The sequence below is a fragment of the Bufo bufo genome, chromosome 1 (assembly GCF_905171765.1).
Source record: "Bufo bufo chromosome 1, aBufBuf1.1, whole genome shotgun sequence".
Taxonomy (NCBI): Eukaryota; Metazoa; Chordata; class Amphibia; order Anura; family Bufonidae; genus Bufo; species Bufo bufo.
In genome coordinates this window covers 74,784,631-75,072,988 of record NC_053389.1, presented here as the reverse complement: position 1 = coordinate 75,072,988, position 288,358 = coordinate 74,784,631, and the positions used below count along the sequence as shown (strand labels likewise).

At 44.5% G+C, this 288,358-nt stretch overlaps 1 protein-coding gene across 2 annotated transcripts; it reads right to left on the bottom strand.

The window, feature by feature from the left end:
• Positions 1 to 123,179: 123,179 nt before the first annotated feature.
• Positions 123,180 to 252,211, bottom strand: LOC120986835. Of its 2 annotated transcripts, none has more exons than XM_040415540.1 (12): positions 252,091 to 252,211; positions 228,778 to 228,834; positions 227,146 to 227,280; positions 208,378 to 208,458; positions 200,660 to 200,741; positions 186,318 to 186,452; positions 185,677 to 185,726; positions 169,505 to 169,703; positions 138,401 to 138,544; positions 128,727 to 128,847; positions 125,423 to 125,535; positions 123,180 to 123,774 (listed from the first exon to the last, which is right to left on the bottom strand). In XM_040415540.1, exons 2-12 carry the CDS (start codon positions 228,822 to 228,824, stop codon positions 123,682 to 123,684), a joined length of 1,200 nt encoding a protein of 399 aa, XP_040271474.1. In that variant the 5' UTR covers positions 228,825 to 228,834; positions 252,091 to 252,211; the 3' UTR covers positions 123,180 to 123,681. The 2 variants fall into 2 exon arrangements, with proteins under 2 accessions (XP_040271474.1, XP_040271473.1); XM_040415539.1 differs by having other exon boundaries at positions 251,728 to 252,207.
• Positions 252,212 to 288,358: the final 36,147 nt, after the last annotated feature.

The following is a 288,358-nucleotide window of genomic DNA, read 5'->3' as shown; positions in this document are numbered from 1 at the left end:
TAAGACATTCTTCAGATATATAAATGAAAAAAGGAAATTAAAACAAGGAATAACTAAATTAAAAACAAAAGACGGAAGGTATGTAGAAGAGAATAAAAGGCTAGCCGACTGCCTTAATGAATACTTCTGTTCAGTTTTTACAAAAGAAAAAGAAGGAGAAGGACCTCCACTAGAAAGGATGACTAATAAATCATTCGATGCATGTGTCTTTACAGAGGAAGATGTTCTAAGTTTGCTGTCTAAAGTGAAGACAAATAAGTCACAGGGGCCTGATGAGATACACCCAAAATTATTAAAAGAGCTTAGTGGTGAGCTGGCAAAACCGTTAACAGATTTATTTAACCAATCATTAGTAACAGGAGTCGTCCCGGAAGATTGGAAATTGGCAAATGTCGTGCCCATCCACAAGAAAGGTAGTAGGGAGGAATCGAGCAACTATAGACCAGTGAGTCTGACATCAATAGTAGGCAAATTAATGGAAACCCTATTAAAGGATAGGATTGTGGAACATCTAAAATCCCATGGATTGCAAGATGAAAAACAACATGGGTTTACTTCAGGGAGATCATGTCAAACAAATCTTATATATTTTTTTGACTGTGTGACTAAAATAATAGACGGTGGAGGTGCAGTAGACATCGCATATCTAGATTTTAGTAAGGCTTTTGACACTGTCCCACATAGAAGACTTATCAATAAACTGCAGTCATTGAGCATGGACTCCCATATTGTTGAGTGGATTAGGCACTGGCTGAGTGACAGACAACAGAGGGTTGTAGTCAATGGAGAACATTCAAAACAAGGTCATGTTACCAGTGGGGTTCCACAGGGATCTGTACTGGGACCAATTTTGTTTAATATCTTCATAAGTGATATTGCAAAAGGCCTCGATGGTAAGGTTTGTCTTTTTGCTGATGACACAAAGATATGTAACAGGGTTGATGTTCCTGGAGGGAAACGCCAAATGGAAAAGGATTTAGGAAAACTAGAAGAATGGTCAGAACTCTGGCAACTGAAATTTAATGTGGATAAGTGCAAGATAATGCACCTGGGGCAGAAAAACCCAAGGGCAGAATATAGAATATTTGACACAGTCCTGACCTCAGTATCTGAGGAAAGGGATTTAGGAGTAATTATTTCAGAAGACTTAAAGGTGGGAAGACAATGTAATAGAGCAGCACGAAATGCCAGCAGAATGCTTGGATGTATAGGGAGAGGTATAAGCAGTAGAAAGAGTGAAGTGCTTATGCCGCTGTACAGAACACTGGTGAGACCTCACTAGGAGTATTGTGCGCAGTACTGGAGGCCATATCTCCAGAAGGATATAGATACTCTAGAGAGAGTTCAGAGAAGAGCTACTAAACTAGTACATGGATTGCAGGATAAAACTTATCAGGAAAGGTTAAAGGACCTTAATATGTATAGCTTGGAAGAAAGAAGAGACAGAGGAGATATGATAGAAACTTTTAAATACATAAATGGAATCAACTCGGTAAAGGAGGAGAGCATATTTAAAAGAAGAAAAACTACCACAAGAGGACACAATTTTAAATTAGAGGGGCAAAGGTTTAAAAGTAATATAAGGAAGTATTACTTTACTGAGAGAGTAGTGGATGCATGGAATAGCCTTCCTGCAGAATTGGTAGCTGCAAATACAGTGAAGGAGTTTAAGCATGCATGGGATAGGCATAAGGCTATCCTTCATATAAGATAGGGCCAGGGACTATTCATTGGATTCAGATATATTGGGCAGACTAGATGGGCCAAATGGTTCTTATCTGCCGACACATTCTATGTTTCTATGTTTCTATGATCACAGTCATATCTATAAATGTATTAGTGTCACCTTAGCTCACCCTCCGCCCAAAACGCAGTGTTTGCCCGATCAGGCCTTATTGGTCGCCCACACGTGCGTTCACCCACGCCCGCCCCGCAGCAGTGACAAAAAATATATATTTTTTTGATCACTGCACATTCATTTTACACGCACTGCGGCGATAAAAAAAATCAGTTTTGATATTTTTTATCAACCGCAGCGGCCTCCGGTACTTCGCTAGCCTCCCCTTTGTAAGACAGGCTTGCTTTTTTTCTTGGGTAGTCTCAGGGAATACCCCTAAATTTAGTATTCCAAATGTCAAACAGGGGGTATTCTTCTGAAGAGGCCTACAGGATTCTGACCCAGTCGGATGAGGAATGGGAACCCTCATCTGACGAATCTAGCGGGTCAGAATATGAACCTGTAGAAAGCAGTGGCTCTCTGACCCAAAGTTCGGACAAGGAGATGGAGGTCTCTGATAGAACCAGGCGTACCCGGCCCCGTGTCGCTAGACCACAGGTTGCGCAGGATCCGCTTCAAGAGCAGCAGAGTAGGGCTGGCGCTGTCGGATCACGTGGTGAGGCATACACCAGCAGCGCAGCCCTCCCTGGACCAAGTACCAGCACTGCCGTACAACATGGTGACGTGGCGAGCACCAGAAGGGCAGTTGAAGCTGGTACGGTGGCACGTGCAGTAGTTACCCCGTCGCAGCCACAGCACAGACAGGCCCGTAGACCCCCTAGAGTCCCTGAGGTGCTGGCAAATCCTGATTGGCAGTCACCAACTTCAGCCGCACCATTAGTTCCCCCTTTCACCGCCCAGTCTGGAGTTCGGGTTGAGACGGCTCAGATCGGTTCGGCCCTGGGATTTTTTGAGCTGTTCTTGACTGCGGAGCTCTTGGACTTAGTCGTGGCAGAAACAAATCGGTATGCCACACAATTTATATCCGCCAACCCGGGAAGCTTTTATGCCCAGCCTTTCCGGTGGAAACCAGTCCAAGTTTCCGAAATTAAAATTTTTCTGGGCCTTCTCCTCAACATGGGTCTAACTAAAAAGCATGAATTGCGGTCATATTGGTCCACGAACCCGATTCATCACATGCCCATGTTCTCTGCTGCTATGTCCAGGGCACGATTTGAGGCCATCCTCCGTTTCCTGCATTTTAGCGACAACACCACCTCCAGTCCCAGAGGCCACCCAGCTTTTGACCGGCTCCACAGAATTCGGCCCCTCATAGACCACTTCAACCAGAAATTTGCAGATTTGTATACCCCAGAGCAAAACATCTGCGTAGACTAGTCCCTAATACATTTTACCGGGCGCCTTGGCTTCAAACAATACATCCCAAGCAAGCGTGCCCGGTATGGGGTCAAATTGTATAAGCTCTGTGAAAGGGCCACAGGCTATACCCACAAATTTCAGATCTATGAGGGAAAAGATCAGACCCTGGAGCCGGTCGGTTGCCCTGACTACCTGGGGAGCAGTGGGAAGACAGTCTGGGACTTGGTGTCACCCTTATTTGGCAAGGTGTACCATCTTTATGTGGACAATTTCTACACAAGTGTGGCCCTCTTTAGGCATTTGTTTCTAGAACAGATTTGCGCCTGTGGCACCGCGCAAACTAGTCGCGTGGGCTTCCCCCAACGGCTCGTTACCACCCGTCTTGCAAGAGGGGAGAGGGCTGCCTTGTGTAACGAAGAACTGCTCGCGGTGAAATGGAGAGACAAGCGTGACGTTTACATGCTCTCCTCCATTCACGCAGACACGACAATACAAATTGAGCGAGCAACCCGTGTCATTGAAAAGCCCCTCTCAGTCCACGACTATAATTTGCTCATGGGAGGGGTGGACTTCAATGACCAGATGTTGTCTCCGTATTTAGTTTCCCGACGCACCAGACGCTGGTATAAGAAGGTGTCTGTATATTTAATTCAATTGGCTCTGTACAATAGTTTTGTTCTCTACAGTAAGGCTGGGAGAACACGATCCTTCCTCAAATTCCAGGAAGAGATCATCGAGAACCTCCTGTATCCAGAAGGTTCCGTGGCCCCATCCACCAGTCTAGTTAGCCGTCTACACGAGCGACATTTCCCCAGTGTCGTTCCTGGTACCTCAACCCAACCGTCACCCCGAAAAAGATGTCGTGTCTGTAGCAGGAGTGGAATAAGGCGTGACACCCGCTATTTCTGTCCTGACTGTCCTGACCACCCTGCCCTATGCTTTGGAGAGTGTTTCCGGAAGTACCACACCCAGGTACACTTAGCATAGGGATTGCATCTCACAGGACAGGCACACAGGGCTATTAGGGCCCTTTTACTCACAGCTGCTGCAAACCTCTCCTTTCACCTGGGATAAAGTGCATAACGTACTTCGCCACATCTTTGGGCGATTTGCGCTTTGCACATTGTCCCATGGGGAAGGAGAGGTTTGTTCTATAAAGGTAAACTAAACAAAAAAAAAATTACCGGTAAGTAAAAAAGTTAACGTTCAGTTAAAAAAGTTAAAAAAAGTTTATATGTTCTGTTCAAAAGTTAATAAATTTATTGCGCTGCGGCCTGTTTTTTTCTTTTTTGTTTTGTTTTTTTTACCTTCCAGGTGGACCAACCGATCGACTAGCTGCAGCACTGATGTGCATTCTGACAGAAGCATTGCGCTGCTGTCAGATTACACGCAAGTCGGTGTATGCGGCGCTGCAAGACGAGATTTCTCCTCTGCAGTAAAAGATACGTTTGCCGAGGCATATGAGCTGAGGAGGTGGCAGTGTTCATATACTTTGGCAAACACTTTGTATATATATAAAAAAAAAAATCCCGGCAATGATTTATTCATCCACATCGATTGATGTGAATGGAGAAATCTGGTTTGCCAGGGCATACGAGCTAAGTGGGTATGGATGTTGGGCGGAGCTCCTATGTCCTGGCAGACGCCTTTCCCCTCCTTTTTCTTTTTTTGGCAGAGATTTTTTCATCCACATTGATCGATGCGAATGAAGAAATCTGTGACGTTCATTTTTTTCTTTCAGCCCAGAGGCTGAACGGAAAAAAAAAATCTCATTACCTGTATGCTCAATATAAGGAGAATAGCAGAAACTCCTAATGCTGGGCATACATGTAATGATTGCGGAGACCCTCAAATGCCAGGGCAGTACAAACACCCCACAAATAACACCATTTTGGAAAGAAGACACCCCAAGGTATTCGCTGAGGGGCATATTGAGTCCATGAAAGATTGAAATTTTTGTCCCAAGTTAGCGGAAAGGGAGACTTTGTGAGAAAAAAAAAAAAAAAACAATTTCCGCTAACTTGTGCCAAATTTTTTTTTTCTATGAACTCGCCATGCCCCTCATTGAATACCTTGGGGTGTCTTCTTTCCAAAATGGGGTCACATGTGGGGTATTTATACTGCCCTGGCATTTTAGGGGCCCCAAAGCGTGAGAAGAAGTCTGGTGTCCAAATGTCTAAAAATGCCCTCCTAAAAGGAATTTGGGCACCTTTGAGCATCTAGGCTGCAAAAAAGTGTCACACATGTGGTATCGTCGTACTCAGGAGAAGTTGGGGAATGTGTTTTGGGGTGTCATTTTACATATACCCATGCTGGGTGAGAGAAATATCTTGGTCAAATGCCAACTTTGTATAAAAAAATGGGAAAAGTTGTCTTTTTTGTCACAAGTTAGTGGAATATGAGACTTTGTAAGAAAAAAAAAAATGAAAAAATCATCATTTTCCGCTAACTTGTGACAAAAAATAAAAAATTCGAGGAACTCGCCATGCCCCTCACGGAATACCTTGGGGTGTCTTCTTTCCAAAATGGGGTCACTTGTGGGGTAGTTATACTGCCCTGGCATTCTAGGGGCCCAAATGTGTGGTAAGAAGTTTGAAATCAAAATGTGTAAAAAATGACCGGTGAAATCCGAAAGGTGCTCTTTGGAATGTGGGCCCCTTTGCCCACCTAGGCTGCAAAAAAGTGTCACACATGTGGTATCTCCGTACTCAGGAGAAGTTGGGGAATGTGTTTTGGGGTGTAATTTTACATATACCCATGCTGGGTGAGAGAAATATCTTGGCAAAAGACAACTTTTCCCATTTTTTTATACAAAGTTGGCATTTGACATAAAGTGCAGCTGTGCAAAAATATAAATCAATTATAAGAATTAAAAAAGGACAAACCCACGTCATGAAATCCCATACATGTGATCCGATATTGGCGTCCCCTATCGGGTACTGCGCAGGCGCCGGTATGTATCATAAGTCCACGAGAGCCTACAAACTCCCGCGCATGAGCATAGAACGTCTGCTTCAAGTGTTTCTGCGCAAGTGACGGGAGGTGTCCCGGGCTCGCGAGTTCTCTCCATATCACGCTCACTGTGCGTCCGCAACCAGTGTATCCATCTCAGTGGCTGTTAACCACTGCGCATGCCCAGAAGATCGAGACCTAATGTTGTTGTCACGACGTGACCATGGTAACTACACTCATACGCGGTCTGAAGGGAACAGAAGTCACACAAAACCGGATAATGTCTATGGTGATACACACACCGGGGGTTAGTCCAGTGTGTGGTCTCCATTGCGATAGGGAAATTCAGGAAAATCATAGCCCAGGTCCCAGTCACTACACCCCAGTCTCGTGTGATCATTAGTGGGGACAGTGCGTGTAAGTGGATGTTTCACACTGGCACATGCAACCATCCCTGGGTGCACGGACCTGTGCGGACCAGGGGACTGGGGCACTTTCGTGTCACATGTCCCCCGGTCTCCCACCCAACTCCCACACATCGCCCCCTCTGCCCCATTAATAAACACTGCAGTGTGTTTATAGTGAAAATTGACATGTATATTGGATCGGATCTCCTGATCATATTCCTCTATGGGTATGGATATAGGGAGAAACCTAAAAAACAGAAAAACAATACTAAAAGCATATATATCGATCACATGGAGATTTCATGTCGGGCGATGTCCTCTCAATCAAGACAATAATCGCCATCAAGATAATCTGAAAAAAAGGGAGAAAAAACGATAAATGGAGAGCACTCTTAACATATACCTCCTCAGATACGAGGCAAAGACCCCACTGGTCCATGATTATGTCACTCTGAAGTCAACATTTAATCCACTGGGTTTTAAAGTTTGCAATTGAAAGATCCAGTATAACTCCCGATTCTTCAGGATCATCGACCTGTTACCCCCCCCCCCCCCCCCCGTCGCGGCATGGCGACCTGGTCAATGACCCTAAAGCGTAGGTCCCTCTCAGTGTGTTGTGCTTCTGTGAAGTGCTTAAATACTGGCAAATCGAATCTCTTATTCCTAATGGTGTACCTATGGTGATTCAGTCTTGTTTTGACATCCCATGTGGTTTCCCCTACATAGAGAAGATGACAGGGGCATTCTAACAAGTAAACTACATAAGAGGAATCACAGGTCATATGATGTTTGATCATATACTCTTGTGAAAGAAGCCCCCGTAACATAAGTGGGCAATTCACACATCAATGGCAGGGAAAGCAACCTTTTTTGGATGCACCAAAGTATGTACTAAATGAAACTTTATTAGTACCAATGTCCGCCCGCTCGAGTTGGTCTTTGATATTACGTGTGCTTCTTTATGACATCATTGGGGGATTGGCAAATTCGGGGATGTGTCTGAAGTTGCTGCCCAAAATGGGCCAATGTCCCTTCAGAATACCACCGATCTTGTCACTCAGGGGTGAGAACCGTGTCACAAAAGGGAAGCGTTTAGTGTCCCTTGTCTTATTTATCTCCTTTTCCAATAGGGTTTTTCTGGATTGTTGTATAGCCTTCACCGTATGCTGTTGTACCAGTTTCTTGGGATACCCTCTCTTAATAAACTTTTGGCCCATTGTAGTAAGCCTATCCACACTTTCCTCCTCCCCTTGCACTATTCTCCTGTCTTTAAGTAGCTGGCTGTAAGGTAATGACCTAACCATGTTCCTAGGGTGACAGCTATCATATCTGAGTAATGTGTTTTTATCTGTCTTCTTAGTGAATAGATCAGTGTGTAATTGATCACCCCGTCTACTCACTGTCCCATCCAGGAATTAAATTTTTGTTTCAGAGGCAACAAGTGTGAACTTGACCTCTGGATCAATCCCATTGCGGAAATCACCAAATTGGTGCAACTCCTTAATGGACCCCGTGCACAGAAGGAAGATGTCGTCTATGTAACGCCACCACCTCAGAACTTGTCTGAAGTGGTGGCTAACATAGACGTACATCTCTTCTAGGTGTGTCATAAAGATGTTAGCGTAATTTGGCGCTACGTTTGAGCCCATTGCGGTCCCGCGTAATTGGATAAAGTACTCATCCTGAAATAAAAAATAATTGCAGGTGAGTACAATCTCCAAGAGCGTGATCAGAAACTCTCTACATTTCACAGAGTATGGTGAGTCAGCCAGACAATCTCTAACTGCACTCACCCCCCTAGCATGTGAAATGGATGTGTATAAGCTAACTACATCAAATGATGCTAAAATGACATGTGCCTGGAGTTGTACCTTACTGACTTCATTTAGGAAATGTGTGGTGTCTCTTATGTACGATTTGGCTCTCAGAACATATGGTGACAAAATTATATCCAGAAAGATGGCAATCTGAGAGAAAGATGAACCAATGCCCGAAACTATTGGGCGGCCTGGTGGGGAGACAAGTAACTTGTGGATTTTTGGTAGCATGTATATCACTGGAGTTCTTGGCCGTTCCACATAGAGAAAGGAGTGCAAATTATCATCGATTACACTCTCATCTCTAGCGGAATCAATTTTCAGATGTAGCTGTACATTACTGAGCGTAAGTTCTGAACCGCTAGCAGACCTAGCCGTCACGGCTTCAGGAGATTGCTTGTCAAACCAAATTTTTAGCTTAATGGCTCTAAAAAATCTATGTAGATCGAGTTCTAATTGGAACCAATCAATATTCCTGAATGGACAAAAGGACAATCCCTTTTCTAAAACAGACATTTACATAGGGGTTAATACAGTAGATGATATATTTACCACTGTTGTCTCTTCCGCATGGTTCTTTGCGGTTTCATCTGCCTTGCTCTTACGCCACTTCTGTTGTCTCCTACCACCTCGTCTGGTCCGGTGGGATCTGGACCCAGATCTAAAAAAGGAGCAGTTGTGGTAAATACATTAGTGTTGGATGTTGTGGCTACATCCAAGGGGCTGTCCATTTCTGGAACTATTGGATTGTCCTTCTGACTAGAGAGTCCCATTCCTTTATTCCTAGGGGAAATTCGTTCCATCATCTTTTTGACAGTTCTTTGTCCCCCCTGCCAGCTGTATACAAATCCAGTGGTATAGTCCTCCATATCCCTCTGCCACTTTTTCCTCTTTGTAGACTGCAGATCTTGCTTCAATTTCTCCAAATGTATGTTGCAATTGCTGAGATATTTCTCCAGATCTTCTGGGGTTAATGCTGACCTCAATTCCCCCTCTGTTTGTTCCAAACTTGATCTTAAATTGTGAATGTCTTTCTGTAGGTACTCCACATTTAGCAGGATAATATCTAAAGAATATTTATTCGAAATCTGTGCAAAACATGTTGTTAGGAAAGAAATCAGGTCTCAGAATCGAGCGCATACCCCTTGGGATCCAGTGCGCGTGATGATATTCGCTGAGGGTAATTACATGTAGATCCAAATTAATCAATCTTTTTGAATGAAGTTCGTACCTTTTCTTAAGGTCCAGTATGGATGGAGTTGACAAAAAAGTGACATCTCTCACAGTGCCCTGTAGGATACCTGCCTCATCCTCCTGTGTATACGAAAAGATGTCCGGGTGTATACATCCTGTGGCTTGGTTCATGTTTGGAAAAAGGTGCTTTGCTGGTTAGTCCAAATACAAAAAGGCAAAGAAGTCAGCAGCACTCTGTAGGTATGCCATGTGCAAATCCACAAACGTTCCTGGACCAGGAGCAGTAAGGTAGAAATGACGAAAAATGGGCAGCACTCCTGCGCAGTACCCGATAGGGGACGCCAATATCGGATCACATGTATGGGATTTCATGACGTGGGTTTATCCTTTTTTAATTCTTATAATTGATTTATATTTTTGCACAGCTGCACTTTATGTGATAATTAGTGTAAATTATGTATGTAACACTTGAATGTGGATGTGGGATCCACTTTTTTTCTGTACACATGTATATAATGTAAACACTATGGCGGTCCACATGTACTGATGCACTGTAATGAATTCATAATCATGTTTTATAGCTATATTTGTAAACTTTATTCTTAATGAGCAATCATGTCACACTGATGAGATTCACCTATTTAAATATGTTGAGAGCACTGTGTTCACTAGCTTGACAAAGGCTCCATTGAGAGAGCTGAAATGCTGCATTGCTTTGGGGTGTAAATAAACATCACTAAGATTTCACTACAAGACCGGAGTGCTGCCCATTTTCGTCATTTCTATATATATATATATATATATATATATATATTTACAGTACAGACCATAAGTTTGGACACACCTTCTCATTCAAAGAGTTTTCTTTATTTTGATGACCATGAAAATTGTAGATTCACACTGAAGGCATCAAAACTATGAATTTACACATGTGGAATTATATACATAACAAACAAGTGTGAAACAACTGAAAATATGTCATATTCTAGGTTCTTCAAAGTAGCCACCTTTTGCTTTGATTACTGCTTTGCACACTCTTGGCATTCTCTTGATGAGCTTCAAGAGGTAGTCCCCTGAAATGGTTTTCACTTCACAGGTGTGCCCTGTCAGGTTTAATAAGTGGGATTTCTTGCCTTATAAATGGGGTTGGGACCATCAGTTGCGTTGAGGAGAAGTCAGGTGGATACACAGCTGATAGTCCTACTGAATAGACTGTTAGAATTTGTATTATGGCAAGAAAAAAGCAGCTAAGTAAAAAAAAAATGAGTGGCCATCATTACTTTAAGAAATGAAGGTCAGTCAGTCAGCCGAAAAATTGGGAAAACTTCAAAAGTAAGAGCTATTTGACCATGAAGGAGAGTGATGGGGTGCTGCGCCAGATGACCTGGCCTCCACAGTCACCAGACCTGAACCCAATCGAGATGGTTTGGGGTGAGCTGGACCGCAGAGTGAAGGCAAAAGGGCCAACAAGTGCTTAGCATCTCTGGGAACTCCTTCAAGACTGTTGGAAGACCATTTCAGGGGACTACCTCTTGAAGCTCATCAGGAGAATGCCAAGAGTGTGCAAAGCAGTAATCAAAGCAAAAGGTGGCTACTTTGAAGAACCTAGAATATGACATATTTTCAGTTGTTTCACACTTGTTTGTTATGTATATAATTCCACATGTGTTAATTTATAGTTTTGATGCCTTCATATCATGAAAATAAAGAAAACTCTTTGAATGAGAAGGTGTGTCCAAACTTTTGGTCTGTACTGTATATATATATATATACGTATACACACATCCAGGATTCCAATCACATGATCAGTATATTACGAAGTTCATCAATAAATCATAACATAATCACATTTAAAGTACATAAAAAAAATTGCAATCAGTGTATAAAGTGACCTATGCTAATAAACATACATATCTATAGTGCATTTAGAAAAGCTTCAGAACCTTTCATTTTTTTCCCATTTTTCTATGTTGTGGCCTTGTGCTAAAATAATAAAACAATTCAAGTTCTTCCCACTCTGCACTCAACACTGAATTTCCTCGTGCTTCAAGGTAACTAATCAATTTTCCCTAAAATGGCTGTAAAAAAAATTCTTACTCCCCTCATCCATCTGCACACAAGAGTCCACTGCGTCTATCTTGATTGAAGATCCCGCCTGAAATCAAGTGAGCAGTGGCATATGACGTCACCATAGCGTGATGATGTCATCATGCACTGTGCGAGATTTTGTGCTGGATCTTCAGTCAAGATGGCTGAGGTAGACTCTTCGCGATCAAATGGATAAGGTTAGGTGAGTATTTTTATTTTTTATTTTTAACAGAGTAACCTCTGACAATTCTCAATGATCATCTCAGATGCCACGATCAACGATGAATGCGTCATCTGAGGGGTTAAATGACAGGTCAGTGCAATCGCCGTTCATCATCATTGCGCCTGAAATTTACAAAGAAATGCACTTTGTGACAAAGTAATCCGTCATGAAGCAAATTTCTTTGTGAAATTCGGCAAAGCAGCCAAATCAAATTTTTGATAACTTTGCTCATCTCTGCTCAATACCCATAATGAAAAAGTGAAAACAATGTTAGAAATCTTTGCTAGCGATTACAGCCTCCAGTCTTCTTGGGTATGATGCCACAAGGTTTGCACACCTGAATTTGGGGATTTTCTGCCATTCCTCTCTACAGATACCCTCAAGCTCTGTCAGGTTGGATGTGGACCATCGGTGTACAGCCATTTTCAGATCTCTCCAGAGATGTTTGATTGGGTTTAAGTCAAGGCTCTGACTGGGTCACTCAAGAACATTCACAAAGTTGTCCCTAAGCCACTCATAGGTTATCTTGGATGTGTGCTTAGGGTTATTGTCTTGTTGGAAGGTGAACATTCGGCCCAGTCTGAGCTCCAGAGCACTCAGGTTTTCATTAAGAATATCTCTGTACTTTTTGCCATTAAGCTTTCCCTTAAACCCTGACCAGTCTCCCTGCCCCAGGCTCTGAAAAACAACCCACAATATGATGCTGCCACCACCATCCTTCACAGTAGGTATTAGGCAGGTGATAACCAGTGGTGGTGTTTCTTCTAATAGATGCAATCCCGAAGAAATGAGACTTTCCAATCATTGCAATAACTCTATATATCACACACCAATAGGCAGTTGTCGTACTGACATAGAAGGATCCTTCACTGAAACAACTACGGAACAATTGAAGGTATCAGCAGATCACACATCTCTAATATCAGTCGTGTCAATTCCAGACATCTCTACATATTCAGTGCCTAATGGCAGTCCTGAACTAGGAACATCCATCCTAGGCCTCTCTACCCACTCAGTATCGACTAGTAGTCCAGATCATTTCTTGAAACTACCAACATCAATAGTAGATAATAGTTTTTTAGAGCGAATTTCGCCAACAGCCAAACCAACCAAAAACATGACACCCCCGATACGAAAAAACTGGACCACCACCCTATCTGTGAGCCCGTACTTGACACCAACGAGTCAACCTCAAACCCAGATCCACCTTACAAAAATCACCAAATTTTTTCCCCCACTGAACCAATCCCGCAAAAGACAAATTTCCGGCATAGAGGGAGAAGAGGTGGAAAACGCAGACAGCCCCGCAAAGAAAAAATTAAAACCCAAGATAATCCTGAAATAACATCACCTACTGCATTAGAGAGATCCAAGGGGATATTTAATCTCTCCAAGTACAATCTAGACTCCAATGAGATATCACTCCTGAGCAAGGGACTTTCATTTTGCCCCACGGATCAATCTGATCTCTTTGAGGTGTTTGTTGACCTAAACCAATTTACTAGGAAGCTTACACTACAGAGATATTTTGCGTGCAAATTTCTAGAACCCAAGGGTATATCCAAACAGACCCCTGCCTTGATCGATACATCCGTCCAGGTACCTATTCCCTGTGACCTCAGAGGGAAATCCACCTTTTACCCATTAGATAGCAAAGGCCCCTACATTGAATACTTCTATGATACAACAATGAGGGACCTCAAAGAGGCTCTTACCAAACCAAAAACAGACAATACCAACAAGGGACTAGGGTATAAGATAAAGGAAAACCTGAAACATAATGAAAAACTTGCCATCAAAACCCTAATGAGGAATAAGGAAATTGTTATAAAAAGTGCAGACAAGGGAGGGGGGATTGTTATTCTAGATACAGAATACTACATTGCGGAATCCATGAGGATTCTTTCAGATAAAATTTTTTATAAGCGCCTGTCAGAAGACCCTACCCGAGATTTCAAAAAATCACTCTATGACTTAGTTCTAATAGGATACGAAGGGGGACTAATTGATAAGAAATTGAAAAATTTCCTCCAAACAGCACACCCCTCGACCCCACGGTTCTATTTCCTGCAAAAGATACATAAATCTCTAACCAACCCCCCAGGTAGGCCAATTATATCAGGGGTTGGGGGCCTTACAGCAAACCTATCGGCATACGTGGACAATTATCTACAGAAATATGTTACCAAGCTCCCTTCTTATATTAGGGACACAGCCCACCTGATTACCTCACTTGAAGGCTTGTGTTGGGAAAATGATTTTATTTGGGTTACATTGGACGTGTCGGCCCTTTATACCAATATTAGACATGAACTAGGTATTGCTGCTATTATCCATACGTTATCCCAGGACACTCAGATGCCAGATAGTCAGAGGGATTTTATTGGTAGGGCCATGGAATTTATTTTAAAATATAACTACTTCACTTTTAATAACAACTTTTATTTGCAAACCCAAGGTACGGCAATGGGCACCAAATTTGCCCCGTCCTACGCCAATCTATTTATGGGTAGGATTGAAGAGAAATTTGGTTTTTTATCCCATCCGAACATTAAATTTTACCGTAGATTCATAGATGATATTATTTTTATTTGGAAGGGTGACAGTATGGAATTATGTAATTTTATTGAGAAACTAAATTTAAATGACTGGAATCATGTGTTGTTTAAATGTGAAAATTTCGCCATTCGAGGGATTTCTAATATTCTGGATATCATGTGTAATCATGAGGCAACATTTACACCTGCTACCTTTACATTTAAAAACACCTAGTGTGCCCTTAGATGTTTTTGAGGGGTGGTCTAATTTCGGGCAGGAGGGGGCTAATAGATTTTTCAGAGTTTTGGCTCTACGGAACGTGAGGATGGGTGTAGGGGCAATGCCTTTGTTCAAAAGGGGATCTTTTAGTAATATTGACCAATTTTTTCTTAAAATTTCTCTAATCAGGTTGTGTTGGGAGCTATATCTGGTGACCAAGTTTAGACGGCGGATGGAACCAGGGTCTTGTTCTCCAGATGCAGACTTGTCTGCCTTTGGTTGTAGACTCTCTTGTTGGGTGGTTTTCGCGATTCTTTTAATGGAATTTTCTAATAGTTTTTTCGGGTAACCTTTGTCCCTGAATCTCTTCTTGAGGAATCCTATTTGACTCTTCACCGTGTGATCATCCGAGCAATTTCTCCTTATCCTTTTCAATTGACTGAATGGGATATTTCTAATCCACTTTGTATGGTGACAGCTTGAGTACTCTAAGTAACTGTTAGCGTCGACTGTCTTGAAATGAGTTTGTGTGACAATTTTCTTATCCTCTATGGTGATTTTAAGATCCAAAAAGATAATTGATGTAGTGTTATACTCCAGAGTAAAGGACAGATTCCAGTCATTTAAATTTAGTTTCTCAATAAAATTACATAATTCCATACTGTCACCCTTCCAAATAAAAATAATATCATCTATGAATCTACGGTAAAATTTAATGTTCGGATGGGATAAAAGACCAAATTTCTCTTCAAACCTACCCATAAAAAGATTGGCGTAGGACGGGGCAAATTTGGTGCCCATTGCCGTACCTTGGGTTTGCAAATAAAAGTTGTTATTAAAAGTGAAGTAGTTATATTTTAAAATAAATTCCATGGCCCTACCAATAAAATCCCTCTGACTATCTGGCATCTGAGTGTCCTGGGATAACGTATGGATAATAGCAGCAATACCTAGTTCATGTCTAATATTGGTATAAAGGGCCGACACGTCCAATGTAACCCAAATAAAATCATTTTCCCAACACAAGCCTTCAAGTGAGGTAATCAGGTGGGCTGTGTCCCTAATATAAGAAGGGAGCTTGGTAACATATTTCTGTAGATAATTGTCCACGTATGCCGATAGGTTTGCTGTAAGGCCCCCAACCCCTGATATAATTGGCCTACCTGGGGGGTTGGTTAGATATTTATGTATCTTTGGCAGGAAATAGAACCGTGGGGTCGAGGGGTATGCTGTTTGGAGGAAATTTTTAAATTTCTTATCAATTAGTCCCCCTTCGTATCCTATTATAACTAAGTCATAGAGTGATTTTTTGAAATCTCGGGTAGGGTCTTCTGACAGGCGCTTATAAAAAATTTTATCTGAAAGAATCCTCATGGATTCCGCAATGTAGTATTCTGTATCTAGAATAACAATCCCCCCTCCCTTGTCTGCACTTTTTATAACAATTTCCTTATTCCTCATTAGGGTTTTGATGGCAAGTTTTTCATTATGTTTCAGGTTTTCCTTTATCTTATACCCTAGTCCCTTGTTGGTATTGTCTGTTTTTGGTTTGGTAAGAGCCTCTTTGAGGTCCCTCATTGTTGTATCATAGAAGTATTCAATGTAGGGGCCTTTGCTATCTAATGGGTAAAAGGTGGATTTCCCTCTGAGGTCACAGGGAATAGGTACCTGGACGGATGTATCGATCAAGGCAGGGGTCTGTTTGGATATACCCTTGGGTTCTAGGGATTTGCACGCAAAATATCTCTGTAGTGTAAGCTTCCTAGTAAATTGGTTTAGGTCAACAAACACCTCAAAGAGATCAGATTGATCCGTGGGGCAAAATGAAAATCCCTTGCTCAGGAGTGATATCTCATTGGAGTCTAGATTGTACTTGGAGAGATTAAATATCCCCTTGGATCTCTCTAATGCAGTAGGTGATGTTATTTCAGGATTATCTTGGGTTTTAATTTTTTCTTTGCGGGGCTGTCTGAGTTTTCCACCTCTTCTCCCTCTATGCCGGAAATTTGTCTTTTGCGGGATCGGTTCAGTGGGGGAAAAAATTTGGTGATTTTTGTAAGGTGGATCTGGGTTTGAGGTTGACTCGTTGGTGTCAAGTACGGGCTCACAGATAGGGTGGTGGTCCAGTTTTTTCGTATCGGGGGTGTCATGTTTTTGGTTGGTTTGGCTGTTGGCGAAATTCGCTCTAAAAAACTATTATCTACTATTGATGTTGGTAGTTTCAAGAAATGATCTGGACTACTAGTCGATACTGAGTGGGTAGAGAGGCCTAGGATGGATGTTCCTAGTTCAGGACTGCCGTTAGGCACTGAATATGTAGAGATGTCTGGAATTGACACGACTGATGTTAGAGATGTGTGATCTGCTGATACCTTCAATTGTTCCATAGTTGTTTCAGTGAAGGATCCTTCTATGTCAGTACGACAACTGCCTATTGGTGTGTGATATATAGAGTTATTGCAATGATTGGAAAGTCTCATTTCTTCGGGATTGCATCTATTATCCATCGTTGTCAGCAACACCGGAAGTGATTTATGGGTATCAAGTAGGGTGGGTTTTTTGTTCTTTGCCTGCCTAAGTGTCCTGTCCTGGACAGGGCACGGTCTTTAGGCTGCCATCATGTTTCTTTTACTGAGGAGTTGTTTCTTTCCGACCACTCTGCCATAAAGCCCAGATTAGTGGAGTGCCATGATGGTTGACCTGGAAGTTTCTCCTATCTGCACACAGGATCTTTGGAGTTCAGCCAAAATGATCAATGAGTTTAACCTCTCTTACCAAGGCCCTTCTCCCCCAAGTACTTAGTTTGGTGGGGAGGCCAGCTCTTGGAAGAATCCTGGTGGTTCCAAACTTCTTCCATTTAAGAATTATGGAGGCCACTGTACTCTGGGGAACTTTCAGTGCAGCAGAACATTTTTGTACTCTTCTCCAGATCTGTGCCTCCATACAATCCTTTCTCTGAGATCTAAGGGCAGTTCTTTCCTCCTCACAGCTTGGTTTTTGCTTTGGTATGCATTGTTAGCTGTGAAACCTAGACAGGGCTGTGTCTTACTAAATCATCAGAGAAATAAAACTATGCTGCTCCCGATCAGTCTGAGCAAGCTATCCCAGGATAGATATAACATACAGCCCCTGGTCTTCCTCGCAGTGTAGTCAATCACTGCTAAACACAAAGGCGCGTTTCCCCAAGACTCTGTTCCTGCTTCCATTGTATTTTAAACAGAAATGGGGGCAAAAATAGTGAAGCACCGCAAACACCATTCAATGTCCTGTAAATGTATTATACCTACAAAATAAATAAAAGAAGCATATCAAAAAAGTTTAAATTACTGGTCTACCGTCAAGGGTGCTGTCACGGCCTTTGGTTTGCTCTGTGACACTGTTGCCACACTTGCGGTTGCCCGTGGCAACGTGTTGCTGTGAGAGCATGCGGTGGCAGTGTCTCGGCCCTCTGGGTGATTGCCGTGACATGGTTGCCACACATACTGTTGCCGGTGGTAACGTATGGTTTTGTATGCTTGTGTATGCACTTCCCCTTTAAGTTGTACCCTCCCTCTGTCTGGTGCTGTAAGGATTAACTCTCTGACTAGGTGTGGTCACTTGGCTTATATCTTCTGTGGTTTCCTGGCTGGAGTGAGTTGTACTTCAGCTTTGGTTGGTGCTGGAGCTCTGCTCCAGTCCAGGGAGTTCCGTCTGTCCAGTGAGGGGCACCCTTGTGGTCATCAATGTTATCCCGGTCTCTCCTTCCCTTCCTGTCCTTATTTTTATGGAGTGGGTTATGTTCAGGGTGTTTGTATGTCTACTTTGGTGTTACATGTCTGGTGGTGTTTGGTGTCCAGCTTGTTTATTAGACATTCCCCTGTCTCATGTTTATTGCAACTATGGATTTCCTGGGTTCCTGTGTGGTTGTGGTGTGTGCTGTGTCCTTTAATGTTGGTGTGGACAGCAGCACTAGTGCACGGGTTCCAGTCAGTGTGTCTGTGGCAGGTAAGTGTGTTACTGGTTTCGCTTACCTGCCATCTCATTATGCTGTATGTGTTCCCCTCTACTTGCAGCCTGGCCTCAGATAGAGACTCCTGTTCCTTCATGACTGGGATGAACAGGTCGTCTCTTCCCTGCTCCTTGGTGAGGGACTACCAGGGCGACTTAGGGTCTCTAGGAATCCTGAGTAAGAGTCGTCCTACAATCAGGGTCCGCTCATACAATGAGGAGTCAGGGAGAGGATTAGGGACAGGCGCATGACGAGAGACTGGCGATTTTAACTTTTTTATTTCTCTGAACTTTGCCTTGTGTGAATAGATACACATTTTGTTTTTCATTGATTTTGACTCTTTCCAAATCATGTAAAATCAGCTGAATTTACCACAGGTGGACTCCAGTCAAGGTGAATGATCTAGAGATCTAGAGAAATGGAGGGATCCCAGAGTTAAATTTCAAGTGTCATAGCAAAGGTTAATTTGCAAAAACTTCTAAAGTTCTGTTTTACCTCTTCATTATGGAGTATTGTGTACAGATGTATGGGGGAAAACTTTAATTTAATTTTTTTTTTAGCTGAAAGCCGCAACATAAAATGTTGAATGAAAGGGTCTGAAGCCTTTCCAAATGCATTATATCTGAAGTGTAAATTAATGTCACATCAGTAACATAGTTTATAAAGCATCTGTCCATCCAGTTCGGCCTGTTATCCTGCAAGTTGATCCAGAGGAAGGAAAAAAAGACCCTGTGAGGTAGAAGCCAATTTTCCTCACTTTAGGGGAAATATTCCTTCCCAACTCCAATCAGGCAATCAGAATAACTCCCTGGAACGACCCCTCTCTAGTAGCTATAGCCTGTAATATTATTACACTCCAGAAATACATCCAGGCCCCTCTTGAATTCCTTTATTGTACTCACCATCACCACCTCCTCAGGCAGAGAGTTCCATAGTCTCACTGCTCTTAGTGTAAAGAATCCTCTTCTATGTTTGTGTACAAACCTTCTTTCCTCCAGATGCAGAGGATGTCCCCTTGTCACAGTCCTGGGGATAAATAAATGATATGATAGATCTCTGTACTGACCCCTGATATATTTATACATATTAATTAGATCTCTCCTTAGTTGTCTTTTTTTCTAAAGTAAATAACTCTAATTTTGACAATCTTTCAGGGTACTGTAGTTGCCCCATTCCAGTTATTACTTTAGTTGCCCTCCTCTGAACCCTCTTCAGCTCTGCTATGTCTGTCTTGTTTGCAGGAGCCCAGAACTGTACACAGTACTCCATGTGTGGTCTGGCTAGCGATTTGTAAAGTGGTAAGACTATGTTCTCATCACGGGCATCTATGCCCCTTTTGATGCAACCCATTATCTTATTGGCCTTGGCAGCAGCTGCCTGACACTGGTTTCTGCAACTGGTCTCTCAACTGTGTAGTGGACAGAGCTAATTACTGCAGAGCTGGTCCCATTGAATTCAGTGGGAGTAGCGCTGCAGTAGCAAGTTCCCTCTACCACAAGATTGATGGTGCTCTGTAGTTTTGGAGCTGCACCCAAACAGCTGATCGGCAAGTGTGCGGGATGTCGGCCGATACTGATGGTCTTAAGTATAGGCCACCACTTAAAAAAAAACTGGACAACACCTTCAAAGGGGTTTTCCAGGATTTTGATACTGATGACCTATACTCAGGATAGCTCATCAGTATCTGATCGGTGGTGTCTGCCATCTGGGACCCCGCGATCACCTGTTTTGAGAAGGCAGCTGTGGTCGTGTGAGCGCCACGGCCTTTTCCGTGCTTACCAAGCACAGCACCGTACATTGTATAGCGGCTGGCCTTGGTATCATGCTCAGCACCTTTCACTTCAATGGGGCTGAGCACGATACCAAGCACAGCCGCTATACAATGTACGGTGCTGTGCTTGGTAAGTACGGAAAAGGCTGTGGCACTCACATGACCACTGATGCCTTCTTAAAACAGCTGATCGCGGGGGGTCCCAGTTGTCAGACCCCCACCAATCAGATACTGATGACCTATCCCGAGGATAGGTCATCAGTATCAAAATCCTGGAAAAACCCTTTAATGCTTGAAAATGCACACAGTTATGTCACTCCACATGAATTACCTTTTGGTTATACTGCAAAACCTCTATTATGCACACAATGATATCACGGTATTAAGATAACAATAAATTTAGTGACGTGACGTACGTACAAAGATAAAACACAACAGTGATGTGACAGTACAGGAATAATTTACAATGATGTCACTGTACTGTACTTGGATAATAAGTACATTGATGTCACAGTACAGTGCATGGATAATATATAGTATTATAATATACATATACCTACAATTACAATATAATATATTGTAAGCCCTCACGGGCAGAGGCCTCTCTCCTTCTGTAACTTGTCTTGTTCATGCTTAGTGCAATTGTCTGTATTATGTATGTGCACCCCTTCATATGTACAGCGCAATGGAATGAATGGCACTTTAATAATAAATAATAATAATAATAAAAATAATATTAATAGTATATAATAATATAGTTTTGAGGTGAGCAAATTTCTTGAAATTAGTTTTGGTCTGATTCGCCTGAATCAGTGGATAAATTCGATTTGAGTACAAATCGATTGTACCAGAATTGGAAGTGCATTAAATGCCTAATCTCTCTCTCTCTTTATCGCCAGAATCAAAATTTGCCAACATTTTTCCTGAAGAAATTCTGACCTGAATATTTGGGTTAAATTTTATTTCTAATGAATTGATTCGCTCATCTCTAATAGATTGATGTCACTGATGCATGAAAAGAAAATATAGTGATGTGACGGTACAGTGATAAAATACACGGTGATGTCACATTACAAAAATAATAAATCAATGATGTGACAGTAAAGGGATAATGAATATAGTGATGTCACGTGTGGTTGAGCTATTGTTACTCCTAGTCACATCCACTTCACAATAATGGCACGTACAGCTGACTGGATATGATTTAGCAGACCAGAACTGACTTAATACTGATGCACAGTAATACTGTAATACTGATGCACAGTAACTATACAGTTAACAGAATGGATTAGCTATGACTCTTGGTGCACTGCACAGTTATGTACACGGTGAACAATTAGATCTGCCTGTAATACTGATGCACAGTAACTCTACAACTAACAGAACAGATTAGCTATGACTCTTGGTGCACTGCACAGTTATGTACATGGCGATAAATTAGATCTGCCTGTAATACTGATGCACAGTAACTCTACAACTAACAGAATGGATTAGCTATGACTCTGTGCACTGCACAGTTATGTACACAGCGATAAATTGTAGCACAGTCTGTAGTTTAGAAGTCTCCTCCGCTCTCCCTGCACTCACCCTCTCCAATATTGTCCTAACTCTCTGTTAACAGTTTGTAGCAACTCTGTCCCTAGAGCATGAGCATCTTGTCACGTCTCTCCTTATGCTTACAGGAAAATGGCGCAACCGCGCGGGATCAGGGTTTTATTGGACTCTGCCGAGCTGTCACATCACAGGGACTGACTACCTGCGGATTGGCTGGCTGCAGGGCATTATGAGTAATCTCTTGTTTCCGGACTAGTCTCCTCTACACTTACTTTCTAAGAGGTGTAGCCACCATTTTAGGAAAACTGATTAATTACCACGAAGCACGAGGAAATTTGTATTTGTTTGGATTCAAAGTTTTCCTAAACTTCAGACCAAATTCTGGTCTGGATGCTTTGCTGAACACCAATGGACATCATAGATGGGGCCCCCCAGACTAGGTCACCCTCCTATGATCCAGAACTGCCAGTCACTTTCCCAGAGCAGCTTCCACCACAGCCATTGACTTCAGTGACCCCCACGTCATGCTGCATGCTTCCAACACTGGGAAATGGCTGCCATGTTATGCTTCATGAGAAGACACTTTTAAGTAATTATAAACCAATGTTTATGCCACTTGCGGAAATTATCATTATAGACAGTTTTGACATATTATGTCTGCCAGTGCTTCTACTATTGTATTAAAGGGGTTGTCCCAACTCAGCTAATGGCATTTATCATGTAGAGAAAGTTAATACAAGGCACTTACTAATGTACTGTGATTGTCCATATTGCTTCCTTTGCTGGCCTAATTCCTAGTTCAATCACATTATATCCGTAAAAAACAGTCAGACTGGCTCACAGTATTTTTGCATTTATTAAAATTACTTTATTGACCCAATACAATGTTACACATATCCTAGTTGCATGTCAACATATCAGCGTATATAAATAGGTACTTGAAATGCGGAGCTCTCGCATATACCTAAATGACAGGAGTACTCCAAATATGACCTCTTACTTTGCTATATGGTGTCCGTCTGCTACGTATTGCAATTAAATATCACTAATGTTCAGATAGTTAACTGTAGATTTGCCAATGATCTGAACATGAATTGTTCAGCAGCTGTTCGGTTTGCGGTCGCTGGTAGGTAGTCTCAGCAACTGAATATTGCTTAGACCCCCTTTCAATTGGTGTTGGTTTCCTACCTCCTGCCACGAGGTAGTCACTCGGCTCGTTCTTCGCGGCGTCTCACGTAGTCCGACCAGAGAATGGTTTGCTGGTCAGTGATGTTATCCATCTGCGCCGATCTAAGTAGCGGAAGTTGATGTAACAAAGCTGCACCGGTGTTTTCGACAGAGACGTCAATAATAACGCACCAATAAGTCAGTCCACTGTAATGGTATTATACCGCTGTCACCGCTTGGAGCTAAGGCTGATATCGTGCTCACCCTTTTCGGACTGGATCCAGATGAGATAGTCAAGGCAAAATCTTTTAGAAGAATTGGCTACTCGCCACTTTGGACGTAAGTTCCCTGTACACTAGCATTAATCACAGTCAGGGTATACAAGCAATATCCAAAATCCTATCTCAGAAAGATAATCTAGCTACAGAACAATTGCAATTCATACTGGATGGGATCAGTTTTGTGCTGAGTCACAATTATTTTCAGTTTGAGTCCAGATATTATTTACAAACTACTGGTACCGCCATGGGTACCAGGTTCGCCCCGAGCTATGCCAGTCTATTTATGGCAGCATGGGAACAGGATACCATCACTCCCAGACCCGGGGCGGACCTGGTCCTATGGCGGCGCTATATTGATGACATTTTATTAGTGTGGAGAGGTCCACACGCTACACTGTTACAGTTCATACAAGAGATCAGTGATAATGATCTCAATCTGAAGTTTACAGCAAATATTGATCCTCAAACAGTTGAATTTTTAGATCTGCATATACATAAAAAACAGGAAACTTTTGTTTGTAGTACGTACCAAAAAGATGTAGCTAAAAATAGTTTTATTTTAAGTACAAGTTGCCACCTCCCTAGGTGGCTTTTGAATGTCCCTTTTTCTCAGTTCAGACGCCTAAAACGTAATTGTACTGAACAAGACCAGTTTGAGGCAGAGGCAGAACATATGAAAATGCAATTCCTGGCTAAAGAGTATCCCAATGGACTATTGGAGGACGCAATAGGAAAAGTGAGACAATTGGATAGAGCTTCCTTTTTTAAATCCAAGGAAACATCCAATATCACCCAAGAAGATGATATAATGGCAAAAATTATTCTACCATTTAATAAAGATTATCGGATGGTGAATAACATTATATATAAACACTGGCATCTATTAAAAGGTGACAAAACTTTGGGTCCCATACTTCCAGCTAATCCTCCAATAGTCTATACCCGCGCTCCTAATTTAGGACTCCACGTAGCTCCAACAATACGAAAGAAGATCATAGAACCAATGATAACTCCATGGTCCAACCTGAAAGGCTTTTTCAGGTGTGGTTGCTGTCAAAATTGTAGACAGACACATTTTGATAGAAATATAAAAACTATAACATCAACGTCCAATAATTTCAAGTGGGAAATTAAAGAAATTCTGTCATGTAATAGTAAAGCAGTCATCTATATTATTCAATGCCCATGCCCAAAACAATATATAGGGCGCACAAAAAGAGTATTTAAAACTAGGATCGCAGAGCATATCAATAATATCAAAAAACAGTCAGAAATACATCCTATGTCAAAACATTTTAAATTACATCATACAGGAGATCCTAGCAAGATGAGATTCTGTGCCATCCAATCAGTCAAACAAGACTGGAGAGGGGGTGATTTTTTAGCAAAAATGTCCAGACAAGAATCCAAGAAGATTTTTGAATTTGGATCTCTAATGCCCCTAGGATTGAACTCGGAGATTGAAATCTTCGGCTTCTTATAGGAGAGGTGGGTAGGTCCACATGGATAGCCAGTGTTGGGCTATTCAGCGGCACGCTGGCTTTCCCTGCGGCCCTCCCCCCCTCTCCCCACTCCACTGATGTACACAGATCCACTCTATCAGTATATACAGATCCATGAACCTGAGATCCATTTATAATATGTATAACATCATTTTTATAGATTTCTATATATATTTTTGTATTATATATTGTTTATATTTATGATTTATTAATTATTATATATATATATTATATATAAGCACTTTTGGTCCAAAGAGGGGTTCGGGAGAGTGCAATCTGCAAATGACTGGCAGTTGCAAAATCCGGAATCCAGACCAGATATTTTAACTGACCCAATAAGGGGATATAAAGACGTGTCCAGCTTGTCTCCATTCAGCATTACACATTTGCCTACTGAGGAAGGAACTACGGTTCCGAAACGCATCTAGTGCGAACTAGTTCGAATTTGACCCAGCTAGTGGTGCGTTATTTCTGCTTCTGCTTTCGTTTTCTTCTAAAAGATTTTGCCTTGACTATCTCATCTGGATCCAGTCCGAAAAGGGTGAGCACGATATCAGCCTTAGCTCTAAGCGGTAACAGCGGTATAATACCATTACAGTGGACTGACCTATTGGTGCGTTATTATTGACGCCTCTGTCGAACACACCGGCGCGGCTTTGTTACATCAACTTCCGCTACTTAGATCGGCGCAGGTGGATAACATCACTGACCAGAAAATCATTCACTGGTCGGACTACGTGAGACGCCGCTAAGAACGAGCCGAGTGACTACCTCGTGGCAGGAGGTAGGAAACCAACACCAATTGAAAGGGGGTCTAAACCACAATATTAAGCAATATTCAGTTGCTGAGACTACCTACCAGCGACCGCAAACCGAACAGCTGCTGAACAATTCATGTTCAGATCATTGGCAAATCAACAGTTAACTATCTGAACATTAGTGATATTTAATTGCAATACGTAGCAGACGGACACCATATAGCAAAGTAAGAGGTCATATTTGGAGTACTCCTGTCATTTAGGTATATGCGAGAGCTCCGCATTTCAAGTACCTATTTATATACGCTGATATGTTGACATGCAACTAGGATATGTGTAACATTGTATTGGGTCAATAAAGTAATTTTAATAAATGCAAAAATACTGTGAGCCAGTCTGACTGTTTTTTACGGATTTACTTGGTTTTCAGTTGGTAACTGAAAGACTGGGCTCCAGTAGGTTGCTGGTGCAGCTTCTCTATATTGTTAGATTGTACCTCAATCACATTATATACTGCTCGTATCCAGGGGTTATGGCCACCGCTGCAGTGCAGATACGAGGTGGCCGGGACAGGAGCATGTGCCTATGTACGCTCCCACAATCCTGGCCACCAGAGAAGCCTGTGTTTTTTCCTATAGTGTGCAAGGACGACCACCTCTGCTGGATTACAGGGTGCTAGTAACCATGGAAACAAGCCATGTAATGGAAAAATGAATCCAGCCAGCAAAGGAAGCAATATGGATAATCACAATACATTAGTAAGTGCCTTGTATTAATTTTCTCTACATGATCAATGCCATTAGCTGAAGTGAGACAACTCCTCGTGTGACACATTGATATAATCTCCCCAATGTTATAAATAGATAAGAAGTCCACAGTTACCAACAAATAACACATTGACTGTACAGGATACGGAATGAGCCTAGTAGTATCTATGGCAGATTCTAATGCAAGCTCACAAGGGCAAACATAGGGACCATTGTGTATTCACCATGGAAAATTGCGCCGACCATACGGCTGAATAGAGCCTGTATTCATGCCTGGGTGACAAGAACATCTCATTTGCCTTTATTTATTTGCATGGCACTTCCCAGATGACAAATGGCTTGGCATGGTATCGTATTTTGGATGAATGCTCTTGAATAACAAGCGACAGATAGTGGGATTCTGTAGAATGGTATGTTACAGTAAATCGCAACACTTTCCCGGTCTTGTAACCACAATATTGCAACGTATATTTTTGTGCCTTTGGTTTTATGACTATAATTTTTGTTTTGCAAAATCAGTAACAAGGCCTCTACCTACCATTAACCATTTAAGATACTGATTGTTTCTCAGGCAGGGGGGTCTTTTGCCCCCTTAACCACAAAGGCACAGGTGCAACTGTTATTTCTGCGCCCCCTATAGCTACAATGCTGGGTACAGATTAGGGTTTCTTAAGGTCGTGACGAATATGGTAAGTTATGTATTTTTATTTTTTTAACAAAATACCTAAAACTTGGCAAAATGTTTGCTACACATTTCTTTGTGGGTTACACTTTTCTTAAATGCATGTAAGAAAATAAAAAAAATGTTACAATTAGGGTAAGCCCACACGTGGCAGATATTCTGCAGATTTTCCACCATCGAACTACATAGTAACATAGTTTATAAGGCCGAAAAAAGACATCTGTCCATCCAGTTCGGCCTGAACGGCATTATGAGTGAACTGTGGGCAGAAAATCCACAATGTATGGCAGTAGATGGCACCTGAAAACATAAGATGAATTTTAACCCCATCAGGATTAGCTCTTTTTGTGCCCTTCGGGTGAACCAGTTTCATTTTTCCCCCGCTTCTTTCTAAAGCCATCTTCCAAGAGCTGTAACACTTTCTTTCATTGACAGAGCTGTAAGGGGCTTGTTTTTTTGCACGACAGCCTGGAGTTTTCATTGGTGCCATTTTGGGGATACTTAAGTCTTTTTGATCACTTTTTATTCCACTTTATGTTAGACATAATGAGTAAAAAATATAAATTAGTTATTTTTTCCCCCACAGCATTCAACTTTATTCTGCAGGTCGATATATATAGGTTTTATCAGTATTTACCATTACCACTGTTGTACAAAAAAGAGTCTTAAATCTGAATTTTTTTTTGTGTCGCCATTAGGCTTGAGCGAATTGAGCTTCAGATCATAGATCTGAAGTTGATTCGTTCAAAACCTTTGTTTTGCTTTTTCCGTACAGCATTGGCTCTGTGTGTGAAAGTAAAGTACCGAACTTTAGGGTTCTCGGCACCCGGCCCCGAACCCGAACATTTACTTAAAAGTTTGGGTTCGGTGTTAGGCGATTTTTATGGCGCTTTTTGAAAGGCTGCAAAGCAGCCAATCAACAAGCGTCATACTACTTGCACCAAAAGGCCATCACAGCCATGCCTACTATTGGCATGGCTGTGATTGGCCCACTGCAGCATGTGACCCAGCCTCTATTTAAGCTGGAGTCACGTAGCGCCGCCCGTCACTCTGCTCGGATTAGTGTAGGGAGAGGCTGCAGCTGCTGTGAGGGAGAGATCAGGGAGAAATCTGATCAAGAACTGGTTTATGTACTCAGCGATCTACAGAAAATGTGTTTTGTGGGTGCAGTGCACAATTTTTTTAAGCCTGCCCTGAGCCAACTACTGCTGAAAACAAACTTTTTCTTCTTCAGTTAGTCAATAACAATACATGATCGGCAGCCATTTTATGCAACGATAGTGCACCAGCATAGGCTATCTGCAAGTCCAGAAATACAGCTTTGACATACTGGGTGAAAAAAGCCTCTGATATACTGCACATCTGGGATTAGACAAGCATAAGTGACTGTCACATTTAGGACAGAAATACAGCTTTTTGGTTAGGATGGAAAAAGCCTCTAATATACTGCACATCTGGGATACCACATGTATAAGTCACTGTCACATTTAGGACAGAAATACAGCTTTTTGGTTAGGGTGAATAAACCCTCTAATATACTGCACATCTGTGATTACACGTGCATAAGTCACTGTCACATTTAGGACAGAAATACAGCTTTTTGGTTACTAGGGGGAAAAAACCCTCTAATATACTGCACATCTGTGATTACACGTGCATAAGTCACTGTCACATTTAGGACAGAAATACGGCTTTTTGGTTACTGGGGTGAAAAAAGCCTCTAATATACTGCACATCTGTGATTACACGTGCATAAGTCACTGTCACATTTAGGACATAAATACGGCTTTGGCATACTGGGGTAAAAAAAGGCTCTAATATACTGCACATCTGTGATTACACGTGCATAAGTCACTGTCACATTTAGGACAGAAATACAGCTTTTTGGTTACTGGGGTGAAAAAACCCTCTAATATACTGCACATCTGTGATTACACGTGCATAAGTGACTGTCACATTTAGGACAGAAATACAGCTTTTTGGTTACTGGGGTGAAAAAAGCCTCTAATATACTGCACATCTGTGATTACACGTGCATAAGTCACTGTCACATTTAGGACAGAAATACAGCTTTTTGGTTACTGGGGGAAAAAAACCCTCTAATATACTGCACATCTGTGATTACACGTGCATAAGTCACTGTCACATTTAGGACAGAAATACAGCTTTTTAGTTACTGGGGTGAAAAAACCCTCTAATATACTGCACATCTATGATTACACGTGCATAAGTCACTGTCACATTTAGGCCATAAATACGGCTTTGGCATACTGGGGTGAAAAAACCCTCTAATATACTGCACATCTGGGATAAGACGTGCATAAGTGAGTGTCACATTTAGGCCACAAATACCGCTGTCATATAGAGTTAAAAAAAAATAGAGTGCAATACCCTACATCAGGGTTTATATTGGCGGTTAATTATTTTTAACATACTTAACCACTTTTTACTTTGCTTTGTGAACTATGAGGCAAACATCTAATAAGGGACGCGGTCATGGTCGTGGTGGTGGTGTTGGTGGAGCCTCTGGTGCAGGGAGAGGACGTGGCCGTTCTGCCACAGCTACACGCCCTACTAAACCTACTACCTCAGGTCCCAGTAGCCGCCAGAATCTACAGCGATATTTGGTCGGGCCTAATGCCGTTCTAAGGATGGTAAGGCCTGAGCAAGTACAGGCGCTAGTCAATTGGGTGGCCGACAGTGGATCCAGCACGTTCACATTATCTCCCACCCAGTCTTCTGCAGAAAGCGCACAGATGGCGCCTGAAACCCATGCCCATCAGTCTGTCACATCACCCACGTGCATAACGGGGAATCTGTCTGAGCCTCAAGTCATGCAGCAGTCTCTTATGCTGTTTGAAGACTCTGCTGGCAGGGTTTCCCAAGGGCATCCACCTAGCCCTTCCCCAGTGGTGGAAGACATAGAATACACTGACGCACAACCACCTATGTTTCCTGATGACATGGGAATACCACCTCAGCACGTCTCTGATGATGACAAAACACAGGTGCGAACTGCTGCATCTTTCTGCAGTGTGCAGACCGAAAAGGATGTCAGGGAGGAAGACTGGGTGGAAGACGATGCAGGAGACGATGAGGTCCTAGACCCCACATGGAATGAAGGTCGTGCCACTGACTTTCAGAGTTCGGAGGAAGAGGCAGTGGTGAGACCGAGCCAACAGCGTAGCAAAAGCAGGAGCAGGGTGCAAAAGCAGAGCAGCCGTCGCCAAAACATCTCCACCATGTCACACGGAAGCGTTCAGCTCTCCATCTCACAAACCTTTGAGAGAAAACGTAAATTCCCACCTAGCAACCCTCGATCCCTTGCCCTGAATGCCAGTATTTCTAAACTGCTGGCCTTTAAAATGCTGTCATTCAGGCTGGTGGAGACAGACATGTCGCTTGCTGTCCCACATGTCGCTTGCTGTCCCACAGTACGTCGTTCCCAGCCGCCACTACTTCCTCAGGAGAGCGGTGGCCTCCCTGCACAACCAAGTATCGGATAAAATCAAGTGTGCACTGCGCAACACCATCTGTGGCAAGGTCCACCTAACCACAGATACAGTACAGACCAAAAGTTTGGACACACCTTCTCATTCAAAGAGTTTTCTTTATTTTCATGACTATGAAAATTGTAGATTCACACTGAAGGCATCAAAACTATGAATTAACACATGTGAAATTATATACATAACAAACAAGTGTGAAACAACTGAAAATATGTCATATTCTAGGTTCTTCAAAGTAGCCACCTTTTGCTTTGATTACTGCTTTGCACACTCTTGGCATTCTCTTGATGAGATTCAAGAGGTAGTCCCCTGAAATGGTTTTCACTTCACAGGTGTGCCCTGTCAGGTTTAATAAGTGGGGTTTCTTGCCTTATAAATGGGGTTGGGACCATCAGTTGCGTTGAGGAGAAGTCAGGTGGATATACAGCTGATAGTCCTACTGAATAGACTGTTAGAATTTGTATTATGGCAAGAAAAAAGCAGCTAAGTAATGAAAATGAGTGGCCATCATTACTTTAAGAAATGAAGGTCAGTCAGTCAGCCTAAAAATTGGGAAAACTTTGAAAGTAAGGGCTATTTGACCATGAAGGAGAGTGATGGGGTGCTGCGCCAGATGACCTGGCCTCCACAGTCACCGGACCTGAACCCAATCGAGATGGTTTGGGGTGAGCTGGACCGCAGAGTGAAGGCAAAAGGGCCAACAAGTGCTAATCATCTCTGGGAACTCCTTCAAGACTGTTGGAAGACCATTTCAGGGGACTACCTCTTGAAGCTCATCAAGAGAATGCCAAGAGTGTGCAAAGCAGTAATGAAAGCAAAAGGTGGCTACTTTGAAGAACCTAGAATATGACATATTTTCAGTTGTTTCACACTTGTTTGTTATGTATATAATTCCACATGTGTTAATTCATAGTATTGATGCCTTCATAGTCATAAAAATAAAGAAAACTCTTTGAATGAGAAGGTGTGTCCAAACTTTTGGTCTGTACCGTACGTGGACCAGTAAGCACAGCCAGGGACGCTACATCTCCCTAACTGCACACTGGGTAAATGTAGTGGCGGCTGGGCCCCAGGCGGAGAGCTGTTTGGCGCACGTCCTTCCGCCGCCAAGGATCGCAGGGCATCATTCTTTGCCTCCTGTTGCCTTCTCTTCCTACTCGGCTTCCTCCTCCTCATCCGGTCAGCGACAGACCTTCACCACCAACTTCAGCACAGCCAGGGGTAAACGTCAGCAGGCCATTCTGAAACTGATGTGTTTGGGGGACAGGCCCCACACCGCGCAGGAGTTGTGGCGGGGTATAGAACAACAGACCGACGAGTGGTTGCATCCAGTGGGCCTCAAGCTCGGCCTGGTGGTGTGCGATAATGGGCGAAATCTCGTTGCAGCTCTGGGACTAGCCGGTTTGACGCACATCCCTTGCCTAGCGCATGTGCTGAATTTGGTGGTGCAGAAGTTAATTCACAACTACCCCGACATGTCTGAGCTGCTGCATAAAGTGCGGGCCGTCTGTGCGCGCTTCCGGCGTTCTCATCCTGCCGCCGCTCGGCTGTCTGCTCTACAGCGTAACTTCGGCCTTCCCGCTCACCGCCTCATATGCGACGTGCCCACCAGGTGGAACTCCACCTTGCACATGCTGGAGAGACTGTGCGAGCAGCAGCAGGCCATAGTGGAGTTTCAGCTGCAGCACGCACGGGTGAGTAGCACTGCGGAACAGCACCACTTCACCACCAATGACTGGGCCTCCATGCGAGACCTGTGTGCCCTGTTGCGCTGTTTCGAGTACTCCACCAACATGGCCAGTGGCGATGACGCCATTATCAGCGTTACAATACCACTTCTATGTCTCCTTGAGAAAACACTTAGGGCGATGATGGAAGAGGATGTGGCCCAGGACGAGGAGGAGGAAGAGGGGTCATCTCTAACACTTTCAGGCCAGTCTTTTAGAAGTGGCTCAGAAAGAGGATTTTTGCAACACCAGAGGCCAGGTACAAACTTGGCCAGTCAGGGCCCACTACTGGAGGACGAGGAGGATGAGGAGGAGGATGGGGATGAAGCATGTTCACAGCGGGGAGGTATCCAATGCAGCTCGGGCCCATCACTGGTGCGTGGCTGGGGGGATACGGAGGACGCAGACGATACGCCTCCCACAGAGGACAGCTTGTCCTTACCTCTGGGCAGCCTGGCACACATGAGCGACTACATGCTGCAGTGCCTGCGCTACGACTGCAGAGTTGCCCACATTTTAACGTGTGCTGACTACTGGGTGGCCACCCTGCTGGATCCCCGTTACAAAGACAATGTGCCGTCCTTAATTCCCTCACTGGAGCGTGATCGGAAGATGCGCGACTACAGGCGCACGCTGGTAGACGCGCTCCTGAGAGCATTCCCGACGCCGGGGGACAAGTGGAAGCACAAGGCGAAGGCAGGGGAGGAGGAAGAGGTCGCCAACGCAGCTGTGTCAGCGCCAGTACCTCAGAAGGCAGGGTTAGCATGGCCGACATGTGGAAAAGCTTTGTCACCTCGGTGCAACAACCGGCCCCAACTACTGATATGGAGCGTGTTAGCAGGAGGCAGCATTTGAACAACATGGTGGAACAGTACCTGTGCACACGACTACACGTACTGACTGATGGTTCTGCCCCATTCAACTTCTGGGTCTCCAAATTGTCCACATGGCCAGAGCTTGCCCTGTATGCCTTGGAGGTGCTGGCCTGCCCTGCATCCAGTGTACTCTCTGAACGCGTATTTAGCACGGCAGGAGGCGTCATTACGGACAGACGCAGCCGCCTGTCCACAGCCAACGTGGAAAAGCTCACGTTCATTAAAATGAACCAGGTTTGGATCCCACAAGACTTGTCTGTACCTTGTGCAGAATAGGCATTTATACCACCATCAAACATACATTCTTGTACTTATATCAAGTGCAATGATTCTTTTTTATTTTATTTTTATTTGTCCCAATATTTTGGGGGCTACCTACACCAATCAAAAATAAAAAAAAACATTGTTGGCTACCTCCTCCGCCTCCATTGCTGCCACCACCTACAACACCACATTCACCGCCTCCTCAACGTCCGACTCCATATCCACCTCCTTCTCTGAATTGCAGATTAATAATTTGTAATTTGTAGTTATTTTATTTCATTTTAAGTTATTTCCCTATCCACATTTGTTTGCAGAGCAGTTCCCCTGCTCTTACATTTTACTGCCATTTACATCCCTCTATCCTGTTCAAGGACTATTTTAGAGCCATTTTAATTCAAAAAAGTGCCAATTTTAGTGCCCTAAATTGAAAAAATTCTTATTTTCAATTGTCGGGTGACATTTTACAATTTTTGGCGTATACAAACCCCTGCTGTGCCTGGGTGACAGGGGCCTAAATCTATCAAAATCCTCTGTTGTATTGCTGGGTGACATGAACCCCCTTTTGCAGTGAATGAACCCCTTGTCACGGCCTATGGTGTGCGCTGTGACACTGTTGCTACACTTGCAGTTGCCCGCGGCAACGTGTTGCTGTGTGTGCATGCGGTGGCAGTATCTCGGCCTTCTGGGTGATTGCTGTGACATGGTTGCCACGCATGTTGTTGCCTGCGGCAACCTGTAGCTTTCCATGCTTGTGTGTGCACTTCCCCTTTAAGTGGCTTCCTCCCCTTGTCTGATGTTGGAAGGGTTAACTCCCTTCCTAGTGTTTTAACACTGGGTTTATGTGTGTGTGGGTGTAGCTGCCTGGGCTATTTAGCCTCTGCTGGATGCCTGAAGCTGGGGGGTACTCCAGCCATGGTGTATGCTGGAGTTATCCTCCTGGTCTTCATATGCCATCTGTCCAGTGAGGGCCACCCTTGTGGTCATAGATGTTAAAAATATGTTTTTATGGTGTCTTATGTTTATTGCAGCTATGGTGTCCTGGGTCCCTGTGTGGTTTGTGGTGTGTGCTGTGTCCTTAATGTTTGTGTGGATGCCAGCACTTGTGCACGGGTTCCAGTCAGTGGGTCTGTGGCAGGTAAGTGTGTTACTGGTTTCGCTTACCTGCCATCTCATTATGCTGTATGTGTTCCCCTCTCCTTGCAGCCTGGCCTCAGATAGAGACTCCTGTTCCTCCATGACTGGGATGAACAGGTTGTCTCTCCCCTGCTCCTAAGGGAGGGATTACCAGGGCGACTTAGGGTTTCTAGGAATCCTGAGTATGAGTCGTCCTACCATCGGGGTCCGCTCATACGGTGAGGAGTCAGGGAGAGGATTAGGGACGCGGTAGGAGGTGACCTGCTCCCTTATTACTCCTTTTGGCCAGGCTGATCCCCTTTACCCTCTGACACCGCACGGTGGGGGGTTTCCCCCACTCCCCGCCATGACACCCCTGCTCTGCATTGCTGACAGGGGCCTAAATCTCTCAAAATCCTGTTGTATTGCTGGGTGACATGAACCCCCTTTTGCCGTGAATAAACCCCTGCTCTGCATTGCTGACAGGGGCCTAAATCTCTCAAAATCCTCTGTTCTATTGCTGGGTGACATGAACCCCCTTTTGCCGTGAATGAACCCCTACTCTGCATTGCTGACAGGGGCCTAAATCTCTCAAAATTCTCTGTTTTATTGCTGGGTGACATGAACCCCCTTTTGCCGTGAATGAACCCCTACTCTGCATTGCTGACAGGGGCCTAAATCTCTCAAAATCCTCTGTTCTATTGCTGGGTGACATGAACCCCCTTTTGCCGTGAATGAACCCCTGCTCTGCATTGCTGACAGGGGCCTAAATTTCTCAAAATCCTCTGTTCTATTGCTGAGTGACATGAACCCCCTTTTGCCGTGAATGAACCCCTGCTCTGCATTGCTGACAGGGGCCTAAATCTCTCAAAATCCTCTGTTCTATTGCTGGGTGACATAAACCCCTTTTTGCCGTGAATGAACCCCTGCTCTGCATTGCTGACAGGGGCTTAAATCTCTCAAAATTCTCTGTTGTATTGCTGGGTGACATGAACCCCCTTTTGCCGTTAATGAACCCCTGCTCTGCATTGCTGACAGGGGCCTAAATCTCTCAAAATCCTCTGTTGTATTGCTGGGTGACATGAACCCCCTTTTGCCGTGAATGAACCCCTGCTCTGCATTGCTGACAGGGGCCTAAATCTCTCAAAATCCTCTGTTCTATTGCTGGGTGACATGAACCCCCTTTTGCCGTGAATGAACCCCTGCTCTGCATTGCTGACAGGGGCCTAAATCTCTCAAAATCATCTGTTGTATTGCTGGGTGACATGAACCCCCTTTTGCCATGAATGAACCCCTGCTCTGCATTGCTGACAGGGAACTAAATTTAGTGAAAACATCTGTTACTGATCGGAAGATGTGTGACTACAAGCGCACGCTGATGATAGCATTCCCACCTGACAGCGGGGGCACAGTGCAAGCACAAGGCGAAGGCAGAGGAGGAGGAAGAGGTCGCTAACGCAGCTGGGGCACAAATTATGGAGTCCTTGCAATGAACAATAGCAACACTTATGGCCTGACACAAACAGAGACCCTAAGTAATTAACTGGTCTCAGTCTCTAGGCACCAACACTGTAATGAGGTGCATGCACGATCATACCTACCCGGGTCTGCTCTGCATCTGCTGGTGACTCTGAACTGAACCAATGCCTCTCCAACAAGCATGCAGTCCTGCAGTGTATGTAGCTTTGCTCCTCAGCTCTCCTCAGCGTTCCTGGAAGCAATCCTCGTTCCTCTGGTCGGGATCAGGGTCTTGGACATGATCATATTCACTTAGCTGCCGCTCTGGTCACTGAGGGATGCTTTCACACCTGGATGCCGTCGGATCTTCTACTGACACAGTTCCTCAGTCTCAGCTCCCTCTAAAATGGCTGTTTCCTTTCTCTTCCTTTCCAGGCTCTGTGTAATCCCACCTCTCATAAATATGGAAATATATGCAGTCTGTAGCTGTGTTTAGGAAACAGCAGCATCTTGTGGCCAAACTGCAGAATGTCAGTCCAGATCATTTAATTTAATCTACACAAACAGTGTTCAGACAAGGAGAGCTGTTTCCCCATCTCACATCTGGGCAAAATTCATATCGGCGAAGTTGTGTGCCACTTTGGTGAATTACTACTGTATTCATATCTACTTATTTTAAAACAGTTTAAAGGATATGGACACCTTTGTAAAAAATTATAAATTTATTTTATGGAGAAAATCATTTCTGCAATTGGTTCCATTTATTTATCTTTTTTCACTTTTGTTCTACAGCATGCTGTGCTTCTTATGTGGAGCAGGCTGCTCTCAGTGAGTTTACAGAGAATCCAGTACCGATGTCGGCCATTTAGGGCCTGCTGTATGGAAGGGGCTAATCACTGGGCTGCTGCGCTGGTGTGGCAGCGTCCCGATAGTTACCATGGCTATGGTAAAGGCAGGTGTACATGCAAATACACTGCAGAACACTATACAGTGTACTAAAGTGTATTATAAAGGCATCAGACCCACTGAATCTTCAAGAACCAAGTGGGTCTGGGTCAAAAAAGGGTAAAAAAAAAAAAAAGTTAAAAAAATAAAAGAAAAAGTAAAAAAAAAAAAAAAAAAACATACTTCTTCCTATATCCGCACATATCATTGGTTAAAAATGAAAAACACTAAACATGTTTGGTATCGCCGCGTCCATAACGAACTGATCTATAAAATGATCATGTTACTTTCCCCGCATGGTGAATGCCATAGAAAAAATTGAATTGAAATTTTGCTCACCTCACTTCCCAAAAAAAAGGTATAAAAAGTGATCAAAAGAGGCATATGTACCAAAAATTCACACCATACTGTCACCATATTCTGCAAAATATGGACCCCTACTTACGACAATAGTCCAAAAAAAATAAAAAAATATAGCTTTGAGAAAATGGAAACACAAAAAGATGATTTAAAAAAAAATGCTTTTATTGTGTAAAATAAAATGTAAAAATGCACATATTAGGTATTGCTGCATCCGTAACGACCTGCTCTATAAAAATTTCATGTGATCTAACCAGTCTGGTGAACGCCGTAAAAAAATAAAATAAAAAATGTGCCAAAAAAGCAATTTTTTATCACCTTACATCACAAAAAGTGCAATACGAAGCAATCAAAAAGTCATATATGCCCTAAAATGGTACCAATCAAACCATCATCTTCTCCTGCAAAAAATGAGATCCTACTTGAGACAACCAAGCACTTTATATCCTCTGTAAATAATAAAGAATATGCCATCCAGTCCTATTTGAATTGCAATACTAAATATGCAGTATATTTAATAACCTGCAAGTATTGCAACTTACAATATGTGGGTTGCACCACTAATGAAATCAAAACTAGGATCCACAAACATATATCCGATGTCCCACACTACCAAAGCCGTAATGTATCAGCGGCAAGTCTACATTTTGTGTTAGTACATGGGGGAGATACATCGGGACTAGTAGCACAGGGGATTGAAAGAGTTAGAAATCCTATTAGAGGGGGTGACCATAGAAGGAAACTTCTCAACAGAGAAGCTTTCTGGAAATACCAGCTTGACTCCCGTCAACCCAATGGTTTAAATAAAAGGCATGATCTGATTTTGCAATATTAGGGAACCCTGCCATTATTTTTGTACATTTATTTCTTTTATGAGGAATGTGTCTATACAGTATAGACCCTACCTGAATATGACTTTTAAAAGTATTATTTCTACACTTTGGTGATTTTTTTGCAAGATGTGTTGGTGTACTGATTGCTCTTTGTGTGCTCCCACCAGTCACATGATCCTATGATTGTGGGGCCAAGTGTGTGGGGAGCACTTAAGCAGCAATCCATTTGGGATTTGTTATGTCATGAGGAAGGACCTTGAATATATGATGGTCTGAAACACGTTGACTTAAGCATCCTGTACTGAAGATTTTAATTACCGCAAAATAAAGATACAGATTTTTCTACCACTATTTTTGGAGCTGGATATCTCTTAATTTCTTGCTACTTATCATCGCCTCCGGGTGCGACCTCCGTGCTCAAATAGTGGATAAGCAGGTGAGAGCTGCCTTCTACCTGTACTGGGACTGTTTTCATATACCTGTTTGGCGAAGCACTCCCTGCTGTATCGTATATTCATGTCTGCGGTTTTCTTCAAACGTTATAGAAAGCAAAAAATGAATGCCATCTTAAACATTCCAGAGCAAACGTTCCAGGATGATTTGAATCTCAAAATACTAATGTCCACGCTTGAAAAATCACTTCTGAAGGAGCTGCAGACCTGGTGGGATTCGACCTCACTACAAAAATATATGGATAAACAAATGATACCAAGAGGTCTCCGTATAAAAAAGAAGCCCACCACTGTATACTCCGAGTCCTTTGTCTTGCAATGGCAAGCTATCCTTTCTGAATGCTCATTAAAATTAATGGAGCTGATCATGCAACAGGAAAGTCAAGTCTTATCAGAACTAAGAGATGAGATAAAGTCTACACAAGAACAACTTTCAGCCTATGTTAACACACCTGGCTTCATTGAACTTGATAACAAACTCAAGGACAATTTAAATAAAATGGAGGAACATCTTATCGAGTTCAAGCAAAATAAATACAACAGAGTCCTGTTGGACTATAATACAAATACGGTCTACACATGGGTGGAAGCGCGTGCTCAAACATCACGCTCTATTTTAAGGAAAACCCGCTCCAGGAGAAAACATTCCTCCAGAGTTTCATTTAGCTCAACGGAACGTGAGTCCACAAATTCCGCACCAGAAAGCGGAGATCTTCCGGTCAGCACTGCAGCAGTAGGCCACTCCGAACGAATGGAGGTTTCTCACAAGAAGGCAGCAAAAAACGCAGGGCAGGCAGGAAACACAGCAAAACCTCGCCGCTACCCCTCACGTTACAAGAAGAAATAATGGACATTCAGGTTCTCAACCTGTCGGCATCGATTATCTCAGAGGATCAAATTAATGTCTTAAAGAGGGGTTTATCCTTTCCCCCCACATATAATTTAGATTTGTATCGAACTATTCTCGATGTCAACAGATTTGCAAGAAGCCTGACGCTTAAAAAGCATTTTTCTGACATCTCTTTGAACTCCACTGTGTCAAATGAGGGTAATCTTTGTTTTGCTCATGTTATGGAGAACTCTCCCCAAGAGTCTAATGATATATCTACTGTTGATACCTATATGCTAGTTCCTAGCGGCATGACCAGGGCCGTCTTTAATATTGATTGGACCCTGGGAAAAAATTTACTTGGGCCCCCTGGAACCCGCCTTCCCACACCTTAGCAGGCAATCACACCCTCCACCACAACACACACACAAAAAATCCACACATCTGGTAGAGTACAGTGAATTACTGTAAATACTTCCAGTTCTGAAGACTCCAGCGGCTCAGGATCAGTGCTCTGGGCAACTGGGCTCAGGCTGGAAGCGGGCACCGTTCTGCATGAAGGAGACCGGGGCTCGGCTCACCCTAGCGTTACAGTGCACCCCAGCACCCCACAGTATGCAGTATAGCACCCTATAGTATACAGTAACCCACAGTATGCAGTATAGCACCCTATAGTATACAGCAACCCACAGTATGCAGTATAGCACCCTATAGTATACAGCACCACACAGTATGCAGTATAGCACCCCACACTATACAGTACCCCACAGTATATAGTAGAGCAGTATAGCAGCCCACAGTATACAGCACCCCACAGTATACAACACCTCACAGTATTCAGTAGAGCAGTATAGCACCTCACCGTATACAGCACCCCAAACTATACACTATACAGCACCCCACACTATACAGCCCCCAACACTATGCAGTACAGCAGTATAGAACTCCACAATATACAGCACCCACAGTATACAGTATACAGCCTCCCACAGTATACAGCCCCTCACAGTATACAGTACAGCAGTATAGCACTCCACAATATACAGTATACAGCCCCCAACAGTATACAGTACAGCAGTATAGCATTCCACAATATACAATATACAGCCCCCCCACACTATACAGCCCCCACAGTATACAGCCCCCCCACACCCACAGTATACAGTCCCCCACAGTATACAGGCCCCCACAGTATACAGCCCCCCACACTATACAGCCCCCCACAGTATACAGGCCCCCACAGTATACAGCCCCCCACAGTATACAGGCCCCCACAGTATACAGGCCCCCACAGTATACAGGCCCCCACACTATAAAGCCCCCCACAGTATACAGGCCCCCACACTATACAGCCCCCACAGTATACAGCCCCCCACAGTATACAGCCCCCCACAGTATACAGCCCCCCACAGTATACAGGCCCCCACACTATACAGGCCCCCACACTATACAGCCCCCACAATATACAGGCCCCCACACTATACAGCACCCCACTATACAGTAGTTTACAGTATATTAGCATAACAGCCCCTGTCACCTTTTTCTGATGTAATCTTCACAAAAAAAGCTCCACAGTTAAGGCAAACTTCTGTCACAACACTCCTGGTAGGACCTTGATGACCTAATAGCCATGTGACCAGTAATATTGCTAGGTTACTGGTCACATGGTGATGATGTCATCTAAGGTCCTAGAGAATCACAGCTCACAGTACACTACCTGGAGGGTTGAGACTAGAATGGAGTTGTTACAATGAGGTCCTCCCCCTGGAGTCAGTAATCTAGCCTGTGCAGTGTAGAGCAGGCTAGAATGGAGTTGTTACAATGAGGTCCTCACCCTGGAGTGAGTATTCTAGCTTGTTCAGTGTAGAGCAGGCTAGAATGGAGTTGTTAGGAGGAGGTCCTCCCCCTGGAGTCAGCAATCTAGCCTCTTCAGTGTAGAGCAGGCTAGAATGGAGTTGTTAGGAGGAGGTCCTCCCCCTGGAGTCAGAAATCTAGTCTGTTCACTAGAAAGCAGGCTAGAATGGAGTTGTTAGGAGGAGGTCCTCCTGTTCTTCATGTTACTTAATAAATTCTTTGCATTCTTAATTCTGGAAACTGTTTTACTAGATTTATGAATTTCCTATATCATTTTTTCATATATATTTTTATCGATGCAATAAAAAAAATTCCATTCTGCTTGTTTTCACAAATACATAAAAATAGAACTAAGGGGTCATTTATTTTCAAATATATACGACCTTTTGGTGTATTTTTGGTGCAGATTTTTTCGCAAAGGTGATTTGAGGCAAAATCTAAGACTTCTTCCCCTTCCAAGTCACTTACACCAGTTCTAAATAAGGAGGAATGGCGGGGAAGGGGTGGCCCGACTGGTTTATAATTTCCTACACCAATGATGTAATTCTAAGCCGACATGATCAAATTCAGAGTTTTACAGTTGTGTTCACACAGCGCGGCCATTTTCTGTTAACACTCTCATTAATGGCTGTGTGGTTTTGCCAATAAAACACACAAGTGTCAATCAAAATGCCACTTCTAAAACCACGCCGACCACATGAGCACACCCTTCATGTATTTTAATTTCACAGTTTTATCTGCCACAGCAAATACAGGAGGACCTCCTTCTGCCCACTCCATTCCAGCCTGCACAGTATAGAAAAGACTAGGTTACTGACTCCAGGAGGAGGACCTCCTTCTAACACCTCTGCAGCTTATATTACTGATAGTAGAGGAGGACCTCCTTCTAACACCTCTGCAGCTTCTAGCAATGATAATAGAGGAGGACCTCCTTCTAACAACTCCATTCTAGCTGATTCTATAGTGAACGGGCTAGATTACTGACTCCAGGAGGAGGACCTCCTTCTAACACCTCTACAGCTTATATTACTGATAATAGAGGAGGACCTCCTAACACCTCTGCGGCTTATATTACTGATAATAGAGGAGGACCTCCTTCTAACACCTCTGCAGCTTCTAGCAATGATAATAGAGGAGGACCTCCTTCTAACAACTCCATTCTAGCTAGGCTAGATTACTGACTCCAGGAGGAGGACCTCCTTCTAACACCTCTAAAGCATATCCTACTGGCTCCAGGAGGCCCTCCTCCTAACATTCCTATTCTACCATATTACTGGCTCCAGAAGGAGAACCTTATTTCTCCCACTATTCTAATAAGGGTTCATGCACATAAACATATGCCATCTGAGATATACAGTCCGTGAGCAGGGCATATGTCCCAGAGCGCATAGCTTCATAGTTTACTATAATGCAGTGCACATCGAGCGACCCGCGGGACTACCGTCCCAGACTCGTATTATCATGGGACATGATTGATGCCGCTCTGGGACATATGGCCTGCTCATGAACGCTATGTCTCGGAAGGCACACGTCTGTGTGCATGGGCCCTAACATGCAGTTGTTAGGAGGAGGTCCACACTTTGTAGTCAGTAATATATTAGAATGGAGTTGTTAGCAGGAGGTCCTCCTCTGTTATCAGTAATATAAGCTGTAGAGGTGTTAGTAGGAGGTCCTCCTCCTGGAGTCAGTAATCTAGCCTGTTCACTATAGAATCAGCTAGAATGGAGTTGTTAGAAGGAGGTCCTCCTCTATTATCATTGCTAGAAGCTGCAGAGGTGTTAGATGGAGGTCCTCCTCTATAATCATTGCTAGAAGCTGCAGAGTTGTTAGGAGGTCCTCCTCTACTATCATTAATATAAGCTGGAGAGATGTTAAAAGGAGGTCCTCCTCCTGGAGTCAGTAATCTAGCCCGTTCACTATAGAATCAACTAGAATGGAGTTGTTAGAAGGAGGTGCTCCTCTATTATCAGTAATATAAGCTGTAGAGGTGTTAGAAGGAGGTCCTCCTCTACTATCAGTAATATAAGCTGTAGAGGTGTTAGAAGGAGGTCCTCCTCCTGGAGTCAGTAATCTAGCCTGTTCACTATAGAATCAGCTAGAATGGAGTTGTTAGAAGGAGGTGCTCCTCTATTATCAGTAATATAAGCTGTAGAGGTATTAGAAGGAGGTCCTCCTCTACTATCAGTAATATAAGCTGTAGAGGTGTTAGAAGGAGGTCCTCCTCTACTATCAGTAATATAAGCTGTAGAGGTGTTAGAAGGAGGTCCTCCTCTACTAACAGTAATATAAGCTGTAGAGGTGTTAGAAGGAGGTCATCCTCCAGGAGTCAGTAATCTAACCTGTTCACTATAGAATCAGCTAGAATGGAGTTGTTAGAAGGAGGTCCTCCTCTATTATCATTGCTAGAAGCTGTAGAGGTGTTAGAAGGAGGTGCTCCTCTATTATCAGTAATATAAGCTGTAGAGTTGTTAGCAGGAGGTCCTCCTCTGTTATCAGTAATATAAGCTGTAGAGGTGTTAGAACAGGCATCCTCCAACTGCGGCCCTCCAGCTGTTGTAAAACTACACCTCCCATAATGCCCTGCTATAGGCTGATACCTGTAGGCTGTTCAGGCATGCTGGGAGTTGTAGTTTTGCAACAGCTGGAGGGCCGTAGTTGGAGGATGCCTGTGTTAGGAGGTCCTCCTCTATTATCAGTAATATAAGCTGTAGAGGTCAGAAGCCAGTAGTATAAGCTGTAGCGTTTTTAGAAGGAGTTCCTCCTCTTGGAATCATTGTTCTAAAAAAGTTTCCTTGACAATGTAAAGAATTTAATATCAAGAAGAGGAGAACCGCCTCCTAACAACTCCATTCTAGCTTGCTTCATAGTTAGTGAGCAGACTAGATTTCTGACTTCGGGGGGGTTTACGGGACCTCCTAACAACTCCATCCTAGTCTCAGTATTCTAGCCTGTTCAGCGTGGAGCATGCTAGAATGGAGTTGTTAGCAGGAGGTCCCGTAACCCCCCCCCCCCCCCCCAAGGTCATAAATCTAGTCTGCTCAATAACTATAAAGCAGGCTAGAAAGGAGGAGGAGTTGTTAGGAAGAGGTTCTCCTGTTCTTGATGGTATTAAATGCCTTACATTCTCAATTAAGTAAATAGTTTTACTATTAAGAATTTACCTTTATTATTTTCTTGTATATTTTTTCTATGCAATCTGATGCCACTGAGTGTTTGATATCCAAAGCTTGTCTTCATGCTGCAGATATCAAAAACTGATTAAAAACCTTTCCATAGAAAAGAGCCTCACCCCCCACCATTTTCTTTGATTTCACATAAAATGTTATACGAATGTAGTGTGAGGCGGGTGTGCAGTTGGCCTCCTCTACCACCTCACCCTCCATTCCTGCCAATTTTCAGAGCTCTGGTTACCATGTAGTGGGCAGAAGAATATGTGGGTGTTCTGTATGGGCCCTATTGCAATTTGATATATATATATTTTGGTGATGTATCTCACCTGGTGGTTCAGTCTCACTGGGTGAGGTAGCTGAAATGCAGAAAAGTACTGCATCAGTAAGGCATAGCTTGCTGGAGATTGGTTAAAGTTGTATGGGCTGGATTTCTTTGGACTGGGAGTCAGGTTGGTAGCGTGAAACAACTGACAATATGTCATATTCTAGGTTCTTCAAAGTAGCCACCTTTTGCTTTGATTACTGCTTTGCACACTCTTGGCATTCTCTTGATGAGCTTCAAGAGGTAGTCCCCTGAAATGGTCTTCCAACAGTCTTGAAGGAGTTCCCAGAGATGCTTAGCACTTGTTGGCCCTTTGGCCTTCACTCTGTGGTCCAGCTCACCCCAAACCATCTCGATTGGGTTCAGGTCCGGTGACTGTGGAGGCCTGGTCATCTGGCGCAGCACCCCATCACTCTCCTTCATGGTCAAATAGCCCTTACACAGCCTGGAGGTGTGTTTGGGGTCATTGTCCTGTTGAAAAATAAATGATGGTCCAACTAAACGCAAACCGGATGGAATAGCATGCCGCTGCAAGATGCTGTGGTAGCCATGCTGGTTCAGTATGCCTTCAATTTTGAATAAATCCCCAACAGTGTCACCAGCAAAGCCCCCCCCCACACCATCACACCTCCATGCTTCACGGTGGGAACCAGGCATGTAGAGTCCATCCGTTCACCTTTTCTGCGTCGCACAAAGACACGGTGGTTGGAACCAAAGATCTCAAATTTGGACTCATCAGACCAAAGCACAGATTTCCACTGGTCTAATGTCCATTCCATATATATATATATATATATATATATATATATATACACACACACACAAAAATTAAAGTCACATACTTGATTTATTAAATATATGCTTTATTTAAAAACTTTTCAATAAATACCATTTGTCCTGTGTGTGCATAGATATAACTGCAGGGCGTCTGTATATCTGAGAACACTGCACCTTAATGTAAATTGTTGACATGTTCTGAGAGACCAATAATAAAATTTAGTCGTCAATTTTCAGCCACCCAACACCAAAGAGAAAAAAGTGAGAAACCATTATTAGGCCTTATTCACACGTCCGTTGTTTCTTTCCTGATCTGTTCCGTTTTTTTCGGAACAGATCTGGACCAGATCTGGACCCATTCATTTTCAATGGGTCCTGAAAAAAAATCAGACATTGAGCTGTCCGTTTTTTTTCAGGACCCATTGAAAATGAATGGGTCCAGATCTGGTCCAGATCTGTTCCGCAAAAAACGGAACAGATCAGGAAAGAAACAACGGACGTGTGAATAAGGCCTTAAAGTGTTTGTTACCTACATTTCAGAACCATTTAGTTTTATACATTAAATACAGACTTGCATATGAAAAAAGTTATGCCACTTTCACCAATTTGATCAGTTTGTTTACCTACAAGAAATAAAGTTAATGATACTTTAAGTATATAAAATTGGCTATTTGCCTCTTGTTGCTGGTAACCCTGCCTCCATATGCAAGACAGCTGAAGTGACTGAAATATGAGGGATGTCGTTTTTAAACCAAGTGCATGTAGGCCAAGTTCAGTCGCTGTATTCACAGTGCGCTTATCTGGTCTGTAATAAACTTTCAGGCTGTTTGCTACTTCAGCGGGCAAAGTAGGGCGGCCAGAGGTCCAGTTTTAGGCTCCCTGTCCTCCGTCTGACGGGCCTGAATGGACTCAGCTCCCTCCCATACAGCAGCCCTGTGCAGGGAGAGTCACCATCTCTCCACAGCAGGTGACATGAAGTTTATTTTGTATTGGCTGCGGAATCGGAGGGAGTATTGCCTAACATGGTCAGGTGTGGCCTAGTGGGGTCAGGTGTGGCCTAGTGGGGTCAGGCGCCCTAAGCCTAGAGTATGGGCACCCTAAGGTAGAGAAGCAAGGCTGGATTAGGACAGCACATTTAGGACACCGCTTCCAAACTAGGGCTAGCCTGTGTCTGCTGTAAGGCCGGAGTCTGGACGCTGTGGTCTATGGGCACATGAGCACTGCCATTATGCCATCTGAATCCAGGGGAATTACACAAGTAAAGTGCCGAAGGCACACTGGAATGCACCCGCACCGCCATAGAAACACTGCTATGCCGTTAAGCTGACATCACCAATTTGAATCCCAGCTGAGGGCGCTTACACAGGACTGGGGGTGCAGCTAACGATTATTTGAATAATCGATTAGTTGTCGATAATTTAATCGATCGGGGGGAAAAAAAAACACCAAAATTACAAAACAGAGGTTTATATGATTTTACTTGAAAAGTAGGTTCAAAGGCCATATTAAAACAAATTGTGGACGACACTGTTATGGAGAGGGGGTCCTGTGGGCGGCGCTGTTATGGAGAGGGGGTCCTGTGCCCAGATCCCCCTCCCATAACAGTGCCATAGACCGATCCCCCCTCCCCATAACAGCCCCCGGCCCCGCTGCTCACAGCATCTTTATTTTACCTTACATTGACGCTCCAGTAACAGGCAGAGCTGACGGCGGCGTAACGTCACTCCCGAGACGCACCTTCTCCGACCCACTTTATGAATGAAGGAGGCGGAGCACCGCGTCACATGAGTAAGTGACGTTACACCGCCATCCGCTCTGCCCGTTACTGGAGCATCATTGTAAGGTAAAATAAAGATGCAGTGACTTAAAGTAAACCGTCCGCATAGCAACGAATCGGACGATTATTCGATAACTGGATTAGTCGTTATAATCGATTACATCGATTAATCGTTTCAGCCCTACACGGGACTTCAGCTCTTCTGACACAATCCTGCTGTGTCTTTAGGACAGATTCTGTTTACTGACTGCCACCTAAACATGACAAGCAGCGACACAACAAGCCCTTATATATAGTGTGTAGTGCTGCATACAGCATCCTTCCTGCCATCAGAGTGTACAGCAGTGGGCACTGGGGGGCTCGTCTCCTCCGGCTCTGCTGGATGGCAACCCCTCTGCTCTCAAGAACAAAATCTATTGGGTGAATACACATCAATGTTACCACACAGCAGCTACGAGATACACCCAGCCCCATACACAGAGGCTTACACCCCCCCCTTATTGGTCTGCCCCCTCTCCAATACACCCCATAAAGCCCCCCCTCCCACAGATCTGCATCCTCATGTTCCCAGAATACACCACACCCACCCCCCCTCACAGATTGACCTCCGCATAACCCCCCCGTAAATCTTCACCCTAATGACCCCAGAATACACCACATGCCCCCCCTCACGGACTGACCCCCCCCATAACCCCTTCACAGATCTGCACTCTCATGTCCCCAGAATACACCCACATGCCTACCCCCTCTCACAGATTAACCCCCCCCCACAGACCTACACCCACATGGCGCCAGAATACACCACATGCCCCCCCCTCACAGATTGACCCCCCCATAGATCTTCACCCTAATGACCCCAGAATACACCACATGCCCCCCCCCATAGATCTGCACCCTCATGGTACCAGAATACACTACATGACCCCCCCCCTTGGAGATTGACCCCCCCCCCACACAGAGATATGCACCCTCATGGTAACAGACTACACCACATGCCCCCCTACCAGACTGACCCACCCCATAACCCCCTCACAGACCTACACCCTCATGGCCCCAGAATACACCACATGCCCGCCCCCCCCCCATAGATCTGCACCCTCATGGGCCCCAGAATACACCACATGCCCCCCTCACAGATTAACCCCCCTATGTCCCCAGAATACACCCACATGCCCCCCCCCCATAGATCTGCACCCTCATGGCGCCAGAATACACCACATGCCCCCCCCCATAGATCTGCACCCTCATGGCCCCAGAATACACCCACATGCCCCCCCCATAGATCTGCACCCTCATGGCGCCAGAATACACCCACATGCCCCCCCCCCATAGATCTGCCCCCTCATGGTGCCAGAATACACCCACATGCCGCCCCATAGATCTGCACCCTCATGGTGCCAGAATACACCCACATGCCCGCCCCCTCATAGATCTGCACCCTTATGCCCCCAGAATACACCCACATGCCCCCCCCATAGATCTGCACCCTCATGGCGCCAGAATACACCCACATGCCCCCCCCATAGATCTGCACCCTCATGGCGCCAGAATACACCCACATGCCCCCCCCCATAGATCTGCACCCTCATGGCGCCAGAATACACCACATGCCCCCCCCATAGATCTGCACCCTCATGCCCCCCCCCCATAGATCTGCACCCTCATGTCCCCAGAATACACCACATGCCCCCCCTCACAGATTGACCCCCTCCCCCCCACAGATCTGCACCCTCATGGTACCAGAATACACTACATGACCCACGCCTTGGAGATTGACCCCCCCACACAGATATGCACCCTCATGGCGCCAGAATACACCACATGCCCCCCCCCATAGATCTGTACCCTCATGGCTCCAGAATACACCACATGCCCCCCTATAGATCTGCACCCTTATGCCCCCAGAATACACCCACATGCCCCCCCCATAGATCTGCACCCTCATGGCGCCAGAATACACCCACATGCCCCCCCCATAGATCTGCACCCTCATGGCGCCAGAATACACCACATGCCCCCCCCCCCATAGATCTGCACCCTCATGGCTCCAGAATACACCCACATGCCCCCCCCCATAGATCTGCACCCTCATGGCTCCAGAATACACCCACATGCCCCCCCATAGATCTGCACCCTTATGCCCCCAGAATACACCCACATGCCCCCCCCCCATAGATCTGCACCCTCATGGTGCCAGAATACACCCACATGCCCCCCCCCCCATAGATCTGCACCCTCATGGCACCAGAATACACCACATGCCCCCCTCACAGATTGACCCCCCCCCACAGATCTGCACCCTCATGGCACCAGAATACACTACATGACGACCCCCCCTTTGAGATTGACTCCCCCCCCCACACAGAGATATGCACCCTCATGGTAACAGACTACACCATATGCCCCCCTACCAGACTGACCCACCCCATAACCCCCTCACAGACCTACACCCTCATGGCCCCAGAATACACCACATGCCCCCCCCCCATAGATCTGCACCCTCATGGCCCCAGAATACACCACATGCCCCCCCCCATAGATCTGCACCCTCATGGGCCCCAGAATACACCACATGCCCCCCCTCACAGATTAACCCCCCCATGTCCCCAGAATACACCACATGCCCCCTCACAGATTAACCCCCCCATAATACACCACATGCCCCCTCACAGATTAACCCCCATGTCCCCAGAATACACCCCCCTCACAGATTAACCCCCCTCATGTCCCCAGAATACACCACATGCCCCCCCCACAGATTAACCCCCCATAATACACCACATGCCCCCCTCACAGATTAACCCCCCATGTCCCCAGAATACACCCCCCTCACAGATTAACCCCCCTCATGTCCCCAGAATACACCACATGCCCCCCCCGTAGATCTGCACCCTCATGGCCCCAGAATACACCAAATGCCCCCCCCCCCCACACACACACAGAGATATGCACCGTCATGGCACCAGAATACACCAAATGCCCCCCCCCCCCCGTAGATCTGCACCCTCATGTCCCCAGAATACACCACATGCCCCCCTCACAGATTACCCCCCCATGTCCCCAGAATACACCACATGCCCCCCTCACAGATTACCCCCCCATGTCCCCAGAATACACCACATGCCCCCCTCACAGATTACCCCCCCATGTCCCCAGAATACACCACATGCCCCCCTCACAGATTACCCCCCCCATGTCCCCAGAATACACCCCCTCATGTCCCCAGAATACACCACATGCCCCCCCCGTAGATCTGCACCCTCATGACCCCAGAATACACCAAATGCCCCCCCCCACACACACACAGAGATATGCACCCTCATGGAGCCAGAATACACCAAATGCCCCCCCCCCCCCGTAGATCTGCACCCTCATGTCCCCAGAATACACCACATGTCCCCCTCACAGATTACCCCCCATGTCCCCAGAATACACCACATGCCCCCCTCACAGATTACCCCCCCATGTCCCCAGAATACACCACATGCCCCCCCTCACAGATTACCCCCCCATGTCCCCAGAATACACCACATGCCCCCCTCACAGATTACCCCCCCATGTCCCCAGAATACACCACATGCCCCCCCTCACAGATTACCCCCCCATGTCCCCAGAATACACCACATGCCCCCCTCACAGATTACCCCCCCATGTCCCCAGAATACACCACATGCCCCCCTCACAGATTACCCCCCCATGTCCCCAGAATACACCACATGCCCCCCTCACAGATTACCCCCCCATGTCCCCAGAATACACCACATGCCCCCCTCACAGATTACCCCCCCATGTCCCCAGAATACACCACATGCCCCCCTCACAGATTACCCCCCCATGTCCCCAGAATACACCACATGCCCCCCTCACAGATTACCCCCCCATGTCCCCAGAATACACCACATGCCCCCCTCACAGATTACCCCCCCATGTCCCCAGAATACACCACATGCCCCCCTCACAGATTACCCCCCCATGTCCCCAGAATACACCACATGCCCCCCTCACAGATTACCCCCCCATGTCCCCAGAATACACCACATGCCCCCCTCACAGATTACCCCCCCATGTCCCCAGAATACACCACATGCCCCCCTCACAGATTACCCCCCCATGTCCCCAGAATACACCACATGCCCCCCTCACAGATTACCCCCCCATGTCCCCAGAATACACCACATGCCCCCCTCACAGATTACCCCCCCCATGTCCCCAGAATACACCACATGCCCCCCTCACAGATTACCCCCCCATGTCCCCAGAATACACCACATGCCCCCCTCACAGATTACCCCCCCATGTCCCCAGAATACACCACATGCCCCCCTCACAGATTACCCCCCCCATGTCCCCAGAATACACCACATGCCCCCCTCACAGATTACCCCCCCATTTCCCCAGAATACACCACATGCCCCCCTCACAGATTACCCCCCCCATGTCCCCAGAATACACCACATGCCCCCCTCACAGATTACCCCCCCATGTCCCCAGAATACACCACATGCCCCCCTCACAGATTACCCCCCCATGTCCCCAGAATACACCACATGCCCCCTCACAGATTAACCCCCCCCATGTCCCCAGAATACACCACATGCCCCCTCCCTTCACAGATCTGTAACCTGCCTCCTCATGTATAGAGATGGCCCGAACTATCCGACGGCGAACAGTTCCCGGCGAACATAGCTTGTTCGCGTTCGCCTCTGCCGGGCGAACACATGCGATGTTCGGTCCGCCCCCTATACATCATCATTGAGCAAACTTTGACCCTGTACCTCACAGTCAGCAGACACATTCCAGCCAATCAGCAGCATACCCTCCCTCCCAGACCCTCCCACCTCCTGCACAGCATCCATTTTAGATTCATTCTGAAGCTGCAGTCTTAGTGAGAGGAGGGAGACTGTAACTGCTGCTGATTTAATTGGGAAATCGATAGCTAGGCTAGTGAATTCAGTGTCCACTCCAGTCCTGAAAGACTCATCTGATCTCTGCTGTAAGGACAGCGTCCTGACAGCACCCCAAAAAGCCCTTTTTAGGGCTGCAACATTAGTCTGCTTTTTTTTTTCCCTTTATATACATATTGCAGTTGCCTGGCCTGCCTGTGTGTGAGGAGCTGCAGGCCCACAGACTGTAGTGTGCCCACTGCCAGTGCTCACCCCTGTCATTCCGTGTGGCACAGGACTTTGCTTAAAAAAAGGCACTTAATTTTTACACTTTAATCTAAGGTTAGTTGCCTGCCAGTGTGTGTCAGGCTGACTTCCACTGACTGTAGTGTGCCCACTGCCAGTGCCCACCACTCATACCGGCTGGCACAGGACTTTGCATAAAAAAGGCATTTAATTTTTACACTTTAGTGTAATTTCAGCTGCTTGCCTGCTGCTAGTGTGTGTCAGGCCGACTTCAACTGACTGTAGTGTGCCCACTGCCAGTGCCCACCCCTGTCATCCCGTGTGGCACAGGACTTTGCTTAAAAAAAAGGCACTTCATTTTTACACTTTAATCTAAGGTTAGTTGCCTGCCAGTGTGTGTCAGGCCGACTTCCACTGACTGTAGTGTGCCCACTGCCAGTGCCCACCCCTGTCATCCCGAGTGGCACAGGACTTTGCTTAAAAAATAGGCACTTAATTTTTACACTTTAATCTAAGGTTAGTTGCCTGCCAGTGTGTGTCAGGCTGACTTCCACTGACTGTAGTGTGCCCACTGCCAGTGCCCACCACTCATACCGGCTGGCACAGGACTTTGCTTAAAAAAGGCATTTAATTTTTACACTTTAATGTAATTTCAGCTGCTTGCCTGCTGCTAGTGTGTGTCAGGCCGACTTCAACTGACTGTAGTGTGCCCACTGCCAGTGCCCACCCCTGTCATACCGAGTGGCACAGGACTTTGCTTAAAAAATAGGCACTTAATTTTTACACTTTAATCTAAGGTTAGTTGCCTGCCAGTGTGTGTCAGGCTGACTTCCACTGACTGTAGTGTGCCCACTGCCAGTGCCCACCACTCATACCGGCTGGCACAGGACTTTGCTTAAAAAAGGCATTTAATTTTTACACTTTAATGTAATTTCAGCTGCTTGCCTGCTGCTAGTGTGTGTCAGGCCGACTTCAACTGACTGTAGTGTGCCCACTGCCAGTGCCCACCCCTGTCATACCGAGTGGCACAGGACTTTGCTTAAAAAATAGGCACTTAATTTTTACACTTTAATCTAAGGTTAGTTGCCTGCCAGTGTGTGTCAGGCTGACTTCCACTGACTGTAGTGTGCCCACTGCCAGTGCCCACCACTCATACCGGCTGGCACAGGACTTTGCATAAAAAAGGCATTTAATTTTTACACTTTAGTGTAATTTCAGCTGCTTGCCTGCTGCTAGTGTGTGTCAGGCCGACTTCAACTGACTGTAGTGTGCCCACTGCCAGTGCCAACCACTGATACCGGGTGGCACAGTAGCTTGCCGATAAATAAGGCATTTAATTTTTAGACAGTAGTCTAAATTCAGTTGCTTGCCTGCTGCCAGTGTGTGTCAGGCCCGCTTCCACTGACTGTAGTGTGCCCACTGCCAGTGCCAACCACTGATACCGGGTGGCACAGTAGCTTGCCGATAAATAAGGCATTTAATTTTTAGACAGTAGTCTAAATTCAGTTGCTTGCCTGCTGCCAGTGTGTGTCAGGCCCTCTTCCACTGACTGTAGTGTGCCCACTGCCAGTGCCAACCACTCATACCGGGTGGCACAGTAGCTTGCCGATAAATAAGGCATTTAATTTTTACACTTTAGTGTAATTTCAGTTGCTTGCCTGCTGCCAGTGTGTGTCAGGCCCGCTTCCACTGACTGTAGTGTGCCCACTGCCAGTGCCAACCACTGATACCGGGTGGCACAGTAGCTTGCCGATAAATAAGGCATTTAATTTTTAGACAGTAGTCTAAATTCAGTTGCTTGCCTGCTGCCAGTGTGTGTCAGGCCCTCTTCCACTGACTGTAGTGTGCCCACTGCCAGTGCCAACCACTCATACCGGGTGGCACAGTAGCTTGCCGATAAATAAGGCATTTAATTTTTACACTTTAGTGTAATTTCAGTTGCTTGCCTGCTGCCAGTGTGTGTCAGGCCCGCTTCCACTGACTGTAGTGTGCCCACTGCCAGTGCCAACCACTGATACCGGGTGGCACAGTAGCTTGCCGATAAATAAGGCATTTAATTTTTAGACAGTAGTCTAAATTCAGTTGCTTGCCTGCTGCCAGTGTGTGTCAGGCCCTCTTCCACTGACTGTAGTGTGCCCACTGCCAGTGCCAACCACTCATACCGGGTGGCACAGTAGCTTGCCGATAAATAAGGCATTTAATTTTTACACTTTAGTGTAATTTCAGTTGCTTGCCTGCTGCCAGTGTGTGTCAGGCCCGCTTCCACTGACTGTAGTGTGCCCACTGCCAGTGCCAACCACTGATACCGGGTGGCACAGTAGCTTGCCGATAAATAAGGCATTTAATTTTTAGACAGTAGTCTAAATTCAGTTGCTTGCCTGCTGCCAGTGTGTGTCAGGCCCTCTTCCACTGACTGTAGTGTGCCCACTGCCAGTGCCAACCACTCATACCGGGTGGCACAGTAGCTTGCCGATAAATAAGGCATTTAATTTTTACACTTTAGTGTAATTTCAGTTGCTTGCCTGCTGCCAGTGTGTGTCAGGCCCGCTTCCACTGACTGTAGTGTGCCCACTGCCAGTGCCAACCACTGATACCGGGTGGCACAGTAGCTTGCCGATAAATAAGGCATTTAATTTTTAGACAGTAGTCTAAATTCAGTTGCTTGCCTGCTGCCAGTCAGTGTGTCAGGCCCTCTTCCACTGACTGTAGTGTGCCCACTGCCAGTGCCAACATCATACCTGATCGTATACACACACTGGATGTTTTAAAGCACGTTATTCCAAACAATTTAGGAATGTTAGTTGATTTATGCCCTTTATGGATTAAAACCCGACTCTGCGTCCACTACGTAATTTTCCATGGGAGTTTTGCCATAGATCCCCCTCCGGCATGCCACAGTCCAGGTGTTAGACCCCTTGAAACAACTTTCTCATCACTATTGTGGCCAGAAAGAGTCCCTGTGGGTTTTAAAATTCGCCTGTCTATTGAAGTCTATGGCGGTTCGCCCGGTTCGCCAGTTCGCGAACATTTGCGGAAGTTCGCGTTCGCTGTTCGCGAACTGAAAATTTTATGTTCGCGACATCACTACTCATGTATGCGCTCCTATGGACTCTAGCTCTGCAGCACATCCAGGCACACACAGCTCCTCCTCCTTCACAAGCTCCTGCAGTCTGGGTTTATAAGCACTTCCCACACTTGACCATGTGACCATGAAGGAGCATGTGACCAGTGACGTCACAGACCTCGTTCTAACAACTCCACTCTAGCATCTACCCTGCCTGGAGTGCCGGCAGGCATGGCATGGCAGCACCCCCCTGTGTAGCTGACAGCCTGACACCCGGGGAAGTGGCTAGCAGGGCTCAAGAGACAGCTGCCTTGGGCCCCCCAGGAGCAACTGCCCCTTTTGCCCCTTGGTAAAGACGGCCCTGGGCATGACATTTACAGAGTTAGTTCACTGCAACACCTTACAGGGGATGCGAATGAGGCAAGATGACCATGGTTTGAGTAACACATTTAATACCTCCAATAGGGATTTTTACCCTATACAATCCAGGTCCCTTGCCCTAGATCGCTATCAGGAGCTGGTGGAGAAAGATTTAGTTCTACTCAATGACAAAGTGAAATGCAAAAAACAAGGCAGCCAGCTCCCAAAACAATATAATTTAACACGTAATGAACAGAGGGCGTTGCGTGATCTGAAAGACAGGTATGACATCATCATAAAAGAGGCTGATAAGGGAGGAGCGGTTGTTATTCTGGACATTGGTGTATATAAATTACAAATATTGGATATGCTTAATGACACCAAAGTATATGCACGTCTGAGTAGCAGCCCTCTCCTCCCTTTTCAGACTGAGATGGAAAAAATGCTCACTATGGGTTTTTATTTGGGCTTTCTTAGCAAAAAAGAAATGGACTATATATATATATATATATATATATATATATATACACTGCTCAAAAAAATAAAGGGAACACAAAAATAACACATTCTAGATCTGAATAAAATAAATATTCTTCTGAAATACTTTGTTCTTTACATAGTTGAATGTGCTGACAACAAAATCACACAAAAATAAAAAAATGGAAATCAAATTTTTCAACCCATGGAGGTCTGGATTTGGAGTCACACTCAAAATTAAAGTGGAAAAACACACTACAGGCTGATCCAACTTTGATGTAATGTCCTTAAAACAAGTCAAAATGAGGCTCAGTAGTGTGTGTGGCCTCCACGTGCCTGTATGACCTCCGTACAACGCCTGTGCATGCTCCTGATGAGGTGGCGGACGGTCTCCTGAGGGATCTCCTCCCAGACCTGGACTAAAGCATCTGCCAACTCCTGGACAGTCTGTGGTGCAACGTGACGTTGGTGGATAGAGCGAGACATGATGTCCCAGATGTGCTCAATTGGATTCAGGTCTGGGGAACGGGCGGGCCAGTCCATAGCATCAATGCCTTCGTCTTGCAGGAACTGCTGACACACTCCAGCCACATGAGGTCTAGCATTGTCTTGCATTAGGAGGAACCCAGGGCCAACCGCACCAGCATATGGTCTCACAAGGGGTCTGAGAATCTCATCTCGGTACCTAATGGCAGTCAGGCTACCTCTGGCGAGCACATGGAGGGCTGTGCGGCCCTCCAAAGAAATGCCACCCCACACCATTACTGACCCAATGCCAAACCGGTCATGCTGGAGGATGTTGCAGGCAGCAGAACGTTCTCCACGGCGTCTCAAGACTCTGTCACGTCTGTCACATGTGCTCAGTGTGAACCTGCTTTCATCTGTGAAGAGCACAGGGCGCCAGTGGCGAATTTGCCAATCTTAGTGTTCTCTGGCAAATGCCATACGTTCTGCACGGTGTTGGGCTGTAAGCCCAACCCCCACCTGTGGACGTTGGGCCCTCATATCACCCTCATGGAGTCTGTTTCTGACAGTTTGAGCAGACACATGCACATTTGTGGCCTGCTGGAGGTCATTTTGCAGGGCTCTGGCAGTGCTCCTCCTGTTCTTCCTTGCACAAAGCCGGAGGTAGCGGTCCTGCTGCTGGGTTGTTGCCCTCCTATGGCCTCCTCCACGTCTCCTGATGTACTGGCCTGTCTCCTGGTAGCGCCTCCATGCTCTGGACACTACGCTCACAGACACAGCAAACCTTCTAACCACAGCTCGCATTGATGTGCCATCCTGGATAAGCTGCACTACCTGAGCCACTTGTGTGGGTTGTAGACTCCGTCTCATGCTACCACTAGAGTGAAAGCACAGCCAGCATTCAAAAGTGACCAAAACATCAGCCAGGAAGCATAGGAACTGAGAAGTAGTCTGTGGTCACCACCTGCAGAACCACTCCTTTATTGAGGGTGTCTTGCTAATTGCCTATAATTTCCACCTGTTGTCTATCCCATTTGCACAACAGCATGTGAAATTGATTGTCACTCAGTGTTGCTGTCACGGCCACGGTTTTGGCCGTGACTCCTTGGGAGCCGCATACAGTTGCCCGCGGTTTGGGTTGTTGTTTCAACCGCAGCTTGAAGCTTGATGTTGTTTGCCTCAAGTGCGGTTGCCGCGGACAACAGGTATGTGTGCGGTCCCTTTGGAGTTTGTGTGCGTGTATGTATGCACTGTCGTTTGTCTGTGTGCACTCTGTGTAGTGTGTGGTGTGCACGGACACCTTTCCTGCACTGTGGTTGCTCGTGGCAACGTTTGTCATTGTGTACATGTGGTGGCAGTGTCCCGGCCTTGGGGCTGACTCCCAGGACACGGTTGCCACCCATGTCGTTGCCTGCGGCAACAACCACAGTGTGTTTGTTGTGTTGGACACTGCTCCTTTAAGTTGGTGTTTTCCCTTCCCTGTGGTTTTGGAAGGGTTAACTCCCTTTCTGTGTGTATGAGTCACGGGGTGTGTCTGATTGTGTGGGTGTGGCCACTTAGGCCTATATAGCCTTGGTGTTTGGCATGGCTCAGTAGGTTGCTTCAGCCATGCTTAGCTGGAGCAGCCTCCTGTGTTTACCAACTGCCAGTGAGAGCCACCCTTGTGGTTCATAAATATTATGTCACATTAAGTTTATGTTCATCTTTATGTGTGATGTCTATGTGATGGTCTGTTGGGATTTTCCTATGTTGTTCAGTGCAGCTTATGGATCTGGATTCCTGTTTGCACAGGGATCCAGTCAGCAAGGCTGTGGCAGGTAGGTCGAACTCGGATAGTTCACCTGCCATATCCGTAAGACTGTTTGTGTTCCCCTTTTCCCTGCAGCTTGGCCAGTGAGACCCCTGTTCCTCCGTGTCCAGTAGGAACAGACCTTGACTCCTAGTCCAGGGACCGGTCGGAGGGTGAGTTAGGGATCCGAGGTTCCTGCGCACGGGTCCTCCTACCTTAAAGGTCGGCCCGTGCAACTAGGAGTTAGGGTCAGGTTAGGGACGCTGTAGGAGGTGACCTGCTCCCTAATCCTGTTGTCCTGGCCGAGCAGCCATAACATCATCTGGCAAGAATTTTGCCCTGCGATCCTTGGCGGCGGAAGGACGTGCGCCAAACAGCTCTCCGCCTGGTGCCCAGCCGCCACTACATTTACCCAGTGTGCAGTTAGGGAGATATAGCGTCCCTGGCCGTGCTTAGTGGTCCACGTATCTGTGGTTAGGTGGACCTTGCCACAGATGGCGTTGCGCAGTGCACACTTGATTTTATCGGACACTTGGTTGTGCAGGGAAGGCACGGCTCTCTTGGAGAAGTAGTGGCGTCTGGGAACAACATACTGTGGGACAGCAAGCGACATGAGCTGTTTGAAGCTGTCTGTGTCCACCAGCCTAAATGACAGCATTTCATAGGCCAGTAGTTTAGAAATGCTGGCATTCAGGGCCAGGGATCGAGGGTGGCTAGGTGGGAATTTACGCTTTCTCTCAAATGTTTGCGGGATGGAGAGCTGAACGCTGCCGTGTGACATGGTTGAGATGCTTGGTGATGCAGGTGGTGTTGTTGGTGGTACATCCCATGTTTGCTGGGCGGCAGGTGCCAACGTTCCTCCAGAGGCGGAGGAAGAGGCCGAGGCGGCAGCAGCAGAAGAGGTAGCAGGGGGAGCCTGAGTGACTTCCTTGTTTTTAAGGTGTTTACTCCACTGCAGTTCATGCTTTGCATGCAGGTGCCTGGTCATGCAGGTTGTGCTAAGGTTCAGAACGTTAATGCCTCGCTTCAGGCTCTGATGGCACAGCGTGCAAACCACACGGGTCTTGTTGTCAGCACATTGTTTGAAGAAGTGCCATGCCAGAGAACTCCTTGAAGCTGCCTTTGGGGTGCTCGGTCCCAGATGGTGGCGGTCAGTAGCAGGTGGAGTCTCTTGGCGGCGGGTGTTCTGATTTTGCCCACTGCTCCCTCTTTTGCTACGCTGTTGGCTCGGTCTCACCACTGCCTCTTCCTCCGAACTGTGAAAGTCAGTGGCACGACCTTCATTCCATGTGGGGTTTAGGACCTCATCGTCCCCTGCATCGTCTTCCACCCAGTCTTGATCCCTGACCTCCTGTTCAGTCTGCACACTGCAGAAAGACGCAGCAGTTGGCACCTGTGTTTCGTCATCATCAGAGACGTGCTGAGGTAGTATTCCCATGTCCTCATCATCAGGAAACATAAGTGGTTGTGCGTTAGTGCATTCTATCTCTTCCACCCCTGGGGGAGGGCTAGGTGGATGCCCTTGGGAAACCCTGACAGCAGAGTCTTCAAACAGCATAAGAGACTGCTGCATAACTTGAGGCTCAGACAGTTTCCCTGATATGCATGGGGGTGATGTGACAGACTGATGGGCTTGGTTTTCAGGCGCCATCTGTGCGCTTTCTGCAGAAGACTGGGTGGGAGATAATGTGAACGTGCTGGATGCACTGTCGGCTACCCAATTGACTAATGCCTGTACCTGCTCAGGCCTTACCATCCTTAGAACGGCATTGGGCCCCACCAAATATCCCTGTAAATTCTGGCGGCTACTGGGACCTGAGGTAGTTGGTACACCAGGACGTGTGGCTGTGGCAGAATGGCCACGTCCTCTCCCAGCACCAGAGGGTCCACTAACACCACCACGACCATGTCCACGCCCGCGTCCCTTACTAGATGTTTTCCTTATTGTTCCCGTTCACCACAATTTTGAAAATGGCAAATTTGGGAATAGTTTTTCAACCCAGAACAAAAACTGTGCTTTTACGGTCACTACAAATATTTTGACCAGCTAAAACAGTACTGATTTGGAGGAATATAAATGTCAGGGCTATTTTTTAGGCGCTGTGTGACAGGTATACCTTTAATCACAGAATTAGACTTGTATCTGCACTGTAGCGTGTGTGTTAAGTTTTTCAGAATGACACTATCAGCACCTTGAATCTAATATACCCTTTTTGGGATAGATTTAAAGTAGGCCTGATATAGCAGAAACTACTAATTTTGAGAATGGCAAATTTGGGAATAGTTTTTCAACCCAGAACAAAATCTGTGCATTTAGGGTCACTACAAATAACTTGACCAGCTAAAACAGTACTGATTTGGAGGAATATAAATGTCAGGGCTATTTTTTAGGCGCTGGGTGACAGGCTCAACTTGCCCCTGATGTAGTATATGGCCAAAAAATAACCACACTATTGATGGTTAAATGCACTTGGGTGACACAGGCTCAGCCTGCACCTGATGTAGTATATGGCCAAAAAATAACTACACTGTTGATGGTTAAATGCACTTGGGTGACACAGGCTCAGCCTGCAGCTGATGTAGTATATGGCCAAAAAATAACCACACTGTTGATGGTTAAATGCACTTCGGTGACACAGGCTCAGCCTGCACCTGATGTAGGATATAGCAAAAAATAACCACACTATTGATGGTTAAATGCACTTGGTGGTAGCTTGTGCTGGCGCACCACAAGCCACAAAATGGCCGCCGATCACCCCAGAAAAAAGTGATATAAAAACGCTCTGGGCAGCCTAAAAAAAGTGAGCAATTCAATATCAGCACTTCAATTATCCACAGCTGGAGATCGATCACTGAATTAAGTCTTTTGGAGGAGTTAATCTGCCTAATCTCGCCCTAACGTCGCAGCAGCAACCTCTCCCTATGCTTGAATCAGCAGAGTGACGTGCGGCGCTACGTGACTCCAGCTTATATAGAGGCTGGGTCACATGCTGCACTGGCCAATCACAGCCATGCCAATAGTAGGCAAGGCTGTGATGGCCTCTTGGGGCAAGTAGTATGACGCTTGTTGATTGGCTGCTTTGCAGCCTTTCAAAAAGCGCCAAGAAAGCGCCGAACACCGAACCCGAACCCGGACTTTTACGAAAATGTTCGGGTTCGGGTCCGTGTCATGGACACCCCAAAATTTGGTACGAACCCGAACTATACAGTTCGGGTTCGCTCATCTCTATCCACAAGGATATTTTTTCTCCCCCTTTAAGACCCATAGTGGCTCTTTCTCTGAACGACTGTCTGAGTGGATTGATACACTCTTACAGCCATTGATTCCACTTATTCCAGGTTTTTTGCAAGATACTAGGTCTGGAAAAGTAACTATGTATGGGTCACTGCGGATTTTGTGGCTCTTTATACCAATATTCCACATAACTTGGCATTATTGTCATTGCAATGGTTTCTTAAAAGGTTTAGTGACTACTCTGATGAACTGCAAGAATACATGGTTATGGTGGTTGGCTTCCTCCTCCGGCACAATTTCTTCATGTTTGATACCCAATTTTATTTACAGGTCTCGGAGGTGTCGATGGGGGCCAAGTTCTCTCCCTCCATAGCTAACATTTTTATGGCATGGTGGGAGGGACACTTTCTCCTCATCGACACCCACCCTTTCTCTGGTTATCTTCAGTGGTATGGTCGCTACATCGATGACCTGCTCTTTGTATGGTCTGGTGATGTGGCGGCCATACCACTGTTTTCTGACTATCTGAATTCATGTCTGGATTCTATTTCTTTTATTTTACATCATGATTCTAATAGAATACATTTTTTGGATTTGTGTCTGAGGGGGGATACAACCACCTCTCGTGTGCTGACTGCTACATTTAGAAAGGAGTAATACTATCTTGCCATCCACCACATACAATACGCAATATTTCAAAAGGTGAGCTTATTAGGGACGTAACTGCTCTGACTTAACCTCTTTTTTACAAGAAGCTGACAATCTAACTAACAGACTTATCCGCAGATCCTATTCACATAGATGCGTTTCTGCTTCAAAAAACGCAGTTGCGGTTTTGGACAGAAAACCACTTGTGTTCCCTCCAAGAAAATCTGTAGAAAAATGTGCCCGTTTACCTGAACCCAAACAGACTTCTACCCCCTGTGTCACACAATATAGTGAGGAATTTGCAGCAATTTGCAGAATTATAAAAAAATACTTACCCTCACTGGCCAGTGATAGACAATGGATGGATATTGTGACAAGTGGGGTAAAATGTATAGCACGTAAAGCCCCCACACTAGTCAATATGATTAGCCCTAGTTTATATCAAGATAAAAAAAATGCGACATAAACCCTCTTGGCTTGTTAGTAAGGGGCGTTACAAGTGTGGTCACAGCAAGTGCATATGCTGTGAACACACTAAGGTTGATAAGCACTTTATGTCCTCTGTAAATAATAAAGGATATGCCATCCAGTTCTATTTGAATTGCAATACTAAATATACAGTATATTTAATAACCTGCAAGTATTGCAACTTACAATATGTGGGTTGCACCACTAAGGAAATCAAAACTAGGATCCACAAACATATATCCGATGTCCCACACTACCAAAGCCGTAATGTATCAGCGGCAAGTCTACATTTTGCGTTAGTACATGGGGGAGATACATCGGGACTAGTAGCACAAGGGATTGAAAGAGTTAGAAATCCTATTAGAGGGGGTGACCATAGAAGGAAACTTCTCAACAGAGAAGCTTTCTGGATTTTCCAGCTTGACTCCCGTCAACCCAATGGTTTAAATAAAAGGCATGATCTGATTTTGCAATATTAGGGAACCCTGCCATTATTTTTGTACATTTATTTCTTTTATGAGGAATGTGTCTATACAGTATAGACCCTACCTGAATATGACTTTTAGAAGTATTATTTCTACACTTTGGTGATTTTTTTGCAAGATGTGTTGGTGTACTGATTGCTCCTTGTGTGCTCCCACCAGTCACATGATCCTATGATTGTGGGGTCAGGTGTGAGGGGAGCACATAAGCAGCAATCTATTTAGGATTTGTTATGTCATGAGGAAGGACCTTGAATATATGATGGTCTGAAACACGTTGACTTAAGCATCCTGTACTGAAGATTTTAATTACCGCAAAATAAAGATACAGATCTTTCTACCACTATTTTTGGAGCTGGATATCTCTTCGTTTCTTGCTACTTATCATCGCCTCCGGGTGCGACCTCCGTGCTCAAATAGTGGATAAGCAGGTGAGAGCTGCCTTCTACCTGTACTGGGACTACTTGAGACAATCGCCCAAAAAATAAATAAAATATGGCTTTCAGAAATTGGAGACACAATTTTTTTTTAAAAAAATTGTGTATTGTGTAAAATAAAATAAAAAAATGCACATATTAGGTATCACTGCGTCATTACAACCTGCTCAATAAAAATATCACATTATTTACCCTCTTAGGTGGACACTGTAAAAAACTAAAAATAAAAACTGTGCCAGAACAGCCATTTATTGGTTACCTTGCCTAACAAAAAAATAAAATAAAATAAATATATATATATATATACATACACACACAATGCACAACTACCCAGCAAAAGATGTATATACTGCAGGAGTAACCCTAATATATATATTTATGACAATGGCAGCACATCAGGCCAAATATAAATATGGAGGTGCAGGCCAATGGATCAGGAAACAAATCCAGGACAATATAAGAATTAAAGGGGTTTTAAGAAAATGAAAGTACTTAAATATTACATTATTATAAATATATTCCCAAATATCTTTTGTTAGTTTTAATGGCTCACTTTATCTAGGGAGCAATCATTAGGAGAAATAAAATGGTTGCCATCCTATTAGTACACACAAAACCTGTCCTAACTACACAGCAGGACAAGTTACTTCAGAACAGATCTGCCTCATCCTCCTCTCTGCTCTACGTGTCAGGGATTATGATCCTGAATACAGTTTAATATGATCTTTGGCTGAATCCCTGTAGGAATGGAGACATGAAGTACAGAGAAGATGGACAGGACAGACTGTGGCAATGTGGGGCTGTGGTAATGGAGACTGCATACAAGTGCTGCTGCTCATTATACACACCCCACCTCCTCTCTGTACTTCATGTCTCTTCAAGAACTCTATTCCTAAAAAGATTCAGCTGAAGCTCTTAGCTGTATTCAGGATCCTGACAAGCAGAAGAGGAGGATAAGGCAGCTCTATAGCTCAGTGTTCTGAAGTAACTTGTCCTGCTGTGAGATTAGGACAGGTTTTGTGTGTACTAATAAGGCTACTTTCACACTAGTGGCAGGACGGATCCGACAGGCTTTTCACCCTGACGGATCCGTCCTGCCGCTATTTCGCAGTGCCGCCGGACTGCCGAACTGCCGCTCCATCCCCATTGACTATAATGGGGACGGGGGCGGTGCTACGGCGCAGCATGCCAGTGCACAGCTACAGGCCGCCGGACTAAAAGTACTGCATGTCCGACTTTTTAGTCCGGCGGCCTCCCACCGCAAACTGCCGTGCTGCGCCGGAGCTTCGCCCCCGTCCCCATTATGGTCAATGGGGACGGAGCAGCGGTCCGGCGGCACGGCGAAAAAGTGGCAGGACAGATCCGACAGGGTGAACAGCCTGTCGGATCCGTCCTGCCGCTAGTGTGAAAGTACCTTAATACAGTGGCCATTTTATTTTCCCTGGTGATTGCGCTCCAAGCAAAACAAGTTAATATAACTAATGAAAGGTATTTGGGAATTAATTTATAATAAAGGGATATTTAAGTATTTTCATTTTCTTAATTCCTGGAAAACCCCTTTAAAAAAATTGCAGCACTCTCACAAAAAATAAGTGAAAAGAAAAACACTTTATTCACCCATGTGGTTGCAACTATGGATGAGCGAACTTGTGTTTCAAGTTTGGCATACAAGGTTCAGGTTTGGGTTATCTAAGAATTCCGTTATGGAATCAGCTACCACTGACCATAACTTATGGTCCATGGTACCGGAATCCATAGTGGAATTCTTAGATATTCCGAACCTTGTACGCTGAACTTGAAAACACAAGTTCACTAGTCGCATAGTCCCAACGTTTTAGCTCATAGCTTGAAAAAAGACTCTGTGAATGAGCTGAAAACAAAACATTGTGACCATAGGGGTGAATAGTGTTTGAGAGTGCGGACATTTTTTTCTTTTCATATATATATATATATATATATATATATATATATATGAAAAATAAATACACTGCAGCACTTCCAATAGGTGAAAATAGTGGGATCCTATTATTTTCACCTATTGGAAGTGCTGCGGTGTATTTATTTTTCATTGATTATCACCTTGGTAAGGTGCAATACCGCTGGCACCCCCTGCTACAGGTTACTTCACTTGGTGTGCTGCCCTGGATTTCCATATATCATATATATATATATATATATATATATATATATATATATATAGTCATTTTTCAAACTAGTGTAAAGTAGCAACCAGTCTGATTCCACCTTTCGTTTTTCACAGCTTCATTGGAAAATAAAAGGAGGAATCTTATTGGTTGCTATGGGCAACTAAGCCAGTTTTCCTTTGCACTAATTTTGATAAATCTCCCCCACTGTGTACTTACCGTATTTTTTGCCCTATAAGACGCACCGGCCCATAAGACGCACGTAGGTTTTTGGGGAGAAAAATAAGAAAAAAAATATTTTTAACCAAAAGGTGTGCTTTTGGTGGGTTTGAAACTAATGTTGGTCTGTGGATGGCACTATTACTGGGGATCTGTGAAGGACACTGTTATGGGGGATCTGTGGATGACAGACACTGTTATGGGGGATCTGTGGATGACGGACACTGTTATGGGGGGGATCTGTGGATGAAAGACACTGTTATGGGGGGATCTGTGGATGACGGACACTGTTATGGGGGATCTGTGGATGACGGACACTGTTATGGGGGGATCTGTGGATGACGGACACTGTTATGGGGGATCTGTGGATGACGGACACTGTTATGGGGGGATCTGTGGATGATGGACACTGTTATGGGGGGATCTGTGGATGATGGACACTGTTATGGGGGGATCTGTGGATGACGGACACTGTTATGGGGGATCTGTAGATGACGGACACTGTTATGGGGGATCTGTGGATGACGGACACTGTTATGGGGGATCTGTAGATGACGGACACTGTTATGGGGGATCTGTGGATGACGGACACTGTTATGGGGGATCTGTGGATGACGGACACTGTTATGGGGGATCTGTGGATGACGGACACTGTTATGGGGGGATCTGTGGATGACGGACACTGTTATGGGGGATCTGTGACGGACACTGTTATGGGGGGGATCTGTGGCTTGCACTGTTACAGGGGGATCTGTGGCTGGCACTGATACAGGGGGGGATCTGTGTCTGGCACTGTTACAGAGGGGGATCTGTGGATGCCACTGTTATATACGTGCCATCCACAGACCCCCCCACCCCATAACAGCGCCATCCACAGACCCCCCCAGCCCAAAACTGTGCCATCCACAGATGTCCCCCATAAAAATGTCATCCACAGATCCCCCCCCGCCGCTCCAGTATACTAATATAAAATGTCTTATTCAATTAATAGTTATTAAACATGCCCCCCAACTCCTAATAGTACCTTACATCCTAACCGCTTCTGTACAATGCCGGCAGGCAGGCCGGGCGGCCGGCGCGTCCCTTAGTGACGTCACTTATCTGCACCGCCTGCTTCATTCATAAAGTAGGTATTATCTGACATCAGGGAGTTACGATGCCGCCCGCCCGGCCTGCCTGCCTGCATTCTACTAAAGTGGTTAGGATGTAAGGTACTATTAGGAGTTGGGGGGCATGTTTGATAACTATTAATTGAATAAGACATTTTATATTACTATACCGGAGCGGCGGGGCGGGGCTATAGTACACTGACTGCACCGCCCCGCCTCTATTGCCGGCCCCCAGCTCCTCCTCCCAGTCCCTCCCAGATCACTCGTACATCGCAGTTTACGATGTAAAACTGACAACATTCGCCCCATAAGATGCAGGGGCATTTTTCCCCCATTTTGGGGGGAGAAAGGTGCGTCTTATGGGGCGAAAAATACGGTATCTGTGTACATAGCATTGTGTCGACACTGCACTAATCTGTGTCGGAAAAGTGACCACTCACTGTGCGGACTGCACACAATACTGTATTTAGAATAGAGTGCATATAGTGAGAGCTGTCAGTAATGAGATATATATCCTGTTTATAACGGATGGTTCTGACTGTAGATCGCTGCACTAACGTTATCAGCAGAAATATCTATTGTGTCTACAAATAATGGACTTTCTACAGAATGGAAAGTGAGAAATAGATCAGCTGATTACAAGCTGTCTGTATGGAAGTGGCTGCTAGCTGAGCTGTGTAACAGGATGTGGGGGCGAGGCAGCAGAGCTGAGCTGTGTAACAGGATGTGGGGGTGGGGTAGCAGAGCTGAGCTGTGTAACAGGATGTGGGGGCGAGGCAGCAGAGCTGAGCTGTGTAACAGGATGTGGGGGCGGGGTAGCAGAGCTGTGATGTGTAACAGAATGTGGGGGCTGGGCATCAGAGCTGTGCTATGTAACAGGATGTGGGGGCAGGGTAGCAGAGCTGTGCTGTGTAACAGGATGTGGGGGCGAGGCAGCAGAGCTGTGCTGTGTAACAGGATGTGGGGGCGGGGTAGTAGAGCTGTGCTATGTAACAGGATGTGGGGGCGGGGCAGCAGAGCTGTGCTGTGTAACAGGGTGTGGGGGCGGGGCAGCAGAGCTGTGCTGTGTAAAAGAATGTGGGGGCGGGGAAGCAGAGCTGTGCTATATAACAGGATGCGGGCGGGGCAGCAGTGCTGTGCTATGTAACAGGATGTGGGGGCTGGGCATCAGAGCTGTGCTATGTAACAGGATGTAGGGGCGGGACAGCAGGGCTGTGTTGTGTTACAGGATGTGGGGCAGGGCACCAGAGCTGTGCTGTGTAACAGGATGTGGGGGCAGGGTAGCAGAGCTTATGCTGTGTAACAGGATGTGGGGGTGAGGCAGCAGAGCTGTGCTGTGTAAGAGGATGTGGGGGCAGCAGAGCTTGTGCTGTGTAACAGGATGGGGGGGCAGGGCAGCAGAGCTTGTGCTGTGTAACAGGATGTGGGGGTGGGGCAGCAGGCTGTGCTATGTAACAGGATGTGGGAGCGGGGCAGCAGAGCTTGTGCTGTGTAACAGGATGTAGGTGCGGGGCAGCAAAGCTGTGCTGTGCAACAGGATGTGGGGGCGGGGTAGCAGAGCTGTGCTATGTAACAGGATGTGGGGGCGGGGCAGCAGAGCTGTGCTGTGTAACAGGATGTGGGGCAGGGCAGCAGAGCTGTGCTGTGTAACAGGATGTGGGGGCGGGGTAGCAGAGCTGTGCTATGTAACAGGATGTGGGGGCGGGGTAGCAGAGCTGTGCTATGTAACAGGATGTGGGGGCGGGGCAGCAGAGCTGTGCTGTGTAACAGGATGTGGGGGCGGGGCAGAAGAGCTTGTGCTGGTGCTTGTGAAATCAACAAGAACGCCCACAGATTCTCACAGGAGATGACAGCACTGAGCAAAACTCATAGAAGAGCATTTCTGAGAGCATGTGGAGCAAAGCTGATACCAGTAAACAAACAAGTGCAATGTTATTATGTGCTGCATTACGGTGAGATATGGGGTTATTGATTTTTAGTGCACAAAGGTGTTCATAGCCTTTAAAATAGAATTTCGAAGTGGGCTTTGGTACTGGCTGGTACCTCAATACCAAAGCCCAATTCTGACACATATATGTCGTATATTGCGGCGCAAAGATTATTTTCGCTGCAATCAGTGTTGTTTCCCCTCTTACGCCAGGTCTAAAAAAGGGGGTGTGACGTGGGCTGTTTGTGGTTTGATTTCTTTTGCGGATGCCATACACATCCTCAATGGCGTTTAGACCATAACTTTGAAAGCAGCTCTCCTCTTTACCACGACATGATCAAGGTCCAGGGATTGGTCATGTGCTATACATGATGCTGGATGGATAAATAAGTGAAAATTGTTTTGTACCCATTTCTGGGTGCTGTGGTCTTGTTACTGGCGTATATCTCTCTATACAGTCTGATAGTGTTAGTGATGATCGGACTGTGTCAGTATGAAGTTGTGCACTTATTCACACAAGCAGAACACTGGTACTGGCAGGTAGGTGGTGGGGAAGAGAGCCCAGGTTTGGGGAACAGTCATTGAGCTATGCTTTACTTCAAATGTGACTGACTCTAAGGAGACATTTATATGGTGGAATTTGCCAGCGGAACTTTGATGCAGACACCACACCAAATTCTCCCGGCGGTTATAGGTGTCTGCCTATTGTTTTCAGTGGGAAGCAGCGCTGCACTTGGCAGGTGTCCACTTGTGGTTTAGCTCCATTTAATGAAGTTAAGTCGGGTCCGCGGCATTCAAAGTGAACAACCATGGCAGAAAATGTGCCAGTTTCTGCCACTCGTTACGCGTTGGGTTTTCAACAAAAACAAGACCAAGAAAACTGCAATGAAAGTGCACAGCCGAATTAATTAAAATGTATAATGCCAATTTTATTAAGAAAAAATACAAACACTTTAAAAATTGCATGCAATAAATAGAGTGCCGGAAATAATGAAACCAGATACAGACAAAATGCTCACCAAGGTCCAAAAATAAGGACAAAGAGTATAAAGTCAGGGACAATATGCAACCAAATGAGACAATCAAAGTGTCAGAAATAATGCAACATCAATAAATATAAGACAATACCTTTAAATAAAATAAGTCCCAGACTAGGGAGTGAGGAGACTAATAAGTCGGCAGTCTTTTGACAATGCTCACTCTCTTGTCTGGTACTGGGACCCAGTGGGACAATGCTCACTCTCTTGTCTGGGACTGGGACCCAGTGGGTTTTGACACATACCCTAAGGCTGTGCTCCTAGTTTAAGGCTAGGTTCACATCTCTGGCGTATTTTACTGTCTTCCTGTTCCAGTCTAAATAAATTTTAAAAAATGTCCTTGTGCCGATTTTGAATTTGCTTATACTTTATATACTGTATACTAATTTCATAGATAAATACGTGCTGATTGCTATTTCCAATTTTAGATAATGATACTCATTCAATTATGTAATTATGCAGATGTAGCAGGGTTAGCACTCAAGCTCTTAACTCAAATTTCTAAACTCATCGCGTTATCTTGAGACAAAAGCCATTGAAAAGCAATTGAAGGTGTTTGCTTAACGAATTTAGTTTAGATAACACGTCTGATAAAGCATAAGTGTTAACTCTACTACATCCGATATCTTGCATTTGTTGGTAGAGATAAGCAAATCGATTTTAAACTAACTGCATTCGACCCGAATTTTCTAAAAATTCGATGTTTAACCAAATGCAAATTTTTGGTGAATCGATTCAGGAGAGAGAGGCAGAACAGAGAGAAGCCAGATGGAGCACTACTGATTTAGGTAGAATTGATTTGGAGCTGCATTGAATCATTTGAGCAATTCGGTTAAATCAAACCCTTATCGAATTTTGAGCAAATAGCTCATTTCTATTTGTTAGGTATTGTTATATGCTTCAGTTTGTGTGGATATTCTAATCTATGCTTTCTGATTTCATGTAAACTATTTGCAGCTTATGGAAATTACTTTAGGTTTTTGGGTCATGCATCAGATTTCGGTGCATGTCAGGGACTCCGCTTGACACATTTGACAGGGTTTGTGCAGCAACTTATTGGGAACATTCTATTTTCATACTGGCAAGGCACAAGGCCCATCTGCCGACCAGCTGGGTACAGTGGTGCTTGAAGGGGAAAACTAAAATTTTGCATGGGCGTAAGTATTCAGACCCTTTGCTATAACACTTGATATTTAGCTATGGGTGCCTCTCATTTCTCTTGATAATCTTTGAGATGATTCTCCAACTTGACCGGAATCCACCTGTAATAAACTGAGTTGACTGGAAATGATTTGGAAAGACACACCCCTCTCTATATTAGGTCTAACAGCTGGCATATCAGAACAAAAACCAAGCCATGAGTAGGAAAGGACAGCCTGTACAGCTCAGATACAGGATTATGTGGAGGCACAGATCTGCAGAAGGGTACAAAAAACTTCTGCTGCACTGAAAGTTCCCAAGAACAAAATGGTCTCAATAACTCTTAAAAGGAAGAAGTTTGAAGCAGCCAGAACTCTTGCTAGAGCTGGCTGCCCCACCAAAGTAAGTAATCAGAGGTGGGGGGAGTCCTTTGGTAAGAGAGGCAACCAAGAACGCAATGGTTACTCTGGCTAAGCGATAAAGATTCTGTGTGCAGATGGGAGAAACTTCCAGAAGGTCAACCATCACTAAAGCACTCCAACAATCTAGGCTTTATGGTCAAAAAGAAACCTTACCTCAGTAAAATATACATGAAGTTTGAAAGAAAGCACCTAGAGGACTCTCAGACTATAGGAAGCAATATTTTCTGCTTTCATGTAACCAAAATTGAACTTTCTGGCCTCAATTCTAAGCGTAATGTTTGGAGGAAACCAGAAACTGCTCAATAATATCCCTATAGTGAAGCATGGTGGTGGCAGAATCATGTTGTGGGGTGTTTTTCAGCAGCTGAAACATGGAAAATGACCATAATTGAGAGAAAACTGAATGGTGCAAAGTACATACATATTCTAGTAGTCCCCATCCAACCTGACAGAACCTGGGAATATCTGCAGAGAAGAATGGCAGAAACTTCCCAAATTCAGGTGTGCAAACCTTCTTGTATCATACCCAAGAAGACTAGAGGCTGCAATTGCTGACAAAGGTGCTTCAACTAAGTCCTGAGTAGGGATGAGCGGACCCGTGGATGTTCGGGACCCAAAGTCAATGGGGACCCAAACTTTGGTGCACTAAAATGGCTGTCAAATAGTCGTAGTAAGGGCTAGAGGGCTGCAAAAGGAAGCAACATGGGGGTAAGAGCAGGACAGTTGCCCTGCAAACAAATGTGGATAGGGAAATGACCTAAAATAACATATAAAATAAATAAATGAAAAATAATAATCTTGAACTAGGAGGCGGAGGTCAAAGTGGAGAAGGAGGTTAAGGAGGCGGTGGACGTGGCGGTATAGGTGGAATCGGCAGTGGAGGAGGAGGAGTTAGCCTTGATTTTTTTTTCTTTTATTTATTTAGTTTTTTTTATAAATTTGGGAAGACCCCAAAACATTTGGAAATAGAAAAGAGAATGCAAAGAGAAAGTGCGCTGGAGTATAACAATGGCTGCGTGCGGCCGGTATACTTGTCCACTCAGCACAAGGTAAGGACAAGTCCTGTGGGATCCATGCCTGGTTCATTTTAACACCTTAAGGACCCAGCCATTTTTCACCTTAAGGACTAGGCCATTTTTAGCAAATCTGACATGTGTCATGTATAGAGTTGAGCGAACACCTGGATGTTCGGGTTCGAGAAGTTCGGCCGAACTTCCCGGAAATGTTCGGGTTCGGGATTCGAACCCGACCCGAACTTCGTCCCGAACCCGAACCCCATTGAAGTCAATGGGGACCCGAACTTTTGGGCACTAAAAAGGCTGTAAAACAGCCCAGGAATGAGCTAGAGGGCTGCAAAAGGCAGCAACATGTAGGTAAATCCCCTGCAAACAAATGTGGATAGGGAAATGAATTAAAATAAAAATAAAAAAAATAAAAATGAACCAATATCAATTGGACAGAGGTCCCATAGCAGAGAATCTGGCTTCACGTCAGCAGAGAATCAGTCTCTTCATGCTATAGCAAAGAATCTGGCTTCATGACAGCAGAGAATCAGTCTCTTCATGCCATAGCAGAGAATCTGGCTTCATGTCAGCGCAGAATCAGTCTTCATGTCATAGCAGAGAATCAGGCTTCACGTCACCCACCACTGGAACAGGCCACTGTCACATATTTAGGACCCGGCACCCAGACAGAGGAGAGAGGTCCCTTAACAGAGAATCTGGCCTTATGTCAGCACAGAATCAGTCTTCATGTCATAGCAGAGAATCAGACTTTACGTCACCCACCACTGGAACAGGCCACTGTCACATATTTAGGCCCCGGCACCCAGGCAGAGGAGAGAGGTCCCGTAACAGAGAATCTGGCCTTATGTCAGAACAGAATCTGTCTTCATGTCATAGCAGAGAATCAGGCTTCACGTCACCCACCACTGGAACAGGCCACTGTCACACATTTAGGCCCAGGCACCCAGGCAGAGGAGAGAGGTCCCGTAACAGAGAATCTGGCCTTATGTCAGCACAGAATCTGTCTTCATGTCATAGCAGAGAATCAGGCTTCACGTCACCCACCACTGGAACAGGCCACTGTCACACATTTAGGCCCCGGCACCCTGGCAGAGGAGAGAGGTCCCGTAACAGAGAATCTGGCCTTATGTCAGCACAGAATCTGTCTTCATGTCATAGCAGAGAATCAGGCTTCACGTCACCCACCACTGGAACAGGCCACTGTCACACATTTAGGCCCCGGCACCCAGACAGAGGAGAGAGGTCCCGTAACAGAGAATCTGGCCTTATGTCAGCGCAGAATCAGTCTTCATGTCATAGCAGAGAATCAGGCTTCACGTCACCCACCACTGGAACAGGCCACTGTCACACATTTAGGCCCCGGCACCCAGACAGAGGAGAGAGGTCCCGTAACAGAGAATCTGGCCTTATGTCAGCGCAGAATCAGTCTTCATGTCATAGCAGAGAATCAGGCTTCACGTCACCCACCACTGGAACAGGCCACTGTCACACATTTAGGCCCCGGCACCCAGACAGAGGAGAGAGGTCCCGTAACAGAGAATCTGGCCTTATGTCAGCGCAGAATCAGTCTTCATGTCATAGCAGAGAATCAGGCTTCACATCACCCACCACTGGAACAGGCCACTGTCACACATTTAGGCCCAGGCACCCAGGCAGAGGAGAGAGGTCCCGTAACAGAGAATCTGGCCTTATGTCAGCGCAGAATCAGTCTTCATGTCATAGCAGAGAATCAGGCTTCACGTCACCCACCACTGGAACAGGCCGCTGTCACACATTTAGGCCCAGGCACCCAGACAGAGGAGAGGTTCATTCAACTTTGGGTTGCCCCGCAATATAATTGTAAAATGAAAATAAAAATAGTATTGAATGAGGAAGTGCCCTGGAGTAGAATAATATATTGTTAAGGGGAGGTAGTTAATATCTAATCTGCACAAGGGATGGACAGGTCCTGTGGGATCCATGCCTGGTTCATTTTTATGAACGTCAGCTTGTCCACATTGGCTGTAGACAGGCGGCTGCGTTTGTCTGTAATGACGGCCCCTGCCGTGCTGAATACACGTTCAGACAAAACGCTGGCTGCCGGGCAGGCCAGCACCTCCAAGGCATAAAAGGCTAGCTCTGGCCACGTGGACAATTTGGAGACCCAGAAGTTGAATGGGGCCGAACCATCAGTCAGTACGTGGAGGGGTGTGCACAGGTACTGTTCCATCATGTTAGTGAAATGTTGCCTCCTGCTAACACGTTCCGTATCAGGTGGTGGTGCAGTTAGCTGTGGCGTGTTGACAAAACTTTTCCACATCTCTGCCATGCTAACCCTGCCCTCAGAGGAGCTGGCCGTGACACAGCTGCGTTGGCGACCTCTTGCTCCTCCTCTGCCTTCGCCTTGGGCTTCCACTGGTTCCCCTGTGACATTTGGGAATGCTCTCAGTAGTGCGTCTACCAACGTGCGCTTGTACTCGCGCATCTTCCTATCACGCTCCAGTGTAGGAAGTAAGGTGGGCACATTGTCTTTGTACCGGGGATCCAGCAGGGTGGCAACCCAGTAGTCCGCACACGTTAAAATGTGGGCAACTCTGCTGTCGTTGCGCAGGCACTGTAGCATGTAGTCGCTCATGTGTGCCAGGCTGCCCAGAGGTAAGGACAAACTGTCCTCTGTGGGAGGCGTATCGTCATCGTCCTGTGTTTCCCCCCAGCCACGCACCAGTGATGGGCCCGAGCTGCTTTGGGTGCCACCCCGCTGTGAACATGCTTCATCCTCATCCTCCTCCACCTCCTCCTCATCCTCGTCCTCCTCGTCCTCCAGTAGTGGGCCCTGTCTGGCCACATTTGTACCTGGCCTCTGGTGTTGCAAAAAACCTCCCTCTGAGTCACTTCGAAGAGACTGGCCTGAAAGTGCTAAAAATGACCCCTCTTCCTCCTCTTCCTCCTGGGCCACCTCCTCTTCCATCATCGCCCTAAGTGTTTTCTCAAGGAGACATAGAAGTGGTATTGTAACGCTGATAACGACGTCATCGCCACTGGCCATGTTGGTGGAGTACTCGAAACAACGCAACAGGGCACACAGGTCTCGCATGGAGGCCCAGTCATTGGTGGTGAAGTGTGTCTGATCCGCAGTGCAACTGACCCGTGCGTGCTGCAGCTGAAACTCCACTATGGCCTGCTGCTGCTCGCACAGTCTGTCCAGCATATGCAAGGTGGAGTTCCACCTGGTGGGTACGTCGCATATGAGGCGGTGAGCGGGAAGGCCGAAGTTACGCTGTAGCGCAGACAGGCGAGCAGCGGCATGGTGTGAACGCCGGAAGCGCGAACAGACGGCCCGCACTTTATGCAGCAGCTCTGACATGTCGGGGTAGTTGCGAATGAACTTCTGCACCACCAAATTCAGCACATGCGCCAGGCAAGGGATGTGCGTCAAACCGGCTAGTCCCAGAGCTGCAACGAGATTTCCCCCTATATCGCACACCACCAGGCCGGGCTTGAGGCTCACCGGCAGCAACCACTCGTCGGTCTGTTGTTCTATACCCCCCCACAACTCCTGTGCGGTGTGGGGCCTGTCCCCCAAACATATGAGTTTCAGAACGGCCTGCTGACGTTTACCCTGGGCTGTGCTGAAGTTGGTGGTGAAGGTGTGTGGCTGACTGGATGAGCAGGTGGAAGAAGAGGAGGAGGAAGCTGAGTAGGAGGAGGAGGAGACAGGAGGCAAAGAATGTTGCCCTGCGATCCTTGGCGGCGGAAGGACGTGCGCCAAACAGCTCTCCGCCTGGGGCCCAGCCGCCACTACATTTACCCAGTGTGCAGTTAGGGAGATATAGCGTCCCTGGCTGTGCTTACTGGTCCACGTATCTGTGGTTAGGTGGACCTTGCCACAGATGGCGTTGCGCAGTGCACACTTGATTTTATCGGACACTTGGTTGTGCAGGGAAGGCACGGCTCTCTTGGAGAAGTAGTGCCGGCTGGGAACAACATACTTTGGGACAGCAAGCGACATGAGCTGTTTGAAGCTGTGTGTGTCCACCAGCCTAAATGACAGCATTTCATAGGCCAGTAGTTTAGAAATGCTGGCTTTCAGGGCCAGGGATCGAGGGTGGCTAGGTGGGAATTTACGCTTTCTCTCAAATGTTTGTGAGATGGAGAGCTGAACGCTGCCGTGTGACATGGTTGAGATGCTTGGTGACACAGGTGGTGGTGTTGGTGGTACATCCCATGTTTTGCTGGGCGGCAGGTGCCAACGTTCCTCCAGAGGCGGAGGAAGAGGCCGAGGCGGCGGCAGCAGCAGCAGCAGCAGAAGAGGCCGAGGCGGCGGCAGCAGCAGAAGAGGCCGAAGCGGCAGCAGCAGAAGAGGTAGCAGGGTGAGCCTGAGTGACTTCCTTGTTTTTAAGGTGTTTACTCCACTGCAGTTCATGCTTTGCATGCAGGTGCCTGGTCATGCAGGTTGTGCTAAGGTTCAGAACGTTAATGCCTCGCTTCAGGCTCTGATGGCACAGCGTGCAAACCACTCGGGTCTTGTCGTCAGCACATTGTTTGAAGAAGTGCCATGTCAGGGAACTCCTTGAAGCTGCCTTTGGGGTGCTCCGTCCCAGATGGCGGTGGTCAGTAGCAGGCGGATTCTCTTGGCGGCGGGTGTTCTGATTTTGCCCACTGCTCCCCCTTTTGCTACGCTGTTGGCTCGGTCTCACCACTGCCTCTTCCTCCGAACTGTGAAAGTCAGTGGCACGACCTTCATTCCATGTGGGGTCTAGGACCTCATCGTCCCCTGCATCGTCTTCCACCCAGTCTTGATCCCTGACCTCCTGTTCAGTCTGCACACTGCAGAAAGACGCAGCAGTTGGCACCTGTGTTTCGTCATCATCAGAGAAGTGCTGAGGTGGTATTCCCATCTCCTCATCATCAGGAAAAATAAGTGGTTGTGCGTTAGTGCATTCTATCTCTTCCACCCCTGGGGAAGGGCTAGGTGGATGCCCTTGGGAAACCCTGGCAGCAGAGTCTTCAAACAACATAAGAGACTGCTGCATAACTTGAGGCTTGTACCTGCTCAGGCCTTACCATCCTTAGAACGGCATTGGGCCCCACCAAATGTCGCTGTAAATTCTGCTGGCTACTGGGACCTGAGGTAGTTGGTTCACTAGGACGTGTGGCTGTGGCAGAACGGCCACGTCCTCTCCCAGCGCCAGAGGGTCCACTAACACCACCACGACCATGTCCACGTCCGCGTCCGCGTCCCTTATTAGATGTTATCCTCATTGTTCCCGTTCACCACAATTTTGAGAATGGCAAATTTGGGAATAGTTTTTCAACCCAGAACAAAAAATGTGCTTTTACGGTCACTACAAATAACTTGACCAGCTAAAACAGTACAGATTTGGTTGAATAGAAATGTGAGGCCTGTTTTTTTTTTTGCGCTGTGTGACAGGTATAGGTTTAATCACAGAATTAGACTTCTATCTGCACGGTAGCGTGTGTCTTAGGTTTTTCTGAATGACACTATCAGCACCTTCAATGTAAGATATCCTTTTTGGGATAGATTTCAAGTAGGCCTCATATAGCAGAAACTAGTTATTTTGACAATGGCAAATTTGGGAATAGTTTTGCAACCCAGAACAAAAAGTGTGCTTTTACGGTCACTACAAATAACTTGACCAGCTAAAACAGTACAGATTTGGTTGAATAGAAATGTGAGGCCTGTTTTTTTTTGCGCTGTGTGACAGGTATAGGTTTAATCACAGAATTAGACTTCTATCTGCACGGTAGCGTGTGTCTTAGGTTTTTCTGAATGACACTATCAGCACCTTCAATGTAAGATATCCTTTTTGGGATAGATTTCAAGTAGGCCTCATATAGCAGAAACTAGTTATTTTGAGAATGGCAAATTTGGGAATAGTTTTTCAACCCAGAACAAAAAATGTGCTTTTACGGTCACTACAAATAACTTGACCAGCTAAAACAGTACAGATTTGGTTGAATAGAAATGTTAGGCCTGTTTTTTTTTTTTTGCGCTGTGTGACAGGTATAGGTTTAATCACAGAATTAGACTTCTATCTGCACGGTAGCGTGTGTCTTAGGTTTTTCTGAATGACACTATCAGCACCTTCAATGTAAGATATCCTTTTTGGGATAGATTTCAAGTAGGCCTCATATAGCAGAAACTAGTTATTTTGAGAATGGGAAATTTGGGAATAGTTTTTCAACCCAGAACAAAAAGTGTGCTTTTACGGTCACTACAAATAACTTGACCAGCTAAAACAGTACAGATTTGGTTGAATAGAAATGTGAGGCTTGTTTTTTTTTTGCGCTGTGTGACAGGTATAGGTTTAATCAAAGAATCAGACTTCTATCTGCACGGTAGCGTGTGTCTTAGGTTTTTCTGAATGACACTATCAGCACCTTCAATGTAAGATATCCTTTTTGGGATAGATTTCAAGTAGGCCTCATATAGCAGAAACTAGTTATTTTGAGAATGGCAAATTTGGGAATAGTTTTTCAACCCAGAACAAAAACTGTGCTTTTACGGCCACTACAAATTACTTGACCAGCTAAAACAGTACAAATTTGGTTGAATAGAAATGTCAGGTCTATTTTTTAGGCGCTGGGTGACAGGCTCAACTTGCCCCTGATGTAGTATATGGCCAAAAAATAACCACACTATTGATGGTTAAATGCACTTGGGTGACACAGGCTCAGCCTGCACCAGATGTAGTATATGGCCAAAAAATAACCAGACTGTTGATGGTTAAATGCACTTCGGTGACACAGGCTCAGCCTGCAGCTGATGTAGTATATGGCCAAAAAATAACCAGACTGTTGATGGTTAAATGCACTTCGGTGACACAGGCTCAGCCTGCAGCTGATGTAGGATATAGCACAAAATAACCACACTATTGATGGTTAAATACACTTGGTGATAGCTTGTGCTGGCGCACCACAAGCCACAAAATCTCCGCCGATGACCCCAGAAAAAAGCGATCTAAAAATGCTCTGGGCAGCCTCAAAAAAGTGAGCAAGTCGATATTAGCACTTCAATGATCCACAGCTGCAGATCGATCACAGAATGAAGTCTTTTGGAGGAGTTAATCTGCCTAATCTCACCCTAACGTCGCAGCAGCAACCTCTCCCTATGCTTGAATCAGCAGAGTGACGTGCAGCGCTTCGTGACCCAAGCTTATATAGAGGCTGGGTCACATGCTGCACTGGCCAATCACAGCCATGCCAATAGTAGGCAAGGCTGTGATGGCCTCTTGGGGCAAGTAGTATGACGCTTGTTGATTGGCTGCTTTGCAGCCTTTCAAAAAGCGCCAAGAAAGCGCCGAACACTGAACCCGAACCCGGACTTTTACGAAAATGTTCGGGTTGGGGCCGTGTCACGGACACCCCAAAATTCGGTACGAACCCGAACTATACAGTTCGGGTTCGCTCATCCCTAGTCATGTTATGTGGTGAGTCAAAAAATTTCATTTTTATTTTATAAAAAAATTTAAAAATTACCATAAATTACCAAAAATTACCAAAAATTACCAAATTTGCAAATTTCGATTTCTCTACTTTTATAATAGATAGTAATAACTCCAAAAATAGTTCTTACTTTACATTCCCCATATGTCTACTTCATGTTTGGATAATTTTGTGAATGGCATTAAATTTTTTGGGGACATTACAAGGCTTAGAAGTTTAGAAGCAAATCTTCAAATTTTTCAGAAAATTTCCAAAACCCGCTTTTTAAGGACCAGTTCAGGTCTGAAGTCACTTTGTGAGGCTTACATAATAGAAACCACGTAAAATGATGCAATTTTAGAAACTACACCCCTCAAGTTATTCAAAACTGATTTTACAAACTTTGTTTACCCTTTAGGTGTTACACAAGAATTAAAGGAAAATGGAGATGAAATTTCAGAATTTCACTTTTTTGGCAGATTTTCCATTTTTTCCACTAACAAAGCAAGAGTTAACAGCCAAGCAAAACTCAATATTTATTGCCCTGATTCTGTAGTTTACAGAAACACCCCATATGTGGTCGTAAATTGCTGTACAGGCACACGGCAGGGCGCAGAAGGAAAGGAACGCCATATAGTTTTTGGAAGGCAGATTTCACTGGTATAATTTTAAGCTGCCATGCCAAGACCCCCTGATGCACTCCTAGAGTAGAAACACCCAAAAAATTACCCCATTTTGGAAATGACAGTATAAGGTGGCAGTTTTAATTGGTACTATTTTAGGGTAAATATGAATTTTGGTTGCTCTATATTACACTATATTACATGCAAGGTAACAAAAAATAGCTGTTTTGGCACCGTTTTAATTTTTGTTATTTACAATGTTCATCTGACAGGTTAGATTATGTGCTATTTTTATAGAGCAGGTTGTTATGGAAGCGACAATACCAAATATGACAACTTTTTTGGTTGTTTGTTTCAGTTTTATATAATAAAGCATTTTTGAAAAAAATGATTTTTTTTAGTGTTTCCATATTCTGAAAGCCATGTTTGTTTGTTTTTGTTTTTTTGTGCGACTGTCTTATGTAGGGTCTAATTTTTTTCAGTATGAGATGTCGGTTTGATTGGTACTATTTTAGGGTTTTTTGATTGCTTGGTATTGGCTTTTTTGACACACTTTACATTTTTTTTACGGTGTTCATCTGAGGGGCTATTTCATGTGATATTTTTATACAGCAGGTTCTTACGGATGTGGCGATACCTAATATGTATACTTTTTTATTTATTTATGTTTTTCACAATAACAACATTTTTTTATTTTAAAAAATCATGTTTCAGTGTCTCCATATTCTAAGAGCCCTATTTTATTTTTAATTTTTGGGCGTTTGTCTAAAATAGGGTCTAATTTTTTGTGGGATGAGATGATGGTTTGATTGGTACTATTTTGGGGTGCATATGACTTTTTGATTGCTTGCTATTATACAAACCGGATTCCAAAAAAGTTGGGACACTATACAAATCGTGAATAAAAACTGAATGCAATGATGTGGAGGTGCCAACTTCTAATATTTTATTCAGAATAGAACATAAATCACGGAACAAAAGTTTAAACTGAGAAAATGTACCATTTTAAGGGAAAAATATGTTGAATCAGAATTTCATGGTGTCAACAAATCCCCAAAAAGTTGGGACAAGGCCATTTTCACCACTGTGTGGCATCTCCCCTTCTTCTTACAACACTCAACAGAAGTCTGGGGACTGAGGAGACCAGTTTCTCAAGTTTAGAAATAGGAATGCTCTCCCATTCTTGTCTAATACAGGCCTCTAACTGTTCAATCGTCTTGGGCCTTCTTTGTCGCACCTTCCTCTTTATGATGCGCCAAATGTTCTCTATAGGTGAAAGATCTGGACTGCAGACTGGCCATTTCAGTACCCGGATCCTTCTCCTACGCAGCCATGATGTTGTGATTGATGCAGAATGTGGTCTGGCATTATCTTGTTGAAAAATGCAGGGTCTTCCCTGAAAGAGATGACGTCTGGATGGGAGCATATGTTGTTCTAGAACCTGAATATATTTTTCTGCATTGATGGTGCCTTTCCAGACATGCAAGCTGCCCATGCCACACGCACTCATGCAACCGGATACCATCAGAGATGCAGGCTTCTGAACTGAGCGTTGATAACAACTTGGGTTGTCCTTGTCCTCTTTGGTCCGGATGACATGGCGTCCCAGATTTCCAAAAAGAACTTCGAATCGTGACTCGTCTGACCACAGAACAGTCTTCCATTTTGCCACACTCCATTTTAAATGATTCCTGGCCTAGTGAAAACACCTGAGCTTGTGGATCTTGCTTAGAAATGTCTTCTTCTTTGCACTGTAGAGTTTCAGCTAGCAACGGCGGATGGCACGGTGGATTGTGTTCACTGACAATGGTTTCTGGAAGTATTCCTGAGCCCATTCTGTGATTTCCTTTACAGTAGCATTCCTGTTTGTGGTGCAGTGTCGTTTAAGGGCCCGGAGATCACGGGCATCCAGTATGGTTTTACGGCCTTGACCCTTACGCACAGAGATTGTTCCAGATTCTCTGAATCTTCGGATGATGTTATGCACAGTTGATGATGATAGATGCAAAGTCTTTGCAATTTTTTGCTGGGTAACACCTTTCTGATATTGCTCCACTATCTTTCTGCGCAACATTGTGGGAATTGGTGATCCTCTACCCATCTTGGCTTCTGAGAGACACTGCCACTCTGAGAAGCTCTTTTTATACCCAATCATGTTGCCAATTGACCTAATTAGTGTTAATTGGTCTTCCAGCTCTTCATTATGCTCAAATTTACTTTTTCCAGCCTCTTATTGCTACTTGTCCCAACTTTTCTGGGATTTGTTGACACCGTGAAAATTGGAATCAACATATTTTTCCTTTAAAATGATACATTTACTCGGATTAAACGTTTGATCTGTCATCTACGTTCTATTACAAATAAAATATTGACATTTGCCATCTCCACATCATTGCATTCAGTTTTTATTCACAATTTGTTTAGTGTCCCAACTTTTTTGGAATCCGGTTTGTACTCTTTGTGATGTAAGGTGACAAAAAATGGCTTTTTTGACACTTTTTATTTTTTTACGGTGTTCATCTGAGGGGATAGGTCATGTGGCATTTTTTATAGAGCAGGTTGTTATGGACGCGGCAATACCTAATATGTAAACTTTTTATATTTTTTACATTTAACACAATAAAAGCATTTTTGAAACAAAAATTTTTTTTTTGTGTCTCCATAGTCTGAGCCATAGTTTTTTTTTATTTTTAGGCGATTATCTTAGATAGGGGCTCGATTTTTGCGGGATGAGGTGTCGGTTATATTGGAACTATTTTGGGGGGCATACGCCTTTCCGATCGCTTGGTATTGCACTTTTAGTGATGTAATGTGACCCAAAAAAAAATGTTTGCAGTTTTTTTTTTTACAATGTTCATCTGAAGGGTTAAGTCATGTGATATTTTTATTGAGCCAGTCGATACGGACGCGGCGATACTTAATATGTCTACTTTTCTTTTTTTCCCTATTTTTTTACAAAATCTTTTACTTTATTTTGGGAAAAGGACGCTTTTTTTTAACTTGAAACTTAACATTTTTTTATTATAAAAAAACAAATTTTTTCACTTTTTATATTTGTCCCACTGTGGGACTTCACTTTTTCAGGGTTTCATCCCTGTTTCAATTCAGTACAATACATTCTGTATAGTACTGAATTGAACTGTCAGCATCTTACACAGTAAGACGCTGACAGTTGCCTAGGAGACCCAGCCCTCAGGCTGAATCTCCTGGGCTTCCATTGCTGGCAGGCCCCGATGCCTGTGTAAGGCATTGGGGCTGCTATGGCGACCATCGGGTCCCCGCCACCGCAGTGTGGGGACCCGATGGCTAAAGAGAGGGAGCGCAAACCTCCCATATGCCGCAGTCAGCGCTGACAACGGCATATGAGGGGTTAATCCACCGGCATCGGCATTATCACCAATGCTGGAAGATGCAGCAAGGATCTGGCTGTCAGTATCTGCCGGATCTGTCATGGCAGCAGCACACATGGGGGGAAGGAAGAACGCAGGACGTAAATGCTCGTCCTGGGGCGCAAAGTACCGGCCATTTAGGATGAGCATTCTTGTCCTGGGTCGTTAAGGAGTTAATGAACATGAGCTTGTGCATGTTGGCTGTGGACAGGCAGCTGCGCTTGTCTGTGATTACCCCTCCTGCCGTGCTAAACACACTGCCAGCACCTTCAAGGCGTAAAGGGCAAGCTCAGGCCATGTGTCCAATTTGGAGACCCAGAAGTTGAATAGGGCAGACCCATCAGTCTGTACATGTAGGCGTGTGCACACTTACTGTTCCACCATGTTGCTGAAATGCTGCCTCCTGCTAAGACGTTACTTATCAGCTGGTGGTGCTGGTTGTTGTGGCGTGCTGACAAAGCTTTTCCACATTTCGGCCATGCTAACCCTCCCTTCTGAGGTGCTGGCGGTGCCCCAGCTGCGTTGCAGACTTTCTCCTTCTCCCCCTCTCCCTTCGCCTTGTCCTTCCACTGAGTCCCCGCTGGTAGGTGTGAATGACATCAGCAGCTCATCTACCAGCGTGCGCTTGTACTCGCGCATCTTCCGATCACGCTCCAGTGACAAAATTAAGGACAGCACGTTGTCCTTCTAGCGGGGATCCAGCAGGGTGGCCACCCAGTAATCAGCACTGGTTAGAATGTGGGCAACTCAGCAGTTGTTGTGCAGGCACTGCAACATACAGTATAGTCGCTCATATGTGCCACGCTGCCCAGAGGCAACGACAAGCTGTCCTCTGTGAGAGGTGTATCGTTTGTGTCATCTGTATCCCCCCAGCCACGCTCCTTAGATGCCCATAAGCTACTTTGGGTGCCACCCTGCTGTGAATATGGTTCCTCCTCATCATCATCCTCCTCCTCCTCCTCATTCTGCAGAACTGTGCCCTGGCTGGACAGTTGTGTACCTGGCCTCTGTTGGTGCAGGAACCCACCCTCCGAGCCACTTGTGAATGGCTGGCCTGATAACCATGGAAATTATCCCTTTTCATCCTCCTCTTCCTCCTGTGCCACATCCTCTTCCATCATCGCCCAAAGTATTTTTTCAAGGACACATAGAAGTGGGATAGTAACGCTGAGGTCTGCGTCATCGGCACTGGCCATGTTGGTGGAGTACTCGAAACGGTGCATCACGGCTCACACGTCCCGCATGGAGGCCCACTCGTCGGTGGTGAAGTGGTGCTGTTCCGCAGAGAGACTCACCTGTGTGTGCTGCAGCTGAAACTCAACTACGCCTGCTGCTGCTCGCACAGTCTGGTCAGCATGTGCAAGGTGGAGTTCCACCTTGTGGGTACATCGCACATGAGGCGTGAGCGGGAAGGCTGAAGTTACGCTGCAGCGCAGACAGCAGGGTGAGAACGCCAAAAGCGCGCACAGACGGCCCGCAAATTCTGCAGCAGCTCTGACATATCATCCAAATTTTTCAGGAACCTGTGCACCACCAAATTCTGCATATGCGCCAGACAAGGGATGTGCGTCAAACCGGATAGCCGCAGAGCTTCTACGAGATTTCACCCATTATCACAAACCACCAGGCCGGGCTTGAGGCTCAGCGGCACCAACCACTCATCGGCCTGTTGTTCCATGCCCGTCCACAGCTCCTGCGCGATGAGTGGTTTTCCCCCCAAACAAATGAGTTTAAAATCAGCCTGCTGTCATTTTCCCCTGGCTGTGCTGAAGTTAGTGGTGCAGGTGTTACGCTGACCGGATGAGGAGCTGGTAGAGGAGGAAGCGGAGTAGGAGGATGAGGCAACAGGAGGCAACAAGAAATGTCCTGCAATTCTCGGTGGTGGTAGGACATGTGCCAAACTGCTAGCTGCCTCAGGCCCAGCCGCCACTGCATTTACCCAGTGTGCAGTCAGGGAAATATAACGTCCCTGCCCGTGCTTTCTGGTCCACGTATTGGTAGTTATGTCGACCTTGCCACAGATGGCGTTGCGCAGTGCACACCTGATTTTGTCCGCCACTTGGTTGTGCAGTGCAGGGATGGTTCGCCTGGAAAAGTAGTGGCTGCTGGGAAAAACGTACTGTGGGACAGCCACCGCCATAAGGTTTTTAAAAGTCTCTGTCTCCACCAGACGGAATGACAGTATTTCAGGAAGGACAGGAATTTTGAAATGCTGGCATTCAGAGCCAGGGATCATGGGTGGGTACTTCCTCTTTATCTCCAGTGTTTGGGGGATAGACAGCTGAACGCTTCCATGGGACAGTTTGGACATGCTGGGTGACGGTGGTGGAGGTGGTGGTGTTGCTGCCACATCCTCTGTTTGTGGGGTGGCAGGTGTCACTGTCACTCCAGAGGGGTAGGAAGAGGCTGAGACTGCAGCAGAAGAGGCAGCAAGAGGAGCCTGAGATCTTTTGTGGTTTTTCAGGTGTGTACTCTAATGCAGCTCGTGCTTAGCACTTAAATGCCTGGTCATGCAGGTGGTGCTCAGGTTTAGAACATTTATGCCTCGCTTCAGGCTCTAATTGCACAGCGTGCAAACTACTCACTTCTTGTCGTCAACACATTGTCTGAAGAACTGCCACGCCAGGGAACTCCTTGGAGCTGGCATTGGTGTGCTCAGTCCCTGGGTGCAGTGGGCAGTAGCCTCTACTTGTTTTGGCCCCACCATTCGTACACCGGTATTCGGGCCTACAAAATGCAGAACGTCCTGTTGCCTACGTGCACCTGAGGAAGGTGTTTCATTTGGGCGTGTAGCTGGCACAGATCGACCACGTCCTCTCCCTGCCACAGGAGCTCCACCAGCACCAGCAGCACAACGACCAGGGGCACGTCCTTATTTGATGCTCTCCTCATTCTTTGAGGTGACCCACCGAACTAACAGACAGATTAACTATATTAATTTCCCTGTCACGAATGCTGTGCAGGTGTACCTCACACCAAAAATGGGAATATGTCACCCCCCGAACTAACAGATGGATTAACTACATTAATGTCCCTGTCACATATGCAGTGCATGTGTATCTCACACCAAAAATGGGTATATGTCACCCATCGAAGTAACAGATGGGTTAACTATTATATTTTTGTTTCAGGGGTACAAAAATGGTGCATTGCACCCACACAAAATCACTATAGGTCACCCACAGCATTAACAGCCAGATTTATTATTATAGTTCTGTGTCAGGGGTGCAAAGCTGGTGTATTGCACCCACAAAAAATCATTATAGGTCACCCACAAAACAAATAGCCAGATTCCTAACACTCTCCCTCTCTTCAGCTGCCTGCTTCCTGTCCCTGCACTACTCAGAGCTGATGGGCGGTGCTACACGTGATCCAGCTTCTATAGAGGCTGGGTCACAGGATGCACCAGCCAATCACAGCCATGCCATACTTAGCATGGCTGCGATGGCTTCTATGTGCCCACAGCTTAAAAAGTTTGTTGATTGGCTGCCCTGCAGCATTTCAAAAGCTTTTTTAAATGCCCAAACACCGAACTCAAACCCAAACTTTTCCGGCAAAGTTCAGGTTTGGATCTGGGTACCGGCACTCTTAAAGTTTGCTATGGACCCGAACTTTACAGTTCGGGTTCGCCCAACACTAGTCCTGAGTAAAGGGTCTGAATACTTATGTCAATGCAAGATTTTAGTTTTTCTTTTAAAAAAATTAGCAGATTTTGGACATTTTGTTTTCACTGTCATTATGGGGCATTGAGTGCAGAATGATGGGGGAAAACTTGAACTTTTTTATATTACATTATAACATAGTCCATAGGGCTGAAAAAAGACATCTGTCCATCCAGTTCGGCCTGTTATCCTGCAAGTTGATCCAGAGAAAGACAAAAAAAAAACTGTGAGGTAGAAGCCAATTTTCCCCACTTAAGAGGAAAGAAATTCCTTCCCGACTCCAATCAGGCAATCAGAATAACTCCCTGGATCAACGACCCCTCTCTAGTAGCTATAACCTGTAATATTATTACACTTCAGAAATACATCCAGGCCCCTCTTGAACTCTTTTAGTGAACTCACCATCACCACCTCTTCAGGCAGAGAGCTCCATAGTCTCACTGCTCTTACCATAAAGAATCCTCTTCTATGTTTGTGTACAAACCTTCTTTCCTCCAGACGCAGAGGATGTCCGCTCATCACAGCCACAGTCCTGGGTATAAATAGATGATGGGAGAGATCTCTGTACTGACCCCTGATATATTTATGCATAGTTATTAGATCTCCCCTAAGTTGTCTTTTTTCTAAAGTGAATAACCCTAATTTTGATAATCTTTCGGGGTACTGTAGTCCACCCATTCCAGTTATTACTTTAGTTGCCCTCCTCTGAATCCTCTCCAGCTCTGCTATGTCTGCCTTGTTCACAGGAGCCCAGAATTGTATACAGTACTCCATGTATGGTCTGACTAGTGATTTGTAAAGTGGCAGGACTATGTTCTCATCACGGGCATCTATGCACCTTTTGATGGAACCCATTATCTTATTTGCCTTGGCAGCAGCTGCTTGACACTGGTTTCTACAGCTTAGTTTGCTGTTCACAAAAAATACTAGGTCCTTTTCCATGTCAGTGTTACCCAGTGTTTTACCATTTAGTATGTACAGGTGACTTGTATTATTCCTTCCCATGTGCATAATCTTACATTTGTCAGTGTTAAACCTCATCTGCCACTTCTCTGCCCAAGCCTCCAATCTATCCAGATCCATCTATAGCAGTATACTGTCCTCTTCCGTGTTAATTACTTTACACAGTTTAGTGTCATCTGCAAAAATTTATATTTTATTGTGCAAGCCTTCTACAAGATCATTAATAAACATATTAAAGAGAATAGGGCCCAATACTGACCCCTGAGGTACTCCACTAGTGACAGTGACCCATAACCATTAATAACCACCGTGTGCATGAGGACAAGGCCTCAACATAAAATGTGAAAATAAAATGAAAGAGTCTGAAGACTTTCTGAATGCACTGTATTTCTGCAGATATTCAATGTAAAATTGCATCAGATTTCCATACAAGTTTTAAAGTAGATAACCAAATCAAACAAATGATTTAAAAAAAAAATGTACTTGATTTTTTTTATCTATTGAGGAAAATGATCCAATAAGACATGTCTGCGAGTGGCAAAATTATGTGAACCTTTAGGATTTGCAGATAATTTGAAGGTGAAATAAGAGGCAGGTGTTTTCAATCAATGGGATCCCAAACAGGTGTGAGTGGGTGATGAGTTTTATTTCAACAACAGAGATATATCGGTCTGATCTTCTCAATACATTTGTGGAAGTGTATCATGGCATGAACAAAGCAGATTTCTGAGGACCTCAAAAGAACAGTTGTTAATGCTCATCAGGCTGGAAAAAGTTGTAAAACCAGCGAAGAAATTCAAGACCATTTTTACCCTCCCCGAAGAGGTCGATCAGTCTGTAAGGTTACAAATTTAGGAACCCAAGGTAACCTCTAAGTAACTAAAGGACTTTCTTACATTAGCTAATGTTAATGTTAATGAGTCCACCATCAGGACAAACCAGAAGGCTATTGGAACAATGTTTTGTGGACCTCATCTGTGAAACATGGTCGTGCTTCTATCAATAAAAGAAAAAAAATATATATAGCTTTTTCCTATATCCGCACATTGGTTAAAAATGACAAAAAATAAATAAAATAAAAAACACTACACATGATTGGTATCGTCCCGTCTGTAACGAACTGATCAATAAAATGATCACATTACTTATCCTGCACGATGAACACCATTAAAAAATAAAAAATAAAAACATTGACGGAATTGCAAAATTTACCGTTCTCTCCTCCCAAAAAATGGTATAAAAAGTAATCAAAAAAGTCATATGTACCCCAAAATGGTATCAATAAAAATTGCAATCCGTCCTGCAAAACACAAGCCCACAGACAGCTGTTAATGGAAAAATATAAATGTTATGGATGTTAATATGTGGCGATGCAAAGTATAACTTATTTTTAATAAAAAATTATTTTACTCTGAAAAATATAAATTTGATATCGCCATAACCATACCTACAGAATAAAGTTATCATATAATATATACCGCATGGAGAACTCCATAAAAAGAATTGCAATTTTTGCCCCTCATCTCCCACAAAAAGGTATGAAAAGTGATCAAAATTTTTTTATGTATCCCAAAATGGTACCAATAAAAACTGCAATCCATCCCACAAAAAACAAGCCCTTAGACAGCTACGTTGGCGGAAAAATAAACATGTTATGGATGTTAGTATGTGGCGATGCAAAATATTAACATAACCATATCAAACCACAGCATAAAGTTATCTTATAATATATACCGCACAGAGAACTCCATAAAAAATTAAAATGAAAAACACTAAACAGAATTGAAATTTTTACCCACCTCACCTCCTAAAAAATTGTATAAAAAGTTATAAAAAGTCATATGTACCGAAAATGATACAACAGAAAACTACAGCTTCTCCTGCAAAGAAAAAGCCCTCTCACAGCTCAGTAAACAAAAAATATGTTATGGCCCCTAAAAACAATTTAGTCATATTCCCATGTTAGAAAATCCATATGTCGCTCCTTCCCTTCTGAACGGCAGTTTACGATCACAAATGGGGTGTTTCCGTAGTCAGGAAAAAATGCATAACAAGGTGTGGGTGCATTTTCTCCTGTTACCCCCTGTGAAAATGAAAAAAAATTGTGGCTTGGGACTTCAATGAAGGTGTGCAAAGATGCTTTTTGAAACATACAATATACTCTACAGCATGCAATATTATAAACCAGAAGAAAAATATCCTGAGGTCATTAATATGTGGTTACTGGCATTAAATTAAAAGAAACACATGGCAGGTTACAACAAGTGGACAGCTAATGTATTATATGCATGGCGGAACTGGATGACATCGCAAGTTTTACCATAATATTTTATTCATTTAAAAAAATTATTTGACAAAAATGGGAATGAAAATCTTGTTACAGGGTTCATTCAGAAAGCAGAGCTGACAGATGTATAGAGTCATTACCGTTCATCATACAGACGTCTCAAGATTTCAGACATAGTCTTTTTTGCACTTTGAGTAGAGAATAATCATGTTCTGGATAGCCTAAAGTAAAAACATATGAAAAATTTACACCAATTTTGCTAGGAAATAGGAAATAAAGAGAAGCAACCTCCGACATTGTAGATTGTAAGTTCAGTGTCCTGAAACACACTGCTTAATACTGTGATTGTGTTTCATGTAAATTGTGCTTGTATATGAGTTCCAATAAAGTTGCATAAGGAGGGGGAAGTTCTAAAAAGCCTCCCAGGGCTGACTCCGCCCTACACACAGTACAGAGGAGAAGGAGGTCACTGTGTGTGTGATGTCTGAGGACAAAGCTGCACCTCAGCAGCCATCTTGGAGAGTTACAAAAACTCCAAAGTTAGTTCCATGTACCAGCCCATAGAAGGGAAAGATTACAGAAGAACCAGGCACCTCAAAGAGGGAGTGAGAATATTGGCAAAGGAAGGTAATTTTCGTTTATCAGGCTCTAGTCTCCTTTGCATTAGGTGGAGAGATTCTAAGCTACAAGCTGCCCACCATTACCAAAGACAGAAAGGCCACCTGTCAGAATATAGTATTTCTAGAGAGAATACAGAGGTATATGATTATACAGTACAGCAGAGATAGTCCATCCCTCCAGCCAGGAGAAATAAGGGAGAAAGATTGATTGTCATAGAAAACTGCCCCTTATGCAACTTCTGGGAACTAATCTGAATTATTGTAAAAGCTGCCTTGCTGTAAATGACTTTTGCATACATTAATGATCTTTGGATCAGCTTCAGTAAAGTACTGGGAGTTTATTAAGAAACTTGGTCTCCTTATTCCACTTCATCTCCTAATTGAACCTCACGGTGCTGGCGTCACAAACACAGGGACCCAGCCACCAAAGCACCCTAAGCGTACCCATTACCATCAAGGGCACCTCAACTTCCATCTGGCTGGTGTTCCCTGGAATAGAGAGTGCCCCAGAGGATTTAGTGCTGTCTTCCTTATCACTGCACGCCGACCCAGGGAGCTGCAAAACCATGAGTACGACTACTACCCCCATCAGCCCAGCCCTCACATACTGTACTGCCCCTGTGGTCCGGTCTGCTCTTGCATTCAGGGTCCTCTCCCCCTCTGTTCCAGTCTGTTAATAGTTTCTTGTATTCTTATATTACATATGTGTGACCCCCTCTTGATGTACAGCGCCCTGGAATTAATGGCACTTTCAAATAAATAATAATATTAATTATAATCTTCATCATTCAGAATTCCAGGACCTCCAAGAAGTTATGCATTGAATATTTCTGTAATATGGCACGGGCTGTATAATGTGACATCTTGCAGCTTATTTTAATTCTAACTGAAACTCACTGGTTTAACAGTCTGTAAATTTTAATCCTTCTGCTCATGTCATAATAGAAATCAGCTTTTAATGCCTTGATTTCTGTTTGGCTTGTGTTCATATTCAGCAGCTAGTCAGAAGATACAGAGCTGAAGGAAAAGGAGGCAGAGAACATCAGCCTGAGGGCCCATGCACACGACCGCACCGTGTTTTAGGGTCCGCAAATTGCAGATCCGAAAAACACTAATGCCGGCCACATGCGTTCCGCAATTTTGCAGAACGTAATGGGTCGCCCATAATAGAAATTTCTATTCTTGTCCTCAAAATGGACAAAAATAGTCATTTATTGTCACAAAACGGACCAACGGATGCAGACAGCACACGGAGTGCTGTCCACATCTTTTGCGGCCCCATTGAAGTGAATGGGTCTGCATCCAAGCCGCAAAAAATGCAGCTCAGATGGGGACCCAAATAACTTTTGTGTGCATGAGCCCTGAGTCAGTCATGCACAAGAGTGGTGTGCGTCAGACAACCTCAGGCTCCCTGTAGGCACAGCAGCTAAGCTGTAGTCAGTGATCACAGCTCTGCTCTTGTGATGATAAGCCTAAAAAGCAGCCAAGAGACAAGCACTGAGGACATTAAATTGCAGGTAAACATCGCCTATAGGCACTGACTTCATCTTATTCTTTAGCTGGCAACTGTATATCCACTTTTTTGTGAAGACAGTACTGTTTGACCCCTCCTTCCCCCCCAAAAAAAGATCTGAAAGATTCAAAGTTAGGTCAGTCACAAAATGGTTAACTGCAAGCGTTTTACCAAAGAGTGGTGAGCTGTCTAATTTTTGATTAAACAAAATGGTTAACTGACCAATACCTTCTCAACAGTAATGTGTCCAATGAGGCAGGTAAGTGACTTAGGCTAGTTTCACACTAACGGCAGCCTTCTCCGGCAGGCTGTTCCTGTGGGGGAACAGCCTACCGGATCGATGCTACAGCTAGTGCACTGTGCCACCATAAGTCCCCTCCGGCCCCATTCACTATAATGAGGTCGGGCCGCAGCATGGCAAACAAGCCGCTAGTGTGAAACTAGCTGGTACTAATATAAGACAGAAAACACTAAAAAGATTAATATATCCAAACAACAAAATGTTCCTGTTAGGGTACAGTGCCATGTAACAGCTGGTGGCAGGGCCGGTTTTAGACAAAATGTGGCCCTGGGCAAAATCAAAAGTGGGGCCTCAAATCATGTAATAGGGTCATTCCATGTCAAGTGGACCAACCTAAAAATCCGACCCTCTCCAAATTGAATAAAATTTTGCACAGATGTTCCCTACGGTCCTAAATGAAATCTTACACATTTTTTCATCTAGCCCTCTGTTGGTTCCAGAGTTTTAGGCAGCTGATGATGGACCAGCTATAATGCGCTGCTTGCTGCGTAACCCAAAGTGGCAACTTTGTCAAGGCACAGTATCTTAAGTAGTTAGTTAAGATTATGTAGTGCTGCTTAGCTTGTTATCCTAATATAATATTCTAATATATTTCCATACACATATTCTAATAAATTGTGGGTTGCCATTTTAAATTGGCACATTTATCATCAATCTTGAATTGGACGACTCAGCTACTGCCATTGCCAAGGAGCAATTTCCAACAACCAGACAGGATACCAGCCATGGGTGTCCAAGTTTTATTGAAGAAAAACAAGAAAGTAAAAACATAAAATGCATACTAAAATTGCTAAAAATACAGTTTTCACAAGAGTTCTCTTCCAATCTTTCTCAAATTGCACAAAGTTTTGAATTTCCTGTCATTGACATATTGCCTGCCAGATGATGTTGTGGGTGCATCAAGGAAAGCAATGACATGCTCTTCTGGGACCCAGCAAGTGTCTCTGCTGGAAGCCCAGTAAAATGACCTTGCAGGACCATGGGGATGCAAGAAATTGATCAAACCATCATGTGCGCACAGCGCATGCCATCTCAAACAGCTGATCAGCAGGGGTGTCGGACTCCCGCCAATCTGATATTGATGACCTATTCTGAGTATAGGTCATCAATGTGAAAAAAAAAACAGAGAACTTCTTGAAGCTACTCCTAACACTATGCCTGCTGTGCTCCCCCCATGTTCACAAACACTATACTATACACCCAGACTGCCCTCATTAGCAATAGTGCCCCTAATAGCGATAATACTCCCCAAGATAGCCCCCATTAGTAGCAATGCCCTCCATATTGCGGCAAATAATAATAACGCCCCCCTACAGTACTCAATAGTAATATTATATAACCATAATGCTCCCAATGGCTCTAATGTCCCCCTGTAGTGCCCCCCACTAGTTCTAATATATATGCAGTGACCAGGAACGGGTATGCGCTGAAGCCACTTATGCAGTGGGTCAGGATATGGGTGGTTAATAGTCTATAGTTCGTTCGTGACGCCAATTGCAGCGTGCGCAGGGTACTATCACAGGGCCCTTTCAAGGTGTTATAACGCACGTCCCAGATTAGGAATGCCAGAGTGGTGTAATGGCTTATAATGTCTTTATAGGTGGTAATAATTGTGTCAACTGTGTCTCCTACCTGGGTACAGCTGGACTCCTTGCTCACTTGCAATAAATTTGAGTGTAGTGATAGGAGGAGTAATAGAGGAATTTTGCAGCAGAAATTATGTCCAGACCTTTAGATGAAGTTCAAACTTTTCTTTACTGAAGATAACTTGTATCCAAACAGTATACAGCTTTGGTCTCTGGTCCCAGCAGCTTTTGGCAATTATTGGCAGGAATAAATGCTTCTGCTTTGAACTGTACCATCTGCTGTGTGGGGACAGACTAGCTGAGGAGGAATGGCTTCTCCTAGGTCTCTAGACTTGACTCACAGATATATTCTCAGGGGATGCTTTCATCCTGGAACTGGTTGTTTGCAACTTTCTGCTTTGTGTCATCCAGCTGAGCTGAAGTTGCTCAGACTGGGAATTTTATCAAGTCTCAGAACAAGACTTGGTCCTTGAAGTCTTCCCTATGCAGGGGTAAAACTAAACTGGTTCTAACAGTTTTTTTCCTCCCTTGCAGCAGGAAGATGGAATCCTCCCCTTCTCTTCAGGAGGGAAAGGGAGCAGAATAGAACAGGATCGTTCCACTCTGAACGGCCATAACATTAAAACTATCTCTACCAACTTGCAGGATAACAGGCCGAACTGGATGGACAAATATCTTTTTTCGGCCTTATATACTATGTTACTATGTTACTATGTTACCAATGATGCTGCCACCTGCTGGTGGACCTGTAAAATTACAAGGAAAAAAAATTACATTTAACATGGTTTAGATGCACATTTGTGAAGACATAATACAAATTATATCTGATGACAATATAAAAGCTCTTAAAGGGCAGTAGCGGGGTAGAGGCGTGTAGTAACACAACTCTGGGGTGTTACATATACTGCTCCCCCCATAGTGCCAGTATATACACTCACCTAAAGAATTATTAGGAACACCATACTAATACGGTGTTGAACCCCCTTTTGCCTTCAGAACTCCCTTAATTCTACGTGGCATTGATTCAACAAGGTGCTGATAGCATTCTTTAGAAATGTTGGCCCATATTGATAGGATAGCATCTTGCAGTTGATGGAGATTTGAGGGATGCACATCCAGGGCACAAAGCTCCCGTTCCACCACATCCCAAAGATGCTCTATTGGGTTGAGATCTGGTGACTGTGGGGGCCATTTTAGTACAGTGAACTCATTGTCATGTTCAAGAAACCAATTTGAAATGATTCGAGCTTTGTGACATGGTGCATTATCCTGCTGGAAGTAGCCATCAGAGGATGGATACATGTTCTCATTCTGTTTACGCCAAATTCGGACTCTACCATTTGAATGTCTCAACAGAAATCGAGACTCATCAGACCAGGCGACATTTTTCAAGTCTTCAACAGTCCAATTTTGGTGAGCTCGTGCAAATTGTAGCCTCTTTTTCCTATTTGTAGTGGAGATGAGTGGTACCCGGTGGGGTCTTCTGCTGTTGTAGCCCATCCGCCTCAAGGTTGTGCGTGTTGTGGCTTCACAAATGCTTTGCTGCATACCTCAGTTGTAACGAGTGGTTATTTCAGTCAACGTTGCTCTTCTATCAGCTTGAATCAGTCGGCCCATTCTCCTCTGACCTCTAGCATCCACAAGGCATTTTCGCCCACAGGACTGCCGCATACTGGATGTTTTTCCCTTTTCACACCATTCTTTGTAAACCCTAGAAATGGTTGTGCGTGAAAATCCCAGTAACTGAGCAGATTGTGAAATACTCAGACCGGCCCGTCTGGCAGCAACAACCATGCCACGCTCAAAATTGCTTAAATCACCTTTCTTTCCCATTCTGACATTCAGTTTGGAGTTCAGGAGATTGTATTGACCAGGACCACCCCCCTAAATGCATTGAAGCAACTGCCATGTGATTGGTTGACTAGATAATTGCAATAATGAGAAATAGAACAGGTGTTCCTAATAATTCTTTAGGTGAGTGTATATAATGTTCCCCCGTAGTGCTAGTATAGAATGGTCCTCCATTTCTCCTCAGTAGTGTCAAGTATATATAATGATCTCCTTTCCCCCTTCTCTGGTGCCCCCAGCAGTGCGGACATTTAGTATAAAAAAAAAATCCACCTCCCTCCCGTTCCCCGCCGTTGTCTACGATGCAGGCCACAGTATTATCTGTGGATTGTGTTGCTGTGTCCTGGTGCATGCAGTCCCAATGACATCACCACTCCTGCTCCGGGTCTCATGTTATCATGTCATCATGCAAGACCCAGAGCAGGAGGTTGTGTTGATGTCATTGCGGCTGCTTGCACTGTTCTAATGCCTCACAGGCTTCAGGCCTAGCGGCCTGAGGCTTGTGAAGTTGGACTGCCATGAGTGCGCCCCCCTTTATGGGTAGCGAAGTGGCGCCCTAGGCAGACGACTACCCTCCCCTATCCATCGTCCCAGTCCTAATTCAGAGCACATTATCACAGGAGGTATAACAGGAGAGGACTATAACTCCCAGGATGTCTAAGCCATTATTATTTAATATCAGAGCACATTACAGGGGGACGTATAAGAGGATGGGACTACAACTCCCAGTATGTCCAAGCCGTTATTATGTAATATCAGAGTACATTACAAGAGGAGGTATAAGAGAAGACTACAACTCCCAGAATGTCCAAGCAGTTATTATGTAATATCAGAGTACATTATAAGAGGAGGTATAAGAGGAGGGAACTACAACTCCCAGCATATCCAGGGTGTTGTAATATACCCTGATATATAATAATGGCCTGTATATACTGAGAGTTGTAGTCCTGTCCTCTTATACTTCATCTTGTAATGCACTCTGATATTACAGAACAAGCTGAACATGCTGAGAGTTGTAGTCCTCTCCTCATACTTCATCTTGTAATGTACTCTGATATTACATAACAGGAGGTATAAGAGGAGAGGTCTACAACTCCTAGGATTTCCCCAGCTCTTACATTGAATCATTCACTTCTTCCCATGCATCACTGGTCTTCTTCATTACTTTACTACACTGCTGAGCTCCGCCTCCAGTTCTGTTCACATGATGGTGAGGTCATCGCAGGTCCTTCATCCCCCTCTTCTCTACTGAGCTCCGCCTCCTGCAGGTGACATCATCGCAGGTCCTACAGCTCCAGCAGAATAGTGCTGCTGGTGTCCAGAGCTGTCAGCACTGTGGGTAATGATTTCTCTTATATGTGAGGGAGCGGACCTTACACTGCATTGTAAAGTGCAACTGTTCAGCTGTCCACCCGCTCGCTTCCAGGGACGTTTGGCTGAACAGCAGCGCTGTAGCAGGGGGCCCCTTAGATGATGGGGGCCCTGGCCAATTTCCCAGTTTGCCCCCACTAAAGCCAGCCCTGGCTGGTGGGCACCCTGTAATGGAGCTGAAAACTGTGTACATTTGCATGTCTCTGTGTTTTTTTGTGTGACCACATCTCATTTGCCCTGTGGATGCTACATGGGACCATACCCTGAGACATACAACTTGATATACAGTACAGACCAAAAGTTTGGACACACCTTCTCATTCAAAGAGTTTTCTTTATTTTCATGACTATGAAAATTGTAGATTCACACTGAAGGCATCAAAACTATGAATTAACACATGTGGAATTATATACATAACAAACAAGTGTGAAACAACTGAAAATATGTGTTATTCTAGGTTCTTCAAAGTAGCCACCTTTTGCTTTGATTAATGCTTTGCACACTCTTGGCATTCTCTTGATGAGCTTCAAGAGGTAGTCCCCTGAAATGGTTTTCACTTCACAGGTGTGCCCTGTCAGGTTTAATAAGTGGGATTTCTTGCCTTATAAATGGTGTTGGGACCATCAGTTGCGTTGAGGAGAAGTCAGGTGGATACACAGCTGATAGTCCTACTGAATAGACTGTTAGAATTTCTATTATGGCAAGAAAAAAGCAGCTAAGTAAAGAAAAACGAGTGGCCATCATTACTTTAAGAAATGAAGGTCAGTCAGTCAGCCGAAAAATTGGGAAAACTTTGAAAGTAAGGGCTATTTGACCATGAAGGAGAGTGATGGGGTGCTGCGCCAGATGACCTGGCCTCCACAGTCACTGGACCTGAAGCAATCGAGATGGTTTGGGGTGAGCTGGACCGCAGAGTGAAGGCAAAAGGGCCAACAAGTGCTAAGCATCTCTGGGAACTCCTTCAAGACTGTTGGAAGACCATTTCAGGGGATTACCTCTTGAAGCTCATCAAGAGAATGCCAAGAGTGTGCAAAGCAGTAATCAAAGCAAAAGGTGGCTACTTTGAAGAACCTAGAATATGACATATTTTCAGTTGTTTCACACTTGTTTGTTATGTATATAATTCCACATGTGTTAATTCATAGTTTTGATGCCTTCATAGTCATAAAAATAAAGAAAACTCTTTGAATGAGAAGGTGTGTCCAAACTTTTGGTCTGTACTGTACATCTACGGTACAACACAGGTGCATGGGGAGTGTTTGGAGCAGCTTAGGAGCTGGGTCCGCTCCATATGCCGTGGTCAGCAGTGGGAGCAAGCTCCCTCTGTCCCCCAATTGCCACCCCTTCTCGCAATCCTATTGCGGGTGTTGATTGGTTGTAATGGCAACCAGGGGCCATGCCATGGCAAGGAGGAATAGGATGCATAAAATAATTGGTATCGCCATTTCTGAAAATGTCCAAAATATTAAAATAAATTCATCTTGTACAGCAAGTGGCAATAAAAACTACAGGTCACACTAAATAAGCAACCCCCCCATAGTTACTTCAAAATAAAAAAATAAAAAAGTTGGGTGTCAGAATATGGCAACACAAAGCAATTCTTTAAGGTAATAAAACATGACAAAAAGTACACAAAGTTTCTATTCTTGTAGTCATACTGACACAGATAATAAGGCTACATTCACATGACAGTGAAAAAAGCTGTTCAACACAGACTCAGTTTTTCATGGGCCTTTTTTGAACCATTTGTGCTTTCATTTGCTGCCCAACTGTATATTTTTGATGGATGTTAAAAATGGTCATTAAAAATAGACTAATTTCATTATCTTTTTTTACATCAGTATATACTGCAGCACCCTCCATATATATTATGTCTTCCCACAGTGCGCTCTCATCACATAGCCCCCATAATGCTCCCTAGTATGAATAATGACCCATAGTGTTCCTAGTATGAGTAATTGCCCCACAATGCCTTCTTAATATGAATAAATATTGCCCCCTTAATGCCCTTCAGTATATATATATTTGTGCCCTATTGTATCTCCAGTATATATAATCGCCCTCCCCAGCCCTGGTAGCGCGGACAGATCCTTAAAAAAAAAATACTAACCTCATCCACTTGCACACGGAAGGGCACTTGCTCCTCACTGGAGACAGCATGACCTGCGCTCCCAAATTATTGTACTGTGTTGACAACCCTAAGGCCTCCCTCCTGCACACGAACGTAAGGGCCGCAATGCACGGACACAAACCGTCGGACAACCGCATGTGGATCGCAGACCCATTCACTTGAATGGGATCCGCGATCCGTCCGTTCTGCAAAAAGATAGAACAAGTTCTATCTTCTTGTGGAACGGAAGCACAGAACGGAACACCACAGAAGCAATACGGCAACGGGACACCTACGGTCGCGTGCAGGAGGCCTAAGACTTTATTCTGCTAAATGTGACTGTATTGTGGATTTCCCGGCCACACTGTGCTACATAATGTTATTGTGGGTACTGTCATTGAATTGACACACACTGGCCCACAAGGGGTTAACTGCCCTAAATGAAGCTGTACCATGCTGTAACTCTGCCCCACAAGAGCAGAAAGATCACAAAGTCCACATGGTATGGAGGGGGAAGGACACACAATACCGCAGATCCTTGCTCCTGAGGGAAAGGCACCATAAGCCTGATCCTACTTTCAGAGAATTGCATACCTCCCAACCGTTTACCGGATCCAGCGGGACAGTCCGGGATTACAGTTGCTGTCCCGCTGTCCTGGTACGGGGGAGGTATGTCCAGCTTTCTGGCAGCTGTCTCTGCGTCCATACGAAGCAGAGACAGTTGCCTGTATTATGATGAAGCAGAGAGCCAGCATCGACTCCCTGCTTTATCGTCTCTCTCCACACCTCTGGTCTGTGCAGGGTGCGGGGCCAGCTGGCAGTCAGCCTCGGCTCCGCCTCCTTCACAGACTAGAGCAGCCAATGTCCTGCTGCTGCTGCTAGGAAGAAGGTAAGTATGTGGTGTTTATTTATTTATTTACTTTCTGTGAGGGGCACAATATGGGGATATCACTGGGGCACAATGTGGGCATATCACTGGGGCACAATGTGGGCATATTACTGGGGGCACAATGTGGACATATAATTTGGGGGCATAATGTGGGCATATTATTGGGGGGGCATAATGTGGGCATATTACTGGGGGCACAATGTGTGCATATTACTGGGGGGCACAATGTGGGCATATTACTGGGGGGAACAATGTGGGCATATTACTGGGGGACACAATGTGGGCATATTACTGGGGGACACAATGTGGGCATATTACTGGGGGCACAATGTGGGCATATTACTGGGGGGCACAATGTGGGCATATTACTGGGGACACAATGTGGGCATATTACTGGGGGCACATCTGGGCATAATTCTGTGAAGGCACAATGTGGGCATAAATACTGTGCTGTGGCATGAAGGGGGAATAATTACTATTTGGGGGCATTAAGGGGACTGGGTGGGGTTAGGTGTATAGTTATGGTTTGGGCGGAGTTATAGGCGTGGCTTAGTGGAAAAATTTGCTGCGGTGTGGGAAGCGCCACACAATGTGTCCCTCTTTGTTTGTTTACAAAGTTGGGAGATATGGAATTGTGACTGGAGGAAAAGAGAGTGCCTGTTTCACGTCCACAAGGGACTGGTAGGATACTTGCCAAGTTTGGATCCAGCCCTGTTCCAGACAGACTAGATGGCCCTCCACTGGATCTGAATCCCAGTGATATAGACATACTCACTTCGAGAGTCTTTACACCTAAATTTGAATCCAATTGGCTTATTAAAAAGGAACATTTTCCTACTGGAGAACCATAAAAGCCCACAAAACAAAGGACTGAGCAAGCCGAACCTCATGAGAAGACAAGTGACCAATCGTAATGGGTACTGGCCACCTGATTCACTGCTTTTGCTGGAAGATGTGCGCGTAAAGGTGGAAACTGCCCTGGTGTCACACGTAATGGGGAGGGGATAACACAAGAAAACACACAAAAGGAAATAGACCAAAGTCTAGGCCTAAAAGCTAAGGAAGAGGGGTGGTGACCTCCTAGGAATCCCTAGACCTCTCCCTGACTCCTGCCAGTATGAGTAGATCCTGAAGGTGGAAATACTCATACACCGGAACCTAGGCCCTGGATACCCTGGAAATCCCTAGGAACGGTGGCAGGGAATGAGAATATTGGTTCCTTCCCAGATAAAGGAACCAGTGTCTCCCTGAGGCCTAGAAACACAACACACAATTGTCAGAACAAAATGCAAAAAGAATGCACTTATCTTTAAAGAGGGAATGGAAAAGCGATCCACAGGAACAACACACCAGCTCAACAAACACCAAGCAGGAAACATCAACCGCATGGTAAGCAGTGTGAGTCAGAACTAAATAGAGCCTCAGTAATAACCACAGGCTGCACCTGACTAGAGGTGTGGTCATCACTAAACAACAAACTGCAAGGTGAGAACAGAGAGACTGTCGGGAAGGAGTCGGGAAGGAATTTTTTATTCCCCTAAAGTGGGGAAAATTGGCTTTTACCTCACAGTTTTTTTTTTGCCTTCCTCTGGATCAACTTGCAGGATGGCAGGCCGAACTGGGTGGACAAATGTCTTTTTTCGGCCTTATGTACTATGTTACTAGATAGCCTTACGTGCCGCCAATCTCCCTGATCTTCTCATGGGAGGGGTCGTGACACCTGGGTCCCATGAGAGTGCCACTAAGTCTTGCTCGACAACCTTTTTTGCCGTGGTAATGATCTGTGATCAACTTGTGGGTATCCCATGGTAAATGGGCCCTACATGCCACAGCCCATTGCTCCTGCAAGGCCACTGACCAATGAGTGGTCCAAAGACCATGTCGGCCCCTCCCTGGTGGCTTGCTGAATAGTTAAAGATATTTTCTGGGACACAGCAGGTCCCTGCAAAGTGCAAATCCACCTTAATTACACATAATATGCTTGTAGAAGAAACATTAGGTAAAGGGGTCCAGAGGTCCAGATTATAGAAAAACTAAATGCACATAATTACATCAAACCAGTTCATTAAGTTCATGCTTTATTGAATTGTTGCATTTCTGTTAAACATGTGTACTGTTACTGCACTGTAGTCTGTTTGCAGTACTTTACTATGTTCAACCAATTACTCGTAGTGTGGTATAGGAGCGCCCTCTAGTGTTGCAACTGTAAATTGCTGCTCTGTGATAGAGATCAAAAGGAATATTACTGTAGAGTGTAATGCTAGTATAATGGAATGTTAAACCATATTTTAATACACTGAATCTTGTGTATTAATTCCTCACAGTTTTCATTATTTCTGCTTGCAGCCGGTTAATATTCAAGGTTCTTCGTTGTTTACATCCAGTGGATAAAATCTGGTCATTTGTGTCACACAGGGGTGTACGACTCATTACAAGACACAGCTCTGATAATTGTACTGTAACCAACCAAGCAACTACAGGTGAAACTCGAAAAATTTTAATATGGTGCAAAAGTTCATTTATTTCAGTAATACAACTTAAAAGGAATTGCATTAATGCAACTTAAAATTAGAATATTGTGAAAAGGTTCAATATTCTAGGCTCAAAGTGTCACACTCTTGTCAGCTAATTATTCCATATCCCCTGAGCTAAGGGTACCTGAGATTGTGACTTTGGGGTTTTCATAAGCTGTAGGCCATAATCATCCAAATTATAACAAATAAAGGCTTGAAATATCTCGCTTTGCATGTAATGAGTCCATCTCATATATTAGTTTCATGTCCGTTTCCACCAGTGGATTTGCGCCATTGCAGCATCTTTTCTTCTCGACAAGCCCTCTCTGGAGGATTGGACCCCCTTTCCAGGAGAGATATTACCTGCGGCTGCAGCCCTGTGGAATTGGATTTTACTCCATTCATATCTACAATAGAGTTGTGCCTATCTGTAGCACAACTCAATAAGGTGAGCCTTGCTCTTTCTTTTCAATAATTTAATTTATTCGAACGTACTATCCTATTGTGCGCCCCTTTCTCTCTCTCTCCCACCACCCCACTTGTGGTTCGAGTGGAGGTTAGAGACGTCCCCTTCTACAACTACATTACATGACCAGGACAGAATGCTATACATAAGAGGCGAAAACTATGTGTGAGGGTTGGCAGTGAGGCTTTTACAAAGAAGATCTTTTTCAACACATGGTTCCCCGCTCAAGGATGGTCGAAGGAAACAGTCAGACATTGGCGTACCTTAATCCTCGTGATGCTAGGGAGGCTGGTCACCATCGTGGCCTGCTTTCGGCTGCTCCCTCGTCGCCAGATGTTTTGATCTGCATGATGGGGAGATTCAGTGGCAGCCTTGAAGCGATCCGGAGGGATGCAGGTGCCGGGGACTGGGTAAGTATCATCTGTAGGAGGGGCCCGGGCATTGTGGGGGGTATTTCTACTATTGGATAACCCCTTGAAGGATGCAGCCCGTTTTGGCCTTATGCAGCCATTTTATGAATCTGCCATTTGTCACTTTATGTGGTAGTAACTTTGGAATGCTTTTACTTATTCAAGCAATTATGATATTATTTTTGTACCACATTGTACTTTATGTTAGTGGTAAATTTAGGGCAATATATTTTGTTATTTATAAATAATCTGAAATTAAACAAAAATTTGACAAAATTAGCATTTTGAATTTTACATGCAACCTTTTCTGTGGGTAAATGTTAGTTCCATTCATCAGAATGGGGCTTGCAGAAATCCATGTGCTGGCCGCCTGAACAACCCCACCCAGATGAATGCAATTTTTAGTTTAAAATTTGGAACTTGATGGCAGCAACACATCTCAAAAAAGTTGGGATGGGACAATAAAAGTCTGGAAACATACAGTAAGTCGTACTAATAAAAAAGCAGTTGGAGGAGCAATTTGCTGTGACTGGGTATAAAAAGGAGGTGGACTTTCTCATAAGCAAAGAGGTTCCCCAATCTAAGAAAAACCATGGGGGTAATTTATGATGCTGAAATACGCCTATATTAGGCGCATTTCAGGCACAGATTGCAGCGCAAGATAACGCATGATCGCACACTGCCCATTCTATACAACAAGTTGAAAGAGCTTGGAATATCATACCACAGGAGGACATCCATCATCAATATGATCATTCATTACCATGCCAGAGTGGCATCCTGTATCACAGAAAGGGGATATGCCACCCAGTATTAATGTGACCCTGAATCAACATATAACCTGCTGCAGAACCCAAAATAAATGGCTCACCACCTTGGTTGTGTGATCATTGACCAAGCACCACTAGCCGTTTATACTTGTCAATCTCATTTCAATCTCATTACATTTTCCAGGTGTTCATTCTTGATTTTATGGTTGCGTATGATTGTGTATTTATTGTCTTTTTGTTTTGTGCTTTCTTATTTTGCGTTTTCTTGGACCTGCAGAAGCAGAAATGGCTTGGCAATTTGAACAAAATGATGGTCATGCATATGCGCCGCTGCTTCATTCAACTGTATGGTACTGTCGGAGATTATTGAGTGATTGTACTTGGCTATGTCCAACTCTTCCATAGAGTTGAATGGAGCAGAAGTGCGCGTGCCTGCTCACTACTCCACATGGATTGTGTTCTCTGGTTTGGCAAGGGGTTGGACCCCACCAATCAGACACTTATCCCCTATACTGTGAATAGGGGATAATTGTTTTTTATGGGACAATCCCTTTAAAGGTGTATTCTTATCTAATAATGTTGCCATTTCATTAGGATATGCCATCAACCCCTACACTCCTGAGAACATAGGGGGCGCAGTACTACTGCAGTGAATGGAGTTAGCTGTTTTTCCATTCACAGTCAGATGGTGGGGAAGAGGCAGTGGTGCTGAATCAGCAATGTAGACCCTTTCATTCTCTGGATTGTGGGATTCCTTGGGCTCAGACCCTCAATAATCATACAGTCAGAGGGTCTTACAGATATCAGTCTGGCTACTCTACAGTACAAATTTGTTTCAAGATGGAGTTGTAAGGAAAAGAGGGAAAGGGGGAGTTGGAGGTTGTGCAAACTTGTTCCAATCACAAGGATTAAGCCTCGAGATATGAAAAAATTTCTTTATTTTTGCAATCATATTTTTGTATTTCAGCCCAGAATTCTTGCCTTGCTTTCATTTCTTTGTGCATGGAACTCATATGATGCATAATATAATTAAATATAAATAATAAATGTGGACTCTTTAATTAAACTACAGAAATAAATGAAAGTGACTCACCTTGCACACTTTATGGATGAATCAGCAATATTTCTACATGTTTTGCAACCTTGGCATTTTGATGAATTTAAGTTTTATGTACTTTACATTTTACACTTTGACATTTTTTTTTCGTGATGTTTACTTACAGGAATTACAGAAATATCTATATAAAAATGTCAAGGCAGGAGGCATGGCATTGATAAATTCCTGGAATGAAAGGGAGTGTTTTGAACACAGCGTTGCATATCTCATCAAAGTTGATTTACATCAGAGCTTCACCTTAGATAAGGTCCGACATTCAAACAAAACACAAGTTTATTATTTACAGATTTGTAGCCAAGGGTATACTGGAAAGCAAAATGCAATCTTTCATTGCTTTTCTCATTTTTAATAAGAATAATACTATTAATATGGATATGAACATTATGTCACCTACAGTAGTTCTATAGAATGATAAATAGGGTAAGTACATATACCTTTATATCAAGCAGCTAATATGCTGCTAAGGATGGCTATACGTTTAGTCAGTAGCTACAACCCCCCTCCCCCGCCCTTCCCTGAGAACAAAGCATTGGACATTTTGGAATCCGAGCCTGAGTCGTCTTTCACCTAATATCTGACATTGGTGAAAAGTTGGGACAACTACTTACACATTAGATGCTTGGCTGGTCCTCCTGAAATAGTAGGGTTTGGCTGACATTAATGTGTATGGCCAGCTTAAAAGCCTGGCATATGTAAGGGAGAAGAGTAGAGTTGAGCGAACACCTGGATGTTCGGGTTCGAGAAGTTCGGCCGAACTTCCCGGAAATGTTCGGGTTCGGGATCCGAACTCGACCCGAACTTCGCCTTGAACCCGAACCCCATTGAAGTCAATGGGGACCCAAACTTTTCGGCACTAAAAAGGCTGTAAAATAGGCCAGGAAAGGGCTAGAGGGCTGCAAAAGGCAGCAAAATGTAGATAAATCCCCTGCAAACAAATGTGGATAGGGAAATGAATTAAAATAAAAATAAAATAAATTAAAATTAACCAATATCAATTGGAGAGAGGTCTCATGGCAGAGAATCAGGATTTATGTCATAGCAGAGAATCAGGCTTCACGTCACCCACCACTGGAACAGGCCATTGTCAGATTTTTAGGCCCCAGCACCCAGACAGAGGAGAGAGGTCCCATAGCAGAGAATCAGGCTTCATGTCATAGCAGAGAATCAGGCTTCAAGTCATAGCAGAGAATCAGGCTTCATGTCATAGCAGAGAATCAGGCTTCACGTCACCCACCAGTGGAACAGGCCATTGTCAGATATTTAGGCCCCGGCACCCAGACAGAGGAGAGAGGTCTCATAGCAGAAAATCAGACTTCATGTCACCCACCACTGGAACAGGCCATTGTCAGATATTTTTAGGCCCCGGCACCCAGACAGAGGAGAGAGGTCCCATAGCAGAGAATCAGGCTTCATGTCATAGCAGAGAATCAGGCTTCAAGTCATAGCAGAGAATCAGGCTTCAAATCATAGCAGAGAAACAGGCTTCACGTCACCCACCACTAAAACAGGCCATTGTCAGATATTTAGGCCCCGGCACCCAGACAGAGGAGAGAGGTCCCATAGCAGAGAATCAGGCTTCACGTCACCCACCACTGGAACAGGCCATTGTCAGATATTTAGGCCCCGGCACCCAGACAGAGGAGAGAGGTCCCATAGCAGAGAATCAGGCTTCATGTCATAGCAGAGAATCAGGCTTCACGTCACCCAACACTGGAACAGGCCATTGTCAGATATTTAGGCCCCAGCACCCAGACAGAGGAGAGAGGTCCCATAGCAGAGAATCAGGCTTCATGTCACCCACCACTGGAACAGGCCACTGTCAGATATTTTTAGGCCCCGGCCCCCAGACAGAGGAGAGAGGTCCCATAGCAGAGATTCAGGCTTCATGTCATAGCAGAGAATCAGGCTTCATGTCACCCAACACTGGAACAGGCCACTGTCAGATATTTTTAGGCCCCGGCACCCAGACAGAGGAGAGGTTCATTCAACTTTGGGTTGCCCCGCAATATAATGGTAAAATGAAAATAAAAAAAGGATTGAATGAGGAAGTGCCCTGGAGTACAATAATATATGGTTAAGGGGAGGTAGTTATAAATGTCTAATCTGCACAAGGGATGGACAGGTCCTGTGGGATCCATGCTTGGTTCATTTTTATGAACGTCAGCTTGTCCACATTGGCTGTAGACAGGCGGCTGCGTTTGTCTGTAATGACGCCCCCTGCCGTGCTGAATACACGTTCAGACAAAACCCTGGCCCCCGGGCAGGCCAGCACCTCCAAGGCATAAAAGGCTAGCTCTGGCCACGTGGACAATTTGGAGACCCAGAAGTTGAATGGGGCTGCCTTGGGTGCCACCCCGCTGTGAACATGCTTCATCCTCATCCTCCTCCACCTCCTCCTCATCCTCGTCCTCCTCGTCCTCCAGTAGTGGGCCCTGGCTGGCCACATTTGTACCTGGCCTCTGCTGTTGCAAAAAACCTCCCTCTGAGTCACTTCGAAGAGACTAGCCTGAAAGTGATAAAAATGATCCCTCTTCCTCCTCCTCCTCCTCCTGGGCCACCTCCTCTTCCATCATCGCCCTAAGTGTTTTCTCAAGGAGACATAGAAGTGGTATTGTAACGCTGATAACGGCGTCATCGCCACTGGCCATGTTGATGGAGTACTCGAAACAGCGCAACAGGGCACACAGGTCTCGCATGGAGGCCCAGTCATTGGTGGTGAAGTGGTGAAGTGGTGCTGTTCCGCAGTGCGACTGACCCGTGCGTGCTGCAGCTGAAACTCCACTATGGCCTGCTGCTGCTCGCACAGTCTGTCCAGCATGTGCAAGGTGGAGTTCCGGTGAGCGGGAAGGCCGAAGTTACGCTGTAGAGCAGACAGGCGAAGAGCGGCAGGATGTGAACGCCGGAAGCGCGCACAGACGGCCCGCACTTTATGCAGCAGCTCTGACATGTCGGGGTAGTTGTGAACTTCTGCACCACCAAATTCAGCACATGCACCAGGCAAGGGATGTGCGTCAAACCGGCTAGTCCCAGAGCTGCAACGAGATTTCGCCCATTATCGCACACCACCAGGCCGGGCTTGAGGCTCATCGGCAGCAACCACTCGTCGGTCTGTTGTTCTATACCCCGCCACAACTCCTGTGCGGTGTGGGGCCTGTCCCCCAAACATATGAGTTTTAGAATAGCCTGCTGACGTTTACCCCGGGCTGTGCTGAAGTTGGTGGTGAAGGTGTGTGGCTGACTGGATGAGCAGGTGGAAGAAGAGGAGGAGGAAGCCGAGGAGGAGGCAACAGGAGGCAAAGAATGTTGCCCTGCGATCCTTGGCGGCGGAAGGACGTGCGCCAAACAGCTTTCCGCCTGGGGCCCAGGCGCCACTACATTTACCCAGTGTGCAGTTAGGGAGATATAGCGTCCCTGGCTGTGCTTACTGGTCCACGTATCTGTGGTTAGGTGGACCTTGCCACAGATGGCGTTGCGTAGTGCACACTTGATTTTATCTGATACTTGGTTGTGCAGGGAAGGCACGGCTCTCTTGGAGAAGTAGTGGCGGCTGGGAACAACATACTGTGGGACAGCAAGCGACATGAGCTGTTTGAAGCTGTCTGTGTCCACCAGCCTGAATGACAGAATTTCATAGGCCAGTAGTTTAGAAATGCTGGCATTCAGGGCCAGGTATCGAGGGTGGCTAGGTGGGAATTTACGCTTTCTCTCAAATGAGATGGAGAGCTGAACACTGCCGTGTGACATGGTTGAGATGCTTGGTGACGGAGGTGGTGGTGTTGGTGGTACATCCTCTGTTTGCTGGGCGGCAGGTTCCTCCAGAGGCGGAGGAAGAGGCCGAGGCGGCAGCAGCAGAAGAGGAAGCAGGGGGAGCCTGAGTGAGTTCCTTGTTTTTAAGGTGTTTACTCCACTGCAGTTCATGCTTTGCATGCAGGTGCCTGGTCATGCAGGTTGTGCTAAGGTTCAGAACGTTAATGCCTCGCTTCAGGCTCTGATGGCATAGCGTGCAAACCACTCGGGTCTTGTCGTCAGCACATTGTTTGAAGAACTGCCATGCCAGGGAACTCCTTGAAGCTGCCTTTGGGTGCTCGGTCCCAGATGGCGGTGGCCAGTAGCAGACTCTCTTGGCGGCGGGTGTTCTGCTTTTGCCCACTGCTCCCTCTTTTGCTACGCTGTTGGCTCGGTCTCACCACTGCCTCTTCCTCCAAATTCTGAAAGTCAGTGGCACGACCTTCATTCCATGTGGGGTCTAGGACCTCATTGTCCCCTGCATTGTCTTCCACCCAGTCTTCCTCCCTGACCTCCTGTTCAGTCTGCACACTGCAGAAAGACGCAGCAGTTGGCACCTGTGTTTCGTCATCATCAGAGACGTGCTGAGGTGGTATTCCCATGTCCTCATCATCAGGAAACATAAGTGGTTGTGCGTCAGTGCATTCTATGTCTTCCACCGCTGGGGAAGGGCTAGGTGGATGCCCTTGGCAAACCCTGCCAGCAGAGTCTTCAAACAGCATAAGAGACTGCTGCATAACTTGAGGCTCAGACAGTTTCCCTGATATGCATGGGGGTGATGTGACAGACTGATGGGCTTGGTTTTCAGGCGCCATCTGTGCGCTTTCTGCAGAAGACTGGGTGGGAGATAATGTGAACGTGCTGGATCCACTGTCGGCCACCCAATTGACTAATGCCTGTACCTGCTCAGGCCTTACCATCCTTAGAACGGCATTGGGCCCCACCAAATATCGCTGTAAATTCTGGCGGCTACTGGGACCTGAGGTAGTTGGTTCACTAGGACGTGTGGCTGTGGCAGAACGGCCACGTCCTCTCCCAGCACCAGAGGGTCCACTAACACCACCACGACCATGTCCGCGTTCCTTTACTAGATGTTTTCCTCATTGTTACCGTTCACCACAATAAGAAAAAAATTATTTGGCCCAATGTATTGAATTAAAATTCAGGCCTTTTTTTACAGGCACCTGACACTATCTGGCTTTCTATTTAGGTACCGTATTACACTAATACAGGCACAGCAGTAACGACAGATTTAGCTGAATATAAATTGTAGGCCTAGTATTTAGGCCCTGGATGACAGGTATCCCTTTTACGGACAGAATTAGACTTGGAAATGCACGGTAGATTGTGAAGTTATTGAGGATGACACTATCCGCACCTTCAATGTAATATACCCTTTTATGGATAGATTTAAACTTGGCCTGATACAGCAGAAACCACTGATTTAGGGAATTGCTAAGTTGGGAATTGTATTTCAACCCAGAACAAAAACTGTGCTTTGGCGGACACTAAATAAATTGACCAGCCACAGCAGTAACAACAGATTTAGCTGAATATAAATTGTAGGCCTATTATTTAGGCGCTGGATGACAGGTATACGTTTACGGACAGAATTAGACTTGGAAATGCATGGTAGCTTGTGAAGTTATTGAGGATGACCCTATCAGCACCTTCAATCTAATATACCCTTTTATGGATAGATTTAAACTTGGCCTGATACAGCAGAAAACAATTATTTAGCAAGCACAGCCAAGCCCCTGATGTAGGATATAGCAAAAAAAAAAGCACACTATTGATGGTTAAAAATGGACTTGGTGGCAGCTTGTGCTGGCGCACCACAAGACACAAAATGGCCGCCGATCACCCCAGAAAAAAGTGACTGAAAAACGCTCTGGGCAGCCTTAAAACAGTGAGGAATTGAATAGCAGAGGTTGTATGATACACAGCTGTATATCGATCACCTCAGTAAGTAAATCACTGCCTAATCTCGCCCTAACAGCAGCAGCTGCATCCTATCCCTACACTGATCAGAGCAGAGTGACGTGCGGCGCTACGTGACTCCAGCTTAAATAGAGGCTGGGTCACATGCTGCACTGGCCAATCACAGCCATGCCAATAGTAGTCATGGCTGTGATGGCCTCTTGGGGCAAGTAGTATGACGCTTGTTGATTGGCTGCTTTGCAGCCTTTCAAAAAGCGCCAAGAAAGCACCGAACACCGAACCCGAACCCGGACTTTTACGAAAATGTTCGGGTTCGGGTCCGTGTCACGGACACCCCAAAATTCGGTACGAACCCGAACTATACAGTTCGGGTTCGCTCATCCCTAGAGAAGAGCTATATTTTCATGTTTGCGACTCTAAAGGCACAACTATATTAAATTCCAGCATTAGACTGGGGTCCCTTTGGCTCACCTGTGGAAATTATTCTAAGGCATTGTAAACTATTGATGATATCCTTCCACATCATCAGTATGGTCTAATATGTGGAAATAAGCCCTTCAGAAATAGACTTTTGTAGCATGTCAACTTAAAATGGAGTTGTATCTTGATAGATCTTTGGGGTACTGCTGTATTAGTAGTCCATTTTGTGTCAGAGCCTGTGCTCACCGGAGGATCCTCTGGTGAGCTAGTAGGACCATGTTAATTCTTTGTGTTATGGTGGCAGTCCATGTCTACCACAACTCCACTCCTCCCAGTGGGCACAGGCACTGCTCTGCTTAACTAATCTATCGCTCCTGGGCTCCAGGGGCTGGAACCCTGCAAGACAGACCTAGCCGCCAGAGTAGTGCTGCTCCATCAACCACTATGTAGGCTGAAACCTGTTCCCTGCTGTACCTGTAAGGTGCTTACCGTCCCTCCATTCTCTTAAAGTGCCTGCGAGCCTGAATCCTAATCTTTCCCAGCCAAAGGCTGGCCACCCTTGGGTACTTAATGCACCTTCCGCTGTGTGTGGGTGGGTGCCTGAGAAGTAGATTTCAGTATGCTAGCTTCCTGAAAGGCTTGCCTTTAACTTGTTTGCCTTTTCTGTGTAGTGACTTCTACATGACTTCTAGATTTGACATTTCACTGCCTGATCTGACCCATGTTTGTCCTCTATACTGACCCTGAGCTGCCCACCCTGACTTCGGACTGCTTATCATTTTGCTTATAGTCTGCCTAGCCTGACCTCATTCTGTCCCTAACTCCAATTTTTGCCTGATCCCTTGGTGTCCGGCCCTAGCATCTCTTGGCCCCCGTGGTTCAGCAATCACTTGAATAGAAACTACTCTAAGAGTTAGTGTTAAAAATAGGGATACTGACAATGGCTCACCAACATAGATCAGTGCAGGACAGGTGCTCTCTCCAGGGGCAACACCCTCTGCCCAATTAGAGACCGTAGCACAATAAGTAAAGAAGTTGGAGGGCACTCAAATATCTGTTAGTCACAAGGAATACATACCACCTATATTCAAACATATGAATTTATTGAGTTAAAAATCACGCCTAATAGCAGAACCAATATTGAACCATAATAACACACAAAAATAGAAAAAAATAGAAATTAATAAATACCAAATGGGTTAGATTTTGAACTAGTTGTAAATATGGCTCTTGTCTAATCCCATATGAAAGTGATAAAATATTTCATGCCGGCTACATATAGTATACTATATGTAAAAAGCAGGAGGGGAGGCTCCTGCATGCCCTATTTAAGGGTAGCAGGCCTTCCCCTCACGATACGTACGACCGAATGGTGTTCGTGGCATCCGGTGGCGGAAATGACATCGCATTTTTTTTTCCAGCGCGGTAAATTCGGAATCGCAGCAGGGTTTACCTTCAGGAGCGGGGAGCACGACTGCACGGTACGAATCGGGGGGTAGGGCAAGCGCCGAAGGTAAGATCATTCTCCTTGTTCCCCTCGCTAATGCTCATGTCTCAATTCCATAAGTTACGCAACTATTAACTTTCAGAATTTCAATTTTTGGTAACCTTACCTCACAAAAATGTAATATAGAGCAACCAAAAATGTACCCTAAAAATAGTCCCAACAAAACCGCCACCTTATCCACTAGTTTCCAAAATGGGGTCACTTTTATCCCCATTTGCCAATAACTCTTGTGCAACACCTGAAGGATTAACAAAGTTTGTAAAATCAGTTTTGAATACCTTAAGGGGTGTATTTTCTTAGATGGGGTCACTTTTAGGGAGTTTCTACTCCAGGGGTGCATCAGGGGGGTTGAAACAGAACACGGTGTAAATAAACCGGTCCATAAAAATCAGCCCTCCAAAAACCAAACGGCGCTCCTTTCCCTCTACGCCCTGCTGTGTGGCCGTACAGTAGTGTACGGCCACATATGGGGTGTTTCTGTAAACAGCAGAGTCAGGGCAATAAAGATACAGTCTTGTTTGGCTGTTAAATTTGCAAAAAAATTCTCAAATTTCATCCCCATTTGCCAATAACTCTTGTGCAACACCTGAAGGGTTAACAAAGTTTGTAAAATCAGTTTTGAATACCTTGAGGGGTGTAGTTTCTATTATATAAGCCTCACAAAGTGACTTCAGACCTGAACTGGTCCCTAAAAATTGGGTTTTTGAAAATTTCTAAAAAATTTCAAGATTTGCTTCCAAACTTTTAAGCCTTGTAACATCCCCAAAATATAAAATATCATTCCCAAAATGATCCAAACATGAAGTAGACATATGGGGAACGTAAAGTAATAACTATTTTTGGAGGTATTACTATGTATTATAGAAGTAGAGAAATTGAAACTTGGAAATTAGCAATTTTTTTACAAATGTTTGGTAAATTTGGTATTTTTTTATAAATAATAAAAAAAAAAATTGACTTCATTTTACCAGTGTCATGAAGTACAATATGTGACGAAAAAACAATCTCAGAATGGCCTGGATAAGTCAAAGTGTTTTAAAGTTATCACCACTTAAAGTGACACTGGTCAGATTTGCAAAAAATGGCCTGGTCCTTAAGGTGATATAAGGCTGTGTCCTTAAGGAGTAAACAGATAACGCTGTTACAGATGATATCATTAACAAAGGCAGATCAGAGCTTGTATGGAGGTTATGTCCTTAGTCAGAAGGTTCGTATGGTTAGCCTTGCAATATCATTTTCATTTCTAATGTACTGTACACATATACCTGGCAGGGTAAATACCGCAGCAGACGCCTTGTCTAGGCTTAATTTTAAACTTTTTTTCCAGATCTCCCCAGAAGCAGATCCGTTACCGACTCCAACGCCACACAACAGAGTACTGTTCATGGACTAACTACAAACTTGGAAACAGCCAGGTCACTGATGAACAAATCACTATCTAATAATACGTTAAGGATCTACAGCACAGCTTGGGCCAGGTTTAATAAGTTCAAGGGGACATACCCTCAATCGAATCTAGGGGGCATTTCCCACATACTGGCTTTTGTCGCTTTTTGCCACTCAGATCTAAATCTATCATACAATACTATTAAAATATATTTAGCGGGCATTCAACATCATTGGTACCTACTATATCCAGATAAGCCATCTTTATTTTCAGCACACCCAGTCAAGGCCATTCTGAAGGGCATACGGGGTTCAATTCCGAGAACTAAATCTAAACGGAAACCTCTGACAGGCCCTGTGTCCAGAGCGTTATCTGGAATTCTAGAGAGGAAACCATTTGGCCACAGTATTAGTCTATTGGTTAAGACAGCCTTATATTTTTAAGACCAGGTGAGTTCACATGCTCATCATCATCCACCTCGTTTTTGAGGAAAGAACATTTAGAGTGGGACGGGAATAAGTTCATCCTTTTTTTAGTTCATTCAAAAACATTGCAGCCAGGTGAAATAGTAGAGATCAGCTACTTTCCAACTAATAATGATTGGTGCCCGGTAGCCGTATTACATGCATGGATGGATTTCATCAAAACTGCCGCAGCCGATTCGCCATTGTTGATGCACGAGTCGGCACCCCTTAGTATTCAGACTTTTTTTTAAATACATCCGTACGTTATTATCACCCCTCGGGGTGAATCCCTCAACCATTACAGGTCACTCAATCAGAATCGGGGCTGCTTCAGCCGCTTCCAAGAATAACATACCTGCCCACACCATCAAAAGATTAGGTAGATGGTAGTCTTAATGCTACGCTCGTTACATTCCCGATCCTTGCGTAGAAATGTCTCAGGCTTTTCAACAGTTGTTACTTTAAACATGATATTTCAAATATATGTATAATCGCAGCTAATTGTCTGTCTTCTTTTTGGCCCTCTTTAGGCTGCCCTATTAAATAGCAGTATAGCACTGCTGCAATTTGTTACATAATATCGCTCTGATAGCTGTACCGAACACAAGTAAAAAGCAAATGTCATTTGCTGAATTTGTGTGAGGGGAGGCTCCTGCACGCCCTATATAACGGTAGCGGGCCTCCCCCTCACGATACGTACGACCGAATGGTGTTCGTGGCACCCACCCATACCCCTTTTTTATTTTCCTTCCTCATTTCACTCCTAGGTCGGCCCTTTTTAGGCTGCCCTATCAAATAGCAGTACCGCCACACCTTCACTGCTGCAATTTGTTACGTAATATCGCTCTGATAGCTGTACCGAACACAAATGATGTTATAGTATTAGTGACATACTACATGTATAAAGACTAAAATGTATGTATAAAACTGGCTAAGGGCTCTTTCACACCTGCGTTCTTTTCTTCCGGCATAGAGTTCCGTCGTCGGGGCTCTATGCAGGAAGAATCCTGATCAGGATTATCCTAATGCATTCTGAATGGAGAGAAATCCGTTCAGGATGCATCAGGATGTCTTCAGTTCCGGAACGGAACGTTTTTTGGCCGGAGAAAATACCGCAGCATGCTGCGCTTTTTGCTCCGGCCAAAAATCCTGAAGACTTGCCGCAAGGCCGGATCCGGGATTAATGCCCATTGAAAGGCATTGATCCGGATCCGGCCTTAAGCTAAACGTCGTTTCGGCGCATTGCCGGACCCGACATTTAGCTTTTTCAGAGTGGTTACCATGGCTGTCGGGACGCTAAAGTCCTGGCAGCCATGGTAAAGTGTAGCGGGGAGCGGGGGAGCAGCATACTTACCGTCCGTGCGGCTCCCCGGGCGCTCCAGAGTGACGTCAGGGCGCCCCAAGCGCATGGATCATGTGATCGCATGGATCACGTCATCCATGCGCATGGGGCGCTCTGACGTCATTCTGGAGCGCCCCGGGAGCCGCACGGACTGTAAGTATACCGCTCCCCCGCTCCCCGCTCCTACTATGGCAACCAGGACTTTAATAGCGTCCTGGCTGCCATTGTAACACTGAAAGCATTTTGAAGACGGCTCCGTCTTCAAATGCTTTCAGTACACTTGCGTTTTTCCGGATTCGGCGGGCACCTCCGGCAACGGAAGTGCACGCCGGATCCCAACAACGCAAGTGTGAAAGAGCCCTAAGATGAATGGATCTAACTCAGATAGATAACGCAAATGTTGGTTCAATAAATGTACATTAGTATGTTTAAACTCATTCACATCATAATATTAGTCACATCAAAAACATGGATTAAAAATACACAATATTAAGATCAGTGGGAAGTGTATATACAGTATACAGTCCTGATCAAAAGTTTAAGACCACTTGAAAAATGGCAAAAAATCATATTTAGCATGGCTGGATCTTAACAAGGTTTCAAGTAGAGCTTTAACATGCAACAAGAAGAAATGGGAGTGAGACAAAACATTTTTTGAGCATTCAATTTAATAAAAACAACGAATAAACTGAAACAGGCTGTTTTTCAGCTGATCAAAAGTTTAGGACCACATGCCTTTAAAAGGCCAAATCTGTGCAAAGATGTAGATTCATTGTCATTTTCTGTCAGGTAGTCACACGTTGTGATGGCAAAGGCAAAAAAACTCTCCCTTTTTGAACGTGGGCGGGTTGTTAAACTGCATAAGCAGGGTCTGTCACAGCGCGCCATCGCTGCTGTAGGTGGGATGCAGTAAGACAGTCATTTGGAATTTCTTAAATGATCCTGAGGGTTATGGAACAAAAAAGTCAAGTGGAAGACCCCAAAAAATTTCATCAGCACTGAGCCGGAGGATCCAATTGGCCGTCCGTCAAGACACTGGACGATCCTCGACCCAAATTAAGGCCCTTACTGGTGCTGACTGCAGCCCCATAACCATCAGACGGCATCTGAGACTGAAGGGCTTCAAAAACAAAAAACGTCTTCAAAGACCTCGTTTCCTTGAACGCCACAGAACTGCTCGTTTGGACTTTGCAAGAGAGCACCAAACATGGTACATTCAATGGTGGAAGAAAGTTTTATTCCCTGATGAAATATTTTTTTACCTTGATAGTCTGGATGGTTTCCAACGTTACTGGTATGACAAGCAGATCCCACCTGAGATGTTTTCTACGCACCACAGTGGAGGGGGCGCCATAATGGTCTGGGGTGTTTTTTCCTTCAGTGGAACAATGGAGCTTCAGGAAGTGCAGGGGCGTCAAACGGCCGCTGGCTATGTCCAGATGTTGCAGAGAGCATTCCTCATGACTGAGAGCCCTCGTCTGTGTGGTAACGACTGGGTTTTTCAACAGGACAACGCTACAGTACACAATGCCCGCAGGACAAGGGACTTCTTCCAGGAGAATAACATCACTCTTTTGGCCCATCCTGCGTGTTCCCCTGATCTAAATCCAATTGAGAAACTTTGGGGATGGATGGCAAGGGAAGTTTACAAAAATGGACAACAGTTCCAGACAGTAGATGGCCTTCGTGCAGCCGTCTTAACCACTTGGAGAAATGTTCCCACTCACCTAATGGAAACGCTTGCATCAAGCATGCCAAAACTAATTTTTGAAGTGATAAACAATAACGGCGGAGCTACTCATTACTGAGTTCATGTTTGAAAGATGGATTTCAGTTTTGGGGGGATTTTGTTTTTTTTTGGAGGTGTGGTCCTAAACTTTTAATCAGCTGAAAAACAGCCTGTTTCAGTTTATTCGTTGTTTTCATTAAATTGAATGCTCAAATTTTTGTCTCACTCCCATTTCTTCTTGTTGCATGTTGAAGCTCTACTTGGAACCTTGTTAAGATCCAGCCATGTAAAATATGATTTTTTGCCATTTTTCAAGTGGTCTTAAACTTTTAATCAGGACTGTATCTGTGGCCAGCCCCTCCCTCACTGCTTTGCCACTGCCTGTCTCTGCCAATCAAAGCAGCCAGGGAGGGGTTGGCCCTTGAAACAAGTGGAGAAAAAGTATCATAACTTTAGAACGGAGCTTTAGATTAACAAAAGAAAAACAGTGTTTCATACAGCAGACAGCCACGGTTAATGCCCACGACCAGCGATAATGCCGATCACGGATATTTAACCTCTCAGATGCCATGGTCAAATGTGATCATGGCATCTGAGAAGCCAGAAACCCAGAAGCGCACACTGCATGGGCTGGAACATCTCCCCCCGGCCGAGATTGGGGAAGGAGTTCATTCAAAGTAATCAGTGTGAGCCTGTATTAGGGTACTTTCATACTTGCGGCAGTGTGATCCAGCAAGTAGTTCTGTCGTCGGAAATTAAAAAGGCAAGTGTGAAAGTACCCTTAGGCCTCTTTCACACGGGCATCATGGTTTTGGGCTGGATAAGATGCGGGTGCGTCGCGTAAAAATGCACAATTTTTCAGCGCGAGTGCAAAACATTGTAATGCGTTTTGCACACGCGTGAGAAAAATCGGCATGTTTGGTACCCACACACAGAAGTTCGGGTTTGGGATCGGTGTTGTGTAGATTGTATTCTTTTCCCTTATAACATGGTTATAAGGAGAAATAATAGCATTCTGAATACAGAATGCTTAGTAAAATAGGGCTGGAGGGGTTAAAAAAATATGTATAATAATTTAAGGGCTCTTTCACACTTGCGTTATTGTCTTCCGGCATAGAGTTCCGTCGTCGGGACTCTATGCCGGAAGAATACTGATCAGGATTATCCTAATGCATTCTGAATGGAGAGTAATCCGTTCAGGATGCATCAGGATGTCTTCAGTTCCGGTACGGAACGTTTTTTGGCCGGAGAAAATACCGCAGCATGCTGCGCTTTTTGCTCCGGCCAAAAATCCTGAAGACTTGCCGCAAGGCCGGATCCGGGATCAATGCCCATTGAAAGGCATTGATCCGGATCCGGCCTTAAGCTAAACGTCGTTTCGGCGCATTGCCGGACCCGACGTTTAGCTTTTTCAGAGTGGTTACCATGGCTGCCGGGACGCTAAAGTCCTGGCAGCCATGGTAAAGTGTAGTGGGGAGCGGGGAGCAGTGTACTTACCGTCCGTGCGGCTCCCCGGGCGCTCCAGAGTGATGTCAGGGCGCCCCAAGCTCATGGATCATGTGATCACATGGATCACGTCATCCATGCGCATGGGGCGCTCTGACGTCATTCTGGAGCGCCCGGGGAGCCGCACGGACTGTAAGTATACCGCTCCCCCGCTCCCCGCTCCTACTATGGCAACCAGGACTTTAATAGCGTCCTGGGTGCCATAGTAACACTGAAAGCATTTGGAAGACGGTTCCGTCTTCAAATGCTTTCAGTACACTTGCGTTGTTACGGATCCGGCAGGCACCTCCGGCAACGGAAGTGCATGCCGGATCCCAACAACGCAAGTGTGAAAGAGGCCTTACTCACCTTAATCCACTTGTTCGCGCAGCCTGGCTTCTCTTCTGTCTTCATCTTTGAGGAATAGGAGCTTTGATGACATCACTGCGCTCATCTCATGGTCCATCACATGATCTTTTACCATGGTGATGGATCATGTGACGGACCATGTGATGAGCGCAGTGACGTCACCACAGGTCTTTTTCCTACTGCACAGCAAAGATGAAGACAGAAGAGAAGCCGGGCTGCGCGAACAAGTGGATTAAGGTGAGTTAAATTATATATATTTTTTTTTTAACCCCTCTATCCCTCATTTACTTTGCATTCTGTATTAAGAATGCTATTATTTTCTCTTATAACCATGTTATAAGGGAAAATAATAATGATCGGGTCCCCAGCCCGATCGTCTCCTAGCAACCGTGCGTTAAAATCGCACCGCATCCGCACTTGCTTGCAGATGCTTGCGATTTTCACGCTGCCCCATTCACTTCTATGGGGCCTGCGTTGCGTGGAAAAAGCACAAAGAGGAGCATGCTGCGATTTTCACGCAACGCACAAGTGGTGCATGAAAATCACCGCTCATGTGCACAGCCCCACAGAAATAAACTGGTCCGGATTCACCTCACGCATTGCACCCGCGCGGAAAACTCGCCCGTGTGAAAGGGGCCTTAGGCTTCCAGGCTCATTACTTGTACATTACAATTTAGGCCAGCATCTGGCAGCACTGAATTGTAATATATCTATTTCTGTATAGGATAGTGGGAAACATTCCATTACCCTATACAAAATGCAATCTGATGATTTCATGTTGTGGTACACTTGGGGACCTAATAAAAAGTAAATAAAAAAAGTTTAAAATAAAGCTACATCATAGGCATCGTCGCATGTGAACACGTCTGTAGTATTAAAATATAAAAAAAGCCTTATCCCATATGGTGAATGGCATAATGGAAAAAATAAATAAAAAATGGGCGTTTTTCATCACTTCCCAATAAAAATTGAATAAAATGTGATCCTAAAGTCATACACACCCCTAAAATGGTAGATAAAAAAACTGCAGATCATCCCACAAAAAATTAACCCTCACAAATCTCCGTAGACATAACTATAAAAAAAAGGTATCAGAATATAGTGGCGAAAAGAAAAAAAATTCTTCAAAAGTTTTGAATTTTTTTTTAGTATTAAAATGCAAGAAACGCTGCGAAAACAAAACCCATAAAACTGTGGTGCAATTGCGTTTTTTTTTTATTATTTTTTATTACACCCCATTTGGAATTTTCCCCCCGCTTCCCACTACATTGTATGCCATATTAAAGGGTGGCATTAGAAAATACAACTTGTACAGAAAAAACAAGCCCTCATACAGCTAAAAATAAAACAAAAGTTACAGCTCTGGAAAGGCAGGGAGTGAAAAACAAAAACGCAAAAACAGAAAATCACTTCATCAGAAAGGGGTTAAACAATAAACGCTTTTCTTATGACACTGATCAGCAACCTTCAGCACTCCAGGTGCTGTGAAACTACAACTCCCAGTAAGCAAACTTATCCTATAGAAGTGAAGAGGATTCAGGGAGTTGTAGTTTAAGAACAGCTGGAGTGCCGGAGGTTGATCTCTGCTCGAGGGTAAAAGTTAAAATTCTTCAGTGAAACAGCAGCCTCTAGTGGTCAATTCTGAGAAACGTCTGCATACTGAACAACACGCATTTCGAGCCTTACACGTTTTTATATTTTGTGAAGCTGAAAGCTACAGTATAATCAGTAGTGCAGTGAGGACACCTCTCTAGGTGAGCTGACATACCATATTTATTTCTCTATATGCATATTAGGTGCAGGGGCGTAACTATCAGGGAAGCAGGGGAAGCAGCTTAGAAAGGGCCCGGGAGCAGTAGCAGGGGTGAGGTGGCAAGGTTGGCAAGTGGCAGGAGGCCAGGGGTTAAACCTTACTAAAATATGACACCATTAAGAAAGATGCTATAAATAAATGGAAAGTATAAAATGCCTTAATTATTAATGTAGTTTATTATTTATTTTATATATTTCATCCAGGTAACCAGGTATGACATGTCAAACTTCAAAAAAAGGAAAGTTGATCATTTTGGGCACATTTATTAAAGATTTTACTAAAATGCTCTAAATTTATTAAGAGGTGTCATATCTGGTGCCTTCTGTGCGCCACAAACTGAAATCTACAGCAGCTATGGGATGGCACACATTTTAGGTATGTTTTTTTGCACCAGTTTTCTAAACGAAATGATTGTAAATGTAGAGGGCTACAGTGCTTCGAACCCTTACCCTAAGCCCCATCGACTTTTTAAAAAGTGTCGAGAGCATCAAACAATTATGAAGAGTCAAAGATCTTTTGTAAATGTGCCCCGGTGTCTGTAAATGGTGGCTGTCGAGCTGTTGATAAACTACAACCCTCAATATGCATTGACAGCTAAACCTTGTCACTTTCAGGAGGTGCACAGGCTGCAGAGCAGTGTGGTATACACATACATTAGAAGAATTACAATGAAGTGACTTTTGACTGTACCCATGGAATAACACCTGGAGACAACAATGGCATTTCTGTCATCCAAATTCTACATCTCTTTCATATTCAAAGATGTCCTCCATATCTTCCACCAGCATCATATGTAATTCTGTTAGAATAGATTCTAGTGCCTGAAAGAAGGACAAATAAAATTATGGAGATATCATTTTGAATGGCGGCAAAGGGATCCAAGATATGCAATCAAGCAAACTCCAAACACATGTATTTACCAGTCCCTTAAACAGTAAGTGTCCGTATATTATCAACTACAGTCAGTACCCTTATACCAGTACCAGCCAAATTCAGTACTCATATACCAGTACCAGCCATATTCAGTACCCTATACCAGTACCAGCCATATTCAGTACCCATATACCAGTACCAGCCATATTCAGTACCCTATACCAGTACTAGTCGTAATTAATGTTCGTATACTAATGCCAGACACATTCAGTGCCCTTAGTACCAGGCATAATCAGTACCGTCCGTATACCAGTACCAAAACCATTCAGCGCCTTTATGTCACTGCTAGTCACAGTCTGTATTCAGTACTATAGCCTTACAAAAGTTAGTGCCCTTATACCATTACCAGCCATAGCGAGTGCTGTTACAACATTTCCAGCCACATGAATGGACCCTGCTGGGCACATGTAACATGACGGTTAAGGTTCTTTGTAGAGATGAGCAAACCTTTGTATGACGTTCGCAGGATTTTTCAGTTAAACTTTTCCTAGAAACCAAGAATAGTCTCACCTGGAATACACTCATGCATATTTTTGGTCTCCTTTATGATAAACCATATCCTAAAGAGGGTGTCAGTCCACCAAGTAAGGCACATTTCTCTTGAAACATTCTCTCTTGCTCTTTTTGAAAGAGAACTAGATTGCATGGTTTGTTGGGAGAGTTACAAGCTTTGTGGGGCGTTGTAATTCTCTTGTCTCACTTTCTGTTGAATTTTACTTACTGGAGGTCTCTTTCACACAGTGGATTGGCAGACATACCTTTAAACATGCTTCCGTATTAATACTAGAAAAATAGCTAAGCCAGCCTCACATCAACAACTAGCGCTTTCAGGACAAAAGCCCTTTATCAGAGTAAAGCAAATGATAACAGCTTTTCTATTTGCAAGGCCTTAGGGGCAACCTTTAGGTGGGTACTATTTCTATATCTGGAGACCAGTTGATATATGATGTATGATTATTGTAGGCTAGACAATGTCTCTCCTGATTTGTGGGGAAAACATACGCAAATTATCATGACCAACATCTGCTGGCATCAGATTGGTTTAGGAAAGCTTATTTGAATGTCTTTCCAAGAAACCCAAAGGGGCATCGCCTTGCCTACAATACTGGGCACAAGTACTTGGCATAGACCAGTGATGGCTAACCTTGGCACTCCAGCTGTGGTAAAACTACAACTCCCAAGATGCCCCCCTTGCTTGTCTGCTCTCAGAACTCTATAGAAATAAATGGAGCATGCTGGGAGTCGTAGTTTCACCACAGCTGGAGTGCCAAGGTTAGCCATCACTGGCATAGACAATGCACATATATTGTTGAGAAACACACATTTGTGTTATAGTCTTTTTCTCTCTCTCTCCAAAACATTTTTGTGTGAATCTGAACTTTTAGAAAAATTCAGACCGAATCATGAACTAGTTGAACCAGTTCCATCATCCTTAGTTCTTTGCAAACTTTCAGGAAAGTGCGACATGACTATAACATATCAAAACACCCTAAAGGTTCTCCAAAGGAAGCATTCAAGTTAAAATTGGGAACATACCACTTTGCTAACTGTGTTTTGGTGGAAAAGCATTGCTGGGTAGTTTTCAAAGGTGTTTCTTTGCACTTGTTGAATATTAACTTGCTCTCGTAGAAGTACATCGAGCACGACACCTATAATCAAAGTTATAAATAACATCAGTGTTAAACACATACAATAAAATGACAACTCTAACATATAGATAAGTGTTTCTCATGGCTTTAAAGTGGTTTTCTTGTCATGACAACCCTTGTACATGAGCTATAGGGTTTGCAGTGGTCAAAATTGAGACTGTGACCTTGAATTCCATAGGCCCCCCACTTGCACCTAGTACATTAGAGATGTGCTGCAACCCAGCTGCTATATGCTGCTGGGTCACTTGTCTTATGGGGGAAGCTGATGAGTGAAAAAGCATTGGTCTATCTACCCAGCTTACTTCCAGGGACCAGGACACTGCACCGTCATGCAACTAACACAGGGGGAGCACAGAACAAAGTTTACTGCTTCCATTGCTGCTATGGTAACTACTGTATAAATTACTATGCACTGAGCTCCTTCTTGCGGAGGATATATATATACACACAGTATATATGGAAAATGAATAAAGAACACCTGAAAAAGCGAATGCGATTAAGCTAAGATTGAGAAAGTATAAATTGCTATTGCTGCTTGGTCAATAATCACACAACCAAGATGGTCCATCCTTTATTTTAGTTTCTGCAGCAGGGTGGCATATATATTAAAGCAGGGTCTCAATAATACTGGGTGGTATCTTCCCTTGCTGCCTTACAAAGTGCCACTCTTGCATGGTAATAGTCAATTGGAGCCATAGTTCATCCAAGTTGGTTGTTGGTTGCTGTGCATGTGAGATCCATCGCCCCATCCAGTCCCAGACATCCTCAATGGAGAATGTGATTGAGCTGGCCAGGGGAGCTTCTGAAGGCTGGTCAATGATCCCTCCACGAATACCAATTGGGAACAGTCATGGTAGCTAATGGCACCCCAAACTATGACACATGGGTTTTGGCTCTGTGTCTCCGCACTATACATGATGGCAGTAGGTATTCTCCAGCCCTCCAGCAGACTCTTATGCGTCCATCATTAGTACAAAGGCAGAACCTGCTTTCATCACTATTGTTTGCTATTCATTCTTCCAATAAGAACTTCTCACGGCACTAATGTAGCCACTCTTGGCGATAATGTGAAGACAGTTGTAAAAGAGCTTGTGGAGGGCATAAATGCAGTCCTGCTTCAAGTAGACGGTTTTCTTATGGTCCAGTGAGTCCCTGCAGAGGCTACTGCAGAACCGATTTGGGATGACATGGCTTTTCTTATACAGCAATCCTGGCATGCATCTGCCTGTCCTGACTTCCCAGAACCCTCCCATGTATGAGTTCCCTTCTCTGACCACTGTTGACACCACTGATGCATTACATAATTGTCCCATACAACTCATTACGGGATTTGACAGATGGACCACCCAGCTTCTGGAAGCTCCGCTGTTAGGTTCTTTTCAAAGACTGTTAATTCATAAATAGTGGGCACCTTAACAAAATCAACAGTCCTGCGAGTTTTCCGCGCGGGTGCAATGCGTGAGTTGAACGCATTGCACCCGCACTGAATCCAGACCCATTCATTTCTAAGGGGCTGTGCACATGAGCGGTGATTTTCACGCATCACTTGTGCATTGCGTGAAAATCGCAGCAAGTTCTATTTTGTGTGTTTTTCACGCAACGCAGGCCCCATAGTAGTGAATGGGGCTGCGTGAAAATCGCAAGCAAGTGCGGATGCGGTGCGATTTTCACGCACGGTTGCTAGGAGACGATCGGGATGGGGACCCGATCTTTATTATTTTCCCTTATAACATGGTTATAAGGGAAAATAATAGCATGCATAGTACAATAGCGCTGGAGGGGTTTAAAATAATAATAATAATAATTTAACTCACATGGTCCGTCACATGATCCATCACCATGGTAAAAGATCATGTGACGACCATGTGATGAGCGTAGTGACGTCATCAAAGGTCCTATTCCTCACAGAACAAGACAGAAGAGATGCCGGCTGCGTGAACAAGTGGATTAAGGTGAGTTAAATTATTTTTTTATTTTTTTTAACCCCTCCAGCCCTATTGTACTATGCATTCTGTATTCAGAATGCTATTATTTTCCCTTATAACCATGTTATAAGGGAAAATAATACAATCGACACAACCTTAAACCCAAACCTGAACTTCTGTGAAGAAGTTCGGGTCTGGGTACCACATTCAGTTTTTTATCACGCGCGTGCAAAACGCATTGCACCCGCGCGATAAAAACTGAACAACGGAACGCAATCGCAGTCAAAACTGACTGCAATTGCGTACCTACTCGGGCGGGTTTGCCGCAACGCATCCGGACCTTATCCAGACACGCTCGTGTGAAAGAGGCCTAAGAGAAAAGACAAACTGCGCTGTCAAACAAAAAATTAACAGATTGATGCCAGACAAAAAAGTCTGTGGAGTATGTCTATTTAACGTAAGCATCTTAAAAATTTGACCACCACATGTAACAGCCTCCAGCATTGCCATATTGTAAAATAGGCTTTTTTATCCTAAATCATTCTAGGTGTTCTTTTTTCATTTTGCAGTAGTGTATATATAAAGCCCCGAGGTATGCCATGTACCATATAGTGTCTACAGCAGTCACCTTCCATACTTCCTGGCATCACTATGAATTAACCTTTTTATATATATATCATCATATAATAATAAATATATTTTGACATACGGTACTTGGTATTAGATGAGGGGTAGGCAGCACTGGTGCACTGAGGTCCAACAGCTTTCAGCTAAGCTCCTGATGGCCACCATAGAAAGGGTCTCCTACTCAGTCCCCCCCCCCCTTCCCCTCCGCCCCCCACACTTCTAGCCAGAATGGAAAGCCTTTACGAAATAAAATAACAGCTATTAGGAGAACACCGCTGGCATTTCGGTCTGTTCGGTAGCAGAAAGCCTGAGGCAATTTTCAATATGACAACAATAAGCAGCTAGAGTAGCGGAGGCAGGTAGACGGGAAGACATGAAAAAGGTGTCTGAAAGGTGGTAAAGAACAAGCAATATTTAATCCAAAATCGTATTTTCAGTATGCACACGCTGGACCCTCTGGAAGACTCTCTGCAGACCTTCAGGTGAAATGAACAAAAGAGACAATAAACCATAAAGAAATGACATGCAAAGGCAAACATCGGGCCAAGAGAAGGAAAAGCCGAGAAATAAGACTGACAGATGGATCAGGATCCCAATAAAGAGACAAGTAGGTGGTCATTCTGCACGGCTATGACTTACTGTCCAGCAGACACTGCATTGGATCCTTCCCAAACATCAGCGATTCATGTGCTCCAATCATGTCAAGTAAGTGCTCCAAAAGAAAGAGGTCCACAACATGCTTGTTCGCTGTCACTGTAATCTGACAATAATATTAATAATTCATTATGTGACTCAAATATTACAATATAATATAATGTGACTTTCAAAACTGTGGTTCTCCAAAAATGATGTTCTAAATACAATCCCTTGAAAGGATTGCCCCACTGATCTCTGATCACTGCAGGCCTGCCTTGGAATAAATAACCCACCATGTTATATATACTATAGTTGTGCTGGGTCCATAAGAGCTTTTGTTAGCAGCTATTTGCCCTACTTATATAGGCCCAAATAGGGGACCACCATCCATGATGTTCATATGCCCTCGTGCAGCATATGGAAAGGATTATCTTATTTAGACCACCCTTTTAGCTAGATACAGTAGGGGAGCGGTGTTGGTTAATACTGTATATATTATTCTAGTGATAAAGGGATAGCCATCAATATCAGATCAACTGGAGTCTGACACCCCCTATCTTCGTCGATCAATGGAATGGGAATTCCCAGCAGTTACCAGCATGCGGAGGCATGGAGAGATAGCCCACGGAAGCACTCCGTAGTGCTTCTGTGGGGTTCCGTGCCTCCGTTCCACACTGCACCTTCCAGATTGCGGACCAATTCAAGTGAATCGGTCCACATCCATGATGCGATGCACAAATGGCCGGGTCCCGTATATTGCAGGCCGCAATACGGGCCTGGCCCGGGAGCGCCATCTGCATGAGACCTAATAAGCAGTTCTCCACTGCTGTATTCACAATTATGCACAGCAATAGGATCACATCATACAGCATTCCCTACTTGTTCAATGCACATAGCTTGCCTGGGTCATTTGCAGCCCGGAAGGTCTTTATGTTAAGGCATGTTTACACACACCGAGGAGCATCCAATTTTCTGGAAGGAAGTGTTCCTGCCGACAGTCAACTGTTTGTTAAGAAGAGGAGAAGCAACACATTTATGCAGCGATCATCTTCACAGTATGAGAATGAGGGATCGCGATTGCTCATTCTCATACAGCTGCATTGTTTCTGGGCAGCAGATTGCAGTTTAGACCGCACGATCTGGTGCCCCGAAACGATAATTTAGGTGCCTGCAAGAACGACAGGATATCTCAAAGAAAGATCTGCTGCACCTTTACACGGGCAGATTGTTGGGGACGTTCGTTCCCAATACTCTGCCCGATTATCTGCACGTCTAAGTCCACCTTAAGGTGCTGTACAACAATCTGAGGTTAGGTAACATATCTGTCCCAGAATGCACTACTGCACAGAACATAGAATTATAGGAGCTAAAAGTTTGTCAACAAGCTGTCGACTGGTTCCCATAGCAACCTGCAAACATTTCAGAAGAGTTTAAGACTATAATACAGGCTGTAACTCAGGATCAGTAAAAGCAATGCAATGTACTTAGAGTGTGACTGCATTTATGATGGACAGTATAGCTTTATATGAACTACCAAAATATATCGGACACAGTAATTTGTACAGAAATGATGTGCACACCCAAAAAGTTATATAAAAAAGTTATGTACAACAATACATAGATCACGATAGGCATGGGGACTACTAAGCAGCTCCTTACTTAACCATCTTGAGGGACTTTGTCCTTACAGTACCTCCATCCGTCAAACAGGGTTTGATTTGACTTTATCATGAGTTATTGCTGCTATGGGGGCCACATTGTGTATCTTTATTGTGGCTCCCCATTGCTGATCTACTTGTTTTAATTGCTTGTACTGTCATGGTAGTAATTAGAGATGAGCAAATCGAATCTCACAAAGGGGAATTCGATCCAAATTTCAGAATAAATTCGATTCACCTCGAAGCCAAATTTCCTCGTGCTTCGTGTTAGCCACCATCTTGATTGAAGATCCAGGACGAAATCCCGTGCGTGGTGACGTCACCTCGCGCCACTTGAGATTTTGTGCCAGATCTTCAAGCAAGATGGTGTCTGCAGGCCGTTGCGAGCAAATGAAGGCGGTAAATTTGATTACATTTTTTCATGTTAATTTTACACAGTTTTTACACTCAGATGCCGCAATCATGTATGAACGCGGCATCAGAGGGGTACAATGACGGGGGGCAGCGCTATTGCAGCTCCCTGTCATTGCACCCATATACAACAACAAAATGCACAAAGCAAATTTTTTTGTAAAATCAGCCGAATCAAACTTTTCAATAATTTGCTCATCTCTAGTAGTAATGTGTTGTTCAATATTTACCTTAATACATTTTTGTACATAACGTTTGGTTATATTTATAACATTGTTTTTTGCCCTTGTTGACACACATCTTCAAGGGTTATTCTCATCTGAGACCCTGGGTCTGGCCACCACCAAGTGCTATCCTCACAGAACTTAATGTGAGCGCACCGCATTTCTATCGGGCTGACGGAAATAGCCTAATAGGCTATTTTTAACGGCCCCATAGAAAATGAATGGAGGATGGCATGCGCAAAGCGTCCTCCACAACTTTCGGGGCTCCATTCTCAATATACGTGCGGGTCCAAGAGGTGGGACCCTCACCTATCAGACAGCGATATGCCCCCATTGTCTGAGATAGGAAAACCCCTTTTAACCCCTTAAGGACGCAGGGCGTATCGGTACGCCCTATTTCCCGAGTCCTTAAGGACTCAGGGCGTACCGGTACGTCCTAACTTGAAATCGGCATTCCGGCGCCCCAGGGGTTAATCGGAACGGGATTTCGGCTGAAATCATTCAGCCGGCATCCCGTAACAATGCAGGGGGGGGTCATTTGACCCCCCCGCATCGACGATCGCAGAAAACCGCAGGTCAATTCAGACCTGCGGTTTTCTGCGTTTCCGGTCCATTCGGGTGTCCTGTGACCCGATGAACCGGAAAAAGACTGCGATCGGTGGCGTAATTTTACACCACCTATCGCAGTCCGAGGATTTGGAGAGGCGGTGCTGGCCCTGGTGCTGAACGCCGCTGTCCAGGGTGCTGATTGGAGCAGGGGAGAGAGGCGCGAGATTCAAACTTCCTGCGCTCCTCTCTCCCCTCCTCTTCCTGTCCAGCACCCTGACCGTGCAGCACCGTCCAGAACGAGCTCCTGTGTCCCCACAATCGGCATCCATCACCCTCCTGCACCCATCGCCACCCAGGTAGGTTAGGGTCAGTGAGGGAGAGGCACCGTTAGGCAGGGAAAGAAGGGAAAAGTTAGTTAGAAAAAAAAAAAAAACTTTTATTTCAAACTTTCTTTGATCCATCCATCAGACCCCAGATCCCCCCCTGCCACTTGCCCCCCCCACCAGACCCCCCCACCACCAGACCCCCACCCCACCCCCCTTCCCCACCACCAACCCCCCACCACCAGCCCCCCCCCCCCCTCCCCTGACCACCAGCCCCCTTACCACCACTTTTTTTTTCTGCGTGCGCTGACTGGCCGGCACTTTTTAGCGTCCGTCCAGTGTTAGCGCATCGCCCGCCCCACCACCCCACCGACCGCTGATCAGCGTTGTACCGCTGATCAGCAAGTTTGAACTTTTTTTTTCCTAACACTTACCCTTTCTTTTTTTGCCTTTTTTAGTACGCGAACACCCGTTGCCCCCACACACACGCACATATAATAAAGGTTTCCACACACGCACACATACACGCACACACACCCATGGCCCGCCGGATGTTCTCGGCCGAGGAGGCATACGCCCAGATTGCCTCCGACTCTGAGAGCCCCAGTGAGGATGAGGATGACCCCACGTTCCTTTTATCATCCGCATCCTCCTCATCATCATCTGATGACGATGAGCCACCAAGGCGGCGGAGACGCCGCCAGGCGGAGCCAGGGGCCCCACATGCTAGGGATCCTGTGGCCCACCCCAGTACGAGCCGCCCTGGGGTTCGTACTGGTTTCCCGGCCCACCAAATAAGTCCACCGGAGCCCCCTGCCGATGAACTTAGCTGGTGTCCCCCAGTGGACTTTGAGCCTGAGATTCCGGATTTTGCTGGCAATCCTGGAATCCAGATTCCCACAGTGGGGTTTACTGAAATAGACTATTTTAGTTTTTTTTTCAGTAACCCACTGGTGAATCTGATGGTGGAGCAGACGAATCTGTACGCCCAACAGTTCGTCGCTCAAAACCCAGGCTCATTTTTGGCTAGACCCGGTGGCTGGACGCCGGTCAGTGCAGCCGAGATGAGGACATTTTGGGGCCTCGTGCTGCATATGGGTCTAGTCCAAAAACCCAGTGTCAGGCAATACTGGAGTGGGGACGTCCTATACCAGACCCCACTGTACAGTATGGTCATGACACGTCCCCGGTTTGAGGCCATCCGGAAATGTCTGCATTATTCCGATAATGCAGCATGTCCCCCCCGAAGTGATCCTGCCTATGACCGGCTGTACAAGATACGGCCGGTCATCGATCACTTTGGGGCCACATTTCAGCAGGCCTACGTACCTGGAAGGGAGGTCGCGGTTGATGAGTCTCTCGTTGCGTTCAAGGGGAGACTCAGTTTCCGCCAATATATTCCCACAAAGCGGGCGAGGTATGGCGTGAAGCTATACAAAATTTGTGAGAGTACCTCAGGGTACACTTACAAATTTCGTGTGTACGAGGGGCGAGATTCCCGGATTCAACCCCCAGAATGTCCCCCCACTCTGGGTGTTACCGGGAAACTCGTGTGGGACCTTATGTACCCACTGCTGGATAAGGGTTACCACTTGTACGTGGACAACTTTTATACCAGCATTCCCTTGTTCAGGTCCCTTGCCGCCAGATCCACGTTCGCTTGTGGGACCGTGCGGAAAAATCAACGCGGCCTCCCTGCCTACCCCCTCCAGGTACCTATCCCCAGGGGTGAGACCCGTGCACTTACCAGTGGAAACCTGTTGCTGGTCAGGTATAAGGACAAGAGGGATGTCCTTATGCTGTCCACAATCCACGGTAACGGCATCACCCCAGTCCCTGTGCGAGGTACCGCGGCAACGGTCCTCAAGCCCGATTGTATCGTCGCCTACAATCGGTATATGGGAGGAGTTGATCTCTCGGATCAAGTCCTCAAGCCATATAACGCCATGCGCAAAACCCGGGCATGGTACAAAAAAGTTGCGGTCTACTTGGTGCAGGTTGCCATGTACAACTCTTTTGTACTATCCCGAAGCGCTGGCAGCACAGGGACATTCCTCCAATTCTATGAGGCAGTCCTCAAGGACCTGATCTTTTCGGACCGGGAAAGAGCAGGCCGGAGTACCTCGGGAATTGGAGGCGCCCGGATCGTCCCTGGCCAACACTTTCCAGGTGTGGTCCCCCATACTGGAAAGAAGGGACGAACCCAAAAAAAGTGCAGAGTGTGTCGCAGGAGGGGGATACGGAAGGACACCACCACTCAGTGCGACACTTGCCCCGATCATCCGGGCCTCTGCGTTATCGATTGCTTCAGGGAGTATCACACTTCCATGGAGTACTAAATTTTTATAATCCCCAACAGTCCACTAGAGAACATAAAAAACTATGGCTCTCAGACTTTGGAGATACGGAAACATTTTTTTTTTCCCAAAAAAATATTAGTTTTAGTGCAGGCATCCTCAAACTGCGGCCCTCCAGATGTTGTAAAACTATAACTCCCAGCATGCCCAGACAACCTACAGCCATCAGCAGGGCATGGTGGGAATTGTAGTTTTACAACATCTGGAGGGCCGCAGTTTTTAGGATGCCTGCTTAGTGTCTCCAAAGTCTGAGAACCATACATATTGGGCATCGTCGCGTGCGTAAAAGTCGTCGCTATAAAAATAACTTTTGCCCAAACGCCTCGGATGAACGGTGTTAAAAATATAAAATAAAAACGGTGCCAAAACACTCATTTTTGGGCAAAATTTCCATTTGAATCCTTTTTGCCGGTAATAAAGCAAGGGTTAACCGCCAAACAAAACTCAATATTTATGGCCCTGATTCTGTAGTTTGCAGAAACACCCCATATGTGGTCGTAAATGGCTATATAGCCGCACGGCAGGGCATAGAACGAAGGGAACTCCATATGGTTTCTAGAAGGCAGATTTTGATGGACAGTTTTTTTTTTGACACCATGTCCCATTAGAAGCCCCCCCTGATGTAGCCTAGACTAGAAACTCCAAAAAAGTGACCCCATCTAAGAAACTACACCCCTCAAGGTATTCAAAAGTTACTTTACAAACTATGTTAACCCTTTAGGTGTTCCACAAAACTAAATAGCGAATGTAGAAACAATTTTAGAATTTTTTTTTTGTTACATTGCCTCAAAAAAGAGTAATATAGAGCAACCAAAAATCATATTTACCCCTAAAATAGTCCCAAAACAACAACCACCTTATCCCGTAGTTTCCTAGATGGGGTCACTTTTGTGGAGTTTCTACTCTAGGGGTGCATCAGGGGGCTTGAAAGGGTACATGGTGTAAATAAACCAGTCCAGCAAAATCTGCCTTCCAAAAACCATATGACATTCCCCTTCTTCTATGTCCTGCCGTTTAGCCAAATAGTAGTTTACGACCACATATGGGGTGTTTCTGCAAACTACAGAATCGGGGCAACCCATTTTGAGTTTTGTTTGGCAGTTAACCCTTGTTTTACTCCTGGAAAAAATTGATTATTTTGGAAAATTTTCCAAAAAATAGAAATTTCAAAATTGTTTCTCCATCTGCCATCAACTCTTGTGGAACACCTAAAGGGTTAACAAAGTTTGTAAACCCAGTTTTGAATACCTTGAGGGGTGTACTTTCTTAGATGGAGTCACTTTTTTGAAATTTCTATTCTAGGGGTGCAACAGGGGGCTTCAAATGGGACATGGTATAAACAAAACCAGTCCTGCAAAATCTGCCTTCCAAAACCCATATGGTGTTCCCCTCCTTCCATGTGCTCCCGTTCGGCCAAACAGTAGTTTACGACCACATATGGGGTGTTTCTGCAAACTACAGAATCGGGGCAACCCATTTTGAGTTTTGTTTGGCAGTTAACCCTTGTTTTACTCCTGGAAAAAATTGATTATATTGGAAAATTTTCCAAAAAATAGAAATTTCAAAATTGTTTCTCCATCTGCCATCAACTCTTGTGGAACACCTAAAGGGTTAACAAAGTTTGTAAACCCAGTTTTGAATACCTTGAGGGGTGTACTTTCTTAGATGGAGTCACTTTTTTGAAATTTCTATTCTAGGGGTGCAACAGGGGGCTTCAAATGGGACATGGTATAAACAAAACCAGTCCTGCAAAATCTGCCTTCCAAAACCCATATGGTGTTCCCCTCCTTCTATGTGCTCCCGTTCGGCCAAACAGTAGTTTACGACCACATATGGGGTGTTTCTGCAAACTACAGAATCGGGGCAACCCATTTTGAGTTTTGTTTGGCAGTTAACCCTTGTTTTACTCCTGGAAAAAATTGATTATATTGGAAAATTTTCCAAAAAATAGAAATTTCTAAATTGTTTCTCCATCTGCCATCAACTCTTGTGGAACACCTAAAGGGTTAACAAAGTTTGTAAACCCAGTTTTGAATACCTTGAGGGGTGTACTTTCTTAGATGGAGTCACTTTTTTGAAATTTCTATTCTAGGGGTGCAACAGGGGGCTTCAAATGGGACATGGTATAAACAAAACCAGTCCTGCAAAATCTGCCTTCCAAAACCCATATGGTGTTCCCCTCCTTCTATGTGCTCCCGTTCGGCCAAACAGTAGTTTACGACCACATATGGGGTGTTTCTGCAAACTACAGAATCGGGGCAACCCATTTTGAGTTTTGTTAGGCAGTTAACCCTTGTTTTACTACTGGAAAAAATTGATTATATTGGAAAATTTTCCAAAAAATATAAATTTCAAAATTGTTTCTCCATCTGCCATTAACTCTTGTGGAAGACCTAAAGGGTTAATAAAGTTTGAAAAAACAGTTTTGAATACCTTGAGGGGTGTAGTTTCTAGAATGGGGTCATTTTTGGGAGGTTTCTATTATCTAAGCCTCACAATATGACCTCAAACCTGAACTGGTCCATAAAAAGTGGGATTTTGAAGATTTCAGAAAATTTCAAAATTTGCTTCTAAACTTCTAAGCCTTGTAACATCCCCAAAAAATAAAATATCATTCCCAAAATGCTACAAACATGAAGTAGACATATGGGGAATGTAAAATCATCACAATTTTTGGGGGTATTACTATGTATTACAGAAGTAGAGAAACTGAAAGTTTGAAATTTGCTAATTTTTCAAAATTTTTGGTAAAAACTGTATTTTTTTATGCAAAAAAATTAACTTTTTTGACCCAATTTTAGCAGTGTCATGAAGTACAATATGTGACGAAAAAACAATCTCAGAACGGCCTGGGTAAGTCAAAGCGTTTTAAAGTTATCAGCACTTAAAGTGACAGTGGTCAGATTTGCAAAAAATGGCCAAGTCCTTAAGGTGAAATAGGGCCGAGTCCTTAAGGGGTTAAGGAGTATTCTGGTTGTGACAAGTAATCCCCTATCCAAATGCTAGGGGATAACTATTAGATTGGTGAGGTCCTACAGCTGGAACCCACAGCGATCATGATATGGGATGACCCGTACCTCGCAGGCCCCCCGAAATGAATAGAGTGGCAGGTCGGGCATGCACACTACTGCTCTATTTATTTCTATGGGAGTTCTGGAAATAACCAAGAGAGGCAGAGCATGTTTCACTTGCCACTCTGTTCATTTCAGAGGGTCCTGAGGGGTACAGGTGCCCCCCTTATACTGATTGTTGGGATCCCAGTGTTAGGGCCTGTGACGGACTGAACCATCACTGGGGCTGCTGGAGAGGCCTGAGGGCTAGCCTCCTTCCTATGGACAATAGACCCAGAACTATGGAGACCCCCCAGGCTCATTATTCTACAAAGGGAAAAATCAGTTTCTGCCTGTGAGTGATTACATTATCCAATTGTGCTGATTAATTGTATTACATGTGTGTGTTTTCTGCCTGTAACTGCATGTGATTGGTTTATGTAAGAAATTGTCTCAGTCTTCCACAAGGTGCCCCATGGAAGTGTCCCTTGCTGGAAGACCTGCATAAAAGGCTGACCAAGTTGCCGCATTAAAGTGTCCTGTTCTACCCTTCATGAAGTCTGGGCTCATGTTTGGGGGGTTGGAGAACTACACTCTGGGGACTGCTATAATCATTATACTCTCCAGAGTATAATCCCTAGCTCTTGTAAGAGCTGTTCCTGTTCCTGCATCGCTCTCTGAGGAAGACCTACTGGAACCTGGAAGCCTTGTCGTAGGTCCAGGGTGGGTAGAAGACGGCGAGATCCCAACCAAGCTGCGGCGGTTCGTGGGGTCAGCAGTGCTTACGGTGTCAAGTGGATTGCTTGGATTCCTCGGGAAGCACTAGGAGCATCCATCAACGGAGGTACCCAGTCAGGGTGCCAGGAGATTCGTTACAGGGCCCCCACCAATCTAGTAGTTAACCCCTAGCCTTTGGATAGGGAATAACTTATCACAACCGGTATGATAAGTTATTTAACATATGTTATCTACGTTTTGGTGGTGCTCGCCATCTTGTTACTTTTAATATAAACTGTCAAATGATGGTCAGAGATTATGCAGATAACTACTTTAAGGAGGTATAGATTATTTGTTATTTTTTACTGAAAACTTATAAAATGTTTACCTGATTTTTATGCAGTTCAGAGAGTTGGTCATCACATTCAGTAAGGACAGAGATGACGGTGTCTTTAACTTCCTTATCAATTACACTCTGGATAAGATTATCAAGATATCTGTCCTGTTCAGTTTCTGTGTTTAGTTCATCCACCTGGAAAAAAGTATTAAAAATAAAATTGTAAAAATATGTTTTACTCCATGACATGGACATACAACTCCAATGTTATAACATTCCTCCCTATACCAGCTGCCCCAGTAAACCAAGAGAAAATAGTGAAACTGGTGGACTACATGAGTGATGTCCATCTGGTGGACCTAGAGCCATGTCACGAGGGTATCAAGAGCCACGTCTGACTCCGTTATACCCGGGGTCAGGAAGTCGCAGCGGGTGGCTGCGCGCTCTATATCTAAAGATCACGGTGTTTCTTAGTTATTGTTTTCTGTGTTTGCCTTGCTATCCTTTTTGTCTCTCTCAGGGATCCGTAGCTTCTCCTCCTCAGCTGTTTCTTGTCTGCCACTCCCTACCTCCTTATATTCTCCCCTCACACTTCTTTAGTTGCCAGTTATAGAGCTTCCTGCCTGGACATCTATACTGACCCACTGGAGTGGTTAATCCTGGTTGTTGTTCCTGTGTGCTACCCTCCGGATCCCTGTTTGGCTTATTGTTGTCTCTTGTTGTCGCCCACCTGGGAATATATGTTGAGTCTGTGTTGTCTGTCCTCCCCTTGGTGTTTTCCCTTAGAGTTAGTGGTGCGGACTAGTGTTCCCATCGCCCTGTTTACTACCTAGGGCTCAGCTCAGGGAAAGCCAGGGCTTTAGGCACGTGATCGGCGTACGGGTGAGGAACCCGTCTAGGGACGTCAGGGCAGCCAGGTGCCAGCCGCCAGGTGAGTCAGGGGTCACCATCTTCCCTCTCACTTGGGCAGGGCCTTCCTCGTTCCCTCCCTCTGTGTTACGTATGTGATAGCCGCGCCGACCGTGATAAGCCACCTACGAAGCTGCAATGCTTCACATTTGAGGCTAGCTTTTATTTTTACATTTTTATTTGAGGTCGGAACATTTTATAGGTAGTCGGATCCATAGTAATGTCCACGGCCAATCCCATGGGATTGGGACCAATCATATTGCATTTTTACCAAACGTCTAAAGTGTAACACAAATAAGGTGGATTACAGACTGAAACAAATGCCACGCACCACATTTTCTTGTGGCAGTTTATTAATTGGGTGCACCATTTTTTTTTTAATCTTAAGTAGGCCAACCAAGAGTTGGAGGTTGTGTCTAATCTACCACACAGCATGCACCACCGTGATACATTTGACTGTCTGATCTAACTGAAGTATAAGACAGCAATATTAAATCTGCCCCAATGTCTTCCTTGGGATAACCCTTGTACAGGTAAAAAAGAATGAGCAAGAAAAGAAGGGCCCCACTATTCATGAATTGATGTGAGAACATGTAACAGTATGTGGCCCCTTTTCTTGACTGCACATGGCAGCATTCTGACATGCACGATTAAATCCTGAATTTCCCATATCCCACAGGTCTTTATATTATCAAAAATGTATATCCAAAGAAGATCCAAAGCAGGAGAGGCCTTTGGTGTTGTACAGTGGCCTAGGGAGTAGAGTTGAGCGAACACCTGGATGTTCGGGTTCGAGAAGTTCGGCCGAACTTCTCGGAAATGTTCGGGTTCGGGATCCGAACCCGAACCGAACTTCGTCCCGAACCCGAACCCCATTGAAGTCAATGGGGACCCGAACTTTTGGGCACTAAAAAGGCTGTAAAACAGCCCAGGAAAGAGCTAGAGGGCTGCAAAAGGCAGCAACATGTAGGTAAATCCCCTGCAAACAAATGTGGATAGGGAAATGAATTAAAATAAAAATAAAAAAAATAAAAATGAACCAATATCAATTGGACAGAGGTCCCATAGCAGAGAATCTGGCTTCACGTCAGCAGAGAATCAGTCTCTTCATGCCATAGCAAAGAATCTGGCTTCATGTCAGCAGAGAATCAGTCTCTTCATGCCATAGCAGAGAATCTGGCTTCATGTCAGCGCAGAATCAGTCTTCATGTCATAGCAGAGAATCAGGCTTCACGTCACCCACCACTGGAACAGGCCACTGTCACATATTTAGGCCCCGGCACCCAGACAGAGGAGAGAGGTCCCGTAACAGAGAATCTGGCCTTATGTCAGCACAGAATCAGTCTTCATGTCATAGCAGAGAATCAGGCTTCACGTCACCCACCACTGGAACAGGCCACTGTCACACATTTAGGCCCAGGCACCCAGGCAGAGGAGAGAGGTCCCGTAACAGAGAATCTGGCCTTATGTCAGCACATAATCAGTCTTCATGTCATAGCAGAGAATCAGGCTTCATGTCACCCACCACTGGAACAGGTCACTGTCACACATTTAGGCCCCGGCACCCAGGCAGAGGAGAGAGGTCCCGTAACAGAGAATCTGGCCTTATGTCAGCGCAGAATCAGTCTTCATGTCATAGCAGAGAATCAGGCTTCACGTCACCCACCACTGGAACAGGCCACTGTCACACATTTAGGCCCCGGCACCCAGGCAGAGGAGAGAGGTCCCGTAACAGAGAATCTGGCCTTATGTCAGCGCAGAATCAGTCTTCATGTCATAGCAGAGAATCAGGCATCACTTCACCCACCACTGGAACAGGCCACTGTCACATATTTAGGCCCAGGCACCCAGGCAGAGGAGAGAGGTCCCGTAACAGAGAATCTGGCCTTATGTCAGCACAGAATCTGTCTTCATGTCATAGCAGAGAATCAGGCTTCACGTCACCCACCACTGGAACAGGCCACTGTCACACATTTAGGCCCAGGCACCCAGGCAGAGGAGAGAGGTCCCGTAACAGAGAATCTGGCCTTATGTCAGCACAGAATCAGTCTTCATGTCATATCAGAGAATCAGGCTTCACGTCACCCACCACTGGAACAGGCCACTGTCACACATTTAGGCCCCGGCACCCAGACAGAGGAGAGGTTCATTCAACTTTGGGTTGCCCCGCAATATAATGGTAAAATGAAAATAAAAATAGTATTGAATGAGGAAGTGCCCTGGAGTAGAATAATATATTGTTAAGGGGAGGTAGTTAATATCTAATCTGCACAAGGGATGGACAGGTCCTGTGGGATCCATGCCTGGTTCATTTTTATGAACGTCAGTTTGTCCACATTGGCTGTAGACAGGCGGCTGCGTTTGTCTGTAATGACGCCCCCTGCCGTGCTGAATACACGTTCAGACAAAACGCTGGCCGCCGGGCAGGCCAGCACCTCCAAGGCATAAAAGGCTAGCTCTGGCCACGTGGACAATTTGGAGACCCAGAAGTTGAATGGGGCCGAACCATCAGTCAGTACGTGGAGGGGTGTGCACAGGTACTGTTCCACCATGTTAGTGAAATGTTGCCTCCTGCTAACACGTTCCGTATCAGGTGGTGGTGCAGTTAGCTGTGGGGTGTTGACAAAACTTTTCCACATCTCTGCCATGCTAACCCTGCCCTCAGAGGAGCTGGCCGTGACACAGCTGCGTTGGCGACCTCTTGCTCCTCCTCTGCCTTCGCCTTGGGCTTCCACTGGTTCCCCTGTGACATTTGGGAATGCTCTCAGTAGCGCGTCTACCAACGTGCGCTTGTACTCGCGCATCTTCCTATCACGCTCCAGTGTAGGAAGTAAGGTGGGCACATTGTCTTTGTACCGGGGATCCAGCAGGGTGGCAACCCAGTAGTCCGCACACGTTAAAATGTGGGCAACTCTGCTGTCGTTGCGCAGGCACTGCAGCATGTAGTCGCTCATGTGTGCCAGGCTGCCCAGAGGTAAGGACAAGCTGTCCTCTGTGGGAGGCGTATCGTCATCGTCCTGTGTTTCCCCCCAGCCACGCACCAGTGATGGGCCCGAGCTACTTTGGGTGCCACCCCACTGTGAACATGCTTCATCCTCATCCTCCTCCACCTCCTCCTCATCCTCGTCCTCCTCGTCCTCCAGTAGTGGGCCCTGTCTGGCCACATTTGTACCTGGCCTCTGGTGTATCGTCATCGTCCTGTGTTTCCCCCCAGCCACGCACCAGTGATGGGCCCGAGCTGCTTTGGGTGCCACCCCGCTGTGAACATGCTTCATCCTCATCCTCCTCCACCTCCTCCTCATCCTCGTCCTCCTCGTCCTCCAGTAGTGGGCCCTGTCTGGCCAAATTTGTACCTGGCCTATGGTGTTGCAAAAAACCTCCCTCTGAGTCACTTCGAAGAGACTGGCCTGAAAGTGCTAAAAAATGACCCCTCTTCCTCCTCTTCCTCCTGGGCCACCTCCTCTTCCATCATCGCCCTAAGTGTTTTCTCAAGGAGACATAGAAGTGGTATTGTAACGCTGATAACGGCGTCATCGCCACTGGCCATGTTGGTGGAGTACTCGAAACAATGCAACAAGGCACACAGGTATCGCATGGAGGCCCAGTCATTGGTGGTGAAGTGGGTCTGATCCGCAGTGCGACTGACCCGTGCGTGCTGCAGCTGAAACTCCACTATGGCCTGCTGCTGCTCGCACAGTCTGTCCAGCATATGCAAGGTAGAGTTCCACCTGGTGGGTACGTCGCATATGAGGCGGTGAGCGGGAAGGCCGAAGTTACGCTGTAGCGCAGACAGGCGAGCAGCGGCAGGGTGTGAACGCCGGAAGCGCAAACAGACGGCCCGCACTTTATGCAGCAGCTCTGACATGTCGGGGTAGTTGCGAATGAACTTCTGCACCACCAAATTCAGCACATGCGCCAGGCAAGGGATGTGCGTCAAACTGGCTAGTCCCAGAGCTGCAACGAGATTTCGCTCATTATCGCACACCACCAGGCCGGGCTTGAGGCTCACCGGCAGCAACCACTCGTCGGTCTGTTGTTCTATACCCCCCCACAACTCCTGTGCGGTGTGGGGCCTGTCCCCCAAACATATGAGTTTCAGAACGGCCTGCTGACGTTTACCCCGGGCTGTGCTGAAGTTGGTGGTAAAGGTGTGTGGCTGACTGGATGAGCAGGTGGAAGAAGAGGAGGAGGAAGCTGAGTAGTAGGAGGAGGAGACAGGAGGCAAAGAATGTTGCCCTGCGATCCTTGGCGGCGGAAGGACGTGCGCCAAACAGCTCTCCGCCTGGGGCCCAGCCGCCACTACATTTACCCAGTGTGCAGTTAGGGAGATATAGCGTCCCTGGCCGTGCTTACTGGTCCACGCATCTGTGGTTAGGTGGACCTTGCCACAGATGGCGTTGCGCAGTGCACACTTGATTTTATCGGACACTTGGTTGTGCAGGGAAGGCACGGCTCTCTTGGAGAAGTAGTGCCGGCTGGGGACAACATACTGTGGGACAGCAAGCGACATGAGCTGTTTGAAGCTGTGTGTGTCCACCAGCCTAAATGACAGCATTTCATACGCCAGTAGTTTAGAAATGCTGGCATTCAGGGCCAGGGATCGAGGGTGGCTAGGTGGGAATTTACGCTTTCTCTCAAATGTTTGTGAGATGGAGTGCTGAACGCTGCCGTGTGACATGGTGGAGATGCTTGGTGACGCAGGTGGTGGTGTTGGTGGTACATCCCATGTTTGCTGGGCGGCAGGTGCCAACGCTCCTCCAGAGGCGGAGGAAGAGGCCGAGGCGGCGGCAGCAGCAGCAGAAGAGGCCGAGGCGGCGGCAGCAGCAGAAGAGGCCGAGGCGGCAGCAGCAGAAGAGGTAGCAGGGGGAGCCTGAGTGACTTCCTTGTTTTTAAGGTGTTTACTCCACTGCAGTTCATGCTTTGCATGCAGGTGCCTGGTCATGCAGGTTGTGCTAAGGTTCAGAACGTTAATGCCTCGCTTCAGGCTCTGATGGCACAGCGTGCAAACCACTCGGGTCTTGTCGTCAGCACATTGTTTGAAGAAGTGCCATGCCAGGGAACTCCTTGAAGCTGCCTTTGGGGTGCTCGGTCCCAGATGCCGGCGGTCAGTAGCAGGCGGAGTCTCTTGGCGGCGGGTGTTCTGATTTTGCCCACTGCTCCCTCTTTTGCTACGCTGTTGGCTCGGTCTCACCACTGCCTCTTCCTCCGAACTGTGAAAGTCAGTGGCACGACCTTCATTCCATGTGGGGTCTAGGACCTCATCGTCCCCTGCATCGTCTTCCACCCAGTCTTGATCCCTGACCTCCTGTTCAGTCTGCACACTGCAGAAAGGCGCAGCAGTTGGCACCTGTGTTTCGTCATCATCAGAGTCGTGCTGAGGTGGTATTCCCATGTCCTCATCATCAGGAAAAATAAGTGGTTGTGCGTTAGTGCTATCTATCAAGGTCATGTTACCAGTGGGGTTCCACAGGGATCTGTACTGGGACCGATTTTGTTTAATATCTTCATAAGTGATATTGCAAAAGGCCTCGCTGGTAAGGTTTGTCTTTTTGCTGATGACACAAAGATAGGTAACAGGGTTGATGTTCCTGGAGGGAAACGCCAAATGGAAAAGGATTTAGGAAAACTAGAAGAATGGTCAGAACTCTGGAAACTGAAATTTAATGTGGATAAGTGCAAGATAATGCACCTGGGGCGTAAAAACACAAGGGCAGAATATAGAATATTTGACACAGTCCTGACCTCAGTATCTGAGGAAAGGGATTTAGGAGTAATTATTTCAGAAGACTTAAAGGTGGGAAGACAATGTAATAGAGCAGCACGAAATGCCAGCAGAATGCTTGGATGTATAGGGAGAGGTATAAGCAGTAGAAAGAGTGAAGTGCTTATGCCGCTGTACAGAACACTGGTGAGACCTCACTTGGAGTATTGTGCGCAGTACTGGAGGCCATATCTCCAGAAGGATATAGATACTCTAGAGAGAGTTCAGAGAAGAGCTACTAAACTAGTACATGGATTGCAGGATAAAACTTACCAGGAAAGGTTAAAGGACCTTAATATGTATAGCTTGGAAGAAAGAAGAGACAGAGGGGATATGATAGAAACTTTTAAATACATAAAGGGAATCAACTCGGTAAAGGAAGAGAGCATATTTAAAAGAAGAAGAAAATACCACAAGAGGACACAGTTTTAAATTAGAGGGGCAAAGGTTTAAAAGTAATATAAGGAAGTATTACTTTACTGAGAGAGTAGTGGATGCATGGAATAGCCTTCCTGCAGAAGTGGTAGCTGCAAATACAGTGAAGGGGTTTAAGCACGCATGGGATAGGCACAAGGCCATCCTTCATATAAGATAGGGTCGGGGGCTATCCATAGTATTCAGTATATTGGGCAGACTAGATGGGCCAAATGGTTCTTATCTGCCGACACATTCTATGTTTCTATGTTTCTATGTTTCTATCTCTTCCACCCCTGGGGAAGGGCTAGGTGGATGCCCTTGGGAAACCCTGGCAGCAGAGTCTTCAAACAGCATAAGAGACTGCTGCATATTAAACCCCTTCTTTTAAATTTCCAAATAAGGTTATACTCTTGGCTCACTAACATATCCTGTTGAGGCATAATGGAGCTACAACATGAACCTAACCAGATTTATACCATACGTTTGGTTCTTTCATCAAGTTATCTTTTCTTTTATGTTAATTTATGTTCCTTCATTTTTTGACCTGTACAGTCATGTTACAACGTTATGATGTAATAACACACTTTCTCATTTTGTACCATGTACACCTGTACTATTTCTCAATTGCCATTTTAAGCTATGTATTAATATTTAAAAAACAATAAAAATTGTTGATACAAAAAAAAAAAAGAGACTGCTGCATAAGTTGAGGCTCAGACAGTTTCCCTGATATGCATGGGGGTGATGTGACAGACCGATGGGCTTGGTTTTCATGCGCCATCTGTGCGCTTTCTGCAGAAGACTGGGTGGGAGATAATGTGAACGTGCTGGATCCACTGTCGGCCACCCAATTGACTAATGCCTGTACCTGCTCAGGCCTTACCATCCTTAGAACGGCATTGGGCCCCACCAAATATCGCTGTAAATTCTGCTGGCTACTGGGACCTGAGGTAGTTGGTTCACTAGGACGTGTGGCTGTGGCAGAACGGCCACGTCCTCTCCCAGCACCAGAGGGTCCACTAACACCACCATGACCATGTCCACGTCCGCGTCCGCGTCCCTTATTAGATATTTTCCTCATTGTTCCCGTTCACCACAATTTTGAGAATGGCAAATTTGGGAATAGTTTTTCAACCCAGAACAAAAAATGTGCTTTTACGGTCACTAGAAATAACTTGACCAGCTAAAACAGTACAGATTTGGTTGAATAGAAATGTGAGGCCTGTTTTCTTTTTTGCGCTGTGTGACAGGTATAGGTTTATTCACAGAATTAGACTTCTATCTGCACGGTAGCGTGTGTCTTAGGTTTTTCTGAATGACACTATCAGCACCTTCAATGTAAGATATCCTTTTTGGGATAGATTTCAAGTAGGCCTCATATAGCAGAAACTAGTTATTTTGAGAATGGCAAATTTGGGAATAGTTTTTCAACCCAGAACAAAAAATGTGCTTTTACGGTCACTACAAATAACTTGACCAGCTAAAACAGTACAGATTTGGTTGAATAGAAATGTCAGGCCTGTTTTTTTTTTGCGCTGTGTGACAGGTATAGGTTTAATCACAGACTCAGACTTCTATCTGCACGGTAGCGTGTGTCTTAGGTTTTTCTGAATGACACTATCAGCACCTTCAATGTAAGATATCCTTTTTGGGATAGATTTCAAGTAGGCCTCATATAGCAGAAACTTGTTATTTTGAGAATGGCAAATTTGGGAATAGTTTTTCAACCCAGAACAAAAAATGTGCTTTTACGGTCACTACAAATAACTTGACCAGCTAAAACAGTACAGATTTGGTTGAATTGAAATGTGAGGCCTGTTTTTTTTTTGCGCTGTGTGACAGGTATAGGTTTAATCACAGAATTAGACTTCTATCTGCACGGTAGCGTGTGTCTTAGGTTTTTCTGAATGACACTATCAGCACCTTCAATGTAAGATATCCTTTTTGGGATAGATTTCAAGTAGGCCTCATATAGCAGAAACTAGTTATTTTGAGAATGGCAAATTTGGGAATAGTTTTTCAACCCAGAACAAAAACTGTGCTTTTACGGTCACTACAAATAACTTGACCAGCTAAAACAGTACAAATTTGGTTGAATAGAAATGTCAGGTCTATTTTTTAGGCGCTGGGTGACAGGCTCAACTTGCCCCTGATGTAGTATATGGCCAAAAAATAACCACACTATTGATGGTTAAATGCACTTGGGTGACACAGGCTCAGCCTGCAGCAGATGTAGTATATGGTCAAAAAATAACCAGACTGTTGATGGTTAAATGCACTTCGGTGACACAGGCTCAGCCTGCAGCTGATGTAGTATATGGCCAAAAAATAACCAGACTGTTGATGGTTAAATGCACTTCGGTGACACAGGCTCAGCCTGCAGCTGATGTAGGATATCGCACAAAATAACCACACTATTGATGGTTAAATACACTTGGTAATAGCTTGTGCTGTCGCACCACAAGCCACAAAATGGCCGCCGATCACCCCAGAAAAAAGTGATCTAAAAACGCTCTGGGCAGCCTCAAAAAAGTGAGCAAGTCGATATTAGCACTTCAATGATCCACAGCTGCAGATCGATCACAGAATGAAGTCTTTTGGAGGAGTTAACCACCTCCGGACCGCCTAACGCAGATTCGCGTTCCGGAGGTGGCAGCCCTGTGCAGAGTCACGCATATACGCGTCATCCCGCGCGAGCCGAGACTTCCTGTGAACGCGCGCACACAGGCGTGCGCGCTCACAGGAACGGAAGGTAAGAGAGTTGATCTTCAGCCTGCCAGCGGCGATCGTTCGCTGGCAGGCTGGAGATTTGTTTTTTTTAACCCCTAACAGGTATATTAGACGCTGTTTTGATAACAGCGTCTAATATACCTGCTACCTGGTCCTCTGGTGGTCCCCTTTGTTTGGATCGACCACCAGAGGACACAGGTAGCTCAGTAAAGTAGCACCAAGCACCACTACACTACACTACACCCCCCCCCGTCACTTATTAACCCCTTATTAGCCCCTGATCACCCCTGATCACCCCATATAGACTCCCTGATCACCCCCCTGTCATTGATTACCCCCCTGTCATTGATCAACCCCCTGTAAAGCTCCATTCAGACGTCAGCATGATTTTTACGGATCCACTGATAGATGGATCGGATCCGCAAAACGCATCCGGACGTCTGAATGAAGCCTTACAGGGGCGTGATCAATGACTGTGGTTATCACCCCATATAGACTCCCTGATCACCCCCCTGTCATTGATTACCCCCCTGTAAAGCTCCATTCAGATGTCCGCATGATTTTTACGGATGCACTGATAGATGGATCGGATCCGCAAAACGCATCCGGACGTCTGAATGAAGCCTTACAGGGGCATGATCAATGACTGTGGTTATCACCCCATATAGACTCCCTGATCACCCCCCTGACATTGATTACACCCCTGTCATTGATCAACCCCCTGTAAAGCTCCATTCAGATGTCTGCATGATTTTTACGGATCCACTGATAGATGGATCGGATCCGCAAAACGCATCCGGACGTCTGAATGAAGCCTTACAGGGGCATGATCAATGACTGTGGTTATCACCCCATATAGACTCCCTGATCACCCCCCTGTCATTGATTACCCCCCTGTAAAGCTCCATTCAGATGTCCGCATGATTTTTACGGATGCACTGATAGATGGATCGGATCCGCAAAACGCATCCGGACGTCTGAATGAAGCCTTACAGGGGCATTATCAATGACTGTGGTTATCACCCCATATAGACTCCCTGATCACCCCCCTGTCATTGATTACACCCCTGTCATTGATCAACCCCCTGTAAAGCTCCATTCAGATGTCCGCATGATTTTTACGGATCCACTGATAGATGGATCGGATCCGCAAAACGCATCCGGACGTCTGAATGAAGCCTTACAGGGGCATGATCAATGACTGTGGTGATCACCCCATATAGACTCCCTGATCACCCCCCTGTCATTGATTACCCCCCTGTAAAGCTCCATTCAGATGTCCGCATGATTTTTACGGATGCACTGATAGATGGATCGGATCCGCAAAACGCATCCGGACGTCTGAATGAAGCCTTACAGGGGCATGATCAATGACTGTGGTTATCACCCCATATAGACTCCCTGATCACCCCCCTGTCATTGATTACCCCCCTGTAAAGCTCCATTCAGATGTCCGCATGATTTTTACGGATGCACTGATAGATGGATCGGATCCGCAAAACGCATACGGACGTCTGAATGAAGCCTTACAGGGGCGTGATCAATGACTGTGGTTATCACCCCATATAGACTCCCTGATCACCCCCCTGTCATTGATTACACCCCTGTCATTGATCAACCCCCTGTAAAGCTCCATTCAGATGTCCGCATGATTTTTACGGATCCACTGATAGATGGATCGGATCCGCAAAACACATACAGGCGTCTCCGTGGAGCCTTCGGGGGGGTGATCAATGACTGTGGTGATCACCCCATATAGACTCCCTGATCACCCCCCTGTCATTGATCAGCACCCCTGTCATTGATCACTCCCCCTGTCATTGATCACCCTCTGTAAGGCTCCATTCAGACATTTTTTTGGCCCAAGTTAGCGGAATTATATATTTTTTTTCTTACAAAGTCTCATATTCCACTAACTTGTGTCAAAAAATAAAATCTCACATGAACTCACCATACCCCTCACGGAATCCAAATGCGTAAAATTTTTTAGACATTTATATTCCAGACTTCTTCTCACGCTTTAGGGCCCCTAGAATGCCAGGGCAGTATAAATACCCCACATGTGACCCCATTTCGGAAAGAAGACACCCCCAGGTATTCCGTGAGGGGCATATTGAGTCCATGAAAGATTGAAATTTTTGTCCCATGTTAGCGGAACGGGAGACTTTGTGAGAAAAAAATTAAAAATATCAATTTCCGCTAACTTGTGCCAAAAAAAAAAAATTTCTATGAACTCGCCATGCCCCTCATTGAATACCTTGGGGTGTCTTCTTTCCAAAATGGGGTCACATGTGGGGTATTTATACTGCCCTGGCATTCTAGGTGCCCCAAAGCGTGAGAAGAAGTCTGGTATCCAAATGTCTAAAAATGCCCTCCTAAAAGGACTTTGGGCACCTTTGCGCATCTAGGCTGCAAAAAAGTGTCACACATCTGGTATCGCCGTACTCAGGAGAAGTTGGGGAATGTGTTTTGGGGTGTCATTTTACATATACCCATGCTGGGTGAGAGAAATATCTTGGTCAAATGCCAACTTTGTATAAAAAAATTGGAAAAGTTGTCTTTTGCCAAGATATTTCTCTCCCCCAGCAAGGGTATATGTAAAATGACACCCCAAAACACATTCCCCAACTTCTCCTGAATACGGCGATACCACATGTGTGACACGTTTTTGCAGCCTAGGTGGGCAAAGGGGCCCATATTCCAAAGAGCACCTTTAGGATTTCACAGGTCATTTACCTACTTACCACACATTAGGGCCCCTGGAAAATGCCAGGGCAGTATAACTACCCCACAAGTGACCCCATTTTGGAAAGAAGACACCCCAAGGTATTCCGTGAGGGGCATGGCGAGTTCCTAGAATTTTTTATTTTTTGTCACAAGTTAGTGGAAAATGCTTATTTTTTTTATTTTTATTTTTTTCATACAAAGTCTCATATTCCACTAACTTGTGACAAAAAATAAAAACTTCCATGAACTCACTATGCCCATCAGCGAATACCTTGGGGTCTCTTCTTTCCAAAATGGGGTCACTTGTGGGGTAGTTATATTGCCCTGGCATTCTAGGGGCCCAAATGTGTGGTAAGGAGTTTGAAATCAAATTCTGTAAAAAATGACCAGTGAAATCCGAAAGGTGCTCTTTGGAATATGGGCCCCTTTGCCCACCTAGGCTGCAAAAAAGTGTCACACATCTGGTATCTCCGTACTCAGGAGAAGTTGGGGAATGTGTTTTGGGGTGTCATTTTAAATATACCCATGCTGGGTGAGAGAAATATCTTGGCAAAAGACAACTTTTCCCATTTTTTTATACAAAGTTGGCATTTGACCAAGATATTTCTCTCACCCAGCATGGGTATATGTAAAAAGACACCCCAAAACACATTCCTCAACTTCTCCTGAATACAGAGATACCAGATGTGTGACACTTTTTTGCAGCCTAGGTGGGCAAAGGGGCCCATATTCCAAAGAGCACCTTTCGGATTTCACTCGTCATTTTTTACAGAATTTGATTTCAAACTCCTTACCACACATTTGGGCCCCTAGAATGCCAGGGCAGTATAACTACCCCACAAGTGACCCCATTTTGGAAAGAAGAGACCCCAAGGTATTCGCTGATGGGCATAGTGAGTTCATGGAAGTTTTTATTTTTTGTCACAAGTTAGTGGAATATGAGACTTTGTATGAAAAAAAAAAAAAAAAAATCATCATTTTCCACTAACTTGTGACAAAAAATAAATAATTCTAGGAACTTGCCATGCCCCTCACGGAATACCTTGGGGTGTCTTCTTTCCAAAATGGGGTCACTTGTGGGGTAGTTATACTGCCCTGGAATTCTAGGGGCCCAAATGTGTGGTAAGGAGTTTGAAATCAAATTCTGTAAAAAATGACCTGTGAAATCCGAAAGGTGCTCTTTGGAATATGGGCCCCTTTGCCCACCTAGGCTGCAAAAAAATGTCACACATCTGGTATCTCCGTACTCAGGAGAAGTTGGGGAATGTGTTTTGGGGTGTCATTTTACATATACCCATGCTGGGTGAGAGAAATATCTTGGCAAAATACAACTTTTCCCATTTTTTCATACAAAGTCTCATATTCCACTAACTTGTGACAAAAAATAAAAACTTCTATGAACTCACTATGCCCAAGTTAGTGGAATATGAGACTTTGTAAGAAAAAATAAATAAATAAAAAATCATCATTTTCCGCTAACTTGTGACAAAAAATAAAAAGTTCTATGAACTCACTATGCCCATCAGCGAATACCTTAGGGTGTGTACTTTCGGAAATGGGGTCATTTGTGGGGTGTTTGTACTGTCTGGCCATTGTAGAACCTCAGGAAACATGACAGGTGCTCAGAAAGTCAGAGCTGCTTCAAAAAGCGGAAATTCACATTTTTGTACCATAGTTTGTAAACGCTATAACTTTTACCCAAAGCATTTTTTTTTTACCTAAACATTTTTTTTTATCAAAGACATGTAGAACAATAAATTTAGAGCAAAATTTATATATGGATCTCGTTTTTTTTGCAAAATTTTACAACTGAAAGTGAAAAATGTCATTTTTTTGCAAAAAAATCGTTAAATTTCAATTAATAACAAAAAAAGTAAAAATGTCAGCAGCAATGAAATACCACCAAATGAAAGCTCTATTAGTGAAAAGAAAAGGAGGTAAAATTCATTTGGGTGGTAAGTTGCATGACCGAGCAATAAACGGTGAAAGTAGTGTAGGTCAGAAGTGTAAAAAGTGACCTGGTCTTTCAGGGTGTTTAAGCACTGGGGGCTGAGGTGGTTAATCTGCCTAATCTCGCCCTAACGTCGCAGCAGCAACCTCTCCCTATGCTTGAATCAGCAGAGTGACGTGCAGCGCTACGTGACCCAAGCTTATATAGAGGCTGGGTCACATGCTGCACTGGCCAATCACAGCCATGCCAATAGTAGGCAAGGCTGTGATGGCCTCTTGGGGCAAGTAGTATGATGCTTGTTGATTGGCTGCTTTGCAGCCTTTCAAAAAGCGCCAAGAAAGCGCCGAACACCGAACCCGAACCAGGACTTTTACTATACAGTTCGGGTTCGTTCATCCCTACTAGGGAGCAGTACAGTGTAATCTATCAGACATGCATACATTCTGATTTGTTGTTGGTATAGGTATAATAAATAATATTGCAATAGATAGGTTATAGATAAAACAGGGCTAATAAACACAATTTTGTCACAGGACATGCACAATATACAAAAAATAGCACAGGGATAATATTCCCAGTGAAGTCAGAGCTCCGAGATGATGAATACAGTGATGTCACAGTAAAGGGGTAATGCACAATATGATGCCACAAAACAGAAATAACAAAAGCATTGATGTTATAGTAAATGCATAATAAACAGTGTAAAGCTATATTCAAATTTTGTGCACACAGTGATGTCACTGATGGCATAGAATAGATGTAATAAATGTAGTCATGTGACCAGAGGTGTACACAGATCTCCTAAGGCCCCATAGCAAAAGGTATTGTGAGCCCCCCCTTGCCCCATCTAGCTTCCCATTAAACGTCTTTAAACACTCCCAAGCAATGTAGAATGCAAAGCATGACTCTCCTGATTTCTGATAAATTTCCGATTTTTTTAATTATGTGGAAGAAATATTTAATATAAAAAATTTTATAAAAATAAAGTCACCCTCCAACTATCCAAGATCTATGCTGAAAAAAGTAGAACAGGTGCTTCAAAAAATGATGCTCATTCTGAACACCATTTCTCAATGTATTGTAAGGGATCGCTCTCTCAGGGCGTCAGCAATGACAGACTTCTCATCAAACAGTGCTTTATTTGTCACACAGCACATCAGATTTCCAAGTTTGGCGTCACTTGGCACAATGAAGTTACAGCTTCACCTCACAGTGTGTTACATCCACACAAAACAACAAATGCTTGCCCGGCTAGGCACTCACTATACAGAGGTCTCTCTAACTCACCTCTAGGTCAGTGTTCACACTGCGGTATTCGGCTTAGGTCAGACATCCTCCTAGCTGTGACCAGTGCAAACCACCCTCCTGGTGGAAGCACGGGGGATATGGTCCAGTAGTCCTCCTGACTCTGACCACGCGACACCTCTCCTCTTCAGGCGTCGCTGGGTCCCCCCAAACTCAGGCTTCCTCGTCCTTGTGGCCCCCAGCCCTCCTGGCTGGGACAACACAGGCTCTCTGCAGGTCTGTTCCCTGGGGCCTAACTCCTCATTTCACATACTAAAGATTTCTTTATCCCCAAGTGATTATCGCACCTCAGGCCAGGTGATCGTGGGGAAAAGACAGCAAATCATACCATACATCTCCTCTAATAGGTTTCCTGCACCATTCTAGGAGACACATATGTTCCCTCTTCACATATGAGGCCTGTCACAGTATTTACAACAGTTAATGGATCTAAATAAATTGATAAATCTCCATCTTCCATTCACACTTTATTATAAAACTGGCTTCTTGCAGTCACCACTAGTGGGAGCTCAGTGCATAGGAATGTATACAGTTACCATTGTAAAGGAAGCTGTAAATAATCTCTTTACACTGAGCTCCCACTAGTGGCTGCTGGCTGAAAGTGTAGTGAATCTATGTTGAGACCAGGAGAAGCAGCTCAGCGCTGCCCCTCCCCCTAACACGCCCTATAGCAATTACGTGGTCTGCCTCAGGATATCACAGCTAATGGCTAAAAAGAAAAAAAAAGTTCTGACCGCCGGAACACAGAGGGGGGAACAATGGTACTGGTCCGTAACCCCTTCCCGACATCCATCGTACATGTACAGCTGATGTTGGGTCTTTAAAGATGGCGTCTGCTCTGGAGTGGAGAGAGCACCATAGCCGCTGTGAGCCTGCTGTTTCATACAGCAGACACTCGTAGCTAATGTGACCACGGTGTCCGAGAGGGCTAAAACCCGGAAGCGCGCGCTTCCGGGTTAGACATGCTTTCCCCTGGTGGAGATCAGGGAAAGCGTCCTGTTCTAATAATGAGCTGGAGCTTGTACTAGGCATCTTAGCTCATTATTAGTATATCCTAGTTAAGGGCCTGCAGGTGGCAGCATGGAACTGGGATATAGCAATTTCGGTACTGAATAATGAAGCAAATTCCATTATTCTGTATAAGTTGCAATCTAATGATTGCAAGTTGTGGTCCACCTGGGGACCTAACAAAAAAAATAAAAAATCTTAAAGTTTAAATCACCCCCTTCACCCAAAATAAAAATTAGTTAAAAAATAAATAAAACCATGGGCATCGCTGCATGCAAAAATGCCCATCCTATGAAAATATTTTAAAAAAAAGTTATCCCATACAGTAAATGGAGTAACAGAAAAAAAATTATAAAAATGGCAGATTCACAATTTTTTCTTCTCTTTATCTCCCAGAAAATTTAGATAAGAAGTGATCAAAGTCATACATACCCCACAATTGTATTTTCAAAAAACAAGCCCTCATATGGCTATGTGAACGGAAAAATAAAAAAGATATGGCTCTGGGAAGGCAGGGAGCGAAAAACTAAAACGGAAAGGGTTTAATGAAATGTGTCACAATTTTTTTTTTCCTGCCATTTAAAACCAGATAGTAACACATATCCTTTTTTCTAATCTTTTTTTATTTTCTGATTTCAGATTTTTTATTCTATTTTCTAAACATGATTATGGGGGCGGCCATCTTGTCTGAGCTGTTCTTAACAGCATTTAGAAAGCAGTAAGAAAATTGCTTTACAGCAGCCCCATGGGCCGTAGAAAGAATGGTCAGGAGGGGACCTCATTGACTTCTATGGAGAGTTTTCTAGGCTTTGTGCCATGTGCACGAGGAAAGAATATACAGGGAGTGCAGAATTATTAGGCAAGTTGTATTTTTGAGGATTAATTTTATTATTGAACAACAACCATGTTCTCAATGAACCCAAAAAACTCATTAATATCAAAGCTGAATATTTTTGGAAGTAGTTTTTAGTTTGTTTTTAGTTTTAGCTATTTTAGGGGGATATCTGTGTGTGCAGGTGACTATTACTGTGCATAATTATTAGGCAACTTAACAAAAAACAAATATATACCCATTTCAATTATTTTTTTTTACCAGTGAAACCAATATAACATCTCAACATTCACAAATATAAATTTCTGACATTCAAAAACAAAACAAAAACAAATCAGTGACCAATATAGCCACCTTTCTTTGCAAGGACACTCAAAAGCCTGCCATCCATGGATTCTGTCAGTGTTTTGATCTGTTCACCATCAACATTGCGTGCAGCAGCAACCACAGCCTCCCAGACACTGTTCAGAGAGGTGTACTGTTTTCCCTCCTTGTGAATCTCACATTTGATGATGGACCACAGGTTCTCAATGGGGTTCAGATCAGGTGAACAAAGAGGCCATGTCATTAGATTTTCTTCTTTTATACCCTTTCTTGCCAGCCACGCTGTGGAGTACTTGGACGCGTGTGATGGAGCATTGTCCTGCATGAAAATCATTTTTTCTTGAAGGATGCAGACTTCTTCCTGTACCACTGCTTGAAGAAGGTGTCTTCCAGAAACTGGCAGTAGGACTGGGAGTTGAGCTTGACTCCATCCTCAACCCGAAAAGGCCCCACAAGCTCATCTTTGATGATACCAGCCCAAACCAGTACTCCACCTCCACCTTGCTGGCGTCTGAGTCGGACTGGAGCTCTCTGCCCTTTACCAATCCAGCCACGGGCCCATCCATCTAGCCCATCAAGACTCACTCTCATTTCATCAGTCCATAAAACCTTAGAAAAATCAGTCTTGAGATATTTCTTGGCCCAGTCTTGACGTTTCAGCTTGTGTGTCTTGTTCAGTGGTGGTAGTCTTTCAGCCTTTCTTACCTTGGCCATGTCTCTGAGTATTGCACACCTTGTGCTTTTGGGCACTCCAGTGATGTTGCAGCTCTGAAATATGGCCAAACTGGTGGCAAGTGGCATCTTGGCAGCTGCACGCTTGACTTTTCTCAGTTCATGGGCAGTTATTTTGCGCCTTGGTTTTTCCACACGCTTCTTGCGACCCTGTTGACTATTTTGAATGAAACGCTTGATTGTTCGATGATCACACTTCAGAAGCTTTGCAATTTTAAGAGTGCTGCATCCCTCTGCAAGATATCTCACTATTTTTGACTTTTCTGAGCCTGTCAAGTCCTTCTTTTGACCCATTTTGCCAAAGGAAAGAAAGTTGCCTAATAATTATGCACACCTAATATAGGGTGTTGATGTCATTAGACCACACCCCTTCTCATTACAGAGATGCACATCACCTAATATGCTTAATTGGTAGTAGGCTTTCGAGCCTATACAGCTTGGAGTAAGACAACATGCATAAAGAGGATGATGTGGTCAAAATACTCATTTGCCTAATAATTCTGCACGCAGTGTATAAGCTCTGACAATCACCTATTGTGAATGGCGGACCCTGCCTTATCTATACACAGATGTGATATCATTACAGTAATCTGTTTAAAACAAGAAGGGGCGCCAATTATTACATATAGTGACCTGTGCGAAAACTGAAGGATATTTTGTTTTTTGTTTAAATATAGATAATGACATGGAAAATGTAAAATAACACTATCAAAAATTCTTAAAAAATAAGTTAAACATAAAAAACTTGATTTAAAGGGGTATTCCCATCACATACAATGGGGGCATATGTCTAGGATATGCCCCCATTGTCTGATAGGTGTGAGTCCCACCTCTGGGACCCACACCTACAACGAGAACGGAGAGGGGAGAGCTGTGGCTGGAGGACCCTGGATTTCCCGGGGTCAGTCCACCACCAAGCGCTGCTCCCATAGAAGTGAATGGGAGAGCACCGCGCACGCGTGACCCCTGCTCCCATTAATTTCTATGAGGCAGACGGAAATAGCTGAGCCAGCGCACGGCTATTTTTGACAGCCCCATAGAAATGAATCGAGGGTGGCTGCGCATGCCCAGTGCGCCCTCCGTTATTTTCCCCGCTCTGTTTTCATTGTAGGTGCGGGTACCAGAGGTGGGACTCACACCTATCAGACAATGGGGACATATCCTAGCGATATGCCCCCATTGTCTAAGATGGTAAAACCCCTTTAAACAATAAGTCATTTTCTGATGACTCATTCCCTTTAAGGGTAAATTTACTTATGTCAATAAGGGGCTAAAATGCATTGACAACCCCTGAGTTGTGCACCGACTATATTTACTTCTGACTTAAATTCGAAATCTTCTATAAAAAAGCTATATTTTCTGGAGGACTTTTCCAATTTTTATGTTATTGTGCCAGTTAATGTTAGTGTGCCAGTAAGCCACTTTGCCTTGGCCAGTGTATTTATAGAAAGACCTACCTATGGGGCTTATACTTGTAGTGCACATCTCTTTATCCTTACTTTAGGCCTCATGCGCTTTCGTTTTTAGAGGGGTTGTCCATCAGTATTGCATTTTTATATACGGCTTATAGTTAGAAATGAAAAGGAAACCAAACTCACCCTCAACGATCCCCTTCCACTGCTGCTCTGGTCCCTACTGCTTTCCACTTCCTGATTCCGGTTTGACACGCAAAAAATGCTAGGAAATACCTGCTCAGCCAATCACTAGCTGAGGTGCGTCACACTTCAGCCAGTGATTGGCTGAGGAGGACCAGGAAGTGGAGAGCAGCAGGGACCAGAGCGCCATCACAACAACAGCGCTAGGAGACCGGTGAGGATGAGTATGACTTCTTTTTATATTTTAAAAACTGATAATTTAAAACCGCTGGAAACCCCTATATTAAGAAATCAAATAGAATGGACCCATTAAGGAAGGAAGCCACTGCACAAACACATAAACTTAACCTATAATAAGTTGTGGAGAAGACATTTCTCTCGCAGTTAATTCCGGTTTTCCCTGTCCAGTGATTTGCAATTATTGCAGTTATTATCTTTGACAGTCACATAAACCATCGTCTTATTCAAAATTAAAAAGCTTCTAGTTTTCCGCTTTATTACGTTGTTACATTTAACCTCTGTAATATCTTGAGTTTTAGATCGATAATGTATTTCCATGAATAACATCCATATGATTAATGATCTCTGACCTTCTTCTGTTTCCTCTGTGCTCTGGTTTCTATCACTTCATTAATAGTAGAGCAGAAAGCTACGCAGCACATAAGGATTTAAAGGGGTCAGCAACTTTTTTTTATTTATTTTTTGGCAAGCCACCTTCCTGGACAGACCTGCATAGGAAAGCATACTTACTTGCTTCCTAGCACTGGGTCTCAGCCTATTCACTCTCCGACCTCGCTCGGGTCCCCCTCGTTAACATCTGCGTTGACTTTTCTGCAGCCAATTGCTGGCTGCAGCAGTGACCTGCTCCCATTGTGTTGTGTCAATTGAGCACGTGATGCAAGAAGTAGAGGTCACGTGAACAGTGAAAGGCACACGACAGCTGCAGGTCGGGGATGACTGGAAAGGTGGTGACTAGTGTTGGGCGAGCATGCTCGGCTGAACACTAATTTTACACAAGCATCGCGATGCTCGGCACATCGCGGTGTTCGGCCAAATACAGCGTGTGCTCGAGCGCGATGCTCGAGTCTCCTCCCTGCACGTTTCATTACAGTGATTGGCTGGCCGGAACAAGTCATCGGGTGCTATATAGCACCCGGAGACACGTGTTCGGCTCAGTCTTAGTCAGGGAGAGATGGAGAGCAGAAGGGAGAGATAGTGTAGGGATTGAAATAGGAATATTTTAGCTTTTATACTTGTTATAGACCTAAAAGTCCTATTGTGTGTGTGGCAGCAATATTAATTATTAGCACAACCTGCACTAAATTGCTAAACCTTGTTAGAGACCCGAAAGTCCTTTTAAGGACTATACTGGTAGTTGTATCTGGCAGCAATAAATATTTTTAGCGCAACCTGCACTAAATAGCTTGCAATTGTTTGGCCACAGCAGACAGTGACATTATCTGCGCTACATCTCCTGTCTAACATCTGCGCAGCCTAAAAATATCTGTGACATCCAGTGTACTTTTTCCGTAGATGGTGTCCGCTGCGGACAGTTACATTTCTTGCGCTACATCTCCTGTATAACGTTAGCGCATCTGAAATATCAGTGACATTCAGTGTAATTTTTTTCGCTGCTAGTGACAGCGACATTACCTGCGCTACATCTCCCGTATAACGTTTGCCCATCCGAAATATCAGTGACATTCATTCAGTGTAATTTTTATTAGGCGGTGGTGACAGCGACATTACTTGCACTAGACCTCCTGTTTAACGTGTGCGCATCCTAAATATCTGACATTCTGTGTACTTTATTTGCGCATGCACTTACAAAACCTGCGCTACTGTACGTGTGACATACTTGCAAGCATATATACCATTTAATATGCGCAAGGTGAGCAGTAAGGTAAGGGGAAGTGGCCGTGTTGCTGATGGTGCACGCAGAGGCCGTGGCCCTGGGTGCAGTGAAACTGTGCCTGCTGCCAGAGCACAAGAAACATACTCATCTACGATACCTGGCTTCATGTCCCGGTTTGCAGGGCGGCGCAGGACACCACTCTCAAAGTAACACCAGTGCGACCAGATGGTCGGTTGGATTGCAGCAGATAATTCTTCCAGTCGGTTAAGCACCACCCTGTCTTCCACAAAGTAGCCAAGAGTCTGGTCAACAGAATCCTCACCCTGAAACTCCTTCCACCCACCACGGAGAGTCTTGGCAAACAAGTGATCCCACACTCGGATATTCCGAGGAGCTGTTTTTATCGCCATTCCTTGATTTGGGCCTCTTGCCAAGCGGGTCACACTGACACTGTTATGTGCTGGCCAATACCCTGTCCAAGACGCAGGCACGGATGCCTCCCACCATGCACCTGGACCTTTGCAAACACCATCAGCTAGCACATCCACTTATGTGTCCCAGCACAGCGTACTAATGTCTATACCCCAGGCCTTTGAACGAAAGCGCAAATACCCAGCCACCCACCCACAGATCATAACACTAAATGCGCACCTTTCCAAATTGCTGGCCCTGGAAATGTTGCCATTTAGGCTTGTGGACACTAAGGCTTTCCGCAGCCTGATGGTACTCTGTCCCTCATTACTCAGTCCCGAGCCGCCAATATATTTCACGGTGTGCAGTCCCAGCCTTACACCAGCATGTGTCCCGTAACATCATCCGTGCCCTGACCAATGCAGTTATTGGGAAGGTCCACTTAATGACTGACACATGGACAAGTGCTTTTGGCCAGGGACGCTACATTTCACTGACGGCACACTGGGTGAATGTTGTGGAGGCCGGGAGCGAGTCGTACCCTGGGAGGGCACGGGTGCTACCGACGCCAAGGGTTGCGGGCCCTACTTCCATCAGGGTTTCCGTTAGTGGCTGCAACCCCCCTTCTCCTCCTCAGCCTCCTCCTCCACTTTCACCTCTGAATTATCATCTTGCAGCATCAGTCAGACATCATTCAGTAGCTGGAAGCAGTGCAGCACTGCATTGGGGAAGCGGCAGCAGGCCGTGTTTAAACTGATCTGCTTAGGTGACAAACAGCACACCATCGCAGAGCTGTGGCAGGGGATAAGGGACCAGAATGAGCTGTGGTTCTCGCCACTCAACCTACAACCAGGCATGGTTGTGTCTGATAATGGCTGGAACTTGGTGGCGGCTTTGGAGCTTGGCAAGCTCACACACATACCATGCCTAGCCCACGTGTTCCACTTAGTGGTTCAGTGGTTTCTCAAAACCTACCCCAATTTTCCTGAGCTGCTGGTGAAGGTGAGCCGCGTGTGTGCCCAATTCCGCAAGTCAGCGACAGCTTTCGCCGGTCTGGCAACTCTGCAGCAGCGCTTGCAATTGCCAACTCACCGACTGTTGTGTGACGTGAGCACACACTGGAACTCGACGTTCCACATATTGGCCAGGCTTTGTGAGCAGCAGAGGGCATTAGTGGAATACCAGCTGCAACATGGTCGTCGCCTTTCCAGTCAGCTTCCGCTCTTCACAAGGAACGAGTGGGCATTGATGTCTTACCTCTGTGAGGTTTTACGCAACTTTGAGGAATCAACACAGATGGTGAGCGGCGATAACGCTATTTTCAGCGTAACCATCCCACTATTGTGTCTACTCAAATGCTAGCTGCTCACAATTAAGGCGGACGCTTTGCATGTGGAAGAGGTGGAAATGGGGGAAGACAGTACACAGGGTGATAGCCAGACCACCCTCAGTTCGTCTTCTCAGCGCAAATTGGATGATGAGGAGGAGGAGGAGCAGGAGACGGTTGCCTCCGCTACAGAGGGTAGTACCCACGGACGTTTTATTCTATCTGTTCAGTGTGGATGGGTAGAAGAGGAGGAAGAGGATGAGGAGACTGAATGTCATCCTCCTGATGAGGACAGCGAAGTCTTGTCTGTTGCGACTCTGGCACACATGGCTGACTTTATGGTAGGCTGCCTTTCCCATGACCCTCGCGTTGTATGCATTTTGGCCAACACCGATTACTGGTTGTTCACCCTTCTTGTCCCCCGCTACAAAGAGAACTTCTCATCTCTTATTTCTGTGGTGGAGAGGATGAGCAACATGGTGCAATACCAGAAGGTCCTTGTGGGAAAATTGCTCCAAAAATTTCAAGCTGACAACGCTGGCTGCATAGTACGTAGTTCCTTGGCCAACCGAGGAGGGGAGACGAGGGGAACACACAGCAGTTCCAACATAGGCAGGGCAACACTCTCCAAGGCCTAGGACAGTTTTATGACACCCCACCAGCACCCTCAACCTGATGCACGGCCTAGTGTCACAAGGAGGGAAAAATTTTGGAAGATGGTGAAGGAGTACATAGCAGACCGTGTCAGTGATCCCTGTGTGCCTTACAACTATTGGGTGTCCAAGCTGGACACATGGCATGAACTGGCGCCTTGGAGGAGCTGGCCTGCCCTGCCGCCAGCGTTTTGTCAGAGCGTGTATTTAGTGCTGCTGGTGGCATATTAACTGATAAGCGCATCCGCCTGTCAACGGAAAATGCTCACTCATTGACTCTTATAAAAATGAAAAAGGCCTGGATTGCCCCTGACTGCTCTACTTCACCAGAGGAAAGCGGCTAAACATAAAGGCACTCTAAACGTGGCTTTTATGTTGTATTAAATACACTGTATTCCCATGCACCCCTTCCACCACTAAAAAGGGTATATGGTTCAATCTCCCTTTTCTTGTCCTCCTCCTCCATCATATCAACATGCTTATTAGACTGCCCTCGCTCCTAATTAGTGTTGAGCGCGAATATTCGAATATCGAAATTTTTAAGCGAATATCGGCATTCACTAATTTGCGAATATTTCTAATATAGTGCTATACATTCGTTATTTCGAATATTCGTTTTTTCAATTTTTTTATTGTTACCCTAGCTTTGTCCAAAAGCAGTACTTTTTAGAGAGGATTCCTTGCTCCCTGCCGGCTCAAGTCAGTGCCCGTTGCCGCCTCTATCTACTTCCCATGCGCATGGAGCGTCCCCATCATGGGAACGCCTCCATGCTAGAATGTACTGTCGGATGTGAGAATCAAGTTGCAATCGCAATGCGAATAATATAACTTGAATAGATCGCATAACAATTTTAGATTGTACCTGTTTTACAATGGTTGGCTTTCTTGAATTAGTGAAGATGGAGAATATTTTGTTTTGACTAATAAATATATTCGTCATCCTCGCTAATTTAAAGTAATTTAGTAAACCAGGTCTAAGTTGAAATCGCAATGCGATTAATTCAAGTTATATTAATCGCATTGCGATTTTAACTTGTAGCTATCGCATTGCAATGTTTTAGATGGTCAGATCAGCAGCAGGCACTCGCCCCTAATGTTTTAGAGGGTCAGCTCAGCAGCAGACCTTTACCCCTAATGTTTTAGATGGTCAGATAAGCAGCAGGCTACCGCCCCTAATGTTTTAGATGGTCAGATCAGCAGGCCTTTGCTCCAACAGTTTTTGAGGGTCACCAGCAGGCCATCAATCATAATTTTTCAAGGGTGTGTATGATGTCCTCTTTATGTGTAATAAATGGTGCATTGTAGTGTCTGTTCCGTGTAATTTTTGGCAGCCCTTTCACTTAGTGCATAGGCTTTATGAGTGTAGGAGTCCCACTACCTGAACAATTGTACCACAATGTGAATGAGGCCCTCCTTCATGTAATATACAGGTTGTATCGGATTGCCTCTTCCTTGTAATTTTTGGCAGCACTTGCACTTTATATACAAGTAAATATACAGGAAAGAATGTTTCCTAACAATTTTTCCTCTAAAATCGATTTTATCTTCGGCTTTAAGCGTATTATTGTCAGTCTGTAAAATTGGCGTACTAGAAGATCCAGAAGACATGGTCCATATCGGAACGAATGACAAAGTTAGAGGTAGGTGGAGAGTCCTTAAAAATGATTTCAGGGATTTAGGTCAAAAGCTTAGGGCAAGGACCTCAAAAGGTAGTATTTTCCGAAATACTGCCTGTACCATGGGCCCCACAAGAAAGGCAGCGGGAGATTAGGGAGATTAACAAGTGGCTCAAGAACTGGTGTAGGAAGGAGGGGTTTGGGTTCCTGGAGAACTGGACCGACTTCTCTGTTGGCTACAGGCTCTATCGTAGGGACGGGCAGCACCTCAATGGGGAAGGGGCAGCTGTGTTAGGGAGAAAGATGGCTAGAAGGTTGGAGGAGTGTTTAAACTAGGGACTAGGGGAGGGAAATTACATTATAGGAGGGGAAGATAGTGCAGATAGAGACCGGGGGCAAGGTAGTGGGACTGGGGGAGGAATGGAAGGAGGGACTAGAACAGTTCAGAAGGAAAGGTGTAGGGTAAAAAATATACATAAACCTCTCAAATGTATGTATACTAATGCCAGAAGCCTGACTAATAAAACTGGGGAACTGGAATTAGTGATGTGTGAGGAGGACTATGACATAGTGGGAATAACTGAGACATGGCTGGATGATAGCTATGACTGGGCGGTTAATGTACAAGGTTACAGTCTGTTTAGAAAGGATCGTCAAAACTGGAGAGAGGGAGGGGTGTGCCTTTATGTAAAGTCCTGTCTAAAGCCCACAGTCTGGGAATATATAAGTGAGGGACATGAACATGTGGAGTCACTGTGGGTAGAGATACATGGAGCTAAAAACAATAATAAATTACTAATAGGAGTTTACTATAAACCACCTAATATACCAGAGTCCACAGAAAATCTACTACTAAACGAGATAGACAAGGCGGCAAATCATAATGAGGTGGTTATTATGGGGGACTTCAACTACCCAGATATAGACTGGGAAACTGAAACTTGTATATCTCATAAAGGAAACAGGTTCTTGGCAATAACCAAAGACAATTACCTCTCCCAACTGGAGGGAAGGCCATACTGGACTTAGTATTAACCAATAGACCTGACAGAACAACAGACGTGCAGGTTGGGGGACAACTGGGAAATAGTGACATAAAGTTATAACCTTCCAATTATCATTCAAAAGAGCGTTTCTACAGGGAGGAACAAAAATACCAAACTTCAAATAAGCTAAATTTAGACAACTAAGAGAGGCCATAGGGCTAACTAACTGGTACAAAGTCCTCAAAAATAAAAATACAGCCACAAAATGGGATATATTTTAAAAGCATCCTAAAATCTCATTGTGAGAGGTACGTACCGTATGGGAATAAGAGGTTAAGGAACAAAAAGAAACCAATGTGGATAAATAGAACTGTAAAGAAAGCAATAAATGACAAAAAGAAAGCACATAAATCACTAAAACAGGAGGGTACACGGAAGCACAGAAAAACTTTAAGGAAAAAAATAGAACATGTAAAAAACTAATAAAAGCGGCCAAACTAGAGACAGAGAGATTGATTGCCAAAGAGAGTAAAACTAACCCTAAAATGTTCTTCAACTATATCAATGTTAAAAAGTATAAATCTAAAGGTGTCGGCCCTTTAAAGAGTAATGAGGGGGGAGTCGCAGAGAGCGACGAGGAGAAAGCAAAGCTGTTAAATATTTTTTCCCCCAATGTATTCACTGAGGAAAATAAACTGTCAGATGAAATGCAGAATGTAAAAATAAATTTCCCATTAAAAGTGCTCTGTCTGACCCAGGAAGAAGTTCAACAGCGACCTAAAAAGATTAAAATAGACAAATCGCCAGGACCGGATGGCATACACCCCCGTATCCTAAGGGAATTAAGTAATGTCATAGCCAGACCCTTATTTCTGATATTTGCAGACTCTATACTGACAGGGAATGTCCCACAGGATTGGCGCAAAGCCAATGTGGTGCAAATATTCAAAAATGGTCCAAAAACAGAGCCTGTAAACTGTAGGCCGGTAAGTTTAACATCTGTTGTGGGTAAACTGTTTGAAGGTTTTCTAAGAGATGCTACCTTAGAGGATCTCAACGGAAATAAGCAAATAACGCCATATCAGCATGGCTTCATGACGGATCGGTCATGCCAAACTAATTTAATCAGTTTCTATGAGGAGGTAAGTTCTAGACTTGACAGCGGCGAATCAATGGATGTCGTATATCTGGACTTCTCCAAAGCATTTGACACTGTATCACATAAAAGGTTAGTATATAAAATGAGAATGCTCGGACTGGGAGAAAACATCTGTATGTGGGTAAGTAACTGGCTCAATGATAGAAAATAGAGGGTTGTTATTAACGGTACACACTCAGATTGGGTCACTGTCACTAGTGGGGTACCTCAGGGGTCAGTATTGGGCCCTATTCTTCTTCAATATATGTATTAATGATCTTGTAGAAGGCTTGCATAGTAAAGTATAAATTTTCGCAGATGACACTAAACTGTGTAAAGTAATTAACACTGAAGAGGACAGTATACTACTACAGAGGGATCTGGATAGATTGGAGGCTTGGGCAGATAAGTGGCAGATGAGGTTTAACATTGACAAATGTAAAGTTATGCACATGGGAAGGAATAATGCAAGTCACCCGTACATACTAAATAGTAAAACACTCGGTAACACTGACATGGAAAAGGATCTAGAAATTTTAATAAACAGCCAACTAAGCTGCAAAAACCAGTGTCAGGCAGCTGCTGCCAAGGCCAATAAGATAATGGGTTGCATCAGAAGGGGCATAGATTCCCGTGATAAGAACATAGTCCTACCACTTTACAAATCACTGGTCAGACCACACATGGAGTACTGTGTACAGGTCTGGGCTCCTGTAAACAAGGCAGACATAGCAGAGCTGGAGAGGGTCCAGAGGAGGGCAACTAAAGTAATAACTGGAATGGGGCAACTACAGTACCCTGAAAGATTATCAAAATTAGGGTTATTTACTTTAGAAAAAAAACTACTGAGGGGAGATCTAATTACTATGTATAAATATATCAGGAGTCAGTACAGAGATCTATCCCATCATCTATTTATCCCCAGGACTGTGACGAGGGGACATCCTCTGCGTCTGGAGAAACTGAAGGTTTGTACACAAACATAGAAGAGGATTCTTTACGGTAAGAGCAGTGAGACTATGGAACTCTCTGCCTGAGGAGGTGGTGATGGTGAGTACAATAAAGGAATTCAAGAGGGGCCTGGATGTATTTCTGGAGTGTAATAATATTACAGGCTATAGCTACTAGAATTGGAGTCGTGAAGGAATTTTTTATTCCCCTCAAGTGGGGAAAATTGGCTTCTACCTCACAGTTTTTTTTTCCTTCCTCTGGATCAACTTGTGGGGTGATGGGCCGAACTGGATGGATGGGTGTCTTTTTTCGGCCTTGTGTACTATGTTACTATGTTACTCGGACAACATCGTTCCCAGCAGCAACCTGGGAGTCCAAGATGCATCCAGACATCATCCCCATGCTGTTCCCGAACCATTTCAGTGGTGTTTCCATTAATTTCTGACCTTTTCATGTGAACCAGCCACCATTCCCTATTCAGAGCAGGGGGTGCCTGGTTTAAATGCTCGGGTTCTCCCATTGACTTCCATTGTGCTCGGGTGCTAGGTAGAGCACCTGAGCTCAACCAACACTAGTGGTGGCCACAGCAGTGGTGCTGGACTGGTGGGACATTTAAAAGCGGAGTGAGGTTTTTTTTTCTTTCTTTCATACAGCCTCTTGCTCTCCTGGTTCTCTAGAATGATGGATCGCTAAGGGCTCATGTACACGCTTCCGTTTCGTTGTTTTTTTTGCAGACCATATGTGGAACCATTCACTTCAATGGGGCTGTAGAAAATACAGAAGTTACTCCATGTGCATTCCATTTCCATTTGTTCGCATGGCCGTTCCGCAAAAAACTAATGCATGTCCTATTATTGTCCGCAAATCATGGTCCGAGGCCCCATTCAAGGTCCGCAAAAAATAGGTCCGCAAAAAATACGGAACGTACACTGAACACATCCGTATGTCATCCGTATTTGATCCATATTTTGTGGATCCATACTGTAGAAATGCTATGCCCAGCCCATATTGCTCATGTGTTTGGTGATTAATAAGTTACTGTTTCTGTATACGATCCGCAAAAAACGGATCACATACGGAAACCATACGGATATGTTTTGTGCAATAACAGAATGGAAGAGGACTTAAATCAGAGAAAAAAAAACCTCAGATATGAAACATCGGATCAGTGAAAAACGGACTACAAAACAACAACGGTCGTGTGCATGAGCCCTAAGTAAAAAGTATCATTACATTCAGGTGAGCTAGCCTTACAAGGCACTGTGCGTGGTTTACCAGTGAAGTTTCTGTCGACGAACTCCCTTTAATGTCACCTAATGTTAGCTACTTTGTCGCTTCTTATTAGTGATGAGGAAATCGAAGTCCACAAAGTGGACTTCAATCCAAATTTCAGGATAAATTAGATTTTCTGCGAAGCCGAATTTCATCATTCTTCACTGTAGCGAATTGATTTAACCTGAAATTGTGTAAAAAACTAAATTAATACTTACCTGATCCATTTGCTCGCAACGGGCTGGCTGCCGCCATCTTGCTTGAAGATCTCGGACGAAATCCTGTGCGTGGTGACGCATGACATCACCACACCGGCCCGCTGCGAGCAAATGGATCAGGTATTATTTTTTTTGTTTCTTTTAAATTGTACACTCTATTATTAATCTCAGATGCATCTGAGAGGTACTATGAAGGGGAAGGGGGGGGGGGGGGGGGGAATCACCACTCCGTCATTGCACCCACTACTTACAAAGAAATGCGCTTCGTAACAAAGTAATTCACCACAAAACAAATTTATTTTGTAAAATTCTACTTCTGATGTTTTTTTTTTTTCTAGAATTGTTCATTCCTAGTTAACATTGTCTGTCCTCCTGCTTGAAATACATAAATACATAAAATATGAAGCCTTGGTTTTATGTTGCATTTATTTACTCACCATTGATGATAGTTCTGTTTGGATGATACTGGTGAGAATTTCATCTATACAATCATGGAGTGCCGCCCTTGCCAGGTGATCATCAACAAAATCTCTCACCATCCTTCTGAGTACATGAGCGGATAGATCTCTCAAGATTTCAATTAGCAGTTCATCAAGAAGAGACATTGAGTGGGACCCTGATGATCTTCTGTAATTACTGTGGTGGAAAAAAAAACCATCTCAACGTACAGTTTACTGCATGTTATAACAATTTGTTATAATGACTGTAATCCCTGCTAAACTACAAGTACATTACTAAATTACAGTACAACATTGTAATATATATACTCCAAAAAAAGTTACTTCAGTGAGAATGGAGTGCCAGCGTCTGAATGGGCGATCCACCAACTAAACGCAATAAAGTAAAAATTTCCACGGCACATCCAAAGCAAGGCGTGTGTTTATTCATCATAAAGCAACGTTCCAGTCCTCTTAAAAGGTTCCATTGAGAGGACTGAAACGTTGCTTTCTGGTGAACAAACACATACCTTGCTTTGGATGTGCCGTGGGATTTTTTCCTTTATATACGGTGCCTTGCAAAAGTATTCACCCCCCTTGACTTTTTTTGTGTTTTGGTGCCTCACAATCTGGAATTAACATGGATTGTTTGAAGATTTGCATCATTTAATTTACAGAACATGCCCACAACTTTGAAGATGTTTTTTTTTTTTTTTTTATTGTGAAGCAAACAACAAATAGGACAAAATAACAGAAAAAGTCAATGTGCATAACTCTTCACCCCACTAAAGTTAATACTTTGTAGAGCCACCTTTTGCGGCAATCACAGCTCCAAGTCGCTTTGGATAAGTCTCTATGAGCTTGCCACATCTTACCACTGGGATTTTTGACCATTCCTCCTTGCAGAACTGCTCCAGCTCCTTCAAGTTGGATGGTTTGCGCTTGTGAACAGCAATCTTTAAGTCTGACCACAGATTTTCTATTGGATTAAGATCTGGGTTTTAACTAGGCCATTCCAACACATTTACATGTTCCTCTTAAACCACTCAAGTGTTGCTTTAGCCGTGTGTTTGGGGTCATTGTCCTGCTGGAAGGTGAACCTCCGTTCTAGCCATAAATCACGCACAGAGTGGTGCAGGTTTTGCTCAAGAATATCCCTGTATTTGGCACCATCCATCTTTCCCTCAACTCTGACCGGTTTCCCAGTCCCGGCTGCTGAAAAACATCCCCCCAGCATGATGCTGCCTCCACCATGTTTCACTGTGGGGATGGTGTTCTTTGGGTGATGTGATGTGTTGGGTTTGCTCCAGACATCGTGTTTTCTTTGATGGCTGAAAAGTTAAATTTTAGTCTCATCAGACCAGAACACCTTCCTTTATACATTTTGGGAGTCTCCAGGGCCGGTGCAACCATATAGGTGAACTAGGCGTTCACCTAGGACGTCGCCCTGACTGGGGCTGCAGCCCTGGGTGAGCGGCTCTTGAGCCGCCCCCAGCGCCGTTACAGGGGGGCCAGGAGGTGGAGGTCCTTCTTAAATATGGCAGAGCAGGCATCTGCTTACCCTGATGGCAGGTGCCTGCTCTGCCAGTAAATTACCGGAGGAGAGGAGGCGGGTGGCAAGGGAGGCTGTTCTAGCAGCTTCCCACTCCTCCCTCGTGCGCCCTCTGTGATGCCAGAATATGACGTCATTTCGGCCCCGGCATACTAAACGGCACGCTGGAGGACTGAGGAGCTGCACCACACTGGACCCCAGGGAGGTGAGTGTTTAAGTGTTTGACTGAGTAAGTGTCTGCCTGTGTATTTATGTCAGTGAGTGAGTGTATGTATGTCTGTCTTTCTGTCAGTAAATGTATGTGTGTCTGTCATTGAGTGTCTGTGTGTGTATGTCAGTGAGTGAGTGTATGTCAGTGAGTGTGGATGTCTGTCGGTCAGTAAGTGTCTGTGTTTTTGTCAGTGAGTATGTGTATGTTTGTGAGTGAGTATGTGTATGTTTGTCAGTGATTTACTTTGTGTGTGTGTGTGTTTCAGTGGGTAGGTGTATGTCTGTCAGTGAGTGTCTGTCAGTGAGTGAGTGTGTGTCTGTCTAGCAGTGAGTTTCTGTGTACGTCATTCAGTGAGTGTCTGAGTGTGTGTCTTTCTGTCAGTGAGTGTATGTGTGTCTGTCAGTGAGTGTATGTGTGTCTGTTAGTGAGTTTCTGTGTACGTCTGTCAGTGAGTGTCTGAGTGCGTGTCTGTCTCTCAGTGCAACTCCAGATTGGCCTCTGATCCCACACAGCCCTCCACAGAGCTCTACTGTCAGAGAGGGGACAATCACCACCACCTGACACAGCTGGCTGTTTTGTAGGCCAATGAAAAGCCAGGCTGGAATGTGGGGAGTAGTCACCCACCCAGCACTATAACTACTCCCAGTAAGAGCCGCCCCGCACCAGCAGTGGTGTAACTAGAGGTCTATGGGCCCCAGTGCAAACTTTGGATTGGGGCCCCCCACCCCCATTAACCCGCAACCCCATTGCCCCGCCCCCTACCCCACCACTCTCTCTGTATATATATCATTTGGCCCCCACCCAGACTATATATATATTTCACTTGGCCCCCACCCAGACTATATATATTTCATTTGGCTCCCACCCAGACTGTATAAATTCAATTTGGCCCCACCTAGGCTACCTGCACACGTTGCAGATTACGTCTGTTTTTGTCCACAGATTCTCATATTGAAAAACCGCAGCGTTTTGCAAAGCGTATAAGATGCTTCTGGGACTGTATGTTGGAGGGGCTGATGTTATTTACATGGGAATGTACATTGGAGGGGCTGATGTTATTTACATGGGACTGTATGTTGGAGATGCTGACAGAATTGAACTGAAAATGTTATTTACATGGGACTGTATTGGAGGGGCTGATCTTAAAGGGGTTGTATCATTTCAAACAATGTGGGCATATCTCTAGGACCCGCACCTATTTTGTAAACGGATCCATAAAAATCACGAAGGGCACACTGTGCATGCACAGCCGCCCTCCATTCATTTACGTCAGCTCAATAGAAATGAATGGAGGGCGGCTGTGCATGTGCGGTGTGCCCTCCGTGACTTTCATGGCTCCGTTTACAAGATAGGTGTGTGTCCCAGAGATATGCCCCCATTGTCTGAAATTATACAACCCCTTTACTTATATGGCACTGTATTATTTTTTTATAATGTCCATTTATATAAATAAATATATATATAAAAAAATTATATATATATATATATATATATATATATATCTGCTCTGCAGTATTGCGCAGCCTTCTGTTGCTGGCTGCCATGATCTGTTTCACCAGCACCTCACCTGCTGGCTGCACATTATTTATATCTCTCCACTCCACTTTTATTTTCCCTTCACTTATTATTTTTCTTATTTATGTATGTCCAAGCAGCCCATCATTACCCCCAAAACTTACTGGCACTACTGACTGCATGTGGCTTGCTTAGAAGATGCTATGTCTTCTCCAAGTCTCCCTAATGGTGGCACTGGCGGTGCGCTGGTCATTCGTTTGTGATGTGACCCACCACTGACGTCACAACGGGGCAGAGATAACAGGGCGGGAGGTGGATACATCCAGTCTACAAGCAAGCAGCATCCCGATCCCGCCCTAGAGGGCAACAGTCAGGCAGTAACTTAAGTTAAGTGAGTGAGTGGGTCAGGGTATCTGTCCATTGCAGCAGTGGCGCAGGCGCAGCCAGTGGGATCACACACTAGCCGGCCGGCAGCACCCAGCAGTTGTAGTCTTGAGTACTACTGCTGTTCCCGTGAGACCCGTGATCTCCAGCGCCGGGTCTCGCCGACATTGAGCAGAAGCACTTGCGGCCCCCTTCCCCTCCCGCCAGGCCTGGTCGTGGTCCACTCGTTATGCCCCTGCGCACCAGCTATTCACAGCTATACTGAATAAACAAAATGTTAACAACCTACTGCCGCTGACACAGCTGAAATACTAGCTCCTACTTCACCGAGGCCAGGTACCTTGGTGACACCTATCTACCATCAACGATGGTCCCTTGTGCCTTACTACAATATATATACTGTATATATATATATATATATATATATATATATATATTATATGTGAAAATATTAACCAGGAGGGAGGTTGCATTATGTGGTGAAAGAAATATTTTCGACCATCATTTTTAAACCTGCCATATTGAATTCAGCTTAGGTTTTTCCAGTGCAAAAAGGGTCATGTGATATACCAGTCTTGCCCAGAATTTATTCAGAAACACACTGTCAGTTTTTACCTATTTTTACCTGTTTAGCAGTTAAGCAAGGTCCAAGTTTCCTAAAGTGCTTTATATGATGGGTTTGAAGGGTCCACCATTCTGCCAGATGCAATGGTTAAACGTTTAATTAAGTCTTTGTGAACACACTGAAGAACCACAGGTGATTCTTCTTTACGGAACCATGGGACTTATCATTTGAAGTGAGCCATATTGCGTATTAGACATGCCAGGACCTCTGCAGAGGAAGAGAGATACTCTCCGTATCCATCATCTGCTGTGGCTGATGGATAAGCTGCTTGAGAGACAGCCTCCTATTCAGATACCAACTGCCTTTACTTAATCCAGTGTTTGCTCTATCTCAGGGGTCAGCAACCACCGGCATTCCAGATGTTGTTAAACTACAACTCCCAGAATGTTCTACTCAATTCTAGGCTTTTTTTTTTTTGAACAGCTGAGCAAATATGCATGCTGGGAATTGTAGTTTCATAACATCTGGAGTGCCGGGGGTTGCTGACTCCTGTTCTGTCTTATGTTCAGAAAACAATTCAAGGTAAATGAAGTTGATGTTTTGGAAAAACATATTGTTTGGAGAAGAAAAAGGAAGTTGGTATCCGAATAGGATACAATTTATAATGATAAGTGACTGGATCAATCTGGTTTAGTTCCAGGAAAGGTCCAATGAGTTGTGGAGCAAATTTGTATGATGACATACTGTAGTAGTGTTTCGTGTGGACAGCCATACTTTGTCTCCAGGATCAAACACAGAACCTGGACAGCAATATCAGACAAGATATCCAGAAGAGAGTAATGGGAAAATGTCCAAAGACTCAAAAGATGACTTTCCTATAGACTTAGAAACATGGTATCTGTGCATAAATTGAGCCCCAGGTAATAGGACAAGCTGTTTGTCTTGATGAACACTGGACTTAGTGTGGAGAAGTTCTTCAATCACCTGATTACCTAAACAGTCCATTAATCTAGGAATAGTAAGCAGAGGAGAAGTCCAAGGAGATCATTTTGAATTTGCACAAGGCTCTGTATAACTTAGAGACTGTTTGCCCCAATCTGTAATTGATATATTGTGGCAAACTATTAATACTGAGAAACTTCTTGATGAATATCTGTGCAAGTTTGAAAGTGGAAGGCAATCCAGACAAATGAATTAAATTAGCTATTGTAGAAAAAACAATTTACAGCCACCATGACAGTGAAATCACTTGAGCCAAGGCAGATTGGTCAGAAAATCCAACCGAAATCTCTGTCCAGAGCTTCATAATGATGGGCAAAGGCTGAAGAAGGCCCATACGCATCTGTCTGTAGAGTTTAAACTAAGCACATATTGTACAAGGAGAAGCAAACTTCTTCACATCTTGTCTCTTTGGAATGAAATGGAAGAGACACAAAGGATTCTTGGTTATGGTCAGAATACAAGCTAGTCCTATGATGTGTGCCAGATCTTCAGAAAGAGAGTCAGATGAGTGAAAAGATTTAAAGAGAAACCTGCTCTTCAGTTCTTTTGTTCTGGAATATGACAAATACTGTATGACAAATTATGGATACATTTCCAGTAGCAGTTGGCAAATCTGAGTAATCTTTAGAAAGCCTTAACTTGATATCAAGGAATGGAAGTTCCTGCTTTTTAAGCACACACCTCTTTAGGTTAGATTCACATCTGTAATTGTTTCAGATTCTGGCAAAAAAGGACAAAATACATGCAGCAGTATTTTGTCTGGCAAAATAATGTGTTCATTCCATCAGGTTCCAGTGGTGCCCGGCATATACAGGGTCCGGAGATTCAAGGATTCTGATCCTATGCTGCAACAGAATACTGGAACCTGGTCGCACATGTGAACATAGTTGTACAGTAGTTTGGCACAGAGAGAATTTTCCTGTACATGTTGCAATACTGTACAGACATCCAGGCATTGTGTCTCTGGAGTAGATAAAAATATCATCCAGATTGTTAGTGTGTGCTAGTCTATGTCCCACAAGATGCTGTTCACAAATTGTTGAAAGATGGCTGGCACATTAAAAATGACATGACATAATATTCATAGTGCTCATCTAGGGTATTGAAAGTGGTCTTTCATTCTTCTACCATTTTATTTGGACCTCATTGTACGCTTCCTGCAGATTCAACTTGACTCCATACAGTCAAAGAATTCAGAGATCAAAGGAAACAGATATCTATTCTTAATTGTAAACTAGTTTAAAATTGTGGTAGGGTCTTAAAGATGTTGTCCCGTGACAAACATTTATCTCCTTTCCATAAGATAGAAGTTAAGTGTTTGATCAGCAGAGGGTCTTACCCATGGGACCCCTGCCAATAATGAGAATATGGGCCTCATGTTCCTCTGAATAGAGTATGGCCAAGTAGCCCATCTATTTAACTTTATGGCTCTGCCCATAAAGATATTTGAGTACAGGCGCTCGGCTACCTACGGCAGTCCCATAGATTCAACATAGAAACATAAAATGTGTCGGCAGATAAGAACCATTTGGCCCATCTAGTCTGCCCAATATACTGAATACTATGGATAGCCCCTGGCCCTATCTTATATGAAGGATAGCCTTATGCCTATACCATGCATGCTTAAACTCCTTCACTGTATTTGCAGCTACCACTTCTGCAGGAAGGCTATTCCATGCATCCACTACTCTCTCAGTAAAGTAATACTTCCTGATTTAAACAGACCAGCACCTGCTGAATTGGAAGAAATATAACTAAACCTTTTTTTTTTTTTATGTATGCTGACATCACTTCAGTTTATTTGGATAAATGATGAGTGTGATTTCCAGGCAGGATCTAAGCTTTTTGCCTTCAACAAGCATCCACAAAGTCCTGGTATAGAGGTGAAAAGATAGACACTGCTGGAAGAAAATGGGTGTGAGTTACTTTTTGGAAAAGAAACATGCCTTATAACAAGTGATTTTTCCAAAAGACCAATCAAAAAATGGATGTAGAATGAACTGAGTTTACAGATTGACAACTTTGAAAAACAAATCAGTTAAGTGTCCCTTATTTCAGCAATGGCGATAGACCCTCTGAACAAGACAACCCAACATACTGTAATTGGGCTAATTACAAAGTTCATTGGAGAACACAGCAGCATTATTGATGAAATTCATAATTAAAATGGAAAATGAAAGACAGGACGGTTAAAGGGGTTGTCCAACCCTAACTCAAAATTAAGAGCCAGAATGTGTTTACAATAAAGAGAAAAAGACATTCACCCCTTCCAAACAGCTCAGTTACAGAGCCGATTCATGCTTTATATGACCCCATAGTCCCTTATAGAAGGTCGTTATTAACCACCTCCGGACCGCCTAACGCAGGATCGCGTTCCGGAGGTGGCAGCCCTGCGCAGAGTCACGCATATATGCGTCATCTCGCGATGGCCGAGATTTCCTGTGAACGCGCGCACACAGGCGCGCGCGCTCACAGGAACGGAAGGTAAGAGAGTTGATCTACAGCCTGCCAGCGGCGATCGTTCGCTGGCAGGCTGGAGATGTGTTTTTTTTAACCCCTAACAGGTATATTAGACGCTGTTTTGATAACAGCGTCTAATATACCTGCTACCTGGTCCTCTGGTGGTCCCATTTGTTTGGATCGACCACCAGAGGACACAGGTAGCTCAGTAAAGTCCCACCAAGCACCACTACACTACACTACACCCCCCCCCCCGTCACTTATTAACCCCTTATTAGCCCCTGATCACCCCTGATCACCCCATATAGACTCCCTGATCACCCCCCTGTCATTGATCACCCCCCTGTCATTGATTACCCCCCTGTAAAGCTCCATTCAGATGTCCGCATGATTTTTACGGATCCACTGATAGATGGATCGGATCCGCAAAACGCATCCGGACGTCTGAATGAAGCCTTACAGGGGCGTGATCAATGACTGTGGTTATCACCCCATATAGACTCCCTGATCACCCCCCCTGTCATTGATTACACCCCTGTCATTGATCAACCCCCTGTAAAGCTCCATTCAGACGTCCGCATGATTTTTACGGATCCACTGATAGATGGATCGGATCCGCAAAACGCATCCGGACGTCTGAATGAAGCCTTACAGGGGCGTGATCAATGACTGTGGTGATCACCCCATATAGACTCCCTGATCACCCCCCTGTAAAGCTCCATTCAGATGTCCGCATGATTTTTACGGATGCACTGATAGATGGATCTGATCCGCAAAACGCATCCGGACGTCTGAATGAAGCCTTACAGGGGCATGATCAATGACTGTGGTGATCACCCCATATAGACTCCCTGATCACCCCCCTGTAAAGCTCCATTCAGATGTCCGCATGATTTTTACGGATGCACTGATAGATGGATCCGATCCGCAAAACGCATCCGGACGTCTGAATGAAGCCTTACAGGGGCATGATCAATGACTGTGGTGATCACCCCATATAGACTCCCTGATCACCCCCTTGTAAAGCTCCATTCAGATGTCCGCATGATTTTTACGGATGCACTGATAGATGGATCCGATCCGCAAAACGCATCCGGACGTCTGAATGAAGCCTTACAGGGGCATGATCAATGACTGTGGTGATCACCCCATATAGACTCCCTGATCACCCCCCTGTCATTGATTACCCCCCTGTAAAGCTCCATTCAGATGTCCGCATGATTTTTACGGATGCACTGATAGATGGATCGGATCCGCAAAACGCATCCGGACGTCTGAATGAAGCCTTACAGGGGCGTGATCAATGACTGTGGTGATCACCCCATATAGACTCCCTGATCACCCCCCTGTCATTGATTACCCCCCTGTCATTGATTACCCCCCTGTAAAGCTCCATTCAGACGTCCGCATGATTTTTACGGATCCACTGATAGATGGATCGGATCCGCAAAACGCATCCGGACGTCTGAATGAAGCCTTACAGGGGCGTGATCAATGACTGTGGTGATCACCCCATATAGACTCCCTGATCACCCCCCTGTCATTGATCAACCCCCCTGTCGATGATCAACCCCCCTGTCATTGATCAACCCCCCTGTCATTGATCACCCCTCTGTAAGGCTCCATTCAGACATTTTTTTGGCCCAAGTTAGCGGAATTTATTTTTTTTTTTCTTACAAAGTCTCATATTCCACTAACTTGTGTCAAAAAATAAAATCTCACATGAACTCACCATACCCCTCCACGGAATCCAAATGCGTAAAATTTTTTAGACATTTATATTCCAGACTTCTTCTCACGCTTTAGGGCCCCTAGAATGCCAGGGCAGTATAAATACCCCACATGTGACCCCATTTCGGAAAGAAGACACCCCCAGGTATTCCGTGAGGGGCATATTGAGTCCATGAAAGATTGAAATTTTTGTCCCAAGTTAGCGGAACGGGAGACTTTGTGAGAAAAAAATTAAAAATATCAATTTCCGCTAACTTGTGCCAAAAAAAAAAAATTTCTATGAACTCGCCATGCCCCTCATTGAATACCTTGGGGTGTCTTCTTTCCAAAATGGGGTCACATGTGGGGTATTTATACTGCCCTGGCATTCTAGGGGCCCCAAAGCGTGAGAAGAAGTCTGGTATCCAAATGTCTAAAAATGCCCTCCTAAAAGGAATTTGGGCACCTTTGCGCATCTAGGCTGCAAAAAAGTGTCACACATCTGGTATCGCCGTACTCAGGAGAAGTTGGGGAATGTGTTTTGGGGTGTCATTTTACATATACCCATGCTGGGTGAGAGAAATATCTTGGTCAAATGCCAACTTTGTATAAAAAAAATGGGAAAAGTTGTCTTTTGCCAAGATATTTCTCTCACCCAGCATGGGTATATGTAAAATGACACCCCAAAACACATTCCCCAACTTCTCCTGAATACGGCGATACCACATGTGTGACACTTTTTTGCAGCCTAGGTGGGCAAAGGGGCCCATATTCCAAAGAGCACCTTTAGGATTTCACAGGTCATTTACCTACTTACCACACATTAGGGCCCCTGGAAAATGCCAGGGCAGTATAACTACCCCACAAGTGACCCCATTTTGGAAAGAAGACACCCCAAGGTATTCCGTGAGGGGCATGGCGAGTTCCTAGAATTTTTTATTTTTTGTCACAAGTTAGTGGAAAATGCTTATTTTTTTTTTTTTTTCATACAAAGTCTCATATTCCACTAACTTGTGACAAAAAATAAAAAGTTCCATGAACTCACTATGCCCATCAGCGAATACCTTGGGGTCTCTTCTTTCCAAAATGGGGTCACTTGTGGGGTAGTTATACTGCCCTGGCATTCTAGGGGCCCAAATGTGTGGTAAGGAGTTTGAAATCAAATTCTGTAAAAAATGACCTGTGAAATCCGAAAGGTGCTCTTTTGAATATGGGCCCCTTTGCCCACCTAGGCTGCAAAAAAGTGTCACACATCTGGTATCTCCGTAATCGGGAGAAGTTGGGGAATGTGTTTTGGGGTGTCATTTTACATATACCCATGCTGGGTGAGAGAAATATCTTGGCAAAAGACAACTTTTCCAATTTTTTTATACAAAGTTGGCATTTGACCAAGATATTTATCTCACCCAGCATGGGTATATGTAAAAAGACACCCCAAAACACATTCCTCAACTTCTCCTGAATACAGAGATACCAGATGTGTGACACTTTTTTGCAGCCTAGGTGGGCAAAGGGGCCCACATTCCAAAGAGCACCTTTCGGATTTCACAGGTCATTTACCTACTTACCACACATTTGGGCCCCTAGAATGCCAGGGCAGTATAACTACCCCACAAGTGACCCCATTTTGGAAAGAAGAGACCCCAAGGTATTCGCTGATGGGCATAGTGAGTTCATGGAAGTTTTTATTTTTTGTCACAAGTTTGTGGAATATGAGACTTTGTATGAAAAAAAAAAAAAAAAAAAAAATCATCATTTTCCACTAACTTGTGACAAAAAATAAAAAATTCTAGGAACTCGCCATGCCCCTCACGGAATACCTTGGGGTGTCTTCTTTCCAAAATGGGGTCACTTGTGGGGTAGTTATACTGCCCTGGTATTCTAGGGGCCCAAATGTGTGGTAAGGAGTTTGAAATCAAATTCAGGAAAAAATGAGGAGTGAAATCCGAAAGGTGCTCTTTGGAATATGGGCCCCTTTGCCCACCTAGGCTGCAAAAAAGTGTCACACATCTGGTATCCCCGTACTCAGGAGAAGTTGAGGAATGTGTTTTGGGGTGTCTTTTTACATATACCCATGCTGGGTGAGATAAATATCTTGGTCAAATGACAACTTTGTATAAAAAAATGGGAAAAGTTGTCTTTTGCCAAGATATTTCTCTCACCCAGCATGGGTATATATAAAATGACACCCCAAAACACATTCCCCACCTTCTCCTGAGTACGGAGATACCAGATGTGTGACACTTTTTTGCAGCCTAGGTGGGCAAAGGGGCCCATATTCCAAAGAGCACCTTTCGGATTTCACAGGTCATTTTTTACAGAATTTGATTTCAAACTCCTTACCACACATTTGGGCCCCTAGAATGCCAGGGCAGTATAACTACCCCACAAGTGACCCCATTTTGGAAAGAAGAGACCCCAAGGTATTCGCTGATGGGCATAGTGAGTTCATGGAAGTTTTTATTTTTTGTCACAAGTTAGTGGAATATGAGACTTTGTAAGAAAAAAAAAAAAAAAAAAAAAATCATAATTTTCCGCTAACTAGTGACAAAAAATAAAAAGTTCTATGAACTCACTATGCCCATCAGCGAATACCTTAGGGTGTGTACTTTCAGAAATGGGGTCATTTGTGGGGTGTTTGTACTGTCTGGGCATTGTAGAACCTCAGGAAACATGACAGGTGCTCAGAAAGTCAGAGCTGCTTCAAAAAGCGGAAATTCACATTTTTGTACCATAGTTTGTAAACGCTATAACTTTTACCCAAACCATTTTTTTTTTACCCAAACATTTTTTTTTTATCAAAGACATGTAGAACTATAAATTTAGAGCAAAATTTCTATATGGATGTCGTTTTTTTTGCAAAATTTTACAACTGAAAGTGAAAAATGTCATTTTTTTGCAAAAAAATCGTTAAATTTCGATTAATAACAAAAAAAGTAAAAATGTCAGCAGCAATGAAATACCACCAAATGAAAGCTCTATTAGTGAGAAGAAAAGGAGGTAAAATTCATTTGGGTGGTAAGTTGCATGACCGAGCAATAAACGGTGAAAGTAGTGTAGGTCAGAAGTGTAAAAAGTGGCCTGGTCTTTCAGGGTGTTTAAGCACTGGAGGCTGAAGTGGTTAAAGCCTTATTGTTCCAAGCGAGAACCAACACCAGAGTGGGAAACGTGATAGTAAATTCTTCCACAGTGAAAACACCTTTTTAAGGGGTAGAGAGGTGGAAGCAGCAGAACTGATTACCAACCTCCAGAAAGGTAACCAGGGAGGTAGACAGGGAAGACTCCACCAGATCACTTTGTTTCCAAAGAGGTGACACCCAAGCCATTGCCTCTCCAGAAAGCAAGGCCACGAAATCCACGTGGAATCCACTCACAATCCTAGTGTTTTCAATAGGAAATCTGGAGATAGTTTATGTGACGTGTATTTTCTGCATATGGTTTATCAAACTATGTTTTGTTAAAATGGTTTGTGATTTTTGAAGTTTCTGCACGGAAACGACTGTAGTAGTCCGCACGTTGATTATCTCCACTGAATGGGGCTAATACATAGTCAAATCTGAGCCATGACAAACTACAAAATACACTGCGTAAATCTAAGGGTCAGCCTTGGATTTATGCTGGAATTCCCAGATAAATTCATGCCAGATTTTACCGACATGCATTTAGTCTGTGTGAATATACCCTTAGGGGTCTCATCAAAATGAAGAGGACAGGGAAGATATAGGGTAGGAACCCATGTAAAAGACACAAATGGTGCAGTCACAGCAGGTATTTGTGGGACACAGGAGAAGCCTTGAGGTCAGAAATGATGGTTGTGAATCTTCAAGACGACCTGGATAATTTTCTGCTGTTGGAAACCCTACTAGGCCATCTGCTTGACAAGTACAAGTCTACAGACAGAGGAGTTAACACTACAGCACCTTTGGGATCCAGGGCAGTATATACTGTTTGGATTCTCACAGCAGAAGTGGATCCTCTACATCAGAACTGGTTTTGTGCTGACTAGATTGGGATCTAAGAAATCTTTCCATTCTTTAGTCTTAGCCCCTGCTAGGAGGTATGAACATTCCCAGGGTGTGATGCCCAGAATAAATACAGAAGCTCTGTACTATTGTCAGGAATTAAACCAGGGGTTGTCACCAGGAAAGTAAAGAGTGATTTTTCTTTGATTTAAATAAAAACATAATCATTGTATCATGTGTGACACAGTGAGGGGTTGTGTCTGGAATTAACACCAATACTGCAAAGTTACATTCTGTTTTGTGCAATTGCCTCAAGTGTGAATAAACACTGACATTTTGAGTTAAGAACTTGTATTTTGCCTCTGTACTGCGCCCGCTTACCCGATCTACCAGAGCGAAACCCCACAATTAGTGGAGGATGCAGGCAAGACCAGTGAGGCTGGCATGAACGCCGATATTTTTGGTCTCTGCATTTTTCGGATGTGTTCTCGAACCTCCCTGGATGCACTTCCATAATCCAGCATGACATTCACACTGAGCCTCAGGCAAAAGTCCGATTAAAACCATACCAGGTACCCTAGGCTCGGCGACAAGCCATATCCGAGGAGGTGCAGCTAATTTTGCAGCTAGACGCCATTGAGGAGTCAAAAAGTGAGTGGGTCAGTCCTATAGTATTGATACCCAAGCCGGACGGGATGTTGCGATTTTGTAACGACTTTCGAAAACTTAACGAGGTTTCCAAATTCGATGCGTATCCCATGCCCCGGGTGGATTAGCTCATCGAGAGGTTTGGACAAGCCTGGTATTTTTCTGTTTTGGACCTCACGAAAGGATACTGGCAGGTGAATTAAAACCAAGACTGCAAAGTTTGGTGCAATTGCCTCAAGTGTGAATAAACTGACGTTTTGAGGAAGGAGTCGTAGCCAACTCCGAAACGCGTTTGGTTAAGGGGATCCCGTGAAACTGAATATACAACCGGAATATTGAAGCGCTTTAAACCAACTATAAGGAGAGGGATCGGTATCAAACAAAATTGGCAGGAGAAATCTAAAATTGACCGCCGCAGTAAAAACCAGCCTGCTGCTTGATCAGAGCACCTGGCAGGAATTTCCACCTACAAATTCTTAACTACGGCACTCCTGCAATTGATGACCGAAGATCCCTGGATCCAAACCCTGGAAGCTACATCACTGCCTGCAAGCGGAACACACGTGGGACGCCACGCTAACCGCAATACAGCCAGCATAACCGTGAGTAGAAAACTATTGCCGAACCAGTGCATATATACAAAGTTGGGACATTAAAACCAAACCAAAGGAACATAAGTGATAAGACTACTTACCCCTATCCGTTAACACTGAGGTCACTTTGTGAACTTTGTCCTGCAGTTCCTGAATACTACGAACTATGTTAAAGAGCTAAATATTTCTGACTTGCTATGTGAGCATCACACTACGGACAAACCTAGTTGGAAGGATTTATCCTTCTCTGTCCATATTAGGCTCTTCATTTCAGGACTATATATTCAAGTGGGTGTTTTAGTGTGCATTTTTATCGATCTTATTAATTTTATTATGAGAATTTATAGCATGCGAATATTTGTTTAATCAAGTTTTATATGTTATTAACATATGTGCCATTGCACACAGTGTTTGTTTGAATAAACTGTATTACATTAAATCTCCTATGTGTATCCAAGTGTAGGAGTGCCCTACTACTTTTTCGTTTTGAGTTAAGAACTTGTATTTTGCCTCTGTACTGTGCCCGCTTACCCTATCTACCAGAGCGAAACCCCACACATGAAATGTAATATACTTTTCCCCCTCACTATTTTTAAGAACTCTGTTTGCTGTCAGTGAATGAAAACATTGAATAAAATAAAAACAAATACATAAAACCTCTTATTTATTGAAAATGTGTTACAGTGGTATCCAGGTTATACAATCTTCTGTAATCGAATCCACCTGGACTCCAGATGACCGCAGACTATCGAGAGAGATTTGTGCTTCTGATGGATTTAGCTCACAGATAATTGATTTCACTGGATGCTATTGTATCCACTTTAGGACGGTGTCACACACAGCTTTTTGTGGCAGTTTTTATGCAATTTTTGAGCCAAAGCCAAACGTGCATAAGAATGGAATATAAAGGAAAGACATCCCTCTTTCTGGATGCACTTCTGTCTTTGGCTAAAAAAAAAACTGCATCAAAACTGCTACAAAATGCTGTGTGTACCTCCACCCTTACAGCTGCAAAAAGGTTTACCTCTAGTGCCCCACAGCAAACTAAGATGGAGGCCCCACCATGCTGTGTAAGAAAATTAAAACAGCAGCATAAGCAGTAATAATTAAAGGTATGTAAGTAAAATAGAACCATATATCAGGAAACCCACATCAGGAAAAAGCCTCCATTTTGCACCTGATTCCGCCCCCCCCCCCCCCGCCCCCCCATCCCCCGGTACCCGACCTCTGGGCCCCATAGCAAGTGTTATGGCTGCTATGGCTATAGCTACACCCATGCTCTGGATATAAATAGCAATGATTCCATTTGTTGAATCTAGCGGAGGACCTGAAATTCAATAGGACAGATCTAATGGAATGCTACATGTACGAAGGGGCGTGACACTTTTTCCGGACCCCTGCCGCAGTGTTTGCTAGCATGGTTATTAGCGGGAGCAAAATATTTCTGACACATTCTTCTTTAATTCAAAAATGAGCAGTAAACAATGGCATTTAAAACCGAGTGTTGTCTAATAGATCAAATGATTTCCTGTAGGTATAATGTAAGTAACATTACTCTGCATATACATACTCTGATTTCCATTGTGTTGTCTTCTTGCCATAATGTTTCTTCTTTGGCATCTGTGTGTTTTACAATGAGACAAAACTGAGTATGAATTATTGTCATATATGTACGCTAAATAATCATCATCTTCCTGGAGCTATTTTATAAAAATGTATAGTAAGTTTAGTGTTTTTTTCCATAAATCCTATACAGGCATTTCTCATGCAGGTACCGTACTCATGTACGTCATGGCATATGTCTAATAGCTTGCTTTGGCATTGAGATCTGAAAACTCAGAAATGTAGAAACTCTAGAAAATGTCATCTTTTTAAAATGTATTTATTTTTTCTGTTATTGGGCACCGTCTCCGGGTCCAATCCAAAGCGTTAGGGGTTCCTATCCTTATGCCCGCTTTTTAGGGGATGTAGCTTCAGTTTACATATTATATGGAGTTATGAATATGAATTCTGTCTACAGACAGCCACCACTGAGAAGACTTTAGCTCACGCAGCCATTTGACCATACATCCATGAGAACCATGAAGAAACACCTGTTATGTGGATGTGAGGGGCCCATGACCCTCATCGCTTAGGGGCCAGAAGATTTACAGTCTGATTTTACTTGAGAGTTAAGACCCAATCATTTCAACAGCAAGCAGCAGCTCTTACCTGTATATTGTTAGTTAGAGCCTCTATAAGAACATCTGGGACAATCTCATCGGTCAAAATCTCAGATACAAAGGAGTCCACAAAGTCCCAGGAAAAATGTTTATTTTCTGTGAAATATCTGTATGCATTGTACTCCTAGAAAAGGGAAATAAAAAGAGGTAAAACAATGAACTTACAATGCAGAGATAAGACTGAACATCATTTATTAATTGAGCAATTTTCTTAGTTTTAAATCTTTCATGCTCATTGATCTGGAAAGGTGACGGGCTGGTGAGAAGGTTATCTTGTAAATGCTACGGCTTAGTTGGTGGTGTCATTCTTCAGTTGTATATGATTTTCTTTTGATCAAGTGTAATCATAAATCCTGACATCTAAATCAGGTACAAATGCTTCAACAATGTACTAAGTGTTAACAATGTTAATTCTACAATATAAAAACGAAGTTAGAAGTATTTAACCTACTTACCCTAACACTTTACTTTCTGGACCAGGGATATTAAATTGTGCAGGTGTGATACTGATAGTGCTGACCCGGTGAACACAGCCACTGGAGCTCTCACCAGGTCCTTGCTGTCTGTTCCCCAGATTGGTACCTACCCGCATCCTCCTGCTTCCTTCCGATGTGTACAGCTGTCAGTTTAGCCTCCTTGCTCCTCCCTTGATGGCATTCTGCTGCCTATTTTACAGCTTCCTTTACAGTGTGCATGCTATCACCGACACAGCTCATGCACCAGGGGCGTTGCCAGGTAGAACATTCGGGGCTTGAGCCCCGATGTTTAGTCCAGTGCCTCTAATGTTGTGGCTACTATACAACTGTATCAGCAAGCAACCACCTGCACCAAGACACAGGCCGCTCGTTGACTTCAACGCAACTTCCTAAGTCTAGAAACTGGCAACTCTGCAGGTCATGGTGATGGATCAGGTGAGGGACCATGTGATGAGCGTAGTGACGTCATCAAAGGTCCTATTCCTCACAGATGAAGACAGAAGAGATGCTGGCTGCGTGAACAAGTGGATTAAGGTGAGTTAAATTATTTTTATTTATTTTTTAACCCCTCCAGCCCTATTGTACTATTCATTCTGTATTCAGAATGCTATTATTTTCCCTTATAACCATGTTATAATGGAAAATAATAATGATCGGATCCCCATCCCGATCGTCTCCTGGCAACCGTGCGTGAAAATTGCACCGCATCCGCACTTGCTTGTGGATGCTTGCGATTTTCACGCAGCCCCATTCACTTCTATGGTGCCTGCGTTGCGTGAAAAACGCACAAAATAGAGCTTGTGTTTAACGGATCTGGCAGGCTCTTCTGGCAGAGAAAAGGAGTTTACTGGATCCAGCCTAGCAGTATTCTGCCATTCACCCCATTGACTACAATGGGATCCGGCAGTTTCTGTCCAGACAAAAACAATTGCATGCAACAGCCTTGTGCTGAAATAAAAAAATTAAGTTTTCTCCCATCAATCTGCATTCAATACCCCATGAATAGAAAGTAAAAACTGAATTTTAGAGATTTTATGCAAATTTATTAATAAGGAAAAGATAAAATTTCACATGGACATGTGTCCAGACCGTTTGCTATGACACTTGAAATTTAGCTCTGGGGGCCTTATAGTGGTGGCAGCATCATGTTATGGGGTTCTTTTTTCAGGGACAGGGAGATTGGTTAGGGTTGAGGGAAATCTGAATTAAGCAATGTGCAAAAATATGCTTCATGAAATCCTAATCCAAAATTCTCAAGACCTCAGACTGGCCAGAGATTCAACTTCCAACAAGACAATGACCCTAAGCACACAGTCAAGATAACACAGGGGTGGTTTAGCAATAACTCTATGAATGTCCTTGAGTGGTCGAGCCAGAGTTGTGACTTGAACCCAATCGAACATCTCTGGAGAGACCTGAAAATGGTTGTTCATCGGTGGCAAACAAAAATGAGATTAAATGTCACAGATATTTAGGATGTGCCAACGTTATAAATCACAGAAAAAAATGCACCAAACTGATATGCCACTGACTATACTGGCTAGTCATACAAGCAGATATTAAAAGCTGAGACTTTTGCCAATCTATTCCTGTCAGGAAAATATCGGAGCCCATCATGCACCACGTCACGGTCTCTCAGCATGGCAAGGGTCCTACCACTACGCTAACTATGGTGTGAACACGGTCTGAAGGTGATGTAATCCAGCTCACAGCCAGGCTTCCACACAACCGCATAGCAGGACAACTAATGCAATGTGAATAAAGCAAGACTGTAAGCCACACCCACATGAGACCGTGTGATGGAGGTTACCAGGTGCAAAGGAATGTTTAAATGCCAGGCAAAGGCACATACACTACATATAAAACAAAATCACAGAAATATAGTGGCAAATATGGGGGAGCTGCTCAAACCCCAAACACTGTAGCGTGTTTCTCATTGGGGGAGCAGTCCCACCGCATGTGGACCGCAGCAAACGACCATCCCCAGCAAAAAAATGCATACAATGGAGGATGCCGGCACGGTCCACATGCACCACAAAGGCATCCTACACAAAAATGTATGTGATTTTGTTTTATATGTATTGAATGTGCCTTTACCTGGCATTAAACCTTCTTTTGCACCTGGTAGCCTCCATCACACGGTCTCATGTGGGTGTGGCTTACAGTCCTGTCTTATTCACATTGCATTAGCTGTCCTGCTATGCGGTTGTGTGGAAGCTGGGCTGTCAGCTGGATTTCATCACCTTCAGACCGTGTTCACACCATAGTTAGAGTAGTGGTAGGACCCTTGCCATGCTGAGTGACCGTGACGTGGTGCATGATGGGCTCCGATGTGTTCCTGACAGGAATAGATTGGCAAAAGTCTCAGCTTATAATATCTGCTTGTATGACTAGCTAGTATAGTCAGTGGCATATCCGTTTGGTGCATTTTTTTCTGTGATTTATAATGTTGGCACATCCTAAATATCTGTGACATTTAATCTATTTTTTTCGCTGCTGGTGACAGCGACATTACCTGCGCTACATCTCCTGTATAACGTTTGCACATCCTAAATATCTGTGACATTCAGTCTAATTTTTTTCACCGCTGGTGACAGCAACATTACCTGCGCTACATCTCCTGTATAATGTTTGTGCATCCTAAATATCTGTGACATTCTGTGTACTTAATTTGTGCATACACTTACAAAACCTGCGCTACTGTAAGTGTGACATACTTGCAAGCACATATACCATTTAATATGCTCAAGGCGGGCAGTAAGGGACAGGGAAGTGGCCGTGCTGCTGATAGTGCATGCAGAGGCAGCTGTGAAACTGTGCCTGCTGCCAGAGCACAAGAAACACACTCATCTACGATACCTGGCTTCATGTATCAGTTTGCAGGGCGGCGCAGGACACCACTTTCGAAGTCACACCAGTGCGACCAGGTGGTCGGTTGGATTGCAGCAGATAATGCTTCCAGTCGGTTGAGCACCACCCTGTCTTCCATAAAGTCCAGTCTCAGTAGCCAAGAGTCTGGTCAACAGAATCCTCACCCTGATCCTCCTTCCTCCTACCATGGAGAGTCTTGGCAAACAAGTGATCATATATTCAGAGGAGCTCATTTCATCGCCATTCCTTGATTTTGGCCTCTCGCCAAGCCCGCTTGAATAGGGACATGAGATCTTGTGCCCTGATTCCCAAACTCTTGAGCATCCACAAGCAGAAGAAGATGACAGTGGGGAATGGCAATTAGTGTTTCACGAGGTGAATCATGATGATGAGACACAGTTGCCAATAAGTAAACGGCAATTTGAGTCTCAAGAGGTTGATGATGAGGATGAGACACAGTTGTCAATAAGTGAGGTTGTTGTTAGGTCAACAAGTCAGGAGGATGACCAGAGTGAGGAAGTGGAAGAGGAGGTGGTAGACGAAGAAATTACTGACCCAACCTGGGAAGGTTGCAAGCCGAGCGAGGACAGCAGTACAGAGGGGGAAATATCAGAAGCACCGCAACAGGCTGGAAGACGCAGTGGGGTGGTAAAAGGGAGAAGGCGGGTTACACCAAACAGGCCCGCAACTGTTCCCTGAAGCACCCCCTTGCGGCAATCTCCCTTGCCAAGGGGTAGGTGTTCCTCAGTCTAGTGATTTTTTGAGGAAAGTGCGGACGATAAAAGAATTGTCATTTGCAACCTGTGCCGTGCCAAAATCCGCAGGGGCGTGAACACTAGCAACCTCACCACCATCAGCATGATCCGACACATGGCATCAAAGCACCCTAATAGGAGGGCCGAACGCCTGGGTCCACAATCAGTGTATGTGGGTCAAACCACTGCCTCCTCTTCCCCTGTGTTACGTGCTGGCCAATCTCCTGTCCAAGATGCAGGCCCGGATTCCTCCCGCCCTGCACCTGGACCTTTGCAAGCACCATCAGCTAGCACACCCACTTCTGTGTCCCAGCGCAGAATACAGATATCCATACCCCAGGCCATTGAATGAAAGCGCAAATACCCACCCACCCACCCACAGGCCATAGCACTAAATGCGCACCCCTTTGTTGGCCCTGGAAATGTTGCCATTTATGTTGTGGAGGCCGGGAGAGAGTCATACCCTGGGATGGCACAGGTGCTACTGACGCCAAGGATTGCGGGCCCTACTTCCATCAGGATTTCCGCCACCACCTACTTAAGTGGCTGCAATTCCCCCTTCTCCTCCTCCACCTCCTCCTCCTCTTCCACCTTTGAATTCTCATCTTGCAGCACCAGTCAGCCATCAGTCAGTAGCTGGAAGCAGTGTAGCACTGCAGTGGGGAAGCGGCAACAGGCCGTGCTGAAACTAATTTGCTTAGTTGACAAACAGCACACCACCACAGAGCTGTGGCAGGGAATAAGGGACCAGACTGAGCTGTGGCTCTCGCCACTCAACCTACAACCAGGCATGGTTGTGTGTGATAATGTCTGTAACTTGGTGGCGGCTTTGGAGCTCGGCAAGCTCAAACACATACCATGCCTAGCCCACATGTTCAACTTAGTGGTTTAGCGGTTTCTCAAAACCTACCACAATTTGCCTGAGCTACTGGTGAAGGTGCGCCGCGTGTGTGCCCATTTCTGAAAGTCATCTACAGCTGCCGCCGCTCTGGCAATGCTGCAGCGGCGCTTGCAATTGCCAGCTCACTGACTGTTGTGCGACGTGAGCACGCGCTGGAACTCCATGTTCCACATGTTTGCCAGGCTTTGTGATCAGCAGAGGGCAGTAGTGGAATAACAGCTGCAACATGGTCGTCGCCTTTCCAGTCAACTTCCGCTCTTAACAAGCAACGGGTCGGCATGGATGTCTGACCTCTGTGAAGTTATCAGCATAATCATCCAACTTCTGTTTTTACTGAAACGCTCGCTGCTCACAATGAAGGCAGACGCTTTGCATGTGGAAGAGGTGGAAATGGGGGAAGACAGTACACAGGGGGATAGCCAGACCACCCTCCGTTCGTCTTCTCAGCGCAATTTGGATGATGATGATGAGGAGGAGCAGGAGACGGTTGCCTCCACTACAGAGGGTAGTACCCATAGCAGGTTTATTCCATCTGTTCAGCATGGATGGGCTGAAGAGGAGGAAGAGGATGACTAGATTAAGAGTCATCCTCCTGATGAGAACAGCGAAGTCTTGTTTGTTGGGACTCATGGCTGACTATATGTTATGCTGCCTTTCCCCGTGACCCTCGCGTTATACGCATTTTGGCCAACACCAATTACTGGTTGTTCACCCTTCTCGACCCCCGCTACAAAGAGAACTTCTCATTTCTCATTCCTGTGGTGGAGAGGACGAGCAAAATGGTGCAATATCAGAAGGTCCTTGTGGAAAATTGCTCCAAAAATTTCAAGCTGACAACGCTGGCTGCAGAGTACATAGTTCCTTGGCCAAGCGAGGAGGGGAGACAAGGGGAACACACAGCAGTACCAACAGAGGCAGGGAACACTCTCCAAGGCCTGGGACAGTTTTATGTCACCCCGCCAGCACCCTCACCCTGATGCGTGGTCTAGTGTCACAAGGAGGGAAAATTTTTTGGAAGATGGTGGAGTACGCAGCGTCCTCAGTGATCCCTCTGTGCCTTACAACTATTGGGTGTCCAAGCTGGACACGTGGCACGAACTGGCGCTCTACGCCTTGGAGGTGCTGGCCTGCCTTTGGCAGCGTTTTGTCAGAGTGGGTATTTAGTGCTGCTGGGGGCATAATAACTGATAAGCGCATCTGCCTGTCAACTGACATGCTGATGCTGACAGGTTGACTCTTATCAAAATGAACAAGGCCTGGATTGCCCCTGACTTCTCTACTCCACCAGAGCAAAGCGGCTGAATATAAAGGCACTTTAAATGTGACTTTTATGGTGTATTGAATACACTGTATTCCCATGCACCCCTTCCTCCACAAAAAACAGTATTTTGTTCAATCTTCCTTTTTTCGTCCTCCTCCTTCTCCATTATGCTTATTAGGCTGCCCTCGCTCCTAATGTTTTAGAGGATCAGCTCAACAGCAGACCCTTATCCCTAATGTTTTAGAGGGTCGCCAACAGGCCCTCGCCCCCTAATGTTTTAGAGGGTCAGCTCAGCAGAAGACCCTCACCCCTAATGTTTTTGAAACATAGAAACATAGAATGTGTCGGCAGATAAGAACCATTTGGCCCATCAAGTCTGCCCAATATGCTGAATACTATGAATAGCCCTTGGTCCTATCTTATATGAAGGATGGCCTTATGCCTATCCCATGCATGCTTAAACTCCTTCACTGTATTTGCAGCTACCACTTCTGCAGGAAGGCTATTCCATGCATCCACTACTCTCTCAGTAAAGTAATACTTCCTGATATTACTTTTAAACCTTTGCCCCTCTAATTTAAAACTATGTCCTCTTGTAGCAGTTTTTCTTCTTTTAAATATTCTCTCCTCTTTTACCTTGTTGATTCCCTTTATGTATTTAAAAGTTTCTATCATATCCCCTCTGTCTCGTCTTTCTTCCAAGCTATACATGTTAAGGTCCTTTAATCTTTCCTGGTAAGTTTTATCCTGCAATCCATGTACTAGTTTAGTAGCTCTTATAGAAACATAGTCATAGTTTAGATGGTCAGATCAGCCCTTGCACTTAGAGCATAGGCTTTATAAGTGTAGGAGTCCCATTACCTGAACAATTGTACCACAATGTGAATGAGGCCCTCCTTTATGTGATATACACGGTGTGCCTCTTCCTTGTAATTTTTGCCAGCACTTGCTCTTTATATACAAGTAAATATACAGGAAAGAATGTTTCCTAACAATTTTTCCTCTAAAATCGAATTTATCTTCGATTTTGTGCGTATTATTGTCAGTCTGTAAAAGTGGCGTACTACTCGGACAACATCGTTCCCAGCAGCGACCTGGGAGACCAAGATGCATCCAGACATCCTCCCCATGCTGTTCCCGAACCATTTTAGTGGTGTTTCCATCAATTTCTGACCTTTTCCTATAAACCAGAAACCCTCCCCTCTTCAGAGCAGGGGTGACTGGTTTAATGCTCGGGTTCTCCCTTTGACTTCCATTGTGCTCTGGTGCTCTATAGAGCATCCCGAGGTGTTCTACTCGATCAACACTACTGTACTGCTTTCTTTTTAAATAATTTTTACATTTTTTAAATTATACCAAACATTAGGCTTGTAAAATAGTAAACTATTTTTTTTTAACTTTTTTTTTTCTTGCAATGACTTATTGCAACATTAATAATTTTACAGTATGTACCGAATTTATTCATCGTTATTTTGACAGTATTTTGATATGTTACATGTACAGATCAGAGTAATCAGCTCAGTGATAGCACTGTGGCAAAACCTTGGGAGGGACAGTTTTAGCAGGGGGGCTGTTTACTTTATTTGTTTTAAGGCCCTATTACACTGAGGATAGCCGTGAAGATTATCGCTAACGAGTGCAACATACAAGCAAAACCCTTGACAGGTTGCAAACCATGGCACAACCACTGGGTGGCCACACATAGACACATTAGAGGGATTTAATCAGCCCACATTTGTGAGAGGGGCGCAGGTGCACTTATAACTCGCTCGGGGTGTTTCAAACCCTACGTGCGCTTCCGGTGCTCGCTAGCAGCCACGTCACCTCCTCCTTCCTCTCATCACAAGAGCGGTTCCCCAGCGTGCCTCTGAAGGTAAGCAGGGCTCGTCTGGGTTCACTCAGCTTCAGCTGTATCCCCTGGGTAAGTACCGAACACTCCCCCCCTCCCCATTTGTCTTCCTACCTGCCGGTCCCGACTCATCCGCTCCCGCTGACGGCTGAGGGCAGCGGTAATGGCGGAACTTGCTCCATGCATTCTGCCTGTTCTCCCGCCGCTGGGTCACGTGGTGCGCGCGTCGGTCTCCCTACTGGGTGTCCTGTTGCCAGGCAACGGGCCGCTCGTTGCGTGAGCACGTGACCCTGTCTTCCCTCTGACATTAGCCCTCTGCTCCAGGGGGTTCCGTACTGGAGGGCTATTTCAGGGGAACCCAGGCTGCATCCGACTTGTTCCCCCCCCCTCCTTTTTTCCCACCTATATATAAAAAAATTAAAAAAATAAAGATATATATATGGGTGCATTTATATGTGTATACACAGAAAAAAAACTAAAAAAAACTAAACAATATATATTTATGTATGTATATATGTATCCATGTAAAAATAAAAAGAAAGTACTAAACTTCCCCAAAAATTTACCTGTCTGGCGGAGGGTGGTGGGTGAGTCCCGCGGTTCCGCTCCATTTGAGCCCGCCAGATCCCTTTCCACTCGTCGTTACACGTTACTTCCTGCTCTCGCCTGCTCTACCTATTTACTCTTGCATACGTTACCTATTGCTTCCAGCCTCGCGGCCCATTGTCCTCCACGCCAGGTTCAGCGAACCTCCTCTATTTACTTCCTCACTTAGGTTCAAGGTACGGTTCACATGTCGCCTCCGCACAGCTTCACGCTTTTTAGTGGTATCTGGTCACACTAACAAATCTCTTTTGCTCCCTCTAGCATCAGCCTTCCACGCCGCCAGGTCCCGTGTTCTCTATCTATTCGCTACTACACTCAGGCCATACAGTCTAATTCGTTCTAGGGCCAACCTGCCACGCCGGCCAGGTTTACGTTTATTGATATCTCTCCTGGTTCATCACAGGCCTCGTAGTTCATATCTTCAGGATAATCCCGCCCAACCAAGCCAGGCCTCGGCCACCGCCTGCCACAACAATCAGGCCTCGTAGTCAATTCGCATAGGGACAACCTGCCATGTCGGTAGGTTTACGTTTATTAATTTCTCGCCTGTTACGACCCAGGCCACGTAGCTCAAAATTTTAGGATCAACCAGCCAGCCAGGCCGTGCCTCTGTTGCCGCTGGCCTCTCCAGCCAGCTCTCATAGTCAATTCGCCAAGGGACAACCTGCCACGTCGGTAGGTTTACAATTTATTAATTTTTTGCCTATTACGTCGCAGGCCACGTAGCTCAAATTTCAGGATAAAGCGGCCTCCCAGATCAGGCCTCTGTTCCCGCCTGCCTCTCCAGCCGGCCTCATAGTCAATTCGCATAGGAACAACCTGCCATGTCGGTAGGTTTACGTTTATTAATTTCTCACCTGTTACGACCCAGGCCACGTAGCTAAAAATTTTAGGATCAACCAGCCACCCAGGCCGTGCCTCTGTTGCCGCCGGCCTCTCCAGCCAGGTTTCATAGTCAATTTGCATAGGGACAACCTGCCACGTCGGTAGGTCTATGTTTTATTAATTTCTCGCCTGTTACGTTGCAGGCCACGTAGCTCAAATTTCAGGATAAAGTGGCCTCCCAGATCAGGCCTCGTGGTCAATGTCACTGCCTGTCTCACTAACCAGGTCTCGCTGCCCCAATTCCCATAGGGTCAACCTGCCACGTAGTTCAAATTCCACTAGGGTCCACTCATCGCACTCTCTCTCTATTGTAATTCTGGTTCACCCCAGGTTGTTCGGCTCTCATCTCTTCCGGGCCTCGCCCGGCAGCACTTCTCCGTTCCCTCGTCTGTCTCACTAATATTCATCTGCCTTATTCTCCATCACCATCAATTGTTGTATCCATGTTTTTTCTTCTCCAGGTCTTCAGTATTTTAGACAGCCCAGTCATGTCTCACGTGTCCGACATTGAAGACGCCATCTCCATGCCAGAGTCCCAAGTCTCCGAGCATCCTAGTTGCACGTCACTGCGCAATTGGACCGTGCCCACCTCACTAGACCGGAATCCTTTTGGGCCATACCATAGCATCATCATCAAAGCCGCCATATACACTGCTCAAAAAAATAAAGGGAACACTTAAACAACACAATGTAACGCCAAGTCAATCACACTTCTGTGAAATCAAACTGTCCACTTAGGAAGCAACACTGAGTGACAATCAATTTCACATGCTGTTGTGCAAATGGGATAGACAACAGGTGGAAATTATAGGCAATTAGCAAGACACCCCCAATAAAGGAGTGGTTCTGCAGGTGGTGACCTGACCACTTCTCAGTTCCTATGCTTCCTGGCTGATGTTTTGGTCACTTTTGAATGCTGCCGGTGCTTTCACTCTAGTGGTAGCATGAGATGGAGTCTACAACCCACACAAGTGGCTCAGGTAGTGCAGCTTATCCAGGATGGCACATCAATGCGAGCTATGGCAAGAAGGTTTGCTGTGTCTGTCAGCGTAGTGTCCAGAGCATGGAGGCGCTACCAGGAGACAGGCCAGTACATCGAGAGACATGGAGGAGGCCGTAGGAGGGCAACAACCCAGCAGCAGGACCGCTACCTCCGCCTTTGTGCAAGGAGGAACAGGAGGAGCACTGCCAGAGCCCTGCAAAATGACCTCCAGCAGGCTACAAATGTGCATGTGTCTGCTCAAACGGTCAGAAACCGACTCCATGAGGGTGATATTAGGGCCCGACGTCCACAGGTGGGGGTTGTGCTTACAGCCCAACACCGTGCAGGACGTTTGCCATTTGCCAGAAAACACCAAGATTGGAAAATTCGCCACTGGCGCCCTGTGCTCTTCACAGATGATGCAGGTTCACACTGAGCACATGTGACAGACGTGACAGAGTCTGGAGACGCCGTGGAGAACGTTCTGCTGCCTGCAACATCCTCCTGCATGACGGGTTTGGCATTGGGTCAGTAATGGTGTGGGGTGGCATTTCTTTGGAGGGCCGCACAGCCCTCCATGTGCTCGCCAGAGGTAGCCTGACTGCCATTAAGTACTGAGATGAGATCCTCAGACCCCTTGTGAGACCATATTCTGGTGCGGTTGGCCCTGGGTTCCTCCTAATGCAAGACAATGCTAGACCTCATGTGGCTGGAGTGTGTCAGCAGTTCCTGCAAGACGAAGGCATTGATGCTATGGACTGGCCCGCCCGTTCCCCAGACCTGAATTCGATTGAGCACATCTGGGACATCACGTCTCGCTCTATCCGCTCTATCCGCTCTATGACATTGCACCACAGCAGTGTATTTAAGTTTTTACGGCTTCCTGAGACCAGGAGAGTTTACCAGCACCTCCTCTAGAAACAGGGGACCGTCAAAGGGCCAGCTAGAATGGCAGCACAACCACTTTATCTTCCGTCTCCCATCTTAAAAAACCTCCCAAACAGGTCCTCCAGTGACCATTAAGTATTTCGAAACTCTCAACGCTTGGTGCCCAGTCCAAGTCCTCAGAAAACTTCTTACGGTATTGGGCGACGCTCCGGCCAACAGTCCCCTGCTTCCTTTCAAGAACGGTCCTTTAACCTCTTCCCAGTTCATTTCCCACATACGGTCCTTAGCCTCCGGCCTAGGCTTCGATCCTGCCGCCATATCCGGGCATTCCTTCAGAATCGGAGTTGCCTCCGCGGCTCCGAAGCACGGGGTGCCCGGTCATGTCATTAAGAAAATGGGTCGTTGGAAGTCCTCCTGCTTTTCTCGGTACATTCCTAATCCTCATGCTGAGATATCAAAAGCCTTTTGTCATCTGGCCCTTTGAGCTTGCATGCTCTTTGAACTCACAAAAAATAAATAAATAAATAAATAAATAAATATATTGTTTTTTTTGCCCCCTTATAGGTCTACCCGCGCTCATGGCTAAGGGCACACCACCAGCCATCAATTTGTTTCCTTACTAAGCTTCTTTCCCCCTCAGCTAACATATCCTATTTTCCGTAGCCTCAACCACAAATATAGAATAGACATTGTGTGATACAATATCACTGTTGCTTTGAAAAGCTGGTCATCTCATGACACACAAATCAGGGCATGTCCAGAAGGAAATATCTATAAATGTGTTTGACTTGTGACCACTCCATGCTTTGACTCTGGCTTAATTTGAGACTATGATTCTATTTACCCCTGTCTGTCTTTGTAGTTATCACTCTGCTTCTTGACTATAAGACTGTCAGGTACTACTAGCAACCATCTGCAGCAATCTGCCAGCCATAGTCATTCACCTTTTTCTGGTTTGTGTATGTGCTCTCCATAGAATCAACTACTGGACAATCAATATGCCGTGAAGTTCTTCAGCCAACAGAGTACCAAAAACTAGTAAAGTAAGGCTACAGGCACACGACCGTTCTGTTTTTTGCGGTACGCAAATTGCGGATCCGCAAAACACAGAAGCCGCCCGTGTGCCTTCCGCAATTTGCGGAACGGAACAGACGACCCATTGTAGAAATGCCTATTCTTGTCCGCAAAACGGACAAGAATAGGACATGTTATATTTTTTTTTGCAGGGCCACGGAATGGAGCGGCCCCATTGAAGTGAATGGGTTCCGCGGCTCGGATGCGAACCAGAACAACGGTCGTGTGGATGAGGCCTAAGTGACGTGAAAGTCGGTAGTAAAGGTAAAATATGCAGTTTAGGCTACTTTCACACCTGCGTTTAGGTCGGATCCGTCTGGTATGTGCCCAGACGGATCCGCACCTATAATGCAAACGCTTAGATCCGTTCAGAACAGATCCAAAAAAATATATATTTTTTTTTGTTCATGATAATGCAAACGGATCCGTTTTGACTTTACATTGAAAGTCAATAGGAGACTGTGTCAACTTCAAACGGATCCGTCCCCATTGACTTACATTGTAAGTCTGGACGGATCCGTTTGCCTCCACACGGCCAGGCGGACACCCGAACGCTGCAAGCTGCGTTCAGGTGTCCGCCTGCTGAGCGGAGCGGAGGACAAACGGTGCCAAAGTGATGCATTCTGAGCGGATCCGCATCCACTCAGAATGCATTAGGACTGGACGGATCCGTTCGGGGCCGCTTGTGAGAGCCTTCAAACGGAACTCACAAGCGGAGCCCCGAACGCTAGTGTGAAAGTAGCCTTATCTCTTTCTTTGGATACCTTTGGACCAGGTTAATGCACATATAAAGGGCATTATACAATTGATACTAACTGTATTTTTTTTATTAATTAAAACCAGATAGTGAAATATGAAACATATTGTGTAATCTGTTTTTATTTTCAGATTGTATATTTTTTATTCTGTTTCTGTACATGATTATGGAGGTGGCCATCTTGTATGTACAGTAGCCACATAGACCATTATTAACCTGCGGACTGGAGATAATAACTTGCATGGGAGACTGTTGTGAATATGCGGAGGTGAGCTGTGACATCATCTATTGCGAATGATCGTGTGAATCCAGTCTTATCTATACTGTATATAAATATGCTACCGTTCATTGTAATCATGCCTGTGGTGATAATGAGATAACTGCTGAGAAGTCACCTCTACAGAACATGAAGTATCAGCCTATTATGAGGCTTAGTGTTCAGAGTGAAAACTAGAAGATTTCAGGATTTAAAAAAATATATCTAGATAGTAACATGAAAAAGTTAAAATTGCATCACCACAAATAGTTAACAAATATGTTTAATTTGAACATTTGACATGATAGCAAATTTTCTGATGACACCATGGGGGTCATTTATGATCAGAAATATGCCTATTTTAGGTTTATTTCTGGCTCAGATTGCGGCCCAAAGGTTATTTGCGCTGCAATCTGCGACTTTTTTCCCGCTCATGCCAGGGGGCTCGGCGAGAAAGGGCCGTTCTGTTTTAGGCGTAGAAAATGGTCTAAATAAATGACCCCCAATGTCTTTTAAAGAGTGAATCAATGCTAAATGGAGAAATTCAGATATTAATAAATGATGTGTTCTATCTATTATCCGTTCAAAAACATAGTCTGCATAATATTTCATTTACAAGGGAGGCTTGAGATAGAGAAAATAGCTCTGTTTAGCACCACTCTTATCCACAGATGGTGTCTGGTACTGCAGCTCAGACCTATTAACTGGTGAGAGTTACTGGGAATTTAGGTCGTTTTGGATGATGTGACCATGATATCCGCAGTACTTACTAAGGATGGCTTCATCTTGTCATGTTCCGTGTTCTTCACTAATATGGGCTTATGAAAGAAAGGATCATATTTAGCACGTCTCCTAGAACATGAAACAGAAACATGCCCATAATAAGTTCCAATTTGAAACCGTCGTTAAAATCACATATTTTGGGAAAGGAAAACATCACTTTGTTTTAATGTCTGATTTGAAGCAGGTATTGACTTACGTGGGCATGCTCTGTGACGTGTAGTACTTACTGTGCAGGGAGCGGGAGGAGAAGTTGAGCTATTTTCAGTGGTAATCATAGACATGTTATAATAGAGGAGTTTCCTTGAATTGTATTCCTGCACTGATAGTAGGGAGATAACTGCTGATCCTGTCCCCTGCCAGAAGTCACAGGAGGTGTCACCCGATTGTGAGTGCTCATTGGATATCCTTTTAAATGGGTTGTGCCAAGAAAAATATTCTACATTTTTCAAACTAGCACCTGGATTTGAATGATAAAAATACTGAATTCTATGAGCTATAACTTTTTTATTTTTCCGCCAATGTAGAGGTATGCGGGCTTGTTTTTTGCAAGGTGTGATCTTCAATGGTAGCATTTTGGGGTACATATAGCTTACTGATTAACTTTTGTTAACAGGGTTTTCCAGGATTTTAATATTGATGACCTATACTCAGGACAGATCACCAATATCAGACCGGCGGGGGTCTGACACCCGGCACCGCGGCTGATCAGCTGACTGAAGAGAAGGCCACATGCAGTGTTAGCGCAGCCTTTCCGTCATCACAGCGGTAAGCTGTGATCAATATTAAGAACCTGGAAAAACCCTTTAACTCTTTCTGGGGGGGGGGGGGGGATGGAAAATAACAATACCAGCAATGAGTTTTTATGTTGTAAATTTTTGGGCATAAATTTTTCTGCATAAATAACATGATAACTTTATTCTCGTGGTCAGTACAATTACAGAGATACCAAATCTATCCATCTATCACATTTTAATACTTATGCACAATAACAATCCTTTTTTTTTAAACAAAAAAATTTTTTTTTTTTGCATTGCCGCATCCATAACTGTGGGAGGGCTTGAGTTTTATCGGACAACTTATACTTTTTATTGGTATCATTTTGGGGTATATAACACTTTTTGATCTGTTTTTATTAGCTTTTTTGATGGTGAATAAGCAAAAAACAGGAATTGTGTTTTTTTTTTTATAGAGTTCACATTATGGGATAAATTACAAGATAATTGGGTATTTCGGGTCTTTGCGGACGCGGCAATACCAAATATGGGGGGGGGGTAAGATGGTATTATGACTGTGCACTGACACAAAGGAGAGATAAAGTGCCACTAGTACTGTGGGGCATACATTGAGTCAATATTACTTTATGGTGGACACAGTAGGGGAATTTGTACCTTTTTGGGCACAAAGAGGGCAACCAGATGTGAAAAGAAGTTGTACAGGAGAGGTGGGGGTTTTGCGCCAGTGACAATAATCTTCCTTATACACGCTCAGACATATATTCTGCCTTTTCTGCTCTAGGAAACTCTGTTCTTCCTAGGAGCTTTACAGAAGAAACCACATTACGTGTTCCTCTGCCGAAACATTGTAACACCTCGCCTCGTCCTTATCATGTAGCACTGTATATAGCAGCTAATGGTTCTTTGCTGCTCCACTAGGCTTTCCAGCATCTTGTCTGAGCAGATGTTGTAGCGGCTTATACTGATCTTAGAATTATGCAGTATTATGTATGATTTTGGCTCCGTGCTATAAACAAAAGATGTTACATTCTATTTGGAGAGGGTGCCCTAGGTTGACTCCATTTTCTGAAATTGCAGTGCCTTTAATCAGTTCAAGAGGCATGAGATGTGTTTCCATTACATTACATATTGCTGGATAAAACTAATACAAAGTATACGACAGCTGCTGCAAGCACTGCATCTGAAGAGGTAAAATCTACCCGACCAGACCTCGTCCAAATTGTAAATGGCAAAATATAGAATAATGTTTATAGCGTCCATTGTCACAGAGTGCCATACACTAAGGGGCTGATTTACTAACTTGTCTAATATTTACATCTTGAGGGTATTATTTGAAGTCTTTTTATTTCTTTTTTTGGTGTCTGATGTTGGCTGTGAATTTTTTTTATTTTTTACACTTAATTTAACAAATGTTACATTCCGGTTCTTAATTTTGGAGCTCTGTTCTGCTTGTGATATTTTTTATAGTTAGAGATGAGCGAAGTTTAGAAAAATTTGATTCGGCAGCTTTGTCGAAAGTTGACAAGAAATTCCATTTGTTATTAATTCATCATGAATCACTCTGTTAAAACCCCATTCAGCCTATCATATCAATGGGACCGTTTTCAATGGCCGCTTAGACAGAAGTGTGCCAATCTAATGGCCGTTAAAAAAAGAAAAACGCTAGTGCAATATGGCCTTTTGAGTTTTAAAAAACAATCACTCACCTCATTCAGTTGCTTCCACAGAGGCAGTCAGCTCCCGTCTTAAAGAGGACCTTTCACCGATTATTACACTATGAACTAACTATACAGACATGTGGAGCGGCGCCCGGGGATCTCACTGCACTTACTATTATCCCTGTGCGCCGCTCCGTTCTCCCGCTATGCCCTCCGGTATCTCCGTTCCCTAAGTTATGGTAGGCGGAGTCTGCCCTTGTTCTTCTGTAGCGCTGGCCAATCGCATTGCAGAGCTCACAGCCTGGGAGAAAATAACCTCCGAGGCTGTGAGCTCTGCGCTGCGATTGGCCAGCGCTAGGGCAGACTCCGCCTACCATAACTTAGGGACTGGTATCTCCGCCTACTATAACTTAGTGAGCGGAGATACCAGAGGGCATAGCGGGAGAACGGAGCGGCGCCCAGGGATAATAGTAAGTGCAGAGAGATCCCCGGGCGCCGCTCTCCATGTCTGTATACTTAGTTCATAGTGTAAAAATCGGTGAAAGGTCCTCTTTAAGTGGAAAAGACCTGCCTAAAGATCTGTGCTGAGCATAATGATGTCACCGCCTGCTCCCATCGTGATCACGTGGTGACGATGACCTGGGAGAGTGCGGTGACTTCTTTTCCACTCAAGACAGGAGCGGACTGCCTCTGCGCAAGCAACTGGATGAGGTGAGTGTTTTTTATTATTTTTAGTTCTTTCTAAGACAACTCTAGCCACTAGTGATGAGCGGCAGGGGTAATATTCAAATTCGCGATATTTCGCGAATATTTGGGTGAATATTCGCCATATATTCGAGAATTCGCGAATTCATGATCTCCAGGCATTATTTTCTTGATTGAGAAAATTTGCCTAAAATTCGCCTAAAAATGAACTGGTATTTAAAAAAAAATCGAATATTCATGATTACGAATATATTTTGCGATATTCTAAATATTCGCAAATTCTCGAAGTGCCGATATTCACGATTAAAATTCGCAATTCGAATATTCGTGATCAACACTACTAGCCACCATTTTAAGAGAAATGATTCATTACCGCAAAGCGACAGGAAATTCGGCTTTGTGGCAAATCTAATTTTTCTTAAACTTCAGATCAAATTCTACTTTGGATGCTTTGACTAGCTAAGCTCACTAATTATAATATTTTCATCAGTTTTTCTGTCACCAGGGGACGTCAGTGGACATTTCAAAATTTCATGAGTGATAAATATGGCTTAAAACATCACTTCACCTACAAGTAACTGTACTCCCATTAGTAATATAGGGTAAAGGGAATTTGCGCAAAACACATTAAAATGTTGCAAACACATCTTAAATTTGTTGCAGACAAAAGAGCTAAAGTCTCTATATTTCTGGCACAAAGTCTTTTTTACTCTACCCTTAAGGGCCCTTGACACGGGCTGAAAATCATTTATAGGATCATTCATAAGAATGCTCATTAGCGATTATCTGGCAGAGTAAGGCCCCTTTCACACGGGCGAGATTTTCGCGCGGGTGCAATGCGTGAGGTGAATGCATTGCACCCGCACTGAATGCGGACCCATTCATTTCTATGGGGCTGTGTACATGAGCGGTGATTTTCACGCATCACTTGTGCGTTGCATGAAAATCGCAGCATGTCCTATACTCTGCGTTTTTCACGCAACGCAGGCCCTATAGAAGTGAATGGGGCTGCGTGAAAATCACAAGCATCCGCAAGCAAGTGCGGATGCGGTGCGATTTTCATGTACGGTTGCTAGGAGACGATCGGGATGGAGATCCGATCATTATTATTTTCCCTTATAACATGGTTATAAGGGAAAATAATAGCATTCTGAATACAGAATGCATAGTACAATAGGGATGGAGGGGTTAAAAATAAATAAATAAATAATTTAACTCACCTTAATCCACTTGTTCGCGCAGCCGGGATCTCTTATGTCTTCTTCTTTGCTGTGCACAGGAAAAGGACCTTTGATGACGTCACTGCGCTCATCACATTGTCCATCACATGATTCATCACCATGGTGATGGATCATGTGATGGACCACGTGATGAGCGCAGTGATGTCATCAAAGGTCCTATTCCTCAAAGAATAAGACAGAAGAGATCCCGGCTGCGCGAGCAAGTGGATTAAGGTGAGTTAAATTATGGGTACCAAACATGCCGATTTTTCTCACGCGCGTGCAAAACGCATTACAATGTTTTGCACTCGCGTGGAAAAATCGTGCATTTTCCTGCAACGCATCCGGACTTTATCCGGACACGCTCGTCTGCAAGGGGCCTAAATATGCTGCTGATTACCAGATGAACGAGTGAAATGCTAGTTCATCGGGTAATAAATCATTTGTGCGAATATAAAATCGTTGTTTGCCGGCAGCAGATCGTGCTGTGTAAATATGCTCCGCTGCCGGCAAACAACTAGCCTGTATGGGGATGAGCGATGGCATTAGTGATCACTCTTCCCTATACTGTGGAGATTGCCGGGAAGGAGCCTCTCCTTCTCCAAAAATTGCCTGCTGTTTCATCCCGTCTAAAAGGACCTTTAGACTTAAAAGTTTAAAGATGCACCAGATTTATCACAACAGTTCATGCTGGGTGATTAATGTGGCACATCTTTAGGCTTTCCAGTCTGTATATACCATATATTAGTTGGCTTATTTGGGACCAGAATTTTAAACCAAATTGTTTCTGCACGTTGCTGCATCTTAAAGGGCTTCTGTCACCCCACAAAACTCATTTTTTTTTTTTTGGATAGTTACATTCCTTATAGCGCGATATAGGAGAATATAATGCTCTTACTTACTTTCATGCGGCCGTTTCTTTAGAAAACGAAGTTTTATAATATGTAAATCCGGTCTCTACCAGCAAGTAGGGCGTCTACTTGCCCGTAGCCGCAGCAGAAAACCGCCCCCTTGCTGTGTTGATTGACAGGGCCAGCCGGGATCTCCTCCTCCGGCCGGCCCTGTCAGTATTTCAAAAATCGCGCGCCTCTGTTCATTTGGCGCAGGCGCTCTGAGATGAGGAGGCTCGTCTCCTCAGAACTCCCTCAGTGCGCCTGCGCCGATGACATCACCGAAAGAGAAGACGTCATCGGCGCACTGAGGGAGTGCTGAGGAGACGAGCCTCCTCATCTCAGAGCGCCTGCGCCGAATGAACAGAGGCGCGCGATTTTGGAAATACTGACCTCTCAACAATGTTATTATTGGAAATGCTCCTATAAATTGTGGGAGCATTCTGATACTGAGTGTAACTATATATTTGGGGTGCAGAGGTTGTAATTGTCCTAATGTCAACTTTAGAAATTAGGGGAGATTTATCAAGATTGGTGCAAAGCAAAACTGGCTTAGTTGACCATAGCAATCACTCAGAGTGATCATTTCATTTTCCAAACTAGCTCTGAAAATGAAAGGTGGGATCTGATTGGTTGCTATGCGTAACTAAGCCAGTTTCAATGAATCTCCCCCATTATTTTTTTGGCCTTATCAATGAATTTATTACCCCTGCACTGTGATATGACATAATTTATCATCCTTGTTCTATGACATCACTGTGTTTATTACTTATATACTGTGACATCACTGTGTGCATTACTTACATACTATGATATCACTGTGTGTATTTTCTTTGCATTATGATGTTTATTACTCGGGCCGCAAGCTGTGACATCACTGTGGTCCTTAGTCATTAGCTGTGGCATCATTACTGTGACATTGCCATGTATATTATCCCTGTTTCATGACAACATTCTGATGCTGTGACATCTCCATGCGCATTATTCTTGTACTGTGATATCATTGTCTGCAATAAACCTTTCAGTGGTTTCGAAGTGTCTACCGCGAGATCACTTTGCTATTGCTGTTGTATACATTTTTTGTCACATAGTGCATTAACACTGTGTGCATCATTCCAGAACTATACATCCCTGTGTGAATATTATCCCTTTGCTGTCAATTCTCTACCTATGAGTTTATTATCCCTATGGTGGTATTTGTGTGTGTGTTATCAAGGGTTTGTGTTATGGTGTTGGACTGTGCTTACTGTCGCTCCACTCCATGGCTCGCGGGTATCGGCGGTCCAGTATCACTGAAGTCCATCTCTCCCTGCTCAAGGCAGAGTAATGCTGTTCACCCCCCACCGCTCCTTCAGGCTGATGACTGCTTCTTTCTGTCAAAGCCTCTTTCTTTCCATACGGCACTCATGCTCGCTCTCTGGCTCTTAAAAGGCCAGCACTTGTGCACCTTGATCTTCGCCAGCCTATGGCTGGCTACTCTGTGAATCTTAAGGCACCCTATCCTGTGGGAGGGTGCCTGAGCAATAGGTTCTAATACTCTAGTTTCCTGCAAAAGTGTACTGTTAGTTTGTTTGCCTGTTGTATTTCCCAACTTCTGCCTGACTTACAGTTTTGACCTCAGCCTGATCTCCGTACTGATCTAAGCTGCCCATTTTGACCTCAGAATACATGAACTCTGCGTGCCCTAACCTTGGCCTGTCTCTGACTATGGATTTGCTTGATCCCTTGGTGCGTCACACTGGCTTCTCTTGACCCTAACAGGCCATCAGGCACGTGAACATAGATTACTCCAAGAGGTAGCAGCCAGGTATTTCCCCTGCAGAGGAATCCAGATCCCTGTACAGGGATTAAAGGGTGAAGACCAGGGGTGCTACTTACACAACACCCTTTGGAGTAGCCCCAAGCCAAATACATCTGTTCAAGTGGCATAGCAGATCCACATCTGCTTGATTATATTCTGTAATATACTGTAACTATAAGAAGCAATCATATCTGTGCAGTGACATTACCGGCTGCATTTTCAGAAGTTTAAGAATATGAAGTGCACAAGTTGCGGTTGAACTGATGCCTGAGGTGGTCTACTCACATAAAAAAGGATACCAGTACTATGAATTAATGATAAGCGGCAGGGGCAATATTCGAATTTGCAATATTTCGCTAATATTTGGGCGAATATTCGCCATATATTCGAGAATTCGCAAATTCATGATCTCCAGGCATTATTTTCGCATGAACTGGTATTTTAAAAAAAAAATCTAATATTCGCGATTACGAATATATTTTGCGATATTCAAAATATTTGCGAATTCTCGAAGTGCCGATATTCGCGATTAAAACACGCAATTCGAATATTCGTGATCAACACTACTATGAATTGCATAAAAACATGGTGGACTTTGTTACAGATTGCATCAGAGCCTTGGAACTTCAAATGTTGCCTAACCAGGTTTTACCAATCTACAAGTTAACTAGTTTGTAATATTTATGCTGAAACTTACCCTTCATGTTGTTTGTGTCTCTTTGTGTCAGCATACTCCAAGTTTACGTTTCTGAGATCCCGATTAGATTTGGTTACAAGGCTGAAACATTAACATAGAATCACAAAGTGAAATAATCCATAAACTGATATGTGACGTAAAACATTTCTACAAAAGACAATATTACGATGGATACTCCCACACTGGCCCTGAAGATTGCATCATGTCCATTCACAAAATAAACCTGCAAATTCACAGCGCACCAACCCCTCATCTGGAGCCCACATCAGCACTTTTCTGCTGCTTGTAAGGGTGGCCTTACTATGGATATTGGCCAATACCCTTTATTAATTTTCCTTGACATCCCATTTAAGTAGATCCAAGGGATACAAAAATGACAGGAGGAGTAAACAGTTTAGGCCTAACAAAGGCAGCAGATCACCCCCCAAACGTGCTATCGCAATAAAGCTACATGTACCTACATTTCATGGGACTTAGTTTATTACACCACCCGGAATCATGGCTACATTTATATCATTTTTGTATGGTTTGGTTCTACTACATATTGATCCCTGGCTGAATCTCGGGTGTAGGAGGGTGCAGAACCTTAGCTTTTATCTGACAAGTCACTGCAGCATCCTGCTCCTAGAAGTCACATTATACTGAAAAGTGCAAAAATACATTATCTTGTCATGTATGCAATGTCATGTATATCTCTGTATTTTCTGATCTGAGATAACAGGCCATATCTCAAAGCCACCACTAGATGGGGCTGGTATCAACCTCTATATAAGGAGAGGAGTGATTCAGCATAGTGGAGTCTAGTTTGAGCCAGTCTTAGTATAAGTCAATTCGGTTAGAGGGAGAGAGCACAGTGTTAGAGGAAGCACAGACATGTGAAGCTGACACCTTAGCCACCCCTGAAATCATGTACTAGCCACGGAGAGGTCTGAAAGAACAGACAAATAACTACTAAAGCATGCCAGAGGTAACAGAGAGGTGTAGAGAAAGCCCAGTAGAGATAACCTGTCTGACAAGGCAAAGGTGTAGCAAGGGGGAGGACAGGCGGGGCATGTGCCTGGCAGTTGTTTTCACTGCCAGGCAGTTCATTTTCATAGTGAAATAGGGAGCCCTCCGTTGCCTGCTTCACAGTTCCGCTGGTCAGTGCTTACCCCTCAGGCCGCACATCGCTCTGCTGGCTGTGGGAGGAGCTCTAAAAGCCCGGGAATCAGCCTCCTGCACAGCCAACAGTGCGATGTGTTTGGGAGTTTCGTCAGGGAAGCAGGCAAACATTGTGGTTCTTTTTTCTTTCTTTCATGTGTCTGGAGAGTGTGTCCATACTCTTCTGAGGATGAGTGTCAACGTGTGGGTATGATTATTTTGTTGCTTAAAGAGGACGCCCAATCTTGGGAGTTTTCTCTGTCGACCGGATCACCGTCGGTAGATGAATTCTTTAGAACTTTGGGTCTTATCTACGATGACCTGGATCGGATCTCTCAGGCCGAGACCAAGTTACGGGGTTTGCGGCAGGGAGAACGTTCCGCAGAGACCTATTGCTCTGAATTTAGGAGATGGGCTACCGATACAGAGTGGAACGATCCTGCTCTACGTAGCCAATTCTGTCAGGGTCTCTCTGATAGACTGCAGGATGCGTTGGCTTTTCATGAAAATCCTGAGTCATTGAAAGCAGCTATGTCCCTTGCTGTACGTCTTGATAGATGCTTAAAGGCAGGGGCGTCGTTAGCTCAAAACATTCGGGGCTGGAGCCCCGGATGTTTTGTCCAGTGCCCCGAATGTTTATGCTGGTGGGATTTTTTTATTTTATTAGGCTATTCCTAGTCATCTGGGCAATCCCACAGATCATCCCCCAACCCCCCTTGTACTTGTTCCGCTACTTGCAGCCTGCGCGTTCAGAACTTCAGTCACTTCGGTCTGCAATTCTGTTCTGCGGCGCGTGATCCTGCGAGACCCGCCACGGGAGGTCACGGGTCTCGCGTGATCACGCACCGCAGAACAGAATTGTGGACCGAAGTGACTGAAGTTCTGAACTCATGCCCGTGCAGCTTGCAAGTAGCGGAACAAGTACAAGGGAGGTTGATGGGTTCCAACTTATGCGATTAGTTTCAAGTTGGGGGTTTGCTTAATTTTAAATTAGGCTGACCATAGGTTAGGATTATCTGTGGGGTTGCCCGGACAGCTAGGCCCTTCAAGGTAGTTATTAATGCCTTTCAGCAGTCCCATATTCACTGAAGGGGGGGACGGACTGCTGAAAGTGGTTAATAACTACTGTGAATCCCCCCCATGGTGATAAGGGCGTGGCTTCATGGGGTGGGGGCGTAGATTCACATGGGCTCGTGCCCCGGATGTCTTCAGACCCTAGAAACACCCCTGCCTGAGGTAGAGATCTAGGAGTTCTCACCTTCAGGACGTACTCTCCAACAAGGGTACTGCTTCCTTTGACACTTATGGTGGAGAGACACTGGTGGTTGCGCCTTGTGATGAGCCTATACAGTTAGGAGGAGCTACTCCTGGAACTACTGGCAAAGCTTAAGTCATGTGAAAGAAGTCTGCTTTTGTTGTGGCAAGAAGGGACATTTTGTGAATATTTGTCCGTACTTTCAGCATCAAGGTGTAAACAAAAAGAAAAAGACGTTTAATCCTCAAATTACTATTGGTGGTGTGGGTGGGGAGCAAGAAAACCTACTTTTGTCTTTTACTGGTAGTACCCGTAGAGTCCAAAACTGTGAAAATCAAAGTATTTATCAACAGTGGGGCAGGAGTTAACTTGATTGATGGATAGTTTGTTCGCATTCACGGGTTGACGACTAATGCATTAGAGAAAAGTATTTCTGTCTTTGCACTTGACTCAGCACCGCTCACCCAAAAATGCCTGTCGCAGGTAGTGAATGACATTCATTTAAGAGTGGGTGATTTTCATCAGGAATCTATCTCCTGTTATGTGTTGGAGGGTCTGCCTGCTCCGTTGGTGTTGGGTCTACCATGGTTAAGCAAACATAACCCTAACATTGACTGGAAAGCGAGACATATTCTCGATTGGAGTGATTTTTGCAACTGTCTTAATGCATCGTTCTTTATGGTTACCACTAAAACTATTCTCTTGTTCATTTCTGAATATTATGATGTGTTCTCTGAGAGTGGTAATCAGGAGTGGCCTCCGCACCGGGAGTATGACTGCCCCGTCAATCTTATTCCCGGAGCTAAATTGCCCAAATCTCAGTTGTATAGTCTTTCGGAACCCGAAAGAAAGGCCATGCGAGAGTATATCACTGAGAGTTTGGCAAAGGGACATATTAGACCATCCAGGTCCTCAGTGTCTGCTGGATTTTTCTTTGTAAAGAAAAGGATGGTACCCTGAGGCCATGTCTGGACTTCCGTGAGCTCAATCGTATTACCAACCGTGATCCTTACTCCCTTTCTTTGATTCTGGAATTGTATAGTCAGATTGTCGGTGCCAAAGTGTTCTCTAAATTGGATCTGAGGGGGGCATATAATTTGGTAAAGATCAAGGAGGGGGATGAGTGGAAGACCGCATTAGTTACCCCTGAGGGTCATTTCGAAAACCTGGTCATGCCCTTTGGGTTAACCATTGCTCCTGCGGTTTTTTAACACATTGTCAATGAAATTTTTCATGATCTGGTGGGGAGGTTTGTCGTTGTATACATTGATGACATACTATTTTTTTCGCCTAATATCGAGACTCATCAGGATCATGTGAGACAAGTGTTACAGATCCTAAGAGGGAATAAGTTGTATGCTAAGATCAAAAAGTGTGCATTTGCTGTACAGGAAGGGCAATTTCTGGGTTACCTGCTCTCATCCCCAGGTTTTCATATGGATCCCGATAAGCTCTGTGCAGTGTTGGACTGGGATCGACCCAAAAATCTGAAGGTGCTTATGCGGTTTTGAGGGTTTACAGACTACAACCGTAAATTTATCTTGATCTATTCAACGGTGGTTAAACTTTTAAGAGACATGACTAGGAAGGGTGCTGATATTTCTATCTGGTCTGATGCGGCATTACAGGCCTTTTCTGCTGTGAAAGAATGCTTCGCTTCGGCCCCTATTCTGGTGCAACCGAACATGTCTCAGCCATTTATTGTTGAGGTTGATGCATCCGAGGTAGGGGTAGGAGCAATCTTGTCGCAGGGTCCTTCACCCAGTAAATGGCGTCCATTTGCATTTTTCTTTAAGAAAACTCTCGACTGCTGAATGGAATTATGATGTGGGGAATAGGGAATTGCTGGCCATTAAGTTGGCGTTCGAGGAATGGCGGCATTGGTTGGAAGGAGCAATTCATCCTATTATGGTAATTACGGATCACAAGAACCTTGCCTACCTGAAGTCGGCTAAGCGACTTAACCCAAGGCAGGCCAGATGGTCATTGTTTTTCACCAGATTTAACTTCGTCATCACTTACTGCCCTGGGGTTAAGAACATCAAGGTGGATGCTTTATCGCGTAGCTTTCCTGGGGGGGGGGGGGGAGTCTAATGACCCTAGTCCCATTTTATCTGAAGGGGTAGTCATATCCGCTCTTTATCCTGATCTCGAGGCTAAGGTGTTAGAGGCACAGGAGGATGCTCCGGACTCTTGTCCTCCGGGGAAATTGTTTGTTCCCTATGAATTACGTCACAAGGTGTTCGAGGAACATCACTGTATGGTGCTTGCTGGGCACCCTGGGAGCAGATCGACTGTCGATCTCATCTCTCGCAGATTTTGGTAGCCGGGGTTGCGTAAGTGTGTTGAGGACTATGTGTCAGCCTGTGGTACCTGTGCACGTGCTAAGGTGACACATACTCGGCCTTCCGGATCTCTGCTTCCATTGCCCATTCCGTCCAGACCTTGGACCCATATTTCCATGAATTTTATCACAGATTTACTGAATTCTTCGGAAAAAAATGTGATTCTGCTAGTTGTCGATCGTTTTAATAAAATGGCACACTTTATTGCATTACCTAGTCTACCCAGTGCTAAAACCCTTGCACAGGTGTTTGTCGACAACATTGTGAAACTACATGGCATTCCCTCTGATGTGATGTCAATAGAGGGACTCAGTTTGTTTCCAGATTCTGGAAAGCGTTCTGTACTCGTCTGGGTGTACAATTGTCCTTCTCTTCGCCTTTTCATCCTCAGTCGAACGGACAGACGGAGTGCACTAATCAGAATCTGGAGACTTACTTGAGATGTTTTGTTTCAGAGAATCAGGAAGAGTGGTCTTCATTTTTGTCGTTAGCTGAGTTTGCTATAAATAACCGTAGACAGGAATCCACTGATAAGTCGCTGTTTTTTGGGGCATATGGGTTCCATCCACAGTTTGGTACATTTTCTGGTGCTCAAAATTCCGGCATTCCTGAGGAGGAACAATTTTCTTCTTCTTTGTCTTCTATTTGGTGGAAAATCCAAAATAACCTGAAAAAGATGGGCAACAGGTATAAGCGTGCGGCTGACAGGAGAAGTATGAGTGGTCCGGACCTGAGAGTGGGTGATTCTGTGTAGTTGTCTACAAGAAACATTAAACTTAAGGTACCTTCTTGGAAGTTGGGCCCAAGATTTATTGGTCCATATACAATCACTGCCTTTGTTAACCCTGTAGCCTTCCGTCTTGAACTTCCTCAGACTTTGAAAATCCATAAAGTATTTCATAAATCGTTGTTAAAGAAATGTGTCGAACCTGTTGAGCCGTCCTCATTGCCTCCCGCTCCTGTCATGGTGGACGGCAATTTAGAATTTCAGATCAGCAGTATTGTAGACTCCCGAGTTCTCCGGAGATCTCTCCAGTATCTTGTTCATTGGAGAGGGTACGGACCAGAGGAAAGGATGTGGGTTCCAGCGACCAATGTTAATGCTAGTCGCCTGGTGAGAGCATTCCACAGAGCTCATCCTGATAAGGTCGATCCTGGGTGCCCGGAGGTCACCGGTAGAAGGGGGGGTACTGTCACACCTGTGACAGGTGTTAGAAGGTCTGAAAGACTGACTGCACATGAGTGATCTGACAGCCTCTTTTGGTTTCACTTTGTCTGTGTGTTGCTGGTATGTCCACACCTCCTGTTCAGGTGTTGATCATGTGACCTTTACCTCTCCTTATTTAGTCTGACTTTACCCATCACTCCTTGCTCTGGATAGCTTCATTTGGTTTTGGAAGAGCTGGAGTGTGGTTCTTGTTGAAGTCCTGTTCATCCATCATGCTCAGAAGTTAAGTGTTCCGCTTGTTGTGTTTTGTATTCCCCCCCTCCCCCTGTTTTTTTTTACTAGGCCTCAGCGAGACGCTGGTTCCTTCACCAGGGAAGGAACAGGTTGTCTCTGCCCTTTTATTACCTTTAGGGGGCATCCGAGGGTTACCAGGGTTTTCAAGGTTCCTGTGTATGGGCATCTCTACCATCAAGAGGTGTCCATACTGATAGAAGTTAGGGCCAGGAGCAGGGTGTTATAGGTGGTGACCCTTTTCCTTCCCTAGCAGTGAGGCCTAGTGTCTTTCCTCTTCATTCTTGTTGTCTTTTGGTGTTCTCCCCTATTACATCTGTGACACTTACTGATTCTACGGTATCCATGTTCGGGAGTTCAGAATCAACTATGCCTGTTCCGATCGCAGCTGTAAGAACTGTAAAGTCCGTGGAGACTGTGTTTGTGAAACATCTACCGGTCCATGCATGCTGAACATGTGATTAATGTACCAGAACTTGAATCTTCATTAAAGAATCATTTGCTGTTAATTTTGACTCATTATTTCCATCCTACAGTTGCACCTCAAGGTGCTGTCATCACAGCAACCGGGATCCTGCCTTCCACCATAAAACTTCAACATCAAGGGCACCTCGAACAACCGATCAGGCAGAACCAAGAACGAGAGCGTGCTCCAGGAAGGGAATAACCGTTGTGTGCCATTCCCATCCTATTATATACCATGGCTGTTGAATTAAAAATCTTGATTTTCATCCTCTTTTAGAGAACTGATTTCACTCAAATTCACATTTACCTGTGCTTTATTCCAAGAGACAGAAAGATGAATGCCAATCCCTTGTACTAAAGCTTGTGTAGTGTCCCACTACGTAAGGGTGGGCACTACTCAAGGGTCAATTGGGTCACGTTGTTCTCCACCTCCTGTGGAACATGGTTATGGTATTTTATATTGCATTGTAATGTGTAATTTAATGTTATCTGTGTACCAGGCCTGTTAGGGGTGTAGTTCCTAGTATATATAGTCAGGTCCAGTCCAGAGAGGGGTGTGTGTAGTCAGAAGCCAATGTGCACTTTAACCAGAAGATACCTGGGAAGGAGCTTCTGACATGCAGCTAGATAGCCCAGGCTCCTAGCTTGCTTCCAGGAGAAGAGGTTCCCTCCTGAAGATATCTAGCACCTTACAAAGTACAGAGCAGAGCCACTTTTATCCAGCTAAGTAGAAAGCTGAAGGGCAGAAGGATATTTACAGCAAGAGGATTATTACCAGAGGAAGGTTTCCCTACCCAAGGATAAAGCCAGCAATAGGGCACACGGGCCTTGGTGAAAGCCAGACAGGATCTGAGGAAAGTACAGCCTGATCTGTAAGTGTTATACCCTCTGAGTATCTTGCAAAGACTTTGCCTGCCATTTGTATGAAGCCTGCCTGTATTCAACATTATACATATAGAACTAACTGAAACCTGTAAATAGTTGAACTGTTCAGTAAAAAGGAGTTCTGGTTCACTACAACTGTGTGTACCTCAATTATTCCTACAATAAATCGGTGTGCCACCGTTACCGGCACTGGCGTCACGAACTATAAGGGATCTTGCCATCGGCTCACTAAACTTCCAACACCCAGGGCACCTCACCTACCACCCGGCCTGGTCCCTATATACAGAGAGTGCCCAAGAGGATCCATGTGCCAGCCTCTCCATCACTGCTGTACGCCTGCCCAGGGTCTTCTACAAATTGTGAGTACCAAGAGTAACCCTCAGTCTGCTAACTGACCCCCGTGACCTCACATTCACTCACCCTGCAGGACTGGCGTACTGCACTTGGATTTTTCCATAATGTGCTTAATTTTTCATATAGTATGTGTGGCTTTAAAGGAGGTGGACAAAATCCTTCTTTGAAAATTGGCTGTCCTCTTATCGGTTGCTGGATGCACATAGAGATGACTAGGAGCAGCACACTATATGTGCAGGGTCTGCTCTCCTGAACATAGATGCCCAATGGCATAGGTAGGTTTAGAGTAGGATCTGCCTGATTGAGACCACCTTCGAGTGGGTAGGCGGGCACAGATGTGTTTTGGTCAAAATATATTGGCTGAGAGTCTCGGATATTATCATATCAGAATGAGGGCTCAGTCCACATGAAATGCTTGCATCTGTTGCATTCATGCATTATTTTCTGTTTTCTGTGATTTCCCCCCCCCCCCCCATAAATGTAGCCATGGACATCCGCATATTTATTTATCATATTGTGCAGGATGTTTTTATGTTTGTTTTTAATCTTTTCTGTGTGATTTTTGGACACATTGTGGATGGCTTTATACATAGCTGTTAGTATTTCAACTGGCCAATGGGGAGCTGTATTATAAGGGTATTTTTAAGTACTACTTGGTTTTGTCTCCTTTAATTATGTCCTCTTTTATATTACGTTTAATAAATAGTTTTCAATTTTTCCCTTTAATTTAGTGGGTTAGAGATAGTACCCATCTCCCATTGTGCTGATAAGAACACAATCCTGAGTGATCTCAGATTCATGCGTGATGCACACTGTAGGAGGGGCTGATGAGAATTACTGTGGTCTGCACTAACAATTAAGTGGCACTCCATTGAAGACTTCATTCTAGGTAGGATGTAAGTATTCATTTTCCCCATCTCTTGTATACCCTGGGGTGTCGTCCATGTGTTATGACATGGCGACCAGAGTGCCACCCCATATTGCATAGTTAGGCTAGTGATGTTTATTTACTTTTTATTATTCTGTATGTGATGTAAGTATATTTATTCTCAAATATTTTCGAATTCATGTTACATTACAGGAATCATTGAAGGGATTTGCAGAAAGGAGAGGCAGAGGCGAAACCAGGCAGCAGAGTTGAGGATATATTGGAGGGGTCGAAGATGAAAGGCCACAGAGGAGGATGTTGCAGTAGTCCAGGTGGGAGATGACAAGGGCATGCACTAGCATTTTAGTTGAATCAAGGTTGAGGAAGGAGGTAAGGGTTTGTGATGTGTAGCTTGAAGGACAGGACAAAATCAAATGGTATACCAACGCAGAGGCATCTATTTTGCTGTTACTTGTAAGCATTGCAGATTTTCCACACACAGTTCCGCTGTGGAAAATCTGCGCATGAACAGTATCTTTTAGATGTAAATGAAATAGATTATTTGCGAGACTTTTACAGCTAATTAAGCAAATGCATTATGCGTGATCAATGGAAGCTTTCCTCTAAACTCTCGCGATTTTTGCAAATTTCTTCATTCAGTAGAGGAAATGAGTAGATCTGCACGTGTTGCGTCTAGACAACAATACTTAGGTGAAACAAGCATGTAATTTGTCAGAAATGTATGCAGAGACAAATGATTGTTACCCACACACACATCAGGATCACATACTTAACAATCTGCCTATATTGCTGCCATTACTGCCAATATATTTACTATGCAAGGGCACTTGATTCATTGTGAGTTTCTTTCCTGCCTTCACTGATGTGATATATAATTTGAACAAAATAAATACAGTTCCCGAGAAGTTACCAAAGGTAGAACAACAAGGCGCTGTGTAAAAGAATTACACAATATGAAAGCCCCAATAATGAAAATGTCAGACGGAGGAGGGGGTGTGCTTCTCCACAGATGTCAATGTGCAGACGAGAAGTACTCAGACAGCTTAGCAATACAAACAAAATACATTTTCTTTTCAAAGTTCACTACTGCATAGAAAACAGCAGGGGTAAACTTTAGGGAATATCTAACCCAGATACAGATGTAAAGGATATATTCAGTTTCAGACTAATGTTTATGCCACATCCTTGCACTACCATAACTGTTTAAAAGGTTTTACACCAACCAGTAGTAATGTTGAATATAAGGATACAGTGGACTATTGGCAGCCCCCCAAGATTTGTATTAGAAGCCTCACAACTTTTTAATTGAAGCCATAAGTGCCCTTCTAAGCACAGCATTATCCAGTGGCATGGGAGGTGATAACAGCCATGTCTCTTCAGCTTTACAAAAATAGAGAGGCTTAGGTTACATGCACCGAGTTGGTAGCATATAATTGTACAGCTGTTTTGTGCTGTGACTTATTGCTTCGTTGAGGTCTCCATTAATGTCAGAATCGGCCAGCTATCTTATGTGTTTAGGAGCCTCCAGATGATCTTCTGAAAGATGATGTTGGGCGAAAGAAGGATCTGGAATGTTGAATTTCAACATCTGGTCTTTTTGCTATCTGGGGAAACAAGCCGAAGTCAGACATGTCTGGCACAGCTTACTCCTCTCTGACACTCAGCTGAGCCATGTATAGAAGTAAGTAGGAATATCTGTCAGCCAAACCAAGTGTGCATGTGTAAGGAGAAGTCTGGAGAAACAGCTGTCAGCCGAGCCAAGTACACATGTATAGGGAGAAGTCTGGAGGAATAGCTGTCAGCCAAGCAAAGTGCATATATGTATGAAGACGTTGAGAGGAATAACTATTGGCTGGGCCAAGTGCACATGTGTATGACAGAGTTGGGCGGAACAGTTGTCGGCTGAGCCAAACACAGACATCCTAGTTAAATGATTCCTGGAATCCACAGCATTTTGTTATATCACTTAAATGTGATGAGGCTGATATTATAATGTTCACTGCGCATATTACAAATAAATTGATGTTTTCTGCAGCAGTAGTGTACAGAATGCCATTTATCGGAAGCACTGTCCAATCACTTTGGATGTGCATTGAATTTCTTTCACTGTGTTAATGATAATTGCAGCGACCACAGAGCGCTGCCCCGTAACACCTACATAATAATGTAACAAACTGATCTCCATAGCAATATCATATAATACATATTTAAAAAATACTTTGCTTGAAAAATACTTTAGCTAGGGCCATGAAGCTAGTGCAAAACAAGAGTAAGACTAATTTCATACGATCGTTTGATGCCAGGGAAACACACTCTGTCTGATGGCCGCATTTCCCAGAACGAATGTTGCTCCCCTGACACGAATTCACAAAATCATAATAATCCTGCCTGATCGAGGTCCTACTGTACTGTATTGACAGCATTCCGTGAGTACAGTACTATAGACATACAGTAGACTTGCGGCCAGGCTGGAACTATCATAAATCATTATTAGAGATGAGCGAATTGAAGTTGACGAAGTGGAATTCCATCAGAATTTCTGGAAAAATTTGATTTTCACCAAAGCCGAATTTCCCCATGCTTCGCTTTCCTAAAATGGCTGCTGCACATGTTAGGACATGGAGCAAAAAACTCTGGGAATGAGCGATCACCCACAATGCCATGCATGCAGCCAGTCAACAGCCAGCCAGCCCATGTAATGTCACAGCACTATAAATAGCCTTAGCCATCTTGGATTCTGTGCTTAGCCATCTTGTGAATGTGCTTAGTGCAGGGAGAGACGTCAGCAGGCGCTAGGGACAGTGCTAGAAAATACTTAATTGTGCTGATAAACAGAATTACAAGTTCAGGGAAAGATAATTCAAGGTATAGGGAAAGAATAGAGAGGCATCATCCACACTATAAAAGGAGAACAGGGTGCAATAGGAGAGTGTGCAGCCAGTGGCACGCACCCAATCTTATGCAGTCAAGGCTTCACCACCTCAGCCAAAGGGACCTTTCTGTCCTTCCCATCATCAGCTGGTCCTGATTCTCCTGCTACTCCTCCTACTCATCTATTTGTCAGTCATTCCATCAGCAGTTGATCACCAAAGCGATTGCCAAGAGACAACAGTATACGTTTTGCACTCATCCAACAGCGCAGAAGCTGAACATGCTCTTGGCCAAGTTGCTGGTGCTGTAGTCCCTCCCTTTTTTAAGTGGTGGACTCTGCACCTTTCAGAAAACTGATGGCTTATGCCGAGCCGAGGTGGAGAGCCCCCAAGCCGTCATTTCTTTGACAAAAAGGCAGTACTAGCCCTGTACACATACTGTATGTAGAACAGAAGATTGGCCAGTCCTTGAGTCTGTCTGTGTCTGCCAAAGTGCACGGCCCACTGGGTAAATGTGGTTCCTGCCCAGCCACAACAGCAACTTGGACAGGTGATGCCACTTCCGCCTCCACGTTCTCACGCCATTGGTCCTGCGACAATGTCCGCCTCTGCCTTCTCATCCTCCACCGTGTCCTCAGCCTCCACTGCAGGGACAATTCACAGTGCTCCTCAAGCATACCACATGTGCAGGGCACGGCGGTGTCACACATTTCTGCACCTAGTTTGACTGGGCAAAGGGAGTCACAAAGGGGAGGAACTGCTCCACGTCCTTCATCAGAAAATCGAATCCTGGCTTTCTCCTCGACAAATCAAAATCGGAACCATGGTGAACGACAACGGGAAGAACATGGTGTCCGCGCTGTGTGAAAGAGGGCTGAGCCATGCGCCCTGCATGGCGTACATATTCAATCTGGTTGTAAAGCTGTTCCTGAAGTCTTCACCCCATCTGCAAGACATCCTGAAAATTGCCAGGAAACTTTGCATGCACTTCAGCCACTCATTCACCGCAAAGCACACCCTCCTTAAAGTGCAGCGGCAGAACGGCATCCCTCAACATAGGCTGATATGCGACGTTTCCATCCGTTGGAATTCCATCCTCCATATGTTGGACCGATTATATGAACAGAGAGTAACCAGTGGCAGCTCATGCGTGACACCTGCCGTTTGCTCGTGCCCTTTGAGGAGGCCACTTTATTTGTCAGTCGCCAGGACTACAGGATGAACAACGTCATTCCACTGATTCATGTCCTGGAACAGATGCTGCTAAATCTGTCTGGCCAGGGAATAGGAGACCTGGCGACTACATCTCACGACCACATGAGTCCTTTGGGGGCTGAACTGGAGGAGGAGGAGGAGGAGAAGGAGGACATTCAAGCACCAACAATGCATAGAGAAATGGCTGTATTTTCTACACAGGTGACAGGAGAGGAGGAGCAGGAGCAGCCGGAGGAGCTACAGGGCGATGAGGAAGACAAGGCAGATGACCCAGACACCATGGAAGTATGCAGTGGAGATGGAGGCAGGGAGTCCCTCAGAGGCCCGATTCATGCTCAGTTGCTTGCGTAGTGACTGCCAAATTGTCACCATTTGGCAGAGGGATGACTACTGGCTCTCCACCATGTTAGACCCTAGCTACTGGTCCAAAATGGGGGCCTTTTTACACCCGCTGAGAGTGAGGACAATCTGAACTACTATTGAGACGTCCTATATAGTCAGTTGGCCGCTGCCTATGTGCGCCATCACTAATCCTCACGCAGTTCTGACCTGGGGGGCCCTCTGCGCTCACGTTCCACTGCCATGGCTGCTGGGGGGGCAGGGGGGCAGGAGCAGTACCAGCTCGATCAGCAGCAACTTAAGTCTAGAGTCTCTGATGAACAGTTTTCTTCACCCGCCTACTGAAGAAACTACTCACCAGCAACAGCAGCTAGACATAGAGCAGAACCTGAACCAGCAGGTTGTTGCATACTTGGAGTGCATCCTGCCACCCCACATCAAAGATCCCCTGGACTACTGGGCAGCCAAACTCAATTTGTGGCTGCAACTAGCCGAGTTTGCCCTGGACAAGCTTTCCTGCCCAGCCAGCAGTGTGGCATCAGAGCGGGTGTTTAGTGCGGAGGGGGCCATAGTAACCCCAAGGAAAACTCGCCAGTCCACCCAAAATGTGGAGAAATTGACCTTTGTGAAGATGAATCATGCGTGGATCAGCCAGGATTTTCAAACACCAGTGCCTGATGCATCAGACAAGATCATCCATGGTGCCACGCCTACACTTTGACAAAAGAGACCTGTTTTTGCTGGCTACTTGATTCAGCTACTATTGTGATGCTGCCACCCGCCTGATGTCAGGTGCTCTTACTGCCACCCGCCATCTTCAGCTGGTACTAGTATTGCCCCCCACCTCCCCACTATTTCACTGGGCCACTCTGTGGTCTTCTCATGCTGCTGCCACCTCACCACTCTGTGGTCTCCTCATGCTGCTGCCACATCACCACTCTGTGGTCTCCTTATTCTTCTGCCACATCACCACTCTGTGGTCTCCTCATGCTGCTGCCACATCACCACTCTGTGGTCTCCTCATGCTGCTGCCACCTCAACACTATGTCACTGGGCCACTGTGTGGTCTCCTCATGCTGCTGCCACCTTAACACTATGCCATTTGGCTACTCTGTGGTTTCCTCATGCTGCTGCCTCCTCAACACTATGTCACTGGGACACTCTGTGGTCTTCTCATGCTGCTGCCAACTCAACAATATGTCACTGGGCCACTCTGTGGTCTCCATATGCTGCTGCCACCTGAACACTATGTCACTGGGCCACTCTGTGGTCTCCTCATGCTGCTGCCAACTTACCACTCTGTGGTCTCCTCACGCTGCTGCCACCTCACCACTCTGTGATCTACTGATGCTGCTGCCACCTCAACACTATGTCACTGGTAGTGTTGATCACAAAAATTCTAATTGCGAATTTTTATCGTGAATATTGGCAGAGTATATTCGAGAATTCGCGAATATCTAATATATAGTGCTATATCTTCATAATCGAAAACATTCTAGATTTTTTTTCATCTGTACCCATGATCCCTCACTGCTTCTTGCTTGTGGGCCAATGAGAAAGCTGCAATATCTTTGACTTTAGGAGTAATGTTGATAGCAAATTTTCGTATCGTGAATTTTTATTGCGAATTTCCTGATTGCCGATTTTCGCATTCAAAAAAATAATGACTGGAGATCACAAATTCTCAAATATATGACAAATATTTGGGCGAATATTCGCTAAATATCGCAAATTCTAATATTGCCCCAGCCGCTCATCAGTGGTCACTGGGCCATTCTGTGGTCACCTCATGCTGCTGCTACCTCACCACTCTGTGGTCTCTTCATGCTGCTGCCACCTCACCACTCTGTGGTCTTCTCATGCTCCTGCCACCTCAACACTATGTCACTGGGACACTCTGTGGTCTCCTCATGCTGCTGCTACCTTAACACTATGTCACTGGGCCACTCTGTGGTCTCCTCATGCTGCTGCTACCTTAACACTATGTCATTGGGCCATTCTGTAGTCTCCTCATGCTGCTGCCACCTCACCACTCTGTGGTCCTCTCATGCTCCAGCCACCTCAACACTATGTCACTGGGCCACTCTGTGGTCTCCTCATGCTGCTGCTACCTTAACACTATGTCACTGGGCCATTCTGTAGTCTCCTCATGCTGCTGCCACATCACCACTCTGTGGTCTCTTCATGCTGTTGCCACATCAACACTATGTCACTGGGCCACTCTGTGGTCTCCTCATGCTGCTGCTACCTTAACAATATGTCACTGGGACACTCTGTGGTCTCCTCATGCTGCTGCTACTTTAACACTATGTCATTGGGCCACTCTGTGGTCTCCTCATGCTGCTGCCAACTTACCACTCTGTGGTCTCCTCACGCTGCTGCCACCTCACCACTCTGTGATCTATTGATGCTGCTGCCACCTCAACACTATGTCACTGGTAGTGTTGATCGCAAATATTCTAATTGCGAATTTTTATCTTGAATATTGGCACTTCAAGAATTCGCGAATATCTAAAATATAATGCTATATCTTTGTAATCGCAAATATTCTAGATTTTTTTTCATCCGTACCCATGATCCCTCACTGCTTCTTGCTTGTGGGCCAATGAGAAAGCTGCAATATCTTTTACTTTAGGAGTAATGTTGATCGCAAATTTTCGTATCGTGAATTTTTATCGCGAATTTCCTGATTGCCAATTTTCGCATTCAAGAAAATAATGACTGGAGATCACAAATTCGCAAATTCGCGAATATATGACAAATATTTGGGCGAATATTCGCTAAATATCGCAAATTCGAATATTGCCCCTGCTGCTCATCACTGGTCACTGGGCCATTCTGTGGTCTCCTCATGCTGCTGCCACCTCACCATTCTGTTGTCTCCTCATGCTGCTGCTACCTCAACACTATGTCACTGAGCCACTCTGTTTTCTCCTCATGCTGCTGCCACCTCACCACTCTGTGGTCTCTTCATGCTGCTGCCACCTCAACACTATGTCACTGGGCCACTCTGTGGTCTTCTCATGCTGCTGCCACCTCACCACTCTGTGGTCTCCTCATGCTGCTGGCACATCACCACTCTGTGATATCCTCATGCTTCTGCCACCTCAACCCTATGTCACTGGGCTACTCTTTCTTCTATTCATGCTGTTACTACCTCAGCACTATGTCACTGAGCCACTCTGTGGTCTCCACATGCTGCTGCCACCTCAACACTATGTCACTGGGCCATTCTGTGGTCTCCTCATGCTGTTGCCACCAAACCACGCTGTGGTCTCCTCATGCTGCTTCTACCTTACAACTCTGTGGTCTCCACATGCTGCTGCCACATCACCACTCTGTAGTTTCCTCATGCTGCTGCCACCTCTCTACTCTGTCACTGGGCCACTCTGTGGACTTCTCATGCTGTTCCCACCCTCCCTACTCCATGACTGGGCCACTATTTTGCCTTGTTGACATCATCATTTATTTGACCCTTTTTCTGATATGTCAGAAGAAAGGAAAAATGATGTGCACAACGGATCCTATCTAGGTAGCAGCTGTAAGGCCTGTATGACATGGTCCCTATTGTGCATTAGAACTGGCTTATGATTTGGTAGCCAAAAGCAGGAGTGGGCACTGGGTACAAAACACAGAAGACATGCATATATTCTATTCACGTGTCATCTCTGTTTTGGATCCACTCCTGTTTTTTTGGCTTTAGCAATATTGATGGATTACTGACCAAATGCTGACCAAGTGAAGGCAGATGCTCAACAGACACGATCCATTTTTTGGGGGTTATTGTTCTGACGGATCATAGGAAGGGCAAAATAATCAGTGATGTCAACACAAACTTACTGCTGACACCCTCTCCACTCTGTCAGGAGGGCTCTACTTGTATAAGCGTTTGATAGAACAGGTTCTGTAGACATCTATGTGGAATCAGCTGACGACGGTGTAAAAGGAGTGCACTCTTTCACGCTATAGTAGGATCTTGGACCTCTGCATAGTTCTTTTTACCTGGCGCTAACATTGACCTGTAAGGCTTAGTTCACACTTGAGTTATTTGGTCAGTTTTGGCCCCATAACTGTCCAAATAAGTGAAATGAGCAGTGATTCTAAGAGTGACGCCTGTCATCTGCGTGTCATACGGACTCACAGTATTGTTTCACTACCACAGCAGACTCCCTATGCGTGCTACTGTACGGCACAGTGTTCTATACCACTATACAGGCTCTCCGCAGCCAGAAAAGAGCTGCTTTTTAACTTAATTCGCCACTAAGAAATTCAGATCGAATTGAATCTTTTTGGAAAATTCGGCAAACTGACCAAATCGAATTCTTGAAAAATTTGCTCATCTCTAATCATTATGATGCTGGCAGTTTGGGTCAGAGGAGCAGCGTTTGTTCTGGGAAATTTGGCCATCAGACCCAGCATGTTTCCTGAATTTAAGATGCTTGCATGAAAGTTGTCTACTTATAGTTTTGCACATAGCATTTTTTTTTAGTAAAGCACATGTACAGGTTTTGGTGCAGCTTTTTGAACCAAATCCGGGAATTGGAAGAAGAGGCTTAAAGTCCTTCATTTATTTTTTTGTTTTCTTTTTGAATCTGCTCTGACATCAAAATCTGCAGTTTCATTTTTTTTTTTTAAATGGGTGTTTGAAGCAACTCTAAAAGAAGCATTTTCAAGTTGGTTGTGCATGTTAAGGTTACATCGGTGACTATAATACAACCATGGTTAGAAAAGGGCACAATATCAAAATGCCCTCCCCCTTCAAAAAATAAATAAAAAATGGTGCTGGATTATGCTTCCCAAGAAAACAAAGGCATTGGTGTTTTTTCCCCCTCCATATGTAGTACTTCTATTTTTTTAGGCCTATTTCCGGCTCATTTTTGATTGATAAAAATGTAACTCTTGTAGAGAGGGTACAATGTTCTTGCCTCCCTCACCCCAGTTGGAAAAGGATGGAACATACAGAACCCTTCTGTGCCCCGTGAGAAGCTCATGGTCAGCCGTTTTAGTATGTATCGAGGCTGAAAGTGTACTTTAAAGGGATTATACCATTACAGTAACGTATGCCCTATCCAGAGGCCCTAATGGTTGAACCCTAGCTGGTCAGGATAACAGAAAAAACGCGTAAATGGAGCAGCAGTCACACTAGCGCGTCTGCCGCTACATTCAGTTCTATGAGATTGCCGCAGATGGCCAAGTACAAGTGCTCAGCTATCTGAGGCAGCCCCTTAGAGTTGAATCGAGCGACAGTTAGCATGTGTGTCTGCCATTCCATTCAGATGGGGGAACACTGGCCCCCATTATAGTGATCAGCAGGATCCTCAGTGGTAAAACCCTTGCCGAATAGACACTCATCCTCTATCCTGTGGATGGGCTCTTGTTGACAACCCTTTTAAGACCAAAGCTATAAGAGATTTGAGCCCTTCCTCATGGTTCTATAAATGAGAGGCTTTTACAATATAATAAATGCCTCCCTTTGGTAAACCATTGATTTTAGAGCATGCCATTGTAGTCTTAATGAAGGACACATATTCATATTAGTAATTGAGGCCTACCTTGGCAGGAATGACCTTGGCAGGCTCTTATTCTTGGGTTTAGCTGACATAGCCTTTTCATACGAGGTCATTGCAATCAGATCATCCCACTCTGCTCGCGGTAAGAGGCCATATTGTTGTCGTACACGGCTTAAGCTGCAAAGTGCAATATAGTTGTTTAGTGTGTTTTATGCTTCAAGGGAAGGACAGTGACTGTAACTGCCCTGGAAAATTAAGATTTCTGCTTTGGGAACCTAAATTGTGAGAGTATTATAAAGGCTGTATAATATATCATCGAAAATTAATAGCAATCAGCAACAATCCAGTGTGTCAGCAGAAAAGTAAAACTTTAGATATAAGTTTATAGGTGGCTTATAGCAGTGCATCTCAAAGAGACCCCCCACCACCACCGGTTCTTGGTGAGGAGCAGCTGGGCAGACAGTTTTGCCATAAGTCATTGGCCCAGATTTACTACAGATCTACTACTACTTAGACTGACAACTGTGAGGAACTCAGTGAAAATTAATTTTTACATCTGCCAATGATACTAATAGTAACTGTATAATTTCCTATGCACAGAGCTCCCCCTAGTGTTGGCTTCAGTTTTATAACATACTGTGGGAAGGAAAGCAGAGGAATTTGTTGATTTATTTATGACAGTTGTCTACTACATTGAGAAATACAGTGTGAGCGGTATATTTATGAAGCACCTGTTCCATTTTATCTAACACAGCGATTGGATAAAGTAGGTGAGACGGAGGGCAACTATTTTTTTTATTACAATTTTTATTTAAAAAAAGTCTTCCACTTAAGGCTACTTTCACATTAGCGTTTTTAGTGGATCCGTCATGGATCTGCAAAAACGCTTCCGTTACAATAATACAGCTGCATGCATCCGTCATGAATGGATCCGGTTGCATTATGTCTTACTGTATATACCCAAGACAAATCCGTCATGAACACCATTTAAAGTCAATTGGGGACGAAACCGTTTTCTATTGTGTCTATTGGATCCATCTTGCTTCGCACCACATCGCAGACAGAAAAACGCTGCTTGCAGAGTTATTCTGTCCGCGATGGGGACGCAACCAAATGGAACGGAATGCATTTTGGTGCATTCCATTTCGTTCAGTTCAGTTTTGTCCACATTGACAATGAATGGGGACACAACTGAAGCGTTTTCTTCCGCTATTGAGATCCTATGACGGATCTCAATAGCGGAATTGAAAACGCAGATGTGAAAGTAGCCTTATACAAAAAAAAAACTTATTGAGAAATCTGGGGGTTGCGCTTTGCATTCATCGTTGCCTGGGATTGCTTGAGGCACTCATGGGATGGGGGGCTCAAACTGAGTTTTGCTATGGGCCCTATGAGATCTGTGCATGCCCCTACATAATATAGCCATGTAGATAAGTATGTAAACTCAGAAAAGTGAATAACTAATGACAATGTCAGCAGCTACTGGTACAGAAAGCAGAAGAAGTTCTATGACTACCACAAGTAATAAATTTAATCCTTAAAGATGGCTTATCAATGTCCATGCACTGTACTAGCTTGAGGAATGAAGGGTCATGCAGCTTTCTTTTAGTGCCAGGAAGAAAAATTGGAAATTACATATCTCCAATGTTATAGTTACATCATTGAATCAAGTACCTTTCCTGGATGTCCGCCCAAGTTCGGCTTGATTTTATGGATGTCATTGTCAAATTTCTGCAATAAAACAAAATAATTAGTACAGTTTCTTTTCATGAATAAACAAACAAAAAAAACACCTATATTTTAAATTGATCTCATTTAAAGGGGTATTCCAATGTTATCAAGCAATCACATAGAATGAACACTTAGAATGAAGGGGCCTCAGCCCTGCTGTAGCTCTTTGCTGTAGTTACTTTTTATCCCTGCACAGCGCCCCCTGGCTGCCCATTCTACACCGGCCGAACACCGCGTGTGCTCGAGCGCAATGCTCGAGTCTCCTCCCCGCACGTTTGTTGGCTGCAATGCAACCAATAGACGTGCGCGGAGTTACTGGCACTCTCTGTAATGCCGTAGCCATGTTGGCTACTGGCATTACAGTGATTGGCTGGCCGGAACACGTCATCGGGTGCTATATAGCACCTGATGACACGTGTTTGGCTCAGTCTTAGTCAGGGAGAGCTGTGCTGAAGAAGGGACAGATAGTGTAGGTAGTGAAATAGTAATATTTTAGTGAAAAAACTTGCTAGAGACCCAAAAGTCCTTTTAAGGACTATTGTTGTATCTGGCAGCAATATAATTATTAGGGCAACCTACGCTAAATTATGTGGAATTGTTAGAGCCGCTTCTGATAGTGACACAACCTCTGCTACATCTTTTATTTTACATTTGTGCAGCCTAAATTTCTGTGACATTCAGCGCAATTGTTTGGCCGCTGGGGACAGCGACATTAAAAGTTCTACATCTCCTGTATAACGTTTGCGCATCTTAAATATCAGTGACATTAATTCAGTGTTATTCTTTATTAGCCGCTGGTGACAGCGACATTACTTGCGCTATACCTCTTGTATAACGTTTGCGAATCCTAAAATTATCTGTGACATTCAGTGTACTTTTTTCATAGATATTGCGGACAGCGACATTATCTGTGTTACATCTCCAGTTTAACATGTGCGCATCCTAAAAATATCAGTGACATTCTGTGTACTTTATTTGCCCATACACTTACAAAACCTGCGCTACTGTACGTGTGACATACTTGCAAGCATACATACCATTTAATATGCACAAGGCGAGCAGTAAGGGACGGGGAAGTGTCCATGCTGCTGATGGTGCACGCAGAGGCCGTGGCCCTGGGCGCGGTGAAACTGTGCCTGCTGCCAGAGCACAAGAAACACACTCATCCACGATACCTAGCTTAATGTCCCAGTTTGCAGGGTGGCGCAGGACACCACTCTCAAAGTCACACCAGTGCGACCAGGTGGTCGGTTGGATTGCAGCAGATAATGCTTCCAGTCGGTTAAGCACCACCCTGTCTCACACAAAGTCCAGTCTCAGTAGCCAAGAGTCTGGTCAACAGAATCCTCACCCTGATACTCCTTCCTCCCACCATGGAGAGTCAACACAGATGGTAAATGGCGATAATGCTATTATCAGCGTAACCATCACACTTCTGTGTCTACTGAAACGCTCGCTGCTCACAATGAAGGCGGACGCTTTGCATGTGAAAGAGGTGGAAATGGGGGAAGACAGTACACAGGGTGATAGCCAGATCACCCTCAGTTCGTCTTCTTAGCGCAAATTGGATGATGAGAAGGAGGAGCATGAGACGGTTGCCTCCACTACAGAGGGTAGTACCCATGGAAGTTTTATTCCATCTGTTTAGCGTGGATGGGAAGAGGAGGAAGAGAATGATGAGATTGAAAGTCATCCTCCTGATGACGACAGTGAAGTCTTGACTGTTGGTACTCTGGCACACACGGCTGACTTTATGTTAGGCTGCCTTTCCCGTGACCCTCTCGTTGTACGCATTTTGGCCAACACCGATTACTGGTTGCTCACCCTTCTTGACCCCCACTACAAAGAGAACTTCTCATCTTTGATTCCTGTGGTGGAGAGCATGATCAAAATGGCGCAATACCAGAAGGTCCTTGTGGAAAAAATTGCTCCACAAATTTCCAGCTGACATGCTGGCGGCAGAGTACGTAGTTCCTTGGCCAACCAAGGAGGGCTTACAAGGGCAACACACAGCAACAACAGAGGCAGGGCAACACTCTCTAAGGCCTGGGACAGTTTTATGACACCTCGCCAGCACCCTCAACCTGATGCGCGACCTAGTGTCACAAGGAGGGAAAAATTATGGAAGATGGTGAAGGAGTACGTAGCAGACCATGTCAGCATCCTCAGTGATCCCTCTGTGCCTTACAACTATTGGGTGTTCAAGCTGGAGACGTGGCACGAACTGGCGCTTTATGCCTTGGAGGTGCTGGCCTGCCCCGCCGCCAGCGTTTTGTCAGAGCGTGTATTTAGTGCTGCTGGGGGTATAATAACTAATAAGCGCATCCGCCTGTAAACTCAAAATGCTGACCGGTTGACTCTTCTAAAAATTAACAAGGCCTGGATTGCCCCTGACTTCTCTACTCCGCCAGAGGAAAGCGACTGAACATAAAGGCACTCTAAATGTGGCTTTTATGGTGTATTGAATACACTGTATTCCCATGCACCCCTTCCAACACTAAAAAGGGTATATGGTTCAATCTCCCTTTTCTCGTCCTCCTCCTTCATCATATCAACTTGTTTATTAGGCTGCCCTCGCTCCTAATGTTTTAGATGGTCAGCTCAGCAGCAGGCCCTCACCCATAATGTTTTAGAGGGTCACCAGCAGGCCCTTAACCATACTGTTTTTGAGGGTCACCAGCAGGCCCTCGCCCATAATGTTTTTGAGGGTTACCAGCAGGTCCTCGCCAATAATGTTTTAGAGGATCACCAGCAGGCCCTCACCCATAATGGGTCATCAGCAATGGCGCGCCCATAATGTTTTTGAGGGTCATCAGCAGGCCGTTGCCTATAATGTTTTAGAGCGTCACCAGCAGGCCCTTGTTCATAATGTTTTTGAGTGTCACCAGCAGGCACTTGCCCCTAATGTTTTTGATGGTCAGCTCAGCAGCAGACCTTCACCCCTCACATCAGCAGCAGGCCCTCGCCCCTAATGTTTTAGATGGTCAGATCAGCAGGCCCTTGCTCCAATAGTTTTTGAGGCTCACCAGCAGGCCATCAATCATAATTTTTCAAGGGTGTGTATGATGCCCTCTTTTATGTGTAATAAAGGGTGTATCGTAGTGCCGGTTCCTTGTAATTTTTGGCAGCCCTTTCACTTAGTGCATAGGCTTTATGAGTGTAGGAGTCCCACTACCTGAACAACTGTACCACAATGTGAATTAGGCCTTCCTTTATGTGATATACAGGTTGTATCGGAGTGCCTCTTCCTTGTAATTTTGGCAGCACTTGCACTTTATTTACAAGTAAATATACAGGAAAGAATTGTTTCCTAACAAATTTTCCTCTAAAATCGAGTTTATCTTTGGTTTTGTGCGTATTATTGTCAGTCTGTAAAAGTGGCTTACTACTCGGACAACATCGTTCCCAGCAGCGACCTGGGAGTCCAAGATGCATTTAGACATCCTCCCCATACTGTTCCCGAACCATTTCAGTGGTGTTTCTATCAATTTCTGACCTTTTCCTATGAACCAGACACCCTCCCCTCTTCAGAGCAGGGGGTGCCTGGTTTAATGCTCTGGTTCTCCCATTGACTTTCATTGTGCTCGGGTGACGAGCATCCCGAGGTGTTCTACTCGAGCACCCGAGCACTTTGGTGCTCGACCAACACTAGCCAGTACCTGACGAAATATGTCAGGGGGCAGTGTATGACTGGTTTTAAAAAGGAGTTGATAGGCACTCAGGGATAACGGTTTGTAGCCTAAGTTGCACTGTCCCGGTTGGGATGCTTATAAGCTAACACATATTACTGGTTTGCTTATAATCATATATTGTGCTTGGGGATAAAGCATTAATATGTATATTAGCTTTCTGAATCTGGTAAAGCTATAGTACATAGAGTATATGATATGTAGATGCTAGCTCAGATGCTCAGCATGTCTATCCCTGTCAATCAAGTGGAGGAGGATAGCGTGCAGAACACAGAGTGTTACAAAGCAGTGCTCCAAGGATTCAGCCCCGCCTCCTGGTGCTCCATTTGCTCATTTGCATATGAGTAAAAACACAGATATGTCTGCAGTTTAACAAACAGACAACAGAAAGTTAGTGTTTTAATCAGCATGATGAGCCCATCCAGGCAGTATGTATGGTTTAATAGGGTTTATCCTGGTGACAGAACCTCTTTAAGCTGGTTTAAGATACATTTTCGAACTCGTGTTACAGTGGCCAATCCCAGCTGGACTACAGGTTCAATTAAATTTGTGAACTTGAAGCTATGCACAATTTTCTGGAACCAGCCTAAGGCCCCTCTGGACATGGAGCCCTATATATACATGTTCTGTTTATGCTCCAGCCACTGCTTCCTCCTACTTTACCTGACTTCTATGTTGGAAAAAGTGCTTTATTAATTTGCTGCTCATTCTCAACACTAGGGCCCTGATTTATCAACAGGGGGACAAATTGATGTTTGTCTATTTCTGTCAAGGTAGCGATCAGTGTGTCAAATTTATGAAAGCGAAGCACAGCACTTTTTACATTTAGCATAGGCAAACTAACACATTGTGACTTATTTTCACCTGCCACTGGTATAGCAGGTCAGGAGTGGAGTGCAGTTGACACAATTTATTTTCTAGCAGCAGCATTTGAGGACCTCAGAAAAAGAGTTGTTGATGCTCATCAGGCTGGAAAAAGGTTTACAAAACCATCTCTAAAAGGTTTGTTTTCCACTGATCAACAGTCAATGTACGAATGGAGTAAATTCACGACCGTTATTACCCTGCTCAGAAATGGTCGACCAACAAAGATCACACAAAGAGCGAGGTGTGTAATAGTCTACAAGGTCAAAAAGGAACCCCAGGGTAACCTCTAAGCAAGTAAAGGCTTTACTCACATTAGCTAATGTTTATGTCTATAAGTCCACATTGCAGGACTAAAAGGAGAAAGCCGCTGTTCTCTAAAAAGAACATTGCTGCCTGTCTGCAGTTTACTAATGTTCACCTGACAAGCTAGAAGGCTATTGTAACTATATTTTGTGGACAAATAAGACCAAATTAGAAATTTTTGGTTTAAATGAGTAGCATTATGTTTGGATAAAGGCAAACACTTCATTCCGGCACAAAAACCTCACCCCACCTGTGAAGCACTGTGGTGGTGGTATCATGGTTTGGGCCTGTTTTGCAACATCTGGCCCAGGACGACTTGCCATTATTGAGCGAACAATTTATGAATTATACCTACAAATTTTAAAGGAAAATGTCAGTATCTGTCCACTAGCTGAATCTTAAGAGAACCTTGGTCATGCAGCAGGACAACGACTCTAAGCCAATGACCTGACCTTAATCCAATGGAAATGATGTGAAAGGACCTGAAGTGAGCAGTTCATGGGAGGAAACCCATCAACATAACAGAGGTAAAGCTATTTTGTATGGAGGAATGGGCTTAAATTCCTCCAAGGAGATGTGCAAAGCTAAACAATTAACAAAAAAGTTAAGTTGCAGTTATTGCTGCAGAGAGAGGCCACCAGATACTGAAAGCAAATGTTCACATACTTTTGTCACTCACAGATATGTGATATTGGATCATTTTTCTCAATAAATAAATGACCAAGTCTAATATTTTTTACTTATTTCTTTATCCACTGGTAGGATGTGTGTAAAAATCTGATGCAGTTTTAGGTCAAATGTATGAAGAAATATAAAAAATTCTGAAGGGTTCACAAATTTTTAATCACCACTGTAATGCACCAGTTTTAATTTCTGGGGATGGTATATAATGTCTTTTGTAAAGAGAAACATTAGCAATGCTGCATAGTATTGCTGTGATATTTTATATATATATATATAAATAATGAAAATCCGCGGCACTCCTTGAAAGATGAAAAAATTTGCTATTTATTCACACATGTCATACAGCAACGTTTCGGTTCTCTCTCAGAACCTTTTTCAAGCCAAGTGAAACATAAAGTGCAGCAGTGCTAGTATATATACATCCTGTAATCATTTTGAATTAAATGGTCATCCTATAAAAAACGTGCACGCCCCTTTAACAATGTTACAATTCATTCAATTTAATTTAATTAGTGCATAATCGACAATGATCAATAGATCATATCTGTGATACTAATCTTGAAATACATATATTCTGATAGTGATATCATAATAAAGTGCATAGTGCATTAAAAACATATATATTAAAAATACCTTGCTGGGGCATTAGAGCTGTACTTTGCATAGTTAATAAGGAAGATAAAAACTCATCCTAGGTAGCGGTACTCCACGCTATGCTCAGCGCGTCTCCCGGTGCCTAGTGCGCATGTGTCAACCCATGTCCCTCCTACTAGGTGGTACATATACAGTGGACGTCACCCGGGGCGGAGACGAGACGATCGTGGCGCTAGGCATCCGCGCAATGTCAGCCCGTCCAATGCGCACAGGAATGCACGCGGACCAATCAACACACAGCCAGCCCGTGCATCCTCGGACGTCTTTATCCCGGGGACGCGCACCCGACTTCCACCATTTTGTTTAAGGGCAATCTTTTGGGCAAATGTATATACATTAGAAATCTTCCTTATTCCATGATCTTGTATTCAGCTGATATATGTCCCAGCATAGCGGCTTCCATATTTTCCACTATATCGCTATTCCATGTTCCCAACTGTAGAATAATCATATTATAACATTACTTTCAAAGTTATAGTTCTATGTAACATACCTTAGATTCACCTGGTATGCAAAAAATCACAAACAATGAATAGTAGGGCATTAACCTACCATACCCCCAGTTACCCTAAATTCAACATTTAACCCCTTAAGGACATAGGACGTACCGGTACGCCCTATTTCCCGAGTCCTTAAGGACACAGGACGTACCGGTACGTCCTGACTTAAAATCGGCATTCCGGCGCCGCGGGGGTTAATCGGAACGGGATGCCGGCTGAAATCATTCAGCCGGCATCCCGTAACAATGCAGGGGGGGGTCATTTGACCCCCCCGTATCGACGATCGCAGAAAACCGCAGGTCAATTCAGACCTGCGGTTTTCTGCGTTTCCGGTCCATTCGGGTGTCCTGTGACCCGATGAACCGGAAAAAGACTGCGATCGGTGGCGTAATTATACACCACCTATCGCAGTCCGAGGATTTGGAGAGGCGGTGCTGGCCCTGGTGCTGAACGCCGCTGTCCAGGGTGCTGATTGGAGCAGGGGAGAGAGGCGCGAGATTCAAACTTCCTGCGCTCCTCTCTCCCCTCCTCTTCCTGTCCAGCACCCTGACCGTGCAGCACCGTTCGGCACCAGCTCCTGCGTCCCCCTAATCGCCATCCATCACCCTCCTGCACCCATCGCCACCCAGGTAGGTTAGGGTCAGTGAGGGAGAGGCATCGTTAGGCAGGGAAAGAAGGGAAAAGTTAGAAAAAAAAAAAAGTTCTTTTATTTCAAAACTTTTTTTGATCCATCAGACCCCAGACCCCCCCCTGCCACTTGTGCCCCCCCACCAGCCCCGCACCCCCCCCCACCCCCACCAGCCCCCCACCCCCCACCAGCCCCCCCTTCCCCCACCAGCCCCCCCCCCCCCCACCAGCCCCCCTTCCCCTCACCACCACTTTTTTTTTTTTCTGCGTGCGCTGACTGGCCGGCACTTTTTAGCGTCCGTCCACTGTTAGCGCATCGCCCACCCCACCACCGCACCACCCCACCGACCGCTGATCAGCGTTGTACCGCTGATCAGCAAATTTGAACTTTTTTTTTCCTAACACTTGCCCTTTCTTTTTTTGCCTTTTTTAGTACGTGAACACCCGTTGCCCCCACACACACGCACATATAATAAAGGTTTCCACACACGCACACATACACGCACACACACCCATGGCCCGCCGGATGTTCTCGGCCGAGGAGGCATACGCCCAGATTGCCTCCGACTCTGAGAGCCCCAGTGAGGATGAGGATGACCCCACGTTCCTTTTGTCATCCGCATCCTCCTCATCATCATCGGATGATGATGAGCCACCGAGGCGGCGGAGACGCCGCCAGGCGGAGCCAGGGGCCCCACATGCTAGGGATCCTGTGGCCCACCCTAGTACGAGCCGCCCTGGGGTTCGTACTGGTTTCCCGGCCCACCAAATAAGTCCACCGGAGCCCCCTGCCGATGAACTTAGTTGGTGTCCCCCAGTGGACTTTGAGCCTGAGATTCCGGATTTTGCTGGCAATCCTGGAATCCAGATTCCCACAGTGGGGTTTACTGAAATTGACTATTTTAGTTTTTTTTTCAGTAACCCACTGGTGAATCTGATGGTGGAGCAGACGAATCTGTACGCCCAACAGTTCGTCGCTCAAAACCCAGGCTCATTTTTGGCTAGACCCGGTGGCTGGACGCCGGTCAGTGCAGCCGAGATGAGGACATTTTGGGGCCTCGTGCTGCATATGGGTCTAGTCCAAAAACCCAGTGTCAGGCAATACTGGAGTGGGGACGTCCTATACCAGACCCCACTGTACAGTATGGTCATGACACGCTCCCGGTTTGAGGCCGTCCGGAAATGTCTGCATTATTCCGATAATGCAGCATGTCCACCCCGAGGTGATCCTGCCTATGACCGGCTGTATAAGATACGGCCGGTCATCGATCACTTTGGGGCCAAATTCATGGAGGCCTACGTACCTGGAAGGGAGGTCGCGGTTGATGAGTCTCTCGTTGCGTTCAAGGGGAGACTCAGTTTCCGCCAATACATTCCCACAAAGCGGGCGAGGTATGGCGTGAAGCTATACAAAATTTGTGAGAGTACCTCAGGGTACACTTACAAATTTCGTGTGTACGAGGGGCGAGATTCCCGTATTCAACCCCCAGAATGTCCCCCCACTCTGGGTGTTACCGGGAAACTCGTGTGGGACCTTATGTACCCACTGCTGGATAACGGTTACCACTTGTACGTGGACAACTTTTATACCAGTATCCCCTTGTTCAGGTCCCTTGCCGCCAGATCCACGTTCGCTTGTGGGACCGTGCGGAAAAGTCAACGCGGCCTCCCTGCCTACCCCCTCCAGGTACCTATCCCCAGGGGTGAGACCTGTGCCCTTACCAGTGGAAACCTGTTGCTGGTCAGGTATAAGGACAAGAGGGATGTCCTTATGCTGTCCACAATCCACAGTAACAGCACCACCCCAGTCCCTGTGCGAGGTACCGCGGCAACGGTCCTCAAGCCCGATTGTATCGTCGACTACAATCGGTATATGGGAGGAGTTGATCTCTCTGATCAAGTCCTCAAGCCATATAACGCCATGCGCAAAACCCGGGCATGGTACAAAAAAGTTGCGGTCTACTTGGTGCAGGTTGCCATGTACAACTCTTTTGTACTATCCCGAAGCGCTGGCAGCACAGGGACATTCCTCCAATTCTATGAGGCAGTCCTCAAGGCCCTGATCTTTTCGGACCGGGAAAGAGCAGGCCGGAGTACCTCGGGAATTGGAGGCGCCCGGATCGTCCCTGGCCAACACTTTCCAGGTGTGGTCCCCCATACTGGAAAGAAGGGACGAACCCAAAAAAAGTGCAGAGTGTGTCACAAGAGGGGGATACGGAAGGACACCACCACTCAGTGTGACACGTGCCCCGATCATCCGGGCCTCTGCATTATCGATTGCTTCAGGGAGTATCACACTTCCATGGAGTACTAAATTTTTATAATCCCCAACAGTCCACTAGAGAACATAAAAAACTATGGCTCTCAGACTTTGGAGACACGGAAACATTTTTTTTTTCCCAAAAAAATATTAGTTTTAGTGCAGGCATCCTCAAACTGCGGCCCTCCAGATGTTGTAAAACTATAACTCCCAGCATGCCCAGATAACCTACAGCCATCAGCAGGGCATGGTGGGAATTGTAGTTTTACAACATCTGGAGGGCCGCAGTTTTTAGGATGCCTGCTTAGTGTCTCCAAAGTCTGAGAGCCATACATATTGGGCATCGTCGCGTGCGTAAAAGTCGTCGCTATAAAAATAACTTTTGCCCAAACGCCTCGGATGAACGGTGTTAAAAATATAAAATAAAAACGGTGCCAAAACACCCATTTTTGGGCAAAATTTCCATTTGAATCCTTTTTGCCGGTAATAAAGCTAGGGTTAACAGCCAAACAAAACTCAATATTTATGGCCCTGATTCTGTAGTTTGCAGAAACACCCCATATGTGGTCGTAAATGGCTATATAGCCGCACGGCAGGGCATAGAACGAAGGGAACTCCATATGGTTTCTGGAAGGCAGATTTTGATGGACAGTTTTTTTTTTGACACCATGTCCCATTAGAAGCCCCCCCTGATGTAGCCTAGACTAGAAACTCCAAAAAAGTGACCCCATCTAAGAAACTACACCCCTCAAGGTATTCAAAAGTTACTTTACAAACTACGTTAACCCTTTAGGTGTTCCACAAAACTAAATAGCGAATGTAGAAACAATTTTAGAATTTAATTTTTTTGTTACATTGCCTCAAAAAGAGTAATATAGAGCAACCAAAAATCTAATTTACCCCTAAAATAGTCCCAAAACAACAACCACCTTATCCCGTAGTTTCCTAGATGGGGTCACTTTTATGGAGTTTCTACTCTAGGGGTGCATCAGGGGGCTTGAAAGGGTACATGGTGTCAATAAACCAGTCCAGCAAAATCTGCCTTCCAAAAACCATATGACATTCCCCTTCTTCTATGTCCTGCCGTTTAGCCAAACAGTAGTTTACGACCACATATGGGGTGTTTTTGCAAACTACAGAATCAGGGCAACCCATTTTGAGTGTTGTTTGGCAGTTAACCCTTGTTTTACTCCTGGAAGAAATTGATTATATTGGAAACTTTTCCAAAAAATAGAAATTTCAAAATTGTTTCTCCATCTGCCATTAACTCTTGTGGAACACCTAAAGGGTTAACAAAGTTTGTAAACCCAGTTTTGAATACCTTGAGGGGTGTACTTTCTTAGATGGAGTCACTTTTTTGAAATTTCTATTCTAGGGGTGCAACAGGTGGCTTCAAATGGGACATGGTATAAACAAAACCAGTCCTGCCAAATCTGCCTTCCAAAACCCATATGGCGTTCCCCTCCTTCTATGTGCTACCGTTCGGCCAAACAGTAGTTTACGACCACATATGGGGTGTTTTTGCAAACTACAGAATCAGGGCAACCCATTTTGAGTGTTGTTTGGCAGTTAACCCTTGTTTTACTCCTGGAAAAAATTGATTATATTGGAAACTTTTCCAAAAAATAGAAATTTCAAAATTGTTTCTCCATCTGCCATTAACTCTTGTGGAACACCTAAAGGGTTAACAAAGTTTGTAAACCCAGTTTTGAATACCTTGAGGGGTGTACTTTCTTAGATGGAGTCACTTTTTTGAAATTTCTATTCTAGGGGTGCAACAGGGGGCTTCAAATGGGACATGGTATAAACAAAACCAGTCCTGCCAAATCTGCCTTCCAAAACCCATATGGCGTTCCCCTCCTTCTATGTGCTACCGTTCGGCCAAACAGTAGTTTACGACCACATATGGGGTGTTTTTGCAAACTACAGAATCAGGGCAACCCATTTTGAGTGTTGTTTGGCAGTTAACCCTTGTTTTACTCCTGGAAAAAATTGATTATATTGGAAACTTTTCCAAAAAATAGAAATTTCAAAATTGTTTCTCCATCTGCCATTAACTCTTGTGGAACACCTAAAGGGTTAACAAAGTTTGTAAACCCAGTTTTGAATACCTTGAGGGGTGTACTTTCTTAGATGGAGTCACTTTTTTGAAATTTCTATTCTAGGGGTGCAACAGGGGGCTTCAAATGGGACATGGTATAAACAAAACCAGTCCTGCCAAATCTGCCTTCCAAAACCCATATGGCGTTCCCCTCCTTCTATGTGCTACCGTTCGGCCAAACAGTAGTTTACGACCACATATGGGGTGTTTTTGCAAACTACAGAATCAGGGCAACCCATTTTGAGTGTTGTTTGGCAGTTAACCCTTGTTTTACTCCTGGAAAAAATTGATTATATTGGAAACTTTTCCAAAAAATAGAAATTTCAAAATTGTTTCTCCATCTGCCATTAACTCTTGTGGAACACCTAAAGGGTTAACAAAGTTTGTAAACCCAGTTTTGAATACCTTGAGGGGTGTACTTTCTTAGATGGAGTCACTTTTTTGAAATTTCTATTCTAGGGGTGCAACAGGGGGCTTCAAATGGGACATGGTATAAACAAAACCAGTCCTGCCAAATCTGCCTTCCAAAACCCATATGGCGTTCCCCTCCTTCTATGTGCTACCGTTCGGCCAAACAGTAGTTTACGACCACATATGGGGTGTTTTTGCAAACTACAGAATCAGGGCAACCCATTTTGAGTGTTGTTTGGCAGTTAACCCTTGTTTTACTCCTGGAAAAAATGTATTATATTGGAAACTTTTCCAAAAAATAGAAATTTCAAAATTGTTTCTCCATCTGCCATTAACTCTTGTGGAACACCTAAAGGGTTAACAAAGTTTGTAAACCCAGTTTTGAATACCTTGAGGGGTGTACTTTCTTAGATGGAGTCACTTTTTTGAAATTTCTATTCTAGGGGTGCAACAGGGGGCTTCAAATGGGACATGGTATAAACAAAACCAGTCCTGCCAAATCTGCCTTCCAAAACCCATATGGTGTTCCCCTCCTTCTATGTGCTACCGTTCGGCCAAACAGTAGTTTACGACCACATATGGGGTGTTTTTGCAAACTACAGAATCAGGGCAACCCATTTTGAGTGTTGTTTGGCAGTTAACCCTTGTTTTACTCCTGGAAAAAATTGATTATATTGGAAAATTTTCCAAAAAATAGAAATTTCAAAATTGTTTCTCCATCTGCCATTAACTCTTGTGGAAGACCTAAAGGGTTAATAAAGTTTGAAAAAACAGTTTTGAATACCTTGAGGGGTGTAGTTTCTAGAATGGGGTCATTTTTGGGAGGTTTCTATTATCTAAGCCTCACAAAGTGACTTCAAACCTGAACTGGTCCATAAAAAGTGGGATTTTGAAGATTTCTGAAAATTTCAAAATTTGCTTCTAAACTTCTAAGCCTTGTAACATCCCCAAAAAATAAAATATCATTCCCAAAACAATTCAAACATGAAGTAGACATATGGGGAATGTAAAATCATCACAATTTTTGGGGGTATTACTATGTATTACAGAAGTAGAGAAACTGAAAGTTTGAAATTTGCTAATTTTTCAAAATTATTGGTAAAAATTGTATTTTTTTATGCAAAAAAATTAAATTTTTTGACCCAATTTTAGCAGTGACATGAAGTACAATATGTGACGAAAAAACAATCTCAGAACGGCCTGGGTAAGTCAAAGCGTTTTAAAGTTATGAGCACTTAAAGTGACACTGGTCAGATTTCCAAAAAATGGCCTGGTCCTTAAGGTGAAAATGAGCCCGGTCCTTAAGGGGTTAAGCCTTTGGGCTTCAATGTATCAAGACGGAAAATCCATCTGAGCTCATTTTTCTTTAATAACACTAGCCTGTCTCCGCCCCTTTCCAGCGGTTTCACATGAAACAAGATCATGAATCTTAATTCATTCTCCTTATGATTTTTTTCCGCAAAATGCTTTTATACCGGTAGATCTTTTATTTTATTTCTGATGGATTGTCTATGATTATTTAACCTGGTTTTCATGTCGCACGTGGTCTCTCCCACGTACAGCATTTTACAAGGGCACCACAGTACATATATTACCCAAGATGAGTCACATGTGCCAGAAAAAGGCCAGGCAAGACAAACATTGAAAACCAAACGTACAGGGAGTTTCCCGTGTTTGGGATGTGTAAATTTCAAACTTATGCATAAGGGATCGGCATTTACACATCCAGAAACAGGAGAGATTTTTGACATCAAACATTATCTTACATGTGACTCATCTTGGGTAATATATGTACTGTGGTGCCCCTGTACGGGCATTGGACGGGCTGACATTGCGCGGATGCCTAGCGTCACGATCGTCTCGTCTCCGCCCCGGGTGACGTCCACTGGATATGTAGCACCTAGTAGGAGGGACATGGGTTGACACATGCGCACTAGGCACCGGGAGACGCGCTGAGCATAGCATGGAGTACCGCTACCTAGGATGAGTTTTTATCTTCCTTATTAACTATGCAAAGTGCAGCTCTAATGCCCCAGCAAGGTATTTTTTTATATACAGTATATGTTTTAAATGCACTATGCACTTTATTATGATATCACTATCAGAATATATGTATTTCAAGATTAGTATCAAAGATATGATCTATTGATCGTTGTCGATTATGCACTATTTGCCTCTGTTCACACTGAGATGTATTTTAAATTGAATGAATTGTAACATTGTTAAAGGGGCGTGCACGTTTTTTATAGGATGACCAATCAGTTCGAATTGATTACAGGATGTATATATACTAGCACTGCTGCACTTTATGTTTCACTTGGCTTGAAAAAGGTTCTGAGAGAGAACCGAAACGTTGCTGTATGACATGTGTGAATAAAGAGCACATTTTTTCATCTTTCAAGGAGTGCCGCGGATTTTCATTATTTGTTCATCACCCTGAATCGAGGGATTACCGCTGGCACCCATCTTTCATTCAACAAAGGAGTGCTGCCCGGCTTTTCATATGTGTATATATATATATATATATATATATATACAGTTGCAAGAAAAAGTATGTGAACCCTTTGGAATGATATGGATTTCTGCACAAATTGGTCATAAAATGTGATCTGATCTTCATCTAAGTCACAACAATAGACAATCACAGTCTGCTTAAACTAATAACACACAAAGAATTAAATGTTACCATGTTTTTATTGAACACACCATGTAAACATTCACAGCGCAGGTGGAAAAAGTATGTGAACCCTTGGATTTAATAACCGGTTGAACCTCCTTTGGCAGCAATAACTTCAACCAAATGTTTCCTGTAGTTGCAGATCAGACGTGCAAAACGGTCAGGAGTAATTCTTGACCCTTCCTCTTTACAGAACTGTAAATATTCTTGGGATGTCTGGTGTGAATCGCTTTCTTGAGGTCATGCCACAGCACAGCCAGAAGGCGTATTTTCTTCTGTTTAAGCCATTCTGTTGCTGATTTACTTCTATGCTTTGGGTCGTTGTCCTGTTGCAACACCCATCTTTTGTTGAGCTTCAGCTGGTGGACAGATGGCCTTAAGTTTTCCTGCAAAATGTCTTGATAAACTTGGGAAATTATTTTTCCTTCAATGATAGCAATCCGTCCAGGCCCTGACGCAGCAAAGCAGCCCCAAACCATGATGCCCCCACCACCATACTTCACAGTTGGGATGAGGTTTTGATGTTGGTGTGCCGTGCCTCTTTTTCTCCACACATAGTGTTGTGTGTTTCTTCCAAACAACTCAACTTTGGTTTCATCTGTCCACAGAATATTTTGCCAGTACTGCTGTGGAACATCCAGGTGCTCTTGTGCAAAATGTAAACGTGCAGCAATGTTTGTAGGTATCCTCCCATGATATCCATTTTTGTTTAGTGTTTTACGTATCGTAGATTCGCTAACAGGGATGTTAGCATAGGCAAGAGACTTTTGTAAGTCTTTAGCTGACACTCTAGGATTCTTTGTCACCCCATTGAGCAGTCTGCACTGTGCTCTTGCAGTCATCTTTACAGGAAGGCCACTCCTAGGGAGAGTAGCAGCAGTGCGGAACTTTCTCCATTTATAGACAATTTTTCTTACCATGGACTGATGAACAGCAAGGCTTTTGGAGTTACTTTTATAACCCTTTCCAGCTTTATGCAAGTCAACATTTCTTAATCCTAGGTCTTCTGAGAACCCTTTTGTGCGAGGCATCATTCACATCAGGCAATGCTTCTTGTGATAAGCAAACCCAGAACTGGTGTGTGTTTTTTATAGGGCAGGGCAGCTGTAACCAACACCTCCAATCTCATCTCATTGATTGGACTCCAGTTGTCTGACACCTCACTCCAATTAGCTCTTGTAGACGTCATTAGTCTAGGGGTTCACATACTCTTTCTACCTGCACTGTGAATGTTTACATGGTGTGTTCAATAAAAACATGGTAACATTTAATTCTTTGTGTGTTATTAGTTTAAGCAGACTGTGATTGTCTATTGTTGTGACTTAGATGAAGATCAGATCACATTTTATGACCAATTTGTGCAGAAATCCATATTCCAAAGGTTTCACATACTTTTTCTTGCAACTGTATATATAGTAAAAGTTTAAGCCAAAACAGACTAGTAGAAAGAATTGAAGCAGATACATAAAGTGTTTTTGCATTGGTGTGCTATCTGTCATCCAGTCTAAAAAGGGGAAAAAAGGCAAACACATCATCTATTCTGTGTGACATGAAATCAGCATTACCACTTCTGTTACAAAGCCATCAGAGAAACAGCTGCTTCCATCAGCGTCTGTCAGAGGGAAACAGTACACTAAGTAACCACCAAAACTGTTAGAAGTATCAGCAAAAGTTCCATTTTTCATTTTTGCTCGCTGACTGCTGTCTATGGGTGACAGACACAAAACAGCTACGGCATTTTAGTAGCATTTACCGGAGATTCTCTGCAGAATTATTCCTCAGGTGTGGACCAAACCAAAATGTGGTTACAAAGTAATGGGTTTACCCAATTTTCTGCAAATCTTGCCGATTATGCTCATGAAAATCGCTTTTGAAGACTTGAACCTTTGAAAGTCTATGGCCTGGGATGGGCTGCTGCTAGAGACAAGAGAAGTTTTCAAAAATGTGATTCAGCAGCTTCGACAAACTTTGTCAAGAAATTTGATTCATTACAAACTACTTTGTCACAAATCACTGTTTATTGTATGGAGCGGGCGCAATGACGGGGAACGGTGATTGTCCCAACCCCCATCATTCAACCCCTCAGATGTCGTGTTCAACACTGATTGCGGCATCTGAGACACACATTCAGGTGCTCAGGGGATTAATCCGGGGGTTAAAAAAATAATAATACATTTTACTCACCTCAGCCACTTGATCGCGGAGAGGCCGTCCGCTCCCGTCTTCACTGAAGAAAACCAGCCAAACGACCTGTGGCTAGCGTGATGACGTCACAGTGCGGCCAGCGTGATCACGTGGTGACGTCTTCACGCTCGCCTCAGGTCCTTTGGCAGGTTTTCTTCAATCAAGACGGGAGTGGATGGCCTCTCCGCGATCAAGTAGATGAGGTGATTATATATATATATTTTTTTTTTTTTTCAGACACCATTTTAGGAAAAATTTATTCTTTACCACGAAGCACGAGGAAATTCGGCTTTGCTGCGAATCGAACTTTTCCTAAACTTCAGATTAAATTCCGCTTCGAGTTGCTGACAGTACATACATATTACCTAATATACTGTAACAAAGTGGTGGTCATCCTGGCCCAGAGGAGACCTTGGAGAAGGCCTTTGACTCTTTGTGAGGTCACACATTGCATTCAGTGTCGGGTATCTCCATATCGCTAGCAGAGAGGTGGCTGCACACATGCGGTCACTCTCCATTATTCCTATTGACTATAATGGAGGGTGATCATGCATCTACTGCTAGGGGACATGGGAATCCTACTCTCAATATCAGAGCAGATCCCTTTCCATAGCTCATATGTTTATGGCAGGATGATTCAAACAATATTAATATGCCACAAATGTGTATAGTTGAAAGACCCCTTTAAGAGGGCCTACTCCAAAATCATGACCTGATCATTAAAACCGTTAGCGTTATATATTATTGTAACTACAGAAATAAATGAAATACACCACAACTGTTATACTTAGGATAAGCCATTCATATCAGATCAGTGGGGGGCCCGACTCATGGCACACCCACCACCAGTGCAGCGCAGCGCCCTACATGTTATAGTGGCTGTGTATGGTACTGCAACTCAAGTGAGTGTAGCACCATGCACAACCTCTACAGAATGTACGGTACTAGGCCTGGTAATGAAGCTCATTGGTTGTCCCTTATGCCGTGGCTGATCAGTGGGGTTGTCAGGAGTTAGCCTCTCACTGGTCTGATATTAATGGCTTATTCTAAGGATAGGCCACTAATAATGAAATCCTGGACAACCCCTTTAAGGCCATACAATATATATACACAGATTACTGAGGATTCCTTGTGGATTTTGCATTCGTAAATCAACAACAACAAAAAATGTTGTGTGCAATATAATGGAATGGGTAATATGTCAAGTGCAAAAGGAGTCCCAACAAGTCACTCTGACTTGGTCAATCTACTTAATGAGGATCTGTCACTTCTTCTGACATGTCTGTTTTACTAACCACTTGCATTCCCTGTGAAATAACAATTCTGCAGCCTCTATTCTTATGACTCTGTGTTGTGCCATTCCTTTATTATTTCTGCTAGAATTGTGTGAAGGTCCAGATGGGTGTTACCAGTTGGGAGGGGGGTTTCTCTGCACAGTCTGACCTTATCGAATCACTGCTGCCAGTGACAGACTGTGCAGAGACACCCCACAACTGGTAACACCCAGCTGGACCTTCACTGCAAACTGCTAGTAATTCATTTGAAAATTCTGGCAGGAATAATAAAGGAATGGCACAGCATAGAGTCATAAGAATAGACGATGCAGAATTGTTATTACAAGGGGGGTGCAAGTAATTACTAAAACAGACATGTAAGGCCTCATGCACACGACCGTTGTGTGTTTTGCGGCCTGCAAATCGTGGATCCGCAAAACACAGATGGCGTCTGTGTGCGTTCTGCAATTTGCGGAACGACACGGACAGCCTTTAATATAGCCGCCTATTCTTGTCCGCAAAGCGCGGACAAGAATAGGACATGTTATATTGTTTTTGCGGGGCCACGGGACAGAGCAAACGGATGCGGACAGCACACGGAGTGCTGCATCTTTTGCGGCCCCATTGAAGTGAATGGGTGCGCATCCGAGCCGACAAAACTGCGGCTCGGATGCGGACCAAAACAACGGTCGTGTGCATGAGGCCTAAGGAGAAGTGACAGTATGAGTCGTGCTCGCTCTCTCCAACTTGATCACTTGGACAAAAAACGTATTAATTGCAACAACATAGGGAAGGGCTGGCCAACCTGCGGCTCTACAGCTGTTGTAAAACTACAACTCCCACCATGCCCTGCTGTAGGCTGTCTGGGCATGCTAGGAGTTGTAGTTTTGCGACAGCTGGAGAGCCGCAGGTTGGCCATCCCTGACACAAGGGGGTCATTTACTATCCAGAAATACGACTAATAAATCATAGCCACAAACAGTGGATCTACACATGTAATAATAAAAGAGGGTTCAGGAGTCTACCAATAATACTTGACTGAGCGCGGAAAGCTGAGATTTTGTTTAAGGTTTTCCTTAAAAGGCTTAAAGGGGTTGGCCCATCTGGGACATTGATGGCATATTGCTAGGATACGCCATTAGTGTCAGATTGGTGCGGGTCCCACCTCTGAGACCCGCACCTATCACTAGAACAGGGCCTTGAAAGTGAAGGACAGCACACCATGTTTGCCCAGGGTTCTCTCCATTCATCACTATCTTTTTGGAAGTCCCCTAGTGGTGAATGGCACAGTGATGCAGTCGCCTCTGTTCACCTCTATGGGACTGCTAAAAATCGCTTGGCTATTTTCTAAAGTCCCACAGAGCGTGCGGCACATGTGCTGCTGCCTGTTCACTTCTGGAGCCCCATTCTGGAGATAGGAGTGGCTCCCAAACACGGGACCTGCACCTATCTCACATTTCTGACATATTCTATCAACATGCCATCAGTGTCCAAGATGGGCCAACCCCTATGCACAGGATAGAGGATAACTCACTGAACAGTGGGGGGTCCGACCACCGGAGTACAGCGGGAAGAGTGGCAGGGCGCGTGCTCGACCAGATACTTCATTAGATCCGGGGAATGGGACCCCTGTTCTTGGGATTGGTGGGGGTCCCAGCGATCAGTTAGTTATCCCCTATCCTGTGGATAGAGGAAAGATTGCAAACGTTTCATAACCCCTTAAAAGGGAACCTGTCATTAGGTTTGTGCTGTGCTATGTGAGGGCAACAAGAAGTAGTGACAGAGACCCCGATTCCAGGTGACATCTACTGGTTTTCTTGCAGTGGTTTTAATAAAATCACTTTTTATCTGCTGCAGTGCAAACAGGGTGCTGTGCACTGTGTATTCACCAGTGGAAGCTTCCCTAGCCCTCCTGCACCTGCTCTCACCCTATACTATTCATAGGGAGAAGGCTGTCAATCAGCGAGGGAGGGGGAACCAGCATGACATGTACATTGCAGAGTGGACATAGCTGTGAACGGTGATTGTATGAAAACTGCAAGAAAAGCAGTAAATGACAAAAGCAGAGTCTCTTTCACTACTTCATGTCCTCAGGTGTGGCCTAATCTATCTATCTAACTATCTATCTATACATCCAGCCACCATTTCTAGACAAAACAATGTCGGCTCCAGATGTTACATGGAAGTCTATGAAAAATATTACACGCAGAGCAAAAAAAACAAAACTTTTTTTGTATTTACATTTTTTTTAAAGGGATTCTGTCACCTGCTTTTACCATTTTAAGCTGGCACCATCGCTATGTTGACTAAAGTACCTTATTTCCAGCAGTCTTCTTTTTACTTATTTTCGTTTTGTGGTTTTGATATAAAAGCGATTTTTATGTTATGCTAATTAGGGTCCAAGGAGCCCAGAGGGGCGTTTTTTTCCCTCTCCGGAGCCCAGTGACGCCCCCCTGCAGTGCCCAGCCCACCTTAATTTGAATTCCAAGGACGCCTCCTGATCATCAAATAACCTCCCACAGCCCCGGCAAACGGTTCCGCCCCCTCCCCACGTCATAGTCTACCTTATAGAAATGCCCCGTCCTTCTTCCTGTCTGCGGCCAGAAAACTCGCGCAAGCGCAGTACCGCCTGCGGCCTGCGCGATCATCAACGTCCTGAGGGCAACAGCGCTCAGGTCACATCACTGGGCTCGACGAATGCCCAGTGAGACTTTTGAGGCTGTTGCCCTCAGGAAGTTGATGATCGCGCAGGCCGCATGCGGTACTGCGCCTGCGCGAGTTTTCTGGCCGCAGACAGGAAGAAGGACGGGGCATTTCTATAAGGTAGACTATGACATGGGGAGGGGGCGGAACCGTTTGCCGGGCTGTGGGAGGTTATTTGATGATCAGGAGGCGTCCTTGGAATTCAAATTAAGGTGGGCTGGGCACTGCAGGGGGGCGTCACCGGGCTCCGGAGAGGGAAAAAAACACCCCTCTGGGCACCTTGGACCCTAATTAGCATAACATAAAAATCGCTTTTATATCAAAACTACAAAACGAAAATAAGTAAAAAGAAGACTGCTGGAAATAAGGTACTTTAGTCAACATAGCGATGGTGCCAGCTTAAAATGGTAAAAGCAGGTGACAGAATCCCTTTAAATGACACAAGCAGGGGCATAACTATAGGTGAAGCAGGGGAAGCGGCTGCTTTGGGGCCCCGACCCAGAAGGGGCCCACCCAGGAGGAGGAGGACTAAAAGATTTTGTCAGGGCCTCCTCAACAGTATTACACAATAAAATTATATACAGTGACAGTATAGACAGTGTAAGAAACGGATGGAACAGCTGCCGGGCCTGAGAGCGCGATCTTTACTAGCCACAGGAATGGGGGCGGCATGAAAGGAAGGGGTTGCGAAAAAATTACTGGGGGACGGGGGCCCCATTCAAAAATTAGCTTTGGGGCCCAGTCATTTCTAGCTACGCCACTGGACACAAGGTACCTTTTTTGGGTCAATGCCATTTTTTTTTATCATAAAAATGCTCTGGGTCTGGTGCCTTTTACCTCATTTTCTGCCATTATTCCCCACACTATTTGGCCAAAAATGTCACAGCCTAAAAAAGCCAAACCACAAGTCAGACATTTGTAGATGAGTTCTTTTGGGGGGAAAAAACTATGTAGGGCTGCACCCTAAAAAAGGCTTTCCCATCTGGAAAACTTCATTTCTAACTGAGGATCCACTGGGGATGAGCTGATATCAGCTCCTGCTGGGGCCACAGGGGCACAAAACTATCAATTACAAGCCGTAAAACTGCCATAACTTTGTTAAATGGGAAATTTTGTTGTCCAGATTTTCTTATTTAAGGACATTTATGTTTTAGGGACAATATAGAGGCATATACTGCATATGATAATTGGGATGACGTAAAAGTCCAACCAATGCTCAGAGTTATTCTTCAAACCATCTATTAGTTTGGTGGTGTAGGCACTTGGTCATATACTGTATATGCAGTTTGAAGGGGTTTTCCAAGATTTTGATATTGGTGACCTATCCTCAAGCTGTGGCCTCTTCCTAGGCCAGTGCCATCCTGTTCATCGGTGGAGGTCAGTCCCGTTCAAGTGAATGGGCCTGGGTTGCGATACCAAGCACAGCTGCTACACAAGGAGCACTCACGGCCTCTTCAAACAGTTCGTCGGCGTGGGTTCAGAATGTCGGAGCCACATCGATCGATCAATCAATCGATCACATCCTGAGGAAGGGTCATCAATATCTGAATCTCAGAAAATCCCATTAAATGACACTTGTCCAAATGATACACATAAGGATCTTACATTTCACATCTGAGGATGGGCACATGGAAGCAGCAGACCATGTCCTCACCCCCAATATCTACATTTCTTGCACCCTGCATGCTATTATGCACATGTCCCACACCCCAATATAAAGCACCCCAAAAAGCAACTTCACGGATGGAGATTCAGGTTAGCAAGCCATATTTCTGTGTGTGTGTGTGTGTGTGTGTGTGTGTGTGTGTGTGTGAATACAGTACAAAGCGATGCAAAAATCAATCAACGACTGAAACATCAAAAAAATCAAATACACATTTTAAGGTTCCCCCTTCTCTCCCCAGAGGAGCTACCCAAAGGAGGTGTTCCCCACCACGAGAACCTCCTTAGCTCAATTACCTGAAGCTGGAAGCCGCTTCTCAGCACAGCTCATGTTACTGGAGGCGTATGATGAGGAATCTGCTGCCTGATCCATACCCCTGCTTCACGTAACGGGGGCGTGAACAGAAGTGGATGAGCCCTGATTTTTAACCCTGGTGTACAGCTCGCTGTAATTATCACTGTTCCATATGATACAAGGTTTACAATATTCCAATGATCTCCTATCATTCATTTGATAATATAAATGAAGATGCAGTGATCAGAGCTTCTGCAGCCCACACATATCAGCACAAGAACTCACTGGTGCCACAAGCATTTTCTGTGAGGGGAGAGGCATGCAAGGAGGGGAGAAGCAGGGATCACGAAAACGCGTTTACAGACCATTTGTTGTGTCATGGGCTTGAATAGCTCTCCGTGTTCATTGTATGGAGACCATGGGAGCAGTGGATATTACATTCAGTGAATAGATGAGCAGAATCCAATAGAAATGACATAACTGCAGAGCTGTGTGTGTGTTAGAGACAGCCTCGCTGCTTAGATACACCCCACCCTCTACACAACCGTACAGCAATCACACCGCAGGCCTCGGCATTCCTCTGACTACCGAGGGAGGCGTGCAGTGTATGCACATATAGATATACAAGCATACACACATATACATATATATATACACATATAGGCACACAAGCATACACACATATACATATATAGGCACACAAGCATACACACATATAGTGTACATACTGTGGACAGTCTGTCCTATACATATATAGACACAAGTATACACACAATATACATATATATACACGTATAGACACACAAGCATACACACATATAGTGTACATACTGTGGACAGTCTGACCTATACATACATATAGACACAAGTATACACACAATATACATATATATACACATATAGACACACAAGCATACACACATATAGTGTACATACTGTGGACAGTCTGACATATACATACATATAGACACAACTATACACACAATATACATATATATATACACATATAGATATACAAGTATACACAAGAGTTAACACCCGTATACACACATCTAGTGTACATGCTGTATACAGTCTGACATATACAGTCATATCCATACATTCCTGCTTGGTTACTACTGGGGGGGGGGGTGCAGTGTGCACACATATAGACACACAAGTATACACACAATATACTTATATACACACATATAGACAAACAAGTATACACATGTAGTGTACATACTGTATACAGTCTGACCTATATACACATATAGACACACAAGTATACACACAATATACATATACACACACATATAGAAAAACAAGTATACACATGTAGTGTACATACTGTATACAGTCTGACCTATATACACATATAGACACACAAGTATACACACAATATACTTATATACACACATATAGAAAAACAAGTATACACATGTAGTGTACATACTGTATACAGTCTGACCTATATATACAAATACATAAAAAATGATCCCAGCAAACGTACTTGCTCTTCAAGATATGCTGTATTAAATGTATCACAGAACGGGTTTCGGCATGTCAGCCATGTCAGCCTTGCCGAAACGCGTTCTGTGAACCGTTTAATAAAGCATATCTTGAAGAGCAAGTACGTCTGCCTGGATCATTTTTTATGCATCTTATGGGGATTGCTCCTTTCCCGTGCGGACATCGATACTGAGGTCGTGAGCTGTCTGATTCTGGAATTTTGTTGTATACACATATAGACACACAAGCATACACACGTAGTCTACATACTATATACAGTCTGACCTATATACACTCACATACATAAACTGTCATAACTATACATTCCTTGTCGCTAACTACCAAAGGGAGGTGTGTAGTTTTTGCATATAGACACACAAGCACACATACATGTAGTGTACATACTATATATAGTCTGACATACACAGGGTATATTTATCAAAACTGGTTTAACCACCTCAGCCCCCAGTGCTTAAACACCCTGAAAGACCAGGCCACTTTTTACACTTCTGACCTACACTACTTTCACCGTTTATTGCTCGGTCATGCAACTTACCACCCAAATGAATTTTACCTCCTTTTCTTCTCACTAATAGAGCTTTCATTTGGTGGTATTTCATTGCTGCTGACATTTTTACTTTTTTTGTTATTAATCAAAATTTAACGATTTTTTTGCAAAAAAATGACATTTTTCACTTTCAGTTGTAAAATTTTGCAAAAAAAACGACATCCATATATAAATTTTGCTCTAAATTTATTTTTCTACATGTCTTTGATAAAAAAAAAATGTTTGGGTAAAAAAAAAATGGTTTGGGTAAAAGTTATAGCGTTTACAAACTATGGTACAAAAATGTGAATTTCCGCTTTTTGAAGCAGCTCTGACTTTCTGAGCACCTGTCATGTTTCCTGAGGTTCTTCAATGGCCAGACAGTACAAACACCCCACAAATGACCCCATTTCGGAAAGTAGACACCCTAAGGTATTCGCTGATGGGCATAGTGAGTTCATAGAACTTTTTATTTTTTGTCACAAGTTAGCGGAAAATGTAGATTTTTTTTTTCTTACAAAGTCTCATATTCCACTAACTTATGAGAAAAAAAACAAACTTCTATGAACTCACTATGCCCATCAGCGAATACCTTGGGGTGTCTTCTTTCCAAAATGGGGTCACTTGTGGGGTAGTTATACTGCCCTGGCATTCTAGGGGCCCAAATGTGTGGTAAGAAGTTTGAAATCAAAATGTGTAAAAAATGCCCGGTGAAATCCGAAAGGTGCTCTTTGGAATGTGGGCCCCTTTGCCCACCTAGGCTGCAAACAAGTGTCACACATGTGGTATCTTCGTACTCAGGAGAGATTGAGGAATGTGTTTTGGCGTGTCATTTTACATATACCCATGCTGGGTGAGATAAATATCTTGGTCAAATGCCAACTTTGTATAAAAAAATGGGAAAAGTTGTCTTTTGCCAAGATATTTCTCTCACCTAGCATGGGTATATGTAAAATGACACCCCAAAACACATTCCCCAATTTCTCCTGAGTACGGAGATACCACATGTGTGACACTTTTTTGCAGCCTAGGTGGGCAAAGGGGCCCACATTCCAAAGAGCACCTTTCGGATTTCACCGGGCATTTTTTACACATTTTGATTTCAAACTTCTTACCACACATTTGGGCCCCTAGAATGCCAGGGCAGTATAACTACCCCACAAGTGACCCCATTTTGGAAAGAAGACACCCCAAGGTATTTCGTGATGGGCATAGTGAGTTCATGGAAGTTTTTATTTTTTGTCACAAGTTAGTGGAATATGAGACTTTGTAAGTAAAAAAAAAAAATCATAATTTTCCACTAACTTGTGACAAAAAAATAAAAAATTCTAGGAACTCGCCATGCCCCTCACGGAATACCTTGGGGTGTCTTCTTTCCAAAATGGGGTCACTTGTTGGGTAGTTATACTACCCTGGCATTTTCCAGGGGCCCTAATGTGTGGTAAGTAGGTAAATGACCTGTGAAATCCTAAAGGTGCTCTTTGGAATGTGGGCCCCTTTGCCCACCTAGGCTGCAAAAAAGTGTCACACATGTGGTATCGCCGTATTTAGGAGAAGTTGGGTAATGTGTTTTGGGGTGTCTTTTTACATATACTCATGCTGGGTGAGAGAAATATCTTGACAAAAGACAACTTTTCCCATTTTTTATACAAAGTTGCCATTTGACCAAGCTATTTATCTCACCCAGCATGGGTATATGTAAAATGACACCCCAAAACACATTGCCCAACTTCTCCTGAGTACGGCGATACCACATGTGTGACACTTTTTTGCAGCCTAGATGCGCAAAGGGGCCCACATTCATTTTATGAGGGCATTTTTAGACATTTGGATCTTAGACTTCTTCTCACGCTTTAGGGCCCCTAGAATGCCAAGGCAGTATAAATACCCCACATGTGACCCCATTTTGGAAAGAAGACACCCCAAGGTATTCAATGAGGGGCATGGCGAGTTCATATTTATTTATTTTTTTGGCACAAGTTAGCGGAAATTGATATATAATTTTTTTTTCTCACAAAGTATCCCTTTCTGCTAACTTGGGACAAAAATTTAAATCTTTCATGGACTCAATATGCCCCTCACGGAATACCTTGGGGTGTCTTCTTTCCGAAATGGGGTCACATGTGGGGTATTTATACTGCCCTGGCATTCCAGGGGCCCTAAAGCGTGAGAAGAAGTCTGGAATATAAATGTCTAAACATTTTTACGCATTTGGATTCCGTGAGGGGTATGGTCTGTTCATGTGAGATTTTATTTCACTAACTTGGGCCAAAAAAATGTCTGAATGCAGCCTTACAGGGGGGTGATCAATGACAGGGGGGTGATCAATGACAGGGGGGTGATCAGGGAGTCTATATGGGGCGATCACCCCCCTGTCATTGATCACCCCCCTATAAGGCTCCATTCAGATGTCCATATGTGTTTTGCGGATCCGATCCATCTATCAGTGGATCCGTAAAAATCATACGGACATCTGAATGCAGCCTTACAGGGGGGTGATCAATGACAGGGGGGTGATCAATGACAGGGGGGTGATCAGGGAGTCTATATGGGGTGATCACCTCCGTCATTGATCACTCCCCTGTAAGGCTCCATTCAGACGTCCGTATGTGTTTTGCGGATCCGATCCATCTATCAGTGGATCCGTAAAAATCATACGGACATCTGAATGCAGCCTTACAGGGGGGTGATCAATGACAGGGGGGTGATCAATGACAGGGGGTGATCAATGACAGGGGGGTGATCAGGGAGTCTATATGGGGTGATCACCTCCGTCATTGATCACTCCCCTGTAAGGCTCCATTTAGACGTCCGTATGCGTTTTGCGGATCCGATCCATCTATCAGTGGATCCGTAAAAATCATACGGACATCTGAATGCAGCCTTACAGGGGGGTGATCAATGACAGGGGGTGATCAATGACAGGGGGGTGATCAGGGAGTCTATATGGGGTGATCACCTCCGTCATTGATAACTCCCCTGTAAGGCTCCATTCAGACGTCCGTATGTGTTTTGCGGATCCGATCCATCTATCAGTGGATCCGTAAAATTCATACGGACCTCTGAATGGAGCCATACAGGGGGGTATCAATGACAGGGGGGTGATCAATGACAGGGGGGGGTGATCAGGGAGTCTATATAGGGTGATCAGGGGTGATCAAGGGTGATCAAGGGTGAATAAGGGGGTAATAAGTGACAGGGGGGGGGGGGTGTAGTGTAGTGGTGCTTGGTGCAACATATTACTGAGCTACCTGTGTCCTCTGGTGGTCGATCCAAACAAAGGGGACCACCAGAGGACCAGGTAGCAGGTATATTAGATGCTGTTATCATAACAGCGTCTAATATACCTGTTAGGGGTTAAAAAAATAACATCTCCAGCCTGCCAGCGAACGATAACCGCTGTCAGGCTGGAGATCCACTCGCTTACCTTCCCGTCCACTCAGAATCAATCAACCACCTTTAGGACGCGTCTGTGCGTACAGCGGTCCGGAGGTGGTTAAAGTAGAACTGGCTTTGCAACCAATCAGATTCAACCTTTCATTTTTCAGAGCTCCTTTGGAAAAGAAAGGTAGAATCTGATTGGTTGCTATGGGCAACTAAGGCAGTTTTCCTTTACGCCAGTTTTGATAAACCTCCCCCATAGAGTGTACACACTGTCTCACTCCTACACACATATCTACTGCATATACAGGGAGTGCAGAATTATTAGGCAAGTTGTATTTTTGAGGATTAATTTTATTATTGAACAACAACCATGTTCTCAATGAACCCAAAAAACTCATTAATATCAAAGCTGAATATTTTTGGAAGTAGTTTTTAGTTTGTTTTTAGTTTTAGCTATTTTAGGGGGATATCTGTGTGTGCAGGTGACTATTACTGTGCATAATTATTAGGCAACTTAACAAAAAACAAATATATACCCATTTCAATTATTTATTTTTACCAGTGAAACCAATATAACATCTCAACATTCACAAATATACATTTCTGACATTCAAAAACAAAACAAAAACAAATCAGTGACCAATATAGCCACCTTTCTTTGCAAGGACACTCAAAAGCCTGCCATCCATGGATTCTGTCAGTGTTTTGATCTGTTCACCATCAACATTGCGTGCAGCAGCAACCACAGCCTCCCAGACACTGTTCAGAGAGGTGTACTGTTTTCCCTCCTTGTAAATCTCACATTTGATGATGGACCACAGGTTCTCAATGGGGTTCAGATCAGGTGAACAAGGAGGCCATGTCATTAGATTTTCTTCTTTTATACCCTTTCTTGCCAGCCACGCTGTGGAGTACTTGGACGCGTGTGATGGAGCATTGTCCTGCATGAAAATCATGTTTTTCTTGAAGGATGCAGACTTCTTCCTGTACCACTGCTTGAAGAAGGTGTCTTCCAGAAACTGGCAGTAGGACTGGGAGTTGAGCTTGACTCCATCCTCAACCCGAAAAGGCCCCACAAGCTCATCTTTGATGATACCAGCCCAAACCAGTACTCCACCTCCACCTTGCTGGCGTCTGAGTCGGACTGGAGCTCTCTGCCCTTTACCAATCCAGCCACGGGCCCATCCATCTGGCCCATCAAGACTCACTCTCATTTCATCAGTCCATAAAACCTTAGAAAAATCAGTCTTGAGATATTTCTTGGCCCAGTCTTGACGTTTCAGCTTGTGTGTCTTGTTCAGTGGTGGTCGTCTTTCAGCCTTTCTTACCTTGGCCAGGTCTCTGAGTATTGCACACCTTGTGCTTTTGGGCACTCCAGTGATGTTGCAGCTCTGAAATATGGCCAAACTGGTGGCAAGTGGCATCTTGGCAGCTGCACGCTTGACTTTTCTCAGTTCATGGGCAGTTATTTTACGCCTTGGTTTTTCCACACGCTTCTTGCGACCCTGTTGACTATTTTGAATGAAACGCTTGATTGTTCGATGATCACGCTTCAGAAGCTTTGCAATTTTAAGAGTGCTGCATCCCTCTGCAAGATATCTCACTATTTTTGACTTTTCTGAGCCTGTCAAGTCCTTCTTTTGACCCATTTTGCCAAAGGAAAGGAAGTTGCCTAATAATTATGCACACCTGATATAGGGTGTTGATGTCATTAGACCACACCCCTTCTCATTACAGAGATGCACATCACCTAATATGCTTAATTGGTAGTAGGCTTTCGAGCCTATACAGCTTGGAGTAAGACAACATGCATAAAGAGGATGATGTGGTCAAAATACAAATTTGCCTAATAATTCTGCACGCAGTGTATATAAGCAGGAGCGTGCCTCTGCTGGGGTGCACCATGTGCATCAGTTCCCCGCACTGTGCGACACACCGTGCTGTTTTCAGGAATCAAGAGGTCCCCTGATGAGACTGAACACCATAGTTTAGTAGAAACGCGTCGGGTCATAGCCCACAGCATCAGCTACGCATTCTCACTCCTGGATAGGGACATTTTGAACATTTCAACTATAGGACTGTATCCAGGGCCCTGCTGTATACAGTGTGTAGGGAAACTTCAGGGAGATCACTCCCAACAGGACGATCACACCGCTCACCTAGACATCCAGATCAGGTGTAAGGCATTTTGGGATTACAGGGGCAGCAAGGTGTTCACTTCCTGATGCCACCTGGAGTGCTCATTTTACATGGTAACCAGATTCTACTAGATCCAATAAAGCTGTCCCTCTTTTGTATATTTTTTTATTTAAAAAAGGTGTTTTGTTTGTTTTGGGCCTTGTATTTTATGTACACTAATTAAAAGCTACATTTTTAAATATTGTCTTTCCCAGTAGAGGCATGCTCCTGGTTAGGCTACTTTCACACTAGCGTTTTCATTTCCGCTATTGAGATCCGTCATAGGATCTCAATAGCGGATGAAAACGCTTCAGTTTTGTCCCTATTCATTGTCAATGCGTGTAGCTGGCCGGCTAAGACTTGTCCTAGGTTTTTAGTATAGCTTATATGTTTATACAGCTAGACCTGCCAATAACCTTAATACAGTTCCTATGTTTGTGTGTTAAAGACAAAAGAAGAGTTATTTACAGTGACTTCATGTTTGGATGTCATGTAATAGTTATGTTTTGTGTTCACAGAAGCAGAAAAGATACTCATTATACCGTATAGTGTAAAGTAAGCTCAATGACACAGCAGAAACAACAGAAAGCATAGAGTTAAACTGTTGTTGCTGGGAAGGAGTCTTGACCAATCACAGCCAGTCTCACACACAGCAAGAGTTTTGACCAATCACAGCCATCCTCATGCACAGCCTGTGTGGGAAATTCCCCAGGCAGGAGCTGCTGGAATCATTATTCACCGGAGAGAGAAGCTGAACAGACATTCACTTCACTAAGAGCTGTGTTTTATGGAGAGGCCAAAATAGGTATTTAAAACAGTTATATAATGTTCCTACTGTTAATATAGTGATTAGAACTGTATACTGAACCAGTTATATGTGTGTTTACTTACAGTTCCACCAAATTAAATCGCAAACTACAAAGTTCACAATCCAAATTCAAATTCCATATTGCAATCCAAATTGCATACAACCATACCAGATCATACTCAACCAATCTGCAAATAGTTACTGCTAACTGCATACTGCAAATTGCGACCAAATTCAGCAAGAAGAACTATTAGTTAGACCTCAGATATACCTCTCAGAGAGATCATAAAGTGCTTAAATAACTTAAAGTGAGACTACAGATACTGAAGAGAGAAATATATCCACCATTTTATGTTGAATGACAAGATTGAACAGTTGAACCACCATCTTTTGCATACCGCCATTTTGTGATATCTTTTCAACACGTGTTATGGACATGGACTATCTGCTGCGGAGGCGGCAGTGTTATATATGAAGAAAAGTTGAAGTTAATAAAGAAGTTATTTCAAGCATTTGGTGTGCTCTTTAAACCTACTGTTTCCATAGAATGGCACTAGAGGAATTACAGAGTCATTGACAGTGTGGTTAGACTAAAAGTCAGAGATATCAGAATTCTTCTAATGCCAGGTCAATGTTTTAGTACTTCTTTAACAAATTGATGTTCTCTAACAAGGAACTTAACGGCAAAATTCAGAACAGGTGTTTGATCCATGAATCACCCAATACATTTCCTAGTTCAATTAGAATTGGTATTTAAACAGTCCTCCTCATCATGCTGTTCCCATTTTGACATCAAGAGACCAAGACAGCACCTAACAATTAATCAACAGTACCTCTCCATTGCGAAGCCTCGAGCAGGATATTCTCAGATGGAAATGGCCACTGTGTCACAGAGTGTCATCAGCATGTTGCAACAGAGATACAGAGAGACTGGAAGAGACACAGAAAGGCATAGAAGTGGACGTCCTTTGGCCACATCCCACATTGATGACCGCGTCATTGTGAACAAGGCCCTGCAGAACCGGATGATGAATGTCACACAACTCCAGACACATTTAAGGGAGTTTAGAGGCACCCAAGTGTCAAGTCAGATCATTCGAAACCATTTATATCAGCTTGGTATGCGTGCTAGACGACCTGCAAGGGTACCTGACCACACCACCAGGCACAGATGTCATCATCTTGCATGGGCCTGGGAGCATCTACTCTGAACAAGGGACCAGTGGGTCTTAGTGCTGTTCACTGATGAAAGTCGATTCACACTGAGCAGAAATAATTGCGACCAACAATGTTGGAGATGTGAAGGAGAGCTCTATGCATCAGCCACTGTGGTCACCAGATGAGCCTTTGGTGGTGGTGGTGGTGGTGGTGTTACAGTGTGGGCAGGTGTGTCTACTCAATACAGAACTGCCCTACACTTTGTGAATGGTACAGTGAAAAGCCCATACTACTTGAATAACATCATTAATCAAGTCATTGTGCCTCTGCATGAACAACACATGCCTAATTTAATTTTCATGGACAACAATGTGCCAGCTCATCGAGGTCGCATCATTTGGGAGTGGCTGCTGGAGACTAGGGTACCTCAAATGGATTGGCCTACACTTTCTCCAGACCTGAATCCCATTGAAAACCTATGGGATCAGCTGAGTCGCTGTGTGGAGGCTCGGAACTCTGTACCCCAGAACCTCAATGACCTGAGGGCCGTCTTTCAAGAAGAGTGGGATGCCATGCCTCAGCAGACCATAAGTCAACTTGTGAATAGTCAACTTGTTGTCAAGCTGTAATTGATGCTCAAGGCCACATGACAAGTTATTGAGACATTGACATTTTTGTAGGGGTACACCCACCACTGTTGTTGGCTTTTGTTTTAATAAGTTGTTTGAGATGAGGAATCATTATTGCATGCTTCTACTTAAATGCCCTAATTTTATGATATAATATCACTGTAGCATGAACTTTTTATGTTTTTCATAAATTTCACCCGAAAACCAAATATCTCTAACTTTTTGTGGGTGGGGTATCTTGAAAATTGGAAAAATTGGTTCTAGAATTCTAACCCATCTTATGTCCTAAAAAAAATGAAATGACATTTACAAAATGATGCCAACATAAAGTAGACATATGGGGAATGATTATTGCTAACTATTTTATGAGGTATTACTGTCTTAAAAGTAGAGAAATTCAAATGCAGAAAATTTTTACTTTTTCCAAATTTTCTGTAATTCTTTTTATTATTAAGGGGGAAAAATATTGACCCAAATTTACCGCTAACATGAAATGCAATGTGTCACCAGAAAACAGTCTCAGAATCAGTTAGATTAGTAAAGCCATTCCAAAGTTATTACCACATAAAGTAACACATGTCAGATTTGCAAAAATGGCCCAGGGCAGGAAGGTGAAAACTGGCCTGGGATAGAAGGCGTTAAACAATTGCAGATACCCCCATGTCTGGGGTACTGCACTATCAACAGTTTAGCATGGTAAAAACAGCTAACAGTCACCCTTTACAACTAAAAAATACCTTTTTCCCCCTTCTATTTTATTGTACAGTCGTGGCCAAAAGTTTTGAGAATTACATAAATATTGGAAATTGGAAAAGTTGCTGCTTAAGTTTTTATTATAGCAATTTGCATATACTCCAGAATGTTATGAAGAGTGATCAGATGAATTGCATAGTCCTTCTTTATCATGAAAATTAACTTAATCCCAAAAAAAACTTTCCACTGCATTTCATTGCTGTCATTAAAGGACCTGCTGAGATAATTTCAGTAATCGTCTTGTTAACTCAGGTGAGAATGTTGACGAGCACAAGGCTGGAGATCATTATGTCAGGCTGATTGGGTTAAAATGGCAGACTTGACATGTTAAAAGGAGGGTGATGCTTGAAATCATTGTTCTTTTATTGTTAACCATGGTGACCTGCAAAGAAACGCGTGCAGCCATCATTGCGTTGCATAAAAATGGCTTCACAGGCAAGGATATTGTGGCTACTAAGATTGCACCTCAATCAACAATTTATAGGATCATCAAGAACTTCAAGGAAAGAGGTTCAATTCTTGTTTAGAAGGCTTCAGGGCGTCCAAGAAAGTCCAGCAAGCGCAAGGATCGTCTTCTAAAGAGGATTCAGCTGCGGGATCGGAGTGCCACCAGTGCAGAGCTTGCTCAGGAATGGCAGCAGGCAGGTGTGAGCGCATCTGCACGCACAGTGAGGCGAAGACTTTTGGAAGATGGCCTGGTGTCAAGAAGGGCAGCAAAGAAGCCACTTCTCTCCCAAAAAAACATCAGGGACAGATTGATCTTCTGCAGAAAGTATGGTGAATGGACTGCTGAGGACTGGGGCAAAGTCATATTCTCCGATGAAGCCTCTTTCCGATTGTTTGGGGCATCTGGAAAAAGGCTTGTCCGGAGAAGAAAAGGTGAGCGCTACCATCAGTCCTGTGTCATGCCAACAGTAAAGCATCCTGAGACCATTCATGTGTGGGGTTGCTTCTCATCCAAGGGAGTGGGCTCACTCACAATTTTGCCCAAAAACACAGCCATGAATAAAGAATGGTACCAAAACACCCTCCAACAGCAACTTCTTCCAACAATCCAACAACAGTTTGGTGAACAACAATGCATTTCCAGCACGATGGAGCACCGTGTCATAAGGCAAAAGTGATAACTAAGTGGCTCAGGGACCAAAATGTTGACATTTTGGGTCCATGGCCTGGAAACTCCCCAGATCTTAATCCCATTTAGAACTTGTGGTCAATCCTCAAGAGGCGGGTGGACAAACAAAAACCCACTAATTCTGACAAACTCCAAGAAGTGATTATGAAAGAATGGGTTGCTATCAGTCAGGAATTGGCCCAGAAGTTGGTTGAGAGCATGCCCAGTCGAATTGCAGAGGTCCTGAAAAAGAAGGGCTAACACTGCAAATACTGACTCTTTGCATAAATGTCATGTAATTGTCGATAAAAGCCTTTGAAACGTATGAAGTGCATGTAATTATATTTCACTACATCACAGAAACAACTGAAACAAAGATCTAAAAGCAGTTTAGCAGCAAACTTTGTGAAAACTAATATTTGTGTCCACGACTGTAGTACTTTTTGAGACCCATTTGCAAATAACTTTTGCAATTCTGATTTCTCCATAGTACTTTGATTGAATGTCCACAACAAAATGTTACTGCCAGAAAAACATCTAAGACTTCATCTAAAACACCAGGTTATGTGACCTTATATTATTCTTGAAATTCTACATAAATGGTGGATTGTAGTAAAAGTAATATCTCTATATAATGACGCCTTTCATTGTAGAAAGGCTACAATTACAAGTAGCGTCTACAGGTTTTAATGATAACACTTGAAAAATATCTAAAATTAAATATGATTTTCCATTTCATGATTTAAAATGTTTTCCATATTTATGAGTATGTCTCATAGTCCTGTCAAATGCCTTCCATTTCCTATTTTAATCCCTCTACCGGACATATTAGGCTGCCTTCATTTTAAACTAATCTCAATTTTTCCTGGTAAGAAATAGATGAGAGGAGCAGTGATCTAGTGCAGTAAAATGTTGACCCAGATAGAGCGTGTTATTGGAGGTCACCCAGACAGGTCACCTCATCTCAGCACAGCAAGTAAATAAGACGTCCAAATGTTTCATGTAAGGGATGGGATACATTCAGATATTAGATACAGACAGATATTAGATAACTTTCCCTGACTGTACAAAATGTCCATTTGTCATTCATAATCTATCTATCTATCTATCTATCTATCTATCTATCTATCTATCTATCGTATCCAGTTATCTACCTATCTAATATCTATTTATCTATTTTCAACTTTGTAGATATAAAGGTGGAAGCTGATTGGCTGCTAATTTCTACTTTACACCAGTTTGATACCCCCCCCCCCCCCCCATTAAGTTTTTATCATGTTTGAAGCAGGAGAAATTGGCAAGTGTAAGGGTGGGTTCACATCACGTTTATGCCTCAGTTTGACGTATATGTTAGCAAAAAAAGATACAAAAATGCAGCACACCACGTTCTTGTATCCTGCACAGTCCAGTAAAAAAGTACACTTCATTTTTTTTACAATGGAACTCTATGGTGAACGGATACATCCATTTAACATATATGTTTTTTTGTATACCTTTAAACCAGGGATGCTCAACCTGCGGCCCTCCAGCTGTTGCAAAACTACGACTCCCAGCATGCCTGGACAGCCTGCAGCTATTAGGGCATGCTGGGAATTGCTGGAGGGCCGCAGGTTGAGCATCCCTGCCTTAAACGGATGGAAAAACACGATGTGAATCCAGCCTAAGGAGCTTAGCAGTGCATCACAGCGTGCTGTTCATGGGGCTGCAAAAGTCAGTTATGCCAGCCATAGTGTTCATGGTGACCCCGTCCACTGAGGAAAGTGCATACAACACGCAAGTGACCGGCAGAATAGTACCATGGAACAACAGAAAAATATGGCCTGCTCTATGAATCGCTTTACCTGGAGAAGAGATGGCACAGGCATTCACTATGGGAAGAAGAGAAGTCAGTGAAGGCAGTGTGATGTTCTTGACAATGCTCTCCTGGGAAACCTTGGATCCTAACATGTCCGCCCTACCTAACATTGTAAAGACCAAGCAGGATAATGCCGTACTGAAAAGCATGTTCAAAACTGGTTTGAAGAAAAAGACAAAGGATTTAACTCATTAGTGACCAGTAATAGGCCTTTTTAGGATGGTCAGCGATAGGCCTTAGTGCAGCTTCTGTTATAATAGCCTGGATTTGCAGAAGCACTAATCCCACCTGTTTAACCCCTTAGATGATCATCAGATCAATAGTGACTGTGGCATTAAAGCACTTTAAAGGGAGGGAACACCCTCTGTCAGGCATTGGCACCTCTGCGAATGAGTTTGCTGGGTGTTGATGTCTTAGCATGGCAACCGGGGTCCTAATTAAGGCCCCCAGGCCTGCCCTCAGTGTATCTGGTGCAGTCTGATAGTGCCAGTATAGTACTGACAGTATAATACACTGCACTGCATAAACAGTACAGTGTATTATAGAAACTATCAGAAGATCACCAGTAAAAGTCCTCTTGTGGGACTAATAAATTAGAAAAATATGATAATATAAGGCTGGCACTCAAATATGTGGTTAATATGAAAAGTGGCAATTTTATAAAACACTTATATTAAAATCAGCATATAATTCAAGATAAAAGGAGATACACTAAAATACAATCACTTACAATAAAAAAATAAATAGAAAAAATGAATGAAGAAAAAGAGAAAAAACCGCAGGATAAACGCATTCTAAAAATAAAAGCAAAAAAAATGTTCTCAAATAAAAATTATCCAAGTTAAAATAAGCACCTTTATCCATTGAAGAAATGCTTTTTAATGGAAAAATTGCAAAATTAAAAACCGCTTCACATATTTGTTATTACCGCGTCTGTAACGACCTGCACTACACAATTATCTGCCGTAGAAAATGATAAATGAGACAGGCCGGCCGACCCGCCCTCTTCTCCACCCATGCCACGCCCCCTTCTTCCGCCACCTCGGAAAAGTGGCGTGACTAAGGAAAAGTCGCAAATTTTGCCGCAAAACCACCTTACAACAAAATCTGCGGCCTTGAATACACCACAAAGTGGCATATATTTCTTAATAAAGGATCTATATGAATTTGGTATCACTTTAATCATACTGATCCAAAGAATAATATTATCATGTTATTTAGGCCACAAAAAAAACTCCACAAGATTTATAGCCTAAAAACTCAGTGGCAGTATTGCTATTTTCTCCCATCCACTCTCCAGAAATAGTTAGTTCAGTAAGTTAAGTATAGTCTGAAGTGGTGTTAATAAAAACTACAACTTATCTCGCAAAAAAAACGGGCTACATTAACAGAAAAATAAAAAAAAGTTATAGCTCTTGGAGTGAGGTGGTAAAAAAAAAAAAAAAACTTTTTCTCTTAATGTTAATAGAATATGGATAGTTACCTGCTCCCTGCCACTCCTCTCCGCAGTGCTGGCAATGTTCCGGTCCCTGGACTGTGTACATCCAGTCGTGCATGGTCATGGTTACACACTGCTGCAGCCAATAGCTGGCTTCAGCTGAAACCAGTTATCACTTGAATATACCCAAAATGACAGATAGGTGTGGATCCCAGTCCTTTCTATAGGACAGGGCGCCCAAAGTAAACGGAGAGCATCCGCACATGCTCGGCCAACCCTTCATTTACTGCTAGGGGAGTTCCGAAAATAGCCAAAGCGCTTTGGCTATCTCCAGAGAAGTCCCATAGCAGTGAAGGAGAGGTGGCACTTGGCTTGCTTTCTATTCATTGCTATGAGAATTTCAAAAATAGCCAAGTGTGTTTGTGGGCCCAGCTCCTAAGCCAGCGCCATGACATACTATTATGGCAAAGAGCCAGAAAGACTAAGCTGCTGTGATGTAATATCACACGATGGAGCATTAAGAGGTTAAATTGAACTATTTATAGTCACTCCAGGATTTTAAAGGGGTTGGCCTATTTAGAGAAATGTCCAAAAATGCATTGGAAACATGTTTTTAATCAATTTACTGATAGGCCTGTACCAGAAATTCTATGCAATCTTTGCACCTTAAACAATAATTTCCCCTTGATATGAAAGATGTATCTTCCGACCGCATGTAGATCCTGTACATAATGTGGCAGCAGGTGGAGGAGCATGAGACCAGAGATCTCGTTCTGCAGAATACTATTTCTGGTCACATGCTCCTTCATCTGCTGCCATATAATTGACAGAAGCAGCATGAGGTCAGAAGATATGGCTTTCATAATTGGTTGGGGGGGCGGGGAAGGGTGCACGGCTTCTCAAGTAGTAGCCGATTGGAGCCCTGTGATTTCACCATGTTGGCTCTAATTCAAGAACAAAAGGAGGGCACTCCCTCTTACCCCTCGGATGCTGCGGCTGCTATTAACCATGGCATCTGAGGGGTTAAATGACCGAGATCAGAGTCATCTCTGATCCTGGTCACTGACAGGGTGTGCCAGTTGTATTATACAACAAGCACCCCACCATGTATGGAGCAGGCTCAGCTTGGGGGCATATCCCTAGGACTTAGAACGGAGCCCGCAAAGTGCTGGAGGATGCACCACATTCCATACATTCCTTTGGGAGCGGTGCTGGCTGAGTGCTGGCTCCTCATAGAAGTGAATGGAAAGTCAATGTGACTTCCGAAAATAGCTGAAGGTGCCTCTCGGCTTTTTTTGGCGCTCCCATAGGAATGAATGGAGGGTGGCCACCAAGGACGGACTCGGAACTTAAAGTGGCCCTGGAAAAAAAAATAAATAAAAGTGGCCCCATTTTGTAATTGGGTCCAAATTGACAGAAGGCAGGGCCAAGTAGGCGGGGCCAGCAATACCATATTGCAGCATATTATACCCCCTCAACAGAGCCAAATACCACAGTGCATCACAAAATACTTCCGCCAGCAGCAGAAAATACATCCCCATAAAGTGACTCAGGTGGTGCGGTATGCCAGACCTTGCAGGGGAATTATATGTGAGGTCACGGTGTGAGCAATAGGTGGGCCGAGGTAAATACAGTTCTGGTTACTCACGGTTATGTCGTCCCTGGGCAGGCTCGCATAAGTGAAGAGGAGAACGGCACAAGGATTCTCTGGGGCACACTCTGGTGTAAGGGACACTGGCCAGATGGTGGTTCGAGCTGCCCTTGGTGGTCTGTATTAATGTGCCAGTGGCAAGGTCCCTTGTAGTATTGACGCTAGTACCTTTTGTATGGAGGTACAACCATTTACTGTAGTGTTAACTGAGGAACTTGAGACTGAGGCAAGCAGGATGAAATTCAAGGTGGAACTTTACTGAAGATGACTTCTGATAGCAGTACATCCAAAGTACTAAACAGTCTCTTAGTACAGAGGTAACACTGCTGCAGGTCCTCTGCTGACAGGTGTAAATGTCCCTCTCTAGATATTAAATGTAATGAAATTGTAGCCTTACTGATAGAGGACTTAAGGAATGGTCCTGGTGATCCTGGTTCAGGCTTCTGAAGTTGCCGGAGGCTGGTGACTCCTTCACTTGGAAATCCAAAGGTCCTAAGGCACTAGTTGGATGTGGCCATAACCCTTTGGGGGTCTCCTTTCTTTAGTATTCTCTGAGTATGTAAAGCACTTCAGCTCTGGGCTGAAATTTGGCTGATGGATAAAGATTGCAGAGAGCACTTGACACAACTGATCTCTCAACTGCCACTGGAACTAGTACTCAAACTAGACTGAACTGGCTAGGCCTGAGCTGGACTATATATATGGGAGGTATTATCTCCCCCTAGTGGTAAGCTCAGTGTAGATGCATTCTAATACACCTGTTAGCAGGGATTATGCACCAAAATGTATTGCAGCTTAAAAACAGGCTATATAAAGCATAAAAGGCATAATACAAGAACTTTGCAGTACCCACGAGGGTAGTGGGACTCTGCAGTGGCCCCCTTGGGCATCGGCCCACCGGGAAGTTTACCTATAGGGTCTATGTCCAGTCCTCCCCTGGCAGCTGCGCATGCACTGTTCACCCTCCAGGACCTTGTGAGCTCTGTTCTAAGTATAGGTCCTGGTCCCAGAGGTGGGGCCCACACCTATCCTTGCTCTATGCCCCCAATGTCCAAGATAGGAATACCCCTGTAATGCAAATAGCATACATGTATTCTTAATGACAGGGCCAGGTTTCTGCATCATCATTTTACTTGGCCCTGGCAATAAAGAGAGAGAAAAGGTGACTGAGGTAGCAGCAGAAGCGAGGATGTCTCAGGCCCACCCTTGGGACACTACACTGCTCATTTGCATATGGATGAAAAGTACTTTGCCTCCAGAATGAAGCAACACACTTCTAAATGAAAGCTATCGTTACATTCGGCTGAGCTAGTCCTGCAAGGCACTGTGCCTGGTTTATCAATGAATTCCCTGTTGACAGACTTTAGGAAAAAGTGTCGTATTGATGATGTGTAATCAGGATATTCTGTAGACAGAAGAGATGACATTTCAAACACTGTGCAAAGTATCTTTATTATTGCAGATATTGCCAGGAAGTGTCATTAGACCTTATATCAAATATAATTACTAGCAGACTTTAGACAGTGATTGTACTACAGGCATCAGCTGGAAGTTGCACCAGACCACAGTTAATGACTGTAGATACAAAGTAGAGGTGTTATCAGTCCGTAGTCAATGATTGTAGACATGAAGTACGGGCAGCATGATCGCTCAGTCGTTAGTAGAGTTGAGCCGACACCCGGATGTTCGGGTTCGACGGGTTTGGCCGAAATTCACAAAAAAGTTCGTGTTCGGGACCCGAACTTGACCCCAAACCCCATTGAAGTCAATGGGGACCCGAACTTTGGAGCACTAAAATGGCTCAAAAAAAGTCATGGAAAGGGCTAGAGGGCTGCAAAGGGCAGCGAAATGTGGTTAAGAGCATGGCAAGAGCTCTGCAAACAAATGTGAATAGGGAAATTACTTAAAATAACATAAAATATGTAAAAATTAAAAATTATAATCTTGATCTTGGAGAAAGAGGTCCATATGGAGTAGGAGGTTGAGGAGGCGGTGGATGTGGCAGTGTAGGTGGAAGCTGTGGTGAAGGAGGTAGCCAACACAGTTTTTTTTGTTTTGTTTTTATTTAATAAAAAAAATTTGTTCAAATTTGGGTAGACCCCAAAACATTGGGAAATATTAAAAATAAAACAAAGAGAAAGTGTACTGGCTGGGTGAGTCCGGTATACATGTCTATTCTGCACAAGGTACGGACAAGGCCTGAGGGATCCCTGCCTGGTTCATTTTAATGAACATGAGCTTGTCCACATTGGCTGTGGACAGGCGGCTGCGCTTGATAACCCCCTCCTGCCGTGCTAAACAAACGTTCAGACAATACACTGGCTGCAGGGCAGGCCAGCACTGTAAAGGGCAAGCTCAGGCCAAGTGCCCAATTTGGAGACCCAGAAGTTGAAGGGGGGCAGACCCATCAGTCAGTACGTGTAGGAGGGTGCACACATACTGCTCCACCATGTCGCACGTCTCTGTGAACAATTGGATATCTTCCCTATTAACTTTCGATGTTCTTTTATGCGCCTACCATGGTGATCACGGGTAGCGGGGAATCAGGGTTCCACGCCGGAGAGGGAGCATGAGAAAGGGATACCACATCCAAGGGAGGTCAATGGCTGAAATCTGATCGAGCGGAAATGTGGGACAAGTTGTTAAAGTGATCCCTGTTATTGGAATGATTACTTAAAAATTACAGGGAATGTCACTGCGGTATTTTGGATTAAGAAACGTTAGACAGGAGAGGCCCTGCTGCCGCTTTGTTGACTCTTGATAACTTCTGCGTGATCGCACGTCCCCGTGATGTCCATGATCCAATTGGATATCTTCTCTATCAACTTTCGATGTTCTATTATGGGCCTACCATGGTGATCACGGGTAACGGGGAATCAGGGTTCCATGCTGGAGAGAGAGCGTGAGAAAGGGATACCACATTCAAGGGAGGTCAATGGCTGAAATGTGATTGAGTGGAAATGTGGAACAAGTTGTTAAAGTGGAAGGATTGAATGAAAGAAGGGGGCGCACGTCAATTAAAGACGAATTTTAGAAATTTAAGTCCCTGTCACCTATGCAGAGCAGGGGTTTATTCACGGCAAAACTGGGTTCATGTCACCCACCAATTGAATACTTACAACAATTATGTCCCTGTCACCTATGCAGAGCAGGGGTTTGTATACGGCAAAAATGGTAAAATGGCACCCGAGAATGTAACAGACGATTTTTTTTAAATTTAGGTCCCTGTCACCTATGCAGAGCAGGGGTTTGCATATGGCAAAAATTGTAAAATGTCTCCTGAGAATGTAACAGACGATTTTTAGAAATGTAGGTCCCTCTCCGCTATGCAGAGCAGGGGTTTGTATACGGCAAAAATGGTAAAATGTCACCTGAGAATGTAAGAGACGATTTTTAGAAATTTAGGTCCCTGTCACCTATGCAGAGCAGGGGTTTATTCACGGCAAAAATGGTAAAATATCACCCAAGAATGTAAAAGACGCTTTTGCACCCTGCTCCCTCTTTTGCTGTGCTGGTGCCTCTGTGCGACCACCGCCTTTTCCTTCAAACTGCACACGTCACTCGCATGACCTTGATTCCATGTGGAGTTTAGTACCTCATCATCCTCCACATCATCTTCCACCCAATCTATTACCCCTGCCCTCCTTGTCGGTCTGCAGACTGCAGAAAGCCGCAGCAGTTGGTACCTATGTTTTGTCATCATCCGAGACCTGCTGTGGTGGTCTTCTCATGTCCTCATCCTGAAACAAAAGTGGTTGGGCATCAGTGTACTCAATCTCTTCCACTTCTGGGGCAGGGCTATGTGGCTGGCCCACAGAAACCCCGCCAGCAGAGGCATCAAAAAGCAGAAGAGACTGCTGCATGACTTGGGGCTCAGACTAGTTGCCTGATTTGCAAGTGGGTGAGTTGAAAGACAGATGGCAATAGGCTGTAGGTGCCAACTCTGAGCTTTCAGCAGGGGTCTGGGTTGGAGACAATGTGAAGGAACTGGAGGCACTGTCAGCCACCCAATCTACTATCGCCTGTACTTGTTCTGGCCTCACCATTCGTATTGTCCTAAATGCAGTATAGGTGGCAAATGTACTTTCTAGCGCAAAAGATGAGCATTTGTCACCCAACAATGTAACAGACAAATTAGTGAAATGTATTTCCCTGTCCGCTATGTAGAGCAGGGGTATATCACAGCCAAAAATTGAAACTCCGGTTTACTCTCACACTTCAAAGACATACTGATAAGGAACTTAGATTGTGAGCCCCATTGTGGGATAGAGAGATGCTACTTTCTGTACAGCGCTAAAATATCAGCACTGTATGTCAGCAAAATAAATACAAAAATGAGTACATGAAATAAATTAAGCTGAGGTGCCATAAGACTGTAGTCAACGATCATACATATGAAGTAGAGGTACCATCAGACAGCAGTCAATGATTGTAGATGTGATCTGGAGATGCCATAAGACGGTAGTGTCACGACCATGGTCATGGTCGTGACTCCTGTATCCGCATGCTGTTGCCTGCAGTCTGGTTTGGTTGTTCAACCACAGGTGAGGGCCGCTAGTTTGTTGCCTCACGTGTGGTTGCCGCTGGCAACATGTTGTTACTTGGTAGTATAGCAGCCTGAGCCGTTGCTAGGCAGCTTGCTGTCAAGTGCATGCGGTTACACCTGGCAACCTGCCTTTGTAGGTGTGCCTTTTGTTTGTATGTTGTGCACAGGGTTTATTATGTTTGTATGCACTGTGACACCTCCCTTCACTTGTGGTTGTCCGCGGCAACGTGTGGTGTTGTGTGCATGTGGTGGCAGTGTCTCGGCCTGCTGGCTGATCCCCAGGACATGGTTGCCACGCATGCCGTTGCCGGCGGTAACAGGTGAGTGTGTTGTTTATGTGCTTTTCCCTTTAAGTGCCTTCGGAAGAGGGTCCAGCAGGTGTCGCCTGCTTTTTTCTGGCGCACATGGTTATCCTCCGGAGGGAGGGTGAAAGGCGAGACGCTGTTTACAGTGCGGTTCCCTGTGACTGTTGGTTGCAGTAGGTGTGAACCGTCACTTGTGTTTGCGTTTCTCCTTGTCCATTTCTCAGTGGTTCAGGTGCTTGTGTTGCGTGCCAGATGCATTCCTGTGGTGTACTGGCTGTGTGCTGGTTGGGGATGCATGCTGGCAGCGACCTGGTGTGAACTGTGTCTGAGGTGGACGCAGCGTTCAGTGCGGTTTCTCTGGGCTGTTTTGTGGCTGGTGCCCTGGTCCCTGTGTGTTGCTCCAGGGGCTGGCGGCAGTCTTAGAGAGACATCCTTGCTCTGACGCTGAATCTTCTTACTTTCCCTTGTCCATGTCTCAGTGGTTTTGTCACTTGTGTTGTGTGTTGGCTGCATTCCTGTGGTGTACTGGCTGTGTGCTGTTTGGGAATGCTTGCTCGCAGTGACCTTGTGTGAACTGGGTCTGAGATGGAGATGTTCAGTGCGGTCTCTCTGAGCTGTATGGTGGCTGGCTGCCTGGTTTCTAGGTGGTTCCAGGGGCTAGCAGCAGTCTTTTAGAGACTTGCTTGCGCTGACACTGATTCCCCTACACCCCCTGTCCTGTTGTTTTTTGGGTGTTCTGTTTAGTTCCGCTTTTTTGGTGGGGGGGCTTTGAGGGGTGGGAGTGTCACGACCATGGTCATGGTCATGACTCCTGTATCTGCATGCTATTGCCTGCAGTCTGGTTTGGTTGTTCAACCACAGGTGAGGGCCGCTAGTTTGTTGCCTCACGTGTGGTTGCCGCTGGCAACATGTTGTTACTTGGCAGTATAGCAGCCTGAGCCGTTGCTAGGCAGCTTGCTGTCAAGTGCATGCGGTTACACCTGGCAACCTGCCTTTGTAGGTGTGCCTTTTGTTTGTATGGTGTGCACAGGGTTTATTATGTTTGTATGCACTGTGACACCTCCCTTCACTTGTGGTTGTCCGCGGCAACGTGTGGTGTTGTGTGCATGTGGTGGCAGTGTCTCGGCCTGCTGGCTGATCCCCAGGACATGGTTGCCACGCATGCCGTTGCCGGCGGTAACAGGTGAGTGTGTTGTTTATGTGCTTTTCCCTTTAAGTGGCTTCACTACCCTGCCTGGTGTAGGAAGGGTTAACTCCCTTCTTTGTGTGTGAACACTGGGTGTGTCTGTGTGTGGGTGTGGCTACTTGGGCTATTTAGCTTCCGCTGGATGCCTGTATCTGAGGGGTACTTCAGCCATGCTTAGCTGAAGTCATCCGCCTTGTATTTACCATCTTCCAGTGAGGGCCACCCTTGTGGTCATAAACCTATGTTAGACATTATTGTTCTTTTTATATTATATGTCTAGTGGTGTCTCTATCGTTATTGCAGCGTATGGTCCTGGGTTCCTGTCTGATGTGTGGTGTGGGCTGTGTCCTTCTATGTTGTTGTGGACTGCAGCATTTGTGCACCGGTTCCAGGCTGTGTGTCTGTGGCAGGTAGGTGTGTTTCAACTACCTGTCATTACCATATGTCTGTATATGTTTCCCTTCTCCTTTATAGCTTGGCCAGTGAGACTCCTGTTGCTCCGTGTCGAGGAGGAACAGGTCGTCTTACTCTGCTCCTAGTCCAGGGCCACCCTGAGGGCTAATAGGAATTACAGGTTCCAGTGTATGAGCCCTCCCACCATCAGGGTCAGCTCATACGGCTAGGAGACAGGGTCAGAATTAGGGATGTGATAGGAGGTAACCGGCTCCCTGATTCCTGTTCCTGGCCTAGCAGCTATCTTTCATATTGACATCCCACGGATTAGAGTTACCCCCACTCTGATCCGTGACAGGTATTCAATGATTGTATATATGAAGTAGAGGTACCATCAGACTGCAGTCAATAATTTTAGACATGAAGTGAAGGGTACCATCAGACTGCAGTCAATGATTGTAGATATGAAGTGGAGGTACCATCAGACTATAATCAATGATTGTAGATAGGAGGTGGAGCTACCATCAGACCACAGTCAATCATTTTAGATATGAAGTGGGAGGTGTCATCAGACCATAGTCTGAGATTTTAGATATGAAGTTGAGGTACCATCAGTCCGTTGTCAATGATTGTGGATATGAAGTGGAGGTACCATCAGACTATAATCAATGATTGTAGATCGGAGGTGTAGGTACCATCAGACCACAGTCAATCATTTTAGATATGAAGTGGGAGGTGTCATCAGACCATAGTCTGAGATTTTAGATATGAAGTGGGAGGTGTCATCAGACCATAGTCTAAGATTTTAGATATGAAGTTGAGGTACCATCAGACCGTAGTCACAGATTGTAGATATGAAGTGGAAGTACCATCAAACCATAGCCAGTGATTGTAGATATTAAGTGGAGGTAACCAGTGAAGTGGAAGTAATCCAGAGGAGAGAAAGCACCACTTAGAATTCTATTCCTTCGCTTCCCAAGTGATCATAAGATGAAGGGAAAACCGCGACACTCAATGTCTTCAGAGTAATTGTAGAGTTTTATTGATCATAGAACAAAACATACCATACAACAGCTCTCTGCAAACCAAATAAAGTAAAAAAATGCATTATAATTGCTAATGCTATGCTTATAAATTAGAGATGCTTGACAAATCGATTTTAGACAAAATTATTTGAGCCCGTCTGCCACAAGTCAAGGCGATCTCTGTAAGACGGGAACCTAACTCTACCTGTTATGTGCCATGATGGCTACCATACAATTCAGGGAGTGTAGGTTCCACATGCATGCTGGACCCACCATAATCAATGATTGTGTACATGAAGTGGAGGTGCCATCAGACCACAGTCAATGATTGTAGATATGAGGATGAGGTACCATCAGACCCTAATCAATGATTGTAAATATGAAGTCAATAACTGTAGACATGAAGTGGAGGCACCATTAGACTGCAGTCAATGAATGTAGACATGAAGTGGAGGTACCATCAGACCTTACAACCAGTGATTTTTTACTTTAATTTTATCAAAAAAGTTAGGCCTCTTTCACACGGGCGTCGCGTGTGAGGGCCGGATAGGATGTGGGTGGGTCGTGGGAAAATGCACGATTATTACGCGCAAGTGCAAAGCGTTTTAAAGTGTTTTGCACGCGTATGATAAAAATTGCCATGTTTGGTACCCAGACCCGAACCTCTTCACAGAAGTTTGGGTTTGGGTTAGGTGTTGTGTAGATTTTATTATTTTCCCTTATAACATGGTTATAAGTGAAAATAATAGCATTCTTAATACAGAATGCTTAGTAAAATAGGGCTGGAGGGGTTAAAAAAAATATATATAAATTTAACTCACCTTATACACTTGTTTGCGCAGCCCGGCTTCTCTTCTTCCCTAATTTACTGAGCATTCTGTATTATTAATGCTATTATTTTCCCTTATAACCATGTTATAAGGGAAAATAAAAATGATCGGGTCCCTCCCCATCCCGATCATCTCCCAGCAACCATGTGTGAAAATCGCACCGCATCCGCACTTGCTTGCGGATGCTTGCGATTTTCACGCAGCCCCATTCACTTCTATGGGGCCTGCGTTGCCTGAAAAACGCTGAATATAGAGCATGCTGCGATGTTCACGCAACGCACAAGTGATGCGTGAAAATCACCGCTCATGTGCACAGCCCCACAGAAATGAATGGGTCCGGATTTAGTGCGGGTGTATTGGATTGTGGTGATTAATATCACCTTGGTGGCCCTATTTGAACTTTTCACTGTGTATTCAATTACCCCTTAATTCCACATTTTTGTTCCCTGTACTGCCTATTTTTACCTGTGCTTAAAATAGGGTTGCTAGGCATGGTCCTGTTGATAGACGGAGCACGCACTGTGCAGGCTGCGTGCAAGGTCACATTACTGACAGCCAGGGACTGTAAGTAAATGATTAAAGCCAGGTCCTCCCTAGCAGCTGATAACAGTGCCTGGGCTGTGTGCACTTCTCCCTGTCCCTGCGCTTGGCAGACGCTCCCTCACTTAGCAGAGCTGGAGAATGCAGAGTTGGAGCAGCGCACAACAGGGAAGGGAGATCTGCCATCTGCTCAGTGTATAAATGAAAGCAACATGTGGTAAGAGGACCCCTCTGTGCTGCAGGAGATTAACCCTTTAGGGGGGGAGGGCTCTGGTTACTGACACTTTTGGGGGGCTATTGTTACTGGCTAGTGAGGGCAGGCGGGATTAGCCTCAGGGTGAGGGCAGTGGCGGCCATCTTAACTGAATAGTGAAATTGCAGTTTTATGCAGACTGGTTGCTAAGGGCTGAATCTTATTAAATATGGGGTAAGTCAGTCTAATAGTAACTGATTCTGGAATATCATGTTATTAGTAACTACAGATATGAAAATTGAAATTAGGGTCTAAATGTGACAGTTATCCTTTAAGCAGTCAGGTCACCCATATTCCTATGTGCCTATTCATAAGGAGCAGAGTAATACTTTTACATTATTTTGAATATGGATCTCTCAATGTATTCAATGCTATCAACTTATAATAAAAAACAGTTTGCTAAACTACAGTACATTATGAAAGGATTCTGCACAGAGTGACTCATCGGACTGCAATGTTTTAAAATGAACTGTATGTTTCTAACAATTGTATTTTCATTTATTTCCTCACAAACCCACTAATTCAAGAGGGAAATAACACTGCAGTATTTTTATGGCGCCATAACTAAACCTTACCTGCAGAGGGCGCTCCTGAATAAAAATCCAACATTTTCCTTCTGGCTTTGAAGTCTGCCTAGCATCAAAGCAGAGGGGGATTTTGTCTCTAAATAAAGAAGATTCTTACTCTGTATATAATTGTAATTCAAAGCCAGCGGAATAGTATGAATCTCTCCTGAAGACTACAATGCAGCCTAATCTGTTTGTTAAAATGTGCTTCAGGCACCATGTAATAATGATTCAATTAGATTGCATATTCTTCAGGCTTTTCCAAGGCCACCTATTTACTAAAGTGGATTTACAGTCTCTTAGATACAATGTTTCGATTTTCGCATTTTATTAAATATTTTTCAGGATTTAATAATATATAGGTCTGAGTATAATAATAGAAATAAAATAATAGGCCATTAAACCTGGACTGTTGAGAGGAGAAAGCAGCAACGTGCTTTTATTATGCTGGATGACAGACACTGGGGGAAACTTATCATAACCCCTTTTTAAGTCACCTTTGCAGTCTTTCTGTTGCTATAATTTGGGCCAAAATTTTCAAATGTTTGATAAATTTTGTGTAGCTTGAGGATGGCGTTCACATCACCGCTCATTATGTTCATATTTTTTGCTCCATTATAGGAGCAGAACAAGAAATATAATGGAAGTGGCAGATCTGGCACATAACTGAGACTATAACTAACTATAATGGGGTCTGTCAGGCTTCTATTAGGGAGTATGTAATTTTACTAAGCAAAATAATCCTGCATGTAGGACTTTTTTGTCCCATATTTTTGATGACATCCATGACATAGATCCCTAACTAAGCCTCCCATGCAGATATGAACACACCCTATGTCTAACACTCTACATCACTATTTAACTGGAGTAAGATGAAAACAATTTTTAAAAAGTTGCTGTTGCAAAATTTGGTTTAAAGAAGCACTGCTACAAATTTTTTTATTCTCTGACCTGTTAGAAAGGTACATGATGTAAACTGTAGTGAAGGTAATCTTCTTACCAGTGACTGTATTTTTTAGTTATAACCTCCCTTCTGAACCTCAGCTGTGTGATGTGACCAACTCTGATCTCCAACTGACACAGGACAGGAAGTCAGTTACTTCACTATTCATTCCTATGAGACTGAGGGCTCATTTAGATGCAATTTTGTGGAAAGGGCATGGACCCATTAATTTCAATGTGTTCGGTTCTGTGGCCCCGCAAAATATGTAGAGCATGTCCTATTCTTGTCCGCAAAAATACAGAACACACACGGCTGGGTGTTTTGCAAATCTGCAATTTGAGGACTGAAAATCACTTAAGGTCGTCTGAATGTACCCTGACCTTGAGGCTCCCATAGAAATACATAGAGAAACTGACTTCCTATCCACACATAGGATGCTGTGTTATTTGCAGAGTCAGAGTGTTAGTCACATGACACAGCTGAGGGTCAGAAAGGAGGTTAGAACTCACAAATACAGTCACTGGTAAGAAAATTGCCTTCCCTACAGTTCACATCATGTACCTTTCTAACAGTTCAGAGAATACAATTTTTGTGAGAGTGCTCCTTTAAAGGGGTTATTCCACGATTAAAGTGAAAAATAAAAATCAGACATCATATAGCACATGATATTATTTTTCTAACAAACCTGGAACCAGCCCTGTACCTCATGTGGATCCAGAGATCTCACCATTCATAACTTCAATTGTTGTTTTAGATTTATTTCAGGCTGGCAGCTCTGGGGGTTGTTCTTCCTCAGGGTGTGTTTCCTTTCTCCTTCAGATCTCTCCCTATAACAGCTCAGGGGGCGTGTCCTCTCTGCTGAAGCTCTCTCCCTATAACTCTCAAAGCGTCTAACATTAGATCTCACTGGTGGCAGTTGAAAGATGGAAGTGATCATGTGTGTCCACCTCGGCAATGTTACCGGGGTGAACCGAGAAATAAGGAAAAGACCAAATAGCAGGTGTTGTTACACAGAGACAATTTATTAATTCAGTGGCTATACTAAATTGTTAAATACATGCAATTACAAAAGAATTCACCTCTAGGTTTTGGCTTGACAACCACTTTCCCACCCATTTTTCAAAACAGGAGTGGTGTAAAAATGGCAAATGTTCAAAAAATAAGCCCAAAAATGATCATGGGTGTTATTTCATGAGAAATTGGAGTCCTTAACAAGATTATGCCATGATCAATGTAAAAAAATAAAATTTACATAATATAGTACAAGAAAAGCTAGAACCAGCCCTGTACCTCACATGGATCCAGAGATCTCCCCATTCATTGCTGTAATTGTTCTGCTAGATTCATTTCAGGCTGGCCCTTTCTACTGTAGCTATTTCCCTGTCACTGCCGCAGCTTCTAACAGAACATATAGCCTGAGCACATGCGACCACCTTAGTGAGGCGGACTGATAAATAAGGAAAAGAACAAACAGCAGGTGGCGCTATACAGATAGCTTTTATTGAATAACTCAGTGGCCATACAAAATTTTTTATGACATGCAGTTACAAAAGCATTCACATGCAGGTGCTGGTTTGAAAAATGTCGAATTTTTCATGGCACAACCCATTTAACCCCTTTTCAGTAAAGATAAGGGTGGACGCGTCTTCTGGTACAATTACTGGAACTCCTTTATTTTTGTCTCGGTGTGGAGGGTCTTGTATGCTTGCTGTCATTCCAGACGATGCTGGGTTTATATATTCCATACATTGGGTCTACATTCACTAGAGGATGAAGATATTGGGCGAAGGTTAATATGAAGATCTGCAGTGAGGTTTCCTTCCAGACACTTTAATCATACACTAGCCCAGTGGGAACCTTAGAAAAATGCTTGATTCACCTTTGATATTTATTAAACCTCATAAACGTACTTCTGTTCACCTTGCATGACCTGACCCAGAGTAATACACTCCGGATTTCTCTTCTGTTTCTGATTGTCATTTTGTACATGGAAAAGGTTAAAGCAAACATAAATGACATATGTTCAGCCTTCCTGAGCTGGGGAGCCCACAGTTTGACAGAATAATTAATGGCCAAACGTCATGTATCCCATCACAGCTATAAATATTGTTAACCTTCATTTTCCAGAGAACGGGCAAGGCCAAATGTTACACAACTTGATTTGTCATATTTCTGCTTTTACAAAGGGCCAAAACTGACCAATAAAGATGTACAGTAGTAGAGTCACATTCAATGACGTAGATCCTGGGGGGGGGGGGGGAGTAAAAATTAAAGGGAGTCTGTCAAGTAGTATTCATCTATCTACCATTAATGGTCAGCAGAACGTTGCACAGGCACGCTAGATATACCTTTAGGTCATTTGCCTCCTCAGCAAATTTTCCCAAATTTTTTTTAATCCTCTCGACCATATCTAGTAGTGATGAGCGAAGTATTGAAAGGCTCGATTCGGCTGCTTCGCTGAATTTTGCAAAGAAATTAGCTTTGACAAATTTCTTTTGTCACGAAGCACATTTTTTTGTAAGTAGTGAGTGCAATGACAGGGTGCGGCGATTGCGCCGATCCCCTTCATTGTACCCCTCAGATGCCGCATTTATACATTGAGTGTACAATAAAAAAATAAAAAAATAATTAAAAATTATACCTGATGCATTTGCTCGCAACAGGCCGGCCACCACCATCTTGCTTGAAAGTCATACGTCACCGCCCACAGGATTTCGGCCGAGATCTTTAAGCAAGATGCCGGTGGCTTGCCCGTCACGAGCAGATGGATCAGGTAAGTATTATTTAATTTTTTATTTTATTTTTTATACACTATTTCGGGATAAATCACTTAGCTACTGCGAAGCCACGAGGAAATTTGACTTAGCGGCGAATCAAATTTATCATAAAAGTGGGATCAAAGTCCACTTCATGGACTTTGATTTGCTCATCACTGATATCTAACGGCCTCGTGCAATGTTCTGCTGGACTCTAGTGGCAGTTAGAGGTGTGAAAACTAAATGACAGACTCCCTTTATAGAGGAAATGAGTTTCAGTGATGGTCAGTTCGCAGTGTTCGCCAGTGCTGGGAGCCGGTCTGAAATCAAATGTAGTCACCGGGAGCAGGCAGTTCCGAGAACAGCCCGATGAAGGCCCCCGGCGGCTGTTCTCGGAACTGCCTGCTCCCGGTGACTTCATTTGATTTCAGACCGGCTCCCGGCATCGCCGGACGGGTGAGTCTACCTTACTGATTTCAGACCTGTGCATCGCCGGACGGGTGAGTCTACCTTACTAAAGATGGCAGCCCGCATGTGTTCGCTGGCGAACACTGCGAACTGACTATCACTGATGAGTTTATAGATAGATATTGACATGGGAAATAAAAGATAAAAAATCTACCCCCCCATCCCATTTAAACAATAGGTCATTTTCTGATGATACGGTACATTCCCTTTTACTTTCAGATTCCCAGCACTCAGACCTGTAATGCTGCTTCCTATAGTACAATGGAATTTGGAACTCCCCTGCCCTGCATCTTATTACTAAGCATAGGGGAAATAATACTACGCTGATACTACAGGACCGATGTGCTGACAGCTCTCTGGTACAACATTAAAAGTAGTTTTACGGTATTTCCACATGAGTGCATGAGTTACAATGTATATTTGCTGCCGATTTTGCTGCGGATTTCACCCTATGCATTGCAAAAAGATGCTGTGAAAATTGACATGATGTGGATTTAAAACCCGCACCTCAGATCAGTATCTGTGTAGGAATGTACTGTACTTGGACTTTCTGCCTGCAGTAGGCTAAATATACCCTTAAAGGGGAATTCTGGTAGGTAAAAGTTATCCTTTATCCACACAGGATAGGGGATAACTATCAGATTGGTGGGGGTCCTACTACTGACATCCCCACAGGTCACAATAACGGGGTCCCGTACCCCCTGAAGGCCCCCTGCTGCTCCCTTGAAATGACTGGAGTGGCTGGTCACACATGCGTTCGGCCGCTCCATTCATTTCTATGGGAGCAGCAGGGGCCTGCAGGGGGTACCGGGCCCCCAATCTGTGGGGGTCCTACTGCTGGGATCTGATAGTTATCCCCTATTCTGTGGATAGGGGATAACTTTTAGATACCGGAAAATACCCCTTTAAAGTGGATATGTTAGGTTGTTATAGTTTCCCAACCTGAGGAAAATAATGAGAGAGAGGAATTGCTGAGGATCTATAGGTATATATATCGTTTTCTCCAATTTGATTCAGAATTATCATGTAAAAGGCTGTTTAATTGTTAAGAGCTGCCATTTAGTGATGAGCGTTATTCTTGAAATTCGATTTGGATCCAATTTGGCTGAATCTGTTTGAATCAAAGTGCTCCAACTACCCTGAGAAGTTGTGGACGACACCCTAGGGTCCCCCAGGACTGTATGCAACTCATTTCAGCCCTCTAAATTAGAGTGAGCCATGTATAGTGTAAGTTACTCCGAGTCCGGTTGTGTAATTTTTATCTTCATACTCACTGGCATTCTGACGCCGTGCTCCGACAAACCAGCAGCAAAATGCATTGAGAGGACTACCGAGCTCACGCACATGATAGAGAGGACTCAAAGAGGAGTCCTCTCAATGCATTTTATGGCTGGTTTGTGGTAGCACAGCATCAGAATATAAAGTGAGTATGGATATAAAAATGATATAAATGGACTGAGCGCCATTGACACTATACACTGCTTACTCCAGTTTTGGGGTGTTTTGGAGCTGCCGGATACCCTTTAACGCCAATCTTAAAGTGACAGTAGCATATATGGCTATGGTAAATGTATGGTAATTGGTGGTAACAAACAGACTCTTTTTAAAAACAAACTGCTCTGTAGGATCTTTTTCTGTTTAAAAAAAAATTGTCTAAAAAATGTTTGTTTCTTTTTGATGCAAATACCAGCAGGTGTGTATACACACACAACGCCTAGGGGTCATATGATCCTCCTTTTTCATACATTATTTCCTGCCTTCTATCTGAAAAAGGACTGATGTCATTTTAAGAAATTCACAGAATCAAATCACCAAAGGTTTGGACTCGGATGTGACTCAAAGTTTTGGAATTTGGGCTGAATTCCATTAGTTCAGAATAAATTCTCTCATCTCCACTGTCATTGGTGGGGGAAGCAGAATGTACAGGCAATGTCTATGAGTGGGCGGGGGAACTACGACTCACAGGCTTTCTCTATTAGGGGGCGGGGATGTAGGACTCACATGCTTTCTCTATTAGGGGGCGGGGATGTAGGACTCACAGGCTTTCTCTATTAGGGGGCGGGTATGTAGGATTTACAAGCTTTCTCTATTAGGGGGCGGGGATGTAGGACTCACAGGCTTTCTCTATTAGGGGGCGGGGATGTAGGACTCACATGCTTTCTCTATTAGGGGGCGGGGATGTAGGACTCACAGGCTTTCTCTATTAGGGGGCGGGTATGTAGGATTTACAAGCTTTCTCTATTAGGGGGCGGGGATGTAGGACTCACAGGCTTTCTCTATTAGGGGGCGGGGATGTAGGACTCACAATCTTTCTCTATTAGGGGGCGGGGATGTCGGACTCACAGGCTTTCTCTATAAGGGGCGGGGATGTAGGACTCACAATCTTTCTCTATTAGGGGGTGGGAATGTAGGACTCACAGGCTTTCTCTATAAGGGGCGGGGATGCAGGACTCACAAGCTTTCTCTGTTAGGGGGCGGGGATGTAGGACTCACAGGCTTTCTCTATTAGGGGGCAGGGATGTAGGACTCACAAGCTTTCTCTATTAGGGGGTGGGAATGTAGGACTCACAAGCTTTCTCTATTAGGGGGAGGACTTCCTCTATTAGGGGAGGTGAACATAGGACTCAGATTTCAAATCCTGCATTACACGACTCTTTACATGAAAATACAAAATCAAAAGTTATGTATCCAAGAACTCAATGTCTCCCATTCTATTCTAACATAGGAGATCTGACAGAGCCTGATTACGGCAGAAAATCGCTTTTAATTTTCCTGTGAAAACTTAGTGGGATACCTTTTCCAGCTCTCTATATGATGAACAGCTCTATACACAGTAAATACAGTGATTTATGACTTCTTGGACCCTGTGGTATTCTTTTAATGAAATCTCAGCGCAGGATTTTCCCATTTTCTGTGCCATAGCGCTTACAGAATTATTATAACTCACCTTCAGGACCATTTTCATTATTTATTGCTCATTATTAAACATGGGTGGCTGTGATCCTGAGTCTGACTGCTGTATGGGCCTCATCTACTGATCGGTATTAAGTATGTGTAATATATCCTAGAGACTTACCTGGAAAAGATGAAAATGTTTAAATGATTCAACATTGTAGATAAATTACTTACAAGTTAAACATCTAATAAACATGCTATATATTACACAACAAAGGAAATTTCTCTTTGACATCCATGTAAAAAATATTTGTAAAAACACTCACATTCTGATGTCAGAACCTGACAATATGGAGGTAGAAGGAGCTACCCGACTACCACTGCCCCCGCCGTGGCTACAAGTGCTACTACTACTACCACCACCAATAACACAGCTATAAAGCTATACATAGGGTCCCCCGTCTCTGCCTGAAAAAGAAGGCATTGCGCTAGGAGGGGTCATTGAAGGCAGAGAGAATGCAACTGAAAGCCTTCTCTGGGGTTGCAAGGAAGAGATGCAGGAGGAATGCTGTGACCTCTGACTCCAAGACACTATGTCAGATTCAGAGTTGACCTCCACACTCTCCTACTGTGATTTAGAGGAGGAGTGAGCAAGCCTTCAACAAAAGTGTGCATGGAGAATATTGTGTGAAGACAAGTATGAGCGCCTTAAAGGGCATCTGTCAGTAGATTTGTACCTATGACACTGGCTGACCTGTCACATGTGTGCTTGGCAGCAGATGGCATCTATGTTGGTCTCATATTCATAAGTGTCCGTATTGCTGAGAAACATGAGGTTTTAATATATTCAAATGAGCCTCTAGGAGCAACAGGGGTGCATGCAAGCACAATAACAAATAATGAATGCTCCCACTGCATCTGCACTATAGTGCATGTGTGCACAATAACACGTAATGAAAGTTTCCATCTATATGATGGATGTGTACAAAATGACAATAACATTTCCCTTCGCTCTAGTTTATGCATGCCAAATGACGTACGGTATAATGAAAGCTCCTATCAGATTACAGAGATGGCGCATGTGTGCAGGGAAAACAAGACACAAAGAACAAACAAAAAATTTAAGGGTACTTTCGTACTAGCGTTTTTGTTTTCGGGTATTGAGTTCCATCACAACTGATCGGTTTTATCCTAATGCGTTCTGAATGGAGAGCATTCCATTGATTATGCATCAGGATGTCTTCAGTTCAGTCCCTCTTACGTTTTTTGTCCGGAGAAAATACTGCAGCATGCTGCAGTTTTCTCTCCGGCCAAAAATCCTGAGCACTTGCCGGAATGCCGGATCCGGCATTAATTTCAATTGAAATTTATTAATGCCTGATTCGGTACCAAGTGTTCTGGAAAACTGGAACCAGTCTCCCGGTCTGCGCATGCGCGGGACCTTTAAAAATGTGAAAAAAATAAATACCGGATCCGTCTGACAAATGCCACCCGTTTGCCTGACTGCCGGAATCCTCTGCTGCAAGTGTGAAAGTACCCTAATAATGTGATTGCACCTAGAATTTGACATAAAATGCGGAAAAACTTGCCGCATTTCTGGCGCATCAAGCTTTAGACATATTTATGAAGCAAATGCACCAAAAGGTCTAATCTACAGGCAGCAAAAATCGATTCTTCTCAACAAACAGAGTTCTTCACCTGTGAGGCGCTGTCCCCACTGCTGAAGAATCTCCCCCTACTGCTGAATTGGCAGGGCCAAATATCTTGTCTGGCTCCAACAAAGTGCTCCGAGTATTGGCACAAGCGCAGAGGTTCTGCCCTCACTACCAGAACAACTATGCATGTGCTGCTCTTAAAGCGGAGGTAGTGCCTCTGCGCTTGTGGCACTAAACGGAGCAGCGACATACTGTAGGTGTGAAATGGTCAGAACCGGGCGAGATGTCCAGACCCTGTCAATAAAGCGGCATGGGGAGATTCTTCAGCAGTTGGGACAGTCACTTACAAGTGAAGAACTCTTGTTGATGAGACAAATCGAGCAGTAAGAAGAGTCGAGTCACTGTCACTGTCAATCAAGCGGTACATGACAGAAAATATACAGAATCCGTCTTGGTGACAAGTTTACCGATTTATGGCCACTTTACGTTTGTAAATCAAAATGATATTTCCAAACTTTTCACAATTCTTTTCAATGAATCACATGCAATGAACTGGAAGGATTTATTAATATGCACTTGAGATTAGTTGAACCGTCCAGAAAACCATTAATGAACAAGGGTTTGGTGTCTAGTTCATAATTTATAATAGACTTCATAACTTTTCTATCGTAATGAAGTGGAGCATTTTTTATTCAATAATTGACTGAATTCTCTTACATCTGACTGTAGTGGAAAGTTTGGCTAGTTTTGACGTAGGGAGTGTAATTTTATTTACTGATTAAAGGGAAGCTGTCATCAACTTTATGCTGCACTAATTTAGCGCAGAATAAAGTAGTGACAGACGCGCTGATTTCGACGGTGTGTCACTCGTGAGCTAAAAGTAAGTGGTTTCAGAGAACCAGCATCATAATCATTGTAGCACAGGCCTTGGAAAGAGTCAAATCTACCTGAGAAGAGTCAGAGTATCACGGTCGGCGTGACTATCACATACGTGACACAGAGGGAGGGAACAAGGAAGGCCCTGCCCAAGTGAGAGGGAAGATGGTGACCCCTGACTCACCTAGCGGCTGGCGCCTGGCTGCCCTGACGTCCCTAGACGGGTTCCTCACCCGTACGCCGATCACGTGCCTAAAGCCCTGGCTTTCCCTAAGCTGAGCCCTAGATAGTGAACAGGGCGGTGGGAACACTAGTCCGCACCACTAGCTCTAAAGGAAAACACCAAGGGAAGGACAGACAATACAAACTCAACATATAATCCCAGGTGGG

Coding starts and splice junctions, on each gene's coding strand:
- LOC120986835 (XM_040415540.1), bottom strand. CDS start 228,824: ATGACATCCATAAAATCAAGCCGAACTTGGGCGGACATCCAGGAAAG. Junction 208,459..227,145: donor CCAAGGTCATTCCTGCCAAG/GTAGGCCTCAAT, acceptor TTAATGTTTCAG/CCTTGTAACCAAATCTAATC. Junction 125,536..128,726: donor AATGCAGTGTCTGCTGGACA/GTAAGTCATAGC, acceptor CTTTGATTATAG/GTGTCGTGCTCGATGTACTT.